Source organism: Colius striatus, chromosome 4, assembly GCF_028858725.1.
Source record: "Colius striatus isolate bColStr4 chromosome 4, bColStr4.1.hap1, whole genome shotgun sequence".
Taxonomy (NCBI): Eukaryota; Metazoa; Chordata; class Aves; order Coliiformes; family Coliidae; genus Colius; species Colius striatus.
Window position 1 is genome coordinate 69,680,821 of NC_084762.1, and position 288,358 is coordinate 69,969,178.

At 36.9% G+C, this 288,358-nt stretch overlaps 5 protein-coding genes across 15 annotated transcripts; 3 read left to right on the forward strand and 2 right to left on the reverse strand.

Moving 5' to 3' along the window:
* The first annotated feature begins 14,800 nt into the window (after nt 1–14,800).
* On the forward strand, nt 14,801–30,915 carry ATP6V0D2 (ATPase H+ transporting V0 subunit d2). The gene is made up of 8 exons (XM_010203016.2): nt 14,801–14,930; nt 18,987–19,158; nt 20,981–21,159; nt 23,310–23,389; nt 25,226–25,303; nt 28,618–28,794; nt 30,098–30,175; nt 30,709–30,915. Exons 1-8 carry the CDS (start codon nt 14,801–14,803, stop codon nt 30,868–30,870), a joined length of 1,056 nt encoding a protein of 351 aa, XP_010201318.1. The 3' UTR covers nt 30,871–30,915.
* Nucleotides 30,916–51,425: 20,510 nt separating this feature from the next.
* On the forward strand, nt 51,426–108,442 carry WWP1 (WW domain containing E3 ubiquitin protein ligase 1). Of its 5 annotated transcripts, none has more exons than XR_009818659.1 (25): nt 51,426–51,942; nt 72,863–72,953; nt 77,191–77,329; nt 79,581–79,705; nt 82,494–82,631; nt 82,729–82,795; nt 84,831–85,012; nt 88,049–88,394; nt 90,382–90,477; nt 91,074–91,248; nt 92,428–92,482; nt 92,578–92,662; nt 92,760–92,888; nt 93,578–93,650; nt 93,740–93,811; nt 94,824–94,912; nt 97,519–97,678; nt 100,389–100,522; nt 100,625–100,765; nt 102,053–102,173; nt 103,326–103,430; nt 104,630–104,726; nt 105,041–105,113; nt 106,263–107,331; nt 107,915–108,442. XR_009818659.1 is itself a non-coding variant. In XM_061995549.1 (25 exons), exons 3-25 carry the CDS (start codon nt 72,884–72,886, stop codon nt 106,360–106,362), a joined length of 2,772 nt encoding a protein of 923 aa, XP_061851533.1. In that variant the 5' UTR covers nt 51,426–51,942; nt 54,069–54,113; nt 72,863–72,883; the 3' UTR covers nt 106,363–108,442. The 5 variants fall into 5 exon arrangements, 4 of the variants coding, with proteins under 4 accessions (XP_061851533.1, XP_061851532.1, XP_061851534.1 ...); XM_061995549.1 differs by adding an exon at nt 54,069–54,113 and having other exon boundaries at nt 106,263–108,442; XM_061995548.1 differs by having other exon boundaries at nt 106,263–108,442.
* A 1,691-nt stretch (nt 108,443–110,133) lies between these two features.
* On the reverse strand, nt 110,134–124,855 carry RMDN1 (regulator of microtubule dynamics 1). Of its 2 annotated transcripts, none has more exons than XM_061995553.1 (10): nt 124,632–124,855; nt 124,026–124,137; nt 121,231–121,318; nt 119,344–119,503; nt 118,582–118,671; nt 117,863–117,918; nt 116,287–116,374; nt 114,657–114,687; nt 113,268–113,362; nt 110,134–110,281 (listed from the first exon to the last, which is right to left on the reverse strand). In XM_061995553.1, exons 1-10 carry the CDS (start codon nt 124,731–124,733, stop codon nt 110,243–110,245), a joined length of 861 nt encoding a protein of 286 aa, XP_061851537.1. In that variant the 5' UTR covers nt 124,734–124,855; the 3' UTR covers nt 110,134–110,242. The 2 variants fall into 2 exon arrangements, with proteins under 2 accessions (XP_061851537.1, XP_061851536.1); XM_061995552.1 differs by having other exon boundaries at nt 113,268–113,401.
* A 114-nt stretch (nt 124,856–124,969) lies between these two features.
* On the forward strand, nt 124,970–154,668 carry CPNE3 (copine 3). Of its 6 annotated transcripts, XM_061994602.1 has the most exons (18): nt 125,165–125,383; nt 125,529–125,635; nt 127,256–127,463; nt 133,496–133,635; nt 134,220–134,399; nt 135,405–135,479; nt 135,922–135,993; nt 136,787–136,870; nt 137,910–137,999; nt 141,348–141,446; nt 144,522–144,608; nt 145,207–145,266; nt 146,153–146,286; nt 147,451–147,505; nt 147,604–147,655; nt 148,320–148,453; nt 150,428–150,664; nt 151,679–154,668. In XM_061994602.1, exons 4-18 carry the CDS (start codon nt 133,504–133,506, stop codon nt 151,787–151,789), a joined length of 1,602 nt encoding a protein of 533 aa, XP_061850586.1. In that variant the 5' UTR covers nt 125,165–125,383; nt 125,529–125,635; nt 127,256–127,463; nt 133,496–133,503; the 3' UTR covers nt 151,790–154,668. The 6 variants fall into 6 exon arrangements, with proteins under 6 accessions (XP_061850585.1, XP_061850587.1, XP_061850586.1 ...); XM_061994601.1 differs by lacking the exons at nt 125,165–125,383; nt 127,256–127,463 and adding an exon at nt 124,970–125,043; XM_061994600.1 differs by lacking the exon at nt 127,256–127,463 and having other exon boundaries at nt 125,167–125,383.
* Nucleotides 154,669–158,464: 3,796 nt separating this feature from the next.
* Nucleotides 158,465–220,233, reverse strand: CNGB3 (cyclic nucleotide gated channel subunit beta 3). Its single transcript, XM_061994599.1, has 18 exons — nt 220,126–220,233; nt 217,412–217,487; nt 207,476–207,584; nt 188,581–188,735; nt 186,983–187,162; nt 185,212–185,420; nt 183,053–183,103; nt 181,362–181,448; nt 180,058–180,122; nt 177,393–177,515; nt 174,357–174,498; nt 172,288–172,447; nt 171,802–171,899; nt 170,678–170,761; nt 167,823–167,941; nt 162,470–162,616; nt 159,810–159,990; nt 158,465–158,701 (listed from the first exon to the last, which is right to left on the reverse strand). Exons 1-18 carry the CDS (start codon nt 220,231–220,233, stop codon nt 158,465–158,467), a joined length of 2,331 nt encoding a protein of 776 aa, XP_061850583.1.
* Nucleotides 220,234–288,358: the final 68,125 nt, after the last annotated feature.

The window sequence follows — 288,358 nt, forward strand, 5'->3', positions numbered from 1 at the left end:
ATTCATATAACACTCTGGAACTTTTCACATGGCTTGTCTAAATGACAGAGAATAGACATCACGAAGAACAATCTACATTTAGAAGACTTATGATGTCCTCTAAAGATTTATGATTCTCACTGAAATTTGCTTTAAAAATGACTTAACTTAGTGTAAATGGTGAAGTAATCACTGTTTGTTGAAAAATAAAATAATCTTACCACACATGCAAGATCACAAAAATACTTGCTCAGGTTTCCACATGCTTCTCACCTTTATTCTAAAGATTTTAAAAAATCTCTAATCTTGAAAACATGTAAAATTTTGTGGACTCAATTATGGTTATATCCTGCTGTATTAGATGTCTCCTTAGTTTACTATGCCTTAAAACCTGACGTTAGAGCACAACTACAACACAGTACAAGAAGGATGAATGACTATTTAAATCAAGTACTAAAAGCAAAGTAGATTTGATAACATGGAGATTTATTGCAGCTGAAGCTCACACTGCTTGTGCTCTGCTGACAATATTTGACAGCTAAGCAGCTTATTTATGTCTATGTGAACTGTAGCACAAATCTGGAATGGAGGCACAGAGGTACCATTAATTTCTCTTGTGAATATTGTAATTGGATAAAGGTAAATTTTTGGGGCCTGAATATTCTCCACACCCTTGAGACAATAAATGTCTTGAGACATCAGAAGTGTATAATAGCAGCATGAAAACAGTCTTATTGGAAGGTTACCATTTATAAAATCCAGAACTTCACTTTGGAGTACCCTTAATCATACCTTAATACACTTTAGCTCAGACATGACCAAAGCATTTACTTAAGTTCTGATGAAATTCAAAAGAAATATAAAGTAATAGGAGAGAAATCATAGAAGCGTAAATAGAATGATCAGAGGCTTAAGCAACATTTATTGAAATAATATATAAACAATTATAGAACAATAATACTAATATAATACTAATACTTATTCTACATGTCTATGCCAGATAAGATAAACACGCAATAACTTCAAATCTCAGCAAGGACAATTTATATTAGATACTAAGACAAGCTTTCTGTCAATAATTCCAGCATGAACAGATGTAGCTATAAAACCATGCAAAAAAATTCCAGGAAAGCCTAGTGGTTTAAGGTCACTCCAGCCCAGACACCATGAGGCATATTTTCCAGAGACAAGTAGAAATTGGGATGCCAATCTCTTTGATGTCATTTGGGAGTCAGTTGCACAGCCTTCGTAGCCTGGAAAATGTCCTCCATGGATTAGATTTTCAAAGGCATTAAGTTTTTATAGCTCTTAATAACTATAGATAAACAAGGTTTATGAAGTGGAAAAATGAGACACAATTTTGAAAATTTTGGTTATACATACATTAAAGTTGCAAAGTAGTTAATGTATTATCCAGTTCATCTTCCTCAAAGTTTTGTTTCTCTGTTTTAGGGCATCTGAAATAGTTCTGACATAGTTATCTAGTCTACAATTTGTTTTTCAAAACGAACAGGCTAAAAAGGAATGTGTTTTTCTCACCAAAATTCCTACAAGCCCATTGCAATTTTAAATCTTCACCTTTACATTCAATAGTTCTATTTTAAATAGTTTAATGAATAAAAAAACCCCCATTCAATAGCTCTATTTTTTAATAGTTTAATGAATAAAAAGAATGTCATCATGCATTTGAAATTCATTTTTTTAATGAGTAAATAATCAGATTCAAATAATGGATGGCTAACATATAGTGACCAAGCTTACTGGCTTCAGAGGGAGTACACAAAATGTTTATTTGTGTCTTAACGGTAAATAAGTTCTGTTTAAATTGCAAAGCAAAATGATGATATTATGAAGTACCTCATTCTAAATATAGTTATTCTAAAACTTATGAAAAGGTATGTTTTTATTTTACTCAATATTGTGATTGCCTGTACAATTTTAATTGTATTTTTCTTAACACTTGTCATTCATAAAAAACTTGTATGAGAAAAACAGCTTTTAAAGAATCTGTCAGCAGGTGAATCTGATCTAAAGTCTGAGCCCTGCAGCAAAATCTACCCAGAATTTTAGTCCAAGCATAAAGGAATATTTTTATACTTCAGGATATACTGTCAACTTGCTTTCTGAGTTACAGCTAACACTGGGAACTTCAAACTGAATCTGAGTTAAGCAATCAGTGAACTATCAGGGAGGTCAACTTGCATTGTTATGTCCATGGCAACTCACTTAAAAATGAACAGGACTAATGCATTTGGCAGCTATAAGCAGTCACTGCAGAAGCCAGACAAAGTGGGACAAATTCTCTTCTATTTAAGAACATTTAAAAATTAAAACAATGATAAACTCATGCAGATGTGATATAACCATTGCAGGAATAGAAAGACAGCTTTCAGGCATTAATGCATACAATCATGAATTAGAAGAAAATAGTGAACAGAAGTCTGCCAGAGAATGACAACTGAGCAGAGAAGTATTGAAGCAACATGTACTTAAGTAGATTTATTTGTTTTGCAGAAGAAGGGAAGGAAGAAGAAGGAAAACATTATTTAAAGAAAAAAAAGAAAGAAAAAATCCAATAATTTGAAAACTAAGCACAGTAATTTCTGCCACGGTGGCTTGTTTTATTGTAATGAATACTTTAACATCATTGAGAAGTATCATCTTCTGAATATTATGTGGAAATTCTCTGTGCATAGTCAAATTATATCTCTTAAATAAAAAATCTAGTAGCAAAATTAATGTATCTAAGATATCACTTAGAAAACTGTCATAATATAATCCATATTTTCTATGAATTCGAATTTAAATTCAAGACAACAGCAAGCTGTTATTCAGCAGCACCTTGTGTGTACATTTGTTTCATATTTATGTACTCTGTGTGACTCCTTGGAAATCACTACATTTATCAGAAATTGCTATAGCAGATGTAGAGAAGTACATGTTAATGTAATTTTTATTGTGAGATGCCAACTTAACATTTTTCTGCTAAATTATCTTCTCTAAAATTGGAATTTCCAAACTATCTAATAATTTGTTCACACATGTACTGATAGGAGTGAAAAGACTGTATGTATAGTACCAGCTTAAACCTCTGCTGTATTTTGCTTTTGTTCGTAATATCAAAGGCAATGAACTGTAAATGTAATTTGCTCAAGGTAATATGTAAAGCACACGGAGATTAGGGAATTAATCAGGTATTTCATGGGATTATTTTTAAACAAGTTATTTTAAACTTGTCTCCTATGACTATTTACATTTTGTTATAAAGTTTAAAGTCTGAATTTGGGTAATTTGCTTTTATCTGTGTAGGCAGGAACGTGTTGGTTATTCATATTTTGGAACAGATCCTTTACTCTGAAAGTGTTTTATGGTTTTCATACATATTTATTAAAAATTACTGTTGTAACATCAGCTACTTTACTTACTTAAGTAAGAAAATTAAGTTATTTAAAAAGAGACAAGTATCTTTAAGTTTCTGAGTTTCTTCCTCTACTTGAAATCAGGAAAAATCTCTGCTGATACAATTCAATATACCTATTTTTCTGATGCATTGCGTCAGGGATAAAGAGCATCAGAGATACAAAACTTCTGGATGTTTCATTCTGTGTTCATGGCACTGGAGCCAGAGAAATCAAAGTTTGTACTCTTTAGTGCTAAATCTTACCCAAACTGCCTAAGTATTGGGGTAAAAATAATTTATGTACTATCCCATGGACCCTTCTACATACATATAATCAGGGCCCAGCACTAAAGAAGGTTTAACATCTATTTTTCAGTAGAGGTGGCACCAGCATATTTACCTGTGTTACTATTGCTATTGAACGGTTTACATTTTTTGACTCAAGTGTATGACTTTCTACTGGAAACGATAAAAATGAAATTACTGTCCTGAAATAACCTCTCCCATGACTCATGTCTTCACTTGGGTTTGTAGTAAAATGTAATATTAAAAACTTCTATCCTGAATAACACTTGTATTTCTTCTGATGTTTAAATTCTTATGGCAGTGTGCTCTGTAGCTCATAGTGCTGCAGAGTGCTGACATATGGTTTTGTTTAACCAAACAACCAACAAAGAGGCTCAAAGAACTCTACATTCAAATTTCAAAGATACACAGTACTGTTTAAAACCAACTCTACCATGTTACAGAAGACTGAGATTAACTTATGAATGACATTCCAGTATGTTAGACAGCAAGCTATCAACAAAAGAGCTTACACAGCTAGTAAGATACATAAAAATGTAACAGAATATAATTTCTATGTGCTTTTTTTTAAATTTAAGATTTATATGTCAGCCTTTCCAGCAGCATTCCTTACTTGTCTTTATTTTATCTGATATTTATTTTCTAATTCTTTTATATAAATTAACACCATTTTAATTCTGCAACATGTGAAGGAAGTGAAGAAATGCATTATCAGAATAAATTCCTTCCTTTGCAAATCAATGTTTGATATATTGATTTGATTTTATAAATTAATTATGGCCATTAGTGTAACCAATTGTTTTTTCAAAAAATGTTAGGCAGTGAACAAATGCAAAACTGAAAAATAACAGTTATTTGAAATATCATCAGACTAATACATGGTCAGGTACTACTTTCTAGGCCTAAAGCCAAAGAACCAAGTCAACATAACAGGAGCTAATCAAGCTGTGAACTGGAACATGTGAATTAAAATGTAAAATAAATGCCATAGAGAAATGAATAAAAATTTATAATCTATTACCTTGACAATTTCTTGAACATAGTCCTGTGGAAAAGACTCATTAATTTTTTTCTTAAGTATCATTATTCATCCAGATATCCACAAAAGGAGCTTTCAACATAAATATCCTATGTTGAAAAATTCTAAACCTTACCATCAATATTTATTGAATTAAAAATCTCCAGAAGACAGGCTGTGATTGAGACTTCTTAATTAATTTCTTACTTCAATTATGTTTTAAAGTAATCTACCTTAAAAAGATAATTTAACATAAAATGTAAAGGATGCAAAACCTTGCATTTGTGTAAAATGGCATTTTGGATAATTGCAACTAGACAAATATGTATGTAACAAGTGAGCCAGATTTGGTTTTCTTTCTTACTACATGTGTTAAACAACAACAACAACAACAACAAAGGTTTAACTACTACATTGTTATCTGGACTGTTGTCTTTGTCACTTTTTCCATCAGTTACATTACATTCATGAAGACGAGGATAAAAAATAACTATAATTAATACTTCTACATGTTAATAACTCTTAAGAGGTATCAGAACTATAAAAAATTCTTATCTGAAATTAAAAAGAAGTATTCAAATGGAATAAAAACATATTTCCAAGTTTAAATGCTGCATTTACAACATGTACTGATTTAGCTCAGAACATCCTTGCATATTTAAAGTTCCTGGCACAGTAGTTCAGCGAAGACCTTGCATCTTTGACGGATACTATTGCTCCATCTAGTGAAAAATTTGTAGCACATCAGGCTCCAAATTTGAAGCTGAAGAATGTAATTTTGAATCTACTTGATTCGTTTAGCAAATCCTTGAGTTAAATTCTATTCATTACTGTGTTGAAATAGAGTTCTGATTTTGAAGTACATCAGAGGTTTAAGATTCTATTCATAAACTTTTGAGATAGATGCCATAAATGGAAAATGGAATAGTTAACAAAGGTACAAGAAGTAGCATGCAGGTGATATGCTCCTTCCCAAATTACTGAAGTCATGCCAGTGTCCATCCCTGGATGCTTCCTCTGGCAATATAATAATTTCTAATCTCTACTGTTCATCTACTTTTCTATTATTTCAGTTGTTCTTGAGAATTTTTAATGATTTTTTTCACATCTTAGAGTGTTGAGGGAGCTGGCTGATGTGATTGCTAAGCCTCCCTCCATCATTTTTGAATAATCATGGAGGACAGGTGAGGTGCCTGAGGACTGGAGAAAGGTCAATGTCACGCCAGTCTTCAAAAAGGTCAAGAAGGACGACCCAGGAAACTACAGGCCCATAAGCCTCACCTCCATCCCTCGAAAGGTGATGGAACAATTAATCCTGAATGTTATCACTGAACCTATGAAGGAGAAGATGGTTATCAGGGGGAGTCAACATGGCTTCACCAAGGGGAAATCCTGTTTGACCAACCTGAGAGCCTTCTATGAGTGCATAACCAGCTGGCTAGATGAAGGGAGAGCAGTAGATGACATCTACCTTGACTTCAGCAAGGCTTCTCACACTGTCTCCCACAACATCCTCATCAGAAAGCTCAGGCAGAGTGGCTTGGATGAGTGGACAGTGAGGTGGATTGAGAGATGGCTGAATGACAGAGCCCAGAGAGTGGTGATCAATGGCACAGAGTCGAGTTGGAGGTCTATGGCCAGTGGAGTTCCACAGGGATCAGTTCTAGAGTCAGTCTTGTTCAATGTCTTCATCAACAACCTGGATGAGGGGACAGAGTGTACCCTCAGCAAGTTGGCTGATGACACCAAACTGGGAGGACTGGCTGATTCCCCAGAAGGCTGTGCTGCTATTCAGCAGGATCTCAACCGGCTTGAGAGCTGGGCAGAGAGGAACCTCATGAGGTTCAACAAGGACAAGTGCAGAGTCCTGCATCTGGGAAGGAACAACCCCATGCTTCAGTATAGGCTGGGGGTCGAACTACTGAAGAGCAGCTCTGCAGAGAGACACCTGGGAGTCCTGGTTGATAATAAGCTAAATATGAGCCAACAATGTGCCCTCGTGGCCAAGAAGGCAAATGACATCCTGGGATGCATCAAGAAGAGTGTGGCCAGCAGACTGAGGGAGGTTCTTCTCCCCCTCTGCTCTGCCCTGGTGAGGCCTCATCTGGAGTCCTGTGTCCAGTTCTGGGCTCCTCAGCTCAAGAGGGACAGGGAAGTGCTGGAGAGAGTCCAGCGCAGGGCCACCAAGATGATCAGGGGAATGGAACATCTTTCATATGAGGAAAGACTGCGGGAACTGGAGCTGTTTAGTCTGGAGAAGAGGAGATTGAGGGGTGATCTTATTAACATTTATAAATATCTAAAGGGTGGGTGTCAGAAGGTTGAGACATCCCTTTTTTCTATAGTAGCTAGCAACAGAACAATGGGGTGAAGCTGGAACACAAAAAGTTCCACTTCAATATAAGAAAAAACTATTTCACTGTGAGGGTGAGGGAGCAGTGGCACAGGCTGCCCAGAGGGGTTGTGGAGTCTCTTTCCTTGGAGTTCTTCAAGACCCGCCTGGACATGTTCCTATGTGACCTGATCTAGGTGAACCTGCTTCTGCAGGGGGGTTGGACTAGATGATCTCTAGAGGTCCCTTCCAACCCCTAGCATTCTATGATTCTATGATTTTTCCATTCTTGGTACCCTACCTCCCTTTTCAAATTATATTAAATTTATCTTCACAATTTTCAATCATAGCCATCCCTTTCAATGGCCTCTTGCTTCTGCTCATTTTCTTAAACAGTGCATTTTGGTGTTACCAATACATAACCACATCAGTGGGGAAGTCAACAGAGCTCTAATACTAGAAAACCATGCCCTCCTGTAAAATTTTTTCCTTCCTCCCCAGGTGCTCCGTTTCCAGTCAGATCAGGAAAGGATGGTTGATGTTCAAATTAATTTTTGTGTTGTTTGTTGTACATTGAATAACATACTGAAAATGAAGAAAAACACCAATTAACCAATCATTCCTTTTGGACTCAATCTCCTATTAATGGAAGGGAATTTTTGGATTTGATATGTTACATCACAGCCCTCTAACCCATCTTGCATTTCTGCACATTGTCCATGTGTACATAATGTTTGTAGAATGTACAGTAATATAAAATGCTTTAAGAACTGGTGTATCAACCTGTATTTCATGAGGGAAGATATAACAGGCGCACTCTCTTCAGGGTTTGGAATATACAGCTGCTCTTTCCTATTTAATAATTATTTAACAAGGACTCAATGTACTTAGGAACGTGTTACTATCTAGCAGACTGGAACCAAAGCTTAAAGTGACAGCATAAAATGGAAACAGCTGAAAGTAATATTTTAAAGCTTCTATTTTTTTTCTCTTTCCTTCTGGAAATGAATATTTAATATGTTTCACAGTTATAGCTTTTGTTTCGAATTACAGTCAAATCCAGTCCATACCATAATGTGAGCTTCTATTGCGTTTTCCAGAATCCATTGTCAAGAATAAGAATTTAGATAGGTGGTGGTGGCAGCTAGCAAAACACAAAGCCCAAATCATAATAACAATAAGAATGTTCTGCATTTGGTAAATGATCAATGTTTAAAACTGAAGGAGTTGAGAAACACCAAAGGCAACTATGCCCCTAAAAGTAATTATCCACGTTAAATGTTTAAACTTCAATTTTGACAATATCTCCTACTGCTTTATCTGAAACAAGATCTGTTGGATATAATGTATTAAATGATATCCAAAAGTTAATATTTTGCAACTCTAAACTATCACATCAAAGTACTTTAAAGTCTATTTTTTCAATTCCATTTTGCCTTTCAGTGAAGTCTGCAGTTATCTGCCATAAGAGACTAGTAGATGTCTAGTATAATACACAGGGTAATACCAGTACACTCACTGACATGTCCATTGCATCAGAGTGCTTAACTACAATGTTTATAAAGTCTGAAATAAAGGATCCTTCTGTAACCTATAACCAACTTAATGTAATATTAACAGAAAGCTACATTTTGCGTTCATATATATCCGGATGTTTTTTGAAGCAGATAAACGTGATAATAAAAAATGATGGCCAATTGGTCAGCAAAAAAAAAAAAAGCTGTCAGAATTAGCATCTGTGTTAGAAATTGATATGATGATGATGAAACCATTCAAATGATCATCCTCAGGATGGGTTATTTAGTACAACAGAGAAGTGTAAATATAGAGAATTAATGTACCACTTGCACTTTGTATTGAGTTGTATGTACTTGTTATCTCAAATTTTTATAATCTTTATTTTGTTTTCAGAATACATCAAGGATAAAGCTTTCATGACACCCAAAGGAATCTAGACATACTACCTGTTGATTGTGAATTTTGTGACAGTTAATGAATAACTTATCCATGAAAGATGCTCCTCTGCATTAAGACTTCTCAAGAAGAGAACTGAAATTTGAGGTAACAGAAAAAAGAACTGACACTGTGCTGAGAAAAGCTTAAAGGCCTTAAAGACAGGATCTGAATGCTTGCCATCCTCATTAGAACTAGCCAGATTTTGAGTCCTGGGCAGAATGCTGCTGAGTTCATCTGAATGTTGGTGCCCAAAGTACAAATTATTCACATCAAAGTAGCCCAATTTTGTGAGTGCATAAATTGTGTACAATTCCAGCTTCACTTCTGAAAGCACTCCAGAACTTTGTTCTCTCATCTGCTGATACTGATTTTCTCTTGATAAAATGTTTCTTATTACACTGGCATGTAATTCCTTGAACAAAGACCAAAACCAACAAAAGACTTGCTGACCTGCAAAGCTGCTAGATTATCTTTTGAAGGCAGGGGTGGGGAAAAAGGAAGCTCTTTGATATTTTATAACATCATTAAGTGATGTTTGTGAATTCAGTATCAAAATAACACTTCTAACAAGGAACTGTAGTAAAAGACCTGTTTTATGTCAATTCAATCAAAATCTAATCAAGTGATAAGAAAGTTAGGGGTGCATAACTTCTCAGAAGACTCTCAGCAAAGACAGTATAAATTGGCTGGGGTGCAGGATATCACAGCATGTGTCAGCTACGTGCAACATTTTTGTTGGCATAAGAAGATTGAGCTACCAATGTAGTCTATCATAATTTTCAATGTTCATGTATTTAGTGAAAATGTATATTATTTTATTTATTTCCCAGATAAAACTGCCTTTGGGCTGTTTCTTCATGGCTGAAAGTAGTTCAGCAAAGCTCAGAAACTGGGACAAATATAATTGTATTACTTGTAGTTGAGCTACACTTTTGCCAATCATGCTAGCTACCATACTTCTAGCTACTCAAAGTGCTACAGTCTATGTGATGTCTAATTGTGTTTGATATTCATCTTAACAAGAGTTGTAAGTACCCAGCACCTCAGAAAGGCCGAATCTCAGTTTGCATATTGCCATTAGTGTTATCACAGAATAACAGAATCTCAAGGCTTGGATGGGACCTCAAAAGATCATCTATTCCAATCTTCCTGCCAGAGCAGGACCACACAGAAACTCATCCAGGCAGGTTTTGAATGTCTCCAGAGAAGGAGACTGAACAACTCATCTGGGCAGCTTATTCCAGTGCTGTCACCTTCACAGTGAAGGGTTTCTTTGTGTTCCTTTGGAACCTCATATGTTTCAGCTTGTACCCATTGTTCTTACTTCTATTTCAGAAAATGAGGTATTTCAGCAGACTATATTTTTTAAGGATTTTTAGGAATGGGTCACACTCATCAGAAATTCACAGCAGAACATTCCTGAATTTACAAATTTTAAGATGTTTTGACATAATTGCCTTTTAATGTCAGTGCAAATTTACATAACAAAGAAACCACTGGGAACACTGTATTCCAAAAGCCTCTAAGTTAGTTTAGACACTATTAAGTTGTGTTAGAAAATTAAAATAGTTTTAATCTGAATGGTGCACAGCTCATACTTTTTACCTAGCTTGTCTAAAACCAAAAAAATCTATTGTAGGGTGTGAGAGGAAAGCTGAAAGAATTGTTTGCAGTTTTAAAAGCACTTCTGGTATATAAGTAAGGGAAGTGCATTTCCCACTGACGGGATAAGAATTATAGAGCCAGTATAAAGTAAAAAATCTCTTGTATCCAAACAAAAAGTCACTATACACACAAATGAAGACATCTGTTTCATCCCTACAATGAAGAAACTCTGTGCTAATAATCTGTGTAAGTAGTCAAATGGTCAAGAATTGACAGAATTTTGTTTCTAGATAAGGAAAATCATGACTTAAGCTGCCTGGTTAAAGCTGTTGTAAATAGACTGCTAAATGAGATTCAAAGATGAAAAAAAGGAACATCTTGAAGTACTTCTAATGAAAAAAAAAGTCACTTTGAATTCTTGTGATTTAGTCAACGTTCCACTAGAAATAACACCACTTACTCACTCTCCATCTGATTCTTTGTCATTTCTTATTCATTATTAACCTCGTGGCTAGGAGCTGTCAACACTGTTAAAAAAAAGAAAAAGAGGAAGCTCAGAAAAAGATCATAGAAGCATAGAATGGTAGGGGCTGGAAGGAACCTTTAGAGATCATCTACTCCAACCCCCCTGCAGAAGCAGGGTCACCTAGATCAGGTCGCATAGGAACATGTCCAGGCGGGTCTTGAAGACCTCCAAGGAAGGAGACTCCACAACCACTCTGGGCAGCCTGTTCCACTGCTCCCTCACCCTCACAGTGAAATAGATTTTTCTTATATTGAAGTGGAACTTTTTGTGTTCCAGCTTCATCCCATTACCCCTTGTCCTATTGCTAGCTAAAAAGATCTGTGAATATAGCAAAGTTACAGGTGAAACAAAAATATTTTGCAACTTCAGAATAATCAGTATATGTAAGTTTGAGTGTTAACTCTGACTAGCTGAAAAGACATGAAGAGCCCTGGATTTTTTTTCACGTTTCTCTCCAAGTTCTTTTCTTTTTGTAGGGGTGAAAAAGAAACCAAACCTGAGGAAGGGGGATTTTATAGCAGTGTTATGATGACCTCTTGTGGTTAAATAATATATGCATTTTACTTCACAGTAACAAAAACTTTCTGTATCAGAGGTTAAATTCCATTCTTATACCTGAACAGTTTTGTCTTGCTAATTTTGCTTAACCTTAATTAACTTCTGCTCTCAAACACATATCAGTATTTGTTTAGATTACTGCTAACAAGTGATTTGAAAAATATCTCAGCCTTTGCACTCCACAATCTGAACAGGTGAGGGCATCGTGTTTTCTCACATGGTTGGTTGTTAAAGCCAATTCACAGCTCTATATAAATAAATTCACTAAAATAAGAATATATAATTTTTAATAAAACTTACCCACTACAAAAATGTTAAAGCAACCATGTGGTACCAGTCACTCGTAAGAAATTAAAACAATAGATATTGAACGTGATATTGATAGATTATGACAATAGATATTGAACACATATTTTTATGTAAAAGTTTAGTGCAATATCTAATCACATGCATCGTGTCTAAATTGTTCCTAAAGCAGTCTCCTTTCTTCGTTTTTTCTTGTAATGAAAGTCAGATAACTGAACATTTTCTGATATTGTTGAATGTGTAGCATTAACCTGGATTGTGTAGTCTGACACCTTACCTCTCATATATGAAATCACTGAAGACTTTAGCCTGATTTTGCAATTTTCTTAAGTCATTCAAAATAACATATTTTTTATGAAAAAAATCCTATATTGAATGATCTCCAAGTGATGATCCTGACAGTATTTATGGATCTTGTGGTAGCCCTTTCTCACCAGAGGATCACCATTGGTGGTATTTGCACCTGCCAGGCAGTACTCACATGACCCTGCACCTTACTAAATTTAGGCTCTCTTGCAAGGCCATTTCTGCACTGGCTCTGCTGCCTGAAGTTCTGAGCATTCGTTAGTGGGATAACCTTGGACTGCCAGCAGCTGGATTTGTGCCACATTCTGCTATGCTGTGATTGCAGCCAGGGGAGGCCTGAATTCAGCTGCGGCAACATATTACTTGTTTATGTAACATACACATTAGATATGTATGGGTTAACAAAAAACATTGCTCTTAGTGTACATAATAATGAGTCCCTCCTATTATTACTTCTCCTGATTTCCTTGAAAAAATTACTATCAGAGACTGGGGAGTTTTACACATTAGAACAATGATGACGACAATGAAAAGAAGGCAGGATTAACTTAAAATGTCTTTATTTTACTGTGTCAATAAGGAAGCAATGGCAGTGGTCACACATCCTGAAAAACCTCCCTGGTTTTTGAAACATCATCCACAAACTTCTGACAATTTCTTGCACAAGATGGTTCTGAGCAGTGCTGGCTTTCAGACTTGGGAGACAAAACCAAATTGGTTTATTTCTATTGTCAAGTAAGCCTAATCTGTATCATTCTTCTTTAGTTACGTTAACTCTGCAATGATAAGAATTCACTGACTTAAAATTCGAAGACTGATTTACAAGGAGCAAACTTCAACACTCTAGGCATTCTTTGAGCTATCAACTAATTACTGTTTGCATATCTGAGCATATTATTTTTTTTAAATGTCTAAATGCTGTTGTTATTTCCCTTGCAACTGGTTACAGATGTGATAATAACAAGCCTGAGATAAATTTAATTTGCGGCAGTACTACTTGTCTGGCTCACCCTGTCCTGCCAGGTGGCTCATGGCCACTTCTTGCCCATTGGAGGCTCCTGGCCAGCCAGACAAGAAGCCAGCTACCTACAGACCTTCTTACACAAGGTAAAATGTGGCTGCTTGGGCAGCAAATATCCAGGCACCTTGTGCCTCATTGTAGGGCCTGCAAAGACTTGCTATGCCAGAAGCAAGGCACTATAGACAGGAATGACCTCGTGAGTACCACGCTGTGATCAGTTTTGCAGCTCCCAGAACAGAGGAGACATTCTCATAATCACAGCCTTGTCCTCATGGCTGCTGACTCACAACTCTCTTTGCAGCCACATTTCAGCACAGGGTTCAATAGAAAAGCCAAGATGCATGTTACAATACACCAAAAGTGTTCAAAGCACTAAAAACAGTCTAAGTGTTGAGATATGGATCCCAGAGTAGTTTCTGTTGCTGGTGCTGACTCTCCAAACATGCAGCAGTCTTTAGACACTTCATCACAGCATTTCCAAGCTCCAGTTAAAGATCTATTTAAATATCACCTAGTATACGATAAGACTTCCTCTTCCAGTAAAGTCTGCAGATGTATTACACACACTAGTGAATTTAGGGAGAAAAAGAACTTTTTGTGTTGATTACAGAAACATAGCCACTTTGAACTCTTAGCTTAGGGGCATCTAAATCTGAAAAGCAGCAGACTTAACAGTTCAATATAAAAATCACTGAGACATTTAGCATATTTGAGTTTAAATTGAATCAAAATCAGGATGTTAAAAAGCTGTAAATTTGCATTATTGAAAGAAAGATTTCTATTTTTTGAATCTTTATTTTGTAAGAGGAAAAGTGTGAGTTATTTCCTCATCTTACTTAACATACTTAACATAAGCAGAGCATTTTGATTGGAACTTGGACAATCTATAGTTTTGAAATACTCTAAAGGCTAATGAAAGTCAAACTCTTCAAAGAACTTTCATCTACAGGCATGATCTAATGTTCACTGTAAAATTTCAAGCAATCAAAAATGTTAAAACCCAAAAGTTATACATACAGAGACACAAACAAAACATCTAAGTTCCTTGACTGGGCTGTGTTCTACCACAGACCACCATTTTAGTCCAAAAATACCTTTTAACAGATATTCACAGATAACTTCCTGTTTATACATTTAAGAAATGTGAAAATGCTATCAAGCTTTCTTAATTTGCTTTCTCATTCTCCAGTAGGTACAGTCTATTCTTGTAAGCAATGGTTAAACCTTATACTTCCTTTTTGGCTTCTCTTTCAACTATCATAGGTCTCTTTTCTAGCTCTGACAGGAGGGAGTTGGATTTGCTGGCTGGCTGTTGTGTAAGCATCACCTATACTGGAACTATTCTAAGAGCACAAAACAGGAGGAAACCAGTTGGTAAAACACAATCATAGGCTGACAGGAAATCAGTGACTATTTGTCATTCCTTCCAAAGCAGAGGCAGATACTCAGTATCACCAAATATCCAGCAGAGAGGTTAAATCTCCTCCATGCTGGGATACTCAGAGTTTTACTTCAATGTGGACCATGGCTACTTGGAGGGTCTGGTCCGAGGGTTCAAAGCTGGGATCTTAACAAGTGCAGACTATGTCAATTTAGCACAGTGTGAGACTCTAGAAGGTAAGTGTGCTATTTTGTTTTATTTTATTTAGTAACAAATGCTTTTGCTTAGGCCTTTGAAGAAGGGAAGGTAAAAGACTGAAGTATTTAGAGCTTATCTTAAAAAACAGCGATAACCCTGATGTCCTTTGAAGAACTGTTCACATATCAAAGTTAATAGCTTTCTGTAGAAATTACCCTAGGATTGTACAGGCTGTGATTTGCAAAGCAATCCAAATGATGAGATTTTCTAGTTTACTGATAAGGTTTGGAAATTTCATCCTTAGAGCTCCTATGGAGCTTGGTAACTTTCCTGCAGATTTTAACCATGCTATGGAACTTTTTGAGTATAGAAGTTTCATATCACTTCAACTGGATAAAACAGTTTCAAAAAAGCTTAGCATTTGGTTCTGAGTTTCTCTATCATGTATTACTATTTTAGTACTTTATTAGTCCATAAGTTTTAGGGCAGTGGGGAACATTCTACTTACCAGGAAGTGAAAAGCAAGATTTTTTTCAAGGTGACTTTGCAATAGTAATAAAGAGAACATACACTAGTTTCCAAAACAGCTTTCTGTGGCCAAGACTGGTCATAGCCTGATGAAGAAAGACTTCTTGTACAAAGAATCATATGACATACCTCTAGACTCTTGGCAAGAAAAAAATGCAACAGAAAAATATCATCTTTCTAATGGAACATAAAGTTTCTTTCCCTGACTCCAAAATAAAAGCTATGGCTGTATACTGAAATAATTTCTAGAACATGAAGTATATTAGATTAATTTTAAAGAGGAACAAGAAGAAATAGCAAGCTCCCTCTGTTTAAGCATTGCTTGCTTTGTGTATGCAGTAATGGAATTGGAGAAACGAGAAGTGCAGAACCATACACAAAGGAAGACTGTCTAAACTATTAATACAATAACAACATAAATCTGAAAAGGTTGTTTGCCATTCATCTTGCACATTAAAAATGCATTTAAATAGATACATGTAGGTATGTACCAGTCATCACTATTAAATTCTTCACATACTTAAAGAGATTGTTGTACAATCAACAGGATCTAGACACTATTCAACTAACCAAGTGCATGTACCTGCTTGAGGTGATACGCTGGAGAGATATATCAGCTCTCCATTTTATACGACGGCAGTTTAGACCCACAGAATACACGTATACACTTATTCTGAGAACTGAAATCAATATCTTATGTCAGCTTGACAAAATCAACAGTTTGTGTAGCGTATTTGTACCAGCAGTTGTTATCTATGTAACTTAAAGACTCTACAGACACTCTTGATATTGTATATAATCGTTCAAGTAAAAAAAATCTTGCTCTATGAATATGCAGACTTGAGAAAAAGCTGATAGATGTTCAACAATCTATAAAAGACTCAAAGGACAGAATGATAGAATTATTGAACCTTGTTCTTATTCCACTTGTCTCTGCAGAGGAGCTCAATAAAGGATGTAATAAAAGGCTCCACGAAGAAAAAAAATCCTCATAAAATCCTGGTTAAGTCTGATTAGTGTTTTTTAAAAAAGCTAGACTTACATATTTAGACTTATTTTTGGGCATAATTCTGCATTTTTATTTCTCTCTTAATCTTGCTTACCTTTTTACCCTTTTTTTTTTTTTTCTCCCCCCATGTTTCCATTATGTTCCTTCTTCCTGCATGGAAACCTGTACTGAAATGATGACTATTTCCTAGTATCTGGTTCTGACCACGGAAAGACCAATTCTCTCTGACTTGTCATGTCAACAGTTTTGTGATCACCTATGTAATTTTAAGAAGCAATCAGATTACACTGGTAATGTAAGTTCAGTCTAGTGCAGGAAAATTTAGAGAAATGTTAACAGTTTCAGAGTGCTAGCTGAGTAACGATGTCCTATCCAAGAGAGCATTGATCTAACTTGATAGAGATATAATGGATAGACCATTCAGTGAATAAGGAATTGGCTGGATTATTGCATCCAGGAGGTAGTGGTCAGTGGCTCAATGTTCAGATGGAGCCCAGTGATGAGTAGTCTCCCTGAGAGATCTGTGTTGAAACCAGCATTGTTTAATGTCTTCATCAATGACATACACAGTGGGATTGAGTATACTCTCAACAAGTTTGCTGATGACACCAAGCTGAGCGGTGCAGTTGACAAGCCTGGGTAATGGGATGCCATGCAGAGGGACCCGGACAAGTTCAAGGAGTGGGCCTATGTGAATCTTATGAGGTCCAACAAGGGCAAGTGTAAGGTCCTACACCTGGGTTGGGGCAACCTCCAGTATCAATACATGCTGGGGGTGAAGGGATGGAGAGCAGCCCTGTGAAGAAGGACTTAGGGCTAATGGTGAATGAAAAACTGATTATGAGCCAGCAATGTATGCTCACAGTCCAGAAAGCCAACTGTATCCTGGGCTGCACCAGAAGCAGCATGGCCAGCAGGTCAAGGGAGGTGATTCTTCCTCTCTACTCTAGTCTGGTAAGACCCCACTTGGAGCATTGTGTCCAGCCTTGAAGTCCTCAGCACAGGGAAGACATGAACCTGTGGGAAAGGGTACAAGATAAGTTATCAGAGGGATGGAACACCTCTCCTGTGCAGAAAGGCTGTGAGTGTCAGGGTTGTTCAGTCTGGAGGTTTTAAACTAAAAGATGATGGATTCATATTAGGTACAAGAAAGACATTTTCTCCTATGAGACTGGTGAAACACTGGAACGGGTTGCCCAGAGGTTGGAAACATTCAAAGTTAGGTTGGATGGAGAACTGAGCAACCTGATCTTATTGAAGATGTCCTGCTCTTTGCAGAGGGGTTGAACTAGATGACCGTTAAAGCTATCTTCCAACCCAAACCATTCTATGATTCAGTTATTGCTAAAACAAGCTCAAGTTGCAACCAACATGCATAGAACTCTAAGCAGTACCTGTCGCAGTAAGGCAGAGTGATGTAGGAGTTTGAATTCCCAATGCAGTTCTTTTGATTTAAGTCTCAGTGTAGGCAACCTTATTGCATACTAAGTATACACATGGGTAAATAGGAGAGTAGCTACTGTAGTGATAAATGCATACTTTGCTAACTACATATTAGCTTCCCTTACAGATATACTCCTTATTTCAGCCGGATTTTATCTGGAAATCTAATCAATTAGGGATGCCCAAACCATATAACATTATCCCGATCTATAATTTACAGTATTTTACTATAGCATTTGTACATAATTATGCAACAGAGCAGAGACTGTTCTGATTTGAACACTAAGAAGTTATTCAAATTCTTATCTTCACCTCATGGTGGAAAATGGCTAGCAAAGGAAATTTGACTAATTATTTGATATTATGAAAGCTTCTTGCAACTTCATTGTCTAATCAACTAATTTTCCTCAGTTACTAGGGTGATAAGCTCAGACAGAATATGTCACAGTAGCCCAAATTTCTGGAACAGTTTTTAGGATCTGGCAGTTTCAGGTATAAATCAGACAAAGCCAATCCAGAAATGCTAAGAGAGTGTAAGTCTGCCCTTTGAAGTGCTCTGCTGCAGAAGCCATTTGGAGCCCAGAATCTGAGCCAGGCAAGATGCATTCTTTCCTCTTCGTCAGGTAGCCTGACAACATAATAGCTTTACCTGAGATTTAAATGTTTCATACAAAAACTTAAGATCTTAACAATGTCAAAGGATAAATATTATTGATGCCTATAGGAGTGCAGGAGACAAAACAACTGACGTATTAAAATGGTCCAAGTCAGTGAAAAAGAAACGTGGAACAAACTTGATTTGGAAGGGATTAGGGACTGTGGTAATTAATACTGTGCCTGATGTGGCAAGAAATGAAAGTTGCTGAGGAAACTTCTGACACAGGCACAAATTATCTGCACTTTCCTGCGGCATGCAGTAAGTTTTACTGATAGAAGGCAGTACAAATATGCATTTACTCTATATTAAATCTATGCAAAAAATTTTCCAGTAGAGTATGATGCTTAATATGAATATATAATGTTAGAAATTAACATTTCAAATGCTTCTTTTATTTGGCTTGTAGGTAACATAATGACAGTTTATTCTCATGATCTTCTGTTAATCTAATTCCAGATCTGAAGTTACATCTACAGACTACAGACTATGGTAATTTCTTGGCTAATGAAACTGGCCCTCTCACTATTTCCACCATTGATGAAAAACTGAAAGCAAAACTGCTCACGGAATTTCACTACTTTAGAAACCATGCTTTTGAACCACTTGCCACTTTTCTGAATTTTATCACGTAAGTAATATTACCACATAGCTTACCACATAGATTGGAAAAAAAGCACAGTTAGAATAGTGTAAATTTATGTAGTGTAAATGCATTGTACTAGAATTTCTATTAATAGTCAAAAATAGAAAAATTACTTTGATCCTGCAACATTTACATACATTATTTGTTAATATAAGTTCTGAAAATACATACATATGAAGAGGTGTTGTCTTTGCAACTACTTATTTAAAGAACACAAGCAGATTTTCTCTATGAACAGTGTCAGGAGGAGTCGTAGAGATTGAGAAAAATGGTTATAGTTTTTAAACATCATTTAAGTCAGAGAACTTCCAAAACTAACATTCTGGGGGATGACTAATGCAAAATTAGCAATTTCATGATGTTCAGGACAGTAATTTCATTCCTAGGCATGTGGCAAGTTCTAGACTTTCTTTTAAAGAGGGAAAGACAACACATCATATGCCCATATTTTTTATGCTATTTGAACATTAAAACCAGAAGAACATTGTATTGCTTATTGTAAGATACTTAGATCCAAATCACCTTTTTAAAAAGTACAAGAGCTGTTTGATACCACATAAGTTCTGATCTCAAAACAATCATAAACAGATAAAACTTGTAAATGAATAACTTAAAAGAACTATAAAACAGAGTTCAGCTTTATAACAATGTAATATGGATTAGTGTAATATGGATTAGCAGGATATTTTTCCTAAGTGTCTACTCTTCTTGATCTTATCTTTTTAATACATTAAAACAAGAACAATAGACTGTTTGGGTTAGCTTCAGGGAGCATTTTTATCATAACAGCAAAATAAAGTATCATTATTCTCTCTTTTCACAAGCAGCTGATCAATTTTAGGCTAATATATCAACAGGATCTTAAAGACTGCTGCAAAACAGCTGTGTTCTGTAGATAATGTTTACAGTTTACTTCAGGGAAATGCTAGTGAAAATATAAAAATTATGACAGCTCTTTTCTCATACTGATTGACATGCATGTGTATATATGCATGCACAGTCTCTTCACGAATTGTTTTAATAATGGAGACATTAATTTAAGATATTTGACACAATTGTTAAATCATTGAACTATATTTCATTCCCTCACAGATTTTGTGTGAGATCATATTAATTCTTATATGTCTCTAGCTGCACTCCGAATCAACAATGCAAGACGAAGACTGGCATCCTTGTTATAGGAATCCTAGGTGAATAGTTTTCCTGTTCCCAAGTCACTGACAAAATTCTTATCAGCCTATCTGACAGTAAAATTAGTAAGAAGCTGATAGTAAAATTCTGCTGAAAAGAAAACTTTTTAGCAATAAAGAAATCTATGAGAATCTGTTCCTAATTTCCTCTTTCAAGGACATTTAAAGCTGAGTGAGAAGGCCCTAAGACTGGTCCCCAGTTTTAATGACGAGATTCTCACATGCTGCTTCTCTGTCCAGATGGTGTATCTCACCTATTCCAAAGCAGAGAAGGTTCTAGTTGAAGCCATTTACATTTTGATATCACTTATTGTCATTTGCTATAGCAAATCTACATTTCGCAGCTGTTATGCTTATGCTATGTTCCCATTTCCCCTCACTTAAAAGTGTTTCTTTTCCAAACCATTCATGTGGTTTAAAACAAGCACTCTGTTACTCACTTGCAATTTAAACCTTTTTGTTTGCTTTTGATGAGATATTGATACAGAGCAAATTTACAAACTTGGAAGTACCATGATTGTTTCTGACTTTAGTATTATTATCAATTCACAAACATCCTGGGTTTGTACTGTTTTGAATGAAAATCCACTATAAAGTTCTTTTTCTTTCAAATACAGATACAGCTATATGATTGACAACGTAATTCTTTTAATAACTGGCACATTACATCAAAGGCCCATAGCTGAACTTGTTCCCAAGTGCCATCCACTGGGGAGCTTTGAGCAAATGGAAGCAGTCAGCATTGCCTCAAACCCCATTGAGCTGTTCAATGCAATTTTGGTTGACACGCCGTTAGGTAGGAACATTAAATTATTTCTTATCTTTTTCTTGAAACTACTCATTCTGTATTCTTAAGTATATCTTAGGTTTTCCACTGGTTATGCTGTGTTTTGGTAAACAAAATATGAAGTGTGGATCAATAGCTTCTACATCAACCTTGAGTAGCAGACATAAAGAAAACATGTTACTCAAGAAGTGTAATGGATATCTTTTCTATCCAAAGTAGCCACTGATTTAGAGAATCTAGATTTTTATTTCAACACCTGTATCTATAATTAAAAAAATGTAAGATGAAATCTTGCCTGTCCCTCACTAAGGATCAAGAAGCAGACCGTTACTAATAAATGTTAGATGTTGTGGTAGAACTTAGATTCCCTTTTGGGATTTGGGCATGATTCAAACACAAAGAAAATCCCTATTTTGAAGAATCAAATCTAAAATCAAAACAGAGTAAGGAGAATGCCACATTCTGAAACTGGGATGAAACTCTCTTTAATGTGCTGCAGCAGCTGACATGAACAAAAACTAACAATCTGTGGGACAGTGCTGGGAAGAGTACTGAGAATGAGATGGAATTGGATGGATTTGAATTTACATGACACCATTGTGTGTGCTCAAATACTCTGAGTGGTTTTGGGTTCTGCTTCTCAGAACTGTGGGGGTTGGCCCCCGACAGAAACTAAACTTCTACCCAGCCACATGGTCACTCCCATTCCATCAGCACAATAAGGGGAGAAAACAGATGGAAATAAGGAGCTCTTGGGTTAGGATCATCTACAAAGTACTATTTCAGGCAAAACAGATTCAACTTGGGGAAAATAAACTTGATTTATTGTTGATTAATACAAATAATAAATTACTGATCCAGGCAATAGGAAACAAATAGAAAAGGAAGAAACATTTACATGCTTAGGGAAAAGCTCTTTCCTCTTCCCTTTGCCACTCCTTCACTCCAGGCTCCTCTCCTTTGCTCTCATATTATCACCACAGGTTACTCTCTGTCCCTTTGGAGAGGCAACGAGTGGCACCACGAGCTGAGGGAGTGTACAGTACATGGTGATTTCTCTCTGCCGCTCCTTCCTCCTCACACCTATCCTCCAGCGAGGCCTATCTGTGGGCTGCAGTTCCTGTTAGGAGTATCTACTCCTGGGCAGGTCCTCCACAGACAGCAAAAAAAATAGTTTTAAAACAAGTGAAATAAAACACTCTTTTCACACAGCTGGTAGTAAATTTCTTGATTTTTTCTTTTTTTTTTTTTTTTTGCTAAACAAAGTTGTAAAAGCAGAGAGTAGTGTTAGATCTTTAAAAAGATGAGACAAATTCACAGGCAATGGATCTACAAAGAGATACTAAAGGGAACTGTCTGGGCTACACCCTCTAATACTCTTCATTCAGGATCTGGATGCTGGAAGAGTAGGAGGGGAGAAGACCACCAAACACACCCAGGCTCACACGCTCTCTCTAAATACCATCTTCCATTGACGTCTTTTGAGACATGCAGTACTCCTCTGCCCCATTGGTATACTTTAGGAACAGTGAGGGATTGGCATACTTTTGTCAGTTATGAATACAGTATTTTTAAGCTGTCTAGCTGCACACTTTACTCCTCTGCCTCACTGTTCAAAAGCTTGTACTTTAGCCAGTTCTGCAGAGGACCTGGATGGTCAAAGTCAAAACATAGATGGTCAAGATTGAAGCTTATGCCCCTTTACTAGTTGCAACCTATTGCTTTCTCCCTGATACAGACATACACAAAGACAGAGGGAAAATAGGAAAGAGGATTGTCCTTAACAGTTGCAGAATACCTGCACGATTTAAGACAAAAATTATCTTTTGCGTTCCTCACTAGAAAATCTCCCTAACGTCCAAACCATATACTTCGGAGAAGATTAGGGCTTTCATTAGCATTTCACATCTGATTCTCTCTGGAGATGCAGACTCTGGTTGCAGCACTGATTGATTCCCTTCACAGCAGATTCTCATTAAAAAGGAAGAAGTAGGAGGATAAGGGGAAAATCAAGAGGATTTCTCTTCCTCTCTGTTATTACAATCTTTCTTGTAAAACAGAAACTTCAGATCTGTGCTAATACACTGGTGAATGGCAATAGGCAAGAGATGCATATTATCAGCATGTATATACTGCAACATAATAAACTCTGCTTTCAGCTGCTTTCTTTCAAGACTGCTTGTCTGAAAATGACCTGGATGAAATGAACATTGAAATAATGCGCAACAAACTGTACAAGGCAAGTTCTTGCAACATAACGGTAATGCTTGGGGTTTTTGAAAAGTGTCTCAGGAAAGGAGGTCAGTATCAAAAACTCTGGTTTATGGATGGGGAAACAGAAGTATGGTGATGTAAAGCAAGCTGTCTAAGGTCAGCTGGTTGATGACAAGTCCAGGAATCGAATCCAGCTCCTTTCATTTCTATGCCACTGTTTTCAAATTTTAGGTCTGCATCCAAATTCTAATTTACTATCTCATTAATGAGAGTGCTTTAGATGTCAGGCTAATATCCAGACCTGTTTATTTATGAATAACTCAGTTATCCACCAAAAGCCACTGAATGACTAGCTCCCAAGCAAGCCTAGGCAGACTTTGACTAATATTTTTTTAATGGTAAAGGTTGGTGTGATCTGAAAAGTCTTAATGGTTTTGAGTCTGGCAACATTTTTTTTTTTTTACATAAGGGTTTTGTATAATTTTCTTCCTTTTTCCATTATCTTTAGCATTGCTACAGCACAATGCTGTAAGGATATGCATCTAGCATATGCCGTGCATTTTCAAAGTACTCTACAAATATTAGTACACAGGTCAATACTTTTAGGATAGTCTCTTTAAAGGCTATACATATTTCATTCCATTAATGTTACCTCCTGGCACATTCTCTCAAAATTATTTGTTATCTTTCTTTCACAGTGGATGGCTCAGACTACAGGAAGTATTCTTATGGTGATCTGATTGCACTAGGGGAGAAAAAAAAAATCTGTTTGTCTTATAAATGATATTTAAAAATTCCCAAGACAATATTTGATATTTAAATATTCTTCTACTTCTTATTCAAAACAACATCAGTTATGCCCAAGTATTTTAATTGTCTCTCAGTACTACTAGTTACTTGTTTTCCATTTGATAACCTACATATTTGATTCTTGTATCCTATGTGGATGACCATACATTTACACTTACTATTTTTTTTTTCTCACTCTTCTAAGTACCAAGGGAATCATTCTGAAAATATATCTAAATTATTAATATATCCTTTCTCCTCTGCTTCAGCTCTCAATGTGATCAATTATATTTCAGTTCTACTATCAGATAGCACTATACAGAACCTAATGCAAATTCCATGCGGCAGATTCCCCTTGAGATGTCTCTACTCAAAATTCACTTAATTGCATAGCTGGTGACAGCGTCTTTTAACAAGGTTGTGTGAAGTTTTTGCAACTCCATTTTGAAAACATAAAGGCAGTATTTGAAGACAATATTCTGGGGGATGTAAAGGCAGGGTCAACAGCATCTCTGAGATATTTAGTGTCCTTCCTGTGCAGGTATTTTGAAATGGGTACTAAGATAGAATTCTTAATAGACCAGAGGGCTGCACTGACCAGTATTACAGAAGCTTTGTTCTCTGTTTTGTCCTAATCCAGGGTTTAGGATAGAGCAGTAGGGATTAGTTTGTGTATCCTCATAGTGCTGGCCCAACAACCATGGCATATTCCCAAATCCCCTCCTCCACACTATAAATGTAGAGTTTCCTTCTGCCATCTGTTTATTATGCAGTAGAAAGTCCATGGAGTTCAAGAAGTTCCTTCTTTATAGAACAAAGAAAACGTAATATTTGTCATATAACAATTTTTAAAAGCATTTGAACCCAATTTTAATTTGTTATTTTAATAACAAGATACAAACATTTTAATATTTCAACATTCAATCCAGTAAAATAATTAAGAACGTACTTAAATTCATAGGTAGAATTGTCAAAGTTAATGGGAGTATTTAAAACCGAGATTCATGATTATGTGCAATGCTAGTCCAGGTCTTAAGTATATTTAAAATATTTCTCTTCTTCTTTCATGTAGTCTTATCTTGAGGCATTCTACAGGTTTTGTGAAAAACAAGGTGGTACTACAGCAGAAATAATGAGACCTATTCTTGAGGTAAGAAAAATTCAATCTTTGTACATGACAGAACTCCTCAACTCTTTCATAATTAAGTTGTTTTGTTTCTCCTATTTTTTCTCTCTCCATTTGCAAAGTCACTTGTCAAATGTTTGCCTCTCCTCTGAATACTATTTTTTCTAAGTTGGAACTAAGACTTCATTCTAAGATGACTTTTACCTCGTGACTAGAGAAGCAGCTAGTCCATTACCAGGGATGAGTTAGCCTCAGTTAATATTTTTATATTAACTGCTGCTAAGACTACTGCTCAAACTGCTGCCCCTCAAGACTTTTATATGTTAAATAGAAAAACTAAAAAAGTGGATTAGTCTTACAACTCCTAGCTCAAAATTAAATTTGAGATAATTAAGGTCTGACATTACTGTATGTTTACTAATTAATAATCATTAAGCTTCATGGCATTATTATATTTACTTACTTTCCTATTAAAATTAATGAAGTTAGAGTTCAGTGACCTTTGAAACTAGCGTCAAACAGAAAAGTCCAACATTCCCTGTTTTATTTTTGTCTCAACTCAGAAGACTTTAATGTTTATTTTTTCCATGACATACAAAATTCCTAACGTTCTCCTCCCCAAAGCATACCTGCAGCTTAGCGAAGGATATTTTTGTGTATGTTATTGTACTAAAAGATGCAGGAATTCCTAAAATTTTGTTCTCAGCATTTAACTCCATTTTTTTCCCCCATGTGGTTTATGCCAATTCTTTGCAGAGTTTGAGACTCAGATCACCCATTTGCTTTCAAGTGTCTTTTTTCCAGATAAGCAAAACACTCTGGAAATGGATCAAAATTTACCAGGTTCTGATGACATCACACTAAAGGTTTGCATTATAGGAGAGAGATGATAACCCTGGGAGCTCACCCTTCAAGGAAGAATGAGCCTAAATTACATCCTACAAAACAATGTCCTAAAAGGGAATGCAATTTGTATGTTATTTAACCAGTCACAGTATTTCAGTTTATGTTCTAAAGAAAATATTCTTAAGTTAAACTGACCAGAAATAAAGTATTCTGACAATTCTTTTCTGAAAAATAAAAAAATCAAGAGGTTGGCTGTCAGAGGTAAAGATATTTCCCACAGTTGAATCAGATTTTTCAGAAAGTGCATTTTTAGCTAGAAATTCATGCTCTGAAAAGATTACTTACAAATGTTAGTTTAAGCATCTAGTAAAACTCTCTACTAGTGGTAACAGTTTGGTTTATGATAAGCTGCTTAAAAATCCCTTATATCATTCAGGGGATAAACTTTTTTGTGTCAGATTTCCTTTCAATAACATTTTAATAATCTGAAGACACACATAGAGCAGATCACCAATGGCTGAATTCACAAAAAGCCAAAGTTTAATTATTCAAAAGAATATTTGCTATTTATTGTCTAATCTTATATGTAAGACTACCAACTTGATGCTATCAGAATGAGGCTGAGCTATTTAACTCCTCAACTCCTTGACCACCAGTCATGGAGACAACTTTCAAAGTACTGAGATGTCTCTTCCACCATGAGCAAAAAATGTTGCATGTTTAAGCCCGGATCCAGCAAGAAACTGAAGAATTGAATTGCAGCTAGTACTGTGCCTGTTATTAGGGCCTACGCTAAATTTCAAGTAGCAGATGTGCTATTTCAGTTTCCCATATGGAAATTGTCATCCTGACTCCACCTCGACCTGCAACAATCAAAAGGCTCAAATTACCAAGTAACTGCCTCATGGCCTTGCTTACTATGAAGGATCTCACGTGCTAATACTTTGATGAATTGAGAAGTCTGTATGGCTGGGATTGATCCTGCAATTTTATCAAACTAAGAGACACCAGAAATAGGCCCCAAACCTGCTAGCATTAGTAGCAATTGCACCTGAGCATGATTTTTACTCAACAAAATATTACAAATATATCAGTTAGATTCTACATGGCTTTAACATGTGAAAAAACCAAAGCATTTGTCTTCCCCAAACAGTTAACCTAGAGCAAATTTACCTATTTGTATTAATAAGGAAAGTGAAATTTGGTCCTATTATTCATTACCTAGAAATCTTTTCGAGCACACTTATTTTCTTCTCATTATTTCTCTATTGTTTACTCATTTTCCTTACTCTGAAGTCAGTTCCAGAGGGCAGCTGGGTCCTTGTTACAGTGTGTTTCAGTACACAGGAGTAGGTTCTATGAATATGTGCTTAACTGTTGTAGAATTGTGTTGCAACCACAGTCTTAGTCAACAGAAAAGAGTATCTTTCTGCTTAAAACAGTTAAAAATTTCACAGCATAAGAAATTCTGCAAGCTGCCTAACGTGTGCTTACACTGTATGTGCTTCACTTGGAAGATTTTCCTGCCTAATCCCTGAAATAAGGAAGGATTTTGCTGTTCTTACAACATGAAAGCAAGTAGTAAAAGAAAAAAGCAAGCCGTAGTAAATTTAGATGTCAAGGCAGAAGAACAGTTTTAAACCAGACAGAAGCGAATAAGATTATTTTTATTTACCATTATATTTCTAACTCAAACTCTAAGAATGGCAAGTGAAATTTTGCCTTGTATGAAAGAACAACCTAAGATCTAGACATGGCAATGACTTTTAGTCTACTGCTGCAAGGAAAATACAGATAGTACAGGCATTTAATCTTGGCAGAAGAAATATAGTGTTTGATTCCACGTGTTAAAAATTAACTGTTATTTGAAACACTTGAAAACTTTAACTTGGCAAGTAAACAGCCCCATCCATCTTACGAAATTATTGTTTTAAATATGTACATTCAGAAACAACTTTTTTTTTTTCAGAATTTATATTCAACCTTTACTCTCAACAGCACTCTGAGTTACCATGGAACAGTACTATTCATTCTTGGTCTTTTCCTGTATTTTATTATTATTTACAAAAGTATCTTTTCATAACTTTGGAAGGGTGTGTAAGGAGGTTTTTTGCTTGTCAACATCTGGGTAACTAAGTAGAGAAATGAGGAAGTAGAAGAGATTATATTTTCAGTACAAAAATCACAGAATAAAAGCTGTGCTTGCAAAACACTGTTTGATTTTCTAGTTAAAATTTAACAAGTACTTCATAGAATCATAGAATCATAGAATGGTAGGGTTGAAAGGCACCTTTAGAGATCAACTAGTCCAACCCCCTTGCCAAAGCAGGTCCATTTGCAAATAAGGGATGTTTCTAATGCTCTGAAGTCCACTGAAGTTTCCATTGTTTAGCTTACTGGAAAAAAAAAAAAAAAACAAACAACACATCACCACATTAATTTATTTCAAGATCTCTAAAAACACTTCTTTATTCTTTGTTTTGCATATTAAGTTTGAGGCAGACAGGCGTGCCTTTATCATCACCATTAATTCCTTTGGCACTGAGCTGAGTAAAGATGACCGAGAGAAGCTGTATCCAACCTGTGGAAAACTGTATCCAGAAGGCTTACACCTGTTGGCCAATGCAGATGACTACGAGCAAGTGAAGAGTGTTGCAGATTACTATGCAGTACGTAATCTGATTCCTCAAAACAAAAAGATACAAGTACTTAACATCACTTGATGTCAGAAAAATTTCAAAGAGTATTCTCATAAGTTAAAAGCATTTTTGAGAGATAAAAATATCAGCAAAGATAGAAAAGGTCCTATAAAAACCTATGTGGAATCAAAGGCATGTGATGTGAAGACATAAGACGTATTACTACCTGAATGCAACACAATTGTTCCTCTTGTAGTAAGCAAAAGTCTTCCTACTTCATCGACTCAATTTGAGTTTCACTTCACAGATGCTGCCTCCAAGATTTTGGAACAAAATGAGATGAACAAAAAATTCACATGAAAATCTGGTTTATTGCTAGTGCACCACAAAAATGAGCATCTGAAAAGTTTTTTTTTAATCACTGATTGAATCAAAGAAGTAGATTAAATTATTAACATTGATACAACTTGTGCTGTTATTGAATATGAATCAATCTGCAACTCCTACTCTTTGAATTAACTGTGGTACTCTTGACTACCTGTAATATTTAAGTTACCTTCAAGTAGGTACACAAAACAAAATGATATCTGGTCTATCTTTTTTTCCACAGAAGAAATTGAGCTGGAGATGCATAAACAGAACATTAGAAATGTGTCACCATGTTAATGTGGTATAGAGCAAGTCTGTTCATGTGGTGATGGGATATTTAGATGAATTTGAGAAGTATTATACTAGACCTATACTGTACTGCACTGCTACTCCATAGGAAAAATAAAAATAAATAAATCCACAGAGGAGAAAATTATTCAGAAATACAACACATAAGAAATTAAGTCAAATATATCTGCAGAGAATATTCCAGGATAATATATCATACTAATGCATTTAAATACAATATTAATGCAGATAAAGCAAATCCAGCTGACTACTGGAAATAAAATGAGACACCATGTGAGGATCAGAGTTCAGGGTTTTGGCTCCATTTACAGCTCTGGCTCTGATGGACGCTATTTGTACAAGTTCAGTGCTCTCTGTCCAAAGGAGTGAAAGGTCATGTTTCATTCTACAATAAATCTCTTTTAGTGTTTCTGTGAATTACTTCACGTTGTAAAAAAAGACAGTTAAGAAACACAAGAACAAATGTGATTTTTCTTTCTTTTCCTGACTATATGATTTTAGCTTTTGATTTATTTAGAACTGTAATCTAAATGGGAGTTCTTCTACACAGAAAAATTACTGAACATAGAGTAACCAATAAAGTAATGTAAGCTATCTGTACTGCACAGAATGCAAAAGTACTTTATTTTCATTGGGCGGTTATCTATGCTTTTAGGAATACAAGGCTGTGTTTGAAGGTGTAGGGAGTGGCACTGGAGAAAAGACACTGGAAGATGCATTTTTTGAACATGAGGTGAGAGCTTCTGACCTTAGAACATCAAAATGAAAGTTACACATCTGGAATAACATTTAAAATAAGAAAGAGGTGCTAGGCTTTTGTTTCCACTATCCTGAATCATGCAGCTTTGCATTTAAGAGCATAGTATTCTATGGATGTCATCATTTGTTTGAATCAAAAATAGAAGGATTTATTTTTTTAAATAAAATAAATCCAAGGACATTCTTTTGAAGACTAGTTGTAGAACTGTCAGCCCTGATAGTCTATACTAAAGCCATCTCATATAAACTGCTTAACGAAAATTCCTCTCAATAGTCTACTGAAGAAGGTATTTCACCACTGTTCTTTACTTGCCTGTAATGTTGCTGTAGTCTATTAACAAAATTAATTCACAGATGACATTTTAATTATATTTACACTTAGAGGTTCCTAAATAAAGTCATGGTTGCAAATTTGCATAGAAATCTTGATCTTAAAAGCTACCATTTCAAATTCTCATTTGCATTTCTGTGTATTTTACCATAACACTTGTTTCTTCTTTTCCACAGGTTAAGCTGAATGTGCTTGCATTCAACAACCAGTTTCATTTTGGAGTGTTTTATGCCTATGTAAAGTTAAAGGAACAAGAATGCAGAAATATTGTGTGGATAGCTGAATGCATTTCTCAGAGACACAGGACCAAAATTAACAACTACATTCCAATTTTCTAAATCTAAGAATTTATAATCCTACTATGCCTGAAAAGATGTTTTATTTCCTAGAACAGAAGAAAACTTATTTCAAAAGTTAACTCTTATTAGATGTTTGAAATGGTATTAGTGATCATCTGTATGTGAAGCAGTGTAAGAAAAAGTAATGTAATTAGAGATATCAGTACTTTATAAGGAAATATTTATAGGTTTATTAATAGGTTTTGTTGGTATATTTGTTCTCACTGCATCTACTTTAATTGAATTGATCAATAAAAACTCCCTGCAAGTCTTTATCTTTTGTGGATGCAAGCTTTATATCAATAATGCTTGAAAAGCTGTGTAATGCCTTACTTTTGAATTAATGGTTTTTTCAAAGGGCCAGATAAGAAACTACTTCTGTCTTACACTTCTGGTCTTCATGTCATGCAAGACTGTATGAAGGACTTAATACATAAATAAAAGAGAAACTTTAGAGTTACTCTGACTCTCCTCAGGGAAGCTCAAGAGAGAGCTTCCTTAACCTAACTGTGACACCTCTCTGCAGCTAAGTGTAAATAAGCACCTTCATTGTCATTAAAATGTTTTCATTTATTCCTTTATGGTCACATAAGGAGCATTGTGGGTGTCAAACCATGGGTATCTACTCCACAGCAATACAAATATCACCTCCGAGCACACCAAAGACACTGTTTTCATGTATGCTCTAGGGAAGATTATGAAACATGAATGAGAATACCAGCCAACTCTGTATCAGTTTTCTATCAGACACAAACAACACCAGCTCTGTGCTATTTGAAGACCTGGCTAAGATCAGTAACTAAAAATAGCGTGAACAGTTGAAGCCAGATTGTAGAAGGACAAGATTAACTGCTAAAAAAAAGGAAGGGGTTTAAAAGCTTTTTCAACCTTCTTCCATCCTGCTCCATACAAAAATGTGCCCTTTTATCTTTGAAACAGGCCATACCTTTATTTTCTACATTACTCCTTAGTTTCAAGCTGCACACAGCAAATCTCAATCTTCAGCTGAATATGCCGCCAGTAATACGATACAGAAATAAAATCAATTTCCTGCTGAGTAGACAGGAAAATAAAATATATCTGATGTCAGCACCTTGGAATTATGGAAAACATTCAGGCATCACGGTTTTAAGAACTGAAATATATCTTTTTCTATAATACATACAAATGCACATGCATTCATACATAAAAATGGAAAACTTTCCCATTCTTATAGTTAAAACCACACTTCTTAAATTGTAAACATAACCAAAGGGTAATATCCCGGAACATCCCATACTGAGTTAACAGAGAATTGAGAAGATTTTAAATATTTTGCTGTATTGTGTATTATACAGAACCTTACATCAATACTTTAAAACACACTTTCAAGGAGTCTCCTTTAGAAATAATTAAGTAGAAATTTTTTAAAAAATTACTAAAAAGATGTAGGTGTATAAGAAAACAACACAAAACTTGTTTCCATATTGAGGCTTCTTTGTTTAGTAGAGCTACTAATTTAGAAGCTAAAAAAAAAAAGAAAAAAGAAACTGAACTGTAAGATTTGTGGACTGCAATTTCATTTTGACACATATAGTATGTGTAGTTCCTTCCTTGCACTGCTTTTATTGTCTTGCGTTTCTTGATTTTTATTTCTCAGTCTAATCTGTGAGCAACAGTTTCCAGTTCACACCTATATTGTAAATTGTATCACAAACTATTTCACAAATTGGAGTGAAAATGTAAAAGGGCTACATTTTCTCAAGTCTGCTTTCTGTATTTTTCAGTAATTACTTTAAAAAAAAGTCATGAGCAAGAGAATAACAAAGTCAATTGGTGTGCGACAGAGAAACTGAATTCATACAATTCAGCACAGTGCATAAATACTTTTTCTGTACTGATAAATGAAACCTCCCTACTTGAACAAAACAAATCAGTTGGCTTTCTGCCAAGAATTTTCTGAAGTGATTTGAAGGGGAAAGAATCTGCTCTCCACCCTAAATCATTCTGTGCCAGGGAAGATATGCAGCTGCTAATGCTACAATCTGTGGATATGGTTGGCTCAGAAAAAAATAAGCAGGAATTGCAGCTTACGTGACTTGTGTTGTCAGCAAAACGGGTCTTTGGACCACAGAAAGGACAGCATCAGAGTTGTTTGATGCCTTTTTCAAAACAACTTTCCAGATATCTGCTAAGTAATGACAGGATGTACTAGGTAAGATTATATTCAGTTTAAGAATATGCAAGAGAAGCAACAGGATAAGAAAGGAATTAGGACTTTAAAGTTCTAAGTCCTCAAATAGCTATATTTTTTCTATATATAATATAATTTACATAACTCTCTTGTTAGTAAATTATTCTTCATGCTGGCCTGTATAGATATATGTTGAGATATATATATATATATATACACACAAATCATATTAAAAAAAGGGTCATTTAGCATCCCTAACAAGATCAAGATTTTATACTTGAAGGCTAGATCACAGAACAACTACTATAAGCATCATTAACTCCTTAATGATAAAGCTAACTTGCAGGATATGGGAACATGGAGCAATAAGCTACTTTTCATGTATTTCCTTATACCTCCCTAAAACCAGGAACTTGTGTTCACACTCTTAAATGGCTATGCCTATCCAGACAGACTTGTTTGATGTGATTATGCTGACTATGCCCTTTTGCCATTGTCTTCAATGAGAGCTGAAGAGGAGGACTGGGAACAAGCTTCTGGTGATCTCTAAGAGCTCTGAATCTGTCCCATCATTTGCTGTAGCTCAGGTTTGGTGTGCTTGCCATCTGCTCACAAATAGCTGAGCAGCACTGAACTATGAACGGACTAGGTTGCAGTGTTTGAACCACTTCCCATACCCAGTTCCTCCTTCCTGCACAAATGACAATTTATGATCACGTTAGGAATTGAAGATTTATAGAATGAATCATGTCAGGGGTGTTCCAAAGACTAGCTTGGACTCACAGTCAGTTGATGATAATGGACTCTTTTAGTATGTGTCGATCAAAACCAACATGACTTTCAGGTAACACAAAAAACAGTCCAATACCATACTTAGCTTATTCTGCACATTTAAGGATATTAAAGCTAATACTGTGTAACTTAATTACCTTTCATACATGACAATATGATCGTTTCTGTTTTTACTAAGTATGCCAAAGTTACAGAGTATATTTGATTCTTCAACAACCCTGAGATCAAATCAGCAGATCCAAAGTATGTGGATTGAGTGATAAGTGGCCATCATTTGGATTTGCATCAGAATTATAAAGCTGTTAGCATGAAGATTAGTAGTTTAAATAAGAGGTAAGATTAAGTCCAGTGATGTGCTGGTCAGCTGGTTTGCTCTACCAAAGAGTGTGGAGAAGCACTGTAGTATAAATCACGGAAAAAAATAAGTGATAAATGGAAGTAACATGTACCAAGCAGTTAAAAGAGTTTGCAAGATACAAAAAATCCTCTCAAACACATAGACTAGAAATCAATATATTGGGATAGTTCTTAAATAAGAAAGAGCAGATAAGAAATGAGTTTCACACTTTAACTATTTATATTTATTGGGACTTTCAATTAAAAAAAAATAAAAATTCTTACCCACATAGTTCAGCTGGCAGTGTTAATGCAAACATTCCAGATGTGAAACACTCACTGACAATCTCAATTTAGCATGCAAGCCATGAAAAATGAATGCTCCATTTTGTATTAGTTTGGAACTTTTCCAGGAGTAAAAAGAATATAATTGTTCTGAAAGTATGTAACAGATAACTGAAATAAATAAAAGTCACAAGCCTACCAACAGATACTGTTTTTATAGCATAACATCTGCTAAAATGAAACTTTGAAGTTCTAGCTCTCTTGGAAGATATATGCCTGAAGCACTAACTTTAAAAATGAGTAAAAATACAGCCTTGTAAGGAGGGGATTACTGCACAATTTCTGTTTATTTTTTTATTTTTATTCCATCTTTGCAATTATTGTCTCACTCTCAATCATGGTGGAATCTGTCACCAGCATTTTAAAACCCTGTTGAAATCTTTGATGTTTGATACTGACATATAGCAGTGAAATTTAAGAGGAAAATATCATACAGAGCAGTATATGTTAGTTACCAAGGAAATGCTAACAAGGTGAAAATAGTTGTTATATTTCTGAAATGGAAGAAAAAAAGCAGTCATTTCTACACAAAGAACCTTTTAACTTTGCTGTATATGTCTCTGCACACACAGTCAAAGTTGCAACATGTTAATCTCTGGCAGCTCTGGGACAGTCAGTGAAACCCTCACTGGCACAAGGATACAAGGAACTCACTAATGCTTTTAAGCATTACTTAACAAAAATGTAATATATGGAAGTCCATTACTTGTTGTCACTTGCTACTTATAGCAAATAGCAGCCACTCAGAGTCAGTTTGAAAAGGAGCATGTAGAAGTTGCAAGGTCCTTCATAAGATAATGGCTGTATTTTCTTGTTTTCCAATCTAGAAAAACTAAGTATTCTTATCTCATCAGTATTAATTTGAAAATGTATATACTGCTTTTCTTTTGTGTCACATTGTTCTTTAAACTTGGGTTTTGTCATGTGCACATGTAGTACACACACACACACACACACACAGATGTGTACACTGGCTACTGAGTTCTTACTGAGTCACACATCAGCTAGAAACTGAGAATCAGCACTGGGTAAATCAATATAGAACAAAAAACCCCACGTTGCTTCACAACGCATTTTTCCAGTGCAAATGTAAAGAACCAGTGCAAATGTAAAGAACAATAAAAACATTTGAAATATTTGTAATAAAATTCATTCAAATAAAATAAAGGCATCTCTTGCATTTTTCAACTAAACTGATTTAGATTATTCTCTTCACATCACACAGTACAAGAGGCAAATGAGAGCAATCAAATAATTACAGGCATGATCTAAGCTCATAATAATTCTTTATATCGATAACAACACTTAAGTTCAGCTGAGCCCTACACCAGTGTTGTTTACAACCTCTGAGTATATTAACAAAAAAAACCCAAAGAAGCTTGACTATGGCAGAGTTTGGGGAAAAAAGCTGTCCCTTATCAGGAAAAAACAGGAAACAAAAGACAAAGAGGCCACATATTCGCTGTCCTTATTAAGGAAATTTTACAAATACGAAAAGTTGAAATTATTCTTTTAGAAAGTCTCCTCCTTCAATGAGAGCTTTGATAGAAATGGCTTAATTTAGTAGCTAGCAACAGGACAAGGGGTAATGGGGTGAAGCTGGAACACAAAAAGTTCCACTTCAGAATAAGAAAAAAAACTATTTCACTGTGGGGGTGAGGGAGCAGTGGAACAGGCTGCCCAGAGGGGTTGTGGAGTCTCCTTCCTTGGAGGTCTTCAAGATCCGCCTGGACATGTTCCTATGCGACCTGACCTAGGTGAACCTGCTTCTGCAGGAGGGTTGGACTAGATGATCTCTAAAGGTCCCTTCCAACCCCTGCCATTCTAAGATTCTAATGACAGCAAAAGATAGGATCAAACCATCATAACTATTACAAACCCAAATTGTTTTAACTATCATCTGTTACATGAAGAGGGAGTACTAACACTGTTACAAGCCTGCAGAAGCCAAAGGAGCCAAAATAAAACAGATTATGTTTATTTATAGCAAATATTATGACTTTTGTAGATATATGAAAACCACAAACAAATTCCAAATTACTCTAAACAGTATGTTACACATTTATTTTATGGCAACAAAAGTTAATAAATGATTTAACAAAAGCATATGAATACATACAGAAAAAGGTACTGTAGGTTAACAGCCCACTACTCTGTTCTTACGGAAAAAAAATATAATGCTCCTACTTAATTCAGGGATAGCAGGGTTAGAACCTGTAAGTTGAGAAGTATTGTGCTAGATAGTTAACCAGCATGGTCACTGTGCCCCAGTACAGGTCAGAAGCACTGCCTGGAAAAGATAACTTTTTCTTAAAATCTGTAGATGCAGTACTGTTGATGGCTGATGCTATCAGTTTCTGGGGATGTTTCTCTATCACTCCTCATTGGCAGGAGACAATAAGTGAGAAGTTCTGACAATGCTATTACCACACTCTGGTGTTCTAGAATTAGAGTACTTCTGAGAAGGTGCATTTCAACTCTAGTTCACAAGATTGACCATCTGACTAATGAAATAGACTTACTCAGTTTAGTATTTTGGGACTCAGACACATGAACTCTCTTCATCTTGCTCAATAAAGGCATGCAGAAATCAAACAGTGAAAACCACCAAAACCAGTGAAAGCCTCTGCTGGTAAAGCATACTAGTAAAAGTGATTGCATAAAAACATGTCATCACTTCCATATCAAAGCGCTATTTCTATCATTCTAATGCAAAGAGGCTGTCATTTAAAGGTGTGAGCTTTGTTTTTCTCTTAAAAATAGAAGTAACAGTTTACAATCTCTACCATGAAACAGAGGCTATGAGCCTAAATGTAATCATATCAGTGTAGCTTTTTCCTCCTATGGTGTTTAGATCAGTCCTTGCTATTGAACCATGACTAATAAATTATAGTTTGCATTTTATCTCAGAACTTGATCCTTACCAAAGCATAAGCAGAGTTTTGCATTAAAACAAACCCTTGCCAAAGGTATTAATTCACTGATCAAAATGCTGGCCTTTCCAATCTTACCTGCTTGTTCTAATCACATGTGCTCTAAATGCTATTTTATCTAAGTGTCTCTCAGCAAATTAAATGTTTCATTGCACAAGTCTTCAAGAGCTGTGGGCCAGACCTTGAGCAAACATTTTATCTAGCTCTTCAGCCTTAGCCTTGAAGTGGGTAGCTCCACATTTCTTGGAACTAACTGGAAAATAATAAGTTACTAGACCAGATTGCAACCATTCATTCAAGAACTTGGAGTACTGTGAACTCTACAGCCCTGAACTGGATTTGAGACCTATCATGAAAACAGGATAGCGCTTACTGCAGTAGTTTGTTGCAGTAGTTTGTAGCTATGGTTATACACACTGGGAAGGGTGTGAATGAGAGTTTAAAGTAGTAACAACAGCCAAGGAGGCACAGGATCCATGTGTATACAACCATAATCAGCATTACCTTAATCACAGTTAGGTTCACTTTTAGCCAGCTGCTACTTTTGTTTAAATGTTGAGATGGATAATATGGGGAATGTATAATTTGAAGAGAATGATGGAAGATTAAGCTGACACAGCTATCTACCTTTTAACAGGTTCATATTACTACAACATTTTCTTTTTCTACTTAGGCGTTGTGCTCTTAGGGAATAAAAGTGATAAAAGTAATGAGCCTCTGTAGACAAAACATATTTAACAAATAATATTCACTTGTACCCTAATGAACTGTAGAAGCTTTTAAATATGTTCTGCTCTTTGATTTTACTTACAAAATAGATGAGGTAGGTTAGTATGTTTTAATCTGTAGCGCAATGCCTATATGTCCTACTCAAGATAATGAGTCCCTTCACCCACTGTCAGAGTACACAATCTAAGAGCTAAAAACCAGAAAGACTGCCAGGTATATGGTTGCTTCATGGCATGCTCCAACATTAACATTTACTGTCCAGACAGCTTAAGCAACTTAAAATGGATCCCACAAATTAAACAAATGACATATATTGCTGATTAACAGCAAATGCTAAGTGCAGAGAACAGCTATTCTTCTCAGGAGCATAAGTGGGCTATCCAATGCTGGAACAGAAGGCTGCTCCTAGGTATAGATGCCAATAACTACATTAACTTATCAACTAAATCCCTCAGTGGCAAAATCTTGGGGATGGTCTCTGCTGCCAGAACCACTTCTTTATCTATAGACAATACTGAAAGAGCTGAAATATTTTTGGCTGGCTGCTGAGCAACCCAGACTCAATGAAATGTCCTAACAACTATAATTTTAAGGCATGAACTTGCAAGTCTCAGACATGGGAAACCAGATGAAAGTGGGCCCTGAAACCAATGGATTTTAGGTCTTCAGGCTTCTTCCTCCTGAGTGATTTTAAGCAAGACTTAGTCACTAACTTGTTCAGAATGAGACAATGTTAGGCAAAAGACAGGCAGAAATCCAGTAAAACAATTGGAAAATGTTGAAAGCAGGTAATTTAGACATTTCAGAGTCAGAGTCTGATCATGGATTGCTTGGAACTATTTTAGCATCCAAAGCTCCAAGTATGTCAGAGTTCTGTTTTCAGTGCCAAAATCCTAATTGGTTTAAGCCCTATAAACAACAGAGAATGGAAAAATATTAACACGTTAGTGCTGGTGGATCAAAGAACACAATAATTTCCCAAGGCCACTCTGGAAAAAGAGACAAGAACTGGGCACACATTTCTCAAGCATTTCCATTAGAAAATTTTTTTAAACATCTATGTTTCACAAACACTCTTACCAATAATGTCTAGTTCACTCCCCTAAGAGTAGATCAAATTATCATCAAAGAATAACTACCCTAGAAGATTCTCTTCATTGTGCTAAACAACCTAAACAAACTCGGTCTTTCCTTGTAGATCACATTTTGTAGATGTCTGATAAAATCTGTTGGTTTACTCTGGACTCTTTCCAATTGGAACACATCTTCTGAAAAGCACCAATTAAGATCAGTTTTGGGCACAGTACCAGACACGTTAATGAGAATGATGATTATGAAAAACTCTCTCACAAAACATTTCAGTTTGTGCACTTAAGAAGAACACAATGTAAGTATAAAGAAAAATAAACAAAATGTTTTTGAAATTTAAGTTTCTCAAATCACCTACTCAAGGATGCTGGTAAACAAAGTTGTGTTATTACTCAGACAGTATTTGTAGTCATAGAAATAGCAAATGGCTGATGTAGTCTGACAAAGTCACATGATATCCAGAACAAGGACAATGATCTAATTCCACTGAAAGAGACAGACTGTCTCTATGAAATCAGAAATTCAGAAATACACAGACCAATACCAAAACTTGTCATAAACCTGAAAAAGTAAAGTGCCATAATCTAATGGTAGTCTGATATCAGTTCCAAACTGTCAAACTGTACAGAAATTTAACTTGAAGACAGCATTGTATTTATGTCAAGTAATGTGTATGAATCTCATGTGTGTGAGGAAAAAAAGTACCATTTTTTTAGAAGACAACTGCTAACAAATACAAAGTTAATATTGGCTGCAATGGGATTATTTTTACAAGACAAAAAGCAGTGAAGTTCAAGTCATATTTGTCTGACTGCATTTGGGTCCAGTTTCTCCTTGGCTAAGAAAAATGATGCTCAATGGCTTCTCTATCTGTAACACAGTAATTTATGAATCAGTACATAACTAATATAAAAATTTAAGGAAATTATCAATGACCTGTTACAAATAGAATCCATCAATTTAATGGGAGTTTTGACAGTTTTAAATGGTCATGTATATGTGTATATATTTTGGTGTATGATGCAGCTGGGCTCCTCCCCTCCACAGTCAGGCACATTCTTAACAGAAGAAAATACTCAACAGTGAAGGGATATCAGAAAGAACAACAATAATGTTACTGCTAAGCAGAAAAAAACCTTTTTCTGTGGCAAAAAAACTTTTGTCAAGATGAAACTTAAGTTTTGAAGCGAAACCAGAAACACTTCTTTTGCCTTCTTAAAACAATAGCAAAGAATTTTCACCTCCTCTCTATATAAGATACTCATAAGATATTTATGGCCTATATAAAGACAAGGGTTATTACTGATAATAACATCCACAACTGGGGTTGCTTTTTGCCACGTCAATACAATATCTTCTTCCCACTTTCTTCTAGGCTGCAAGTCACACAAAATTAATTAATTACATTCTTCCAAGCTGCAAGTGTCTTACTCCTATTCAGAAGTAATGAAAAATTAAATTTATCATATTTCATGCCCTTACTCTCTCAAAGAGAACACTGGGTAAAATGAACTAATAAATGTAGGTAAAACAATGAAGGTATAGGACTTGATGACTTTAAACTAAACTAACCTTGCTGGCTTTTACAAGCCTCATTGGCTTTTGTAAGCTAGATGCTCAGGAACTGTAAAAGAAAAATCAGAACAATCATAGCATGTTAGAGGTTGGAACAGACCTTTAGAGGTCATCTAGTCCAACCCCCCTGCAGAAGCAGGTTCAGGTCACATAGGAACATGTCCAGGCGGGTCTTGAAGACCTCCAAGAAAGGAGACTCCACAACCCCTCTGGGCAGCCTGTGCCAAGAAACTAATTTTGTATTTAAAATAAAGTTAAAAAAAGGACTACTGCTGCACATTTTGATAACTCCTTATAAAACTTATAGAACTCTTTATAAAATTGTCAGCATTTCATGCCATTGAGTAGATTACATACATCAGAGAAATTATAACAGTTTACTGGCATGTTCAAGTTAATAATTTTCCTCACTATGTGAATGACTGAAATCCAAGGAAAAACTCCCCATACAGTGGCTTTCCACTGATCTCCTAACAATGATTGTCAGAAATTTTTTGTTTTGTTTTGTTTTTTGATTATTACAGAAAAACAACAAGAAGAAGAAATAATATTTTGGAGTGTTATGTCAGAGATTTGGCATTAAATCATGCAGGAAAAAAAGTATTAAACTCACAAGCACCTTCCAGACCAGCAGCAGAAGAAAATAACCTTGTCATAACTGAAATACTAACAAGGCTTAAGGTTAGAAGAGATTTTAATAACTGACCATCATGGGAGTCAACTCCACTAACTAATGATCACAAAATTAAACTCCTTCACAAAGATCATTTGACTTGAATCTTCTGATCAGAGCCTATCCAGCTTTGTCAGTTATGTTGGTTGCAATAAAAAACCCCATTGCTTGCAGCTCAATCTTGCTATCAAATATTTACATGCAGGTACTTCAGGATACTAAATATGACAGTGAAACTTCAGAATTCTTTTAATTATTTTTAAAAAAGTAATTTTCACACTAAACCTGTATGTTCAAGATTTGCTTTTTAAAAGAAAATGTCTTCTAATTTCCATTGCAATGTAATCCAGATTGACTGAAAACGCAATTACAATATCTCATCTGTGTCCAAGTCTTCTGTTTGCTGTTTGGCCACTGGTGGTGCAGCAGGCACAGCTGCTGAAAAAATAAAACTAGTACCCTGGAAATAGCAAAGACTAAGTATGTGCAACACTCTTATGCATAGAACTGTAGGAAAGAAATCTGATTCAATTACTACCAAGAGGCTAATGCAATTGAACAAGAACAGATTGTCATAATTTTGTAGAAAGCCCAAACAGTTGTTTGCTATGAGAAAACTACTTCTGAATAACTGGATTATCTCTGCCTTACAAGAGTTATTACTTACACATAAATACCTACACTTCCTTCTGCTTTTACCATTTCCCTTTCAAATAGTGACTGATGAACTTTCAGGAGGATATAAAATAACTCAGATATAAGAGGATTGACCATTTAAAAAACTAAGTATCCAAAATTACATGAGTTCTCACTTTGTTGCTATGTGAATCTTTTATGCTTATTTCATTGAGTTCCACTTCTGTTAACTTCTCTCTCATTTTCTTTGCACTTTATTTTCATAAACTTCTAATCCACAACAAGTAAACAAAATTGGTCTGTGACTTCTCCGAATGTGGCAAGACTAGCCTGCTTCTTGACAAAATTAATGTGATACATTGTAGGAAAGAGGGTAGAAAATAAAATATATGAGAAATGTCAGTTAACCTCCTCCTCCTGAATGTAGCTTTTCATCTAATTCCTAATAAAATCTATATTAGTAGGGAATTTGATCTTGCTAACTGACATTTTAATATTATTATAGGTATTTAACAGAAGTTAGAACGTTTCAGGGTTTTCAAATAAACTGTTACTTTACAAGAAGTAAGTATCAAGAAACCAAACTGGATATTGATATTTATTTTTTAAACATTGTGCAGACTTAAATACAGTGATCAGCTCTTTGAAAAGAGTTACATCAGTCAATATTTCTTTTTCCTTGAAACTTTTTGGAAAAGAACTGACAAGGAGTCGTGACTTTGGGGTTACAAAATTATTTTTTGTTGGTAACACTGTTGTTAAATTTAACAAATTACATGTAAATATTACTCCCTCTAATGAACCATTCCTTCATGGATACCAAAGTAGTATTTGTTTTTTAATTCTAAGGAGGAAAAACAACACATCTTAAAAAGAATTATGCTGGTGCATGTTTCATTGCTATATGGTATATATTGTTTCTGCCTCAGGGATAGCTAGAATTGTTAGCAGGAATAATAATTCCAATAGGAATAATAATAAAAAATAATGATCTATGTGGTCATTAATCTTGGTAATTTCTGTAATTCCAAACAATCCATCTTCTATCGCCTTTCTCCTTTCAACTCTGCCTTCATTTTCTCCTACCTACCTACCACTCAGTGAATGCAAGAGGCTGATGGGTAGTACTATTTTCTGAAAACAAGAATCATCCCTGAGGCTGTATTCATAAAGCAGACTTTTTGTGCACAGTGTCTCACGTCAGTTCTGTAATTCACTCAGTGTTTGGTAGAGCGCCAAAGGAGACGCCTACAATTCACACACAGAGATGTGCAAGATAGGACTCACCCTTTAAAAACACAACAAATCTATTTTAGCTTATCTGCCACATATATCTTCCACATACCTTTACATATAGGAATCTATGCACTTAAAAATTCTGAAATATACCTCTTAGACAAAGCCTTACATTAGACAGAGAAAGAGCTATTGAAAAACATATATTTTCTGAACTAGAAGCCATACGCTTTAACTCATGGCAAAAGTTCACTTCTCCTCACTATATCACAAACAGTTGAGACTATAGCAGGAAATACTGACTTGGACTTCCTTGAATTACTTGTACGTTGCCAATATTTCAGTGACCCTGTCAAAACTGGCCCACCAAAGTAACAGATGTCATCTAGGTAATGCAGAAGACAAAAAAGAGGAAGAGTAGCTCTATTTCAAACATGTTTTTTTTCATCCCATCAGACTTGTGATGAAAATTTTACATGTTAAATTGAACGTGCAGAATCTGGAAGAAAAGCCGCAATGCATTTTTTAAGGCTTTTAAAGAGCAACAGTACACTGATTTCTACAGTGAAGGTGCAAATATTGTTCTGTATTAATATTTGTTTAAAACACTCCTTTATAAGTCGTAAGAAAATGGAAGTTTAAAAAAATTCAATTAAAAATATTATTACTCTGTTTTGTGCCAAAAGGACTTTAAATAGCAAATTAGGTATATGTAAGTACAAAATTTACATCTCAATTTAAAATGCACAAATTGCTAGTGAAAATTTAATTACAGCCTTGGGAAAATATCTCGTAGCTGTACAAAAAACCCAGAGAATAATAAGTAAGTAAAAAGTGGCAAAGTTCGGTATTCTCTAGATTCTTCCTATTAGAAGTTTAAATAGTCATCAAAGGAAACGCTCACCAAGGTTTTTATGTTCTACTAGGGATGTGTATTGCCTTAAAACTCAAACGTCTTAAACTTACATTAAACGTTGGAACTATATACAAAGAAAAAAAACCCTCTCTGTATCATAAACACTTGACAAAAAGATTTTTCACAAGTTTTTAAAACAGATGCATGGATTTGTAAGCCTGTTTTATTTATTGGTACACATACAGTACCATGGTCTAATTCTTGTAGTTCAGGAAAAGAAGAGACTTTCAGAGAAAAAAAAAAATAAAGCCTGCAGGTAAGAATGCAAGAAAGGTCAGAGAGGCACATCAGGAGAAAGTAGAAGTTCAAGGTATTTGTTTTCCCTGAGAATAAAGTCATGGGAAGGGTTCTGCACAGAAAGGCAATATACACATGCTCTATATTGAGGACAGTTCAACTCTTAAATAATCATGAATATGATAACAATCACTGTATTGTTAAGAAAAAAAAACCCCACAGATGGTTAATTCTCAAAAAAAACACCCAAAAAGCCTGAAGTTGAAGATTCAGATTTCTTAGCTTTTCTGACTAATGCTCAGAGGAAGATCAAGAAAACAGTAATTTGCAGCTAAAACTGACTGCTGATTCTGGTCCATTTAGGTCATGCTCTCCCAAAGAATGAACACAAATTACATCCACTTTAGCATTTTCAGTTATGCTACCTAAAAAGAACAATAAAGGAAACAGGATATATGGTCTCTTACAACAACCAGAACCTTGCTTCTCTGATTATGGTCTCTAGACCTCTGTATTTCCCAACCTTTTTAAATGAAGGTACAGTTAACCTCTGGAAGAAAAACTGAGACACCATATTGTGCATACTGTGACAAATTAGTCTCAGTGGCCTCCATTTAGAGACAAATAAAAACAAAGATTAAAAATTTATCCTAATTTTTATCCTCCTCATCCATTTTGCTTGTAATACAGCTTCACAGGAATTTCTGGTTTTGACTTGCTTTTTCAGCTCCCTTTTGATATTTTATTGACTATCAATTATCCACAGACTATGGGCTACACAGCATTGCTTTAGGTGGTACTGCAATTAAATCACATCAGTCAGTGAGTACTGGAACTAATGAAGCTTGGTCTCTTAAAGATTTGTTTTTCATGGCTGATTTGACTTTGGTGCCTAAGAATGCAAACTCTAACTGGAGTCTTATAGCAGACATGTGTAAGGGCTGTCTGCCTTTCTCTCCATGCTCCCCATTCTCCAGTGGTTAACAGTGTGCAGTTTAACGATCTAGCTTTTTCTTTGTCTCTAGCCCTTCCAGGAGATATTTACAGGAGCTTTCTGCTGTACTCTGCCACCTACTTTCTCTAAGTTTGTTAAGAATTTATCAGTCTTCATAAGACATGTTTGAAGCTGTCTACTGAACTCAAAAAAGTCAATATCAAGATGTAATTAGTCACAGAACACACAGTAAACATATATATTGCTTCCACGGGAAATGAGAGTAAAATAATTTGCTATAGTCTGATTTTCTTGTACAAAACTGATTGTCCATTTATTGGGAGGAAAAAACCCCAGTCCTGCCATTGAAGTATCAATAGAACAAACTAAACAATTCTCCTCCCCTTACTTAGATGGCCTCCCCATACCGCACACCTCCTAGAACAATCCTATTCTCTTCCTTCCTCCAGTGCCAAGCTGAGTTGCTATGCTCCACACTCTTCTGTTGCATAGCACTCACGTAAACTCAGTCCCTCATTCTCCATTACCCGTAACTTGTCTCCTCAAGCATTTAAGTCACACACAGCCTACTTATCTGCTCCCAAGCCCACACTATCCCAGTCCCGCTTACCAAGACAAAAATGCAAATATGATTCAAAACAGTAACTCTGTATGAAGCAAAAGATTTCAGACAGTGGCTCAACATTCATCTGCTACAATTTCAAGAGACAAGTGAGTTTACATTAATAGATTTCCCTCTACTGTCAGTGTGAAAACAGTACTTAATAAAAAGATAACTGTATGTTTTGTCTGCCTTTCAAATACGTTCCAATATTCACATAAAATCTGAGTTTTCTGAGTTTAGAGAAGACTTTGCAATACCAAACTTAGAGCAAATGTTTATCTTCATTACAACAGATGAGACACACTCATTTGTAGATTTCACTTTATTTTTTCACAAAATATGTCCTACATCCCATGCTGCTAAGAGATAGCCCACCAGAAACAACAACACTGTAACTTGTTTTCATACATTTGGTACAAAAACGTCTAGCCTTACATAAAAAAAGAATAAATTCATTGCTGATTCACCAGTGCCTCAATGATGAATAACAGATCTGAAAAGATACAATGTCAGGCTATTGAAATAATTGTATTCTCGAAACACTGAGCTGTTTTGTAAGATGTCTGTACATAGGAAAATACATTTTATGGAATTGTTGATAAAAAGAAATGGCTTTGGTCTATGAAAAAGGTATAAGAAAAAGATTGTCCTTATAATTTAAAATTTGTAAAAAACCTAATATTGTCTAAAAACATTTTTACTGACTTCTACTAAATGGAGTCAAGTTTTTAAAATTTGTCATTTTTTAATTTCTCCACAATGCCGTTCAACAAACCTAATAATTTTAATGCAATTAGACAGTAAATTCTTGCTAGGCACCGAGTGAAATTAAGTGTGCTCAAGACTTTTACTAGTATGTATTATTCATACTGCTACATATGCAAAACCCCTCATATTACAGACTAGAATATTATTGTGTCAAATACTGCATGCATAATAGCAGAATCCATATTTCATGCCTTAAATGAGAAGCAACATACCCATTCCTCTGAGAGATGGGAGGGAACGTGAGAAAGTAATTAACTGGAAGGTGCAGTACCCAACCATTGTTAACCTGGAGTTAACCATTCCTTAACCATTGTTAATCTGGAGTTTTGAAATTATATTCAGTAAAAAAAGACTACAGTAGGATTCTACTTTAAGTATAACATCACAAACGACCGTAAGGACACAGGTCTGTGTCTCACCATTTAAAGAAAATATTTTGTAATGACAGTATATCTTTAAGGCTTAGTTTTACTGACACAAACATATATAGGTATATAAATAAAACATATACATAACTATACTCAGTCTGCTTTCAGAAGATAATAATCATGGAATCAGAGAGAGAAATATGAGGAGACTCTGACCAAATGCCAACAGCATAGACATTCAGTTGTTATAGAGAGTGTTTATTGTCCTGGAGCAGGAGCCAATATTGTGCATTGAAAAACCATTGGTTAAAATGCCTGAACATTGTTGGGAAGAAGGATCAGAAACTAAAACTTTCCAGCTGTTCTAGCTATGTTCCCTAATGCCTAAGTTGTCCAGCAATACCCTCTCATACTAGTTCAGTGTGTCTTTGTAAAGCTGCACAGAGCTAGCACAGGACTGACAGTCTGATCCTGAATCAGACAGCATTCAAATGGTCATAGTCCAGTTTGAGAGATTGGTTTGAGCTTAGGAGAGCACCGAAGAGAGATTTTCTAGGTCCCAAGTTTTCTCATCATTATGATACTGTAGGCCTGGTTATCACTGCTACTGTGTTTCCCTCTGCTTCTGTCTTTACCACAAATTCTGTGCTTTGTGTTGATTTCAGATCTTTGTGCACTTTGTTAACTACGTCTCTCTGATCCAACTCTCCACAGATTTCAGATGATATACTATCCACTGACTAGACCCCAGACAAAACAGGCATAAGCCAAGCAGCAATTCTTTTGCCGCAATGAAGACATCAAGTGCCCACTGTACATGCTTATGGACACTGAGTACATCCCCTAGCAGGCTTGAGTGACTGTCTACCAGGTCTTGTCGCTTCTGTTCTTGAAGGTAGAATTCAAGTTCTACTTAAACCATATTCCACATGCCTAAATGCTTTTTTGAATATGGTCGAAAGAAATGTAATTTTTTTTTTTTTTTACTTTGAATGAGTTCTGTAATAATAAATCTCCATGTGAAAAAAACACAATTACCAGAGAAATCTTTCCTCTACTCTTATTAGACACCGCTTTTTAGATTTTTCACAGTTGGAAGATTAGGACTGCATAGGCAACCAACCTAACCACTTTAAGACTTGTATTATACAACTCTGCTAATTTCAAACAGCAGAAACCACATATACACAGACTAGTTCTCCAGCCTTTGCTCAAGTGAAATCCCCATGTATTTGAATCTATTAAAGGCAGAAAGATTTGGTTTCAGTCTCATTTTTTTAGTATTGCATTTTCATTACGGAATTATTATACTTCACTTTTACTTTTCTATAGAAAGTATCTCTGTAGCATGCAAGGACTATAGTTTAATATAAGGCTTTTGTAGGACGTTTGAGAAAATAAAACTGAGCAGAAATGCAAATTTCATGTGCTACTACAGACATTAATTTATAGTTCTACTGGTTCACTTTGAGTTCTCCAGAAGTACAGTTTGAGCAAAACTACTGCCATTCACCCAGACCTTCCTATCAAAGGCTAGCAGTTCTCACTGTCAGTCTTCTGTGTGCCTGACAGCAAAGACATTCACTGAAAAGATACAACTCCAGACAGTGGTGGCTCTAGTCTTCTATAACCTAGATTTTGCAAGATCCCATCCTAAAATCCAAGCTTATCATATGTACATTGTTCAACTATGCCAGAAAAGATCTATTAATACCTAAGGATAAACCCAGTGTATTTTGCAATCTATTTTATAGAAATCTTTTCTGAATCTGAGTTCTCCAAAACTCCCCTTACTTTGCAAGGTATAAAAATGCAGGAAATACATCCAAGGAGATTCCATTAAAAGCTTTCAATAAATTGCTATAATAAAGATATTCATAAATTTCATAAATTACTAACTCTGGAATACTGTGTGCAGAAGCTACTTTTATATTTATTTGAAATAAATCTTCATGCAGACTCTTTTGTAAAGTTTCTGCTTTGATGATTTATGTTTTGAGAAATTTAGTGGCTTATGAGACTTAGCCTGAGGTTAACACAGTATTTTAACCCTCTACAGAGCAAGGCTCTGAAGCAATGAGCCAAGCACATTTGCATTAATTCCTCCTAGTCTTCAGCACCATATGACAGAATCTGTGATCGTTACTGGCCATGGCACAGTAAAAAAAGTAAAGATGGTTATCTGAAAAATGGAGAAAACTGTATTCATAATTTGTCACATAGTTAACAAGTATAACTCTTAAATGTTTTCAGCAAGTTTTCAGTGTATGGCTTCTAACAGTTACATGCTTATTGCTTATTTACTACCTACTGTTCCAAAACTAGTTGGAAAAATGCAAGAATCTCGAGGTTTTATGAGATTTAAACCCAAACTTGTGACATTTTGCATTCATAAGTGTGTCAGATGTCTTTTACTAATATTTGGAATGTCACTCTTCCCCAGAGTGAGACAAATGTATGACAAAGCTTGTTTTGAAACAGGGAGGAGGCAAGGGAGAGAGAGAAGCCTGTAACTTGTGTATAGAGGATTGTTTTAAGTCATTACACACTTTCCATACTTCATAATGCAAGAAAGGAGTAGTTAGCAATTTCATACATGGAGAAATAATGCTCATTCTCGTGAAGTATCAGCATCAAATTACTGATATTAGTAACAAGCAAAGCCTAGGAGTAGACAAATTACTAGCTTATGCAGAGCCTTCACCTGCCCCTTGCTGCTGGGCGATATAATGCTGCATCCACTGGAAAATTCCTAAATATGTTTTTTCCCCATTAAAATTGTTTCTATCTAAAGATCCAGTTTGTTTGTTCGTTTGTTTGTTTCCCACCCCTCCAGATTTCAATTTGATTGGTTTTATTTCAGAAAACCAACCAAGCAAGAGAGATGGAGCTTACTAACAGACTCTGGAAGTGCTACCAAAGGATTGTGAAAGTAGTCCCTTGAAGGAAGTACCTAATTTTAGACAATCTCAGAACAACAGCAGGACCATAGTTTTCTTCAAATGTAAGCTTTAGTTGATGTACACAAAGCAGTATTTCTTGAATTCTGCAAATTAAGTGAATTAATCAAGCTGCCAATTGTAAACAGTTAGGTTTACTGCTCACAATGGATTTTGCAAGTGTACAGTTCACGTTCTAGTACAACTGCTGCATGCAGATACTCAAGCCATCCCAGTTTTCAGATACGTGCACTGCAGTAATATTACCTGTTAAGTATTGTTTTCTTCAGAAAAGTCTCGTTTAAGATACTTTTAAAAGGTGAGTTGTACGTAATATTTCTTTCCTTTCCAAACTTTGTGGTTTTCCTGGAGATTTTCTATAAGGAATGAACAGGTTGGAAACTTGTACATCGAAGAGCTTCCCTCATGTTTTCCGAAGCACTTTACATGCTCAGATCAGACTGTTGGCCCTTATGTTGTTTTTTAAGAACAACAAAATACCAGAGTTTGCTGGAAGTTGCTTCAGGGTCTCGTATTGCAAGCTTTTGTTCCTTTCAATTAGCAGTGGCGCAGGACTTTCTGAAACAACCCCTCAAAGGCCTTGCTTATGCCCAAAAGCTCCTGCTACCGTTGCCTCTATAGCATTACGTGGTACAGTACAACGCTAACGCTTCATTAGTCTTCAATGTAAGTAAGACACAACTTCAGCCTCACATGTTGTGCATGAAAATACTTTTAGGTTTGTAAACCTGTCCGGAATGCCTGTGCCACTTTAACGGTGGCTAAGCACGACCGGGCCCGTGCCCATGCCCGTGCCGGAGACGGCGTTTAACTCGTACCGCCGTCGGGCAGCCGGGTGGCACCGCTGACCCCCGGCGCCTCTGCCAGCTGCTCCGCCGCCGTCGCTTGCTGCGAGGAACTGCCTCTCATCGTCCTCCCAAGGACGAGACAGTACAAGTTAGGGGGAGAGGAGGGCAGACACCGGGGCCGGGCCGACTGTCACGGCGGCGGTTGCCGGCGGAGCGCCGGAGCCCCCCTTGCCTGAGCAGCCCGAGGATGAGGCGGCTGGAGAAGACATCCCCCCCAGTCCTCATCGCTTGCAGACCACCGGGGTGTGCGCGCTCTTGGCCCCGCCGCCGTGGAGGAGGGTTCTCGGGGAGGCAGTGACTCACAAAAGCCTTCCTTATCCCGCCCAAACACGCTCTTCCCGGCGGACTGCACCCCTGCGCCACAGAACGGCCCCTCCTCCACTGCCTTCGGAGAGGTTGACTCAGTCCGCCGGGCCCTTCTCCCCGCCACAGCGCCCGAGTTGGTTCAGCCCGGGGCAGGCGCTAGGAATAAGCCCTGTCCCCTTCGAAGAGCCTCGGCTGAGGCTCCGTGGTTCCCTCCCATCGCTGCTGCGCACTGCTCGGTGGCGACTGGGCCCTCCCGCCCGGGCGGCGGCGGCGGCAGCAGCTTCTCCACAAGTTCCTGCTGCCCGTGCCTGGGGCGCGCGCACGAGGCTGGCTCGGCCGTTGGGGGCGCGCGGCGGCGGGAGCAGCGGCGGCAGCAGCAGGAGGGGCGGCCGCGGCAGGAGGGGGGTGGCTGTGCGGGAGCCGCCGATGCCGCTGTGAGATGGCATCATTCTGCGCGGCGGCGGCAGCCGAGCGCGGCGCGGAGGGGTGAGGAGCCGCCGCGGCGGCGAGGAGGAGAAAAGGAAGAAAAAGAAGGAGAAAAAGGTGGGAGGAAGGAGAAGGAGACGGCAGCAGCTGTGAGGCTGCGAGCCACGGTAAGGAAACAAAACAGGCTGTGCCGCAGCCGTTTCGCTTTGCGGTCTGGCCCGGCAAAGCCCGGCCGGCCTGAGGAGAAAACTCGGTGGCGGTTTTTCTCGCCCTCCCTCCCCTATGTTGGGCCACGGGCAAGCGAGGGCAGAGGGGTGGGCTCTGGACGGCTGCGAGCTGCCCCTGTCACCGAGGGGCGGGGAGGAGGGGAATGGGCGTGGGGGCTAAAATGGCGAAGGGAGCTGCAGGAAGGTCTCGATCTCTCCGGCCCTAACTTACGGCACTCCCCGGGCCCTTCTGGAGGGGGATCGAGAGGGGTGGCGGCTGTTGCTTCACCCCTGTCGATGCCCCCGCTAGGTGACTGGACGGTTGCCGTGTTTCCCTGCCGTCTCCCACTCTGACTCATGTCTGAACAAGGTTGAGGGTCTCTTGGCCCCCACCTGGCAAGGGGAGGGAGGAAGGGTCGGTACTTTGGTGAGCTTGTGGAGATATGGGGCGGGAAGGGAGGAGTGTCGCTGGTGTCCGGTGTCGGGGGAATAACCTGGTTTATTCCTGTCTGCGGCCTTTCGAGCTAGGGTGTCTGAGGGCTGAGTCCTGACCTGTGTCAACGCTGAGTGGATTTCGAGAGGCATTAGTAGCTGGGAGTCAGCGAGGCAGTCCCACGGCCGGTCCTCGCTCACTTATCTGCGGGAGGAAAGCAGGGGAGAAGGATAATTGTTATAATTTCGGTTCACCTTCCATTTGGTGAAACTAGAGAGGGAGGAAATGAAGAGCCTTTTCCCCTCTACAAGAGCTGTCACCCCCCCCCCCCCCCCCAATATGTGTAGTGTGCCTTCTCCCAAGAGTAGGGGGCACAGCAGGGTGGGAATTCCTTATTGTTACTCCTCAAGAAGTGTGTGCTAGTCTCTCTGAATCCCCTTAATGTGTATTTTGCTGAGAATGACCTGTGAATTCAAGACCTCAAAAGACCTGTTTATGTCACTTATCTTTGTTTATATTGTGGCAAAATGTTACATCTTCTTGTGTTTATTTACTTGATTTTATTTGTAGTTGTATTTTTGGGATAATACCAGATGTCATCCCAGTTTAACTGGGATGATCTAGCTCTTCTTTCACATCTCTTAAATGTTTAAACTATATATCAAAGATAGAAAAGGACTTAACACTATCTAATCATTTTAATGGCTCTTCAATGTTTGGATGAAACTGTAAACAGAGGTTGTGATATTTCAGCTGTGTTTTCACGTGGCACTTGTGTCATGTAGAAAACCATCAGGATATTTTGCATTAAAAATACCCCAGGTTATGCAAGTTTAATAACTCTGGTGTACTAGGTGATAGTGTCAATGAGTGCAGATGGCTGAGTTATATACGGTCATACATGTGAAGATAATGTGGCCCTTCAAGTAACAACAATGTTCCCTTAAAATTTGTATTCTGGTTTTCTGTTTTAATCCCTTTGTGATTTAGAAACAAAGTGATTGTTGGTGAGCTCTTTCACTGACTTCCTTTCACAATTTCTTGTGGTTTTTTTTTTTTTTTAATATTTTGTATACTGCCTTAGATCTGAGTCCATGTTCATCAAGACATAAACCAAACTATTATTTTAATTGATTTTAATACTGATAAAGATTGAAAAAAATTTGCAGAGGAAAAAAATAAAGGATTTTTCATCCTTTTGAGAAATAAAAAAACATTTGTAAAAGCACGGTTTACTGTGTGTTACAAGTGCTTTTATATGTGAAAACATGAAAGTAATTTTACATACTTGGGACTGATTTAAGCTTTTGGCATGGGACACCTTGTTACCAAAAGGATATGGATTATTTTTGTTGGAAAAATAATTTACATTTGTTGCTAAACATCAGTGAACAAAACATTAGTCAGCCTGCAAAGTTTTTTTTAAAGAATTGGGAATGAAATTTAAATAATCACCTGTCTACAATTGTTTCTTAAGTCATGGGAATTCTGACAGAGTTCAGAGCCTGCTGCTTTTCCTGAGTCTGTGGAACCCTTAGAAGGAGGAGGAATTCTGTTGTTTTCATTTGTCATCTTATCTTTCCATTTGAATTTGGAAATTGTGATAAATTGCAATTTTGACTCACTTTACTGTTTTTTCTCTTAATGTGTGTAGGGAAAGAGATTTCTCCTCGTTTTTGGTCACAGAGAAGAGTTGGGGGTAAGGATCTATGACAGGAAGTTGGAAGTTGGTATTGCATTTACTTTCTTCATACTTCAGTATTCCTTTGGTGTTAAAACACTATATGTGGAAACTAAGGTACAATAATAAAAAAAATCATGACTTGAGCCATGTTTATTAATTGAAAATGCTACAATGTATACATTTAGAGCAAACACTCATTGTTAGCTTTAAATGACCACAACTCAAATACCCCCAAAAAACTCAAGTTCATCCTGGAATTTAGTTGGGTCAGATGCAGATGATGAAGTGAGAAAGCTTGTAGAGGGGAACGAATGGAGTGATAGACATAAACAAAAAGAAGGGCTTGCTGCAAGTTATGCTTAAATGATTCTTGGAAGTGTTTTTTAACTTGGTTAAAGAGACTCTTTTTACATGAAGACTGAAGAGAAGGAGTGAAGCTACTGATAAAAAATGTCCTAGCTTTTAAGCTAAATTAGTCCTGCTTTTACCTGCTTCTGCACAGTGTGACATTCACCTCCATTAAAAAAAAAAAAGAAAAAGACTTTCTAGCTCTGCATCAGTTGCATGGCTCAATGCGACTAGAAAAGCTGTTCCAGTGTACTTTTCTGTATCAAAGTCTGTAAACTGGCACAGGATTGCCTAGTTTCTGTGGTAGTGTCAGAATAACCAAAATCCTAGAATTTTTGCTGTCCTTGTGAAACTTGTAAACGAGAGCTGCTGAACTCTTCCTTTGAATTCTGAGTTAACCAATGTATACTGATGTTTTTCTATACTGCTTTGGTCTGTGTACAAATACAGATAATAGAGATTTGTTTCATCCAAATCCTTCTTAAGAAATTTGTTCTCATTGCATCAGTAGGCTGCTTTCTTTCTCTAGGTGTTAGTTCAGATTTATCATAATCTGCTGGTACTCTTCTGTACTGACATAAAATAATCATAGGTGAGGACCATCAGAAGTATCTGAGATTTTGACTGAGTTTTCTTGAAGGAAAAACGATATGGCTGGAGAGAGAAATCTCCTATTTCTCATCAGCAGGAATTGCATTGGCCAGAAGAGGTTATCTGAAATGCTTGTAGAAAAAAACCAGATCTTACGAGTACTGCACTCTCATTATTTTCTTTTCCTCCAGAACTGTGACTTTTTTTTTTTTTTTTGCTAAGAGGGACTTCTTTTTTTTTTTTAATTGCTTTCTGTAAGTTAAGAGTTCTAATTACTCCCTATTATATGTTTTTGCTGTGTTTGAGGACCTAATAGTTTAACCAGAAGCACACTTAAGGCTCTGTTTGCAAGTGTAGTGTTGCTTTACAGAGGAGCACTGGAGATTCCAGGGACGCTATCAACTGTCAGAGTAGTTACAGTATGTCAGAATTATTTACCTGGGAGAGCACTATGGTTGTTGTGTGTGGGGTTGGTTTCTTTTGTCGGTTTTTGTTAGTGACTACTGCACATGTGGTATGTAGTATGAAGCAATTAGTCATGGCAGGTTTGCATGACTGTACTGCTGTGGTTCTGTAATAGCAGATATTTGTCAAAGAAATGATCTGTTTTTGATTCCCTCTCCCCTTAGTAACTGTTGACTATTGTGTAAGTCTGTAATCAGATGTACAGTTTGATAATTAAGTATTGTCAAAAAAGCACTGTCAAAATCCTATTTAAAGAGAAAACGGCTTTGGATGAACCGGAACTTACTTAACTGGTTGTTACGTTATAATTGCTCTTGATTAAAATAAAGTAATAAAAATTGGAGTGAAGCGTGTGTTTAACAAAGCAGTTTACATTCTTGGGCTTTCAAAACTTCTGTTACTTGTTTTTCTGATTGCTGGAATATGTTAGAGGTGCTTTAAGTGACTAGGATCTAAGCATATTTAAAAGTAACAAGTTCAAAACCTGAAGACTCATTAGCATCCTAGCTATTAAGGATGTGAACTTGGAGTGATGTAACTAGTACTGACAGTTGCCTTTTCTTTTGTAGTGAAATTCACTCTAATGTCTGATGCAAGGAATCTTTCATTGTCACAAATTACTTCAGAATGGCTCTTTAAAATACAAATTTCTGCTCCTGAAAACACAGTAGGACATTCTCTTGGTATTTCTTATCTAGATGGCTTTGGAATACAAGTGTGTGTTGATAACTGACCTCCTCAAGTAATTCTGTTGGCAGAGAATTACTCCATTCAACTTATTTCCATTAGGATTTTAGAGTAATCTTGCTAACAGTCATTGTGAAGATGAAAGAAAACAATTAAAAAAATGACGAGAAGAGAATGTGGCATTTAAATAATAAACAGCAAAATAATTATTTTACACATTCAAGTATCTTCACATTGCAACCTGAAGTGGGCAGAAGAGAGCTCCTGTCTGTGCACAGAGTACAGACAGAAATATACAAAGTATACTCTGCACACATCTCTGGTTACTGGGGTTTCTAACCAAGATTTTTTTGATATAAGCAGTGAGATAGAGCAGGAGATTAGGAGAAGAGTTCTTAAAAAAAGAAACAAATGAAAATTTTAATATGTTCCTCATATATGTAAGTGAAAAAATTTTCTGGGGAAAAAATATAGGATTGCGTGTGCATTTTTAAAAGTAGCCAGTGATATCTCTGTATAAACCAAATCAAAGGAGTTGTAGTTTTAGAATAGGGAAAAGTAAACAGGAAAGACAAAGTTCATAATCTGCAAAATTGCACAATGTGCTTGAGCATCAGAACTGAAAAAAAGAACACGTGTCCAGTTTTGAAACACAGTGCTCTGATCTTGAGAAATTCAGTAAGATGTTTTTCTTTTTTTGCTTGTGTGCATGAACTAAAACTGTTCAAGAGATCAAGATGAATTCTTAAAAACTGACCTTGTTTTTACTTATATTAGAATTAGCTCTACTGCATTTTCTAATGTGCACAGTGATGTTAAAGTATCTGTGTGTAAACATAACAGTCAAAAAGCCAAATCAAATATAAGAGGAAAGCTCAATAGAAGACTAAAAGCAACAAAATTTCCCAACTTCCCTTTTCTCTTCGCCTCAGGTTAGAAGTGTGGAAGCAGCTTTTTCTTGATTTTCTGTTCCCTTTATTCCTTCATTCTTGGCACTTTTTATTTTCCACTTCTTGAAGTGATATAATTTGACAAATGATCACTGTCTTACTGTAGTAGCTGGAAAGGTTTAGGTTGAAAAAGAAAGGAATAAAGTGTATTTTTGCTTCTGCAAGTTACAAGGATAGAAAAAGACTCAATTAGCATAGAAAATATGGTGGAAGAGTGATATTTGCATGTCATTTCAGAGTAAGTAAAATAGATCCCTGTCTGAATGTCTTGTCAGAGGCTGATGACAAAGCCTTATTGTCATGGGACAGTGAGTAAAACTACATTGCTACGCTGCAGCCTTTCTTAGATTTTTTTTTTTTTTTTTTAAAAGCAACAACTTGCTGTTGGAGTTGTTTGATCTTCTTGTCTATTTTGAGTAAATCTGTTATGCTTGTTGCTTCAACTTCAAAGCTTTAAAGGCCATAAGGAATGAGATTAAATAAGTCTATATTAGCAGAGTTATACACTTTGGACTTTTTTTCCTGCATGTAGGTAAAGGCTGCTGGAGATTCTTTTCCCTTCCTGATCTTTCCTCTGTCTCTAAAATCTACCCTCAAGAGTTCTTAGAAAATCAATGTGAATAAGGGAATAATTGTGAAAATTTACTTCTTTCTGTTGTGAGTTGGATGTGAGTTTTTGTGGTCAATTGGTTTCTAGGCAGTGTTGTTCTTAAGAATTAGATGTTAATGATACTAAATTATATAGCTTAATCATTCCACCTGAAAGAACACCAACCCTTGTGAGAGGATCTACATTTCTTATCTCTATCTGTTCACCTAAAATTAAAATAACTAATATTTAAAACACTTTTAACAAAATTTAAGTAGTTTTCTTAGAGCCCACCAATTCCTTAATATGCAGTTTATTGATGTGATCCAGAAGTGACCCTTGAGAAGTCAAGCTTTGGGCTCTTCTTGTAAGACTGATGTGTTATTCATTTTCATATTCTCAACTTGTCATTTTTATGTAGTTAAATTTTGGAATCAGATTAACTCAAATTAATATCATCTTGGTACATAACTAGCAGAAGCAGTCAACTGTTTTAAGAAGTGAGAATTATTTATCACCTGGGAGCCTTACTAAGGATAGGTTTGAATTTTCTAGAACTGTATGGACTGAAGGGCAATTTTTGAAAAAGTGACAGTGCCTGAATGACTGCTCTAAGGTACTAATAGATAAAATTAGTGCAGTGTGTGGTTGGAAATAGGGCAGATATGTTTTAGTGTTTTAACACCATTGGACAACTGGAAAGAGGCTTGCAGAGTACGCTTTAAAAGGCAAATATTCAGAGAAAAGAAAGTGATAACATACAGTGAATTCTGCTTATACCTCTTTAAGCTATTTTTGAGATAGTTACTGAGAAGAGGTAGATCACATGAAGTCTCTTAGTGATGAAAAATGTGCAAAGACCCTTTCTGCTACCTTAACCTGTAACACTAAGTAGGTTTCTCTTCCCCTCTTCTTTGAATTGTTGTCTTCTACTGACTTTCCAGAAAAATGGAGGGACTGAGAGACTGTTTTGTGGGTCAATATTAACGAATTCTGGGCTCCCCAGCTCAAGAGGGACAGAGAACTGCTAGAGAGAGTCATCACAGGGCCACGAAGATGATCAGGGGACTGGAACATCTTCCTTATGAGGAAAGGCTGTGGGAACTGGGACTGTTTAGTCTAGAGAAGGGGAGACTGAGGGGGGATCTCATTAATATTTACAAGTGGATATCAGGAGGTTGGGACATCTGTTTTTTGTATTATATCTGGTGACAGGACAAAGGCTAATGGGATCATAGAATGGTAGGGGTTGGAAGGGACCTTTAGAGATCATCTAGTCCAACCCCCCTGCAGAAGCAGGTTCACCTAGATCCCATTACCCCTTGTCCTGTTGCTAGCTACTATAGAAATTAAGGTGGAACACAAAAAGTTCAATTTAAACATAAGAAAAAACTAATTCACTGTGAGAATGACGGAGCACTGGAACAGACTGCCCAGGGAGATTGTGGAGTCTCCTTCCTTGGAGGTCTTCAAAACTCACCTGGATGCGTTCCTATGCGACCTAATCTAGGTTGACCTGCTTGTGCAAGAGGGTTGGACTAGATGATCTCTAAAGGTCCCTTCCAACTCCTACCATTCTATGATTCTATGATTTCCCATTATTGTTATTGTTATTCCTTAATCATAGTTTCGTCATATCCCACAAAAGCAAGGGGAGGTGTGTAACACAAAGCAGCACACTTAGTTAACGTTTTAATGTTTCATGTTCTTCTGGAGTTTGTCGATTTGACAGTTTTTCTGTGACTACAGTAGAAATGTGCTTACATGTGTCATGGCTATTATGGCTGATAAGGTGGTGGTGACAGGCACAAGTTCTTGTGAGTGGATTTTATAGGCTACCTGTCTGTTCTGAAGCCCATGCTTCTCCATTTTCTGTTACTACAAGTAACTATGGTAAGGTTTCTTGTTGGTAACGTAAGTGTTCTAAAATCTGTCCATATTTTAGAGATATATCTTCATATATTTTCTTCACATTGACCTTGATGCAAGTCTGATAAACAATAGTTTATACAAGCCGTTAGGATTAGTCATAGCAGAAGTCAACCCAGAGAGGCTGAAGACCAGTGTGTAGCTAGTGTATTATGTTTTCTGACAGATAGGAAGACTGTTAGCAGAGTATTAAAATGAAGGAGAAAACAGTCTTCCTGATTTCTTGGCTTACATATTGGACTCTTTACATACTGTTGTTCTGGTCAAGCAGCCTGGAAGTCATTCGCTGCATTTATTTTACTGTGCGTGCAGTCCTATCTGTAATTCATAGAGGAGGCATTGTGAGATTTTTCATTATTTGAAATTGTGTTAGGACCTGAATCATCATTGTGGTTAAGATTTACAAGCGAGGTACTCTGAATATTTTTCTGAAACCAGACCTCATACAATTTTTTCTTACATCATTACAATTCTCTTCTCCATCTGCTGTTCTAGATGTTTTGTCGACCTCTGTAATTATACTGTGTTTTTTCGTAGACTCTATTAGCAATATGTTGTAGGTAATGTATAGATCAATACCACAGCATCTAAAGCAATGATCAGTGAATGTGCTTGAAAAAATACAGAAAACTAATTAGCTTTGTTTGTAACTTGCTTTGCATGCCAGTACGAATGGATGAAGGCTTGTTTTCTGAGGGAGGATCTTGTAAAGTAGATATAGGTTGGCTTAAGAAAGATAAATATGGAAATATTTTTCTCAGATCTGATGTTTGAAGAATGTTAGAATTTGTCCAAAGGAAGGGAACAAAGATGATGAAAGGAGTAGAGGACACAACATTGGAAGAGCAGCTGAGATATTCAGTTTGTTCAACTTGGAGAAGAGCAAACTGAGGGGTAACCTCATTGCTGTCTACAACTTCCTTATGAGGAGGAGTGGAAAAGGTGCTGATCTCTTTCTATCCAGTGATAGGATGTGAGGGAATGTCTTAAAACTGTGTCAGTGAAAGTCCAGATTGGATATTAGGAAAAAATTCTTCACTGAAAGAGTGGTCAAGTTCTGGAACAGGCTCCCCAGGGAATTGGTCATGGTCTGAAGCTGTCACTATGCAAGAATAAAATAGAATACTTCCATTGGAAGGGACCTACAACAATCATCTAGACCAACTGCCTGACCAGTTCTGGGCTGACCATAAGTTACAGTATGTTGTTAGGGGCATTGTCCAAATGCCTCTTAAGCACTGACAAGCTTGAGACATCAACCACCTCTCTAGGAAGCCTATTACAGTGTTTGACCCCACCCCCCCCCAAATAAAGAAATGCTTCCTAATGTAAAATTTGAACCTCCTTCAATGCAATGTCGAACCATTCCCACATCCTATTACTGGATACTGGGGAGAAGATGAACATCTCTCTCTCCATTTCCCAATCGAAAGACATCTTTCCTAATGGTGCATTCAATTCTAACATCTAAATCATTGATAAAAATATTAAACAGAATGGCCCTAGTCCTGAGCCCCTGAGGAACACTACTGCTGACCAATTGCCGGCCAGATGTAGCCCCATTCCATACAACCCTTTCAGCCCTGCACTTCATCCATTTCTTCACCTAGCACCTAGCTGCTCATCCCACCATTGGACAACTTTTCTAGAAGGATGCGATGAGGGACAGTATCAAAAGTCTTACTAAGATCCAGAAAAACTACATTTGCTGCCTTCCCTTCATTCATGAGGTAGGTGACCTCACCCTAAAAGGATATAAAATTAGTTAACAGGACCTTCCCTTTGTCAACTCATACTGACTGTGTCTGATGACTGCATTAGTTTTGAAATGCCTTTCAATAGTACTCACTATAATCTTCTCTGGTTTTAGACTAACAGTTTTATAGATTCATGGGTCTTTCCTCACACCCTTCTTGTAAAGCGGAATAACACTGACTAGCTTTCACTCAGCAGGGACTTCCTCAGACTCCCAGGGCCTTTGATAGATGATCCAGAGGGTTTCTGCTATAACATCCACTACTGCCTTCAGTACTCAGGGGTGAATTCCATCAGGCCCTATGAACTTGAGAACATCTACCTGATACAGCTGAGCCTTTAATATTTCAGTGTCCACCAATGAAAAAACCATGGTTTCCACACTCACGGTCCCCTGACTTAGGGGTCCTGGTAGCCCAAGATCTGTCAGTATTATTAAAGATTGGATAAATAAAACATTTAATGCCTCTGCTTTTTCTTCATTCCTAGTAGTCAGATGACCATCTTCACCAAGTATCAATCCAATGTTTTCTTTAAACCTACTCTTGCTATTAACATGTTTAAAACTCCCTTGTTTTTTAACACAGCGTTGTCCAGTTTCAATGCTAATTGAGCTTTGGCCTTTTATGTCTTCTCCTGGTGTATATGAGCCATGACTCTAATCTTCCTCTGAGCTCACTTCCAGAAGTCATATGATTCATCTTTCCTTTTGAGTTCTATGAGGAGTTCCCTTTTAAGCCAAGTTGGTCTTATGCTCTTCTTACTTAACTTGTGAAACAGTGTAATTACCTGCTCTTGTGCTTCTAAAAGGTGGTTCTTAAAGACTGACCACTACTTGTGGACTCCTAAGCACTCAAAAGCAGATTCACACAATACTTTGAAATAGCTCCCTAAGTAGCTTAAAGTTTACTCTCCTGAAGTCCAGGGTATCAAGTATGCAGTCTTTTTTTCTCTTTACATCGAAAACTTTACACTTCAGCATTCTGTGATCACTATGACTAAGACAGCCACCTACCATTACATCACCCTCTATTCACATATAAGTCTAGGAGCATCTTCTATAGTTGGCTCACTGAGTACCTGTGACAAGAAATTGTCTTCCACAAGCTTCAAGAATTTCTCAGACCTACTTGTCTCAGCAGTATGGTATTCCCAAATAATAGGTGGGGTATTGAAATCTCACATAAGGACAAGGGCTTACCGATTCAGGGAATCCTAGTTGCCTGTAAAATAACTCATCAGTGCTTACATCTGGCTGAGTGATCAAGTGATCAGTAGTAAGACACCCACTACACTATCTTTGGGTTTTCAGCCCCCTAATCCTCACCCAAAGGCTCTCAGCCACATCATCACTAACCTCTATTTGTAAAGGCTATACAGTCAACCATGCCTTCAATTAAAGTACAGGTCGACCCTTTTTGCTTGGCTTATCCTTCCTAAACAGTCTGTAGCCCTTCATCTCAGCACTCCATTCATGGGACTCATTCAACCAGGTTTGACTAATGTCAGTGATACAGCTCTGGGAACTGACCAACACTTCCAGTTCAAGAAGTGTTCAGACAGTGCTCTTAGATACATCGTTTAACTTTTAGGTTGCCTGATGTGAAGGCAGGAGTTGGACTCAATGATCCTCGTGGATCTTTCCTATCTCAGATACTTCTCTGTTTTAAGAGAGTCATGGTTTGCTTTCCAGTTCAGCTCTGTGTAGGTCTACTGTTGAGTTGGCAATTTGGAACTTTGTAACAGAATTTTTGCAATGTATCACAGTGTTGAAATACTGCTAGAGAAGCTGTTGGTTGGTAGGAAGAACTAATGTCTTACATTTCTGACAAGGCCTTGTAGACCATGAGGAGAAGACTGCTGAAGCAAGTAGCCACCAGTATATCTACACTGGACAGTATGTGCAGTGAGGTTGTTGAAAATACAAGAAATTAAATGCTACTGAGTCCCTTGCTCTTTTGGCTGGTGTGAAGATTCACTCCAGAAAGTGTGTGGATGGTAAGAAAAAGTTTGAGGACTTTCTCATAGCTTTATTATCCTGTATCAAAGTTTTTCAGTCTTCTCAGCCTCAAGTAATTCCTTTTTGTTGAGAATGTTTGTAAACTACTCCTAAGTAAAGGTGTGAGGGATATGGACAGTTGGAAGATGGTTTTGGTAGTACTTTTGAGTTTTAACAGGAAAAAGCAAGGACATTCTGCTGGCAGAAAAGGACCTGAGGGTCCTAGTGGATACCAGGTTGAACATGAGGCAGCAATGTGCCCTAGGGACAAAGGTGATGAATGATGTCCTTGAGCTGTTTTAGACAAAGAATTGTGAGCAGGTTGAAGGAGGTGATCCTTCTCCTTTACTTAGCACTGGTGAGGCCACACCTGGAGATCTGTACCCAGTGCTTGGCTCCTGGGTAAAAGAGAGACATGGACATAATGGAGAGGGTTCAGTGAAGGGCCATAAAGATGATTAAGGCACTAGAGCACATCTCATTTGAAAAAAGGCTGAGAGATCTGGGACTGTTCAGGCTGGAGAAGACCAGGAGGACCTCATCAATGTGTGTAAATCCCTGAAGGAGAGTGCAAAAAAACGATTGAGCCAGGCTCCTGTCACTGATGGTCACTGACAGGACCTGAGGCAATGGGCAGAAACTGAAACATAGGAGTTTCCTCCTGAATATCAGTGAAGAACGCATTTTCACTGTGAGGGTGACTGGTTGCCCTGGGAAGTTGTGGAGTATCCATTGCTGGAGATGTTCAAAAGCCACCTGAACACAATCCAGGGCAACTGTCTTTAGGTGTCCCTGAATGACCTGATTTAGTTGGACCTGCTTTAGCACGGAACTTGGTCTACGTGATCTTTAGAGGTCCTTTCTAACCCTTACCATTATGTGATTCTGTGGTTAAGCAGTGGGGATTGAACCGAGTGACTTCCAGAGGCCCCTTCTAACTACTTTTCTGTGATTTTGGGATTTGGAATTATATATAGTGAATATGTTGTTAATGGGATGAATGTTTCGTGCTAGGAGAAGTAAGTAGAAGTGAGTAGTAAAGGGATCTGAAGGAGTCTTATAATCTCGATAAGTAGGTAAGAATTCTGTTAAAGAGGTTAAAATTGCTAGTTTTTTGTGTTAATAAATAGTATGCTAGAATTTTGGGGTGTTTTTTTTGAGGTGTAAACCTGTATTTTAGTCCATCTTTTTTTTTACTAAAGTTTAAAACTAGCAATAATAAGAATTTGTTGCTCAACAGATCATGGTCTTACTACAGTCCTGTCCTAGAAGTAAATCGTGTGTGTCTCTTGTATGATGAGAAGTAAAATCAGTGCTTGTAGCAGTATTCACTGAAAAACTGATTTTCATTTCTGATATTTTCTAAGCTGTTAAAAAATTAGTTAAGCTACTGTTTATAATACTTTTACAAATGATGCTTCATAGATAAGGACACCATTCAGTACTACTCACTGCATCTTACAAGTTTGCAAGTTTATTATTAGTTACATTTTATGGTTCCAAACATGTCTTGTGCCATCTTTTGCCTTCAGTTTGAGCATAGGACAGTATCCTACATTGTTTTCTCAGGGATTCTTAAAGTTAATAACCTTTCCTTCCTTGAGCACACTGTCACAAAAGTTAGAATTGATAACGTTGCAGGTTCTTTCATCTTCATGATGTGTAATTTTAAGACATAGTTAGAAAAACTGATGGTGAACATGCATGTTGTGTTGTTCCAATAACATGGTTTTCATGTATACTTCTGTGGTGGGAAACAGGTATAGTTCCCAGAAAATTCAAACTTATCTAGATGTAAAACTCAAAGACAAAAATATACTGAATGTTAAAGGTAGAAATAGTGAACTACAGAAAATAAGGGCTTTAAAGAACAGGAAATGATTGAACTCAGGCAGGTTAAAAAAAAGTGTGATGAGGATTTGCCAGCTTGCACTGGGGCAAAAGCAAAATACCGAAAGGCAAGCAACTTGACTTAGTCTGTGGAAAAAAAAAAGTAAGATTTTAGTGTCAAATCTACTGAGTTAAATGGAAAGAATCTAAGACCTTCAGTGTAGAGCATTTGGATTATTAGAAAATCAAAGGTTAAAGCTGTTTGTGTAACTTGGACTTTACCTTCTGCACTTATGTCTACCAGAGTCACAGATCAGAGCACTAGTTACTGGTTTTTGCCACTGGACATTGTTTCTTTCAGTATAACAGACAAAAGAAGGCCTGCTGCTTAATGATGCTTTATTAGTCTGTAATTCTTGTTTTAGTCTATTTACTCAATTCCAATCAATTTAAAAAATATTTCCAATAAATCATTATATTTCTATAAATTAAGTAAATAAAATCAATACATTAAATATATTTTACTTAACTTTAATAAATTTTAAAAATTAAGGTTTCTATTTGACAGTTAAAAAAAATCCCTTAACATTTTTGTAAGTTTTAGTAATTTTAAGGGGAGCTTATTGGCTATGTAACTATTACAATGAGCTATTTACAACTAAATATAACTCCTTTAAAAATCCTTTCAAAATAGAAGGCTGTGTAAAGTGAGGTAGTTAAAACAATAGTATGAACAGTATTTTCCTTCAAGTTTGTTCTAGTGTTCAAACAATTTGATTAAGAGTGAGTGTACCATAGTGCATACGTGAAGGAAACCTTCTTTCAAGGTAGTATTTCACCTCCTTACACCTGAAAAGGAGGTTGTAAAACAGTCATAGAATCATGGAGTCATAGAACTACCATTCACTGGAGTTGGAAAGGGCTTCTAAAGATCATCTAATCCAACCCCTCTGTTCAGGCAGGTCCAATGTGTGAGATTTTAAATTCTGGCATCTTATTGAAAGGAATCAAACCAGCGAGTATTTCAATTAAATATAAAAGATATCCCTGATTATAGCTTCTTACTGGAAGCTTCTGTTTTTTTGTTGGTTTTTTTTTTTTTTTTTTACACCTGTCAAATAACACCAAAAAATTATTGGTTAATAAAAGCTAATATAATGTCCTATATAATGTCCCTTGTCTGTATCCATAATTGTCACAGCTACTGGGCTTTGCAATATCTTCCTGTTTATCATATATTTGGTCAGAAAGGAAAATGGAATTGCAGACATTTTGAGTTAGCTTGTAATAGTAGATCTTGAAGAGAAGGTCTGAAATGGAAGAGGACAGATCAAATTTTTGTGAAGACCAATGAATTAATTTTGTCATCAACATCAAACATGCTTGTGGAGGATATCCCTTGTTGCTAATATCAGCATAGACTTTCCATAGCTTCTTAAAGAAGCAGGCAAGCTTGTGGCTTTCAGGGAAATAAAAGTTTGACTGTAAAGTTCTCTATTTGCCTAGATGTAAATATTACTGTAAGTTTAGTTGATGACAAAAGCTATTGATTTAGGGAGTGTCGAGTCTTTGAATTTTGATTAGTGTTGCTGCAGATAGATGAGTTGTAGAAATGATCTTTTACTATCCTGCTCGGTTTAATAAAATGCAATGTATTTTTTGGTTCTATAGATTCTTATCCAGATCTGAAACAGATCTGGTATCCATTATAATCAGTTTCTGAGATGAAACTTTCCCAATGTCAAAGGGAGACGCCTTTAATTTTTTTTTTTAATGATATAGAATTACTGGTTCTCCTTGTAAGGAATGCGGTTAACAAGTTAACATCTGTAGCATTTAAAAAACAAACAAACAACCCCCCACCCAAATCAGTTAATTAGAAGTACATTTCATTTGCTGTAATGAAGTGTAGAAAAAAAAGTGCCTTGAGTAGAGATGTGATCTGACTATATTTAAATTTAAGGATTCTTGGTGTTGAGAGTGTTCGCTTAAATTTAATGATCCTCCTGAGATTAGCAGTCATCGCCATTTTTATTGTTGATAAATAGTGAATAGACTTTCAAATTAGAATGGCAATGAATAAAAATTCTGCGTTTTGGCAGTCTGAAGGGAAGGGAATCAGTTAAGAAATTTACTTTCGACTGAGAGAAGAAAACGTCCGTTCTTCTTTCGTTTCCTTTCTTCTGTTCCTTGTCCTCTCATGAATTAGGAAATGATGCTTTAATTTTTTAATAGACTACTATGTCAGCTTTTCCATGGTTTTGCTAGGGTTGCCTTTGTCTTAATTGATTCATATTTACCTAAAGTAATTTATACAACTAATATATCTGCTGTCTGTTATAGCAGTTAATAAATAGATTGTACAGTTCCAGTTGTTGTAACAGTTATGTATGTTAAGGATGACTTAATACAGAAGCATTGTGATAACTGCAGTCTTTATGTGGCTCTTGGGTTTCTCCTAATTCATTTTTGGTGTCCAGGAATTTTGAGCACAGGTGCATTGTATGTGTCAGTGAAATAATTCTGAAAGTAAAGCTTTACATCCTTTAGACCAATGAAGTTTCAGTGAAGTTTAGAACTTGAATAAAAGGTGTAGGAGATTCATATTCAGGAGTGTATGGTGACTGTAGTGCAGTTAGAATTAATCTTCTAATTTTCAGGAAATCTATAACTACAAGGGTTGTGACTCTTACATTGCTATATGTAATTGTCTTTTTAAAAATGTATGTGTGATGCAAGAAAGCAGTAAATAGTACCTGTAGGACATAGTACCTTTGCCCTTTAGTGGTTTGGGCTTGTGTTGTTTGAAATAAAACTTGAAAAAATTGTTTATCTAACAGCCCCCTCCCCTCCATCCTGCCCCATCTTTCAATACGTCTTCACCACCTGTTTTTCTTCCTCATATAGGCTTTCTTGCAAATTAGATTAAGGAAGTACTGGCATTTTGTTTTTGACATTAGCCCTGATTGTGAAAACTCGTAGTGAATGTCACTACTTCATGTAGTGGGCATCCCATGCCTTCCTTCACTAAGGTCAGACACTTGTTTAGTTGAAATTTGGTTGTTTTTGGCTGTGTAGATATAGTTTGTTCTGGCTTATAAAGCTGAGACTGGTTGTCCTTGAAATTTTCTCAGTATTTGAAGAATTTTTAGTTGTAAGATAAATTTTCCTCAGCTTCTGAAAATTTTTACTTCTAATGAAGCAAGAGAGTGATGGCATAATCCCATCCTCATGCAAGTCTGCCAGTCCCTTTGCTATGTGATTTCTTTACTGTCCCTGCTTAGATTCATACAGTACATGGATTCATACAGCCTGTTCACTCTGCTGCAACCTTGCCACTCAGAAACCTGAGATTTTTGGAAACATTTGTGTCAATGCTATTATTTTAGTTCAGTAGCCTTTAGTTTGGTTTTCTACATCTTCCTGATATATTTAATATTTTCTTTCTCCTTAGTTCCTAACCAGTTTGTAATTCTTAACCAGTTAAACAAGGATGAGAGGGGTGCACATTTAGAAGTTGATGAGACCAGAGTCAGTCAGTTCAGCTGATTTACTCTGTTCAGTAAAACCCTTTTCAATATAAAATATGACATAACACTTCATGTATTGTTGATAAAAACTACGTTTATTTTAAAAACTTAAAAATATATGGAAGTGCAAAAAACCCCTTTTTTTTTCTCTAAATAATATTTGACACGTTAATGTTCACAATATACTAAAAATTTGTAACATTGCTGTGTAAATGTACCTGGATATACCATTTTGGAAGGACTTCTTCTGTAGAAGGATGCTCATTTCACAGTGACAGTAACAGAACATGGGGACATTTTGGATGTGGAATGTAGCCATGTAGTTACTATAGAAACATGCAGCCAACTCCTAACGTAATTCCCCATCTTCTATTGGGATCTTCCTGGCTCTGGAATAATTTCTGCCAGGCATCATGGTAATTTCTTCCTTCAAGGGGAGAGATGCAAGGCTAAGTGTAGTGATTTCTCACTTCCCTGTTTTCAGGAGATGGGTAAATATGTTTGCCAAATGGAGGTAGAAGCTGAGTGGCAAGCAGAGCCAGAAACTCAGGTTAGGGCAGGTGGCGTGCCTTGCAGATAAATCAACACCTAAAACCTGAAGTCTGAGTAGAATAGGCAGTGAACTATCTGCCTTAGACACAGTTTATTTCTTTATTTTTGCTTTATGCATCCTAGGAGTAGACTTAAAATACCCACAAAGCCCAACCAACCAACAACGACAAAAATCCCCTGTCATTTTAGCTCTGTGCAGGTTGAACAGTAGGAGCAGAAACAGAAACTAGTAAAAATAATTATTGTCAGTTACAAAAGTATGCCTAAACTAATTTTTTAATAAATGATGAGAAGTAGATCTTGATTTCTTGTGAAGAATTTGAGCTTGCCTCAGAACTGATTGCATGTATTAGTCTTTTGATGTCTTATGTATCAGCAGCCTCCACAGTAGGGTGCGCAAGGTCATCCATTGAGGTACAGAAAGAAAATATTAGGATATATTTTTCTTTCTTATTTTTCAGACAAAAAATTAAGCTCTTTTATTGACACTTGACACTCTCACTCTGTCCATATGTCAGATGATCCTGTATCGTGGCTCGAAAGGTCTCCTGGGAGTGGCTTTAGTGTTTCATGGTGTCGATGGGTCACAGTAGCACTTGTCCGTTCACTTTCAGTGTATTGCAATGGATGCAGTTTACATGTGCCCGCTTAGGTGGATTTATGGATTATATTATTTCACTTTAGCTAAACTAACACTCACAAAATGGCCAAGGGGCTTAAAAAATATCTACAAAGAGAGCATAGATTGAAGATAATAATGTGAGCATAAGTGAATAATAAGAAAATGTCAGAGCCAATGCTTCTCTTACTGCTAGTGTGAACTCCTGATCAACTGCATTATGAGTTAAAAGCAATGGCAAGGAGATATGACAAGATGTTGGCCAAGACATTTGGGTTTATGAAGAAGGCTATTTGAAATACAGAAATACATCCACTGTCAATAATGATGAACCTCATGCCAAGAGAGTATTGTACCTTGAGATATCAGCTACTGATAGTATGAAGCTACCACAATTAGGAAGGCATTTAAAAAGTAAGCATCCAGAACATGAAGGCAAACCTCTGCATTTTTTTCGGCAATGTTTAAAGCTACGATATTCTGTCCAGTACTTTACAAGATTTCTCTAAACTTGATGATAAATGTTTAGAAGCCTCTTTTGAGCTTTCTCAATAGCAAGACATTAAGACCACCTACTCTTGGGGAAACTTTGTCTTACGTCTGCAGTAAAAATGTCTGAAATAGTACATGGAAAACAATATGGCAACAATCTTAAAGTGCATTCTGTTGTCAGCAGATACTGTTGGAAGATAGCTTGAAAAAAATGCCAAAGATTTGACGAAACAAATAATGGAAAAAATTACACAGTGTTCTTGCTAAACAGTTGGATGAAAGTTTAGATATTTGTAACATGGCTCAGCTTACAGTAGTTGCTAGATTCTGTGTCAAAAATGAAATACTTGAAATGACTTAGTCAGAAAAAGTGTATCAGAGAAGATATATTCTCAACAGTAATTGAATTCTTTCATATTTTATTTTTTTAAAACATAAAAACAGTGCAAGTGTAACCACTAATGGAGTAGCTGCTTTGATTGAAGTATAAGAATTTTGGATTAAGTTTGCAAGGAGAACACCACATGTGGAATTTGTTTACTGTATTGTGTATGGCCAAACAACAAGGGAGTTGGAACGAAAAGTGTACAAAGTTCTGCAGGATGTCATCAATGTGATTAATTGTATTAAAACAAGACCTTTAACTATAGAAACTTTACAATACGTTGTAATGACATGGAGAGTGACAAGGAAATTTTCTTGTGCCACGTAGGGGATTACTGGTTATTACTGCAAAGTGCTTAGAAAAGTTGTAAAAATTAAAGAGTAATTGCACATTTTTATTTCACAAAAATACAAGTGTTCTGAATTTACAGACCTGTTCTGTGGTGACAAATGTCTGTCAGTAGTATGCTAACTAACAGATATATTAAAAAAAAAGAAGACACTTTATGTGTCCCTTCAAAGGGAAGGTGCTATTTTAACAGTGAGCAAGAAGATGACTCCTTTTTGAAAGAAACTCATGCTATGGAGAGAGCATTTTGAAAATTAATAGTACCAAATGAATCGTTTCAGGCAGTTTTGAATCCATTTGTTTAAAATAGAAAAATGCAACACCTTCTATTAGTTTGCAATAACAACTGATTGGTATTAAGGAATATGGAAATTTACTGGCTAAATTTCAAGAAAAATCTCTGTATAATTAGTAGATGGGAATGAAGAATTAGTGTCATGATTTAGTAAATGCAGCCAATGATGCACTTTCATTTAGATGTGCATTTCTTTGTAGATTTTTTTTTCCCGACTTTAACAGCCAAAGCCGAGTATTGAAATAAACTGAATTTAGAACCAGACTTCAAATCACTGCATTATGAAGTGTTAAGCCAATATTTTTTTAAATGATGAAATATATTCAATCACATGGCTTTCACCAAAAAAAGATCAGTGATTTTTTTAGCAAGAGAAAAAAGGGGCTTTACCATTAATAATTTAAAATAATTAAAAAAAATTCTTTATTTAATCTTTATTTAATCGTTATTTAATCTTTAGCTCACCTTTTTAATTTATATTTTTATGTGTTTTATCATGTATAGAATATATTAGTACAGTGGTCCCTATATATAAATTATAAACAGATATACACATATTGGACGAGCTCAAAGATTTTTAACTGATAGTGAGGCACAGTCAGAAAAGTTTCTTGACAACTGTTCCCATGTTATTATTGAAAACCATTAGTGTTCCCAGTAATAAATATATGGAAGTTCATCCAGATCATGGAAAGTGTATTTTAAATGTACATATTCTTTTCCCATGAAAAATATTTGTGTGATAGAAACAGGGAATATTTTACTTCTATGTTAGTTTAATTTGTAGTAATTCAGAAGAATGGGAATGATGTCTGCATGAACTTCAAGCACTGGATTGCCCCAGCTAAGATCAGAGCTGTATGATAAGATGGGCGGTCCTTCTAAAATCCCATCTCAATAGATAACAGAAGTGATTTGTTGGTGGAAAAACAGTGATGTAAAAAGCTGATGTCAAATGTAGGGATAGAATTCAAATGTTTGTTGTCTCAATCACTTGCATTATTACCTGAGTGTATTGTTCTGAGGACTGCTTCATTGTCAGACATTTTGTTTGTGTGAAGTTGTTAATGCTTAGCCCATAATGCTTATGAGACCATAAGTACACCTTCTGGAGATAACAATATTGATATATCACAGCTGAATTTTTTTTCTTGGGTCACAGTCATTGTAAACCATGTAATTGTGTGCATTACTCAAGTGTCTTGGCATTCTCAAAGTCAGCGTGGAACAAATTTCCGAAGCAATGTTTTTCTAACTGATGTTATGAAATAAGTATGTTGTGCTATACCTAAGTAACATTTAGTAACTTGCTGATTAGGTGAGCATTGTATTTAATAGTTGTAACCAACATGGAGCAATAAGTACTTTTTAATAAGCTACTTTTGTGCTTTTTGTTTTAGGCTAAAGCCTAAACCTCTGACATGGCCACAGCCTCACCAAGATCTGATACAAGTAACAACCATAATGGAAGATTACAGATGCAAGTAACAGGTAAGTTGTGATTTGTCTCATCGTAATTTTTACAGAAAAACCATTACTAAAAGTCAGTTTTTGAAATGAGTATAAAAGATGGATGAATTTTAATTGATAATTTGAATGTTGTATTAAAGAATATGACTGTAATATGTGTAGATCAATTGAAGCTAGGCAGGATTTATACAGTGAATCAGATAATAGGATAATATCTCTTAAAATTAGAAAAAAAGATTCAGTACAACAGTAGGGACAAATGTAAGGAATTTTGCTTCAGAACAAATAATTAATGGCATAAACTCTATGGAGGGAACACATATTATTGAAATTCTACAAAAAAAAATGGGCAGTTGTAGTGAACCCCAAGCTCAAAAGTGGGTGCACTGTTGCAGTGAAGCTGGAGAATTGGAGATCACAGAATCTCCTACGTCTTCAGTAAATTAATGTCTTTGATTACGTATCTGTTGAGAATAAAATAGGTATTCTGTATTATCTTTAGGAAAGAAGGTTAAATTACACAGCCATATGGAATAATTTAGGTTGGTAGGACCTTTGGGGATTTCCTAGTCTATCCTTCTGCTGAAGACAGAATTTTGTTTGAGGCTGGATCAGGTTGCTCAGGGTATTGTCCAGTTGAATTTTCAGTATCTCAGAGACCATAGATTAACAGCTTTCATGGGTTGCCTGTTTTGATGTTAAACCAGATGTCTCTGAAAATGTTTTTCTTTCTGTCGAATTAGAATTTACTATGTCGTGTCTTGTGACTATTCACTTTTTTTTCTTTTGCTTCATTGGTTCTCATCATTCGAGAGCCCTCCCAGTATCTTCTGGAAGGGAAATACTACAAGAAACTCTGGAATTTTCTGGGTTTCTTGGGGACTCTTTTTTCAATGGATGTTGAATAGGCCAAGTAGGTTATGTACTTTGCTATTCATGGATAAGAACTGGTCAGGGATGTAACAGTTGGTGCCATCCTTAGCATCTTTTCCTGTGGGATGTCAGAACAGAGCAAAAGCTTGTAGTCTGAGATAAGCAAAATGCATCTAGGTAAACAAATTTAATAGTTAATTATGACAGTGTTGCAGTAGTTAAAAGTGAAAATGTTACCAGCAAGTAGTTATATGTTTAGACACACATATCTATACAGAGAAATATTTGTGTCAAGAAGATGAGGTTAGTCTTTTTTCTGTAATGCTCAGTGAAGGGACAAGGAGTAACAGTCACAAGCTGGAACACAGGAAGTTCCACTTGAACACAAGAAAAAACATTTCCTGTGAGGGTGAGGGAGCCCTGGCACAAGCTGCCCAGGGAAGATGTGGAGTCTTCTTCTCTGAAGATTTTCAAATCTGCCTGGACATGTTCCTGATGCAGGTGAACCTGCTTTAGCAAGGGGCTTGGACTAGATGATCTCCAGAGGTCCCTTCCAGCCCCTACCATTCTGTGGTTCTGTGATTCTGTGATTAAAATTGCCTGTAGCTAATAGCATAGGTAGAGTCACTTGTAGATTGGTTATATATAACAAACTGAATTACAGAAATGACTCCTAACTTCAGACCTGTGTATGGAGCAATGATCCTTTTAATATCCTGCAATGTACTGTTCCTTATGTAAGTAGTCTTGTATTTTTGTAGAATTGGAGCTGCTCTTGAAATCAAGAGATCTGATTCAAGGATTGAAGTGGCATGAAATCTGTAACATTTTTAGGATTGGTTTTCTGAAGGTTTAGTTCTCTAACCAGTCTTTATTGCAAGATCAGAGGAATGCCAATGGCAGTACAGGGAAAGAAGTGGGAGACAGAGGAGTGTGGGACTGAATGAAGAGTTGTTGACCTGCACTGGTTTATGCTTAGATTAATTTATATTACTATAGAATCCAGGTTTACATTTCAACAGCTGTACTTAAAAAGCAAGACAGCAAGTAGCATATACTCATTTTGAAAGCAAGGAAATTCCTATGTGTTGATAACTTGTTTGAGTTTGGATAGTTACAGTATGTTGCCAACAAGTTTTGCCATCAGTATTTTTTCAAATATACTTGACAAGACATCTTGTGTTGTTAATTCTTTTTGAAGTATTTTGCTAGTATTTGTTACTTACTCCTAATTTTTTTAAAAGAAGTACTAACTAGAATATGGTAACAGTCTCCTTTCATGTTTGAGGATTCAAATCTTAGTGACTTAAAACATAATTGGATAAAAGGGAGGGAAGCTAAATGGAAGCTTTAATATTATGACTATATTTTAATGAACGTTGCAATTGCTTTTAAAAAACAAAATACAAATAGAAAAATATGGAAGAAGTAGAGACTGTTAAAGCTAAAAAATATATTATGATTTGAGATGAAAAAATGACTCATGTGTGGAATTATGGTTTTGGTCTTCAGCATTTCATTTTTTGTCACTATTAAGGCTGCCGTTCTCTTTTATTACACGTTTTGCATAACATATACTGAACTTTTCAAATACGAGGAGATAAGTGTAGACCTTTTCATTGAAATTATGTAAAAGTCTAAAGTGTAATGCCTTTAGAATCTTCGATGATTGCATCCCACTAGCTTTTAAGTAACTAATGTATACGACCCAGAATACTGCAGTTCAGAAGTACACGACAGACTTTTTTTTCCTCCTTTTCAGACAGTTTAGTTAACTTCGACTTGTTTTTGAATTATCAAGTACCATACAGAAAAGTAGCAGGAAAGTTATTTTCCCAAATGGCTGAAAATATTCAGGTTTGCTTTAGTTTGAAAGTGAAGGGAAAAAGAAAGAGATTGAAGCCTGGAATGAATGAGAGAGAAGGCGTAGCCAGCAGGTAGGTACAAATGTAAGTCCATTGATGTGGTCTTCTGAAGATATCTGCCTGAAATAGAGTTGAAAGTGGTGGCAGTTAGGGCTGATGTTGGTTTTTATGACAGAATCACAAAATCCTAAGGAAGGGACTTCAAAAGACCATCTAGTCCAACCTCTCTGCCAGAGCAAGACCTCCTACAGGAAGTCACACAGGAACTCGTCCAGATGGGTTTTTAATGTCCGTGGAGAAGGAGACTCCACAACCCATTTGGGCAGCCCATTCCCATTCTCCATCACCCTCACAGTGAATAAGTTTTTCTTTATATTTCTTTGGAACCTATTATGTTCTAGCTTGTACTCATTGCCCCTTGTCCTTTAATTGGACATCACTGAGAATAGCCTGGCTCCATCCTCCTGACACCTGCCCTTTACATATTTACAAAAGATGAGATAATCCCTCAGTCTTCTCTTCTCCAAGCTGAAGAGCCCCAGCTCCCTCAGCCTTTCATCATAAGGGAGATGCTCCACTGCATCATCTTGGTGGCTCTGCACTGAACTCTCTCCAGCAGCTCCCTGTCCATCTTGAACTGAGGGGCCCAGAACTGGACACAATATTCCAGATGTGGTCTCACAAGGGCAGAGTAGAGGAGGAGGAGAATCTCTCCCAACCTACTCAGCACACCCCTTCTAATACACCCCAGGATGCCATTGACTTCCTCATCTGGGTGAGGAAGTGGGAGAATAAATTTATGTTCAAAAGTACTGAAGAACTCACCAGTAACTTGGACAGTAAGATGAACTTAAAGTTTCAGCTAAATGTTCAACAATTAAGAAATAGCAAATGACCAAGCTAAAGTTCATCTGCAAAATCATTTAAATAGTGGAAGTTTGAGAACTGATTTCTTACTTTTAACAAACTGATGCACTAAACCAATGGTTAACTACAAAGGTAATTCGGGCAAGGAAATGGAGCTCTGTATACAGGCTTTGTTATGCAGGGACATTTTGAAACAGATCTGAATTGCGTGTGCTTTCATAACTACACATAATTAAGAAAGTCTGCCTGATATCTCTGAAATGTATCATATGTAGATATTTTTAAGTTAAGGGAGAAGTACAAAGAACAGTGAGAAAACAAACAAAAGAACAAAAGAAGTAAAAAACCAAAATAATAATAAAAAAGAAACAAGAGAATTTCAGTATTTATGCCCTAAAATAATTTTTGTACTGTCTTTCCAACACATCCTGCCTGTATGTGTTGAAGAGAATGTGTCGCACTTGATTTCAACTATCTGACAAAGTATATTATGAAAAGAAAAGCTGCTGTCTTAGCATTTCATTCTTCAGCAGCAGCAGTAAAAATGAGAGGAATAACATTGCCATGCTGTATTTCATACATTGTGTAGGCAGTACACTTTCTGTTTTTCAGCAACAGTATGCTGCTATAGATAAAGCAATGTATTCTATTAGTTTCTAGTGCCAAACTGAAACGGAAAAAGAATTGGTTTGGAACAACTTTCTATACGGAATTAACTGCAGATGGAGAAATTAAGAAAACAGCAAAATCAAGTAGTTCTTCAAATCCAAAATGGGATGAGCAGCTGACAGTGTAAGTAGATTTTTTGGTTATTTAATAGTATTTATTGGGCAGACATTGCAGGCAAATATTTCTGAAGCTTGGCTGACTACATAGTTTTCTCTAGTTGTTGATGACTAAATGCAGACATAAGTTGATATTTCTCTCAAAGTATATTTTTTCTCAATTCTTACTGTGTTTTGAGAGTATTTTTTTATACAGAGAGTGTTCCTTGCATATGGTTGCTATATATGGTACACTATTGATGTTTGGTAGCACTGTGGACCATTGAAGTTTAAGACTACTCTCTAGAAAATGGTACTAATTGTAACCAAGTCATTCTCAATTTTAAAAAGGAAAAAAAAATCAGCTGGATGAAGGGATACATACACAAGAACCATTTACTGCAAAATGATTTTGCAACTTATCCTAGTATTTACCTTTTATATCTTTTTGTGGTTTAATTTCGTTTAACACTGCTACAAGGATAGATGTACCTGAATATGGCTCTATGAAGCCTATTAAGTTTTGCACTGTGCAATTGGCTAGAATGCATTATTATACAAGCAAAACTGTATTGTTTCAAGTTCAGATCTGGAAACAGCAGAGCTACTATCAAGTAGCATTGAGCACAGGCCAGTACATTTTACAGCACCTGACCTGTCTTTGTGCAATAGCCAACTTTGTTAGTAATAGAAACCGTGCTAGGTTCTCATAACTAACAGTGCTGCAAAGTGAGGAGTGGTACAGCATACCTGGCTTCGGGGAACTGTTTTCTTGGGAACACTTACTAACTGCTGACCCAGGCTTAAGCAAGTAGGCTGTTCTTCTGACACATTTCTCAGTGTTTCCAGTTCAGTAGAACTTATTAGCCTTTTGCAGTATGGCAGAAGAGATAATATAGCTTGGACGTGACAACGATTTCTAGGAGTTATTACTAGTACAAGTACAGAGCTATCAGTATATTCACAGAGACCAGAGTTTGTGTTGAGGAGGCAGGTTTGATTTGGAAGGATTTGGTGTGCTGATAGAAATGAGGTAATCTGACATGCACTGTGCAGCCAAACAGACTCATTCCATCACCAGTATTAATTACTGAGGATGTTACCTTTATAGATGTAAAATACTCTAGCTCCTGCTTCCCCTGGTTATTGGAATGGTATCGTTTCAATTGCCCAGTTTGAGCATAAGTGAACTCTCTGGCTTACCAAGTTCCCCTCACTTCTATGGGTCTACATGAGTACAGACAATATATTCACCATGTGTTGGGTTGTTTTTTTCTTTGCTTTATTGAGCTGGTCTTTCAGTAAGACTCCCATTAGAAGGCAGTCTTTTCAAAATGTAGGAATATATTTACAGACAGGTTTCAGCAAAAAATGATCTAAGTTGTCCAACACATTCAAGTGACTTCTAAAGCTGGCCTTGTTGAGAGGATGGGAGTTGTTTTTAGTATTGTTTCTGTCAGTGCTGATATAACACTCTGTATCCAGTACTGATGATTACGTGATCTTTGACATTTTGCAATGCAGTGATTCTACAATATTTTCCACAGCCAGCAGCACTATTGCAGCACTAAGCCACGACCTACAAAACTTATTCTCTGGGAGTAAGTTTCCTGTTTTCCTTCTTGAACAGGGAAGAGATTACTGCCAAAGTTTATTGTAGTATTACTGTAATTGGGTCCTTTACCTTTCAGCTTCCCTCCAATTTTTACTTTAGCATCATCAGATGATTTTTTCCCATTTAATTTCTGTGAGTATGCATTATAGTTTTATATGTATTTGTGGATTCACAAATAGTGTTTTAGCAAAATTTTCATGGCAAAGATGACACCTATTAAGTGGGTTCCTGTTGCTTGAAAAAGCTGATTGATTGCTTTTTCCTTTTAAAAGAATGTTTAGTGTCAGACAAATGTACTTACCACTGCTTTCTCCACATTTAATAGTTAGAATTCTGGCATAATGAGGAACAGGGAAAATAAGTCTTTCATAAATAAATACATGTTTTATATAACTTAGATTTGAGCTTAATACAGATTTTTCTGATACACCTCAAATTCTTTATGCTATATAGTAAGCACCTGAAGTCTGATCTTAAGTATATCTTGGTGTTTACAGTTCTTAGTTAAAAATTTTCCCTTGCAGTACAAACACTTCTTGCCGTTAGTCTCAAGGCATCCACTAAATATGAGAAAATTGAGTTCAAATACACCTAGTAACAATAACGGATGCTTTAAAACCTGTATATATATTTTATTTTTTTAAAAAATGTATTTTATATGCAGGAATGTGACTCCACAGACTACGCTGGAATTTAGAGTGTGGAGCCATCACACTTTAAAAGCAGATGCTTTATTAGGAAGAGCCACTGTAGACTTGAGACAAGCTTTGGAAATACACAATAGAAAATGTAAGTTATCATAAAGGATATTTTGAGTAAAGTAGAATTCCTATTACTAATCTATATATCAAACCGACAACCAGATTACTAACTACACGTGCAATTACAACTGGCTTTCAGTTGATGTCTTTACTTGTCTCATCTAGAGATGTCTGCGTTATTGAGAGCAATTTCAATGTAGCAATGGGATATAATAATTTTGAAACAAACATATAGTATGAGCTACTACAAATTAAGTAAAAGTGGAACTGATTACATACAATGTTTTGTGGCGAACTAATAACTAATTTGCTTGAAGATCTGTATTAGAATTGGTTAAAAAAAAGTGTAAACTTTCAGAAATGCCATCTATGTAATTTTTCATGTTTTCCTACTCTGGAATGACTAATAGAATAGCTGGATATTTTTCCCTCATAATTTATATTTATCTGCCCAGAGAGCAAATAGAGCTACTAATTGATGAAACAATTGAGTACATTAGAGATTGTTGTGTTCTATGTAACTTATAACTTAAATTTTCTTTAATAAAGTTAAAACAGGTCTTCTTTTCTAATTTGCTTAATTTTTTTTTCATTAGTGCAAGAAAATGGTGAATCCACACTTTAAATTCCACTCCAGAATGGCAGAATTCCATCTACCCTTTCTCACAAGTTAAATATACAAACCTTAGAGCTGTGTTGAGGAATACAGGGGAAAGGAGAGCTGACAAAAAGCTTGGCTTTTATGCTACTTACAGACAATTGAAACAATCAAAAATCAAGTGAGATTTCTTTAACGATTGAATGAAAATTCTGCCCCAGATTCCGTAGTTAAGAGGAAAAATCGTTTTTTGTTTTCTTGTTAGAAAAAAAAGACTATCAAAGGAAACTGGGTTTATAGCAAAAAAAAAGGTTAATATTTTAACTATTTCTAACAAAATAGCTAATATTTTATTACTGTAGATCATGGGGATGTAGCATCCCACAACTTGGCAAATTCTTTCAGAGAATAATTAACTGATTTAGCTGTGCATTTCATCAAATTTAGTTTTTGTCCATTGTTTCTATTTGGGCAAGAAAGCAGTTTGTTAAACATGGATTCTCCAACAGTTCAGTGGTAGAATAATCTGTTTGATATCTTTCACTTGTTTGTTTTTTGATACCTAATCTAAAAGGCAGGACTTGAAAGGCTCTTTACTGGAGCAAATGTAAAGGGGAAGTCCTCTAAATGCAGAAACTTTAGAATTAGTTCCGTTACATTCTCCTACTATACGCTGCCAGCACTGAATTACTGTCTGTGCCCTGCGCAGCTTTCTTGCCAGCTCAGTTGGGCTATGGCCAACTGTTCATCTGGTTTGGAGAGATAGCTTGTTAAAACAGCAAAAACTAAACCAATCAGCCTTTGCAGAAAATTATTTTAAATATGTTAATTTAACAGCTCAGTGGTAGGATATTTTTTTCTTTATCTTCTTCCAGGTAGTACCATTTTCCAAAATGCAGGTTGCCAAATCAAGAATTCTGTAGACTTGAGAGCTTTCTTCTCGTTCAAGTGATTTAAAATACTTTGAAATTCATGGTAATAGAGCAGTGGATGTCTGCTAGTAACTACTGCACATGTACACTGTCGAACCTGCTCTTTAAGTAACAGTAGGTGTATCTGGCAATAGCTAGTAATAGCCTTCCCTGTTTTCATGTTTGTTGTTTGTTTATTATATATATATAAAGAATGAAGATTAATAAGGAAATGCGAGTTTAATGCATAGAAATGCATGGTGAGCTTTAACTGCAGCTTGGAATGCTATCATGTGGAGGGAAATATTGTGGTATATCTTGAAAAATTAATCTTTTAATCTGAGACCACAAATACTAAAAGGCTTTAAGCATTTTAGCCTGATTAATGTGAACTCATAGCTGACAGTGTTTGGATTTATGACATGTAGCTTTAACTACTATGCTAGTAGTAGTTGACTGAGAGAGAATTAGGCAGCATCCACACTGTGTTTTACCTCTGGATTACATATGTCTCTCTAAAAATGTGTTCACTATTTATCAGTCACATTGAATTCTTTTACTGCTACCACGTAGACTTTTTTTTTTAATATCTCAATTATATAAAAGTTTCTTTTGGTGAAGATAGTTTTATTTAATTTTGGGTTACTTGAGGAATCCTCTCTATTACTGTTTAATCCTTGGAGTTGGGATCTGTGAAAATGCTAGTAAGGATTTTCTTAAAAAATAATTTTAAAAATGAGGAAGGACTTTATGTAGTCTTCGCATTGTTCCTCAAAGTGATGTTCTTTTCAGTGATCAGAATTAGATTTGGAAAGTCATATGAGAAATGGGCATAAGCTCTGGTTGTAGAATAAGATTCCCCATGAGTTGTAATATTTGGATGTGTAGTTTAGAAGTTGTTTGACCTTAAGCCTTCTCATGTTATGTAAGTAGTGCATAATTTCACAAAGAGCTTAGTGGAAACAGAAAATCTGAGAAATGATTAACGACAAAGTACTGAAACCATGTGGGTCCTGTAGCCTACCTATGGAATAGACTATGTTAATGGGCGATCTACAATAAACTACTTTTACCCACAGCTGTGGGTAAAATAATAAATTATGCAAATTTAAATTTAATTTGCATAATAGCTCTTTAGTGATTTTTATGTTGATTTGAATCATCTGACTCATGTTCAGTTACGTACAACTAAATACACGCATCACATTTTTTGTGTTGAAAGTTTCTTTTGATGTTGTTTAGAATTTAATCTTTCCTTTATCCCATCTCTCCTTCTCGCTCCCTACCCAACCCAAATCCATGTTTAGTGGAGAAGGTGAAGGAACAGTTGAAACTGTCTTTGGAAAACAAGAGTGGCATGGTGCAAACAGGTGAACTGACAGTTGTGCTAGATGGTTTGGTTGTTGAACAAGAATCTCTTACAAATCTCAGTTCATCATCAACCAGTAAGTTTAAATAATTAAATCAGATGTTAATATTTTGAATAACATTTCAAACAAATATAATAGAATATTTCTGTTGAATTTGTTTCTTACTGTTCAGTAGAAGTTCAGCAAAATGGCGAGGCTGTGCATGAAAGCAGAGATGCCACAACAAGAAGTACATCCAGGTTGGAATTTATTTTTGTTTTTTACAATCTATGAAGACGATTAGCAATTTTATCAGCTGAAATGTTTGGATTGTTTGTGGGTTATTTTGAGATTTAAAAGAAGTTTAAAGGCAATAGATTTCAACTGTCAAGACCTAAATTGTGTTACGACAGGTTTTAGAAACATTACTTGTATAATAATAACATAATTTAGCATGAGAAGAATTACATTTACAGCTATGTTCTTCCATGCTGGTAGAGTCTGCTCTCAACTATTTGAGCATTGCCTCTTGGATGTGTAGCAAAACCTCAACTGATTTGAAGTCTACTAAAGGCAACAGCAGAGATCAGGGAAGCTCTTGTTCAGTGTGGTTTTGTGTACTTACTCCATTTGTTTTCTTTTGCTGTCAAGAGCCACTTCTATTTGTCCCTACCAGCTTGTTGCAACCTACCATATAAATGTGAGGAAGAAGGAAAAAAGCTTAAATTACTTTCCCCTCACTCAGTTCCTTTTAAAGATCATGATCAGGAATTTAAGAAACTTGCATTGAATTTAGTAAGTGATATTCAGAGCACTGAGGCAAAGGGTTTGCCTGCTTCAACCTAAAGTAGCAAGAAAAAGGCTTTGGGATCAATTTTAAGTAGTTCTTAGCTTCTCTACCTTTATATCAGCTCAAGGACTGGCTGGAGAGGAGTAGGAGTAGATTGTTTGTCCCTTTACCATTACTGAGTCAAAATAGGTCAACATTCAGATCAATTTGATTTTATTGGCCTGCTCAATTACCTTGGATTGAACCTTTTTCTGTTTACGTTCTTGACACAGGATAGAGTGAAAAAACATACAGTTCCTGTGCATTTGAGTGACAGGGACACATTTGTCCTCATATGTTCCACTTTATTCTTTTTTTTTAATATGTGGAGGTTTGTTTCTGTTCCCCCACAGGTGCCCAATATGGAGTGAGTGTTAGAAAGGTTTAGGACTGTTAACAGTGATTTGAAACACATCTGCATACTATTTAAAAACAGTAGTAAGAGTCATGTGTTTTCATTCAGCTGTTGTTGGAGATGTGGCTTTTACTGGGATCCTGCTCTTGATGTTTTAAGTACAGCAGTTTTCCATACAAAAGTTTCCATTTACAGTTAAAATTAAGAGATGAAGAAAAATTTTAACATAGTTTCTGTACATGTCTTCAGGAAGCAAATTGGGTTTACAGTCTAGAGCTGAAAAGACATAATACTTTAAATTCTCTGTTTATATTGCTTCTTTGGAGTTGGGTGGGATAGCATAGACACACTGCTTCATCTTTCTTCCTGTCCAAAGTGAGGCTAACAATTCTCACAGTTTTTTGTCATCTGTTTAACTTCTCTGATTTTTAATCTCTACTCTTTGAGAAGACTTGGCATTAAATGCAATTTTCACAATATGCGTCTCTGGTGGGCATCTTGAAGCATATTGGGATAATTTAAGTAAAAGTGTAAATGAGCAAGTTTCCCTTGGGAATTTCCCTTGGATTACATTTATTTACATGTGGCCATATAAACACACAGCTACCTGCGTGTATCTTTTCTTCCATGTCCTTCTCTATGCATAAGAAGCTCCTTTTCCTATTCTTGAGGAAGAGTTTTGTTACTTTGTTATTACTAGCCTAGTTTTTGGAGACATGACAAACAAAACCAATTGTTTCACTTACTTAATGAGAGAAAACATTTTCCTGCTCGTAGCTGCACTTTGTAAAGGTCTCTAAGGCAGTTTTGGAAGATGCAGGAGGCACATCAGTGTGCCCAGCTCAATTCGAATGTGTCTTTACAAGTAAAAGATGAAGTGGAAAATCTGTATCTGAAACCCTAAAAACCAAAATTTGCCTTTTCTTCTTTGTTTTCAACTTGCACTTGACTGTTATGTAGGCTGCAAACATTGTGTTATAAACCATTGTGAATTTACTTCTATTTCTTTATTTATTTCTTTAGCATGACTTAGTGTAGTATTTAATTTGGTTGCATAACTATTTAACATGTTATTTGTAGTAACCTAAAATGATCTTTTATTTTTACCAAGATCTGCTTGTGACATTTCTAATGGAATTGACAATCAAGTACCTTCGAACTCAGTAGTAGAGAACACATTCTGTATAGAAGCTGTTAATGGAGAGAGCACACTATCTCCTACTCATGTTGCAGCCAGACCCAAGAATACACCAGTACCAAAACCACTTGCAGCTCAGCCTGTCAACAGCACTGGTAAGAATGGCAGTTATATGTTCCATAATGATTTTTTATGTGGTTGAAATGTAGCTGAAGTTGAGCCACTTTTTTTGTATTTTTTTTGTTAGATTTCAACAATACTGAAAGAATGTTTCGGGGCTTGAATTTATAATCTTGTATGTCCACTTATGTGAATTTTTCTGGATTAGATCCATTCTTAAACGTACTATTTTCATACTTTTTCTACCCTGTCAGTTCTCTTCCTTGATGAAGAAAGACTTAAAGTCTCCAAACCTTCCATTTCTCTGTCCCAGGTGACTAAACCATATTACTGATTGTCTGGAGCAAAAATCAGATTTATTTCACAATTGAAAAACTATGGTTAAGGTTTTTTTGCCATTAGATAAATGTGATTTTTAGTGCTATCAGGGAACTGCTGTGTTCTGAGTTGAGATGCTTTACAGACTCTCCTTGCCTTCCATTTTTTCAAAAGATATCCTATATCAAAATAGGTATTGGAGAATACTAAATTTCAATTTTCAATACAAGGCAATTACTTTTAAATTTTGGTTCCTTTGTGAAAACTTCATTTAATAATGACTGTGCTTTCTAACCACTTTTCTCGGTGATTTAAGAGAGATTACAGTGATAGCAGAGGAAAAAGATCACCTCACATAGAAGTAGGCAAGCTGTTAATAAACAGTAGAACAGAGACTGTAATAAAAAAACTCACTTTCTGTTAACAGAGTGGGAAACGTGGATATGGTGGGAAGATAGCAGAAACAATTCTGAACTTTAAAAGGTAATAATGAAATTAGGCCTTCTCTGAAGCTGTTAGCTATTTGGAGAACTTGAATTTGATTCCCCTTTCTTATCAGTTGAAGGATAGAAGGCATATATATTATTTAGGCATTGCCTCTTTTTGTTCAATAGTGATGAGATCCATTTAAAATCTGTATTAGGATAGGGTAATTGCAAAAATAATTGATTTGTTCAAACAGTAATATTGATGAAATCATGAATGAGCTTTCACTGAGGCACTAATACAAGAGTTTTCAGCTAATGCACCAGTTAGAGGAAATTTCTTTTTTTCAATGCACAGCATAAAACCAGGTCTCCAGCATTTGTTGTTGACAAATTCCCTCCTCCACCCTGCACTGTTCTGCTTAACAGGATTGCAATTTCACATGATGTTGCCAGAATTGCTGTTTTAGATCTAATTGCTGAGGTAATCTACTGATGTAATGTTTTATAGATCTGTTTTGGAGATCAGCTTACTAAAAGAATTGATGATTTGTCACTTACTTTGCTTCTAACTTTTTTATGTAATCCCATTCACTCATGTAGATGAATTGATTTTTTTTTGGTAATGAAAGCTGAAATTTCAGTTGTGTTTTTTCCTATATATGTAAAATTATTACTAGTTAAAGCAGAAATTTGAAGAAACTTGATCTAATTGTCTATAAATATGACTGTGCTTTATATCTGCTTGAAATGATACAAAGTTTTGACATGTCTTGATGTGCTTAACCTGTTTTGTGTGAGTTGGAAGTAGTGATGTATTACATTGGAATAGTTTTGTTCAGAAGCAGTGCCTTTAGAGATCTACTGCTGCCTGTAAAATCATGCTTATCAGTATGTGTATCAAGAAAGTATTTATGGCCCAGTGATAGTTCCTTAAAGAAAGTGACCTGCTGATTTAAGTACATTGCTGATGACGATTTTATTGTTTGTAATTCTTTGACCGCTTTCCTAACCATTTGGGAAAGCAAGAAATTGCTGACATTATATATATCTTACAAGTAATAAGTGAGATATAGCGATTTTTTTTGGTTATATAGAATTAAAATAAACAAATTCTTCAGAAGGATGGAACAACATTTTATAGGCACTAGTCTAAGGTTAAATTTTGCAAATCCGTATCAATAAATTTATGAATAGAGAGGATTTGGATTGATCTCAGTCCTTAGAATTGCAAGCCCATAGTATTCCTATTAGAAAATTACTTGAAGTTTATGTTGCCTATTATAGAATATTTTTTATATATATCTCTCTATAGTCTTGTAGAAAAAGGAGTTCCAACACTAGAAGAGATACAAACTGATGAGTTTAAATTAAATTGTCGCTGTATGGTGTTGGTTAGTGCTGTAGAAAATGAAAGTTGTGAATGATGTTGCACTGTTTTAAATAGGGGCTTGACTTTTAATGGGGGTCCTACTGACTGGTGTACTTGATTTAACTTCCCTAAGTCAAGACCTTGTTGTGCTGAGATACTGCTCTATTAAGCTCTGCAGATGATTGGTGTTGATGAATTGTTGACCAAGTGGACTTGGGAGCAATAAAGCCTTCTTAACCCTCTTTTCCTGCTAAATCCACATCTGCTTTAAACCTTTTATGAGATTATGGTTGCTTAAGTTGGAAGACATTTGTATTGTTCTTTGAAAGACAGAAATTGTTTTACTTAAATGAAAAAATAATTTTCTTCAGTCATTGAACTATGTAAGTTACATTAGCCAAATACTGATTTTTATGTTTTAATCTTGTTTTTGGAGGTGGATCACAAATCACACACAGGTCATTTTTTCTTAATTATAGAGTTCTGTACCTCACTGCTGAAAAAGGAGAAAAAATTTGTCTTTAAGAACTGTCTCTTAGTTTTCCAATTTTCGTGGAGTTATTTTCTTTCATGTCGTACTAACCGAGATTCTTTTCTAAAAATGATGTTTAGTTCAGAATTTCTAAGCAAATAAAGCAGTACTGTTTTTTGGGAAGCAGATGGGTACCTGTTGCTAATCTAAAGAGTAAGGTGTAAAATTAAGTCGATAAAGATATGCAGAAATTAAGAAATTACATTAGCGGGGGAGTATAGAGAATGGCTCGCAGACTGTAAGTTTTAATTGCAGCTTTAACTGAGGCAAGTACATAGTGACTTCTTGTCACCTGGGACAAAAATGCTGCTTATGGCATATAGGTATGACAAACATATTCCTTTTGTGTCATTTACTCCACAAGTTGATCATTTGAGAAGTAAATCTAATCAGATTCTGATTGACAAATATTCTTATTTCTCAGTTAATGGTGAATCATCTGCCTCTGCACCAGAAGCTGATAATTCTTCTGTCTCTGAGGCTCCGATATCTTCAATTGAAGCTTCCATGTCTTCAGATTGCACTAGCATTACAGTAGAACCCCAGTCAGCAACAGAAGCAACTAGTTGCTCTGAAAGCCACGTTTCTGCATTTCCTGCTGTATCTGCTGGACTTGAACCTATAGCGGCAACAGACTTTGCTCAGCCTAATGCTAGAAACAGTATAGCAGCAGATGCAGCAAAACCGAGGGAATCCTCCACCTCAAACACAGCTGCAGAACCTGTAAGGCAGCAGCCTGGTAATGCCAGTACTGAACCTTTGCCACCAGGGTAAGTAAGTGGGCTTGATTTTAATGCTATAATTTTGTTTAATCTGAACATACATATAAAGAAACAGGAATTTAATTCTATAGTGAGATTGGCAATTACAGGTCAGGTGTCTGACACAGAATTGTTTTAATCTAAGAAGGGGTTTGTACTACTGCTCTAAATGGCTAATAGCTCTTGTCTTAGAAAGTAACAACTGGTAACTGTTTGGCTGAGACGGTATTGGGATCTAAACAGAAAAACTCTTGGTCATTATTGGTGTCAGGACTTCTCATTTTATATACTTAATCTTATTTGAATCATAATTTGTTAGCCCTTTTGTTCTTAAAGTGTGACAATGTAGTAAGAACCAAATGTAGAGCATTGAAAATTAATAAAATATTCTAGAAATACTTGTGGGTAACAATGTGTAACAATGAGGTCAGTAATGTTATAGATAAAAATACAGATTGGAAATGTATGTATGTGCTCAAAATAGCTAGAAAGTTTTAATTTGACCAGACTGTTAGAAACTAATACTGTAGTCTTAAACTTTAAATGTAATATTAAAGATGCACTTTGACATAAAATATAATATATACTTAGATATATTGATCTTAATTTTTTTATAGATGGTTTTGTGTTTGAGTAAAGAGATGTCTTCAGTAATCCAATGGAAATACTGACATTTCAGTAGTATTCTAAATATTAACTATCTTAGCATTTTCTGAACACAGAAATTGTTTCTTAACCCAAAGTGTATATACCTTGTGTCATTGCTAGCTTTCAGAGGGCCTGTCTCATACCTCCTCCCTCTGAAGGAGGTTCAGTAAGTTATTAGTGACACTTCACTCGAGTTTCTGCAGTTGGATAAACATAAGGGCAAGCATCTAAAAAGACAGAAGTATTGTATGTATATTGTTGGTCAAAAGTTACAAATATTAGATTCAGATGCTTTGACAATGGAAGCTCTTTATAGGTGGGAATTCCTGTGGCCATCACCCTTTAACATACACCTCTTTTTTTTAACTTAATTACATGCTTTCCCATTGAGGACAGGGTCATGAGTTCCAGGTGTAGTGCACACCATGGCCAAATGCATTTCTTTATCATTTATGCCTGGTCATGTTTCTGTGGAGTTTTTTTGTGATTTCTTGCCTCCTGCCTCCCCTACCCCAAATCCACCTGAGTCTCCATTATGTTTAGCCTAAATAACTCTGTTATAGTGACATAAGAAAAGTAGCAGCAGACTGTTCCCTACCTTCTTGTAATATTATCATTTAATCTCTTGAACTGCATAAAACATTTTGCAGGAGTTTTAATAGTGAGGAAATGTACATCAAATCCTATGAGTAACAAGCAAGATGTTCTGCCTACTTTTTTGGGAACTAATTAATTATGTATATAAGAAAAACAAACATATGCAAGCATGGGCTTTAGTGTTTTATCTAACATTTATCCTGGTCCTCTCTCTACCTTCAATATAAGTTTGCTTTGGAACTAAAACTGAAGAAATAGTCTCCAGGTACATCAGATAGAGAATTTACCAGGATAGGTAATAGAAGCAGAGGAAAACAATCTGATAACATGCATTTCAGGTTCACTCTGAAAGGTCCTGTTGTTTGTTGGATATAGGGAACAGTGTTTCTAAATGTAAGCTCCCTCTTTTTGAGAGAAGTATGTACTTGGCAATGCAAAGAATGTATCTTTAAACATTTTTCAAATCGGGTTATTTTAGCATCCAAGCCATGAGCAGATAATTAATTGACTTTGTCTTCAGATGTCTTAAGTAGAATTTGAAAATGCGTGTTAGTATTGATGTATGTTCATTTTATATACTACGTCCCTTAAAGAAGTCTTTATGATGACACCAGTTCAAGTGTAGTAACTGATACGTATTTTTTGGTGCTTTAGAATGAGTTTTAGATCATAGTTTTTTCATTCAATACCGAGGTGTATTTTGGCTTAGTGGGAAGTAAGTCTTAAGATAGCAAGTCTTTTTCTCTTGAAGGTGGGAGCAAAGAAAAGATCCTCATGGTAGAACCTATTATGTTGATCACAACACACGAACTACAACATGGGAAAGACCACAGCCCTTACCTCCTGGGTAATGCAGACTTTTTTGATTTAAGTATGATAAAAGTGCTATTATTTTGTTTGATTGGTACAGGAATACCAGCTTTTATAACCATATTATATGTCATATATTAAGAAATTCTAGCTTTCAGTTAGTTTAGAATGATACTAATTGCAGCTATTGTTATAGGAATGTTTATGTTGCATGTTCTGATCACTTGTTTTAATACAGCTACTAAATTATTTTGTGCTTCCTTTAAAATGTAAACATTATACAATGCTTGTTTGACCGTCTTTATTTAGGTGGGACCACTAGGTGTAGTGCAGTGGTTCCAAGCCTCAGATTTCCAGGCAAAGTGTTTTCTGTGCAACCTGCCAATATTACTTAGAGTCAGAGGAATTCACAAAGTTAAAATTAAGTGACAGAGAGCTGAGCATGCTATTGCTTGAAGTCCACGTTTGCTCAATGTGGTTGTCCTTCTACCAATAAAGTTAGAGAGTACTTTTGTGTACTTTAGAGATTCTAGTACTTCCTTAAAGTATTGCCTAGGAATTTAACATAAAGAAAAAATTAGTTACGTAATATTATTGAAAAATGTATCTGTTTACACTTGTCTTTCTTGAAAGCTGGGAAAGAAGAGTTGATGATCGTGGGAGAGTTTACTATGTGGACCACAACACCAGAACAACTACATGGCAGCGACCTACAATGGAATCAGTCAGGAACTTTGAGCAGTGGCAGTCTCAACGGAATCAACTGCAGGGAGCTATGCAACAATTTAACCAACGATACCTCTATTCGGTAACTTTTACGTAAAATCTATAAATGAGGAGAGAAATTTAGGTATACTTTCTCTTTTTATAAACTGATTTTATAACTATTCAGCTCTACGTGTTACAAGATATGTGGCATCAGTAATTCGGACTCTGATTCTGTTGAAAAAATGGTTAAAAAAAAAAAATCCTTAAAGGCAAAAAGTACTCCCTTCTAAGTCTTTTCCAAAACTTAAGCATTGTTTACTGCTTTGATACTTAAAACTTTCAATGATAGTAGTAACAGGTAAATCTAAAGCAGTCTCCTAACTGAAAAGCAGCAGTTTGATTTTGAGTGTAACTATTCCATTTTCTTCTGACCCTTGCTTGTTTCTGTTCACTGGGGAATAATACCACAGCTTTTCATTTCTCAAATTTGCTGTTGAAAACTTGTGAGTGGATTTGAGATTTTTGGATTGCAAATGCTTTATAAAGCAATATTAGGTAGCAAGATGATCCTTAAGATACTCTTTGGAAAATGAAAATCTGTTCACATATATAAAAATTCCACTCTGCACAAAAAAAAAAAAGAAAAATGTCAAAATTTGTAGGAGGTGGATGCTTTAGTTACAAATCAAGGCATGGGTTGTGCAGTCTAGGCTATTTCTGCCTTTTACATTTAATTTTTCCCATGGTTTGTTTTCTTGGGAGCTAACTGGGGACTTCTGTGGAGTTAGAGTATATTCCGAGCCTAGCATGGTTTCACTTAATATTTTAATCTGGGATTTTTAGTATTTTTTTTTCCTTTTAATCTTACTCTGTTGATGCAATTTTAACCATCCACCTACTTAATGCATGCAGCTGCATTTGCAAAGAACATCAAAGTCTGAAAATAGCCAGACATCCAGGGAACACATCGTGTGTTGAGGAACCAAAAACCCCTGTGTTGGCAGTAATCGCTCTGCTTGGAAATGTTTATTATGGGAAAGAGTGTTCTTAAGGAAGAACATTGTGCTTATCTCCTTATATGTTCTTCTCCAAAACGTGCAAATCATATCTTGTTATTATGTAATCTGTGTTTCTTCACAAAAACAGACAAAAATGGCAGAGCTTTTTTTTTTTTTTTCAGAATGGATAGTCTTCAGAAATAGTGGTAATTTTAAAACACATGAAGAAAAAAATATGAATAATATTTGGCCTGACTGAATGTCCTCTTGTTTTCAAATAGGCTTCAATGTTATCAGCAGAAAATGATCCACTTGGGCCTTTACCACCAGGTTGGGGTAAGTTAATCAGCTACTGATTTCCAGAAATTATAGTTAAGAGAAATTTGGAATTAAATTGTTGTATAGTGGTATTTTTTCTTTTTTTCCCCTAGAAAGGAGAGTGGATTCAAATGATAGAGTGTATTTTGTAAATCATAACACAAAGACAACACAGTGGGAAGACCCTCGAACTCAAGGGTAGGTGTGTATATTGACTGTGCAGATAAAAAGATCTTGCTTAATTCTTGTATGTCATGATATGGGGGAAAAGTACTGTCTGCAATTTCTTCTGCAGCTTACAAAATGAGGACCCTCTTCCAGAGGGCTGGGAAATCAGATATACCAGAGAAGGTGTCAGATACTTTGTTGACCATAATACGAGAACCACCACCTTCAATGACCCTCGTACTGGTAAATCTTCTGTGTAAGTGAGCAATTAAATCTGTTTTTAAATGTTTTCTAGTATGAGAGGACTTCATTATTAATCTGCAATTTTATCTGGAATTGAACAAATTGTTGTCCTGTAAATTTCATCCATTTTCAAGTTTTAATTTTCAGTTTAACTATGACACACTCTGCTGTACTGCTGTAAGATTCAATAGTTACTCGCTTTAAAAATACCAAGAGTGTAATTGTTTTTATAAAATAGAAGTGAAGCAAGCTTGAATATTGAACTAATGTAACTAATATTTAGGTTCTTCAAAAACCAGAAAATTATTGTAATGAGTATTTCTTAAAGTTATACACCCTCTAGCAACATTAATGTCTGAACAAAGTAGTTGTATATACTTTCCAAAAATGCTACATGTGAATAATTTTTTTAAAAGCAATTTAATTAGAAATATTGGCCCAGCCTGTGGTGCCTGTCTTAACATCTTTTGCGTAGGGTAGTGTTTACTTCTGATGACGTGTTAAAGGTTTTTCGTTCAAAGAGCCTATATTGTGCTAGAAGTTCCTACACAGTTCCACAAGCAGATGAATTTCTGAAGCGTATTTTATCTTACGATAACAATGGTTTTGTATGTTTGGAATCTATATGCTGCTGTTTAGCATTGAGAGTACTGTTTGATGTCTATATGATTAATGTATCACCTCAAATATATTTCCTTACAGAAATAAAGGGCCACAGATTGCTTATGAGCGTAGCTTTAGGTGGAAACTGGCTCATTTCCGCTACTTGTGTCAGGTACTGATCAAATAACCAGTTACTTTTTGAAGCTATTTGAATTTACATTTATATGGGCTGCCTTTAACATTGCTGCCTTATGATTACAGTCCAATGCACTGCCAAGTCATGTGAAAATCAACGTATCCAGACAGACTTTGTTTGAGGATTCCTTCCAGCAAGTAAGCTTGTAAAGATTGTTGTGTGTGTTTGTCAAGAGAAAGTCTAAGAACGAAAGTGGCCATAGCCAGTTCAAGCTAATGGTCCTTTGGGCACAGTAATCTTCCTCTAGTGTTAGCCGAAGGGGAATTCTTAGGGAAGACTGAAAGAACCTAAGTAATGTATATAATACTTTTACCAAATGATATTTCAGCTCCCAGCTGTTTACAACTGAAACTTCTCTTGAGCTTGATGTGCTTTCTGGGTGTTTTGGTTAAGGGACTTCTCTTCTGTGAGCTTGTCTGTGCTCTTGTGAACTTCTTGCATCTACAATATCTTGTGAAGAGTTACATAGCTTAACCACATTCTATTCCATATTAACTTAACCACATTGCGTTTTTGATTCCTGTGTGTCGTTGCATGCATTAAAAAATACAATTTTCTCCAATTAAACCCAGTGTTCTGCTTTATCCTTCAAACGTTAAATCTGTGTGTTTGAAGCTTACAGTTCTTGAGTAGTCTGCGGCCAGTTTGTGTTCTCTCCTTTTCTCTGTAACAGTGGAAGTTCTTGCTGCAGTTAGCACTTCTTGAGAGGGATTCTCTATAAGTAGAAAAATATATTGCCAAGGAAAGTATGTTACACTTATTCTGGATTAGAGTAAGTTACTCTCTTACATGACTTGCCTAAACCCAAAATTCTGTAATATGTCAGATGAAAGGCCTTTTCGACTTTATTTTATGATAATGAATGCCTAACGAAGAGTATAAGAACAGGGCAACCATAAAATGATGCTTTCTAGATAATTCTTTCCCTCTTACTAGCAGTCTGCAGCTCAAGGATTTTCAAGTCCAAATTGCTATTTTTGCATGCAGTTCATTGATTGAACAGTTCATGAGGTAGTCTAATTGCTTGTCAAATTTGTGTAAACATTTGACATATATGACATTTCTGTATTGATTAAAGAAAATCTAAATAAGAAGGATTGTATTGACAATGTGTAATTTATTACATTACAATTTTGGGTTTTTTAATAGATTATGGCATTAAAGCCCTATGATTTGAGAAGAAGATTATATGTTATATTTAGAGGAGAAGAAGGATTGGACTATGGTGGCTTGGCAAGGTAAAAGGAAATTTTTTTAAATAGTTGATTTTTTTAATAACACTCTTAACCTTAGTTTCTAATGTCATTCTATTGGCAAAGAAACTGTTTGCTTTTGCAGTCTGACCCTGGTTACCTTTTTAGCTCCCCTTAATGTATAAAGGAGGTGTAACTGTCAGCACTGGCTATTGTCATCAGGCTATTGTTACGGGTCGTAATGTTGCGTTAGTGAGACTGTGGTCTCAGTTGTTCAGTTGCTTTAGACTGAGTTATTTCAGAAACTTTCTATTAGAAAACTCTACTTTCTTGGAAGTAGGGACCGTGGTTTTCTTACTTGCAAAAACACAAGTGAAGACCAGACTGGTGCTGATGTGAACAGAAAGGATATAAATGAGGAGAGTAGTGCAAGCATGAAGTAACAGCAGATGAACAGACGTGTAGGCTGTGCAGGAATGCAAACAGCTAGACTACAATTTTTTTCTAGAATCTGAAGTGGAACTTGGAGGGAAAATCTGGTAACAGGAAAGCCATAGGCAACATGTATTTCATCTGTTGACTGTATAGAAGACATAACTGACTACTGCTGCAGATTACTTGACTGAAATGTTACGATTGGGTTGAAAATTCCAATATTGCTGCAGATCCAAGGAATTAGTAGTAGTCATAGATGACAGACTTCTTTGGTTGTTTTTTTTTTTAATAATATAAAAGTGTTCTTTTTTTTAATTTTGTTCTGGTTTTATGTAGCTTACTGTGTTAAAATGAAGTTCAGTGAAAATACTTAATATTTGTAAGTGACAGAGCTTTTCTCTGAAGTTTGAGCTCCTTTGGATATGTGGGTGCTTAGGCTTCTGAATTATAATATCTGATAGACATATGACAGCAGGGAAGAATCCAGTTTTTGTGTTGCGTGGCTTTTGTTTGTTTGGTGTCCCTATTGTGATGGCCCTAGGCATAGGATGGGAACCTGGATAGTTCAAGTAACACGTTCTAGAGAAACAAAGTATTCCAAAGAAGGGATGTTAGAGTAATTTAACTGATGAGTGTTAGTCACAGAAATTAGCAGAATATGTAAAATATGTAAGTAGTTTAATTTTGTAGTTTTAGGAATAAGTGTTGCCCAATATTTTGTATGTGAAATGGAGAAGCAGTAAGGATCTCATTGTAACTTGAGCTGAGAATTTTTAAGTGATACTGAGTAAATGTTCATGTATTGACTTGCTATTGTAATACTGCATTAATACAAATATAGAATGATTTATGACCTGTCTCTCTGCAGGCTAGAGTCAGTTTTTCCTCCAGATTTTTACTTTGTGTTTAGCAAGTCTAATCTGGCACTATGTCCTATGGTTTGTTCTACCTGTTGATTTGAAAAAATTGTTGTTGCTTCTGACTTGTTGCTAACTGATCTCTTTGATTCTTCCCGTTATCTGGCTTTGATCTAATTTAAATGCCTATGAAATCTGATACTTCTATGCAGAGTTAAGATAATTGTCTCAGTAGAAAAATTGCATAGACTGCTGTACAACATTCTTGTTCTTACTAAAAGGTACACAGAACCCCGTTAAGATTAATGGATCCTGACTGCCTTTCTCAGTTTACTCTTTTTACTTGGCCTTTGGGTTGGAAGAATCGTGATCCTCGACTTGATTTCATAGAACTGTTAGGAGAAACATGCCAGTAAACCTCTCATTTCTATTCTCAAGTAAATAATCTAATCTCAGATAATTATAGGAATAGAAAAGATACCTCTGAAATGTGACAACTGGGAGGCAGTCAGGATGGAATAACCCTGCAGTTATTGTAGAGTAGACTTAGCTTTTTTGTGACTTTTCCCTAAGCCTGATTGTTCAGTTCCAAAGACTTAGGGCCTGATATAAAAATTCCCGAGTATACATGACTGCTTCTGAGGTCTCTGATTATGTGCAAATACTATAAAGCAACAAATATTCTAAAATAACACTGAGAAGCCAGATTCTATTATTATTTCAAGTCAGCTGAGTTGGAAACTATGAAAGTGGTGAATAACATATTGGAGTTAAACCTCAACAAAAATATATTTTCACACTGTTGTACTCTTTGGGATTAACTGGTGCATGGTAATTTGTTAAACCACAGTAACTCAGTGTGTGTTCATCTGTCAGACTGGGAAAGCAAATAAAGTATGTTGTGGTTTGGGTTGTTTTGTTCTGTTTTACCTGGATTGTTTATAATAAGCACTGCCCATGGAATAATAAGTAATTTTTTATAAGCAGAGATTTGAGTTATATGGAATAAAGCAGCAGGCACGAGGGGGACAAATACTGGTTGAGGCAAGGACTCTGTAGGCACAAATGTTACTAGCAGGCAGCTAAAACCTCTGCTGTAGGGTGTATTCAATCTTAACAGTAATTTCTAAACTTTGGAAACCATGACTTTCTAACTTGATCAATTTTCATAATGAAGTTTCTTTAGAATTAAGAATTATATAATGCCATATATTATTCTGTGATTCTAATAAAACACTGTTTGTATTATTTTTCTAAGTTTGCATATAATTTGACCATTTTGTTAGTTACCTAAAGGAAATGGTGATAAACATCTGTATTTGATGGCTTTTATGTGTATACATGTTTTTTTTTCCTTAGAGAATGGTTTTTCTTGCTTTCCCATGAAGTACTGAACCCTATGTACTGCCTATTTGAATATGCTGGCAAGAGCAACTATTGCCTGCAGATAAATCCAGCATCAACAATCAATCCTGACCATCTTTCATATTTCTGTTTCATTGGGCGCTTTATTGCCATGGTAGGTTAGATTTTTAAGGTTTTATTATTTGCTGTAGCTATACATTTATTCCTGAACAGTGTTTGTTTTTACAGTTGTTAAAGGTTATATTAATCTCTTAGAAATGGAAGATTAAGGAATGTAAGGTTATTGAACCAAAGTATTCCCTGAGAGCTAAGTCTTTTACTCACTCAAGTTTCCTGGGATAGTGATGAAAATTAATGTGACATTCGATATAATATTTTGTTTTTATCAATTGGATGTGTGTACCTCATGCAAACTGCAGTTTGATTGAGTGTCTGAATACTGATGCTCTGAAAAAATCTGACTAGTCTTTCCTGAAAAAAGCTCCTCAGTTAGGCTTTGGTATACTTTACTGTATTTGGAAAAAAAAAAAAAAGAGAAATGTTTTGTGGAGTACACTGGGCTTTAATTTAAACCTACGTGCTTGGGTACAGGGGTCAACTACTGAGGAGAGCAGAAGCTGGCAGGGAGCTGATTCTCTGCCATCAGGTATTTCTTAAACTAAAAGCCTGATGAGACTTGTTGTATCATCTCTTCTTCTGATATCACTGGGTCAGCTTTCTATAGTGGACTCCTGCTGTGTCACTTCTTTCCTTCCATGTAGCGATAGAGTCATTTCTCCACGTAATCATCACGATACCTAGAGGTAGTCCTCATCAGCATTGCTGAATGTAGTCAACAGTGAAACTAAAAAGAGTAGATGAAAGTGCATTTCCAGGTTAAAGAGACTGGTGTCTTCTCCTGCTGTTCAGGCTTTTTGTATGAAATCAGAATAAATAAAACCAAAGAGTTATATAAATGGAACAGACTTTAAAAAAGTTAGGTTTGGGCATTTTCTTGTTTTTGCTTTTCTTATAGATACTTCTTGAGAAACAAATTTGTTCAGGTTAGGTGATAACATCTCCAATTTTGAGGATTTTATGGACAAGTTCCCCATTTCTGTGCTGTCATGAACGTTTATTTCTTTGAGTTAACGCTTTCAATAGGCAGCGAACGTTTTTGTTTCTCTTAGAACCCTCAGCAAGTGATAATGCTATTTAGCAGGAAGATGTGATAAAGCTAATTAGGTGCTAGAGCCAAATTCTGATTCTTTTAGTTGGCAATTTTTGGTGCACATAATGTAAATCCATAATGGAAATGTTAAGAAGACTACTTCATAGAAGTACAGATCATAGAAGAGAACTTGATTAATGATTTAATGTAATTTAAAGACAAACCTTTTTTTCCTGAAGTATTTCTGTATTTTCGTTTTAAATTCTCGAAGGGGCATGAAGGGAGGAAGAGATACTGGTGTAACAAGGCCTAATGTGGTCAGTTGCAAGGTTTGAGTGTATTTGTGGCTTGTAATGGATAGCACTTTGCACCACTTCGGGGATACCATCTAGTGGCTTGAAATAGCTCAGGCAATATTGTCAGTGGGAATCATTCTACGGAGTCTAGGTAGGCTTTTTAATTGCAGTTGTAGTTTCTGTCCTTCTCACAGTTCTTAAATAGTTATGAATTGTTTTGGGTTTAAGTACTGAAACAACTGTGGATGTTTTTGTCTGAAATGGTGTTACACATAAAGAATACACAACTTACTCTGTAATAAAAAGTTGTTAAACGAGGTTGGTTGAAGTAACTTTTATGTTTTGCTGTAACATTATTTAAGAGCTTAATTTTGCAAAAAGCAGGAAATTGTGTGAGTGGATATTGCACTTGGCATTTAAATTTTCCATTTCAAGCAGCTTGCTCTCTCATGAGAAGTACCGACTAGTTTAAAAACACACAAATAAAGGCCTCTGAGAGAACCTTTTTGAGCTCTCCTAATGCAGAGGAAAATGGCCTGGTAGAGTAAGCCTTAGGGGAAATGAGAAGTGGGAGAAAAAGATGGAACCTTGGCTTTTTGTAGAGGAAGTGGGCCATTACATCGGCTTGTCTGCTCAGAATTTTCAGCTGTAAGGAAAGACCAGCAATGAAAGCCATACATGGCTTATGTTTAGGGTGATTTTTTAAGGGGTGTTTTGTTGAAGAAAGGGCACTTGATAAGGATAAGGAAAAAAATGTCAGTATAGAGGTTAGGACTGTGTGTGTGTATGTGTGTGTCTGTGTAATCCTATGCTTCAGTATTAGGAATTAGCTTACACTTTTTGTGTAAGTATAACCATGTTTTAGGGTTTCTTTTCAATTTCCTTTTTTGCAGTAGAAGGGATAATCTCATTTCTCAGTTCTGTTACCTATAAAAAATGTGATTCCCAAAGCTCTTTCCAAAGCAGTCTGTGATTGTATTTTTTAACTGTCTTTTACAAGCTGCAGTATCATTGTGTAAAGGATGATTTTGCAGGATGTGTATATGTAGCAAAAAATGTAAGTGGCACTCAGGTTCAAATATTATGAACAAGAAGGATCAAATAACACTTGACATATATACCTATCCACATAATAGAGAGCAAACACAGCAATTTCCTCTTTTTATATAGACTTCATCCTTTCATGAAAAGGATTTTTTGAATAAAAGATACATGCTTGGAAAAAAATTGTCAATTAATCATTTTTTTTTCTTCCCGTTTAATGTAATGTTTTGTTCTTTTTAAATACCAAGCTGCTACTGCTGCTTGGTGCTTTTTATTATTTGAAGGAAAAAGGAAAAAAAGAATTCAAGTCCTGAAATACTTCAAGAATTTCAGTAGTTCAGTAAAAGCTAAACAGACTTCTTTCTGTTCAACAGGCTTTGTTTCATGGGAAATTTATTGACACTGGTTTTTCTTTGCCTTTCTACAAACGAATGCTGAGCAAAAAACTTACTATTAAGGACCTAGAATCTATTGATACCGAATTTTACAACTCCCTAATTTGGATAAGGTTTGTAAATTGTGTGTGTGTGTGTGTGTGTAATGTTTTTTGGATATTTTTGTTTATGTAAATTTCATTCTGCCCTTTTTTTCCCCCTTTCTTTTCATTCAGGGATAATAACATCGAAGAGTGTAACTTGGAAATGTACTTTTGTGTGGATATGGAGCTCTTAGGAAAAGTAACCTCACATGAGCTGAAATCAGGAGGTTCAAATATCTTGGTAACTGAGGAGAACAAAGAAGAATATATTGGGTAGGAAGGTGTAGATGTTGAAAAAAAGCATTCCATGTTTCTTCTAGTCTTTTTTGAGACAAGCTGTGATTTGGGTTTTCCTTTCTTTTTTTTTTGAAATGATATCTTTTTACATTTCAGTACCTTGGTACACGTGATCTGTTGGTACATTTTGATTTCTCCCATTCCCCTCTTCCTCTTCCCCCAACCCCTACCCCCTCTTAAGAACACCCCCAAAAACTAGAAAGTAAAAAAAAAGAAAAGTGAGATCTGATAAGAGAAGATGACCTGTCTTGTTACCATACAATGAGTGAACAGGTGAAACTTAAAATGAGGAAACTGATTTCCTGTAGCTTCAGGTAACAGATCCAGGTGGAGGAAGGACATGTATTTGGCATGACTTCAGAATTGATCAGAGTTTGGCTGGCATTGTGGAAACTGAAATTCAGAATGGTGTATAATATAGGGTGACTTGAACTATTTTTTTATTTTCTGTTATGGTCCCCTTACCTGCTTCCCCTGATCTTATCAGTGCCTTTCTTTTTCTGAACCTGTATTTCTGATCCATCTAGTCAAAGTGGTCTCAAAAGCAGAAGTACACAGATATTTTTCTGGGATGCAGTGTATGTCTTCTAATGCATATAAAGTTTCCACATAGATTAGCAATCCTTAGTTTCTCAGTGAAATTGTTTCTGTACTATGTATATACATGTATTGTCCTTTTTTATTTTTTATTCAGAAGTGACTTGACTATTTTAGTTGAAACTTAAAAAACATTACCTCTTCTACCAAATCTAAGCATAAAACAGAAGCTCAAAACAGAAAATGACTATTCCTTGTTGAAACTGGAAGTAGTCTCACGCTAGAAGTGTTGGGCAACCATAGTTGTAGGTATTATAAGCAACAGTAATATCTTCCTATTCGCAGCCTGCATGGTTATTTTTGCTCAAGAATAGAGTATTTTAAAATCAGTGGAAATTTTCTACCATCGAAACATTAGGATTCTCCACTTTTTAAGCTAAAGCCAGTTATGCTGTAAGAAAATCATCATGCCCAAGTAGCATTATTTTAATCAAAAGGCTGTTGAATTTTGGTTAGTGAAAAGTTAACAAATACTGTCTGCTTTTACCATTGTCTGGGTTTGTAGATTTGTGATAGTATGAAAGGTCTCTTGTATTCTATGGAATCTTACAGTGTAAGTGAACAAAACTGAAGGGAGCACCATGTCATGGGAACACAGATGCAATCAACTTCATGATATTAAATGATAATTGATGTTTAATGTATGGGGCTTTTTTTCCATCCCAGGCTAATGGCTGAGTGGCGATTTTCTCGGGGAGTCAGAGAACAAACCAAAGCTTTTCTCGATGGTTTTAATGAAGTTGTTCCTCTACAGTGGCTACACTATTTTGATGAAAAGGAGCTAGAGGTAAGGTTTTCTGTTCAACATTTTACCTTTTGCAAAGGTAGTAACGTATGGGATGATTAAATGGATAGATCAGCTCTCATCCATGGCATGCTGTTTGATAGCTTCTGAAACATGGAGAATATAGTGGGAACAGTCAGGGTAAGTCACGGTGAAAAGCCATTGTATATTTCAATCAGTGTTTTGTGGTGTTCAGCAGTTGGAAATTTTAGATTTCATCCCTAGTCTTAAGATGTGTTTTGTAAGTGTCTATGAAAGTATCAGAATATAAGGTCACAGATAGATCTGTTAATCATAGAAAAGTTTTCCCTTTGTGGTAGACTGGTAGAATTACCTTGTAACAGATGTCACAGAAATTGTTTCTGGTGTATAGTGATAACTTAGTTTCACGTGCATAGTCTAGAATGGGTTCAAGGGTCATTGTGCTTCAGGATGGAAAGCTGGAGCACCTAACAAGGTTTAACACTGAATTTTGCAGGTCCAGAATAGGTAAACCAAGGCCTGATAACAGGAATCGCTTGTATGTGCCATGTTTACTTAACAATCAGCCTGACTTAAGCTCACTGTCAGGGCTGTGATTTAAAGCAGGGACAAAAGACTCTAGTGTTATGCTTATTTATTTCCGAGAGACCTGCCAAGGTTCCCTGTAAACAATGAGCAATGTTCTGAAAGCTTAAGTTAACTGGGAGTTTTTCCCGCGAAAGGACTTTGATCTATGTTATTTAATGTTCAGTTTTCGGGAGGCTTTGCCTCTCAGCATGAATACATTGCAGACATAGACTTTGCAGTGTTTTACCTTTAATAGTAGAAGCAATAGCAGCAATATAATCATCGTCTTGGAATGTGCGGGAAAGTTTTAATGGGAAAGGTAATACTGTCTTTAATACTTCTTTTATGGGAAAGATAATATCTTTTATTATTGAATTATTAGTCAGAATAAACTAAAGTTTCTGATATACCAGCTTTCAGACTTTTGGAGGAACTTAGAATAAAGGAAAATCTACCCATGGAGTAAAATGAAAGAATTACCAGTCCTTGTTTGGGAGCAAGAACTTCCATTTCCATTAGTGTGTCTCATACAAGATGCAAAATAAACTCTTAATTTATATGTGTAGACATGTATGTGTGTTGTCAAGCAATCATTCTCTTCTCTAGGTTATGCTCTGTGGTATGCAAGAAGTTGATTTAGCAGACTGGCAGAGGAACACTGTCTATCGTCATTACACAAGGAATAGCAAGCAGATCATATGGTTCTGGCAGGTATGTTAATCGGTAAAATTTCCAGCTTCTTTAGATTCTGTTTTGGTTTGTAACACAAATGACATGTGGAATGAAAGGATGACATCTGAACAGAGGTTCTCATTGCTTCCCTTCTTTTTTGCTTTTCAGAGAAGGAAAGGAGGGGAGGGTAACTGGTTCTTAGGATGGGAAATCGTATATAGATACCCGTATTACATTTGGATGGCTGGGTCATGAATACTTCTCTGTATTTTTTCCTTTTTATTGATTATACAGCAATAGTTTCTTGTATTCTTAGCAGTGATGTACCTTCTAAATGTTCTTATATGTAGTAAGTACACCTGTACTAGCACTAACTGATTATAACTCACATTTTAATGCACTTGGCTAAGAATTATTTTCAGAAAAAATCCTCCAAAAATGCTATACAGGCTTCCAGATTCTATGAATTTCTTTGAAGAGAAGTTGCAGGTAGACAGTTCCTGTCTTGTGATAAATGACCATTTTAGAGATGCTTTTGAGAAAGTTCCTGAAAGAAAATGATGCAAATCACTATTATCCTAGCTTATTTATGTTGTCAGAATAATGTAAAATCTGATGGTGTGATCTCATTTTAAGAAGCTCGGTATTGAAAGAATCTTACAGTTCAAGTAACTTTGATATTATTTCATCATTTATAGAACAAAAAATATTAATTTTGTTCCCCAAGTTTTTCTGAGGTAGAATTCTAGTTGTATCCATACCCCTTCTCTTACGGAGACATTCTCTGTTTCCTTTCTCTTTTCTTCCCTCTCCCTATGAAATGAGGCAGCTGTCACAGATACTGTTACCACTCACTTGAGGCTGATATATGCAGGGAATACTTTAGCCTTCAAATACCCAGAGCCTGTGGCTGGGCTATTGCTGTGTTTAATCAAAATATCAATAGTCTTCCTATAAAGCACCGGCACGATTTATATTTTAGTGTAGAAAATAATAGATAAAGATTCTTCATATTTGCTGTTTCCAGCCTTCCCCACTGTAACAGTTGACAGTGCATATAATCTGAAGTCACTGTCTTACCCCTCCACTGACTTTTGCTGAAATCGAGAAAGGTAAACTGTCCTCAAGGTGGTGTCTTTTTAAAAGGAATTATGGTTTTTCAACAGTCTTGTGGAGTTTTTGTTTTTCTCCAGCTATGTTAAAGACTTTTATTAAGTAATTTGAATTTCTGTGTCTAGTTTGTAAAAGAAACGGACAATGAGGTTCGCATGCGACTTCTGCAGTTTGTCACTGGCACTTGCAGATTGCCACTGGGAGGATTTGCTGAACTTATGGGTAAGTAAAAGGTGACCAGAACTTCTATATATGGAACTGTTTGTTCCACTTGCAAATGAAGGATGTCGCAGGTGTACAGATGGCAGGATCGTACGTCATGTACGTCAGCTTGGATCTAGAAGGGCTTGTTAGATCAGAAGTCACGTGAATACATTTTTAAATTACTAGGACTCGATAATGTTCATATTCATGTAATGTTGAGTAGCACCTAATGAGCTCTGTCTGCTGCATCAGAGTTGTGTCTTATGTTACAGCTATATCACGTGTGCTACCTAAATGGAACAGATTGAACTTTTAAAACCTTTCTTTTCTAGGAAGTAATGGTCCTCAGAAATTCTGCATTGAAAAAGTTGGTAAGGAAACCTGGTTGCCAAGAAGTCACACTTGGTGAGTTGTTGTGTAAACTTTCTGTACCTTTAGTGGTTCGTTCTTCTGGACTTGCATTGACCAAATCAAATGAGATCTAATTTGAATTGGTCTCTTGTCTCCATCTTCAGCTTCTTTGCTTGCTCTTACGTCCCCCTATTGAAAACTTTACCCTGTTCCTAAATTTTGCTGCTGCACTGTATGCTGTTTGTCAGTATCTGGTCTATCAAAAAGTAGAATATCGTCCTTCTTGCCTAGACCTGAGAAGCATTTCCCTAATTATTTTAGAGAATATTAGATAACTGAGCAAAAGTTATGTTAGTATATACAGTTTTTAGTTGCATTTGTTATACAGTAACATTATAAAAAATAAATGTATAGGCATGAGAAAAAGCAGTGAGAAAGAAATCACAGCAAATGTTCAAAACAAAGATGCTCAGCCAATGATGCAGATAATTTTTTTTTTTCTGCCAGACATCAGGCTGTTCCTGGTTTGGCATTACTGTGCCAAACTGAGGCAACAGGTACACAGATCAGCTTCCAGTATATACTGTGTGCAGAGTAGACACTTCTTCCTTCGGCAACCTCGTGACAGTAATATTCATTGTACTTCTAAACCACTTCAGAGAATCTTTTCTTTTACAGTTTTCTGCACTGATGCTGTACTTTAAAGTGGTGATTGCAGGAGTTAAACATCCATCTTTGTCTAAGATAATTTTGGGGGAAAACCTAGAAAGAAACAGAGTTCTGGCAAAAGGTTTCTAGGGCAAAGTTTAGAGAGGCCCCCTCCCTATATCCAAGCATATGTAGGAAGGAGAAAATTCATTTTTTTTATACTTGTGCTGGAATTTGGAGCTGCATCAAACCAGGATAACATTAAACTTCATGATGAACATTTTCTAGGTATTAAAGTTCTCTGTGTCCTGGGCTGTCTGCTCCTCTGCTTTGTATCTGATGTGATAACAGTCTTATGTTTCTGAAAGTATACCTCTCAAAGTCTGCTTTTACTGCTCATTGAAATGTCAGGGCATTGAGATTGCACTGATTGCTATTCTTTGTCTCTAGCTGTTAGATGAGAAAATTTCGAACTTCTGCTACAGCAATCGAGTTTTGTTGTGTTCTATGTGGAATTTAGATAAACTTAACTACATCTTGTTTTTCTCTGTTCAGTTTTAATCGTTTGGATTTGCCACCATATAAAAGTTATGAACAACTGAAAGAGAAGCTGCTCTTTGCTATTGAAGAAACAGAGGGATTTGGTCAAGAGTAGAAGTGGCTTCTAGTCCAAAAGGAGATCTTGCATAATGAAAGGCCCAGCCAACTAAAATTGCACACTTAATTGTATATAAGCTTTTTGTTCTGTACAGTGATCTTTCTGGAACTCTAAAAGTATAATTGTTCTCTGTTCTTCCACAAAGATATGCAAAACAGTTCAGCCTTTTCTACTTTTATTTATTGCCCTTCCAAAAGATCAGAAAAACCCCTCATAAATTTTGAAAGCAGACAAGAGACTTATTTAAAATATATATAAAAATATAAATATATATACTAATAGGCTCTAGTTTTATAGAGCTCTAAGTGTATGAAAAGTTGGAGCCATTTAGAAGGGCCTGGATTTGCTTTATCTTGGCTTTATTATTTAGTAAAATGTTTAAATTGCTCTGTGTTCTCTCTTAAGAAACATCTCCAAGTTTGTTTCATTGCATGGCTGTTCTAAAAGGTGTTAAAGGCTTAGGCCAAACGTATCCTAAATAGGTAGAAAGATGCTGCTGGTATTTGAGATGACAGAATATGTTGTTCTGTCAGTTTAATTTTTTTAAAATACGTGAATAGCTGATATATCGCTCCCTACTGATGTAGCCACGGTCCTGAATACAGCCTTTACTACTTGCACAAGAGTCATGTACAATAAGATGAATGTGATTTAACGTTGAAAGGAATTGATGCCACTGTTCTGACTTATTGTAGGAGCTGAACAGGATATTTTAATTCATTTGAGCAGCATTGAAATTTGTTTACATATTACCTTGGGTTATTACCACAAGGTTGTTAGGTAATCTTCAAAGAAACCACGATAATAAAAGAGAAAATATTACACATTCTCCCTTTGGTCTGGTGTCTTACAGGTTTCTTTTTTTGTGGTTGTTTGTTCAATTCAATGTCTTTTCAATCCATGATGTCCTTTTTACAGCTTCGTAGAGTAGATCAACATGATCTGAGCTCTAAGGGTGTACAACAGGTAATGTGAACTTTGCTGCTTTCTGTGGTCATGTTCAGTTTCAGTTATTGCATCTAGTAAACCCAAATAAAATGAAAGTTACATAACCTCTGCACAGATAAATATAGTCTTAAGTATTAAATACTCTTGTTTCTCTGAAGTTCTTAGAGAAATTCAGATGTACCTGAATTAAGTAAGTATGTGTAAAACCTGTCATTCTTTCGCGTAGGTCAAGTTTTGTCCTAAGTGCACAAAAATAGAAAGCCATTTTAAAATTAGTTGTATTGGCATTGAGGGCATTTGCTGAACTGCAAAGATGTGTCTTAAAATCAAAATTTAACACCTTATGGATGTGAATGATACTAAATGCTACCTTTAGCAAACCGTGCTTCCTTATTATAAAAACATGTTTAAAGTTACCGTCTTTGTTATGCTTTAAATATTAGCTGTAAATTCCATGACATTGAACTTATACAGGATTTTGTACACACATGAAAGTGATCTCTTAGAGTACAATTAAAAACACTTCTGTAACATATCATATTGCACTGTTAAAAGTGTACGTGCAGAAAAAGCAGCTGTATCTCTTCTTGTATCTTTCCAGTGCAGCAACTGAGTTCTGCCAAAAATTTATTTTTGTACCTGTTGGATTCTCTGGAGGCCTCCGTTGTGCTCGGCCCGCACGGCATGCTGCGGGGCTGCTAACCTGGGTGTAGCTTTGGTAACACCTGCAGCACAGCCGGCCCACTCACTGCTCTCTTACATCAGCCTTCTGTAAGAGGTTAAAAAAGCTCTGCCCCTTGGAGGGGTTTTCATGCTACACCAAATATCTTCTGCAAAAATGTTTTCATAAATAGAGTGTTAAATTAATTTCAAGTGCAAATCCACTTAAATGATGACTTACGCTGGGTAGAACAGAGGGGGAAAAAAAGGCCCAAAAATCACAAGGCACAGGTGTCAAAGGCTGGGCACCAGCAGTGTATGTGGCCTGAAAGGGAACCGAGAGGGGGCAGTGTCATAGAGTTGAACTTCATGAATTTGCACTAATGACTTGGTCACCCACTACCAACTGCTGAATTTTGTGAATCTGTGAGTAAGTGAACAAAACAATAAAAAAAACACATCACAAGAATGTAGTTGCTTTGTTGTTTTGATAATTTTAGCTGCCTCAGAACTCCAGTAGTTTCTTCTGTGCATAGGAGTTAGTGAGCAAGGAAAACATCAAACCTTGTGGCCTTCTGCCCCTGTGTAGCAGTGGTCAATTGGTTTCAAAGGACTGACTGAAAGCATGGCTCTCAAGGGGGGAAAAAACCCCAAACCACAATGATTCGTGTACTTGTGTGTGTGTGTGTGTGTACTGTAAACTTAGACTTGTTTGGAATTTCAGTAATAGTGCATTTTTGTTTTCTCATTTGCACTCCCTATAATTCTGCTGTACCTGGGGGGAGGAAGACAGCGATGTACAGTGAAGGAGCAAAGGCCTGGAAGGAGCTACTGCGTAGTTCCTGAGTTCTGTTTGTTCTTTTTTCCCTGGGAGGAACTCAGCTGCTCTTCTCTAAATGCCCAGCAGCCTCTTTGTGCAAAGGTTTTCTGCAGCAAAGGCAGAGAAGTGAGGTACCACTGCCACAAAGCTCCTGAAGTGGGTTTGGACAGGACAGGAGTTTGTGTCATGCACAAAACCAGAAAATTCAAAGGACTCTCTCTGATAAATACTGTTACCCATCTGGGGACTTTGATGTGTCAAAGACTTCATGTTGATGCTCTGCTAACAACTCTTAACTAGTTTCATGATCTGAGGCTAGGATTAAAGCTCTAGATTGTGTTTCAGCTGTGGATTTTTACTGCTGCCTGGTCACGGGCTTGATTTTTTCATCTAATTTATGCCCTTCTTCATCCTTCCCCTATAGATTGCAATATCCTTTTCCAGTAAAGCAGACACTAGGTGTTTATAGTGTTCGAGAGTATTAGACTTTCTACTGGCAGTACCATGCGTCTTTGATTCCAGGTTCTCATTATTTGGTCCTCTTTTTCTGTTGGGTAATCAGAACGTACTGTTTGGAAGGTCTTGTAAATATTTCCTGTGCTGGGTATCTAACTCAGGTTTAATTTATTTTTCTGGTGAAAGTTCCTGTGCAAATAGTACCAAGAATAAGAAGCAAGTTCAAGCTTTATCTCTACAAACAGAAGTCTGTGTGCTTCTAAATTGTGTTTGCTTCTAATGCCCAGGGAGTGTGCTTTCCTCTCCTCCTCACAGTCAAGGGGAAGGAGTGTCCAGCAAACACCCTCAGCGTTGACGGCCTCCCCCTATGCCAACACACAGTTGTACTTCACAGAAGGCTTCTTGCTGCATTACGCTGACATCAGCCATAAAAGGACTTTCTTAGGTGGTCCCTACTTCCCTTTTTACTTCCCCTCCCCTCAAATCACAGCACTTTTTGCAAAGTCAAACCATAGCATTGAAGTGTGCTGGAATTAAGATTGCTTGTGCAGCTGTAATGAGAAAGCTGTAACAAAGCATCCAAGAATGTGAACGTGTATGGCTGTTGAACCTCACGGGAGAATGCTCTAGAAACTGGCAGGTTTATAATTGTCATGGCCCTGCATCTCCTTTCTTTAAAGTCAGCCTAGTCATATTTCTTATTATTTCTCGTACAGAACTTGCAGCTGAATTAAAACAAGCACAGCCTGTGCCCCAGCCTTTCCCTCCAGGAGTACCCTCCTCACCAGGACCGCCTCTCTTCCCAGGGATGTGCACAGACTGGGGGCACATAAGGGAATAGAACAGATCTGGTTGACAATTTTAAACAAGATAGAGACAGCAGATTTAGTCTATGCTTTTATTAACAGTTTCAGTAAACAAACATGGTATTTGGGGTCTTCTTCCTATGCTGCTTAAACCTGAGGCACTGAATTCCTGTTATCTTGTTTCATGTTATATAGAATTAAGCAACTCCAAAGCTTCTTTCTGTACCTGAAAAAATAAGTATATTCATCGTATCAAAAGAGTGACAAGTAAAAACCAAAATGGGCATTCCTGGCAGAACTTAACCATGCAAGCACCCAAATGTTTTACTACTGCACTGGAAATTCAGAGCCCTCCTAGGAGTAGTCATTTTTCTTCTGTAGCTGAGGATGCTCAAGACTTGAGACATGAATGGGAAAACCTCCAGCGAAAGAGATTCCACACCCTCCCTGGGCAGCCTGTGCTAGGGCTCTTTCACCCTCACAGTAAAATAGTTTTCCCTTAAATGGAACATTTCATGTTCCAGCTTATGTTCTTGTCCTAGCACTGGACACTACAGAGAGAAGTGGTGCCTCATCCTCCTGACATACACCTTTTTAAATACTCGTGTTAATGAGATGCCCCCTCAGTCTCCTCCAGCCTAGACAGCCCCAATTCCCATAGCTCGTGTTAATGAGATGCCCCCTCAGTCTCCTCCAGCCTAGACAGCCCCAATTCCCATAGCCTTTCCTCATAAGGAAGATGTTCCAGTCCCCTGATCATCTTGGTGGCCCTGTGATGGACTCTCTCCATAAGTTCCCTGTCCCTCTTGATCTGAAGAGCCCAGAACTGGACACAGTACTCCAGACCAGGGCAGAGTAGAGGGGGAGCAGAACCTCCCTCAACCTGCTGGCCACGGTATTCTTGAAGCATCCCTGGATGCCATTGGCCTTGGCCATGAGGGCACATTGCTGGCTCATGGTTAGCTTGTTACCAACCAGGACTTCCAGGTCTCTCTCTGCAGAGCTGCTCTCCAGCAGGTCAACCTCCAGCCTGTACTGGTGTGTGGGGTTGTTCCTTCCCAGATGCAGGACTCTGCATTTGTCCTTGTTGAACCTCATGAGGTTCCTCTCTGCCTAAGTCTCAAGCCAGTCAAGATCCCACTGAATGGCAGCACAGCCTTCTGGGGAATCAGCCAGTCCTTCCAGTTTGGTGTCATCAGCCGACTTGCTGAGGGTACACTCTGTCCCCTCATCCAGGTCATTGATGAAGATGTTGAACAAGACTGGCCCCAGAACCGATCCCTGAGGAACTCCCCTGGCCACAGACCTCCAACTTGATTCTGTGCCATTAATCACCACCCTCTGGGCTCTGTCACTCAGCCAGCTCCTTCCTTGGAGGTCTTCAAGTGCCGTCTGGGCATGTTGCTATGTGACCTGATCTAGGTGAACTGGCTTCTGCAGGGGGGTTGGACTAGATGATCTCTAAAGGTCCCTTCCAACCCCTACCATTCTATGATTCTATGACATATAGATGATTAGCTCCTGATTTGTTGTAGTCACTCGCATGTAGTCTGTTGTCCCGTATCTGACCATAACCAACCAACTTAACAGTTTTCAAAACTCCAGGCAGCAGCTAAGGATGTGTTAGGTGACTGATTCTGAGGCTCCCTGTGCCTAGGGATTCTGGGTAAAATATAGTAACATTTGAAAATGACATCTAACCTCTATATTAAAAACCAAACCAAGCCAAAAAAACACCTAAAAAAAACCCCAACCAACTTCTGGTCATGACAGAGCAAGCAGCACCAACCACATGAGCCAGATACTGCAGATGCATTAGGGGTAACAAGTGTTCAGAAAATCTATCACTGCCAAACGCAGAGGCAACAATTCCAATTTCTTTGGACAGGTCAGTTTCCTTCTTATTAGACTACCTGGTCTATTTCCCAATGAACTTCATCCACATTCACCCAAAGCATGGAGAGATAGCACCCCCTTCTCTCAGATAAATAAATAGATGTTTGCAGAGGAAGCCAAGCACAACTGCAGCAGGTAAGTGCTTCAAGAACTTGGCTACTGAAAAAAAAAAAAAAACCAACACTACTGCCTCCTTTTGCCTGGCTTCTAAAGAAAGGCAAGCTTCTGTCATCACTGGTTTCCTGTGTGCCTCCAGCTGCTAGTAACTATCAGAACTGACCCACTGCATATCTACGTGAGACCACTGCTCCTTTAGGCTATTGAATTCCTACACGTTTTGCAAAGCAACACTTAATCATATTTCTACTGAAAGATGTTACTGAAGGAGCTCACTTTTGGTAGAAGATTTTGAGCCTTACTAGAGACTCTACAGAGAGGAAACCTCAGTAGCAGTTTGGGTTTTTTTCTGAGGTGTGAAATGCAAGATCCTACCAATGTATTTCTTACAATTAGGATACTCACAATGCCACGACACATTTTGGATGTTTTCTGTAACAGTTACAGCAGCTCACTCTGCAGCATAATGCTAAATGAGTGAGGTCAATCAACTGTAGCAAAAAATCAATTGGAAATTAGGCTTTGTTGGTCCTCATGCTAACAGAACTGTTTATGAGAGGAAATTGCAATTGCCATGGTTTATACTAAAGGCAGGATTAGGTCTGAACAAGTCTAATGGGGTAACCTTTCTTTGTATATGTTTAGGTGAGAAGCCGATACCAACTCATCCAAACCCATCCTTCAGAGCAGTTTGAAAGAGTAATTAAGTGCCTCATGTCATCTGCCACTGGCCATTTACTCTCACAGGTACTTTACTTCTGTTTGTCTCAATTTAGATTGTCTGCATCTCTCCCTAGGGGCCTGATAAGGACTGCCACATTAAGTTTTAGGGATCTTGCAAGTTTTTGATACATCCCTGCTTTTTTCTTCCTCATACAATAAGTGGATTTGTGCTCACATAGACACACATTAGCTCCAGTGCCTTAACTTGACGGACACGGGTAAGGATTAGCTGTTGTTAGAGCTACATAAACATCATGGAGAAGAATAACAATTCTTTATTGTAAATAAAATATTTCCAACCATTGTGCCCAGAGGCAGTTACCAACACAGTAGAAGTTTTAAATGGCTGCATATGATCACAGATATGCCGAACTAAAATTTACTCCAAGTTAACTTCACAAAACGTTCCACTGCCTTGTTGTCATACATGCTGTTTACAATATATGATTCTACTATTACAGTTCTTAACTTCCTACCTGTTTGTCCTCCTCTGTATGTGCAGGATAGTCCTTTGCTTTGCTTAACCACAGGAGAGCCAGCTTTTTATTGTTTAACTTCAAGTATGTCTTTCCTAAATAGAGCAAATTTTTGCTGTAGAAATTTGGGTCAGCTGTATAGAGACAAAAGTTTTAAATGAGAATGAGCAGCTTACCACCAAAGCTGTAATACAGTGTCACTCCTCTAAATACTAATTTTGGAAAAGATAAATAGTGCTTTGGGTCAGAAGGAAGACAATGTAAAACTTTGCTGGATTTTGGTCTCATACAAAGCCACATAGCTTGCAGCTTGTTAGTCAGTACCCTAAATGAAACTAGATTCCTCACAAGGAGCAAAGCAGTGAGCTTAGTGCCCAACAGCTTTGCTTGGCAAATTCTTTGCTCTTCTAGACCTAATAGGTACAACAGGCAGTGCAGCCAGCTTAGCAAGTATAGGCAAGCAAATAAAGGGGACATTTCCTGGCTTCAGAGCATGCACATAGAGCTGTTAGTTTAGCTTTAGCTGCACAAGATAGAAACTTCAAACTGTTTGTGCTCACATTTAATTTTTTTAAGGAGATACTTAAGAACTTGTATCCTATAAAGCATGCTTTGGCTTTCAATCATTACTAAAGACTAGCCTTGCCTACTGTTTGTACACACAGCCCAGGCTTTCTATGCTGCTGGATTTAAAGTCATGATTCAACACACAAGGAGGTGTTTTGGAGGCAAATGTTGAGATTGTGTCCACTGGTCCCAGTTCACAGCTGCATTACTGGACAGCACACAATCAACTTTTCAACTTCACTGATGTAACTATATACAGATCTTCCACAGAACACTTTCTTCCTTCGTCTTCATTTATCTTTCAGCTAGTCCATTTTGGAGCAACAGGCCTGGATTTTCCTTTACATGTGGACAGTTTTACTGACTGTTAGATGGGCGCTCTGATCCAAGCAATTCTGAAAGAATAAGTGTGCTTTCCCTGTTGTTGTTAGAATACAGAGGACTTCTGAACTTTTGGAAAAATTAGAAAAAGTGACCTAAATTCCCTTTCCTGCTTGCTTCTTCCCCTGCATTCCAGTTGAATGCTTTGGGGAAGAATACTTTGTTACTAATGAAAGTACAAATTCCACTTTACTGTTTATTCTGAAAAAAGGCCTCCTGTTATCCTCTAAGTGATGACAGTGAGTGTGTAACGTACTTTGAGCATCTCTGATGAAATGTTGGCAGTGTGACAGCCTACTAGCCTGATGACTAGCACAGCTGGCCAATCTGTTTATCAGCAGGTCATATGCTGTTCAGAGACTATTGAAAGCTAGAGCTTTATTGCAGGTCATCATTCAGAAAAGGTACCATTCTTTCTAAAAAAAAGACACAAAATATTACCTTCTTCTGCCATGTGGAAGTAACGAAGAGCCTGCAAAAGATAAGGTTCAACACAGTGGTCAAACTTAGGTGCCCACTTGACACAGCTGGACTTCCTGTCCATGATCTTGTATTTATTAATTCAGCACGCTGCTGATGTTCTCATTCAATGTATGTTGAGATCTGACATCTCAAAGGACCTAGTACTTACCCAGTTATTCCCCTGCCACTTCCTCCATGAGTACAGTACAGTGCCTTGTATTTCCCCCTAGCAAATTGGATTATGTTCTTCGAGTGTTCAACTCATCAAGATAATTCTGAATTTTACATCTACCATCCAGCTTATCTGCAGTTTTCCCTGGCCAATTCTCATGTATGAATTTAACAGATGAAACATCTTATGATACAGATCATTAGTGTTGACAAACACTTCAGACAGAATCCATTCCTACAGAGTAACAGCATCCTCTTACATGAGGATAAACCTTTATGAAATCTGCACACATTTTTCAATTAGTTTCCCATCCTGCACATGAGAAATTTCAGTTTACTTCTACCTCTTCCTAATGTTACCAGCTGGAGGAAAAATACTGCCAGAAAACTTCTAAGAGTGGATGTATCTGTAAAACAGTTATTTTACTGAAACTGCAAAAGCCTTACCAGTATGGCTCAACTACATGTTGTGGGACAAGTTTGCTTCTTCAGCCACTTCAAGTGCTACAGAACTCAAGTGTTGGGCCTGGCATGATTTTGCAGTATTCAAAATCCTGCCTGACACTGTCTTCTTCCAACAGTAACTCTGCAAAACTTGACATTCCATTAAAAAGTCTTATTTCTTTTTCAATCAGAGCTTAAATTTCTTTCTGGGTAACAAGCAGCCTTCTACAACTACTTACTTTCTGATTACTTCTGCCTTTCCCTTCCCCCTCAAAAATGGGCCAGCTACTGGCTGATCTAAACAAACAAAGGTTATAACGGCTGCAGCAAATCTTCGTATTACTGGTTTAATTTTCTAGTTTACATATAGATGCAAATGTTTAAACAAGGCAGATAATGTGTTAGACACCCTAGAAGATGCACACCTCCACAGTTATGTTTTGAGGTGTATGACAGCAGGAATCTTCATAGCAAAGATGAACACAAATAATTCTGACTGAAAAAACCCCACACCAAACATAGCCAGGGAACGAGAAAGTATTTGTGGTAAGTAACAGAGCAAGCTGTTGCTTTTGGCATTTAATATAAAGGGAAAAGTTCAAATAGTTCTATCAAATAAGCACATAGTGTAACATCACCATCTAAATCATCAGCACTGGAACTAGTACAGACAGTTATGTGCAATAGATCATAATAGTAAACAGAAACTAAGTTACATATAGCTGATTATTTTCTGCTGCATAAATTACATGAAATAATGTTCATTATTCTGTGTGGCACAGTTTAAAAAATAAACGATTTTCATGTTTTTAGATATCCCTCACTCTCTGGTTATATCCTTGTATTATTAAGGGCAGTTGTAATCTCACAAGTCCATGCCAATTCCATAAGCAGAGATCAGGAAAATTAGTAAGAGTGTATCAGGAGCTTATCAGTGTATCAAGAGTGTATCAGTAGGGGGAATAATAATCTGTGAAACATTTTCATACATTACCTCTTGAAATGTGGAGGTTGGTGGTGTGGCAAATAGCGTTGCAGCTATTTTTCTCTGGTACCATGGCATTTCAGCAAAGGAGTAACACCTGCAGAAAAAGGAAACATTTGTGTATACCCTTCACATTTTTCTCCTGTTTTTGAGTAACATTCTTGGATCTTGGAAGTCCTGATTGTTGTTTCCAAGAGTCACAAAAATTCCAGCCAAGTTCTTACCACCATACAGCAAGGTGTTTGAAGTTGCTGCATAGCTCTGGTCAAGAATTTTCCTGAGAACTGCTATTACATCAGACAAAACTGAGACAGCTTTTGAGCATGAATGATTTCAATGATTTCTCTCTCTTCATATCTTACTAATATATTTACAAAAACAAGGCACAACTGAGTTACGTCATTGCCTTACCCCAATACTACCTGCTTTTCTCAGTTGTGAATATAAAGCAGATCTGTGGCACATTCCTCAAAGACTGATCCATAAGAATAAAAACAAACTCAATGATCAAACTACTGTGTTCCAGGCTAGGCCATCCTACACTGTATTCCTGTCTACGAAATAAGAGAGGTAGTCAGTCATACAGCTTGGAGGTTCTGCAAGAATTAAATATGTATTAAGTATTTAAAATACACAGAACATTCCAGGTGTAAACATTCAAGAACTGTGTAAAATAGAGCACTCCAACGAAGGTGAAAAATTAATAAATGCAAATATGGAAGTGTTTCGAGGACAGCGGGACAAGGCATGAAATACATAGACTGAGCCTAAATTTTGCCAGTAGGTGTGCCTTATCAGAAATGCCAATAAAAGAGTTTCAATCCAGGGTAACCTAGAAAGGTAAAAAATACTCTGGAATTGGCAAATCCCAGTTTTGGAGGAAGATGCTTTGGGATTCAATAGTGAGTACATTTAAATATACAATATGGGAATATTTTAGTGTCAAAAGCAGTAATGATCTCACATTTCTGATCATGTTCAGAGAATGTGGCTGGAGCTTTTAGCAGTTCGGTTTGCCTGCTATGTAACAGTAAATCTTAGTCCCAGTTTGACCAAGCAGTAAGTTCAATTTCAGGCATTTTTGTTAATGCAGTTGCATTTATAAGCTGCCTTTACTTAATACAGTATCATGCCAGATAATAATGGAAGTATTTTAGGAACACATCTCACTTTTGGGAGCATTTCACTATCCAGAGTTTGTGTTAAATTGCAGACATCCCTGAAATTCAATGTAAATTCAGCATTTTGCCTCTGCTTACACCAGTACAAAAAACTGAATAGTACTTGCTATCTCTGATGTCTGCTATGGGAACATACCTCTGTCTGGAAAATGAGTTTTAAATAGTTCATACAGTAAAACAAATAAATTGGATGAACAACTACTTTTCATCTTTTTGAAATGCATAAGAATTAACAACCAGACTTTTTCAAGGCATGACGTCCTATACTCATTCAACAGGTTTTCACATTTCTATCAACTAATTACAAGCCACTAAATTATTCTAAGCATTTCTGCAATTCATAGAAGACATTTCTGACATTTTTCTTTGCTTCATGCCAACTTTGGTTTAAAAGTACTCCTTACCAAATGCCTATGAGATGAATTGTTGTAGCATCTTTTGGATTCAGTTCAATGGCTCTCTAGTAGGGGTCAAAAAAAACAAAACCACAAGATGTAAAACGTTGTTCTGCCACATTTGGATTAAAATACATTAAAAAAACCTAGACTTGTTATCCTACTGTTAATTAAACCAGATTAACAGAATTTCAAGGTGGTATTTTTCAGTGCACAGCTGAATAAATCATCTACATTTATCTACACCGTCTCACTTCCAAAACACTGAAGACACTGACAGATTTCTAAGCACTTCTGTTCAGTGGATCATTAAGTGTTTCAAAGGAGACTTGGCATGTTCAGATTTTGATATAGTTTCTGGTGATATAGAATTAGTAGTCCCCTACCTTCTCCAGTATTTGTCCTTTACCGCTACACAATCCACAGTTAAGAGGACAGCCATATATACACTTCTCAACAGTTACATTTTATTTAGTACTAGAAGATGTCAAAAGCATTTCAGCTACTTCAAGATTCCCTTCTATAGAGACTTAGTTTACTGCAGAAGATAATTTGTATTCCTTATTTCTGGGGCACTCAGTTACAATAACCCCAAAACCAAAGTGTCATCAGGAGATTTGAAGAGAAGAATACTTGCAAATTATCCCCTAAAAGCAGTTCTCAGCTGTCACACAATCTACATAGTGGGTGCAATAATGCTGTTGTATGTGAAACACTGTTTATATTACCTCAAAGTGGTCTTTGATAATAAAGGCATTGCCAATTTTAGTCTTGATTCCTTCAAAATCTCCAACATCACTGAGGCAAATTCCATACCACTGTAATTCAAAGAAAAAAAAAATGAATACAGACCTATAGCTATTAATAGTATATGTTTTAAAAAGCCCAAACAGAATAGCTGCCACCACCACTAAGGACAAGAAGCTAGGAGTATTTCTTGTGAACAGCTCAGGCTGGCTGCATCAGAGCAACCTGCTAGCTGGCTTGCCTAAGGGAATCAATGTCCTCCTCTTATCCAAGATGCCAGCACAATTGACGGTGCTTTGTTACCTCTCTGCCTATGAGAGAAGCAGCAAAAAAAAAAAACAAAAACCCAAGAAGCAGAAAGAAGGCAAGGCCTGAAGTTTTTCCAGTGGAACTCAACAGAGCTACTGTTGTGCACAGAAACAGCAGGCTGCATGTGGGGCATGCACAACACTTGCAAGGCTGCATCAGAGAAGGACAAGCTGTAATCAACCTGATCAGTCTCTTCTTTCCATAGTCCTGAAAGCATTCAACCAGTCCCTGTTTCCTGTACAGAAGAAATTTAGCTGCAGTCTGAACTCCATCTGATCTTCCAAAAAAAGTTAGGGAGAATTAGAAATTGCAGTTATTCTCAACTGAAAAGCTGAATTATGCTGAAGTTTGCTGAAAAAGCACAGTGACATTTACTCCAGTTTCTACTGGCAGAAACAACCGAGATTTCATTGAAGTTATTTTGTGTGGCTTACCTTGTGTGCTGCAGAATTCGATTCATTTTTTTCAAGTGCTTTTTTTGCATACTCAAAGGCTTCATATGCCAGTTTTTTTTTCTCCTCTGCAGAAGTACTACTAAGCTGAGCTAGATCTCGTGATGCTCGTGCCAGCCGCCATAACAAATCTGCATCATCACTAGTTATGAACAGAAACAGTCACTTTTTAAAGCAGTCATGGAAACAAAGGCTGTAAAGAATTGAGTCTTTCAACATTTATCTTGTGCAAGTGTTAACAATCATCTGTCATTCTATACAAAATACAACCCCAAGGTAACAATAAATGAAAGCCCTCCATTATATAGTCTGTCTGATGATACCATTGTTCTGGTCTAGGAAGCAAACTTATCTGTGGGAAAGGACTTCTTTTTTTTTTTTCCCTCATAAAAGATGCAGTCTTAAAAACCCAACAGTACCAGTCAAAACACCATAAGGAAAACCAAGACTACTTTGTCCTTAGCTAGGCAATACCTTTTCCAACATTCCAATGATATTGATGTTTACTAAAAATGTTTTAAATATTATTCATATTTTTTCCATACAATTGTACCCAAATAATTAAATTCTTCCTAGAACAAGAGGGAAAAAACCATATCAGCCATACCATCACCACATCAAGCTATACACTTATGGATTTATTTATATGCCTCTATGAAATGGTGTATGGTACGTTATAGCCAAAGATAAGGCATTTTCTGTTTTAGTATTTGTTAATGTACACTTTAGAAAGCCTGCTTGCACTTCACTATACTTTTAGCCAGCTACCATGTTCCTTTTAGCTTGCTATTTTAGTATAGACTTTAAGTTTAGATTTAAAATTAAGTTTAGAAAGCCTTTCAGATGTTTTGGCTATCTGGCTATAAAACTCCCCCAGCCCCTCAACAAAAATACTGAAGTCAAAAGTACCACAAACCAAAACACTAAAAAGCATACAAGGCTTTTATTGCCAAACTCACAAAGTATCAATAAAGCCTTAAAAAAAAAAAGAGTAAAACTGAGTCATTGTTTACATTGTCCTGTTCCAATTACACAGTAACACTGACTCATTTTTCAGCCACATCTCAAAAACATACTTCTGCTGGAAGTATCTTCACAGATAAGTCAGATTGTTATACACCTACTAGCAAGCTTACACCTTGCTTATGACATGGTGCCTCCACAGGCTTGAACTTTTACTTAATTTCCCAGCCTTTCTACTTATGCCCCTGGTGAGAAGGAGGGAAAAAAAACACCCAAAAAACTGAAAACTACTGAAAACAACTGAATGGTTATTTCCTCTAGTACTGTTCCGGGAATGAGAAGTCTCCTCCAAGGGAATGGAGTCAGCAGTTTGCAATGCATTTTCTATTTTTTTTTTCTTAAACAGCCTGTGCCAGTTGGCTTATCAGTAGTGTTTTCTGCAGTTAAGACATAACTGCCTGAGTAAGACACCTTTTTTATTCAGAGTAAAATCTTGAGACCAATGAAATCAGAAAGCTGGTCAGCAATGAAAAACAAATGAAGCAGTGGCTCTCAAAAATTTTCAACACCTGAATTCTAGGTACTTTGATCATTTAGTATTGTGTACAGGCATGATGAGCTGTTGCATTACAAAAGAATCTTACAGTAACAAAACAAGAAAAAAAATCCCCTTGTTTGCAGGACTGAAAAACTTGACTGTAAAGCCTCACCTTCTACAGCTACTAGTCTTTTCTTTATTCATTTTTCCATTAGGAGGAAAAAAAAAAAAAAAAGTCTTTCTTACCTACCTAGATAAGAATGAAAGCAAGTTTCTCCAGCATAGACCACTAAGAACATTAGTTGAAAAACTGATACAAAAGAGCACAGAAAAGCAGTCACAGTAAATGTCTCAATGCAGTCAGGTACCTATTTTTATGCTGGACCAGCAAGCGATACAGCTTTTCGGTTTCTCCACTCCCATACAGGTAGTCTGCTTGCTCTATAACTTCTTCCACTTAAGAAGGATTTACAAATGTGGAAACAGAAGAACAAATTACATGTAATTAGGACCTAGAGCATAAACCAAATACTTTAGAGAAGATGACCTAGCTGAACTCCAAACAAGGAATAACTAGGAAGAGAAACAATGTAACACAGGCCTCTCTACACAACAGCTTTCAGCAACAGAGCTTTGGTTTCATAATGGATTGAACACTAAAAAGTGTCTTTGTCAATACATCAGACTACTTGATTTCCATTTTGTGAAAATGGAAGAGAACACAAAAAAAACCAAGAATGAAAAACATACAACCAGGAGGGCAAGCGCAGTAGAGATGCGAGAGTAAGAAACTCCCTTCATTAGTATACGTACAGCATTTAAATCTGATAACAACAATAAAAAAAAACCAAATCCAAAAACATCTCGATGTGGTTCCATAGTTTTAGCAGAATGTGACTGCAGAGTGAGTGTATCCCATCATCTTGCTCAAGACAAAATAAAAATGGCTCAAAGGTTTTCTGACTGAAGTCCTTAAGATTTTCACAAACACAACTCCAAAAGACAGAGTTCACCTACTGAAACTTCCATGTGTTCAAGATATGAAAAGCAAAAATAATTTTGAAAATTAGAATTGGCTTTCTAAAGTATCAATTTATGAACTAAGTATCCATTGTTCTCATGATATTTTAATTCTTTTTCTAGAAAATACTTGAAAACACAACAGAGATGAGGGAGTATGATTTCCACAACTGGATGAATATAATAATACATAAATATAGTATATATAAAAATATATATGTAGATAGAGATATATACACAGTACACAGAACAGCATTCCAAAAAAGGAAATATCAAATAGCACGCATTACAGGATTCTAGTATGAGAACAGATGGAATTAGGAGGAAAAAATACACAAAGGGAAGCAGGTAGGTAATTCAGTTGAACTACATAACTGTAAAAGAGAAGAAACCCCCCCCAAATGTACTAATCTGTCAATATTAAAATATGAAAAAAACCTTTTAAGTCAAAACTCCTGTCTAATTTCTGTCAGAACTTTCGTGTCTATGGTTATCGTGTCTTTAGGCTTATCCCTGGGTCTGTGATCAAACTTCCAGTCAAAACACAAGCTCTAACCCCTCCCAACCCCCCTTCATAAAAATGAATTCTGTTTATAAGCTTCCTTCTTTCACAGAATCACAGAATCTTAAGGGTTGGAAAGTACCTCCAAAGACCATCTAGTCTATTGAATATGGTAGTCATGTTTCACAGCATCACAGTTTTAGGAGAAAAAAACCCCCACAATGTATTAAAAAATATATTTAAAATGTATATTAAAAATCATATAAAACTTAAAGGAAAAAAAACACGTTGAGGATATTGAACGTAAATATATTGAGCCTCCTCTTCAGCTTAACAAGATCCTAGAATATAAATCACTGAACATCAGGAGAGCATTCTGGATAATTTTTAACCCTACCATCTCTAAATGCCTTCTATCAAACATTTCAATGATAAGATAAGGGTGTGTATGGACTTTGGATCTTAGTGTCCGAGGTTAGCTTCATGGTACATCTTCAGTATTATATTCAGTGAACAGTTATATTTGCTTATTGAGAATCCCTGAACACTTCTAACAAATCTACTGACGACATGCTCAGAACTCAAACTCTAAACACATTTTCCACCAGGTGTCTTACATAAATTATTATTTTTTAAGAGTATTTTTCAAGTATTATTTTCTATTCTTATTTCCACTGTATCTACTATGGTCTTTCATAGAAAGCCTACTAATATCACTTTTCTGGGCCAGATTCAAGTGAGAGCATTAAAAAAGACCAGAGACAACTAAGTAGTGTTATTTATGCTCCTGATGGGAAATTGACTTATTTGTGTACTGAATGGCTATCTTTAGTCACTGAAGCTCCTTCCATTACAGCAAATGAAAGAGTTCCTTATCCATTCAAAAGTCTGTCGCCTGAATTTTTATTTCTATAGGAATAAGCACCTAAGATGTTCCTCTGAGACAGAGAAACAGGTTATCTGAACTGAACACTATCTAATCTACATAGTAAGCATAGATTTCAGTTAGGCTAATTTTCCATATTCAGTTAGGCTTACTCTAGACATCCTTAATTTACCCATGTAATAGATAAGTTCTAAGTCCTCTTACAAGATAATGTTGCTTTTCTTCCAGTAGTGAGACTATTTAGAACTTGAAGAGGACATTTTCTCTCCTGTTCTTCTCTGGTAGGTAAAGCAGGGCTTTTCTTCCCTCTGATGAAAATACAAGACATTTCTCAATTTTGTTTGAAATGCAATTTTTCAGTATTGTTTGACTAGTTTAAATGGGAATCACACTGTGCTCATATTAAAAATGTGAATGAAGACTTCCAGAAACTGATGAGGTTTGGTCAGTGTTCCTAATTGAACCATATCTTTCTTGGTTAAGAGTTATCTAAAGCTTGGGCAACAAGTGAGAGATCATAGACCTTGTGCATGTGTTATAGTCTAGAAAGAATGAGCTACTAGATCTCCTTTCAGTGACACTTGTTAAAGTCACTTGCTAAACTGCTACAAGGCTACCCTGAACCAATTCAAGAGCATGCAGTCTTAATGGATAAAGTCAGAAGCATTACATAATTCTCCTATACAATTCTGCCACTAAGAATGCTAAGCTTTGCATTAGAATAACCTACACACTTCCAAACTTAAAGATATTACCTTTGAAGCTTGCATGAACCTCAGCAAAGCCAGAAGTCAGCCCGTGAGCTTCATAAACCAAGAGGGACCCTGTTGAAAGCACAACCCCCCTTTGAAGGGCTTTTGTAAGCACCTGTGTAAGATCATAAAATATGTGTTAATAAACATTACCACTCTAAGGTAAAAACGTCTTTCTGCTCTGTAGCACTAGTTACATTTCAGATTCTGAACAGAGAAAAGGCTTTTAGAAGTTAAAGAAAGCCTTCCTAAGAACAAAACACCACACCATCCCGAGAGTCAAAGGGCTCATCGTTGTGCTTTAAAATACAAGCGGAGGACTAGATTGAAAATAAACCCTAAACGTGGAGCAAGGTAAGCGTGAACAAGATAGGAAGCAAAAAAGTAAGCCTGTGTTTATTCAAACGAATAGAGATCCCATATTTTGCAAAAATAAACCATGCATTCGCTACGTCCCGCGGTGCCGCGTCTCCGCACCTGCCCCTCCGCCTCCATCCCTCCCGCCCTATCGGCTGAGCCCCAGAGAACCAGCGACAGCCACACGCCCTTCACCAGACCCCGAGGCAGCCGCAGCTGTACCCGCCAACCCCCGAGTGGCCCCTCGGCTACCTCAGCCCAGCCCCGCCGGCTGCACGTCGCGCCTCCGGCCTGCCACCGGAGCAGCCTCCCCACGCAGGGGAAACCGCGGCGGACAGACTGCGCCAGCGCCATGACACCAGCCAGTCCGTCCCCCAGCCGTGCCCGGGCGAGGAGAGAAACACGGGCAGCTGCCACTCGTTCCGGGTACCGGACGCTGAGCCACTCGAATCCCAAGCCACGCCCCGGCCTCAGCCAGGCCGGCAGCGCAGGGCGCGGGGAGAAGCGTGAGGGCGAGGTGGAGTCTGCGCATGCGCCTCTCGCCGGCCGCGGCCCTGTGGTGGGGAGGGGCGGGGCGGGGCGGGGCGCGCCCGCCTGGCGTGGGCGTAGCCGCCGCGGGCAGCAGGGCCCGACGCCTCCGCACCACCGCTGCCCGCCCCGGGAGGTGAGGGCTCGGCCGCGGGCGCTCCGTAGCGGGGTGGTGCATGTGCTCCGGCTGCTGCTCAGGGCGAGACTGCGCCTCGGCCGCGGGCGAGGCGGAATGCTCGAGGTTCTGGGGGAGGCAGCCGGTTGCCTGGCGGGGCCCCGTCGCTTTCCCGTGCCTTAGGGACGAGTTCTTCGCTCGCTCGCTCCTCCACCTGGGCGCGTGCGCGCGTCAGCTCGCTTGCTGCAGGATCTGTTCTCTCTTCGGCCTGGGGAGGGGGAGTGGGTCCCTTTCACGCGTCGCTCCTTCGAGCAGCCGCCCGGCTCAGCCGCTCTAGCCCAAGGACAAGAGAGGGCTGCTGGTGCGAACGGCGGAGCTGGGTGGGGCAGGGCAGGGCCGGGCCGGGCCGGGCCGGGCCGGGTCGGGTCGGGTCGGGTCGGGTCGGGTCGGGTCGCGGACGGCCCCGCTCCTCACCGCTTCCTCTTGTGAAACATCCGTCTCCTCAGGTGGCCAGACCGCTTCCTGCTTCGAAGCACCGGCCGCTCCCTACGGGGAACGGACGCGGACTTCTGCGGGCCTGGAGCATTCGGCTGTTTGATCCACCGGCCCTCAGGTAGCGAAACTCGGTGAAGCTGAAGCTGCACGCCGGGACGTTTGGGTCCCGGGTGCCGGTCTTTGTGGGCGATGTAACGCTACTCTGGAACGCGCCCTCACCTCTCAGGAAGGAGACTGTTAGGAGCCATTCTCCTTCGTGAAAAAAAGCACATGCTCTTCCCGAGCTGCTATTGGAGTGGGCTGTTGTTTTTGCTTTCTTTATTGCAGTTGTTATGTGTGAGACAAACCTTGGCTGATGCGCGTGTTGTCATAATTTACTTGTCCACTAGGGAAAAGTTAAAATACTCTTCATTTTGCTTCCAAACTCTTTTCTTCAAAATTCATTAAGTATCCTCAAGTTAATACGTATTGCTGCCATTCCAAAACTTACATTGGTTTTCTGGGAAGTTTTATGACCCTGAAAGTCCCCATTAAAAGATATTACTGGGTTGGTATAAAAAAAAAGCTCATTTAGTAAAAGTAAGTGGAGTGAAACTTAACTTCTTTTTTTTCACTGAAAGATTTAGCTTCATATGTGTAATGAAATCACACAGGTAAGGTGCTTCAAAGAGCAAGCAGAATGCCAACAAACATTAGAAGAAATAAAAATTAGCAAGAAAGATGTATAGACAAGCAAGGAGAACCGGATAGAAGTCAGCTTGTTTACAGTGTTAGGTACAATGCTGTATTTCTCCAACAAGTATGTTCGTGTAACGTATCTCTGAATTAATCTGTACAAATCCATTATATGTAATTGGTAGACTAATTTTAGTTCAACCTTGAAAAGCAAAAGTATTCAGCAAGTAGGCTGAATAACTAAGGTGTTATTAAATATCAACTGACAGAATTGCAAAGTAGCAGTGCTGTAGCACAATGTCTTTTCCTGTGCTTGAAAGAAGACTGTATCCTGTGGAACGTACCTATAGTATAACTGGATCAAATGCTTTATTGAGGGCACAGTTAGGAGCCTGCTGAATTAGTTGCCATGGTGGCAACTTCTGATATTCCTCACATCCAGAATGATTATTATGAAGTCCTCGTAGTAGGTGATTAGCACATGTGCAATAATCTAGTCTTTCCGGGACGTAGCATGATTGCTGTGTGTCTGTGTTTTATAGCCTCTGCCTGTTATATCCAGAGCATATATGATGGCTCAAGGGTACAGTGAATGCAGAGTGCAAGTAGCTGCTCTGGTAAGGAACTGAAGGGCAGGTGACCTGGAGAGCTCTTGGTTTGCCTGTAGGAAGGTTTGGAATGCATCCAGGCTATAGTAAAGTGTTTTTTAGTGATTGTCAGTTTGAAGTTAGTGTTATTATTTATACTGAGATAGAAAATGATACGTTGGACCATGGTGTGATAGTGTTCTTAAGGATTTTTCTTAAGCAACCTTTAACAGTGAAGGAAAGCATAGGTTTGTTAGAGTGTAAGTGACACTGGGAGCTTGCAAGCTATTGATATTTGGCTGCTCACTTTAAAACACTATCACCTTATTGAGGAAAAAAGCCCCCATTAAAAGAGTAGGCAATCTGGTATTTGCTCTGAAAGTCTTAAAGGGCTTTTCTTCTTGTTAAATATCTAGTTTATATTGTACTTTGTTCTCTAACAAAATATCTGAGTTTCCCATAAATAATCTTTACAGTGCTGCTGTCATGGACACACACCAGAATGGAACAGGTTATGTACTTTAAAAGGAGCTGCTCTTCCTCACAATACGTGCATTTAAACCTGCTACTTTGATTGATACATGGGAATAACAATTCTTGGGTTTTAATTTCCATTCGCTTCACATTTTAATGTTATTGTTGAAGCTTTAGCCTTCTGCCAAGAAGTGCAGAGGAAGATCTGAGGTAAGTTACCATAGACTTCTTTTTATGAACTGACATTTGTAAAATGAAGTGTCACAACATGCCAGATTTGAAATGGACTGTAAGGGGGATTAGTCTGAAGCATGTGATCACTCGCATCTTTTTCTGCAATAAACCACATCAAGTTTTAGTGAGAGATAATGTTTTCTTTCTTCTAGGTAATATTAATTATGTAAAGTGTCTCTACACAGAGAAATCACATTGAAGAATACACAGTTTAAGATACTATTCAAATTGCATAGTTGATTGTTTTCTGTAAAGTAACTGATTTAAAAATATTCTGATAAAACATATAGGCAGGGAACATAGTTTCTCCTGGTTGAATGCTACCTGCTTAAAAAAAAATAAAGTCAGGAAATCTATGTTTCTTAATTTTCTTGTTCAGGACACAATATTACCTTTCATAGTTTAGCTCACATGGATCAAAACATCACCCAAATTCATAAAATACTTTTATGTGAGGAGGATACTGGGAAGAACCCTCAGCATGAAAAACGTCTGTAGGGTAAGCACACATATTCAGGAATAAAAAGGTCAACAGAAAGATATTTGGAAATGTTTGTTTCTAAGTCATCTTATGAATAGGCATCCTAGAAGTCTAATTAATTTCTGTTCTGTGCAGTGGGATTTTTTTTAAAAAACAGAATTAAAAAAAAGTTCTTTTTCAATGTAAATTATTGGTAGGTTTTATATATAGAAGCTATTTACAAATAGTTGCCTGGCTTGCTACACCAGTGTGCTACCAATCCTCGATAAATATTTAAACTTCCCCAAGTATGATTAAGCTTGTATAAACAGATGATTCATTTCCCATAGAGGAAGCAAGGCCTCCATTTTCACTCACATACCTCAGAATTCTTAAATACTTGCTCTTATTTTTGTTTTGCAGAATCTAAAGTAAAATGAGCTCAATGGTCACTAGAGTTTTACCAACGTAATCACACTTGTTCAATTAAGAATGATATCATCCCTTCATACATACTAAGTAGTAAATGTGAGAAGATGTATCTTACAGTCAAAGTTTTGTGTGATTCTTTAAATACAGAATGATTCAAGTAGAGAGATGTTACTTTGAGCTACTTCTGTTATTCAGCTTGTCAGCACATCAACTAGTACCACAGGATAATTTTATCAGCTAGCTATGTTGCCTGTAGAGAGAGAAAAAGAGGAGGTGCAATTCAGATTTAGATTTAGAGAAGCTCCTGATGTTCAAATGCAGTGATGAAATTAGGTTTTGAAACAGTCTTAGCCTTTGTAACTTTGTACAAAATATCAGCTTCTGTGAGGTAGTTCATGTCTTTTGAGAACTGAAGGGTTACCTTGAGATTTTTCATGTATATGTGTTTATATGCATTTAGTCCAAGATAATTAGAAATTGTGTTGGTACTAGCTCCATCAGAGGAAGGAAGCTTCTGTCATAATTTGTCAGCTGAGATGATGGGTTGAGCAGGTTATATTGTTTTGTTCATCTTTGTGACAGCTCTTCACTGGAACCCTTCCTGCGAAAGGTTATTGCAAAATGCTGTTCTACTTGGTATGTGATGCAACAGAGAAGGTTCTAAGGAATCTAGACCTAGAGATACTTACCATGGAATTTTCTGTTTGCAAAACTTGCCGCTTTAGTTCTGTCTGAAAGAGCAGAGACAGAAAATTGTATTCTCCAGATGTTTGGGACAGTAAAGCTCCATATACATTATTTGAGGTTTGGTCTTGGTTCAGGACTTTAATTTTTATAGTCTGGCTGAATAATTAATTGATTTCCATGTTGCCATCTGCCCAGATTTGTGGGAAGTATTGAATAATCCAAGAGGCGTGGAAGCACTGCTTGTATATGGCACTGCTTTATTCAACCTAGCATGCAGCTTTCATAAAATGTTCAAGTGTAGCATTACAGATAGGAGACTAGCTGATTTGGAACAGACTTTATTAGCAACTTCTGAAATGTTTCCCCATGCATTTTCTGTGTCCACCTTGAGGTGACTACAAAGTACAGATTTGTGGTCTATAGGCATTAGTAGTTCAGAGGAACTAGGAAATGTTCTATGACCGCAATAGCTTACATCAGAACAAGACTGAGACTTGTGACTAAAGGCAGTGATGCCAAACCCAGCTAGAGCAGTGCGCACTTCATTAGGCTTTTTATCTTCTTGTAGTTATATATTTCTGCTTGTCAAATGGGGAAACACCTATAGTTACGAACATATTGTACTGCTCTGGAAGGTTATCTGGGCAAGTCTGTACTTTCCTCTGGTATTGTAGCATTGACAGGGTTGCTGCAATCTGACAGTTGCCAGGTGCTCTGTTAGAAGATTGTTCTAATAGATCTGTTCCTTTCCTAGTAGAATGCCACGTTTACAGTTTCTGTTGAAAAGCAGATGTTGGCTGGGTTATTTGATAGATGTCATGTAACTTTGATAGAATCATTAGTGGAATTCAAAGAACATTATGATCAGTAGAACTACAAGACAAGACTAGTCCTTGACTTGGTATGCACTTAGTTGACCTAATCAAGCTCTTGAGCAGCCTATACTTGGCATAGGATCAGGATAGGTATCTCAGTTCACATAGTAATTTTAAAATCTTCTGTCTAGAATTATCAGTGGTGGTGGTTGGTTTGGTCTTTCTTTTTTTAAGTTAGATATGTTCCTGCAGTCATAAAAGCTGTTTCAATGAAAAGAACTATTGAGCTGTCATCTGGCCCCAATCTGGTGTGCTTTACCTTAGTTTATGGTGTACCCTACATGGAGGACAGACAGTTAATAGCTTGAGGAAAGCAGAGATTTTAATTGTATTTGGCTAATGAGCTTAATTACTTTCATAACAATAACTGATTAAATAATCATTTGTTTTGTAACTTAACTTACTGGCAATCAGGGCTTATCTTTTCAGAGCCCAAACAATACCACCAGTCCATGTAAAATTACTCCAGTATCCCAAACATGCAAGAAATCTGTTCATGTATCTAGAATATTGTGCATCTAATTTGCCTACTAGATCTAATAGTATGTTGTAGGATGCTGTTATTTCAAGAGGTAATGCACTAGTGCAGCTATGAATCTTCTTTCCATTAAGTCTTCAAAAACAGCACTCTTACTTACCTGACAATGACTCTGATCTTTGAGGATATCATCTCTAGGAGTCCTACCACCCACCACTGAAATCTGTTTTGAAAGTTTACAGCTAGAACTAGATGATCTCTAAAGATTCCTTCCAACCCCTACCATTCTGTGAACTGTGTGCACTCTGCAGGTTCTGTTGCATTTTAAGAAAACAATCTGCTGTTTCACTACTGTAAATACTGTTTTGAGTTAATAAGATACTACTTTTTCTCATTAGTAAGTACTTTATTAACTTCTAATTCTCATAATGTTATTGAAAATCGGGTTGTATAAAACTATTTATTGTAAAATGTGTCAGAGTGATGATATTATGATAATCATGTTGTCTTTTTTCAATCAAAATAGCAAAGTTATTTCCTGAAGTGCTTTAGAAATATTACAGACCTCTTCAACTCATTTTATAAATATCGATTCCTAATATTCTCAACACTTCTCAGTAATGCCTTGCATTGTTTTTCATCTTGGATTTTGCAAAACTGGAAATAGGAGACATTAAAGGACCACCTCAGGTTTTGTAATGTTTTACTTGTTTATCTGGATTTCAAGTTGAGTATCTTCCACTGGGATAAACGCATGTTCTTGTTATAAATTGTCTTTTATCTAATATTGGATGCAATTATGAGGCCTCAAGCAAGAGCATTTGCATTTGAGGGAAGGAGAGCAGCTTTTCTGTTCTTCCTTTCTCTATGTGTTACAGGATGCTTTTTACATAGCACCTCTTTTACTAAATCTGCTCTTTCTCACATTAGATGCCTAGTGAGAATTAGTAATATGTGGAGGAGAGGAAGTAACAGAATTTATGTATTCATGTGAGAAAGTACTTGTGATATAAGAAGTGAGACATGTCCATGCAGATACAGAGGCTATGAAGAAAAAGCTGACCAGATTTTAGGTTGATTAGATGCTATCTATTTGCCACTGATTTAACATTAATGAGAGAAATGTGGGTATGAGTCCTTTCAGGGTTTCATAATAATGATTTTCAGGGAAGGTAGAGTAAGAAAATTTTGGCTGTTTTGAGATGTATGTCTTAATTCAAGTTTGAATTTTATTAAATTTCCTGTAAACCCTTTCTACCTGTTGCAGCATTAGTGGGTGTTAGAGCACCATTTTGTCAACAGAAAGTTGTGTTTCTGGAAACAACTGTTAAGTAATCATGCACTGGTCTGCACTGGATTTAATGGCCAAAGCTGCTGACTGTTAATGAACTCTGTCTGGCAGCCAGGAAAGCAATAGGGAATGGAAAATACCAATCTAAAAAGAGAACCATTAAAAAAAAGGGCAGACTATTTTTTAAGAGATATGCTTTTGAAGCTTAAACCTTACTGATTTTAAAGACAATTTAACTACTTGGAACTTAGAACTTCACTTTTTTTTTCTCTCAAGGACAATGCCTGAAACTTGGTAAAATCATGGGAGCAAAATATACTCAAAGATGGAGGATTTCTGTGAATTTGACATACTTCTTAAAAACAATGCATGTGTCTGGATGTTGGAGTGATTCCTTTACAGATCACTTCTATTTACTTCAGTCTCTAAAAGATTCATCTCTAAGGTAGCAAAACAACCTCTGAAGTGTGCACTAGTGGAATACAAGAAACCACAGGAAAAATTCTCTCAGACCACAGTGTTTATTTCTCCTGGGTTCAATTCATCGTTCCTCTTTTTTTCCATGTTCTTCTCCCTTTTTGCCTATTAAAAATTCCTTCTCACCAAAAGTCAAGTGAATGCAGTAAAAGGAAGAGAGGTGGGTTGGGTTAAGTATAGTTTTATGTTCAAATACTCTATATGTGTGTGATGCAAACGAGCTCACTAGACAAAAACAGATGCCTTTTCTTCCTTATTCTGTTTAGTGTCTCATGCACTTTGAATATAAGTTAATCCAGAGGGATACAGTGTCTGGACTGTGGACTTACTGTAGGGAAGGAGAATCGGAAAGTAAAGAGGCTTGAGAACTTCCAAGATAGGCTGCTTTTAGAAAGATTTTGCAGATTTAGTCTCTGAGTTGAGGGCAATTGTACTGTAGAGTTGCACCTTCCAAAGAGGTGTCAACTACATTCCTGAAGAATGTAATTGCAGGGATTTTTTTAATACAGAAAATATCTGCTGCTCAGACCTTATTAGGCTTGCAAATGCAAGTTCTCCCAGCATCGGATTTATAACTGGTTATAAAGTTTTTTCTGTAGGCTTATAGTATCTACTGGTCCTCTCAGTTCCAGTGGAGAATGGCTGAGATACTTCAGGGGAAATGTGAGAAAGATTCCAGTTGTTCTTTCTTTAAATGAACCTCCAGGAAGAACACTTCTTCCTAGTTCTCAGTTACTTGACTTCAAAGTTGTTTATCCGTAGTGTTAAAAATTGTAGTTGTTTTTGAAGACTGACAAAAGCAGGATTGTCTGTTCCTGTTACCTGCTTGAATTCCCTTTCCAATTCTGACATGTTATGACTTCACCATTTTCTAACAATGGTTTGATGGGGGAAGATATCTCATTATTTTTTTCCGTAGTCATTAAATTATTATTAACGTCCAAATTATAAGATACTGGAATTCATAAAGACTTTACAGCTTGTGAAATTTTAATGTCAGGAATTCAAACCACTGTGCTTTCTTTGTGATGTGTTCTGTCTTCCATTTGATTCCTTAACTACTCTAAGAAACCAGATCGTGCTGCTTTTGTACAGATATTGAAACGAAATTTTATGCCTATGTGGCAAAGCCAAGCGTATGACAGTAATACTGCAGTGTTGGTATATCAGAAATACACATTTGGAGCCTCATGTATCGCTGCTGAACAAGCAAACAATTCTGATGATCAGTCAGAGAGCTAATGCGTTATGACAATCCTTATTTTTTTTATCTGTTTTTAAAATAATGATTTCTGTTGTGCTTTCTAGCTGAACAAATGGCGGCACAGTGTGTGACAAAGGTGGAGCTGACTATTGCCTGCACCAATCTATTGGATAAAGATGTTGGTTCCAAGTCAGACCCACTGTGTGTGCTTCTCCAGAACACGAGTGGTCAGCAGTGGTATGAGGTACAGTGCAATGCTTCTGATGAATTTGCTAAAACACAATCTTAACTTGTTGGACCTTCTAAAACACTGGAGCATATGATTTCATTAAAATATTTTACTATATATGGGCATCTCTGAGTACTTTCCATTAGATTGAAAGTTACACAGGCAGAGCACTACTAACTGCTTTCTAATAAATCCTTACACCTGTCTGTTTTCATCACTATTCTCCCAGCCATGCATGGACCAAAAGAAGCAGCCTTGTAAATACTGAAGTGTGCTTTTATGTATACAGTACTCTAAAACCCAAATCCTGGAGTTGACAATATCATGTTTTCATATTAGTTTTCCAAATGAAGGCATAGGTAATTCTTATATGGGGAAAAGAAAAACAAGTCCTCAGATATCTCTGACTTACGGCAGTGGGTTTTGTAATAAAATGTGGGCTTTATATTTGATTAAATATTTGATGAAAGGTTTATAGGAATATATGACTTTATAGGAAGAAGAATTTTGAAAGTTGGTGGTACTGTGTTATTTGATTTGATTTGAATGCTTGCTTGGTTGGTGGAGTACTGCATAAAATGCTATCTTTCTGACTGTAGGTTGATCGCACAGAAAGAGTTAAGAATTCCTTGAACCCAAAGTTTTCCAAGAAGTTCTTAATTGATTACTATTTTGAGCTTGTTCAGAAACTTAAATTTGGAATATATGACATCGATAACAAAACCTTTGATCTGAGTGATGATGACTTCTTAGGAGAATTTGAATGTACACTGGGCCAAGTAAGTATGCAGATGATTTCCCTTAGAATTAAGAAAATGTAGGTTGCTGCAAATCATTAAACCACTTTTACCTTAAATTTATCACTACATTCTTTTGTAGTTGAGGTACTCTAAAGTCAACAGGATTCCTTTCACTTGTTTTCTCAAGCTTCAGTTCATTGTAGATATATTTTATTTGTAATTTGTGATGATGGCCTGCAATGTGCTCTAGAATGGTGACTATCTGGATTGCTATCTGATGAGAAGTGGACTGTCAATGAGCAGAAAGTAGTAACTGCTATTTATTTACTCTAATACTCACATTCTGCTTGCTGTTGATTTCACTCCCATTTCCCTGTCAAATTTGGCTATTTCTGCTATCACAATCAAGCAGTTTCTTTTAACTTGTTCTTTCTGATAAATCCTTCACAGACACTTCTTGAGAGAGTCTTCTTGGGATATTTCCTCCTCTGTGTCTAAAGTATTTTTATTTTAAGTGCATTATAAAGATGGAGACATTGTGAAATGAAATTCAGTAACAATTTAAAATCAACAATTTGTTCTTAAAGGACCTGTAGAATGAGTAGACACACTTCTGAGAAAGCATTGCCTGAAGAGGGTGAAATAAAACCACCTAGAAACACTGCAGAGAGAAACTGATCTTTCTTCGTGTGGCAAACGTTGCATTTATAAATCTGTGTAGAGAAGCCATTTACAAAATGTGGCTTGTATATATGAAAAAGTTTACAATTTGAGAGTGGAACTTAAATTATTCCCTTTGTGTGTGTGTGATATTGCTAGAAGTAATTTTAATCTTTCAATTTTCGTTATTTATTTTAAAATTCTGAAGTATATTGAGTATTAGCTATTTGTTTACAGAGATCATAGGAAGTAAATGTAATGCTGTCCTCTTCATGTTAAAGGGGAGATTCCTAAAGTGAAAATACTCACTGTCTCATTTCATTCCTTCAAGATATCTATTAAATTGTTCTGATCATGCTTGGTACTCAAATTTTGTCTTGGCAGATAGTTTCTAGCAGGACTGTAACAAAACCATTAGTACTGAAAAATGGCAGACCTGCTGGAAAAGGAAGCATTACGGTAAGACAATTAATAAATCTCTTCAGCATTTATTCTTAAATGTTTTTTGTGCATTTTTTTTTAGACAGCGAGTGGCTTGAACATTGTGTTTAATATACAGTGCTTTAAAAAGTATATTAAAGCATTTTTCTTTGTCATCCAAAAGGAAAGCAGCCCACCTTCTGCATCTGTAAGTCTCGTTGTATCCACCAAAATAATGAAGACATCTGATGTGCTACTGTTTGGGCAGTATCTTTAACTTTCAGTGTCATCATCTAGGGAATTCCAATGTCAAATAAATTTGTTCCCCCTTTCACCTCACTCTGCACCAGATTTGTTAATGCTTCATTTATAAACAAACTTGATTTTTTTGAATGGGCTTGTCATGGGAGTGTTGTGACTATGAGAAAACTATGTAGTGCTTGAATGCAAAATATGAATTTTACTTTGTTTGCCTATGTAGATTACAGCAGAAGAAGTGAAGGATAACAGGGTGGTTGTATTGGAAGTAGAAGCAAGGAAATTAGACAATAAGGTATTTAAGTGATTGCTATTTCTTTGATAATGTAGTAAAATGAGAATTAAAACAGGAAATGTTAAAATGTTCATTCTTATTATTTGATGAAATAATTAAATCCATGAAGATTTTTCTTACGCTAAAAAATAAGTTGAAGAAAGATTGCTTCAGAGTAATTTCATTGACCGTTTTGAAATGAATTTTAATGTATTTCTAAATACAAGTGCATTGCAAGGATAGTCTGAGCAATGTGCTTCTGTTTAAAAGCAAATATCTACATCTAATCATAAAGATAAAGGAATTTTGGTTTGAATCGCTGTATAAATGATTACCTGTTGTGTCTCTGAAATAAATGGTAAAGAGAGTACTTGCAGTATATAAATCTGTTATGTTAAATATTTTGGGGATGGCCAAAAGTACTGGTTTTTATTAAAACAAAATTAAAAAAACCTGTAATAATAGAAAAATTTTTTTCCCGTAAAATTCCCATACAGTGATGCTTTTTTGAACTAGCCTAAATACTTATTTTCCTAAATATCCAACATTGTAGTTACTCTTAAGTATTCTTTTGCTTGAACTGTGAGGTATTTAGTAAGTGGACACTTGGAGCTTTATCCTAAACTGACAGACATGCCCCACTTTTTCTTTCACAGGTGGTGACATAATCAGACTAGTATTTTTTTAATCTAAAGCTTTTGTTCCCTGAGTATTTAGTTTACTGTTTGTTAATCTAAGTGTGTTTTAGCTAGCATTTAATAGTACTCAAATACCACAGGCTATTCTGGGATAATTATATGTTCTTTAAATGCAGGATTTTTTTGGAAAGTCAGATCCTTATCTGGAATTCCACAAGCAGACTGGAGATGGAAACTGGGTGATGGTTCACAGAACAGAGGTAGGATTTTTTCAGTCAATGACCTAGAGATTAAGGTTATTTGATTTCCAGTGTGTCACAGTAGTAGAGGTACAGTGCCTTAAAAAAAGAGAATGATCTCGCAGTTGATATGCAGATGAGCTGGAAATCACCTCAGCTCTTCCACAGTTTACGTGATAGAATGGGAAGTCTACCTGACTCTAATACTGATTCATGCTTTCCAGTTTTAATGTTTTTAAATAACTTTTTGCAATCGAGAGCATACATAGATTGAAAAGGTCACACAGGAACGTTTGTCTCGGTGCTACTCTGAGGGTAGAACGTGGATTTTCTAATGTTGGTGCTATTTTTTATGTTGGTGTAACCTAGCTATACCATTTACTAATTGAAGTACTTCTACTGAATGCTTGTATAACAAGGGCAGGCCAAGTATAATGACAGTGAGGCAAAATGTATTTGAGCAGCATCAGCCTTCTACCCAGGAGGAGATGCAGAGATCCCGTGGCAGCAACTGACAGGGTAGGCTCAATATGTCTCACTGAAGTGGAAGCTCAGACCTTAGTCACAGCTCGGGTACTGTGCACGTTCAAGGTGATGACCTTATTAATTTTGAAGCACGGATGCTGAAATTTTTGTGTAAAGATCTGTAAAAACTGTTTCTCTTGTCATTTCTTTTGCATGAAATATATCTTTTCTGTGAGGATTTCAGTGTTCTTCAAATTCAGTAATGAATCCAGAATTTGCTGTTTCAGCCTGGAACTGGATGGAGAATTAGTTCTTTACTACAGATTTTAAAAACCTTTTTGTGTTAATATTATTTACTGGTTTAATTTTCAAAAGAGATTTCTTTCCCTGCACTCATATAGTGCTGGAAGTATAAGCATTACTATCATTAGATATTATGAACTAAGTATTGCTTGTTGTTTGGAGATTGACGGTAGAATTAGTCAACTCTTTTTGCTTAAAAAAATAATGACATGAAGGTGTGACCTATTTCCATGACTACTTTCCACTCTTATGAACAATACTATTCTGTTGTTTTGGATTCCTTTTTTAACAGGTTATTAAAAACAACCTGAATCCTGTTTGGAGGCCCTTCAAAATCTCTCTCAATTCTCTGTGTTACAGTGACATGGATAAGACAATCAAGGTAATGAATATGAAATTTATGTATGAATTAATGTATTAAAAAAAAAGAATATGTAATAAACAGAAGATCTGTCATTCTAGTTATTGCCTTATTGTTTCAAATTGAATTGAAAGTATTAGGTTTCTTATTTGAAAGTCACAGAGATACATACATGTTTTAGAAAAGAAATCTCACCTTTTTGAGACATTATCTGGTAAAAGTTGGTGTTTGAAAGTCTGGAAAGCCAGTAGAACATGAAGTAGCTTTGAAATATCCAATTCTGTTTTGTTTGGATCGTACAGTTTTAATGTTACATCAGCCAGTATTTGTGGTGTTAAGATATGGCATAGTGAAAGATCCATGGCAAAGGCTGGAATATGCTTTTTTCTACTATGTGTCATGTAATATTGTTACTGGTGCAACAAGTAACACTATTGAAATTCTAAATATACTACCTGGTACAATTAATTATACTTAATATATTAACTGAGCTTACAGATATGGACAGATATATCTAGTGGATACCAGATGTAGCAAATTTTTTCCTCAGATAAAACTGAGCTTTCTCCCAGAAAGTCAACCGAACCTGAGAAGTGATTCTTCTACTAGGACCGGTCTTTATCTCTGTATCTTCAAGTCTTATTTTGAAAGAATTATGATTAACTTATGAGTGTTTCCATTCAGGAATTTCCTCTAGGGATGGTATTGAAGCTAAAAACTGAATCAAAATGCCATTTATAAGCTCTTATAAGCATGCTGGGAACCTGATATTTTAGCCATTAACAAAAAAAAAAAAAAATCCAAACCCACACCAAACAAACCATTACACTTGCTGTTCTTCCTCTGGGAAATAAAAATGAGAACATGATCTGCATGTGACAGGTATTAGTCATATGACTTGAGGCAGTCTTGGAAAATGCTTAACAGCCACAGTGATCTGAGTGTTACAAGCATCTGTATAGATTTCAATACTTGATTATAGAGCAGACTAATGAAGAACTTTAAGCCCAGAATGTGCTTCCTGTGGTTTTTTTTCCTTCTCATTTCTTTCTGCTTGCTGTTTCCCCAAAACAACTGAGAGCGCTCTTGTGTAAATACATTATGCTGTAAATACATTTACTTTTTTCAGTAAGCAGCCATATAAAAACTAGAGACCATTGATTAAAAAATATATATCTATTAAGACAGAGTTATTCTCAGCTCTATCATAATTTTAATAAAGTCTTTGGAATCTTACCTTGGAAGTGTAGGTTTATTTCCGGAAGAAATAGGTTTTATTTGGACTTGTTATGGACTTGCAACCAGACAGTAGGATTATGTCTTGATTTAGAAATACAGGGATACAGGCAGAATTGTATTATAATGCTGTTGAAGGACTAAACAGTACTTTTAACACTTATATACACACAGTTGCATACATAGTGGGCTATTTGTCATAGTAAGTAAAACCACCGACTTTTCCATGATTGGCTTTTCACCTGTTTTAATGGCTTAGTTTGTGTATTCCCAGCAATGCACAAACCAAGTTGATTTGTCTGGATTTATTACTGTATCCAGTGTGAGTGTGTTTGCAGTCAGTGAAGTTTTTTGATGTTGAAAATGGAGGCCTTTCATCTGGAACAAACATTCCAAATTCTGTTGGGGAAAATTCATAGGCAGTTTTATCACATGGTTCCCTGGTGCTATTGTGTGTCCATGTGAGCATACATGGAGCAAAAGAAATATTTTTGTCCTGCCTAGAGTAAATATTAAAAATTGATGGGTCAAATAAATCAATCAAGACCAACTTGGAAACCTTTAAAAGGGAAAAGAACTAACTGTGCTAACTGTGAACAGGTATCACAATGATTGGCTCAAGAAATGCCTTCAGTTTTAAATTTCAGGTACTGAAGTATTTGAGTATTTGATCGCCTTCATTTATGGCATTTAAAATAATTTAGAGAGCGTCTGCCGTGAACATTAGTCTGTTGGTTCTGTGGCTGCTTGTATGAGATTTAATTTGGTGTTCAGTGCATGTGCATGCCTTTTTAAAAATTTATTAGTGCACTCAGAATGTTGTGGGAGTATTTCAAACTGCAGCATAGAGGCACATTCTGCACGTTTTGGAACTTACAATCTATGCATCATATTTTGTACTTCAGTATTGCTCTTTGTTTTCAGAAAGTTAGATCTTCTCAAACTCAAGTGTATGATGAGGTTGCTTGTTTTACTGTTATTCCTAAGTGAAGTGGCCAATCAGTTGTTTCTTGAAACTAATATATGATTTTTTTCGGTCTAGGAAGATGGACATGAAAATGGCTTTTTAGTTTGTCATATATATTCAGAAGAGTTTTTCTTGAAGTTTGTTTTGATTTCAAATAATGGGGGCTTTCTACTTTGACTCTTGGTTAGTTATTGTTGGTTTTTTGTCTGTTCTTTAATTCAGATTAGCTAGCACATCTGTGTTGCTAAACTGGAATAAAATATAAAGAGTGGCATATGCTATTATAGGCAGCTTTTATCTATAGCACCTTTTTATATATAAAGGCAGTTGTGGCACATTCGTAAGTTGAGCTTTTAAAAAACTGAAATTGAGGACACTAAGGTTAAAGCAACAGGAATAAAATTGTGCTCACTGAAGCTGATAGTTTCTGAAAGAGTAAAAAAAAGTCTGTTTTTCATTCTGTCTTGGAGTTGGGTTGGAGTGTTAGAAGATTAGTTGATTGGACAGCAAAACTTAAACATTGAATACAGGGAAAGAGGGATTTTTGGTTGCCATTCAGATCCATGAAGTGTGGATCAGAGTGCTGTTTAAATATACTGTTATTGAAAAAAATATTCAAGTCTTATTTTGAGATTTAGGACTGAACCTTCATATACTTACAAATTCCAAGTTAGTCTGGAGATTAACAAAGTAATTTAAAAGTATTAATAAAACTCTCTGAATACTAAATTTTTAGCTGGATACTCAGAGATAGTTAAATTTCCTTAATACCTCTGAAAAACTAATTCTTAATCCATGATTAAAAAACCCCTACTTTGTTTTCTTACCCTTTCCAATGTACCCTCACTCCCAAAATGTCGTTCAGTATAATTGATGCTACTCGCTTGTGTGAGACCTCCTACTACTTAGTATTCTTGTCTTCACTTTGGTGGAAGATCTGATCTGACGCTGGGTTTATTGACTCTTAGGCAATCTTAATCCATAAGTTCTAGATGTGACTTTATGCAATTCAAGGACTGCAATGTGAGGAAAAACTCCATGGTATAGGAGATTTAAGAATGTTTTGGTCATTCAAGTTCTTTTTCTGAACTAGAAATGCCATTGCAGTGTCGATTGCTTTGGTAGGGCCATTTCCGTTACTAATGCTGCATAATGCTTCATTTTAGGTTGAATGCTACGACTATGATAGTGATGGGTCTCACGATCTCATAGGAAGTTTTCAAACAACCATGTCAAAACTGAAGGAAGCATCACGGTCCTCACCTGTAAGTCTTACATAGCCTAAGGTGACTATGTATTCTTGATAAGCTGTTTTACTCATTTTGGAGCAAAACTTGTGTCACTTGTGTGTTGGAGTTGTGTTAGGCTGCTTCTTAATGCTTCTGTAGTTGAGTCTGACTCAGCATTTACATTATGCATCTGCTTTCCTACGGCTAATATCTTGGTTACAAAAATTCTACTTAAGGAAAAGCTTCTTTACTGTAAGGATGAGGGAGCACTGGCACAGGCTGCCCAGGGAGGGTGTGGAATCTCCTCTGTTTTTTTGACACCTACCTGGACGTGTTCCTGTGTGACCTGATTGAGGTGAACCTGCTTGAGCAGAGGGGTTGTACTAGATGATCTTTATGGGTCCCTTCCAACCCCTACCTTTATGTGATTCTGTAAAGCGCCAAAGCTTGTAGTATTTTTTTTTTCTATGTTTTACTCCAGCCTTTATTTCAAGTATGACACTTCTCAATTAGCATGCATACTTTAGTGAATAGGAAGGAATTCAACATTTATGCAACTGCATGAAAATACAACTGAATATGTATGTTAGGTGACTCTTCCTTAATGTGAAATTACTCTTCTTGTTCTTATAGACAAACCTTTTAATGGTAAAGGTTTACGTATAGAAGAAGAAAGATGGCACTGGAACATTAACATAAAATTCTTTTTTTTATTGACATGTATGCTGTCAAAATATTTTTAGTGTCTTTTCCTTTAGTTCTGTAAAACCTGCCAAATTGCTTCTATATTAATATTAATCGGATACATTGAGTGCCTGCTTGTACTTTTCTAAGATCTTGAGTGATGCAGTTGTATTATTTTACAGAGCTGTTGAATGTGAAGAGTTAATCTTGACAGTAGTGGTTTTTTGATTGCTTTGTGCTCTGCCGTGCTTTCTTTAAAATATCTCTTTCTGAATTCATTTTTAACGAAACATGGTTCAGTTTAATGCCTCTTAAGATTTTCTGTGGTTTATAAGGAATTTTGGACTCTGTGTCTTCTGCATGTTATTTATATGCTGCCTGCTTGGAGCTCTTCAGTGTTTTTTCACTTTTTTTTTCCCTAGATTTTTAGGGGCCAGATGGTATCAGTACAGCTTTCAGTGCTGACTGATTGTTCTTATAATTGTCACTGAAATAAGCAAAAAATAAGGAGAATTTAATGAAATAAATTTTTTTTTCTTTTTCTAATGAGGTTTTTTTTTAGTCTTCTATAGACATCTTTATTGATTTTTTTTTTGAAGTTGCACTTTTGTTATAGAACAGCATCATAAATTGAACATAGCAGGTTTGTCGATGCACACTTTCAACTACGCATTTTGTAACAATTGTGATAGTGAGTCCCTGTGCAGTGTGAAGCATGTTGTGTAAAGGCTCCTTAAGAATAGAAATCGCTATTCTCCTTTCTCCCATAGTACCATAATAGGTGCAGTCTCCTTTGAATTTAAAGAAAAAGTATTCTAAGATATAATCTGCCTGAGCTGTTTTTTGAAAATGCCTTTAGAAAGCTGTTTTCATGAGAACTGTGACTGTATCTACTGTAACTTATTGCTGTGTTTGTAAGGTGAGTTGAAGATAAGAGACAACACAAATAATGAGCTTCCGTTTCCTCTAATTTTACATGATCTGACTAATTTGATAATGTGTGTAAATTATTTCCAGTGCACATTATCTCCCCCCCAGGCATGGTCATAGTGTCCTGTGGTTGGAGGATTATAAAATGTAGTTGAATGATAGTACATGCCATGTATTCTGTGGCCATTATTGGTGAGTATCTCACTAGCTGAGAAAAAAACAAGTCTCTGAGAGACAGTTTCCCTCAAATAGAAGTGATGCTGGTGGTGAAATGTCAAAAAAAAAGACGACAGTAAGCGTTCTGATTTTGGCTGGGTTAGAGTTACTTTTCTTCCTAGTAGCTGGTACTGTGCTATGTTCTGGATTTAGGATGAGAATAATGTTGATAACTGATGTTTTAGTTGTTGCTGTGCAATGCTTACACTAAGTAAAGGCTATCAACTTCTTCCCTTGCCCTGCCAGTAAGGAGGCTGGGAATGCACAAGAAACTGAGAGGATACACTGCCAAGTCAGCTGACCTGAGCTTGCCAAAGAGCTATTCCATACCACAGGATGTCATGCTGAGCAATAAAACTGAGGGGAGCTGGCCAGGGGATGGTGGCTCACTGCTCAGGGACTGACATTACACCAGTTTGTGTGTGGTCAGTAGTTGCTTTGTGCATCACTTGTTTTCTAAATTATTTTATCATTGTTATTTTGTCTTCCTTTTCTGTCCTATTAAACTGTCCTTATCTCAACCCACAAGTTTTATGTTTTTTTCCGATTCTTTCCCACATCCCACTGTGGGGGGTGAGCGAATGGCTGTGTGGTATTTAGCTGCCTGCCAGGTTAAGCCACAACAATAAAGAGAAGGCATGTAGAATTCTCCAGGTGCTGATCTTTTTAGCACATTTTTTGCTTGAGATTAATTGCAAGATCACCTTTTATAACTTAATTAACTTTAAGCAAAGCAGCAGAACTGGCACTGAGCCAGAAGGCATGTCTGGAATAGCTACCCAGTCTATTTACGCACCAGGCAAGCTACATTGTGCCATCATGACTGTATGATGGCAAGACCTGCTTAACCTGGCTAGTTGTTGCTTGCACTTGGAGGTCAAGGTGCTGGTCTAGTTGATGAGGCTTCAGTGAATGATTTTGGAAAGCTTAAACATATATGTCTCAAATTACACATTGCTCCCATGCTGCTGGACACAGTGAGGCTTTGCCTGAATCACCATGTCTTTTCCAAAAAGAAAGTAGTTAGCAGAATCCTCAGACAGAAAATGGTACAGAATTTCTTTGCTTGAAATACAGTTGTGTAAATACATATATTTGTAAGATAAGAGAGGATTTCTGTTTTGATAACGTGATTTTGGGCAGGCTGGGTTTGATTTTGCTTCATAGTGAAATAAACTATTTCTAAAATGAGGGCTATGTATCAATCCTAGAATAAAGAAATTTAAATTTGTTGCATAAATGATATTTGGAGCACTGTTGGTTTTATTTATATTCATGCAGGTTGAATTTGAGTGCATCAATGAAAAAAAAAGGCAGAAGAAAAAAAGCTATAAGAACTCTGGCATCGTGAGTGTTAAGCACTGTGAGGTCAGTAGTATATTCTGGTATGACTCTTTGTTTTTACATATCCAGGCATAACAACTGTCCTCTAGTATGCCTTCATCATCAAACTTTAGGAAACTTAAAAATATCTGAATGTCCTAGACACAGTAAACACTTAAGGGCTCTGATTCATATAAGGAGTCAGACTGACAGATGATTAATGTACTTGTCCTCCTCTGGCCTCTCACTCTTTCTTGAAGATGCCATCTGTATGGTAAAGGTCGCTTACCAATGTGTAAGGCCAGTCCTGAACCACTTCCATTTCCCAACTCACCTGTTAATGTTGAATTGAAATCTAGCAAGTCTGACATAATATGTTATTTTATAAATAATAGTGCTTTTGTGGCTGCTCTGTTGTCTGCCTGTAATTTCGTAAAAGGTCTGATTCTGGTGCGCTACGCGTGTGATGGCGCATGCAGTAAGTATCCTTACTGCAGTGGGTGAGTGGAATAGCTATAGAGTAAAAGTAGTGCTTTGCATGGGTAAAGGTAATGAATCTTGAAGCTAAAAAGTTGCTGCAATAGTACTTAACTTTTTTAAAGGGAGAAAAACACTAATTTTTATCCTTAACTTCCATTTTTAGATCATAGTAGAATGCACGTTCCTTGATTACATCATGGGTGGCTGCCAGATTAATTTCACAGTAAGTTAAATAATTTATGTAAAGTAGCTTTTGAGTTTTGGAACAAACTGAGGTATACCATTGATTGCCTGTGCTCTTCATTTGATTGTTGTAGATTTTCTTTTGTTCTGTAGCATGGAGGGGGGAAGACATTTTGCCAGAGTCCATCTAGTCTGTTTAGAAAAAAATATTTTCTTTACTCATGGCGTAAAGTTCTGCACCCGCAGTACTATTCATTAGTAGTTAGCTGAGCTTTGTGGATAGAGACCAAGGAGAAATAGTAGTTCTCTGATTTAAATTCTCTGATTTTCATCTCTGATGAAAAGTTTCCTTTTCATAAGGGCTCTTTCACTTTTGCCCTTGATGGTGGTTTTCAGGGCCCTTTGTTTAATGAAAGCATCATACAGAAGCCACCAAAGGACCCCTAAGTTATATAATTTGCAAACCAAATGCAGCACAAGTAACAGTAAAATGTCTTCACCCTGGTCATGTGTCCCATCACCAAAACAGACATTTGAGATCAGAGAAGGACCTGTCTCTGGGCTTCTGTGGTGTCTGGCTAGTCCTGCTTCTGAGAGGAAGATGTGTATGGCAAGATACAGGATGACATTGATTTAAAATTTGTCGAAGAGCTGCTGTGAATGGTAACTGAAAGTAACACAGTGAAAACTTGATAATTGAAAGTCGTTTCAGTACCTTTGAGAACTTCTGCTAGTTTTTGTAGTGGCATTGTTTTAAGTGTTAATGTTCCAAGAAACCTGCATCTGTTTATTGTGTGTGCTACATTTATATGTGTCCTTGTAACTGCTCTTTACACCTCTTTCATGATTTAATTTTGTCTTTGCCAGAGATAGGTAAAAGCATGTTTCCTCTAACAGCATTTCAAAATAAGTGTTTTATTTGACAGGTGGGAATAGATTTTACAGGTTCCAATGGAGATCCTCGCTCTCCAGACTCACTACATTACCTCAGCCCTAATGGAGTTAATGAATACCTAACAGCCATTTGGTCTGTAGGAATGGTCATTCAGGATTATGATACGTAAGTTACAGATGTATTTAAATAAATTTTTAGATATTTCTTAAAGTCACATAATAGTAGGGGTTGGAAGGGACCTTTAGAGATAATCTAGTCCAACCATCCTGCAGAAGCAGGTCCGCATAGATCAGGTCACACAGGAACGTGTCCAGGTGGGTTTTGAAGAAAAACAAGTCCTCAAATATCTCTGACTTACGGCAGTGGGTTTTGTAATAAAATGTGGGCTTTATATATGATTAAATATTTGATGAAAGGCCCTGTGCCAGGGCTTCATCACCTCAACACTGAAATAGTTTTCCTTATGTTTAAATGGAACTTTTTGTGTTCCAACTTCTTTCCATTACCCCTTTTCCTGTCACTGGATACAACAGAAAAAAGGGATACCCCAACCTCCTGACACCCACCATTTAGATATTTGTGAATATTAATAAGATACCTCTCAATCTCCTCCAGGCTAAACAGCCCCAGTTCCCTCAACCTTTCCTCATAAAGATGCTTCAGTCCGCTGATCATCTTCTTCCCTGTCCCTCTTGAGCTGGGGAGTCAGAGCTGGACACAGTACTCCAGATGAGGCCTTACCCGGGCAGAGTAGAGTGACCTGCTGCCCGTATTCTGCTTGATGCATCCCAGGATGCCATTGGCCTTCTTGGCCACAAGGGCACATTGCTGGCTCATGGTTAGTTTATTATCCATCAGGACTCTCTGGTAAATCGAAGGACCTTACTCAATACATACTTGTGATTCATGTATGGGTTTTTCTGGTCGTTTCTTAAACCAGTGTTCAAGATGCTAGCAGATCTGTTGGAATGAAACTTCTGAGCTGAAATATTTTGCTGAAAAAAACATCGTAATCACTGCACAATCACATAATCACAAGCAGAAGCTTCTGTTTACAGCAGACAAGCAAAGCTTTTCATTGGCGATGCAAAGAGGAGCATTAATTTTAATAAATGCTTGCATTCTTGCCAATTTGGTGTTAAAGACTGGTTTTGGTCCTAGAAATGATTACAGGCAGGAACTGCCATTTAATTTTGCCTCTTAATGCTTAAGAAACAGCATTTTTAATGATCAAGTGCAGCACTGATTATAGCACAGCTAAACTTACTGAACTATGACAGCTTTTAAAGGAAGACACTCACTTTATTTTCTCTAAAATTGCTTTTTTAGAGATAAGATGTTTCCAGCCTTTGGATTTGGTGCACAAATTCCTCCTTCCTTTCAGGTAATGAAATATGTAAATGTATTACATAAGTCAACTAAAAGCACTTACTTGAGGAGATAGTATAAGCAGTCCTGACTATGTCTTTTGTGTATTGCCAGGTGTCACATGAGTTCCCAATAAATTTTAACCCATCAAACCCATTCTGTAATGGTAAGTCTGAGAAAGTAACATCAGATCTAGAGATAAAATGTCTTAAGGTGAAGAGCTAAAAACATTGCAAAAACGGACTCTGAAGCGCAGTTTAATTGTGTAGCAGGAAACAAGTCTATTACCATGTAGTGAGTTTGTGTGGCCAAGTTTTAGTAGTGAGGGGGCTCCAAGAGTGGCTTCCTTAAAAGAGAAATACTAGAAGCAGCTTAGCTATTAGAAGTAGCGTTTGTTCTCTTCTCTTTTCTGTAGTGATTCCTGAAAGAAGTGTTTTAAACAGCTAGGGCGCAGTACAGGTAAGCTGGGAAGAATTTTCTCATGTGTCAAGCCATTTCATTCTACTTCACTGCTGGTGTGGAGTTGTCTGGTTAGAGTATGGTGCTGTGATCACAGTACTACCTACAACAAGCTGCTGACTGAAGAGAACTCTTATAATCCAGTTGTATGCATGTGAGCCTATAGTACGTAGCTTTTCTAAAAGCTGAGTATGTTAAGCATCTGTGTGTGTGAGCACTGGTCAAGCTGAAGGCTTCCATTGCTCATGAGTAATTTCATTTTTTTGTCGTGGTTAGTTTTAAATCTTTGCATCATCACTTTAAATAACTGCTATGTTCAGTGTGTTAGGAAGATCCGCTGCTTCAAGATGTGATCTGTGTGTGTTTCCTAGGAATCCAAGGCATTGTTGATGCATATCGGGCTTGTCTTCCTCAAGTGAAGTTATATGGGCCAACAAATTTTTCTCCAATTATAAATCATGTGGCAAGGTTTGCTGCAGCAGCTACACAACAGCAAACAGCATCTGTAAGTTGTTTATGGTAATGTGTGTATTTTTCTTTTTTCCTTTATCTGCTAGTTTATTAATATTATTTTTCTCTGTAAGAGTACATGTTTCAGCAGTTTACTGTTTACCTCATGAGTTGATGTTTGGTACCCTTAAAATGAGATAAAGCTAATGAATTTTTGCAGATTGTATGCAATGATTCTCTCCTAAAGTAACTAAATAAAATTCTTCAGTTGAAACATCAACTTAAAAATACATGACACCTTCATGGTTCCTTCTATTCAAAGCTCTTGCAGTGCTTTACAGGTGTTAAATTTAAACCTTTGCATAGAGGAGAGTGATTTAACCTCAGCTAAGAAAAGTTAGACCTTTATTCATATCAAGTAGCAGAGAAAATTAAGTAAGGTACCCCAAAAATGGAGGCTCCTGACACCTGGGGACCAACATAGATAATTAACTGTCCTTACTATGAAGCTTTAGGTGCTTTATGTTCTGTACTTTTCTCTCTGCTAAAATTGTGTACATGAGTTATTAACTGTATTAAGAAATAGCAAACCTGAAGAGCAAATCTTGAGTATGGAATTAGTTAGATAATAATCTATGCAAGTTCATCAAGTTCAAAGCCATGTATATCCTAAATAATTAATGTTTGTAAATACTTGTATCTCAGACACTATGTAAAATCAGAAAATAAAATTAGCTGATTTTGCATATAAAGGTGGAAACCAATTTGGAAAAGAGCTATGGAATTTCATATGCCGAAGGGTTTATAAGGTTTTGCCTTGGTAGTGTTTCTACAGTAACTGTGTATGTATATAAGGAAAGTAGCAGAAACCTTTTGTACCTGGTTGGTTGGTTTGGTTTTGTTGGTTTTATTTATTTTTTTTCCTGAGTGCAACATACCTAGCAAGAGATGTATTTTTTCCTACATGAAAGGATGTATTGAAGCAATTTTGCTGCCTTGCCATTTAATGCATATTGTAGGTATTTTGGCTTTTGGTTCTGGGATTGATTGGTTTCAGGGTTTTTGTTGTTTTTGTTTTTTCTTCCAATATGCGGGAAGTATAAGAAAAGAGAACTAAATCCAATATGATCTACTGTCGTGCTGGTCATCATAGCCTTCTCTGATAATAGTTGCTTTGTAGACACTCTTGCTGGGGTGGAGGAATAGAGCAGTGGGGAGCAATGTTAAAAGCTTGAACACGGGAGATAAAGGAAAACCTATTCTCTTTAGCGACAGATAAAGGAAGATGGGAAGCAAAGTACTGAAGAGGAAGATTTCTAAGAATACTAAGACTACCTTTGGAACTTGAATTGTGCTGTAGTTGTCTGAAACAAACCAAATGAGAGAAGTTCAAAAAGTGTTGGATAGTTTCTGAACTTGGTACTTTTAGTTTGTGATTGGTAGTTCAATCTGAAACAGTGACTAAGATGCCAACTCTTAGAAGCCCTGGCAGTACAGTGGAATCAATTAAAGTGGTATTTTTTATTAATTACCAAATAAATTACCAAAGTATTGCAAGGTGGTCTCAGATGCCTTGGTAATTAATTTCATAAAGCAACATGACTAAAGGAATAGGCATGGACATGCTGTTGTTCAGCACAAAAATACATATTTTAATCTATGTTTAGGATTTTAGGGACACGCTGAAAAAATTAAGGCCTTTTCCATACCCTTGGTTAGCACTCTTTTGTTCTTAACTGAATGACCGGAAAGTAATCTAATACAAGTTTCATAGGTGTAACTTGCCCAGAACCTCAGTAAACTGCCTTCTATCTCAGGACAAATAGTTGGAAGTTAGGTTCACTGTTGGTTTGTCTGGAGATTTTTTAATAAATTTCTTCAAGCTGTACAGAGGCAGCCTGACCACAGCTTGGGTGCTTGATTGTAAAATCCAGTGAGTGCACTGAACATGCTCCAAATATAGTCTGTACGTGCATTTTTCTAAGTGTGCATGTTCTTGGTCGTAACATAATGGTTCTTGATTTGACAGCAATACTTTATACTTCTAATTATAACGGATGGTGTGATAACAGACCTCGATCAGACACGAACTGCCATAGTTAATGCTTCAAAATTGCCCATGTCCATCATCATTGTTGGTGTTGGAGGAGCAGACTTTGATGCTATGGAGTTTCTTGATGGTGACAATGGAGTTCTTAGATCCTCTTCAGGAGAACCAGCTGTCAGAGACATTGTCCAGTTTGTGCCATTCAGGAAGTTCCAAAATGTAAGTAATCTTAATGGCATGCTTAATAAATATGGTAGATATGGTAGAGGTATGCTGAGTTTGCTAGGATATCCCATGTGTGGTCCTAAGCTTTTGCAGTGTATCCAAAATGAACTCCAAAGTCTGAGAAGTCTTTATCAAATCCAAAAGAAAGACTTGATTAAACAGATGGGTGTGGGGTTTTTTGTTTGTGAGGAAGAACTTACTGTGATTTTTGTTCTTAGGGAAAAGTGTTTTTATTGTAGATGCCCATTTGCAAATGTGATCAATTTTAATGCAGTGTTAAAATTCAAAGCTAAATCAGAATCAGGGAGGTTGTAACCAGTAGAAATTGGGTGTGGGCACAATAGTGATGTAGCTTTCATTTTCATTAAAACAAAGATAACCAAAGAAACAGAAAGTGAAAAAAATGGAGTCTTCAGGCAAACTGAAAGGAGAAAGAGAGTAAAACCAATGTAGAATATGCTTACTGAATAATAATGCACTTGGATTTAGATTAAATAGGGTCAATATATAGTATAAAATTCCTGTTTTAGTTGCGTGAAGAAGAGAGTGCTTTTTTTTCCTATGCATCCTTAATCTTATGATAAAAGCAATATCCGTAGAAGAGCTGTTCTATAGCACTGCAGATACTGTGTATGAGACTTGGTGCAAGAGGTTGCAGATGATTAGATGAGCCCCTTAAGGGGCTCCTTAGCAAATAGTAGAATTATGTTTACATGTCTGAAGTTTGAGGTGTGCATTGTGTGTGTATTTTGTATAACAGAAGGTATCTTCAGACACTGCAGCCCTTTGCACTCTTAATTCAGTGGAACAAGGCAGCCAGCTGGTTCCTGGTCATGGGAGCAAGAGGGTAAAGATATCAGGGAAGCTTCCATCTATCCTATGAGGGTGCTGCGTAAAGTCCCTTGTAAAATGTCAGACTTCAGGTTGGCCCAGTAGAAGAGGTGCTTGTTACCCATTTTGGGATCTTTGTTAGCGGTGGCAACTGAAACTTGTTCTTTGTTTTATAAGTCTCCAAAAGAAGCACTGGCGCAGTGTGTCCTGGCAGAAGTCCCTCAGCAAGTGGTGAACTACTTCAGCACCTACAAGCTGCAACCTCCAAAGAATCCTGCTGCAAAGTGAATGGGCTGAGCAGGGGAAATGAGACTTGTGCCTGCTTTACTTTTACTGTATCTACAGACTTTGGTTCTCAAGATACTTCTTTATACATGGATACACGCTCCTCTGTATGGTAAACGTCTGTTAGTTTTTGCCTGCAAATCACTTTGCCAAGTGTGCCTTTAGGGGACAAAATCATAATATTTCATGTTGATTTGAATGATAGGGCTTGCATGGATGCATTTTAGTTTGAAAAGTAAGAGTGGGGAAAAAAAAGAGGTTGAACATGCAGCGAGGAGGAGGAGAATGGCTGGAAGTGGAAAAAATGGCTGCCTGATAAATAAATACGGTAAATGGGAATATTCAGTTACTTTTGCGGGGATCTTCACTGAGGACCCCAGTTTCTCGGTGATCATAAAACCAGCCTGAAATGAACAGGAGAATGTAATCTGGAATAACTTCAGGCTTCTGTGTCTCTTGAGCCACCATAAAAAAATTCTGTCATGAGAGTTCCATAATGCAGTAAGTGCCAAAACAGAGCATAAGGATCCTCCTTGCGTGCCTGCATCATGTTTGCCACTTCAGTGCCTTTGGCCAGTGCCTAGAATTCGGAGCTGTGTGAACATGAGTCAAACAAGTCATTAAAGTATGTATTTTACAATATGCATTCTCTTAAGGTAGCACAGGAATAACGAGAGTGAATCGAGGTAAGTCTTTAACATCTCGGAAAAATAGTATTGGCCTTCTGGGCTACTGCTGGAAAGGCTGTAAGATGTGTTTTAGTGTGCACGAATATGGGAACTCCAGATGTTATTTTGTTTGGGACTTTGTTTTGGTTTTGTGGTTTGGTTATTGGTGGGTTTTTTTCCCACTCACATAAAAGTCACTCCTATTGATCTTTAAAGGGCTTTTTGTGAAGTGGGATTGACTTTTTAGTTAAAAAGTTTTATCTTCTTTCAAGCAAAGACAGATCTTGAAAGTGCTACCTGTATTGGTTTTGTCATATTTTGAATTATACTGCTTTTTCATGAGCCTACTAATGAAAAGTGCCTGCAAAAAACCCACTCTTCCCTCTCCCCTCTTATTAGGAAGACATAAGAAAGACTCTGACTTCGAATCCTGTGGTCATACTGTGTTTCTCTATGGCAAACAATTTCTGGTTTATTTTCTTGGCTTGGGTTTTCTTCTCAATGTTTGTCAACTGTAAATCATGTTGTGTTTGCTTAGTTGACAGATGAAGCTTCCTTGTCTCCCAGTTGTGTAGTGCTTGCTGAGGATCTCTTCTGATCCTCTTGGTGCATATAATGTTAAGTGGATATAAAGGACTCGTTTATCACTTCCAAAATGCCCATCTTGAACATTAATTTTGCAGTTTCACATTCAGAGTGGTTTAGAGTTACACATCTGACTGATCTGATTTTGGGTGGCGTTATGTGTAAGAACTGAATGGACCAACAGTCAATTTATCATACTTGAATGCTCAAGATTGCACAAGATCATAGTGTATGTGACTTTATATGTGACTCTTCTTTTAGTCATTGGAGCTGCCATTGTGTGTTTTGTTTTGGATTTTTTTCATATGTGTCTAATCCAGTCAAAAATATGTATTGAGAATGTATAACACGTCCTGTAAAACTAACTGTATGTTTTGTAGACAGTTGACTAGTTACCAGCCGTGAATTAATATGTTACTCTTAAAATCACGGAATCATAGAATCATGCAAGGGGATCCTAAGCAGTCACTGTAGTGGAATACCAAGGAAGTTTTGTTTCATATTAAGCCAAGCTCTTTATTTCTAAAAATATAGTCCCTGTGTTTGTATAAAAATCTAGTCACCATTTTATCGTGTAGTGCTAATGTGTTACTAAATTATAATACATAAATTATTAGGAATTATAATTATTATAAAGTATAATATACATATCAGATATCCAGCACAAAATATTAAGATCAAGGATGTAGTTAATAATGAACCCAAATCACATTGATGCAAGTTGATGCTATATGATTTTGGAACAGTAAACTGTTACACAGATACATATTCCATGTACAGAAGTAACTGGATGCAGTGTAGTAGTGTTTTGTTTGGATTTGTTGAAGTGGACAAGTGCTAACAATGGGAGTACAACATAATACTGAAGTTTCTCTGAGCTATCTGCCAAAAATACAATGACACATCTAAGTTTTGTTGCCAATTCCGGTTTAAGTTTCCGTGGAAGTACATTTAAATGCATTTAAGTACATTAATAGGTATTATTATTATAAATATCTGCTGCATTTAAGATAAAACTTTTCATTTCATCTGTATTCTGTATGTAGATTCTGAGTCTCTCCAGTAGAGAATCCATTCTCTCTTGGAAATGTGCCTCTGTATTCCTCAAGCTTAGGGAATTAAATAGCATACTTCTCACTGAGCCCTATTCTGCGTAAAAGAAAAATGTTCCAGACCTGAGCATGACAAGAGCTGTTTCTCAGGTTTAACTTTTATCTCAGAGGTTTACTGCTAGCATCTCTTAAAAGGTTTAGAAACTTCGAAGACTGAATCAATATTGTGAGTCAAGGAGTGCAGCAGCTTGTGATTCAGAGGGATGGGAGTTACTGTGTTGTTTTGCCATTTTTTGTTTATTTTTACATGTAAGAAATGCCTTATTAACTTGAGGATGACAAAGCAAAATATTGTCAAAGTTTTGTAGAGTATGCTTGTAGGTCACTTGCACCACCTTGTGATAAAAATTATGTATAGCAGTCTTCATAATCAGATTCTTTTTGCCTTATAAGTCATAATATATACATATGTACAGCAGAGAAGTAACCTGTACCTAGAATTTTTTACTTTCCTATGTATTTTGGTTCAGATGAAGTTAACTGACTTACAATGCTTATGCATCAAAATAAAATTTCAGTGAACTGTTCTTCTGTTGTGCTTTTGTGTGTGGCACTCTCTGTGCAGTGACAAACGCTGCTTGTGCAGTTCCTACAATAAGTCTTCCACAGGCTGAACAGCTCAGATTTGTAACAAGTGTTATCAGATGAGAGGAGAAGTCCCTTTTCACTCAGTTGTTGTGACTGTGCAGTGTATATTTCATAAAGCATCTCATACTGGCTTTTAGCAAGAAAATACACTGAAATTGGGTGGTTTTTGCAGTGACCAATTTATGCCCTTTGCCACGTTAAGAGTTCACCCATGAATACTATTTCATACACTTATTATCAGGCTTTCCAAAACCTTTTTTTCAGAACGTTGTCTAAATTTTAAGTAGAGAGACATGGAGATGTAGTTAGTTTTAAAATGCATTGTGCTACTCCATCCTTCAATTTTTGTGCATTCAACTGTGGTCAAGCCTGCTTTTTTAGGAAACTGAGCAATACTGGAGACATAGCATTGCAGTGAAGTTTGATTCCTTATGGAATCTGAGTGGGCTTTGGTACTGGAAGTTGCATTTTCTAAGTGCTCTAGAGTAATTCACTCCACTTCTCCACCACTCAAGAATCGACAGGATAGAATTAGTTCCTGAAAGAATTTTATACATCTTACATAGAGAGCTACTGGAGAGAGTTCAGCTCAGGACCACCAAGAGTGGAGTGGAGCATATTCCTTATGATGAAAGGCTGAGGGAGCTGGGGATCTCTAGCTTGGAGGAGACTGAGGAGTGATCTCATTAATATTTACAAATATGTAAAGGGCAGCTGTCAGGAGGATGGAGCCATGCTCATCTCAATGATAGGGTAAGGGGCAAAGAGTACAAGCTGGAACATAAGAGATTCCAAAGAAATACAAAGAAGAATTTCTTCACTGTGAGGGTGACGGAGCACTGGAACAGGCTGCCCAGATGGGTTGTTGAGTCTCCTTCTCTGGAAACATTCAAAACATACCTGGACAAGTACTTGTGTGACCTACTCTAGGAGGTCCTGCTCTGGCAGGGGAGTTGAACTTAGATGATCTTTCAAGGTCCCTTCCAACCCCCAAGATTCTGTGATACATCTTGACCTTTCTTGCATTGTTCCTTCTGGTGAAAACCAGACATGTAGTTGCAGTTTGGATTCCTGGACTCTTCTTGCCCTTTCCCACCCCTTAAAACGGAGGAATTCTGGCAATGGGAAAGTACAACAACAGAGAAGATGGACGTACTTCTGTGTGGCAATGAGCTTCTGCAGACACTAAACCATTTCCTCTTCCATTTTGGATCTAAGGAATTTGAGAGCTGTGTGTAACTTGGTAATTGGGCAGAGAGAACTGACAGGCATGCTGCAGCCCTGAGCTATTAAGAGCTGTTGCAAAGTCGCAACTTGTGGGATGTTCTGTTTGACAACCCTCTCAAAAAAAAAAGCCAGAGATTCATATAATTCATAGATAATTATTATTCACAAAAGGCCTTATTTATTAAGTGATTCTGCAATATTTCCAATTTTGAGGTTGTATTGGATGTGTAATACATGAGTAATTATGATGTACCTTACTATTTCTTACCTCTGTGTTGATGCCCTTTTTTCATACATATCAAAGAGCAAGTAACATAAAAATTAAGATCATAGATTGATTTTGGTTGGAAATTATCTTTAAGACTGAGTGTAACTCTGCCAAGCCTCCCACTAAGCCGTATCTCTTAGTACCTCATCTGCACAGCTTTTGAATATCTCTAGGCATGGTGACTCCATCATCTCCCCGGTCAGCTTCTTCCAGTGCCTAAGAAACCTTTCACTGAAAAAGTTCTTACTAAGAGTCAATCTAAAACTCTCCTGATGCAACTTGAGGCCATTTCTTCTTTTTCTGTCACTTGTTACTTGGGAGAAGAAACCTAACCCCACCTCACTACACCATCCTTTCAGGTAGGTGTTAGAGAATGATAAGGTCTCTCATTAGCCTTCTTTTCTCTAGACTAAACATCCCCAGCTCCCTCAGCCGCTCTTCACGATACTTGTTCTCTAGACCCTTCACCAGCTTTGTTGCCCATCTCTGGACACCCTCCAGCACCTCAGTGTCCTTGTAGTAAGGGGCCTAGAGCTGGACACAGTACTCAAGGTGTGGCCTCACCAGCACTGAGTACAGAGATACAGTACTTCTGATACAAGATGATTCTTCTCGTGTAGCAGTTGAACCCTGACTTCACTGCTAACATGGCAAAACTTTCAAAGAGATTTTGTTTTCTGGTCCATGTCAGAGATTGAGGGGAGTGTACAACATGTGGAATTCAATGATCCAGCTTTTACTCAGGCAAACCACTGATTCTGGTTGTGCTGTCAGCTTTGCCTGTGATGAGAGAAGTTCAAACGCTTTGAAGAACAAGCCTACAGAATGCTTAGCCTGCAGGATCATACATAGCCTGCAAAGTGAATGTTTAATTTTGGCATGGTGCCTTCTTTGGTTGGCTGGTCAACTGTGGAGCTGTGAAGCCTGCCCTTACAGTTTCTTGGCTGAGCCTCTGCATAATGGTTTTATTTGCTAAAACTGCTCATCCAGTAGGGACTGAAAGTGGGTAGGGAGAGAGAGGATATGCAAACCCATGGAAAAGGAAAAAGAGTAGTTGAGAATTATGTTTAAAACATGACTTCAGCCTTCTGCTTAATATTGCATCTCTTTCTGTGATGATTTGAGACAGAAAGTTGACAGTCTTCCTTGTAGGGAAAGTATCTCCCTCTGCTGTGGCACTCATATATAGGGTTTACTTTAATTCACAGGTATGATGTAGCTCAGCTCCAGTAAGGCATGGAGTTCACTTTACACCATCAATCAAAGTCTAGGATGGAGATGAACAGCTGGAGCATTGATTGAAACCATGTACAGAGAATGTAATTCCTGCTTTTTGTAAAATAGCCTTTATTTTTGAAGTGGCCATTTTACATAGCAACACTTCAGAAAAGTTATCTGGTACCAACTGCTTGCTTTTCACAGAGCTTTATTAATGCCAGTCCCCTTAAGAAGACCAAGCATGTGAGTCAGTAGCCCAAAGTTAAAGGTCACTCCTGAGGTGGGAGGGGGGAATAGCTGAGTCTTTGCCACATTTATTCACTAGAGTCAATGACGGCTGGAACAGATGCTCATGTTTTCAGAGGACTGGTGGTAGTTCTACTATCTGTTCCCCCTCTATGGATTTTCTGACTTTATTTGTTGACAGAAGCTTTGTAGCACTCTGCCCCAGGCTAAAACATCACAACATGCAGTATCACACCTTTCTACATGGAGCCATGCTGATCACAAAAGCAGGTCACTGATGAGAAGTATAAGGGGAGGAGAGAAAAAGATGGCAAGAAACATAAGTAACCTCAGCAACAGTAGGGCAGTAACAAGAGTAAGGATAACGATGGGAAACCAGAAAAGAAAATGGAAAAGAACACACACGAACATTAAGAGCAAACTGAGCAGCAGGGACAGCAATAAGAAAGTGAGGATAAACAGGAGAGGGAAGAGGAGAAGCAGGAAGAAGACAGAGTAAGAGATAAAGGAGAGCATGGGACAAATGAGAAACAAGTGTCCTGAAACACAGTCTGAGCTCTAATTCCTATTGCACCAAAAATTCTCTTTGCAGGCTCAAGGTTAAGAGCCAAGTATATAAATAATTTGTCAGTTGTATCAGAGGAGGATTGGGGGTAGATTTTTCTCTTGAGTAGTCTCTACTTTTCTGTGCCTCAAAGCAAAATCACACTAACTCCTTGAATTCAGCAAGACAATGGATGGGGACACAGCCCAAGCACCATATAGATTACTGTTTCTTCTCTTTAACTTCAACTGTAAGGATCTCTCCTTCTCCTGCTCTGGGAGATGGAGACATACTAATGATCAGAGACTCGTTACTGTTCTGTCTGCGTGTAACTGCAGGTTTAGGCTTCGCATCTGCATTCAGCTCTTCCTTTTGTGCAGGGGGTGCAGTTGAGGCTGGGGGCTCCATGGATTTCTTCTTCTCTTGTTCAGGCTTATTCTCTGCTTCGGCTTGGGGTTCCTAGAAACAAGAAGTTAAATGTTTTCTAATGCTATGATAAAAATGCAGGAAGTAGTTCTGTATATGGAGTGGAAAAGCACTATTAATGATGTGCAACATATGTACATTTGTATTTAGATACTGAAAGTCAGATTCTAAATGAAGAATGCAAGTTCAGAATCAGAATGTCAACATAAAACATAGGAAAAGCTTGCAGATGGTTTTTATTTATACTGCAGGATGAAACAGCCATGTTTTGAGGCACAAAAGCCTTCCTTAGGTCTTGCCTTCCTTTATGTACTTATGGTAGTATAGAAAGAAAAAGTGTTATGTAAATCTTGACTTACTACTTAGTACCCCAATTCCTTGGCCAAGCCTTTTTGCTATTAAGTTCACAAATAAACATGAAATTGAGCAATGTTTCTGTTCCAATCATAGTGTTGTAGTCATCTATGTAAGCAGAGATCATTTCCCTTAAAAAATTAAACTGCAGCCAGTTCAGCCACAAAGACAGAAAAGGATTCTGCCACCTTTGGGTGAATATGTAGAACTGAATGAGTTCTTGTTAACATTAACATTTCTCAGAATGGAGTATAATGTGGGAATTATTTTTCATCAGCTAAAATAACAGTTTTCTCAGAAGTGCAAGATATTAGAGATTTAATCAGTTTTAGCTGTGTGGGCTACACTTTGGGTTTTGTCTTCAGGATTTATGACAACCAGGGATCTGAATTTGAATTGAAAGGTTACCGTGTGCTTAGGTCATCTGGATCAGATTACTGGGTTAGGATATTTCTGTATTTACCGCTGTTTACATAAAACTAGAAGATCAGATACCCTTAGAGTCTTTGTAAAGTCTATTTTGTCCTTACTTTCTTTGTGGATTTATATTTGCTTGCTTTTTTTCCTTGCTTTTTCTTTGCTCTGTATAGAATCCAGGTCCAGGAAGACTTGAGCCAAATTTTGGAATTTGTCTTTACAGAGATTAGGTACAGTGATCATATCTCAGCTACTGGGGGTTGTTGTTGTCGATTGCAGTAAGGCCGCATTTTTATCTGTTCTGTTTGCCCAAGCCCTCCCGGTGTCTTTCAGTGCCTGAAAGAATCTACTCTATTTTCTGTGGCATTACCTGAATTTCTTGTTCTCTCTTCAGCTGCAGCAGCTTAGCAAAGCCTGCTTTTCCTTTTCCTCCAAGCATTGCTTTAAACAATTTCGGAGTTTCCTGTTTCTGGCCAAAGAGACCGGCCAAGCCTCGTGGTTGTTGCACTGGTGGTCCTGGAGCAGGTTTCCCTTTCTGCTTCAGCAGTACCCTGGAGACAGGAAGGAACGAGAACACATAGCAGTGCAGTTAAACCAAGCAACATTCCTGCAAAGCTAAAATGTCACATTCAGGGATGAAAGCCTGGCAACTTTTCCAGGCAATTACTTTTCTGGTCCCAAGTCCAGTGGCAAGAGCAAAGCTGGAAAGAGAAAAGGTTTTACCCTAAGCACTGGTAGAGTTGGTGGCTGCTGTTCAAATTTGGAGTTGCTTACCAACATCCTGGAGAACAGACAAGTGCAGGCTTAAATTAAGTTCTCACAAAGGGGACAAGAGGTTTATAAGGTGACAAGTGGTGTGGAGGGGGACAGATGCTTTATACCTGAGGTGTCAGTCTCTTACCTGGCCTTCTGGACGAAAATTGAGAGTCCAACTGATGCTTGTGGAAGTTGTTTACCAAACTAACTTTCAGTATGGCTCATCTCTCAGAGGTCAGATCAGGCAGTGCTACTTATTTTTGGTCTTCTCCACTAGAAGATGACACTCTGAACATATAAAAATCACTGACAGTGATGTGGCAGAGTGAATTTTCACACCCTTCTGTAGCTGCACTGATTTTCAGCAGTAATGACTTGAAGTGAGAATGAATGACAAGGGTAAAGATTAGATGACAGTTCCGAGACAGATGGAACCAGTGCAAAGCAGAGGATTCCCATGCTCTCAGTTTCAATTAGGTTACTGTACAATTTTCAAGGCAACTTTTCTGTCCTTGCAAAAGCCCTGACTTGTGGCTTGAACAAGGACTATACTTGCGATGTAAAGTATAGTAAGTCCCACAATACCGTAATTTTCTCCAGCGTATTGTACTTTGTAAGTCTGGAAATTTCAGAAGTGAAGATTTTACTTCAAGTCTTCTTGTCGTAAGTTCAAATAGTTCACTTCAGTGGCCTGTATGGATTTGTTATGTAAAGATCATAGAGTGACTGTCAGGCAAGAACAAATTTCTTGCGTGAATAAATCCTGTGAGGTTTTCTTTCAAGAAGCCCTTTAAGAACTCTTAATGTAAACCTCCCAGGGCCGAGAAACTAATAACTTGATTGCAAAACTGAACATAACCACAATCTCTATCAAAACAGTACACAGATCTCCTGTTGGTATCTAGTTTTCTAGAGACATGGCTGTCCTTGCATAGAACATGGGAGGTTTGGAAGACTTGGCGGATGCCTGGACAGGTGAGCAGAATACATGTCCTCCACAACAGGGCAGGTACTGTGTATCTTTAAAATGATACAGGATATCCTGTATGTAATCTAATATCTAGAGAGGCCTTTGAGCTCGGAGTGCAGGTAGGCAGGTTGCATGATTAAGCTCTTGCAGTTGAGAAAGGGTATTTGGAGGAAGCAGAATTTAATGGCTTGGCAGAATATGATTAGGATGCACAAGAAAGCAGAAGAAGTTAGTGTAGAGACAGGAATAACAAATAATGATGGTTGCACAACCGTTAAGAAAGAGGCTGGGGAAAAGTTGTGAAAGATAAATTCTGGGGATTGCAGTCAGTGGCTTTGTTACTTGTTTGTTACCACTTTGTTACCTGTTGATACCACATTTGAAAATTGGTCAATTAATCCATTCTGTGTCTAGGTTCCATGTTCCTCAGAGATGTGACGATTCTCAAGAATCAGGCACTCAGGGCTGTTGAAACATGCAGAATGCAACCGTCTGCTAGCACTTCCACTAAACAAAATGTCACTCCTGTACTATGTTTAGTCTTCTCTGGTAGCATTTCAAGTCTGGGAGCAACCTTCCAATCTTTGATAGCAATGCAAAGCAGCAGCTGAGAACAATAAGAGTGCTGAAGTACACAAAGAGTGACAAACTGTCTTTTACAAGGTAACAAGGTACTCATTTTATCACAATTTTATGAAAAAATCTGACCATATTTTCCCCTTTCAAAGCTGGGGAAAGGGTGGTACTGGCAAGCTACAGCCAAAGAAAGAAGGAAAACAGTTTGAAATCCCATTTCAGAATCCTTCTGAACAAAACACACACCTCGCTAATCCATGTGCTCCCATCATGTCAGTCCTGACTTGAAATCCATTCCTAGCTACTGCTTAAGGTTTTGGAAATGCGTACTAGTCTATGGGTACATCGAAGCGTGACTCCATAGAGTTAGTTGCAAGTGTTTGGTTGCATCTTTGAAAACCTAATTCTTAACTGACATCTATCCTGTAGTTTCATTCTTGACTGTGAGGAGGGTCCTGATATATGTCTGTATCTATTTGCTTTGTTACATTAAACACAACAGAGAAGGCAACTACAGACTTTGTTCTCCTTACCACGTTTCCACAACCCTTGGAAGCTCTGCCAAGACCATTACTTCCACTTGTTACTACCAGGCAAATCTGACCTCTGGATACAAACGTGCTTACATCTGTTATGCTTCCAAGAAAGGAACGGAAATCTATCTAGAAGCCACAGCTGTCCACTCTGAATCTACATAATGTAATTTAAGAAATCTTATTAGTACATACTTTGCTTTCTTCATGAGAAGTTTTTCTGAGTCGGGATAATGCACCAAGATTTCATTGAGTGTTTTCTTGTCCAGAATGAAAAGGTTGGCAAAACCATGAGCCACCACATCAGCAGTCCTTCGATTTCCTCCACCTGCAGCTAATAGGCTGAAATAAAAATAACATAATCAGTCACATTGTTGCTTGTTCCAGTAAGGTAAATATCTTTTATGCTAGTTCTCCATTAAGTCATTGTAAAGCTTACTTAAACACCAGCTGTTCTATCTGATGTTCTGTAAAGGCCCTTGACAGTTGGAATTAGAAATATCTTCTCCCTTCAGGAAGGCAAGTTACCTCTGCTGATCAGGCACATTTAGATACTGTGAAAAGTCTTTCTAGATACATTTCTCCCAAGAGACATCCACTGTAAGGACCACATTTGTTTTACTCCTCATGTGAACTTGGCATTTCCTCAATTTTTTGTTGAAAATTCTTTACATCAGAAGTAGAGCGGCATAAGTCTGTTATTATTGAAAGAGTTGTTTACTGTGAATGAATGATTCTCTGAGAATTTTAGTTTTTCTGAGTGAATAACTTCTGTGGGACTTGGGTTTTTAGCATTCTCACATACCACATCTTATGTTTGAATGTTGGCAAGTTGAATGATATGGATTAGAAAGGTCTTTCAGGCTGACAGTTACAAATGTGTTTGCCAGGAAAAAAGTAAAAAAGGTATTTTGTTTTGAAAGTATGGCATTAGACCAGTTTAGCCAGGAGCAGTTGGCCATAGGAAGTATATCCACTTAAAAATTAGATATTATACAAATAAAAATTCAATTGTTCACCTTACATTAAGCAAAGGAAATGAAGAGACTTCACTTTTCAGCTGTGGTGATAAGCAAGACAAGTCTCGTCTTGCTCTTATCACTGAAATTTCTTTATCACTCTGTTCAAGGAAGTCTGCCCCAAAGTTTGCCCTTTAAATATTTCTCAGTGAGTTACTATTTCATAGAATCACAGAATGGTAGGAGTTGGAAGGGACCTTTAGAGATCATCTAGTCCAACCCCCCTGCAGAAGCAGGTTCACCTAGATCAGGTCACATAGGAACATGTCCAGGCGGGTCTTGAAGACCTCCAAGGAAGGAGACTCCACAACCCCTCTGGGCAGCCTGTTCCACTGCTCCCTCACCCTCACAGTAAAGTAGTTTTTTCTTATATTGAAGTGGAACTTTTGGTGTTCCAGTTTCGTCCCGTTACCCTTCGTCCTCTTGCTAGCTACTATAGAAAAAAGGGATGTCCCAACCTCCTGACACCCACCCTTTAGATATTTATAAATGTTAATAAGATCACCCCTCAATCTCCTCTTCTCCAGACTAAACAGCCCCAGTTCCCGCAGTCTTTCCTCGTATGAAAGGTGTTCCATTCCCCTGATCATCTTGGTGGCCCTGTGCTGGACTCTCTCCAGAAGTTCTCTGTCCCTCTTGAGCCGAGGAGCCCAGAACTGGACACAGGATTCCAGATGAGGCCTCACCAGGACAGAATAGAGGGGGAGCAGAACCTCCCTTGTCCTGCTGGCCACACTCTTCTTGATGCATCCCAGGATGTCATTGGCCTTCCTGGCCACGAGGGCACATTTCTGGCTCATGGTTAGTTTATTATCAATCAGGACTCCCAGGTCTCTCTCTGCAAAGCTACTCTTCAGCAGTTCAACTCCTAGCCTGTACTGGTGCATGAGGTTGTTCCTTCCCAGATGCAGGACTCTGCATCTTTGCATTTTTGTAAAGAATATTTAGTAATCTCTAAATTTAAAAGTTATTAATAGAGGATAGTGTGGAGCTCATAAAACATGCACTAATGCTTATCTAAAATATTAATCATGGGTATATAAATATTGGGTTTAATAACAAATGTATGTGTAGAATATATTTACAAATATTAGATCATACAGATCTAATTTGATTTAAAAGAGAGTGTGAGACCTCTGCAGCTGTGTGTGCACGCTATTTTTGGACATATAGTGTTTTTCTGCAACCCAAGACAGGAATGAATATATGAACTCAAGCTGAAAATGCAGTATATCATCTTCTTTTTAAACAATTCTGTACAATTCCTCAGAATAAAACTATTTGCACAGTAAGAAAAGAAGTTAAAGGAAATTGCAAACAGCTTTTGAGGTCTGATGAATCACTTCACAACAAGTCATTGAACAATCATTTCCAGGCTTTAGTAACAGAAAGCTCGTTTTATTGAGGCAGACTTGGACTAAGGAGATCAACTTTTTCATTATGGTGATGATGTGAGGTGAATCCTACAAGTAAAGTAGTCCATGTTCGAACGGAGTCATCTTTGACTAAAAACAACTTTGTGGATTTCAGCATTGAATCTGTTTTGGCTAGTGTACTGAGTTATGTGATAGACCAGATTTTGAAGAATGACTATGTTAGCCTTGCAATGGTTCTTGATATTTCTATTAATACCAACAAAAAATAATCTGTCTTTATCTAACATTTTTACTCCAGTTGTTAGCCTGAAATGCTCTAATATTGGTATGAGAATGATAATTTTTGAATCCTTATGCTGGCAGATTTATTTTTGAGGTTATAAAAGTGTCAAAGTGATGACTCTGTATCTATTTTATTTTTTTTTAAATAGCTGATCTCTGTAGGAAGCTGCTGATCACTGAAATTAGCAAATTGATCCAGGGAAGGCATGTGTATCAGCTAAATGTGCAGGCTTGTGGCAACTCAGCTTGGCACCTATGTGCAAGAGGAGAGAACTGGTAAGTGAGGAAAGTTCAATAGGTCTGGATCTTGCTTCTGAGCAAGATGTCAAAAACAAAGGACAGAGCTCACTGAAATGCAACGTCTGCCACTTTGTGGGAAATCCTGTGCCAAAGGGAAAATGCAATCATTCACAAAGCTAAATACTTCGTGTAGTTCTGATTTTTTAAAATAAAAGTTGGGAGACCAAACATTTAGAGACCTTCCTGTCAAAAATTTATGTATAATGGAGAAATGTTTCATTTTTTTTCCAGAATTACTGTTTTCTGATGAGAAGTAGTTCTAGTGAAGTATCAGTAAATGGATGAATGAGGACAGCTGGCTTAAAGTGTAAATTTCTCTAGGCTAATTAAATGTTGTATTATAACTGCATTTCTCTTTTTCTCAATTGTCTGTGCAGACAGGCTCTCATTAAGGCACCAATCTGTTTGCCTCCAATTCCTAGATTATTTTGTGTCCCCAAACTGATATTATCGATACAGGAAAGTAGTAACAAGGGTAAAGATGTTAACTGGAAGGCAACTCTTATTACTTAATCTGTTTCTGTAATAATTTTCAGGATGAAATTGGCGAGGGACTTGTTTGAACATTAGTCTTGCGTTGGCCTCCTAGTGTCATTCAGGGAATTAAAAAAAACCAAAACAGTTTTTGTTTTCTTCAACTCCTTTGCCCTCAGAGGCATTTTAGGCATCATTTACATGTATTTTGAACAGAGTTAGATTAAATAGTAAGCATCTTATAAATCATATGGTTAAACCACTCAGGATGAAGCTGACATATTTCTCTAAACAAATCTTGAATCAGAAATTAGAAGGAAATTGGTCTGATACCAGGTGATAACCAGGGGAAAACTTGGATGTGCTAGATGAAGCTATATTTCATCCATCAGAGTGGTTTTTTTTTTCATTTTCTTCTGCTCTACAATATTCAGAAGACCTTGACAAAACATAGAAAGATGCTGTACAAACTCATTATTTTCTAACACTGCCACAGGGAAGAGTATAAATCTTTGCCGATACTCTTAGTGCCTCATCTCTGTTTTTCTTCAGTTTTGAAGATGTCAGCAGTTGCTGTGTCTTTTCTCCTCAAGTTTATCCACTGCCTGGCATTTATATGCAAATTACAAGTGTCTGAAAGAGTATGCTGCTGGAAGAGGTCAATGATGAATAAAGCAAGACTAGAAATGTAGTGTTATAGCATTGCTGAGGGCTTTACTGACCATATTGGCAATTAGCTAGAGTAACATGTATTGGAAAATGAGCCTTTAAAGACTGCAGTGTGGTTCTCATGCAGAAACAAGTGCTCACCTCTATTAGACTGAAAGTTTGAAAATACCTTACTTATTACAAAAACAATCATTTTAATTTCTCAGTTTGAAAAATTAAGTCCTTGCTTCAAATAGAAGACTAATCAATTATTGAAAACTGTGAGCGTGTTACATAGCTGGGCTGCTGCTGCTTTTTCTTTTATCTTTTCATTATTCATCTCTTACTGAAAACTAGTGCATTCTCAGCCTTTCCACATAACTTACAATACAGCAGTTTGTTTTGAGGCTTTGCTCAGGTATTGTCACACAGAGAAATACCTTTTAAATAACCTTCTCTCAAAGAGCTGATATAATTTCACTTTCCCACTCAACGAAGAAGGTCTGCATCTATATCAGGTGTTTCCCACTTCAGGCCTAAGCAAGTTCTGTCTGCATGTCATGGTATAAAGTGGGAATTTTTCCTTAACTCCAAAGGGACAAACAAGTAGAAGATAAGTGTAAACCTGGCACTGAGCTGATTACCACATTTCAAAAGGAGGATTAAAGCTACCAGCAAGAGGATTAACAAAAACAGGAAGGCAGCTGGATGAAATCAGGATCCAGTTTATCACATGCAGCACCACATGTATTTTATTACTTTTCCTCAGGCCAACCTCAGCAGGGGATGTGGTGCCTGAAATCTGGCACTTGGTTGGCTAATTGGGGAACTGCATATGAGTGAATATAGAGAGTATAAAAAACCACTTGTAGCCACCAGACAAAAATGTTCACCTCCAGGTAAACTCAGACCCCAAAATCTGGTCTGTCAGCCTTCTTGTTTTGTAAGCTCTTAACCAAAAACATTTTCAGATGTGGAAACCTGATTTTTGGCAACTTAATCCCTACTTCAGTTCTTAAATGAACTAGTTTTTTTGCAATTTTAGATCTTTTATCTCTTTTATTGGAAATGAATTATCATTTTTTGCCATCTGCTGTGTAAGGGCACCTAGTCTTACTATATAGGAAATAAAATGCATTTTGTCCTGTTGTGTTGCAGACCTCAGAACAGGAAGATGGGTTAAGTCATTTAAATGCTGAAGGAAAAATTTCTCTGTCTATGCCTGTGTACATTGCCCAAAACACTGGCCTCAGATCTTGCCAGATTAGTCTTTGATGTTTCACTTAGATTTTCCTGCACTTACCTGCATCTCTTTACTCAGTGTCCTCTTGTCTGATCCTATCGGCTTTCTGGCCTCTTCAGGTTGTCATGCCTCCCACAGAGAAGTTATGCAATCACTGATTATTTGACCAGTTCTAAAAAAAGTATTAAAAATAGCAATGGACCTACCTGATCTCCCCAAATACAGCCCCCGCTCTTAGCGTAACCAGGACTTTTTTACCATCGGGGCCTCCAAGAACTTGAACTTCACCTTGTTTGATAATGTACATCTCTCTGCCAATCTCTCCCTGGGCACACAAAAACATACAAAGATCCCATATTTTAGCAAGGAAGAGTTTGTGGGATTTTTTTGTTAGAATGATCTGACAGACTCCCCTTTAAATATCTTTCTTCTCTCTCATAAACAGGTTTACTGGTATTAGAGAGAAATAAATGTTTGTGCTACTTGTCCTAGCACTGAGCACAAGCTCAGGTTCTAATTTTGATGTGAGACAGTATCTCAACAGCAGTAAGACCATCTTGGCCATCTTGGAAAAAGAAGACTGGATAATAATCAGGACTGTAGAAGTAATTTTCATCAGGTATTCTAGTGGAAACTTAAGTATTGCATCACTGTATTTAACAAGAGACGTGCAAAAAAACCTGTGCTTCATGGTCTAAAAAGCTTCATTTTTTTTTTACACTATTACTTCTAATCATTACCTAATGTAAAAAGAAAATGAGAATGAACAGTCTTTCAAAATTTTGTTGACTTTTATGTAATCACTGGATGATTTAAGAGTTTATAGAGTTATTTGTTATCCTCTACATGATCTACTAGGATTCAGAGGTGTGACATCAATATATACAATACAAAGTAGGCAAACTGGTGTAATATAATGGACTTCACAAACATGATCATAAAGGTTTTCACAACATCTCAGTAAGGTAGCCAAATAACTATTTCTCCACTCATGCAGCTGGAGTACTGAGAAAAATCAGCAATTTCATTTTAAAAGTGAAAAGGCAGCAGCAACAAAGCCAGGACTGACAACATAGGGCTTGCACTTTCTGTCACTTCACTTGCTCCTCCAAACCTGTATGCAGAACCTCCCTGGTAAAGTATGACAAGGCCTGCATATATCCAAGGAGGAGGTAGTTCCAACAAGGGTTTATTCCCTACTATGTGTTTCAGTATTAACAAGATTACTGTGACTGTTGAACATATAGTAGATCTATACAAGTGAGAGGCCTTTTAGCTCTGAATCAAGCTGGAATAAACTGATGCTTCAATTCCCCATAATCTCTCCTTATGGAGAACTCTTTTCATCTGTCTGCAGTATCAAAATCTTGAATGAGTTACAATTGTTTATTATGTCTGTTATGGCAGAGTCCCATATGCAGTAAAAGATTATTTTGTACTGTGCATTATACAAACAAGCACACTGCTCTTCCACCCAGCCTAGCCAACAGTAATTCTGTGACTAGTCTTTGAGAGGGCACACCTGATCCTTGAATGTGGTCAGTCACAAATGTTTAACTTCCTGCACTGTGGCGTCCACGGGCCTAACTCAAGTATTCAGAATCACGTGTTTGCTTGTGGGTGAAGTGGGACCTTAGCGAATACACTGGCCCGGAGCTGCTAAAGACAAGTTCTGATGGTTGCTTCTGGGTGTGGTATGACCTATAGGCCACTTGCCAGAAGAGTAACAGTACTCCTAGTTCATCCCCAAATGCTTCAATTACATCCTACACTGGCAATGAGTACGTTTATATGCCTTCTGAAAAAAGGACTTTGGGCTGACCTGGCTAAAAGCTGAGCTATCAACTTGTGTTACCAGAATCATAGAATGGTAGGGGTTGGAAGGGATCTCCAGAGATCAGCTAGTCCAACCACCCTGCAGAAGCAGGTTCACCTTCACCTAGATCAGGTTGCATAGGAACATGTCCAGGCAGGTTTTGAAGACCTCCAAGGAAGGAACCTCTACGACCCCCCTGGGCAGCCTGTGCCATTGCTCCGTCACCCTCACAGTAAAATAGCTTTTTCTTATGTTTAAGTGAAACTTTTGGTGTTCCAGCTTCATCCCATTACTCCTTGTCCTGTTGCTAGCTACAATAGAAAAAAGAGATGTCCCAACCTCTGACACCCACCATTTAGATATTTGTAAATATTAATAAGATCTCCCCTCAGTCTCTTCTTTTCTAGACTGAACAGCCCCAGTTCCTGCAGCCTTTTATCATAAGAAAGATGTTCCAGTCCTCTGATCATCCTGGTGGCCCTGTGCTGGACTCTCTCCAGAAGTTCTCTGTCCCTCTTGAGCTGAGGAGCCCAGAACTGGACACAGGACTCCAGATGAGGCCTCACCAGGGCAGAGGAGAGGGGGAGCAGAACCTTCCTTGACCTGCTGGCCACACTCTTCTTGATGCATCCCAAGATGCCATTGGCCTTCCTGGCCACGAGGGCACATTGCTGGCTTGAAGACTGTGTGTGAGCCAGAATGCTGAGAGAGAGTAGACATCTTTGCTAAGGAACAATGTGACAGCATTCAGCTGGAAGTCTGGAGATGGCTCAGAACTGTGAGTGAAGGTAGAGCAAGATCAGATCCTGCTGTAAGGTGGTATGTCATGCATTGTTCTTGGAAAATTCAACTTAAGAGTTTCTGAATACACAAATGAAGTACATGCAAAGCAGCATAGACTGAAATCTGTAGGCTAGGTTTGCATGTATATATATGTATAAAAACAATTAAGCTTGTTCCATTTTCAATACAAAAACTTTGTGAGGTATCATTAGATAAGTCATGTTTATGTTAAATGCTCTCCCATATTACTATAATTTTATATTTGAAAATTTAAGTAATAAAATCTGTATTGTCTTCTTCTGTGTTGAAATTTGAGAGCACATTTGTTATTATTACGCACAGTACCTTAAATAATTTTCTAATATCTAAGTCAATATTAGAATTGAATATTAGACCAATATATGAACTCTTTTTCTAAAACACATATTGTAATTATGATTTAATAGAGACAACAATGCTCACCTTTTTGCAGACAAAGTCACCAGGTAAATACACAATGGATTTCAACCTTAGTAGCATGTCATATATCATCTGGGTGTCACACCCCTGTTAAAATAGTTAGAATTGATTACTCTATTAATTCAGCAGCACAAGTGACTATTAGTGCTTACACTGGGCAACAAAACCAACAGTGTGTGAATGATCCAGGGATTCGTAAGTGGAATGCAAACTAAAAACATCATAACAATCAGCTTTTAGAGCAAAGAGAAGGCTGAAAAAATTGCCATTTCACAGAACGGTAGAATCACAGAATGGTTGGGGTTTGGAAGGGATCTTTACTTTAAAAGATATATTTGGGTTTTTTTTCAAAGTAAGCTTCTGTGGAAGCCCAGTTAGTGCTATATTCAAAGTTTTATGGGTATTTCATGTGAGTTATATTACAGATCAAGGGGAAAAAAAAACCACCAAAACAGATCATGTAAAATGTTGGTATGAATCTGTGAATTCCATGTCTTTGGCAGATCTGGCAGAAACCATGAGCTATGTAATATTTATACAGACAAATTACACGATTTCTTGCTATTGTCCTAACAAACAAATTAGTATGTCAAGACTACTCAAAATATGCAGTATCTACTTCTTTTTGTGTCAGAAATCTAATCTTAAGTACTACATTTAAATTGTAGCTCTGGAAAAGTATCTTGATGATAAAGAGAAAGATCCTTTGCACAAAAAAAGTTACTACAGAGTAGCATTCCCTACATGGAAGTTACGTTGGCAGGGCACAGAGCACTCATGATGTCTTAGGCAGTATGCAGCAAGGTGGACTGTATTGAAAACTGCATTCTTCTGTGCTTAACTCTTGAGCTTAGTTATACTCTGAAATCACCTACAGTACGACCATGACATCAGCTTTAGTATGTCACTAAAACAGTTCTGTGTTTTAGTCTCAGTTGCTTTTTTTCAAACCTTTGACACAAAAAAATTCAAAGGCAGGCATATGTCTCCATTAACTGAGACATTTCAAAGATCTACTTTGCCTTGCATATTATCAAATGTGTTCTTAAGTGTAGCAAGATCTTCAAAAGAAGGTTTCTGCCTCAGGAATATCATGTATTTTTGTATTCTACTGCAAAACTACTCACTTTGAATAAGTCAACTTTATTAACAATGGCAAAGTTCACGTCAATTGCAATGGCCAATTGCATTTTGGTTGGCATCTGCTCCAATAATTCCGATTCATCTGTAAAAGAAAAAAAAAGCTAACTTGGTTAGAAAATATAAATAAAGAATGAAAGAATGTCCATAAAAATAAACACCATATAGCAAAATAACTTCTTGGAGCTATTCCTCCATTTATGAGTTCAAATGAGGAACCTACTAATATGCTTTTACTAAGATATTGTCTTTTAAATTACATATCTAAAGTTATAACCAGGATAAGTGTCATATTGCTTTGGAGGTATTTCTTTTCTGTAGTAAATTAATACCCTCCTCTCACCTCTCACATGCAATTCAGAAAAGGAGAAAGGTGGATTTTGCACTAAATCACAGAATCACCGAATCTTGAGGGTGTGTGTGTATACAAGCACTTTCAGAGTTACTATGTAACTGGAGTTGGAGAGGCTTACCCAGCATTCCCTGGGAGTCCCATGTGTATTCGTACCAGGTTCGAACACGATTTTGGACCAATCTTGGAATAGAATAAGTGTTCATATAGGAGACAGTGTTGTCCATACAGGAACGGTAGTAGTTTTGTCCTGCTGTAGCTGCTCCAATTACATCTCTCATCTGCAAATGTCAGTTATTGTTAGTACACATTCGAGCAAAAATTGTCTTGATTTGAATATCTTGTCAACAACGTATCAAAAGAATAAACCACTTATTTGAAAAGTCACTGATTAATTATACATTCAGCTACATGTTTTGAAAAGGTGCTTCAGAAGCATTAGAGATTTAGTAGTTGTGTTGGAAAGTCTATATTTATGATTTTAAAGGAAACATTTGCAGGTTTTTGGCTTATTCTCCTGTCTCGTATTTCTGAATGTGGATGAAAAATATAGGTAATGCTTTTCCTAAAAATCCATAATAAAGCTACTCAACATTTGTTGTGCAATCTAAGTCACAAATGAAGCAAACTGGGCTAAATTTCTCTAATAACATCAGCTGGCACTACTGGATTTAAGATCCTGCCCCTGTTTAAATAGTCGAGAGAATCTAGATCAGTCCTAAAAATGCACTTAGAGCTGAAAGGTGACGTTGAAGTGTTTAGTGCAGGAACATCATTTAACTTTCCACCACAGGTGCAATTTAGTTCTTAGAAAGTGGGTGAGTTAATGTTCGTAGACATTCCTTCTTCAAAAGGCTGACTATAAAGATATGTTTTCAGCAGAATGGCTTCTTATCACAGTGGCCAAGGGCTAGCATGCCAGTGGGCTGAATTCTGCTCTTTATTACAGAGATGCAATTTTTAACAATTTTTAAGCAAGTATACTAAGCCAGGAATAACTCAATAATTTTAGGAGCTTTTTGTAAATAAGGATTATAACAAACTGCAATGAGGCTGTTTGTGTGTTAAGATTTGAGCTTTGATTCTGCAAATTACTATGCCAATTACAAAAACTAATCTGCGGAATCTTTTTAGGGAATGGTGCTTTCATTGACAGTTATATCAGTTAAGGGAAAGAAGTTATGAATGTGTGAACTCAAAAGTTTAATCCAATATAATTAAATTCAGTAGTTTTCCAGAAGCAGTATTTTATAGTATTTTATTTTTGGTAATTCTTGTTTGCAGATGAGTTTTAAATCCCCTAGCCAAGAGTCTGTTGCGTGATGGTTATCTCGTCTTGCAGTTCTAAACAGCAAGAGTCATGTGCAGCTTTTAAGAGTTTAATTGAAGTTTTTGAATCCTGAACTCAAAATAAAAATAAAATTTCAGATTTTTACCTTCTTTTTTTTGGTGACAATTCTCCCAGTAACAGACCTGTACAAATCAAAAGGTCTGGAATGTTTTCTACAGGGATCTGATAAGGCATAGTCTCACATGGGAAAATGTGAGATTTTTCTTTCTGCAGGCAAAGAATTAAAAACCTTGTGGATCTAAAGCCCAAGTTTAAGACTTGCAAGCCAGAAATACTTAAGTTATATTCATTTGGAAATATAACTAATTTGCTGTGATCCGAGATTTTTTCCTTCTCCTGTCAAATGAAAACCAAGAGAAATAGAAAACAATTAATTTTCCTATTAACAAATATCTTGTAATTTATGGAAATGAGCAGAATTCTAGGTTGACAAATATCATGGGATTTCCATTAACAGTATTCTATTGGCATTAGTACTGAGCTTGACATTCAATAATTTGTACATATTAGTGTCATACCTACAATCATAATTTTTCTATCAGATTTCACAATATTATAGGAATTTGGCTGTGAGGAAGAAAAATAGAATTAAAAATAGTTCCAAGAATCATCTGTGTCCTGCAGAGTGGTGGCTTTAAATCAGCTTGTGTGCAAAAGGGCTACAAAACTGGGAACTGATTAAACAGATGTGTTTGTAAGTATGAATGACAGTTACATAGAACGACATTCAGATAGAAGCTATACGTTTTCCCAGAACTAAACTCCATGAAATTGAATACATTATCACTACATGACAGTACTTAGAACATATCTAGTTACTAGAATCTTTTTTCATGTACCTGGCCAATTAAGCTGGAGAAGACAAAGACACCCAAGAAAAAATTCAGCAATTGAAAAACTATCTCAAACAGAGTTTGTGGTTCTGGAAGGCCACCGATAGTGATCAGAGTACGAACTGCCCAGTAGTAACACCTGAGATACCTGTGGACAGAGACAGCATTTTTGTTATTGACTGTAGGTACTTAGAGGATGGAAATTAAGCATATACCTACCTGAGTTGGGCCGTTCACTGATGCTTTTCCATCTAGAAGATCTTCAGCATTTTTTATAAAGGGTTATGATTTCACAAATGCAGACTTCAGGTGTACATTTTGACTTGGTAGTCTCCACTTTTAAACTCCTCTCTGAGAAATGAACTCTTACTCCTATTAATAAATGCTCTATGTAGCTATACAATTAGAGTATCAGTTTTGTATGAATATGACAAGCTCAGAAGAACAACCAATTCTAATGAGAGCTTTTTATTTAAATCGCTCAAAATGGTTTTCAGGTCTTTGACCTAAAATGTGAGGCTTTAGCCAAGCAATTGATTTTTGCTTTTCATTACGAAGTCACTTTTTTCTTAGTTGCAGATTAATGCAATGCAGTAACAATGCATAAATGTTTTAGATTTTAACAGCCAGAACTGTCTGTTTTCTTTCAGAGTCCTTAAGTCAAAAGAATCATCCTATATTTGCAGTCATATAGTTTTCCCATGTTAGGGCTATGAAATCACCTATGCATACTTCCAGTAATGTATGCATAAATGGCAGCTTTCTCTTAGACTTCTGTAGCATAAATACATAGTAAGAAAAAGCCTCACATTTGGAAGAACTGCAGATTTAAACATAAAATTATTTATCTGGCTTATCTGAGAAGAATTATGATATAAAGCATATTAATATCATATTCATTTGCTGTAATTGAGAATACTGTAATGGTTGAAACATGTAATTTAAATATATAACTGAAGACATATGATTTATATATAAAAGTAAACAAATTTGCATTACTTCTGTGCTATTTACAATGGGAAACAACAGTAATTTAGCAAGTCCCTCTCCCACAATTGCCTTGGATGGCAAACTTGCTAAGTCCACCATGACTGACAATATAATCTCCATTCTGGGAATGTCTACAAAGAGTGAAAGCAGCTTCTCAAAGGGATTTAGGGGTCACATTCTTTGAAATTTTTTTTTCAGATCTGCTGCCTGTCCCTTGCCGAAGATGAAGTTAACACAGTCTATTCTTCTGTAATTTTACTTCAAAAGAAACTTTCTGCTTGCAAAGTCACATGATATTCACTATCTCTTAAGCACAGGTTTTACATTTTCTCCATTTACATTTGCATTTATTGTTTTTATTTTAATCTGCAGTTAAAGTTACACAGTTCAAATATAAAACAGCTTTTTTTTTTTTTTTTTTTTATTTTTCCCCCTTAAGAAGGAGTGAAATAAGATTGTAAATTTTGTTTAAGAAAATCCAGAAAAAAACAGACTCCTATTTCAACAGTATTAGCAGCTCTGATTCCTGCCTAGCTGGTGTCTGGAAACCATCATTGCTCACCATATGGCTTAGTAGCCTACTATAAAATTGCCGTTGAAGCAAACAACATGAGACAAGAAAGGGATTTTCCCTCTGCACTACACAGAGAGTATGTTTATCCTTCGGGCAGTCAAACTACTAGATTTTTCCCTAAAATAATTCCTTGGTATGAAAACATTCACAAACACTTCAGGTAAGATACCTTCTAATATTATGCCATTAGAAATATCTTTTTCATAAAAGTCTGTTTCAGAGGACACTACATGGTTTTGGTTAATAAAAGTAAATCAGATCTTTGTGCATGTGGCTATCAGATTTTAAGTTGGCATTCAGACATTCATTTCATCTCAGGGAAGCATTATTTCAGAACTATTATGTTTGACTCCTCTCAGTTTACAACTGAGATGGTAGTTTAAGCAGAGTAAACAAGTGGCCGTTATAAACTGATACTCTGATGACCTTCTTCTTGGTATCTTTTTCTTGAGTGACTTATTCATCATCTGACTGCAGGTATGAAGATCTCAGATAGAATGATTTAAACTACAAAGTTTTTATCTAAAAAGTACAGTTGCAGTGCAGGTTTGACACATTACACTTGCTGCAAGTGCAATGTATAGCTGATGTTCCCAAGACAGCTTTATGCCAGTCTTACTGCCCATTGGGCAAGGCATAACAAAGAAGTAGAGGAACACATCTCTAAGAAAAACTTGAAAAGTTGTTTGAAGGGTGATTTGTGGTAGCCATGATGTATTATATGTAGTTTTGCAAAGAATGTAATTAATGAACAAACTGAGCTTCTGTGGCTTTAACTATATTATGGCCTTGGAAAGAAATGAGCATTAATTCATCTGAACCTACTAGATATGTTTTTATATAACTACATACAAAATATATTGTGACACTCTAGCTTCCACTCCATCATCTTAATGAATGTCCCTTACTTGGCATCCAACCTAGTGCTGTCACAAGGATTTTGTGGAAGGGTGTGCCAGTATCCAGGCTTTCCCACTGGAGACACTGCTACATGTTTAAACATGACCTTCTCAAAAGATCAGAGAGAGTAGGTGGAATTTTTTCAGACTAATCACCATGGTGTTTAGAGGGACTAAACTGTTGCATTTTAATGACACAATGCTATGTGGCAGAAAAAAATATAAATCTATGCCTCTGGTTCCTTTGAGGGATTGTTCTACAATCCTAACAGTTCCCATGTGCATATGCAATCAGTAAGTTTAATTTATGACCCTTGTTGCTTTCTAAATGTTTAATTAAGTTAGTGCTTAGCACTGACTCATAAACCTATAAAAGCTCAAAGTGGTAAACTGATTATTCACAACACCTGCCCTCCAAATATATCTTAGTAATGAAAGCTGCTAATCAGCAGTCATGGTGCTAAAATTTTGCTTTCCGAGTGTTTGTAAAGTAAGGCCATCCTCTGCAAGCAAGGAAAGGAGGTGAATGCAGGAAGGAGCAAAATCAACAAAAAACTCTTACAAGAGAAAAAGACTTACATGTTTCCATTGCCATCGTACACCCATCTAGTGCTGCCAAGTCCTTCATAGTCTGAAGCCCAATAATACAGGCATGCGTTAATATGTAAGATAAACAGCAAGTATCCAGTTGTTCGAATGACCCTATAAAAGTCAACAGATTCTTGAAAAACAACTTATATTTTTTCTTCCTGTTAATATGGAACCCATTGGGGTTTTTTTGATCAACAATGGTTATGTTAAGCATGTTATGTTAAGCATTCACTAACATTCATATGGTTATGTTAAGCATTCACTAAGTTAAGCATCCCCATCTGTGTTGAGTCTATGGAAAAAAAAATAGCTGGCAATTACCTTTCTCATGTTTGTCCAAGGTCAAAGAAATGTCTTTCCTTGAATATTTGACATGGGGTAATTTTTAAATTATGGTTCCCAGAGGACTTTATAATCCACTTAGATTAACTGGCTGTGAGTATTTCAGAAATTTGAAGCTGTATAAATGAGGCTGGAGGGTACAAATTATTGTATTTGCCAAATTCTGTTCAAGATAAGCTCTAAACTTGTGAACTAAAGCCTACAGATGTCTGAGGTCAGAAATTTTTCTGCTTTACAAGAACCATGCTAGGAAGCCTGTGATTCACTCAATAGTATGATTTAGTGGCTACAGCAGGAGTTATATCATTCTTAATCCCAGTTCTTATGCTTATGGTCAGTTCTTTGAAGAACACCAGTGATGAACTACTCTAAGCACCAAGCAGCTTTCTGTTTAATACCATAATGATCTCATTGTATATCCTCTATTCAGTGCATGGGGATCAAAAGAAAGATCTGTATTTAGCTCTCCATTCAAATATTCATCCAGTTAAGGGATAAATAAGCGGGAAACGTACAGGACATGCCTAAACACATGGAGGCTGATAGAGAATAAGTTTATCTGCAACAGCTAGAAATCAGAGCGGTTTCCAGTGCATAGTAACTGAGTATGTGGGTTTAAAAAAATTAATAAGCTCTAAGTAAGTTAGGTTGGTAAACTAAGTTAATGGGAGATAAAATCTCTGTGCTTGCTTCTGTATTATGCACCCCTTTGCTGGGTCTTCAGGTGCCATCGCACATCCTCCTTTGCCTCTCCATGCCATATATATAGTCTTCTTTAGGATATTGACAAATTAGTGCCACTTCTGTGTTTAATTGTTGGTGTGCTTCTAGGACAGCCCTGTTAAGGGCTGCAAGTTACTGAGAATAGCACATAACTGATGTGATCGATTATTATTGCAGTATTGACTCTGCTTGTTCTTGTCCACAAGTTTGAATCCAGGCAAATGGACTCCTGAAGTCTGAGTAAAGGTTCTGGAAGCCTTTGCTACAATATGTATTTCTTTAGACACACATTGAATGAGTGGGTAAGATGGTAAGTTTTGCTAGGTCTAGTCCTCTATACTAATGAGATTGAGAAGGACATCCAGGCACCTACACTTGCTGTGTTGAAATTTAGTTTGACATTATCCAGTTAATTGATGCCTTATCACTCAAATGGTGACCATAATGGGGTCTCAGATCAAAATAACATTGCTACATTAAAGTAAAATGCTGTAGTTTGCACAAACAGCCCATAAATTTTAGGGTTTTTTAGCTCTCAAACCACAAAAGAATCTTCAATAATTGAAAGGGCAACTTAAGAATGAGTTTTATGGAGGTTAGCGTTTCAGAACTACTTTAGCAGAACTTTCAGACTTTTGTTTTATTATGCAGATATAATAAAATATGAAAGAGATGATACTTCAACCTCCTTTTTAAATTTAACTAGTTTCTGAATCTCATAAAATATCTCATTTGCAAAGTATAAATACAAAGTCCACCATTTAAGTGCAATAATCTCTGAAATAGATTCTTATTTCTGCCACAGCATACAAGAACAATCTGTGCCCCAAAACTGGGACAGGGAAAAATATCTATTGGTGTAAGAGTTGCACAAGATAAACTAGGACCGATGACATTAACAGTAGATGATAGTAACAGTGACACAGTCAATGGCTTCATTGGTTCTTAGCAGCATCGCTGACAGCTCAGAGGCTTATGAAACTTGCCATAACCTTACTCATGGGCTGCTTGAGTCAGATCCAAAATTCTTCCTGCCAAAGCAGAAGGTGAGAACATAGTGCAGTGGACAACAGTTATAATTACTATTTGAGATCTGTCTGGATTGATTCTCATTCCAAGTTTAGTCAATGCAGTGGGGGATCAAATTTCTGTGTCAGTTCATGGTGAGAGCATATTTGAAGAAAAATATTGACACAGGCTTAAGCTCATAACTCTTCTTAAATACAAATAAACAGCTTCTGAGTGTTTGGCACTGCTATTAGCAACCTAGAGTCTGCTTCTTAGTTCTTTCATCAAAGAAACTTCTTTCTCGTAACTTCTGATCAGTTAAATTTTGGCAGGAGCCTCAGTTTGGTGAACATTTTGCTTGAACCAGGCCAGCTGAATTGAGCTAAGTTTCAAATATGAGTGAAGCTTTACATTTCTTATTTTAATGATTGCAATAAAGATAGATGTTTTTAAAAATCTTAAATTGAACAGCTAGAGAAGTATCAAATTCCATCCAGTGCCTCACTGTCAGCTCGTGAAATCAAATCAAATGCATTCTATGCCAAGCTTTGCAAGCTAAAAGAGTTTAATAAGCACATACCTGTAGATGTAGGCTTTGTCAAGAATAGCTTCCAAACGATCATTAAACTCAAAGAAGGTGTTATGCTGAATGGAAAACAAATGAAAGTAATCCAATCACTATTCTTCACTACATGTCTTTTTATAATAATACTGACATTAGTTCACAGATACATTTTTAAAATAATGGATTTTTCAGTAGTCTCACTTTCTTTAAACCTTTAGTAAAAAGGTGAACTGCAAAGCAAAGAAGAAAATTGAGTTAAATATTGTTGTGAATGTTGGGTGTCTCATTAATCTGATTGTAGAAATAACCTTGATATTTAGGTCGGACTGCTGCAGGTGAATGACTTCAACTTCCTCAAACATAGAGAATTGCTTGAACAACTTTGTCAGAGAGAATTACATTCATAAAAATCCCCCTTTTCTCTTTATGAAATTCTCATAATTCTCCAGTAAATGATCATAGGTATCAAGAACCAAATACTAGATTATAACATCTAGCATCAATTTCTGCTGTATCGTATTAATACTTTGTATTAATTATTTATAGTTGACCTTTAGTGATAACACTTAATAGTCACGTGTAGCTTTTTTCTTTGGTTTGTTTAATACACTTCTATTTGCCTAATACTAGGTACTACTTAACTTTTCATTCTTTCATATTTTTTTTTGTTTCTGATTTGTAGAATGATGAGGTTTTGTTGTAAACCGAAACCCTTAATTCTCAGAGTTCCTATGTTTGCCCAAATTTAAATGAAAGCTGACTGTCAGAAATGGAATGTATTTAGCTGCAGAGTAGCCTGCTAGGTACTGTGAAATGCAGGAAGAGGGCTGCTGTGTAATCTCTTCTCAGCCCCTTGATTACACAACTCCAGATGTCTTTGGACTTCCTAACAAAAGTGTGTTTGTGCTTCTTCAATATGCTGTAAATAGTTTATGTTGTTCGTAAAATGCTCTTCTTTGCTTTTAAACAACTGTCATTACCAACAGAAGGGGAAAGTGCATTGGTATTAATCAATGATTGTAAATCAATTTTTTGATCTTTGAAAACTGAACAGGTAGTTTAATCTAATTTACATAATGGAAACTAACCAGCCTTAAACACAAAACACCTTTCAATAGTAGGAAATAATAAAGCCAGAAGAAAAAAATAACAGAATAAGGGCTTAATTTGCCTAATTTTTGTTGCTTTGTTTACTGATCTTGTAGCTTAGCTTGACGGTATTTTGCAATTTCATATTCCTGAGTATTATAAATGACTTTCCATTGGGTTGTAAAAACATTTATATGTGGTTAACCATCCATCACTAACAGAGGTCTTACCTTTAGCATCTTATTTGCTCTAAATGCTGGGTTAAATCCAAAGAAGAAGTATAAAACTTCAAATGGCAATACTGATATCACATCAAGCTGTTGAAGAGCAGAGAGGTCAATTTAAACTTCACAAAAATCATACTTACTTGCTGTCAAAAACCTACTTAGATTGCATCATGATTGCATATCATATTTGAACAGTCAGCATGCTAAGTCTGTAACTTCCCAAGTACTGGCAGGGAAGATTATCTCTTTGAAAACACCAACAGCTTTGCTCTGCCCTGCTTTTAAGTCCCCCGTGCCTGAGATTTTATTCTGTTTCATGAGGACTATTTACTGTATCTCAGATATTTGTTTACTAATACATTTTGTTATTTCAGTGACACTTCTGACAAGAGTAAAATTTGCCATGTGGCTGCTGAGTCGAGGTGGAGAGAGCACTCACAAGGACTTCTAACAAGTCCTATGGCTTTTAAAATCAGACTGGCTAAAGCAATCAGAGCAAAGAAAAGCTATGTCAAACCTGGCTTGGCTTTTTTAAAGATCCTATGATACCTTGCTCTGTCATTGATATTATTTGGGAACAAACGAGGGATGTAGAACTGTAGGCTTCATCTCACTGTAATCAGAAATGTCTTTACTCTGAGACATGTAACTCATGTTGGCAGCAACTAACCTGCAGCACTGACACTTTATTCCATGCAATTGAGATGCATTTACTACCTGAACTCTGGGAAGAAAAGCAAACCAAACCAAGAAAGTGTATGAGAACAGCCTTCTATGGTCTCTCCCCCTCTCTCAGGTAAATATCAAAGAGGAGGTAAAATTCAGTGAGAAGTACTTTAATATCAGTAACTGTTAATTCGTACTTAATCATATGACAAATTCCCAAATTCTATCTATATCTTGCACGTGGTGAGAACACTCAACTCCCATTAGGTTGTGCAGAAATCAAGAACACTAAATATACTGCGTCTGCAAGCTTAAATTAAAACCACACACATCCACTTGGTTCTCTTGCTGTTTATTCACATGCCTACATTGTGTACATCCTGCAATTTTGGACAGCCTAATCTCAAGTATTCAAGTAGTGATACTACAGTCACTTAGACAAATTTAACTCTGAAATAAGACAGATGTAAAAGTATGTACAGAATAGGGGATTTTAGAGATGTGGGCTCAGTGTCATAGAACTCTATGGAATTCAATAGACTGTTGACCAAAACAATATTTAGTAAAAAACTGAACAATTTTTAAAAATCAAATGCATTTTTTTTTACAAACTACTTTGAGCATCAAAAATCTTAGCTTGATTTTTATTTTATTTTTTTTTACTTGTGTAAGTGATGACGTATTTAGTACCATGAGGAACTTTAATGAATTTCTAGCAAACTGAGCTGTTGTCTTACAATGTGTGTGGGGATGACTTCACACAAATCCATAAAACCGGAGGTTTTATTAATTCTATTTAAAACCATGTATTTTTATCTAGAATCAATATTTATAATTATTCTGTTTTATAATTAATCATTGCTTATGAACATGACAATCTTCTGCTGGTGAGCACTGACATGCCATCAAGCCAATGCTTTCTGGTGATTTTCTTAAACCAAAAGTGATTTTCAATTAATGAAAAAAATCCTGTGAAATTTTACAGCCAGGACTTCCATACTGACATCAGTAACACAAGATCTGCTTACCCGAAACTTCACAGAGCTGTGGTAGAATTTTTTCATTTCCACTTTGTCGGACTACAGTGATAATGGAGAAAATGGCAGAGTCAAGAACAGAAAGTTTGCAATGAGCCTTTGCTACATGACAGAAATAATATTTGTTTTCTAATAGCAGAATGATAACAATTATATTAACAATGGTCTAAAATTATGAATGGAGAGATATCTGTAGGGAGAAATAGTACTTTTATTAGACCAGTTTATATTAGACAAATTTTATTAGACCTACTTGAAAAAAATCAGATTCATCTGGTGATTCTTAATTCAGGCCTCTGACCTAACAAAGTAAGTTACATTTTTCCCACAAATCTTCTCCATCAAGACATCTGTACCAGTTGGTGCTTGACCCAAATCCCTTCAATTTCAGGGCCAAAAAATGCAATTGAGTTCAACGGTTCCAGGAAAAATACAAAGAACATTTCTGATGGTGCTGTACAAAATTAGCTACTTGAGAGCTAGCATTAACATGCAAGCCTTATTAGCATTATAATAATCAACATTGCATTCATTAGTAATGATTAGCTATTTCTTTTTAAATTACTCTCCATGGGAACGACTTCTAATACTTTAATAAGAAAGGATAATCACAAATATCCAAAGAAATGTGTCTATTATTATACTTTCTGTATTTATACCAGAGACACTTGTAAATACCTTAAAAATCTTAAATATCTAAATGGTGAGTGTCAGTAGGTTGGGACATCTCTTTTTCTATTGGGGCTAGCAACAGGACAAGGGGTAATGGGATGAAGCTGGAACACAAAAAGTTCCACTTAAACATAAGAAAAAATTATTTCACTGTTCAGGTGAGAGAGCCCTGGCACAGGCTGCCCAGAGGGGTTGTGGAGTCTCCTTTCTTGGAGGTCTTCAAGACCCGCCTGGACATGTTCCTATGTGACCTGATCTAGGTGAACCTACTTCTGCAGTGGGGTTGGACTAGATGATCTCTAAAGGTCCCTTCCTACCCCTACCATTCTATGATTCTATGATCAGTTGAAGCATTAGACTAAATGCAGGAGATCTGGCAGTAGATGATCTCTTCAGGCATTAACATCTGTAAATTGTGCAACCAGATTCAAGGGAAATACAAGGTAAGCTTCCCATGTTAGAGTTTTAACCTTGTTCATAAAACCTGAGTTTTGGAGGATTTAGGCAATATTGCCAGTTACTGAATGTCATGGCATGGAAAAGTACTTTACGCTGCACTGCATTTAATATCTCTCCAAACTATATTTGCACAGTTTTATCTGAGACTCTTCTGCAAACATATCTTGTATGCACAATGTGTAAAATATTATGTAAAAGCACTGAACTAAAGCTAGTTCCAAATTACATTTGAGGATATATAATTTTGAATTTCCTGTCAGCTGACTCAGTAATGTCACACTGAAGTTATCTAAAATAATATTTTTCTTCATTAGGTTTTCTTCCATAAGAAATTAAAGAATCCAAAATAATGATGATTTTAAAGAAAAGTTGATGTTCTGGAATCCCTTTTGATCTCTTAAAGACAAACTTTTCCCTTTTTTTCAGAGATTTGCTGGGAGATTTAATTTGTATTTTCCCATAAAAAGGTAATACAAAAATAGTGTCAAGAAGAAAAATTGAATGTACAGGTTTTATCAAAAGAAAATATCTCTGTTTTCAAAGGATGCTGAAAATATAGGGATTTGCTCTGGTTTTGGCAAAAAAACCCTACAATCTCACAATCTGTAACAAAACACGTATATCCTGTCCAGCCCAGAATATGCAGTCTTCAACTAGGATCCTTGCACAAGGTGAATAGCAAGCTGAAAGTTTCACACAAATGTACAAAGACATGCATATAGGTATGAATATATAGTGATATAACTACTGATTCAAGTGAAGCTGCACTAATTTACTCCTGGTGATAAAGAGCTTTATTTCTGTTCCAAAGGCTCTCATTCATTGCTTCCAAAGAATGTAGACACTGGATATATTTCTTGCTGTCAAAATAGGAAAATTGAATGTCAATGGAGAATACCATAGGTATCCTTTGATAAGTAAAAAAGTTACATAGATTTGAAATAGCAGCAAAATATGTGTCAGACTACATGAAATGCCTGTAATGTGCTACCAGTGCAAATCCCCCTTCCAATACTTACTATTATATCTCCACCTTTTAAAAATTGCACTCGGGGCTGGAAAATCAGTAAGTCACACAAGTAGCAGATATCACAAATGATGTCTATGGTAAACCAATATATTGTGTTACTTGGGGTTTGATATGGAAACACAAAGCGAAGAGGAATAAACCAGCAATTCCAATTATAGGCGACTGTCACAAGCATGAGCCATGCTACGTAACGGCGATCTGAAAGGAAAAAACATTGAATTTACAGGCATGAGTTTAGAATCTTCTCTCTTCTTCAAAACACATTTGTTCCACTGCAATCTCTGAGAATGTTTCTGCCCAGAGCAACCTACCATTCTCTCTTTTTTTCAATAGCACAGGCTGCTAAAGTGATATAGGCTGGAAATAGGAGTCAAAGAATTTGCAAAAGGGAAAAAGGATGATTTTATGAAAGTGTTATATTTTAGCAAGGAGCCGCTTTTGCTTGGTAACAGGAGGAGGGGTTGCAGTCAACACCCAGTAAAGAGTTCTTGGTCTTTCCCCTGGCTCTTGGGTTCAGACTCACCTCCGGCCTGGCTGTGCCAATCTGATGCCTCTGCCATCACTATTTAGGGACAGGAATTTGACGTGCTTGGGAGGAGATGTAAGAGTGTTACAAGATGGACGTGACCAGGCGGACTGCACAGTCAGAGAAGGAGGAAGGAAGGAAGGAGGAGCACCAGACCAGAGACCCCTCTGCAAGCCATGGTGAGAACACAGGCTGTACCCCTGCAACACATGCCGGGCAATGGCAGGACTGAGAGCCACCAGCAGCTCTGCGTCAGTGCGCCCGGATGGGCGAGAGACTGTGTGAGGAGGCAGCCATGGCACAGGCCATGTTGGAGAGCCTGCAGGCAGCAGAGCAGACCCACACGAGAGGTGGAGAGGAGCTGCAGCCTTTGGGATGAACACATGTCAGAGTGGCCTGTTCAGGGCTGTCGGGTGTGTGAGGTACCCTGCAGAGGTAAAGGGAGGACTGTTTTGGAGCCCACCTGCCCTGAGGAGAGACAAATGGCAGAAGCTATCAGGAATAGACTGACTGAAACCCCCATTCCCTGCACCTCTGAGCTGATCAGTAAGGGAGGAGAAAAAGACACCGAGATCAGGGCTCTGAGCCCAGGAAGAGGGGAGGGCTGGGGAGAAGGTGGTCTTAAAGGGCTGGTTGTACTCTTCATTGTTGTACCACTCTGTGTTGATTATGTTTTGGGGTAATATGGTTATGTTTTGGTTGGTGTTGGATTAAATTATTTTTTGTTTTCTTCCCCAAGCCGAGTAGCCTGGTCTGTTTTATCCTGGACCATAAGTGGCAATTAAGCTCTCCCTGCCCTTTGGCAATTCTCAAGCCTTTGGTACTTCAGTTTAATCGTGGTCTTTTGTCCCTTGATGGATCTAAAACAGGACAGAAAGCATACTGAATTTAATGCATCTGAATAAACTTGAGACATTTTGCATGCTGATGGCGTATGTTATACCTGACTAAAGAATTATTTGGCCCATTGATGGGACAAACTCTAGACCGAGAATCAGAAGATTTGGTTTTAATTGTGGTTGGCTTGCACACCAGCTTTGTGCATGCCATCTTTACAGCTGTTGTAATTTTTCATTTTCCACTGTTTGGAGTAAACATTCTTTAAGGCAGGATCTATGCATCCCTCTTCATTGCAAACTGGAATATGGATCTTACGGTAGCTCACAGGTGCTATGTAATACTAGATTGCTTCAGTACACTTTTAGCCCATTCTACTGCATAGCTTTTATTTTACCTGTGTATGAGTCTATGCTTTCTGGTAGCTGCAGATAATCCATATATTTTTTCAGTGGAGGTTTTTTGAATTTGCAACACAGCATATCACAGTAATGTTCCTCCTCTGGCTTTGCTTCTGCATCCTCTTTCTTTTCTTGTTTTTTTTCTTCTTTTGGTGGGGGTGGAGGCTTCTTTGGTGCTAGACACATTCAATACCACAAAGGATGACATTTTAATAATGGCTCAATTACTACACCCTGTTTTAACATTTACATGAACCTCATCATGATAAAAACATTTGTCAGTGACTCAAACTAAAATTCATTATAAGACCAAATGCATTAGAAAACAGATTGGATAAAAAAAATCACTATTGATATAATCATGTACATCGGCAATCAAGAACATATATATATATACATATATATATATATACACACACACATAAATAAGTATATGCATATTACTGTATTTCCTTGGACACTGCTAAGAAATACTGTAATTCATAATTCAGCATTCATTAATGTAACTGGGCATTTCTCTTCATGTGACTGTTGCAAACAATGCATACAGTTAGACTGCAGATAAGAAAAGATGTCTGTGCCGTGGGCTGATCTCTTCCCTCCCTGTGACCTTATATGAAAGATGCAGCAGGTGAAACTAATGGGAAGTCTGTGGTTTGGTGTATTTCTAGCCTTATAAAAGTCTTGTGACACTCCTTTAAGCCCAGTTCTGCCATCTTTGGTATGGATAATTTTGTCAAGACATTAATCCTGGAGGTATTACCTCTGAGTAGGATAAACAGTTTTTAGAAGTAAAGTAAAAATTGGATCTATAATGATTTAGGAAATAAATGATTGTGAAGTTCTACAACAAGAACAAAAGAGGTAAATGAACAAAGAAATTATTTAATTAAAAAAAAAATCTTTTATCAGCTGGTATAGCTTATAATACTTCAGACACTATCTTTTAGAGCTTATTAAAAAAACCCTAAGCAATAAGCATCCTCTAAAAATATCAGGATATAAAATCACAACACAATTCCTTGTGAAAAGGAAAAATAAAAGTCAAACTTTCCTGTGAAGAGGAAAAATATAATATATGGTTTATGTTTCATATCTTGTCAAAAGTGAGTGTTTAATTAATTTCAGATGAGTTTTCTCTATTCAAAGCATGTGCTTAGAGTCCTCAATGTGTCTGGAAGATTGCTGCCATGGCTAAAATTTTATTTACTTTAACACAGCAAATGTAATCTGAGTGATTCATATCTACTGATAAGACATGTATGTTTCTTCACAGGTCTCACATTCATATCCATGAATAAACATATCTAGTAGCTATTTTAAAATATAGAAAACTACTTTACAGGGATGATTCAAGACATTGCCAAAGGGATTTTTCCCAAATTATTCACAGATGGGATTCAATGAGAACTCATACCTAAGAACTTACTGGGCTTACTGTAGCTAATATGGGTAAGTTGACTTCATAGGACACAAACTAATCCATAACCATGCCGTGCTTACTTATAGATTTTATCATAGTATTATCTGTTCTCATGAAATCATGTTCATTTTTAAACTCAACAAATGCACAGCTATTTCTAGAGTCACTTACAAGCTGTAGGACTGCCTTCTGGGGAGGACAGCACTGGGTCTTTCAGCTTTTCCTTATAGACTGTTGCCCTTTCCCGCATTTTTCTGACAATCTCTTGAAGCTGAGCATCAGCGTACTCGTTGGTTTGGAAATGTGAAGGTGGTGGCTGCTGTGTACTAATTAAAATGAAAGGAAAAAAGCTTAATGTACTGGAAAGTAATGGAAGGAAACAGTGCTAATTCTATATCTGAGCAGAAGTCAGGCAGAAAGAATCCATTTTTATTGGACACAGTGACACACTTAATGACTTCCCACTGATGCTTTTCACCAAGGTACATACCAAGTGGCTATGTAAGGGCTAGAGCTTATCCGATGTATTCACTAAGTTACAAGACATGCTTTTTCCATTTGCCCATGAAAGTGTACTCATTATTATATGGTAATATCCTAATGATGACAGGACATAATCAAGTTAAAGACTGATGTGCAGGTGGAGGAAGAGGGGCTATGCTTACTTTATGTTTTCAGGAAAATTTATTTCATCTAGGTTTTGTTATGGATATTTACTAACACAGGTAAAAATGGCATCTGTTTCACTAAGTGGAAACAAAACACTGGTGGTGTTGCTAAAGTTTCCTCAGTTTCAACTTTTACTCAGGGTCATAGTAACAATAAGGACATTCCAGTACCCACAGCATATCTTCAAACCTAAGGACTGATGATTTTCAAACACCTGTGAACACATACTGCACTGAAATGAATTCTTTTAATGGGATCTATGCATGCAGAACAGGAAATTACAAAATCTAGATAACGGTGATTCTTGAGTAACTTTTTTTGTGCTTATTCATATTTGAAATTTCATCCTCAATTACTTGCTGTCTGATTATATATGCAAACTGGGACTGATTTGGAGTGCCACCCAACTGGCAACTGGGCCATGAGTTTGGACTGTATCCTAAACTTAACACTTATCGGATGGTGTCACACACTTTTGTCACAGCTGCTTGGAGATGGCTGTGACTGGCCTGGGACAGCTCAATGTGTCTTCCCACACAGGTCATAACTGCCTTGTACTGAAACCTTGCTAGCTATGCCCAATACAGGGAGTACAGCAGAGTATTGCTCTTTCTTTCTTAACAGTTTTTAAGCCCTGTCTCAATTACTGTGGAGATGTGAATGTCATAGCAAGGGAAGATCTTGACTAAGAGTGAAGCCTGCCTAAAATGTCTACATTTTTAGAAGAACTTCCCAAAGGTGAGTAGAGAGGAGGTGGTATGACAGTGCCTTGAGTAGGGAAGAAATAAAAAAACCACTGCAAAGTGGTCTTTGAATAAACAATGTAGCTTCTCAAGACCTAAACCTGCTTTGAAGTTCCTAATAGAAGGAGCTGTAACTGAAGAATGGAGAATGTCAGAGTGGAATGTGTGTAGCAGTTTTCTGGAGACACAACATGTATCATGGTACCCAAGGAAGTACAGTTTAAGGATGTGAAAATTCTTCAGCAATAAAGCCATTGGATAAAATGGAGTCAAGCTTTTAAAATCAGAAGCAGCAGAAGTCTGGAAATATGTGCTTATCATTTCTCTAATTTGAGTTTCTGTAGTGTCTATTTCTTAGAACTCCCCAGATAGGAAATTAATCAAACAGTTCTGATACATTTTGTAATCTCATCGTAGTTCCTTTTGTGTCACATATTCCCTTTGCTCAGGCCATCTGCAGTGTAATGAAATCCTTTCTTGTTTTGAGCTAACATGTCACAACTAATTTTTCAGCTTCTATGCAAAGAATTTAAAATAATTCTTATTTCTTGCTGTTGCTGAGTTTGCTCAGGGCATTAGCTATCTCACAGTAAAATACACTTAGCACTATTGTCGTGCCAAAGGCCTCTTCTGTCTGCTTTCTAGGGATAAGCTATAAACTATGTGGGGTTTTTTTTGTTATTTCACAGTATTTCCACTAAAAAAGTCATGAATTGGTGTTTTATCATTGCAATATAGCCTACAGGAATCATGTTATTATTTGATACTGTTATAACCTATGTGAATTTGTTTAAAGTTAGTTGCCCTGCAGTTGATGAGAAATTGATTTTTCCTTGGGCTGCTTCTCATTTGGTTTGTATTATCTCCTTCTCTATTATTTTCTAGTAGTGAAATGCTAACTTTAAATTTTCTCTGGTTAATACAGATGGAAGAGGCTGCATGTTGAACACTGATAATTTTAAAATGTATATTTTATATGTGCTTTGTGTGGGGATGCATTATTAATTGTATTGACTAATGAAACCCATTCAAACTTTATTAAAACCCTTTTAATATACTTATCTAAATCTCTTGCATTAGGTTGTGCTAGGATTTGTTTCTAAGCTGATACGATGTTCTTTTAGCAAATTGGACACTGATCCTTGTACATATGTTACAATAAGACTAGGACTATGTTACGTACTACACAGTATACTCCTTTACAGAGCTGAAATGTTTATTCCTTGCAGAAGTAATAATTTCATGTGGGCTAGGAAATGAAAAAGTCAGGACCACAATTTGTGTACTGTGTACACAGTTTTTTTATGACTCAAACATATTTTGTTTAACAAAAGCAACTTATGTAGCAATAGAAATATAACAATAATGTACTTTTCTTAAGATTTTATTTTTTAGGTTTGTAATTTTACCTTGTAGGTTTAAACTTGTTTGTTTAGTGAATAAAATGACAGTACCTTATTTCTTCTCATGCCAAGAGAAAAGATTTAGATGCATAGTGGAAGAAAATGGCCTTGAAAGAATAGGCCATAGAAATACTGTGTTGTGTGTGCTAACATATATTACATCTGTTAAGTTGTGTGTCTTGGAAGTTTTCTGCATTGAGTTCAGACAAAACAAGGATCAAGAAATGCAATAGGTTCTTTCAGAATAAACAAAGTTTATCCTCTTCTAAGTTGCAATCTAGAGTTTAATTCTGTCTTGCTTTTTGGCCATGTTCAGGAAATACCTGAGTTCAATTCCATCTCTTATCTACCAAGTGACTCCTGGGAAAATGTATTTCATACAGGTATGCTGCTGCCTGAAAAAAATCCATACTACTTTTTGCTGATTCCAGTAATAAGCTTTCTTCTTGCAACACCTAAGAAACTTTCTCCTGTCTACCTGGAAATAAAACTCTTGATCTTGCAAAAGAACTTCTATTGCTTTTGTTGAGTACTGAAACTATGATTTGTCATTGTATTTACAACCTGTGTCTTGAAAAAAATATTTTATTTTGAATAAATGATGGAGAATCTCAACTTTGAACAGTCAGTTTTCAGAAGGATGTGCCAAAGCATAGCTATACAAATTTCCACAAAACTTGCTAGTATATCTGACAAAAATGTCAGTGAAAGAAAAACGTAGTATGAAGGGTATTGATTCAAAAACACATCCTCAACGTGCTGATAATCACACCGTGGGTAATGTTATAGAAACCAGAACCCTCTATCTATCCCCAGTTCTGAGTCTAAGCTCACACATCCTAAATGAGTAGGAAATCTAATGTTTCCCTGCTTTGTGCAGGATTTGAGTTCTTCAAAAAGCTAACTTTAGCTATTCTGATTATGCTCCCTTTATATTCCATAGAAGGCTTCTCTGAGGAGAGGTTCAGAAGGACTAAAACTTGTTTCTGCTCTCAATTGTCTGTGGAAGGACCCTATTCTTCTCCTTTACCTGCACAGGAACCCGATGGAGTGTTAGGAGCTAGCTGTAGTATTTTTTTAATGATGTTGGAACAAAATGTAGCAGTGTGTTAATGATATTTGATAGGACATTGGGTTTGGAACATTAAAAAGTAAGACTCATTTCTACATAGGAAAAATTGAATTATTTAGTCTCTGCAATAGAAACAAGAAAAAATGTAATGCTACAGAATGCAGACATGCATTTGGAAAGAAATTGTAAGAATTCCTTTTGTAAAGGGTGGGACCATCAGTTGCAGATGACAAAAAGATAAATATTGAAGTGTTTTAGTCAATAACCTCGTGCCTATGAGCCATACTATAATCTGTCCATGGAAAACACAGATGCAAATATAACCCTAGAAAGCATCTGACATAGTGCCAGTGAAGGAAGAATTAGTGTTGGTATATAAGCCAATGGTGAGAGTCATTCTGACCAGCTACACTCAAAAGGTGAATTCACATAGAAAGCTGTATAAAGTCTCTTTCAGTGATCAAAGCTACTGGGAACGTGGCTTTAAAAAAGATAGCAAAGTATACTGTGAGGCAATTGGCCATAAATTAAAATCTGGTGGAGACCTATGTAGGGAAAAGAGATATTTGAGCTGAGGAACAATATTGCAGTAAGAATAAATGTGAATAGAAACACCACAGATGAGTATGAGTTAAAGATCTGAACAAAGTTTCTAAACTTTTAAAAATTGAGATTCTAGACAGCCTCTAATATGAGTGAGAGGCAGTTGAAAGAAGCGTGACACACTTTAAGATTATATTAGCTAAGATAATGGAAACTTTTACAGGCATTGATTCCTAGGAATGTAAGAGAATATATGCAGCACAACAGGAAATTTTTTTCAGCAACCAAACTTGAAATATATAAAGGTTTGGAAAGTGAATGAGTGAATTAACTTGTATAGGTACTCCCTGGTCCACTACTACCAAAAATCTCAACAGCTCAAGTGCTAATTAAGTTTCTAAGATAAAGGTATTATCTTACAGTTTTGAAACAAACTCTTGATATGTTAGATTCCATGGAATTTTAAAAAAGCTCTTAATTTTCATTAGCAGTTTTGAAATCTTCCTCTGTCTCATCATCTCTTCTTTTTGAGAGAGATTCATCTTCATTGGTCCAGAAGATCATATCGCTATTTGCTGAATATTTTGAAATACTAGCAGTATATTTACGTTTTTGGTTAAAAAAAAAGCAGCATTTTAATTTTATTTCTATTTATGGTCAAGTTATTATTCACCATGCAATTTGAATTTAAACTCCTTACTTTTGCCCTACTATCTATTTTCTTACATATTTTATTAATTTAAACATAATAATATAATAATATTTGAGTAGGTTTTGAATGTGTGTAGAGGGAAGAATAGGTCATAAACCTTTATAAGATTAATGTGGATGCATTGTAAATAAATCTTTCAATTTTAATTCATGACTTTCCCTTAGTTCAGAGTCTTTGTACAAACATAATGCTCATTTGGGCACTAATCAAGTGTTCTTGAAATAAAATGCACCCAGCTCTTATGTATTCACACAGCAAAATAGATACAGAAGCAACAATGTTAAAGAAATGCACTATCTTCCATAATTGTGTACTGACTTTGGACTCTGAACAAACTTCTTGATGCAGTGCAGGCTGAAATCTGATCATCTAGGCTGCATGAGATTCCTTCTCTTTAGTTCAAAGGTTTGTCACAGCAGCTTCTTTGACAATCTTCCTAAGTTATTCAATCACAATAGGTTGTGAATCCTCTAATCTTCTTTACAGTACTCTCTAAGGAGGTCCGTGTCAATGCTGAACACATGGATCTCTCACTGAGATACCAGATTATAATGTGAACAAGATTTTATTTTAATTAGTAATTTTGCAATATGAACTATGCAAAAAAAAAAAGTAGTATTAATGTTGAAGATAGCAATTAACTTTGAAAATCACCTTTTCTTAATGTCACTGGTGATATAAAGTTGTTTAATTCCACTGGATATTCACTATGATGTAAATAATAGGGGCGATATAATTTTTTACACTAATCTCTTTAGAATAAAAGTATAATATTCTAAGAAAGAACCATAGGATAATAAGTGAAGCAATCTTGCCTTATTTATTTCCTTATCTTGAACTGTTGTATCATTGGGGCTTTCTATCTGTGATTAAATCTGTGTAGTGCATCTGCCTTTTATAAGAAATTTTAAAATGTATTTCTTATCATATACACATAACAAATATTACATTAAAATATTTAAATGTAAACATAACAGTGGCATAAAGTAATAATAATTTATAACTAAGGAAAAAAATATGATCCAATGCTGCACAAAGTTCATGACACAGCACAAATCCTTCTTCTAACATTGTATTCCTCACTTTTTATTAATACAGAGGGAATAAAATGTTAAAATAAAAACTCTATATTTCCCATAGTAAATTTTGGAAAATAAATTGCAATAAAATGTCTCAAACTTGAAAACCTTAATTTTCAGTAGATTCTTTCAGTTATGATTTGTTTTCATATAATACCTAAAGAAAAAATTGCACAAGAATGGCACTGTAGAGAACTTTGGGACATCCTGTAATGGTGCTTCGCACAGCGCAAAGGAGGATGATACACATCTCTGCTATTCCTGACAGATTCTTGTCTAACCTGTTATTAAGTATGTGTAGTGATGACTATTCTATAATCTCCCTAAATCATTTATTTTAGTGGATTGCTAGCCTCATTATATATTTTTTTTTTTTTTCTCAACATGATTGTCTCTTGGTACAATTTGTCCTATCCCTTGTGAAGATGGGATAAAATGAGTAGTCATAGAATCATAGAATCATAGAATGGTAGGGGTTGGAAGGGACCTTTAGAGATCACCTAGTCCAACTCCCCAGCAGAAGCAGGTTCACCTAGATGAGGTCACATAGGAACATGTCCAGGCGGGTCTTGAAGACCTCCAAGGAAGGAGACTCCACAACCCCTCTGGGCAGCCTGTGCCACTGCTCCCTCACCTGAACAGTGAAATAGTTTTTTCTTATATTGAAGTGGAACTTTTTGTGTTCCAGCTTCATCTCATTACCCCTTGTCCCATTGCTAGCTAAAGCAAAAAAGCTAAAGCTAAAGTCCCTTCTCTTTTATCTTTGTCGTGGTTTAGGCCCATCAGGGAACAAAGGCCACGATTAGCCTCCAGAACCGAAGAGGCTGAGGATTGCTCGAGGGCAGGGAGAGCTTAATTGCCGCTTAAGGTTCAGGACAAAACAGACCAGGCTACTCGGTTTGGGGAAGAAAACAGAAAATAATTTAATGCAACATCAACTAAAGCATACCCCCAAAAACCCAAAACATAACAAAAATGAAACAACACAGAGTAATACATCAAGGAAGAGTCCAACCAGCCTTTTTAAGAACACCTTCTTGCCACACCTCCCCTCTTCCCAGGCTCAGAGCCCTGATCCCGGGGTTTTTACCTTGCCCCCTCCGAACAGTTTGGGGGGGCAGGCAGTGGGGGTTTCAGTTAGTCTGTTCCCGATAGCTTCTGCCGTTTGTCCCTCCTCAGGACGGGTGAACTCCACGCCAGTCCTCCCTGCAAGTCCGTGGGGTAACTCACACACATGGCAGCCCTGCACGGGCTGCTCCGACGCGCACTTATCCCAAAGGCTGCAGCTCCTCTCTGCCTCTCGTGTGGGGCTGCTCTGCGACGTGCAGGCTCTCCAACACGGCCTGGGCCATGGCCGTCTCCCCACACAGTCCCTCGTCCGTCCAGGCTCACTCACATGGAGCTGCTGGTGGCTCTCAGTCCTGCCACGGATCTCCATAGGTTTCAGGGGCACAGCTTGCATTCTCACCACGGCTTGCAGAAGGGTCTCTGGTCTACTGCTTCTCCTTCCTTCCTCCTTCTCTGGCTGAAGGGTCCACGTGGTCGCCTCCATCTTATATCACTCTTACACCTCCTGCCTTGCATTTCAAATTCCCGTCCCCTAAATAGTGATGGCAGAGGAGCCAGATTGGCCCAGCCGGGCCGGAGGTGGGTCTGAACCCAGGAGCCGGGGGAGAGTCCGCATACTCTTTACCGGGTCTTTACTGCAACCCGCTCCCCCTGTTACTAAGCCAAAAGCTGCTCCTTGCTAAACCAGAACAATCTTTTGTTTTGCTGTTTGGAAATTTTAATTTTCTTTCAGTGTTTCCAGTTTGTTGGGATTTTTTGGGCAAAGAAAATTGGGAAAAGGGTAATTAGTTTTGATGACTAAGAATATGAGTTAATTTTATAACTTTCAATGTGCAGAGGTGTGAGCAGCTGAATAAGAATCTTTTAGCTTTAGGAAGCTTAATTTAACGGAATCACAGAATCTCAAGGGCTGGAAGTGACCTCAAAAGATCGTCCAGTCCAGAGCAGGACCACCTAGAGTAGGTCAACTATGCACAGAAGGCCAAAGTACTGAATGTCTTCTTTGCTTCAGTCTTTATGGCCAAGGCTGACCCTTGGGAAGCCCAGTCTGGCAAGGATAACAGGATGGCCAGGACAGCAGAGGACTTGCCCTGGGTGGAAGAAGTTAAAGACTTGTTGGCCAAGCTTAAGGCTCATAAGTCAATGGGTTCTGATGGGATATATCCTAGAGTGCTGAGAGAGCTGGCTGATGTGATTGCTAAGCCTCTCTCTATCATTTTTGAACAATCACTGAGGACAGGTGAAGTGCCTGACTACTGGAGAAAGGCCAATGTCACACCAGTCTTCAAAAAGGGCAAGAAGGATGACCCAGGAAAATACAGGCTGATCAGCCTCACCTCCATCCCTGGAAAAGTGATGGAACAACTCATCCTGAATGTTATCACTGAACATATGAAGGATAAGATGGTTTTCAGGGGGAGTCAACATGACTTCACCAAGGGGTTTGTCTAACCTGATATCCTTCTATGAGTGCATAACCAGCTGGCTAGATGAGGGGAGAGCAGCGGATGTCATCTACCTTGACTTCAGCAAGGCTTTTGACACTGTCTCCCACAACATCCTCATCAGAAAGCTCAGGCAGCGTGGCTTGGATGAGTGGACAGTGAGGTGGATCGAGAGCTGGCTGAATGACAGAGCCCAGAGGGTGGTGATCAATGGCACAGAGTCGAATTGGAGGCCTGTGGCCAGTGGAGTTCCACAGGGATGGATTCTGGGGCCAGTCTTGTTCAACATCTTCATCAATGACCTGGATGAGAGGACAGAGCGTACCCTCAGCAATTTGGCTGATGACACCAAACTGGGAGCACTGGCTGATTCCCCAGAAGGCTGTGCTGCCATTCAGTGGGGTCTCGACCAGCTTGAGAGTTGGGCAGAGAGGAACCTCATGAGGTTCAACAAGGACAAGTGCAGAGTCCTGCATCTGGGAAGGAACAACCCCACACACCAGTACAGGCTGGAGGTTGACCTGCTGGAGAGCAGCTCTGCAGAGAGAGACCTGGGAGTCCTGATTGATAATAAACTAACCATGAGCCAGCAACGTGCCCTTGTGGCCAGGAAGGCCAATGACATCCTGGGATGCATCAAGAAGAGCGTGGCCAGCAGGACAAGGGAGGTTCTGCTCCCCCTCTATTCTGTCCTGGTGAGGCCTCATCTGGAGTCCTGTGTCCAGTTCTGGGCTCCTCAGCTCAAGAGGGACAGAGAACTTCTGGAGAGAGTCCAGCACAGGGCCACCAAGATGATCAGGGGAAGGGAACATCTTTCATACGAGGAAAGACTGCAGGAACTGGGGCTGTTTAGTCTGGAGAAGAGGAGATTGAGGGGTGATCTTATTAACATTTATAAATATCTAAAAGGTGGGTGTCAGGAGATTGGGACATCCCTTTTTTCTATAGTAGATAGTAACAGGACAAGGGGTAACGGGATGAAGCTGGAACACAAAAAGTTTCACTTAAACATAAGAAAAAACTATTTCACCATGAGGGTAACAGAGCTGTAGCACAGGCTGCCCAGAGGGGTTGTGGAGGCTCCTTCCTTGGAGGTCTTCAAGACCCGCCTGGACATTTTCCTGTGTGACCTGATCTAGAAGAACCTGCTTCTTCAGGGTGGTTGGACTAGATGATCTCTAAAGGTCCCTTCCAACCTCTACCATTCTATGATTCTATGAACTAGCAATGGTAAAAATAAAAAAGTTGGTCCATTGTTGGGGTCCCTGGCAGACTTCACAATATACTAAACTGTACTATTGTTGCCTATGCTAATTATGTAAAATTAATTTGCTGTATCAACTTTGTTGCAATTCAACCAACTTTGTTGCAATTCTACCTTCATCAGTGGCAAAATGCTGTACAGCCATCTGCATAGGAATTCCTCTCTTATAGGTTTCACAGTATTACAAAGAAATATAGTGAGAGAGAGAAAGAAGCCAGTCCTCTGAGATGACTTCCAATAATGTCTCTCTAAGATCATCCTTTCTCCTTCTGCAATCTGCTGCTATTTTCTTTTCCAAATTCAGCCATAAAGTATGCATATTCCCTGTGGACAACGGTCATTGTACATCTCCTCCCAAATATCGTTTATCTAAGACACTGAATAAGTCTGGACTGCCAAACACCTTTGACTTCTCATCCTCATAGCTCTGCTTGTCACTGTTTCCTCTGTTCCTCTTTTGTGCTGGACATCATGGGATGTTTTCATCTTAAATAGTTGCTACTTGGAAAATGGGTAAATAACTGCAGACCGTGATTTAATAAAAAGTGTTGTACAAGATCAATGATAGTCATGAATACTTACACTTGTCATGAATTAATAATGTTTTCCTTTACTAAATGAGAATAAACATTGTATCTTAGATTTTTATGTCTTTAGGTGTATCAGAAACCCCATCCTAATGCATTTGCAAATGTTTGATATAAATGTAATTAAATATAAATGCAATTTAAGCATAAATGCTTTATATTACACACACTAGTGTACCTCTGACAATGCTCATTGCTTTTTTCCCCCTCAACTGACTTAACAGATAACAGCAGAGATAATGTTTCTAGTAAAACATAATTTCTTCCTTCACAAAATAAAAAAGATATCTTCTTGCTTTGAAAAATGTTTGGACAAGGGAGGATTTACACCAAGTGCTTTTAATTAAAGAAATAAATCAATGGCAATGTATGACAAACTATACTTTTGTTTTCTTACATAGTGTAAAAAAAGATTTTCTCTCATTTATACAGTCAGAAATAAAGGTATATGAATGATGTGAATAAATTGTTTTAAATAATGTAAGAAAAGAGGGGGGAAAAAGCCAAAGCAGCATTTCACTCTGTATAATGATATTTCTGCCTCTCTACTTGCTTCACTTAATCGTCAAGGAAAAACGTCCGAATTTGCTACCTTTTTAACTTCAGGCTAACTTCACTATGTGGCAGAGTGAATGGCATTAAATAGCATGGGTAAATGCACCCTGCAGAATGGATAGAATTTAAAGGCTGTAGGAAAGTACATCTCAGGAATGATTACAGCAAGCTTAATCCATTTTGGTACAGGCAGCACACCATCACCTTGCTATTTAATTTGCAGGTTCTCAATTTAGCCATTGCAGAAATTAAAATCCAAGCACTAAAAGTGACAAGCTCTGAAAGAAAGACCTAAGCAGAAGCAATATAAGTGCTAAGAAAAGTAATTTGATCCTCTAATACACGAATGTCTTTTCAGTCAGGCTTACAAACTGCACTGGATGCATTCCATCTGTTAACAATTTGAAGTACTACAGTGATTAGCTGGAAATGACTAAGGAAAGGTATTAATCTTTCATAAAATAGTCTTGTAACTATGTTAAAACCAAGATTTTTGAGAAGTGACCAACGTTGGCCTTATTTTACTTCATCTTGAGTTGACTGGAGTTTAGTGTCATGAGTGTCATGTTTTTGGGTCCCTGGTGTTCCTACCCTAATTGAGGATTTCTGGAGACTCTGCAGAGGACTGATACTGTGCCTCTTTCACCAGGGTGCTGAAATTTTGTTCTTGTGATAGGATGTAGTTTCTCTTAAGATGCATCTGCTTGGTGAATTGATGTGTTGCAACTAGTGGATGCAAGCACTAATAAGCACGGTAATTTTCTTGGTCGAGGTAATTGAGCTAAATGAAGTGCATTATTCACTAAGAACACGCTACCAGCAGGAGTTGTCGTTATTAACCTGGCTATGCACCACATAGCAAATTGCCTCTTAATCTTTGTTTGTTTTGTTACCTCTTTTTTGCTATTAGCCAATTTGGAGAGGAAAAAAAAAAATCTCCTTTATGGGCCTGAGAATGGCTGGTATAGCCTACTAGGTAATAGGATTTGGCTATGAAAAAGGCAAACTATGAGCACCTGCGCTCATATAGCAGTTTGCAACTCTGGAGGTCCCTGTTTCTGGAAAGGTTGAAAGCTGAATTTCTGCTTTTGCAAAAGCAGAATCAGAAGAGTACATTTACTGGGTTTGAATGTTTAATGTATTTTATTTATTTTTTTATATTTTATTAAAAGTTATTTAGTGCATTTTATAAGAATATGTTTGGTTCATAATACCTGCCTTCTGAAGGTGGTGTATCAGGTAAATTTTTTTGTTCCTCTTTAAACATAACCCAGAATCTGCAAGATCTCCAAGTGAAATCTAAAAGCATGCAAAGTCCCAGCTACCCACTGTATTTTTTTCTTCGTGTACTCTTGGATTTGTAGCCTATGACTATGGAGCATCATTTTTCACAGCATTTTACAGAATAGTACTCATGATCCTTGACTGGGGTTTCACAGTACTGCCTTACTATAAATGGTACCTTGTAATCACCTTGGTAATCTGGAAAAATGAAACACTGTTACAGCTTTAGTCAGGCTTAAAGGCTTTTAAAAGATATACAGGAGAGAAGAGGTCACAGAAGCTCTTTGTATTCCTCCATTTTCTCTGATCTATGCTTTCAGATGCTTTTTTTTTTTAACCATTCTTCTATATTTTTTCTAGGACTTGCTGCAATTTCTTTGTCTCATCCCCTGATGCCAAGCATCCACTACTACTTGTTCCTTAAGCATTTGTCTCCCTTCTACTCTTACGTACCAAAATGCTTTATATCTTTATCAGCTATCATATTCCAAGGATCTATTTTGGTTTTCAGCCTTCAGTGCAGGCCCATACAAAGGTCTCACATTTGCCTTTCCAGTATCATCTTTGTGATTGCCTAAATCATATCTTTCCTTTTTTTTTTGTTGCTGTTAGATTTTAGATTCCAAACAGTATCCTCACAAAGTATGTTGTGATTTTCTCTTCTGTACAAATGTCTACATATTCCTCTGTTTGTAAAGTGGGGTAGTCTGGAGACCTTTGCTCTCGGTGGTGGCTGTAGTGCTTGGCCCATAGCTACAGGATGGCATGTGCAACCGTGTCAGGGTCTGTTTGCAGCACCCACGGATCCTGACCCACACCTGCAGACTGACATCTCACCTGGCCTCAGCCCTATCCATGCTTGGCTGTCCCAGGACGGTGTCTGACCTCAGTTCTGCTCACTGGGCACTGACTGGATAACTACCCTCCTGGCCAGGCCTGCACCTGCCTTGGCACCACAGACTTGCCTAGTGATCTGGGCTCTGACTGTCTTTCACGGGATCTGTCTTGCTTGCCTTGCTTGGGGCTCGGCCTGGGACTGAACCCTGGCAGGGGAGGTCCCTTCCCTGTCTACCTTGTTGCCAGCTCCCTGTCCCTGAGGCAGGAGATGGTCCTTGCAACTCCCTGGCAATTGCTTAAGTGCTGCGTGATGAGATCTGATCTAGGTTGACCTGCTTCTGCACGGGGATTGGACTAGACGATCTCTAAAGGTCCCTTCCAACCCTACTGTTCTATGATTATATAGTATCTCACATGAAAGGCTTGCATTATATTTCAAAAAAGTGCAGGATCATGTATGCACATTATCTGTTTTTATGAATCCTCCCCAACAGAAAGCAATCTTGATACATTATAAAAGCTGCAATGGTCTTTTGTTCTAGTTCCTAATTAATAAGACTCCACTGCTTATATTAGAGTGCAAATTAGGTCCTGAAAGTTGTTCTGTTCCCTCATTTCTTGCTGGGAAGAAACAGCATTGTCTTAGCTCTCCCTCCCAGAAATTATTATTGCTCAGCAAATAGCTTTTCATGAAGATTACCTATCATTCTGTTACATTATCATTAAAGTTGGATGGGAGAAACAGAATCTGTGATTCAGTGATTTTGGCAGACAGGGCTGACTTGTCTGCAACCCTATCTAAGCCATTAGGAAACAGGCATTAAAAGTTTCAGTCATTCAGACATAATTCAACACCTTGGCACATCAGCCATTCTTGTGTGTCTCCTCATTCAGACGTAGTGTTCAGGTGGCTGAAATCAGTGCTATGCCTCTCTACTGTTTATGAATGTCAATTGCCATGTACTGATGTATTTTAAATATGAGAAAGTGCTGAGAGGGCAAGTCAGATTATATATTTTTTTCTCGTGCATAGTTTCTAGGGGAATTTTTGAGAGAAGATGCAGTTTTTGTTAAAGCTGTAACTTACTTTGAAAGAGGAAAAAAAAAAATTTATTTCCTTCAGAAAAAGTAAAAAAGCCCCTGGTTTCCTGTTAATATATAATACAGGCTGTGCTGCACCATGAGGAAAAAGCTACTTTAATGCAGCTCAACTGGAAGAAAGTCACAATCTTCCAAACTATAATAGATATAAGTAGGCTTACTGATTTCAGATAAGTTAATTACATTAGTACAATTATTCATAAGGCAATATTACCTAAGATATTAAAATTTAAAGTCCTTACATGGAAGCTCATTGCTTTCCCCTGAAATTCTGGATGGAGAGACATAGATCCTATCTAAATGAAAAACGTACTGTTTCAAACAGGACAAATACCTTCTTCCTTCTTCTGTACCATATGTATCTGAGTCTGCACAGATGTATTTTAAAAACTAAATCACAATAGCAGAAGGTGAAATCTTTTTTAGCAACATAATTTCCATGAAAGTTGAGGTGTTTTGGGTGAATATGGGTTGTGAACAGATGTATATCCAAGTCTTCTCTGCAGGAGATATGTATCTCCACAGGTCCTACTCCACAGGGCTGTTCTCAATCCATTCCTCACCCAGCCTGTACTACTGATAGTGGTGATCACCCTGACACATTCAGGATTCAGCACTTGGGCTTGCTGAGCCTCGTGAGGTTCATGGAGATCCACTCCTCAAGTTTGTCCAGGTCTTTCTGGATGGCATCCGTTCCCTCCAGTGAATCAACTGCACCACTCAGCTTGGTGTTGACAGCAAATTTGTTGAGTATGGACTCAATCCTGTCTATATCATTAATAAAGATATTAAATAGTATTGCTCCAAATACAGATGTCCAAGGGACATCACTTATTATTAATCTCCATTTGGACATTATCCAAATATAGATTAAACAGTGACAGGGAAAGCTCCTGGACAATGGAATTTTCAGTTGATTATCCCGTTGAGTTGTATAAGCAGCCCTTGGTATGGTTTTGACTCGTCTAAGTAACATTTTCCAAATAATTGACAGGTTTAGAAATACCCAGAAATTAGCACTGAGCAAAGCTAATTCACAATTGACAGTTTTCAGGAGGCATTTTGTATTATTCTAGTTGGCCTCAGAACTAGAGTGATTTGAGCATGTTTCATTTACTGCTATTTTTGAAGACAACATGTATCTATTTCACTCAAATTCTCCACCTGTATATACGTTTATGTAGCTTTTCTGCCTTCATAAAGGCAGTTGATTTCCTTAAAAATATTCTAGTGGGTAAGTTTCAACACATAGATTCAGTAAGGTAATGACTTTGATGGAGAGCAGTATCTAAGTAGACTCCTATGAATCCTTAGAGGCAGTGAACTAAATTCTCTCAAAGGCATGTTTTAAACATTATTTTCTCTCCAGCTCTGAAAGTTGTATAATAGATCTGTTCAGCATAGTTTCATACCAAAGCAATGACACCAGTAGCACCCCTTCTAAGCTCCACCACAGAATTTAGTGGGTAATTGTTTTGACAGTAGAATTTACCAAAGATTGACTGTATTTTTGGAAGCTGTTGCTCAAATTAGCTGGACTACATATATCTGGGTGCACATATGACAGTGAGTCAGAAGAGTTCTGAGAAGAGAAAGTTTAACATAAACATTTTTAATTTCCCTTTGAAAGATTTTCTCTTCTACTAATAAGCAATATACCCTTTTGTTTCATCAGCATGTTGCAATTATGTTGCCCATGGTTACAGGATTTACCAGTGGAAATGTAAGCATCTGACATATCCTATAACAAAAAAAAGGAGATGTTTCATCTAGGTTTTTGTTGCTGACCTGCCGATTCACATTCAAATTACCAAGCTATTTATAATGTTTCCAGTTATTTTAGTCAGAGTAGGTTTTAATTGCATGTATTATTTTATAGAGAAACATGCTGTAGTATTTTGCTTATTCCTTGTCACTGCAGTACAAAGTCTGTCTCAGTGAAGGGGAGAAAATAGGTAATCTTATCTATAAATTAAATAAATCCATGTCAGGGAAAGACTTTTGCTTTGTGTCATCAGGATAATCAAAATAATAGAAGGCAAAAGCAAATAGGAAGAGTCTCTACCCTATTCTGGACTGAATGTATCCATTATTTTCCACTCAAAGGCATCTCAGCAGGCTAGGGTGACAGACTGGCAGGAAACTCACAATGCTTAGCAAAGACAAATGCAAGTTTCCATAACTGGAATGCAATAACTTCATATAAGAGTTAGGCTTAGAGCTGACTGACTAGAAAACAGCTTTGCACAAAAGGATCTGGGCGTCCTGGTGCACAACAAATTGAATGTGAATCCAGTGTGTTCTTGCAGCAATCAAGACTAACTACATACTATTCTTTAGAAAAAGTATAGCCAGCTGATTGAGTGGTAGTGGTTATTTCCTTCTGTGTGACATTTATGCAGTTGCATCTGTATTCAGCTGTAGCCTCTTCTGTACCTGAAAGACACTGACCACATGGTGCAACACTAGTTGAGGTCTATTATGATAATGAGACTAGAGCACAGGATATATGAGGAGACGCTGAGAAAGCCTGGTGTCCCGGTTTCTAAGCTGTGTGTATAGTTGCTGGAGGTGAAAAGTTGAGGAGGTAGTTGCAGTGTTCTACTATTCAGTGGGTGCTTACAGAAAATGGGGATCCAAACTGTTCTTGGAGGTGCATGGCAAAAGGATGAGAAGCAACAGAAACAAGCTAAAGCAAAGAAAAATATGATTGTATATAAGGTAGTAGTTTTCATAACAAATTTCATAACACATTGTGGACTAGATTGCCCAGAGAAGCTGTGGAGACTCCATTCTTGGGGACATACATTCACAATTATACTGAACAAAATTCTGGGGAACTTGATCTAGTCTGGGAGTTGGGTCTAACCTTTAAATTTGTCCTGCTCTTAGCAGGAGTTTGGACTTCATTCCTTCTGGAGTAGCCTTCCAGACTGGTCTATGAGACTGTTTAATATATTCATCAATGACAGACAGTGTAGTCAAGTGCACTCTCAGTAAATTTGCCAAGATGAGTGGTGTGGTTGACACACCTGAGGGACAGGATGCCATTCAGACAGACCTGGACAAGCTCAAGAAGTGGGCCCCCATGTGAACCTCATGACATTCAACAAGTCCAAGTTCAAGGTCCTACACCTGGGTCAGGGCAACCCTTGGTATCGGTACAGTCTGGGGGTGAAGTGATTGAGAACAGCCCTGTGGAGAAGGACTTGAGTATACTGGTGAATGAAAAACTGAATATGAGCCAGCAATGCATGCACAGAGCCCAGAAAGCCAATCATATTCTGGGCTGCATCAAAAGGAGTGTGGCCAGCAGGTCAAGGAAGGTGATTCTGCCCCTCTGCTCTGGTGAGATCCCACCTGAGTACTGTGTTGAGCCCTGGAGTCCTCAGGAAAGACAAGGACTTGTTGGAGCAGGTCCAGAGGAGGGCTACAAAAATGACACCCCTCCTACAAACTCAGGTGAAGAGAGTTGGGGATGTTCATCCTTCTCTCTCTCTTCTGGAGAGAGAAGTCTCTGAGTAGACCTTATTGCAGTATTTCAATAACTTAAAGGAGTCTTTAAGAAAGATGGGCACAAATGTTTTACCAGGACCTCTTGGATAGGAAAAGGGATGAGGTTAGGAAACTAGAGTATTTACACTAGATATAAGGAAGAGATTTTTATGATGAGGGTGGTGAAATGTTGGTATAGGTTGCTCAGAGAGATTGTAGATTCCCCATCCCTATAAACTTTCAAAGTCAGGTTGGATGAGGCTCTGAGCACTCTGATCTAGTTGAATACGTCCTTACTCATCACAGTGGAGTTGGACTAAATGACCTTTAAGAGTCACTTCGCACTCAAACTGTTCTATGACTCTAATTAAATTAGAAAGTTTTGCTATTTGTCCATGTGAATTGCTTCCATCCAGTCACTCAGAATCAAAGTGTTGTTTTTTATCTAATTGCCCTCTTTAAAGTTTGATTAGTTGTGGAAAAGTAGTACTACCATGTAATACAGACCAAATAATTCTTCTAAGAACTAATTCCAACTCTGTATTACTTGAAGTTTTACTTGGTGTGAACAAATCACCTTTAGAGGTTTATTCCAACCCAATGATTCTATGATTTTACAATTCTATGAATCTATGCCTCTGTGGACTATTCCAAGATTAATACTTTCTAGCCTTCATATTTATTTCTATTTTAGGAAAACAGTCACCTAAAATTTTTCCAAAGGTTAATTGATCCTAGATTTTCCCCTCAATGAATATGAAGTATATTTGTTTCTTCTTGGGAAAAGACAGTCCTAATCCTCCGGTTGAGTTGACTTAGCAAACGAAGGTGAAGGGTAAAAAGCATTTAAGTCACAATAATGCAGCAAGTGTTCCAGCTATTCAAGGCAGCATCCTGGAACTTTTTTGCTAAGACATAGTAATAATAACTGATCAGTTATTATTGTTACATTGTTACAGTTAGTATGTGAGTGTAGGTGAGCAAAATCTTTTCTTCTTTCCTGCAATTTAGGACGACAAAATAACAAACTATCAGAAGCATATACTAAGAGAATACCTCAGATATATGGCTGCTTCAGAATTGAAACAAAGGTCTTCTGATGCTTACAAGGATAGGAGGGACTTCTAAAGAACTGAAATATGGTGCATAGAAATATTAAGTCAAGATATCAGGAAAAAATCATTAGTTTTCAAAATTGAATTTACTCACTTATTTTCTTTGTCATCTTTGAGCTGACTCTGTTCCTGTTGAGTTATCTTATTGGGTTCAGCTGATTTTTCTGTTTTTGAAGGCTCAGGTTCTTTTGCTGGTACTGTATCTAAAAAAAAAGTTTAAATTTTTGAATATAAATGTTTAAATAATTATGATAATACTGTGGTAGGAATCACAGCTTGGCTGCCATTACTTCTTTAGTGAACAAGCACTACCTGGCACTGATTCTGGGACCTGACCTTTGAATAATTTCCTGCATAAATCTATTTCAGTGCCAGCTGAGTATGTTAATGATGAGTGTACCCTCTAAAAGATGAACTTATTTGTGCTTTTTAAACTACATGCATCTATAGCCAGCTCAACAATGGTCAATACAGAGCTCTTCTATATTTATAAATGACAAGAACTTATGCATTGTGCTAGATTTTTAGTTTTAAAAAATATGCAGTGGACAGATAGATAGATCTGTCCAGAAATGCCTTGTGAAATACAGGAAGAAAAATGAAGAGCAGCTTATTTGCTTATGCATATCAAATACTAATGACATTATTTATCTTCCAATGTTTGATTTACATTAATCCTCTTCAGCTGCTATGACAGTCTTGTTAGTTGCTGAGTAAGGTATGATTGAAATATATCATTAAAGATACCAGTACATAGAGCTTTGGCCAGGCTATTTCTTCATATTTGTTACAAGTAACAAATACAAGTTTACAGAGACTGAAACTAACTATGCAAATGGGATAGCCTCTTGCCATTCAAGTGGCATTACATGATTAATTTTTACAATTAGTCCTATATATTTATTTTAAATTTTCATGCTGAGAAAGAATTTAAAAGCTCTCATCACTCTGACACTTTGCATAAAGGAGGAACAAACTCAGTCTTCATAAACACTTCAAGTAATATGATTATAGAAGAAAAAGCTTGGCAGCAAAACATCATAGCAAATAAAGCAGGAGGCTGTTGTATATGCTGTATTTGAAATTCAAGACAGCTTAAACAAAATCAGACCTCAAGTATTTTGGATAGATAATGCAAAATTAGTTTTATGATAGTTAATATGTGTATTTAGAGAGTTGTTACTCATTTCAGAGAGGCAAAAGCAATTACAATAGAAACCTGTTAAGCTACTCACAGGAAAGGTGATTGAAATGACACTGATACAAAACTTAGTGAAGGACAGTGGGTTAGTTGTTTACAGCACTTCATAAACCAAACTACTCTCTTACCACCATTTATTCACATTTGGGATAACACTTTCTTCTGTTACTAACAGACACATTTCTTGATCTCAGTTTCAAACTGTTACTTGATGGAAAATTGATTACAGGATCAGTGGGGCATTTCTAGTATTTTTCCCTTTGTATTTATTTATGTATTTACGATTTCCTTGGTATTTAGGTTAAGAAGTAATAAAGCCGTATATGAACCTACACTTACAAGAGTTCATTTCTTAAACAAGATCAAAGACATGACCTAGACAGAGGTACTTGGGGATGCCAGAAATGCTCAAGCCAGAGTGAGATAATGAACTGAAGAGAAGGCAGAGCTGATCCACTGGGTTTTGACTTAGCAAGTTTAGGGGTTATTTTTCAAACACTCCATTGAAGAAATTCAGCACTTGGAAGTATGAAGAGACAGTCTGCAGGATTTGTATTAGTTATGCAATGTAAGCTGGGAAGATTTTTGTGAGGAATTCCGTTTGACATGTTTGGAAATATCTTGCCCACTTAAAGGAAATGCAGATTATTATTTCCTTTCCTCAGCAGTTCTTTTGCAGTACTATCTGGAGATAAAGTCTGTTGCAAACATAATGTTCTCTAGTAGGGGATGTTTCATCTTACATGAAGGATCTGCTATGAAAGTTTCAAGGCACAGAATAGCACACATTCAGGGAAATGAGGACTCTGAAGAAGACTGTTGTTCCTGTCCTCAGGAAGATTCAAGAAAAGAGAAAAGAGTTTCTTACCACTTGATTAAATAAGTTCAAAGTTATTATCTGAGAGTTACAGTCAAAAGGACTTTTAAGGAGGGAGGAATTTTAAAATGGATTTGTGCTTCTAGCATAGTGAATACATTCTCATAGTGAAATAAAATTTATTTCTCCTAGGAATTCAATAGTCTCTGTAAGAAAATGTCAGAGGAGCTGTGGTTACAGAAAATAAAGAATGTTTGGACATACTTATAACTGACTAATTTGTGGGTCTTGCTGCTGAACCTTAATCTGTGAAAATTTTATTTAACCCTTTCCTGGGGGATCTCTACAAATGTTGCTGTAGACCTTGCTTTCCTTGGCACACGGTCCTGTGGTTTTGTGGTCTATGTGACAAGATGTAGAAAAGAAGACTCAAGAGCCAAAAATTTCAGCACTTGCTGTGGTTTCTGCTCCCTTCTGAATACATGGTTTGTAGTTTCCCAGTTCTCCCTGCCCTGACTTGCAGCCAAAAAGCCATGCACTAAAGAGTGACAGCAAGGCTAATCTCAATTTTCCTGTAGTTATCTCACTTCAGGAGTTTTCTTAGTTGTAGTAATTGCCCCTAGTTACATCTATACTAGCAGAGAATACAACCTAACAGGAACAAGCAGAACAGTGAAATCGTGCTGAAGGCCTGGCATCTAAGCTATATACATTTGAGCTGGATATATTTCAAACCAAGTCTATTGTGATCCTCTGAAATGAATGACCATCAACAGCTCTAGTAAATCTTGATACATAGAGTACTTCTTTGGGTTCAGTTTTACTCTAAAGAAATCCAGTTATGCATTCCTAGAGGAATTTTATTTGTGAAAAAAAAAACCAAAGCACAGTTGGAGACAATCAGGAAATTATTTCAGAAGATCATTATTCATCTGAAATAAAACTACAGTGTCAGCACACTATTTAGAGTAACAGGCTCCTCAATAAGCCAATCCATCTATGGAATGACAACATGTCTTTGGGAAGGGAAGAGCACAAAGTAAAAAAAATGGTGCATGCACATAATCTGTTGCAGAAGGCTTCTCAGTATGCTAGATATTCTCCAGGTATTCACTCTGCAGTCTGGATCCACACCAAACTTTAAATACTGACTGAATACTGATGGAAAACTTTGTAATCCCATGAATATTCCAAACTTCTACAGATTTTTACACTACATAAATATCCAGGTCCAGCACAGGGCTTATTTGCATTGGAATTAGGATATCATGGCCTAGCATTGCTGCCTGCTGCATATCAAATTTTAGTTGTTTCTTTCTCTGTGAAATTATGAGAGCTGTCTGTGTAGTCACATTAAAAAAACACTAGTTGCTTTCACTGCTTAAATCTAAGTCACAACCCTCTGACATGAAACCATCTCCTAAGAAATGCCTTTTAGACTAATGTGGTAGTCATTTTAGGGAACATTTAAAGCAAAACAGTTGATTTCTAGAATAAATAATGATCTATTACATGTCAGGACTTACAGGAAAACAAAGAAAACTTCTATTGGCTTTACATAAATTCAAGCATAAAAAAGGAGCCAGAATTATTCCAAAGCAATAACATCTAAAGCAACTTTCAAACTGGGTATATCCACACTTACTTGACAGAGGATTTGAGTTTACATAAAAGATTTGTATTCCCATTCTGTTGGAAGATAGGTAGATAAAGCTCTCGATTTACTAGTAGTGGAAGCTGAGGAATGCAGCCTACTGGTGTCTACATATTCTAGATCATTTCGCCTCCCCGTAAGAATAATATCATTTAAAATTGTTTTGGCAAAAGTGTTGCTGGTTCTGTTTTACTATGGAAAGAAGAAGTGTCAGTTGTGGAAGTATAACTTTGTGGGCAAAACACTGCTTAATAGAATCCTTCAAAAAAGTAGCTGGTCATCATACCAGCTATCTGTCCAGGATAGCAAGGGAAAAGGTCCACGTTATAGCAACACTTTGTTTCCCTCTCTTAGTCTTTCAGATTTTTCTCATTTTCTTCCAGAAGACACTTAGGCCAGGTGGAAAAAAAAAAAATTAATTAATCTGTCTTTTACCTGCTTTATCTTAGTCAGATTGGTGGTGCTCTCACTTGAAGGTTAGCATTGTTAAACCTTCACTGTTTATTCTTGTCCCCTGTTTTCATACTTTGAGTAAAACAACACTGGAAAAATATTGCAGGATTAGATTAGAGTAACCAGAAGATCCCACCTTTGAGAAATATACCCAACTTAATCTGAGGTTGCTCAGCTCCTTTATTCATTTTTCCATAAAGTAGTTTTCACTTCATAGTTTTGAACAAAGACCCTTGACAGGCTTTGCAAATTAATTTGATTTCCTGCTCTCACACACGCACATACACACACACAGTTGCAGAATAGCCTGTATGGGAGTATTTCCCATTTTGCAGTAGGGCAAGGATAAGTTGTACTTATCTATGGATTTTAAGCTCTTTGATTGATAATTTAGAGGTTTTTTTTTCTTCTGCACAAAAAGCAGAATATTGTGAGTAAGCATTTAATTGGAAGAATTGGCAAAGTCATTTTAGTTCAAATCTACTCATATGGAACCAACTAGCACTTCACACACTATCCTAACACGTTAGGCATTAGTCCTAAGGACCTTTATCCACAGAGGAAGCTGTAGGTATAGACAGACATGTCAACGTCAGAGAACAGCACTGCAGAGTTGTCACTCTTGTTGTAATAATTTTGATTCTTCTATATTCTACAGCCTAGGTGTATGTAGATATTGGTAGACCCAAAAGTCTCTGTCATAGGCCTAGCCCCACGGATGTGTTGTTGACTTCTATTCTGGCAATAGACAATGTCAGCCAAGTACTCTAAAACCTAATGGATCCACTGAGATATGTGCATAAGAGCATAAAATGTTTTTTACTAACACAGTAAGTACTTCACAAACAGAAGAGCAGATTAGATCAGTGATTTTATATGAATTCATAATTTATTCTACTTCCCAGACCTATTCTTACTGTTGGTAGTGTTCTTCAAATGCCTTAGATTTGCAAAAGGTAATTACCACCTCTCCAGCCTGGCTAGTATAGCTCCTTCCTCTTTTTGCCTGCAAAGGTTAATGTGGAGACCAAGGTGCTGAGCTGTCAGTCTGCTATTTAGAGCAAGGAAGAGATTGCTTGAGTAAGCAGGCTCTTTCCTTTGATCTGACCCTTGCTTCTTTCAATGCAAACAGGAACAGGAGGCTTAAGGACAGGAAAAAAAGCACTTTGTGCCATGGAGACCACCAGTCTTCCTGGTTACTCAACATTAGGAGGTGTACCTCTGTAACAATGAGCCAATTTGAAGGGACTGTATTCCAGAAAGTAATAAAACAGAAAACTCAGTCACTAGGCTGCCTTTAGAAGTTCTGTTATTAAGGTCAGTTATGTCCAGATACACAATTTATAGCCTTAATAATCTATGTTTAGCACAACAAATGTATTATCTGCATTGCAAAAAATTGGAGAGAAGCACAAGATTAAATAAAATATTATTTTTAGAAATAAAGTGATATATAAATGTCAGTAGCTAGATAGCAGCAGTTAAAGGTATTCATGAGTATGGAACAGAAAAAATATAGTTGTTTTGCCATACTTCAGGAATGGAAAATTTCTTCCCCAGAATTCCCATCCAGTTCTATTGTCAGGTACAAGCAAATCTGGCTGGTATCTTATCTCTGTTTCCGCTCCCTTTCTCAACTGGGTGGAAACACTTGAGGTCGGACAGGATTGTTTGAAATGGGAAAAACTGCATAAAGACATGGTTAGGGCCTGCTAGTAAGAGGCAGAGTGACTAATGCTTGAGTCATCTGGTTTTTAGCTAGCTGAGTGACATATACCCCACAGAAACATAATTTTGAGCACTGAAAATCAGTAATTTTTTTGGCATTTTCCTTTTTGCAAACTATTGAAAGATTCTGAATAAGTTAGGTGTCTCAAATGGGCACTTTAATATTATCTGCCAAATAACATAAAGGACAGTTTCTCTTAAATAACAGGAGTAAAGAATGACTTTGCATTTGAAACAGCACTGTGGGAAGGAGACAAGTGGTCTAAAACCTTTCAGGGATGCTTCTGACACAGCTAATAATTTGCCTGATTGACCTAACCTCTAAGACGCGTTCTTGAGCTGTTTCCATAAACATTTGAAAGATGGGTATAAAGTCATGAAGATGTCAAGAAAAATAAACACCTAGGAAATCTATGAACAAATGAGAGAAAAGGCTTCAATTCTGACATTACCAAACACACACATTTGTGACTTTCCCAGAAAAAAAAAAATAACAAAAACTCTGTGCAGGGCAAAACAGTTCAGAAATCAGTGGGGTTGAAGTAAAATAATTGGTAAGTAGGTCCATCTTAACTCAATCCTCAAATTCAGTGGCTAATAAAAATATTATAAAAGTTTATTTTCCATGTAAAGAAAGAAAGATTGTATCAAGAAGCTGTGTTTGTTTTCCTAGCATTTAGCCCTGTCACTCATATGAAAAAATGAAGGTCTGAAAGGAATTAAAGACTTCACATCAGCAGGAGAGGAAGTAAGCTGATTAAACATATTCAAGTTCATGGGTGTCTTTAAAAAATAAATTTGATGGGAAGACTAGCTGCCTATTGACTGAGTGCCAAGGAAGAGTATAAAGGATAAGAAGACAAGGAATACGATTATCGTTTAAAAGCCTCTTTACATTGACAAGTTTAGTTCATTGAACTGCAGCATGTTATACCAAAATGCTTTACTTGATTTGTGCATTCTAAAGTAAAAATCACTTATTTAACTCTGGATATTGAGGTGCTAAGGGATAGGTTTTGTAAATCATCTTAAGAGTCAGATCCCTAACGGGCCAAAGCAGGTTTTATCTGTGATATTTACCATTTAATTCAAATCTCCTTACTCAAAGACTTATAACTGAGTTGTAGTCCATATAGAATTAGTTGGTACTTAATTAACAGAAATTAGCTGGGGTTTCACAGCAACAGGATTTTGAAATCCTCAATAAATATACCTGCTTTATGTCTATCAACAGGAAGAGGGATTAACTATCTTTTATACATAGTGATTAGAGTTTTAACCTGAGAGAAGAAAATCTTGTTTCTGGGCCTTGTTTATTTGTGATAGTGTCAAATGCCAGTCTTGAGAATTACTTTTTCATCTTTTTTTAAGATTCAATTATGTTATAATAGAAATATATAACAAAATAGAAGTTCTTCAGGCCTCCTACAACATTAGTGTTTCAATTAACTTCTAGGTGAGTTCTGGGCTCTGTGTTGTACTCTGTCATCTCAGACTTCTTAGTTGCATGTATTCTTTTCTGCACAATGGCCCAGCAATTAAAAAAGCCATAGATTTTCCTTCCACATCTGTCTGGCCTAGACTTTATGTGAGTAGTTAAGGAATTTTACTCAAATCTGAGCTACACATTTAATCTCCCTTATTGTGAAAGAGTAGAGGTTAACTGTCCACGCTAATGTATGAAAAGTGGCAGCCATCAGCAGGTTCTGTGAATTTGCTTTTGTTTGGAAAAATGAATTTAGCCCATGAGTCCTTTCCAAAGCATCTAGTCTCTGAAGATGGTAAATATCACTGAAAATTAACATGGTAATCTCTCAGATGCGAGGTTCTGTCTACTTTATGATCCAGAGGTGCAATTAGAAAGACACATGATCGTTTCAGGCTAGCTTTCTTACTCAGGTTCTGCACAAGAACAAAGCAATTTCAATATGGACTTTAGTAAAAGCTGCAAAAATGTCTGTAAATTTTGAAAAAAAAAAAAAATCGGGTACTTAAGTAGGAAGACCAAAAACCACAGGACAGTTTCTACTGAGAAGACGAGGACAGACTTTAGAAGAACAGTACTAAGATGTTGTGCTAAGAGCATTTAGAAAAAGAAAAGGGATAAGTTGGAAGGAATCATGCTGGAAGGAACTGCTGGCAGAAAAAAAAGAAAATGTGATACAGAAAGTGAATGCAGACAGCAGCTAGCAAATGAAGGCTGGATGTGGCTGTCTAAACAGCATAACCATGAACAGAGTTGTTGAACAACAGTGTGTAAAACAAGTGAAACATTTGTATAGCCAGTCAGTTATGGGAGATGAAAAACATGCATATAAGCTACAGCAATTCAATTCAGCATCACAGGGAACCTGTAAGTAGGTGTGTAACTTTTTTCTGAGTACATAAAGAAATGTAGGAAATAAATTAAAAAAATAATCCGTTGTAGAACAACCTGACTAAGCACAGAACATGAATTACGGAGAGAACTAATTATGAAGAGAATTAGTCACAAAGCAAGCTAGTGAGAGAGAAGGCAACTGAGAAAGTGAACACGAGGCAATGAGTTGCCAACAAAGAAGCCAAAAGTACCAGGTGTTTTGGAGTGATGTAAGTGGCTGAGTTTTAACCAAACAGGCTCCAATTGTGCCTCCTGCTGAGTTCTCATCTGTATTAGGAACATTATACTGTCTTGTGATGCACTAGGAAAAACGGAGAAGGTAATGGTTGATTTTGGCCATGTGAGAAGGGGATGAAGGTAAGCTCAACTCAGTCATTGATTTGTGTTTCAGAGCTGCAAAATGGGCTGATGATTAAATTCTTTACTGGTCTATTTTGTTTTGGTTATTCCAGAGAAATCACTGGGAGATATTGGAAAGACTTTTGTCTAATTTTAACTTCTCCATTTAGCAGATCTCCCTTAACTAGTATGGTTTGAACCCTGATTGTGCTTTTAATAAACTAGTTGCTTCTATGCCGCCAATTATTTTTATATTTCAGGTGGTGAAAAAAGAAATAGTTTAGTCTCTCAAGATATATATCCATGGATTACATTAATCTGTAAAGTTGATCTGATTTTGGATGAAAAAAAAAGTTTCCTAGAGTGATATTTCATTCTGTCATGGGACAGCATTTGTGATTTAATGTTGCTAAAAAGCCACGAAGTGTCAGATTTTATTTTTTCCACTGTTGCCTTACTGCTATAATTAATTCATAGCCAATTTTGTTTTCCCTTGATTTAGTGCTACAGCCATTATATAATAAGATAATTGCATTAAGCAGAGTTTGTTTAAAGTTTTATCATATGAGGAAAATAATTGATACTTGTTACAATTACACAAAGGACAAGTAAGGATTACACAAGTTTCCTTGTAGTCTTTTCCCAGTTGCTTCTCTCTCCTTAAGTCATCCATATCATGGAAACCTGGAAGTTTCTCAGCCTTTGCTTTGCTGCTCCAATGAAATGAATCTGAATTGTTCTCCCAAAGCAAAAGCATGAGGTGACAGGAAAATTGAACTTTGTGTTTTTCTCCAGTACTGGAGGATGGAAAAGGAAAGGGCTAGAGCACTGATTCTGTCAGGAAGTAAAGAGGAGACATGGTCCAGTAATAGCTGTTGCTTCACCCAGCCTGAGCCTGTATATTGGTAGCTGTAGCACCAGTCATTCTGTCTCTGGTATAAGCAAAGTAAGGCTTTGCTATTGGAAGGTGAAGGAAGAGGAGGGGCAAAATAGACATAGACAGTTTTGAATAGCTGTTTGAGGAAAGATTTGAATGTCAGATGAAGTCTGTTTTGTTTTTGTAGTTTTAAACACATACAAATATATATAAAACATACACCAAAAAAATGCACTTTGCTTTCTTAAACTTTTAAATAGCTTTATTTTAAAGGATTTCTAAGAAGCCAACTTACAGTAAGAGGAAATAGATTTTGTTAGACTAGTTGATTAAAGTGGGCAAGCTCATGAATGGGCTGTGCTTGAAAGCTTCTTGTGTTTTGCTATTGTTTGATAGTGCTCATATTTCTGTAACAAATCATAGGTTTGGGGTCTCTAGGAATTCTGAGTTCTTAATTTCTTCCACAAATAAAAACCAGAATTAGTACCTGGCAGAAGAACAGTTTTATTTGCAGCCCTATATAATGCACACATATTTCTTCCAGATAATAGCTGAATACTCATAAATATATTGTTACTGACCTTCTTGCTTTGGTACAGGTTCTGCTTTCTTCTTGGCCTCATCTTTCTGTGGTTCATCTGTTTTTTTGTTTTCACCCTTACAAAAATAAACAGAATTAGAGATTGTAGATGGTCATTGTTGAGAATGTTAAGGGTGATTAGATATCTGCATTATTCTCCTAGGAATTTGATTAACCAAATTGGTGCACACTGAGTTTTGTTCTGTTGGCTGTTCTGTTCTGTTGGCTGTTCTCTGTGTGTTCTTGAACAAGACTTTCCTGATAGGTTAGCAAAAGGACTTGGATATTGAAATAAAAACCTGTTGTTTTCACATCTGTTGTGCAAACCCAGTTTCTTAGACTGGAGTTCTCCTATTGCATGTTCCCAAAGCCTTCTTCATGCTGTCAAGCTACATTTGTTCAGTGCTGCCACTCACAAACCAATCTGCATCTCCGAATTAGTCATTCTTCTGCCTAAACCTTCAGCTTTGCTAACAGACCTGATATGTTTTGAGCTATCTTCCCATAATGACAGATCTCAATCTTTCAAAAATACAGAGATAGTACCAATTTTACTGAAAAATATTTCCTTTCTACTACATTTTACTAGGTTAGATCCATGAACCAAGTGCTCTTGCCTTTGACAGAGTGGCACTTAAGGAGAAGGAGTGAGAAGTGCATGAGGGTGTTCACAGCACTGAGTAACAACATAGTGCTAATCAAGCCCATGAGCATTTGTTATCCTAGGCAGAATGAATGTGCCTGGTGTTTATCATGCTGATTAACAGAGAAAGAGATAAGATAGTATAAGCATATGGAAAATTATTTGACTTTTTGAGATTTCAGGACTTTACGGACTTCTTTTTCCTCTCCCTCCTTAAACTGAATGACCTTTGAGTTTCTGAGATCAGTTTACGGTTTATCTTTTTTTCTGTAAAAGTGTTTATTTTCTTTTTCAAATCTACTTTTATTCAGAGAATCTGACACTAAATTTCTAATATACATATACATAAATAATTACTTTAGACATATATACAAATTAAAATCCCAGTAAATCTCTGTGTGTACTAGAGGCATTTCCACGATGTTTTATTGTAAAGGTTGTTTTCTTTGTTTCAGGCTTCCTAATACTGTAAAAACATCAATATAAGAATAATGCTCTACAGTTACCAGATACTATGTATGTTTCTTCCTTTCTCATTAAATGATGTCTCCTTGTAGGCAGAAAATATCTTAGTTCTTGACTCTTCTTCCTTCATCTTAACTCTGTATATAATAGTGGAGGCTGATGGTGATGTGGTCTGTGTGTTGCACTGATATATGGAATTACTCTAGTGAAGAGAATAATACATGTCTCCAGGGAAATCTAAATATATTTTTTCCCAGAGCAGTTTGCCAAGTGAAGTATCGTGCTGCACAGAAGTCAGTTGCTGATATTCTGGATTTTTCTTTTTTCAAGGCAATGTTTCATTGACCCAAGAAAACTGATGTACAGAACTTAAATGATGCATGAACCCTGTCTGCAGATCTGTAGTATATGAATTTTGTTGAACATAGATATTTTTGTCATTTTTTGTGGATGGTAGTATGGATATGCCTGTCCACCAACTGGTTTTTTTTCATGTTTATAATAATGACAAACTAAATTTGAGTTGTAGTTGGGCTGGATTAAGCCATATAAATTCTTGAGGTTGTATGAGCCTATTAGCTTCACAAAAACATCAGTCCTAGAAAATGATTCATTTTCACAAACATTTATATTTCTGTCAGTTTTACTTTAAATGGAAAAATTTATGGAATTCTTGTACATGTAAATCAAGGCTTGCAGAAGTTTAACCAGAGTCTTTGTATATGCTCGACTGTTGTGAATGTGTTAAAAGGCACTGCTTAGTTAAAATGAAGTTTGTGAGAGTGGAATTTCAATTATTTCTTTAAATATGAATTCAGATTAATAGCTCAGGCTGATACCTAAGCATTTGTTTTACTTTTGTAATTAGTCCCTAAATTATTGGCATTTTGCCTTGTAAATTTGTTAAGCTGAAAAAACCCAAAGCACTCTAGTATGCTGTTGGTAAAAGATAAAAATTCAAAGGTAATAAGTGAAGGAGTATCTACTCTTTCTCACTTTAAAATATTCTGTTAATTGAAGCAAGTACAATTTAGCTTTTATAATAAAGAACTAATAAATAAAAATATATTCTGTAGTCTAATATGACTTACTATATTTTTCAAATAGGAGGTGTAGTAGTAAAGCCAAGCCAAATAAAATACTTCATAAAAAGATACTAAATTACTTTGCCTTTTCAACAGTTACCAGGAAACAGCCTGCTTGACATGACTCAGATGCCATTGCAATATTCAGAAAAAATATACTGACATTTTCTGCCAGCAGGTAGCAAGATGAAGAGGATTACATCAACACATCAAATGCAGCCATATCAATATTTCTAGTTCTCTGTTTGCAATGTTGATCAAGATCTCTCATAAGCTTTTACTATTTCAGGTTAGCCCTATTTGGAAAGCAAGTTGCAAAAGGAAGAAATCTGTATGATCTCCAGAAAGAAGAGGTGGGAGGGAGGAAGGGAGTAAAGGTATTTATTTGATTTTGCTAAATAAAAATTGATACCATACCTAGTAAGTTTGTTTGAAAAGCTAACCTTTTGCATTTACTTACATAAATACTTTCTAAACAAAAGGTAATATTATTGTCTCTATACTAAAGAATAAAAACAATACCTGGTCTTTAGATGCTGTGGGTGGTGGAGGGACAGCTTCATTCTTGCATTCCACTTCCTCAGGTGCCAATTTTGGTCTAGAAAATACTGCTTTTAGCTTTTTAAACATTTTGTCTTTTCAACTCTCCTGAAGTGTATATATCCCATTTGCCACAAACAGGTATACAGCACATGTTTTCTTGCCATCAGTAATCAAGCCAATTAGACACTTAATCAGGTTTAGGTCTGATTAATGCCTTAAAGAAATGCTTTGCACAGTCTGTTTCAGTGACAGCTTTTTCTCACTGATAGTTCTCTTGCTCTATTTTGTAGACTATATTACATAGATGCGCCGTATATAGTGTAACTTGCACTATGTACAGACTCAACTTTTCAGCATAAATTCAGAGAAGAGTGAACATTTTCTGGTTGGAATGAATCAATGTCTAATCTTTTATGTACTGGATTTTAAGCATTTAGTTTATATTTAGAAATGAAGTTTTAAGTCCTAAGGACACCTCTAGTTTAAACAGGAAATGAAAAAGATTAATCAATCAATAATCACTAGCTACCCAGTATATTACATGAGATCTCAAGAGGCTTAATTTATTTTCAGTCCTGAGCTTTAAGGTTTCTTTAAATTATTATTATTTGTGTGAGTGACACTAAAAGTGACACTTCCGTCGTTTGTTTTTGTTTTTTTAGCAAGATTATACCTGTTTTTATTCTTCTTTCAAAACTTGGAAATAATTTTATCTTTCATTTTCCAGCATATTTACAGAAAATATTATTTTATACAGTCTTAGATAAATTCTGATAATATTTTCAGGTGAATGTCCTACAAATTAGTAATATATGAATTTGTATAGAGTTTATAACTAGGACATAGTTGATGTCCTAGTTGATTCAACCCCTGTTAACAGGGATCTCTGCAACTTAATTATCTCTTCTTCCTTCCCTCTTCTGTCTTCACTTGAAGATCTGAATTTAGGCTAACAGCTTATGATTGATTTATGCCGGTTACCAAGACATCAAGAAATACAGAAACCTACTCCTTTGTGTTATTTCCATAATTACATATTTAACTATATCAAAGTATTGAAAATGTCCCAATGGCCACTTCCTTTGGGCTTCTATTGTCTAGCAAGAATGTTTTCTAATGCTTGTTCTATGATAGTAAGAACTGTACGAATAAGCCAATAATTTTCCCTAGTTAGTTTGGAAGCCTTTTTCCCACATCAATACTTATGAGACAGACCTTTTCATAACTGACTGGATTTCAATCTTGTAGCTGGTAACCCTCCACATGCATGATTTTATAGTTGTTAGATGCAACAAGAGCTTGAAACCCCCTTTTTATTAAGGTCTGTGTCCTGGTTAATTTTAAAAACAGTGCTATTCTAGCTAGTGCTTCAGTCTATATTTAAGCTTAGTGTTTGAATGACTTAATTATAAATTGATATCTAAGGTGTTTTCACTTATTTATGCACGTCTGGAAAACAGGCAACTTCTTTTCTTTTGAATGTGTAATTCTACCTTCATGTTCTTTTTAAGTCAGCTCATAGCAGAAGAATCTCAACAGAAATACTTGAAAATGAGTTCGTTTTACTATGTGAAATTTTAGTGGTTTAAATTGGCTGATTCAGGAAACTTTAATCATTTAAAAAGAAAATTCTTCATTATTAATATTTTTTGGAATAGATAATTTTGTTCCTTGATTATTAAAAGTAGTGAAGTTGTGCATAAAGCATAAAACAATCAAAATATATAGCATTTATTAAAGGAAAATATGTATCTCTCAAGAATTTCTGCAAAATTGTACACATTTGTCTTTTAAAAAATGTCAAGCAACAAAATATTTTACTTTTTAAAAATTATTTATTTAATATTGATTTTAATTTGTAATTAAAAGAAGGAATGCAGCAGATATTAAAAAGAAAGTAAGGACTATTGATATCCTCAGTTAATGAATGTTGTATTGGTTTAATCTGTGAGTAATTAAGTAAATGTTTGAAACCCCTTCATATGGTGTGGTTTTAAAAATAATAGGCAGATCACAACAAACCTAATGTTTTTATACCACTGGATATACAAGGTCACCTCTTGACTCTGGTAAGATCATGTATTTGCTTCAATATTTTATTTATGTCCTATGGCTATTTATTTATTTTTATCAGGTTCTGAACATGCTAAAAGCACTTCAGTTAATTCAATATCATAATGCAGTGTTAAATAAGAAGATTAAGAGTGCAGCAGCAAAGCACATAGCCTTTATACAGTTAGCTGCTTAGCTATGTTGGCTTTGACCAGTGCTTACTATATGCTGTGTTGATTGTAAACCCTACAAGGTACAGGGATTTCGAGTCTGTCATACACTCTCTAGGTATGGGTGGAGTACATCCTGTATTTATTAATGATGTACCACCATTCTTATTTTTTTCCCTTCAATGATATATTACTCCCCCATTAAATATTTTGCATATGCATTAGATTTCCCAACTTTTGATAACATCTTTCTTCAAGGGATATTTTGTTTAATCCAAAAGTAAATTTGAAACAAGGCACACTGGGTCTTATATTCTAAACTTGAGTAAGACTTTATTTTCCTTGAAACATAGCAAGTGTCTTAGAAACTAAGGTATTTTAAATGTTGTATTTTCACTTGATTTGTGATCACCACTAAAACAACTACAGGACTCTTTCCCACCTCCTCATTTGAAGCTGTATGGAAGAGTGCAGTGCTTCTTAAATTGTATTAAATCAAAAGAAATAACTTTTTCTGATTATTTGGGACGCCTTTCTTCAGGACTGTTCTTAGTTGTGTTTGCTGGGTGGGTTTTTTTATTTTTGTTTTTTTTTTTTTTTAGGTTGGTTTGTTTGTTTTTACCCTGGTACTTGTTATAAAATGCTTGAAAGCCCTGTGATCCCATATTTAACTCCCAGTGTATTTAATAGACAGAGTGAATTCTAAGGGCTGCTTTGCATTCCTCAACAGGCAGGGTCAATTTCTCCATTTGTTTGAATGTACAGATCAATAGATATCATCTGAAGTATTAAATCAGGTGTAGCATGTTAGAAAGATCATAGCCTGAGTTTCAATTCTATTCAAACCATCCCATGATACATGTGTCACTGTTTCTCACAGGTATCTTCAATTTCTCTCCATGATTCAAGGATCTTGACACTTAGGAGCAGTACATCTTTGTTTAAAGCTTTCTAATAATAGACAGAAGTGAATCTAGCACTTACCATAGTCTTCCACTGCACAGTGTAAGATTTTACTATTTTGCCTATTTTTGAGGATTAATAAAAATCATAGCACTAATTTGTTTATCTTCCTTCATTTCAAGGATTTTGTTAAAAGACGTTTTTCTTTTCCTTGGGAAAAAGACCCCTGTTATGAAGCTCAGATTTTTCATATCTACTCATTGCCTTATTTCTTAAATTCAGGTGATATTATCTTCTGACCAATTATGCCTTAGTAAAGAAAATTAATTCATGCTTTTAATGGAAATTAAAATGGAACACAAAAAGTTCCACTTAAACATAAGAAAAAACTATTTCACTGTGAGGGTGAGGGAGCCCTGGCACAGGCTGCCCAGAGGCATTGTGGAGTCTCCTTCTTTGGAGGTGCAACAAGACCTGCCTGGACATATTCCTATGCAACCTGATCTAGGTGGACCTACTTCTGCAAGGGGGTTGGACTAGATGATGTCTAAAGGTCCCTTCCAATCCTACTATTCTATCATTCTATTAAATTGTCTCCTTAAGTGTATTATCACAGTCATGGACAGACATATGCATTATAACCGTAACATTTAGTGAGATGTCTTTAGAAATAAGTAAGATTACTTAAAATATGATTCCTTGCTGTTTCAATATAGCTAATTTTTCACTTATAAGTCTTTTCTTATGTTACTGTTTATACAGTGGCACAAATGTACTAGAATCAGTCTCTGCATCCTCCATCTAAAGAAGTAATAGGTCTTATGGCCTGGAAATACACAATAATCTTGATTTTTTTTTTTTTTTTTTTCAGGAAATGCAGACTTTAATTTTTCCTTTCACATTCAATTTTATATGTAAAATCCAATTGACAGGATTTGTTCATCTTACAATAAAAAAACAGATGGACACAGTTCTGTGGCAATAGGCTGGAAAAGATAGAATGCTGGTATTTCCTATTCCTTTTCACATTTGTCTGTATAAAATTAGTTAGCTAAAGTAGGAGCCATATCCTAAAGACTCATTTTCTGGAGCCTTCACCATATTCTGGCTAGTTCTGAGTGTGATACTATCATCATGGCACAAAGTGATGAGTGGGTTGGCAGAGGTGACAAAATTGACTGTCAGGCCTGCCAAAATTGTGATGACTGATGCCATTTCTTGCTAGTGACCTCTTCTGATGAAAGGAAATCAAATAAATGAGGCATAAGACAGAAGAAAAATGTAAGCTCACTTACGTTTAATTATGCCATTGTTTTGCAGGCATAATAAAAGGTGATGAAAGGTTCTTGTCTACTACTAGAAAGTACTCTTCCCTTAAAATATCTGTTTTTTTCTCCATATTATTTTTTTTCTCCTCACAACACAAAAGGCCCCACCACTTCATGTTTATGCCTGTATTCCCTGTATATCTTTATGGTCAGAATTTCTTTAGTAACAGTGTGTTACTGCCTAAAATGTGACTCATATGAGAAATCTTTATCAGCTAAGCTAGTCCTCAAAAGTCTCTCTTTCACTTAAATCCTAAAATATCCTAAATGAGTCTCTGGATCCAGGGGGAAAAAAGGAGCAGCCCCTCCAAAAAAGTGTTTATCTGAAGGATTGTCACCCATGGGACAGATCACTGCAAGAATGCAGTCCCTCCTGGAAAATCACATGATCTCAAACTGACAATTTGGGGTCTCCTCACTATCTTAGTTGGTAAGCAATTCTGATTTGGAATGTATAAGAGTTCATTCTTCCATCAAACAGTCTACAAAGCAGACATGACACACATAGTTATTTAGTAACCTTAAACTGCTGAGGTCATAGTCCCCTTTCTCTTCCCATTTTTCATGTGTCTTTATAGAGAAGCACAGATTACTATAGAAGAGAATGAGTTTTCTTCCACATACTTTAAACTGCAAATTGAGTGTATATAGTCTGCTGGATATATCCCAAGGGAAGTATAGTATAGAAGATAAGGTCCTGCTTCTTTATTTTCTAGCCTTGTAAAGTTGCAGTGACCTAGAATGCATCTTGCGGTTAAAAAAATTTTAGTATCTTTTTCAGAAAAAATACAGTGATATTGGTTTCAGAACCACTGCTTTACCTATAACTCCATATTCAAAGCTAAAATGTAAGAGTTATTCTCTAGTCACTACATTCAAGTGATTTCATACACAGCGAGTTGGTTATGACTGAATTTTTTGACGGCTAGTTAGAATACCCAGGGAGAACAAGGAATGGGACATTTATTTATTTATTTTGAGAGTGAAATTTCATTCCTTCACATAAAACTGTAAGAAAACATGAGGTGAGTTTAACCTTCAGATATATGAGCATCTCAGAAAGAGGAAGCTCGCATGTCTGTGAAAAGAAAATTCTTAAACTATGATTGAATCACAAAATTTTGGTATGTTTTAGGTCTAGAACCTGTTCTGTTTTGGAACTCAAAGCCATCTAATGCATGTTGAAAAGCAGATCTCATTAAAAAAGGATTTTTTTCTGACTAAAATATACCAAAATAAATCTCTTGTTCAGAATGTTTTCAATATATAACCTTACTCTTGGTGCCTGACCAATGTCTTCTCAACATTCCCCAGATATATTCTCTTAGAGGAGTAAGGGGAAAAAAAGAATTAGAGAAGGAAATATTTTTCTTTCATTTACTTTGAAAAACATCTGAAGTTAATCAGGATGGAGATGGAGTTTCAAATTCAATAGTTGTGAGCTTCTAAACCTTCATTTTTTAAAATAAATTTGAGAAGTGTAAGAGAAGCAAATGTGATAAGTGATGCAGTCACACTACTTTTTTCCTAAGACTACTTTTCTTTTCAGTTATTTTAGTTGTAAAAAATCTTGACACAATTTCTTGAAGAGAGACTGGGGAGATGAACATATGGCTTAATTTAGATGAAAAAGGACCCAGAGGCTGGCACATGTGCGGAAGAGCAGAAATAAGTGTGGAGGACAAACATCTGTAGCCGCTGCTTTGCCATACTCTCTTGTAAGTGAATGATTATTGTGGAAAGGGGAGGAAGAGAGGATGATGCATTTAAGGTGTTTTACACCAGTCATGTGAACACTTGTATAATGTTAAGACTTCTAACTGAAGGAAATGGAAATAGGAATTTGGTTATAAATTACATTTCTTCTGGAAAGCTGGAAGTCACTGTGTTATCAAAAGAATAAAAGCTCTCAGAAGTGAGTAATATATTCCTCTAAGCCCATCATATTTTCTACATACCCTTAGAGCATCCTCTTCCCACTGCAGCTATGCTAAGCCTCATGTTTTTGCTAACATAAATATTTAAAACATGGCACCAACACAAGCTATCTGATCTAGTCAACAACATAACAACAAACTGAGAACTGAGCACTGCACAAACAATGACTTCGTGGAGAAAAAACAAAAACCTCTTTAAAAAGATTTTTTAAAATATTTTTAATTTTTTTAAAATTTTAACTGTGAAATAGGATGAGGAAATTTCTGGTGGAAGGGACAGGAATTCTTTTTTTTTTTTTTAATCCATTAGTAATGGTACTTCTAAGGCAAATTAACAGCCCAATTCACCCGGATGTTAGGCAAGCGATCCCTTTTCATTTGAGTAGCTTGGTTAAAAACCAGTAGTTCCTGTGATTAACATCTTCAGAGTGATTCATTATCTTCTGCTTTCTGTTCTCTTTTTTTTTTTTTTTTTTTTTTAAAGAGAGCTGTGAAACTATTTTAATACAATCATCTGATGGGTTATTTCCTGAGCTCAAACATGAGACTTGGTTCAGCTGTAACCTCTGACAAAGAGGGATTAATATTTACACCTCCAAGTCTTCTGCAGTACTAGGCTGACCTTTTGTAAAGATGAAATGAACTATTCTCAACCTCTGTCATTAAATCAGTATATCTGTATAGATTATAGCTCAAAGATTTACAGAAACACACATACAAAAAACGGGAGAGCAAGTCTGTTGCAAATCTGCTGGGAAGAAAACTTATCTAGACAAAGTTAGATAATCAGAGACATCCTTTATTTCACGATGCACCAGGGACATGGGATCATTCCCAAAGAATGTCCAACAAAGCATCAAAATTAACAGATATTTATACCCAATGTTCTTTTGTTCTTTTTTACTATGCATATAAAGCCTGTTTATAAGTGTTCAATAAATTTGCCAATTACCTTGATTGGTTTTTTGTTACTTTTACACATTACATCACTCTTATTGGTTGGATCCTTATTACACAAGTCATACCTATTTATATACATTTCAAAATAACTTGACCAACTAACTTAAGCTATTAATTGTTTGATATTCTGGACAAGAATGCTACAGGGGTTCGAGACAGTGAGCAGCTTAATGGTTAATATAAAAAACCATTTTCTTCTTCCTTTTAAGCAATCGCTCCCAACATTGTTCTTGGATGTTTTATGGCTTGTAGGTGCATGGATCTGAATAATCCACCTTGTTATCACTCTCATCCCTGTTATGCCTGATTTCTCATACATGTTCTTCCCTTTGGGAGTAGCTTCACAAAGGAAGCCTAGTTTTGCTTAGTTATGCTAACTTATAAATTTACTTTAGAATAACTATTTGATAAATTCACTTAAATTTTATACTTGTTAAACAGTCTTAGCTCTGCAGTTCTATTATTTGATAAGGACCAAATAATTGTATTTTATACAAATGATTTAATTTCAGCTTAATGGATAAAATACATGAAACTTGTAGGAGTGAAAATCAAAAGGGAAATGCTTTGAATGAGCCTGGCCTGTATAGTACTCATGACCTATTTGACTTGCACTTCATGAGGGACTGGTCTTAATGACTGGATTTGATCTGGTAACTGATTTAATAGGTAGAAAGTAGGAGAGAGAGGAGGAAAAGGCAGAAGAGTAATGACTCTATGAGCAAGCTGGGCTCTACTTCTTGCTTCTCCTGGACCTCTCTATCAAAAATATGACATAGATTGTACTTTGGTGACATGATCAGCACTAAGTGGCTTGTCTTTCACTGTTAAGATTCGTTCCTTCTGAACAGTAAAATAGGTTTTAAAAAGAAGAGCTTTTCATGGCAAAAAAAAGTCCTTGAGTGATTTGGCTGACTACTAAATTTATATTTGCAGGAAGGGACTTACTAATGTTCGTTTTATTTTTAGATTATTATGTCTTTAACTTCGACATTACAAACTCCACAAAAACATCTTTCTTCATTTTTCAATTTACTTCTACTCTGTTGCCACATAATTTAAGCAAAAATGTAACCTAACCTGTAGTGGTTTTGCCTGACACAGGTTTTTGGAAGCAGGGTGGGGCTACAGGATTGACTTCTTTAAACAAAGAAGCCACAAGCTTCCCTTGTAGCTGGTAGGACTAATAGCTACTAATACAGTGGGGAAAGTGAGAAGGAGGCCTTCCCCCTCAGAAGAAGAAGCAATGGCAAAGTCCACCTGTAATGAACAGACTGCAATCCCCATCCCCTGAGCCGCTGGGGGGGAAGGAAGGAGAATCTTGGAGGAGGAAGAGGTGGAGGGAGATGTTTTAAGATTCAGTTTTATTTCTCATCTCCTGGTTCTTATAGCTTATAAATAAATCAAATATTTTTCTCCCTGAATTGAGTCTGTTTTGGCTGTGATGCTGATTGCTAAGCAATCTCCCTGTCCTTCTCTTGACCCATAAACCGCTTGTTATATTTTTTTTCTCTCCCCTGTCCAGTTTAGGAGGGGGAGTGATATTACAACTTGGTGGGCACCTGGTACCCAGCTAAACCACCATATAACCTTATCTAACTGAGTGTACTGAAATTAGCTCACATCCATTTGAAATGATGTCTATCTCCTGTGCTCCACATAGCACTGCGGTGATTCTGGTATGTATATAACTACTGTGCGAGACAGTTGCTAGTGATTCCTCTACTTGCCATTAGCTATCGTGGTCTTTCATTCTGGAACTGCTGAGATATGTGCATATGGCTAACTTAAAAAAAAAAAAAAATCCCTTCATAAAAACTGTCAGGGGATTTAAAAGGAATTTGATGTAAGTATCTGTTTAAAGTTCACTATATTTGGAAGGCTGTATCTTAAGTGTTAGAATGTGTGCTTGAATGTTTGTAGACTCTGAAGTATTGTGTAGAGATAAATGCAGATAAAGAGATTTCAAAGGTGATATAATATGTATGAAGGTAAGATGCAATAAAATATTTGCTTTTTAAGGTCATTAGTGCTTCATTACTGCTTGTATTTAAGGTCAGAAAAAACCCATAGAACACCTGAAAAGTTTAAGAGCAGTTAAAATAGGATTCTTTTCCCCCCTCCTGTATTAGACTTTGCTAATGCATTTGATATTATCTCAGGTTTAAACTTGTTCTCTGAACAATGAAAGTTTTATCAGTGTAGGAAAAGAGATTTATTTAGTATTTAAAAGCTCAATCCAGCTTTGAAGGCTGGAAAGTAGCCATTTCCCTTCTGTTATAGAGTTAGCTAGGTTACAGCTCTCACTGCTACAAAACTGTCATTTCTTACTCAGATAAAATATGACTTTTTTTCTCTCCCCAGTCATTAATCCAAGGCACCAGTAAGTTTGAGATTAAGCAGTTTATGTAGAACAGTAAATTTTATTGGGGAAAGTGGAAGATTTATGTCTCTCCTTAAAATTACAGTTTTTCCAGAGTTATAAACCAGCAGACCAGTAGTCAGTTTTCCTTCAGATGAAATCCTGAAAAAGTTCTTAATTACAACATTCCTGTTTATTGATATGTGACTGTTCAGTCTTTAGCAAAAAACACCTTATTTTTAAGGACATCTAACTGATAGAGGTGAACTAGAAGCAAGGTACTGAGCTCCTGGATAACTCCATTTTTCTACTTCTTTCTTCTGTGCTTGTGTATGAGCTTGGAGGCTGGATCTACTCATACCTCCAGTTACCTTTGTCTTTTATATCCCCAGCCCCTGTCTATCATGAGAAAAGTTTTCCTTTGGTATTCTAGCAGAACTTCCTCCCACTTTCAACACTAACCTACTGTCAGCCTTCTGAAACTATGACTCATAAATCAAATCCTAACCCTCGACTTTGTGAAACAGCTTTTAGTGAAAGACTCCTGGGGGTACTCTGACAGGCAAATGCCAAACTCTCACTCTTCATGTGACAGAAATATTAGCATAGTTGGCAAGATTGCCATGGATAAATGACTGCAAAAAATTAATGTGTGCACTGTCCCAAGTAGGAATAGAATGGGCCCAAAAATGTTGGAAATATGAGAAAAAATTTGTATAGCAGATAGAAATATGTAGATGTGAACAAAATTTTAAGGATGGTAAAGGTATTGCTTGTGCAATATTAGGGGCTTGCTTATCTTCTGCACAGAAGGAAGTGAAAATGTCCTCTTCCCCCAAAAGAAATGAAAATGTAGAATACACTGCTTTGAAGTCAGAAAATAAGGTTCTGAAAACAAAATTAACCTTTGAAAAGAAAGTGGAAAGAAATTATCAGCACAAATAAACATACTTGAAACTGAAACCGGAGACGTGAAAAGTGAAAATGGAGAGCTAAAAACAAACAACAAAAAAACAAGCCCTAAAAGCAGAAAACTGGGAACTCAAAATGCTATTACCTTCAGATGAAAGGAAAGAGAAACAACTAGAGCAAAAATTAGACCTTTAATAAACTAGGTGGTCCTGTTCTAGCAGTGGGTCAGACTAGATGATCTTTCAACTTCTCTTCCAACCCTTGAGATTCTGTGGTTCTGTGAAAGGCTGTGAGATCTGTGGCTGGTCAGCCTGGAGAAGAGGAGACTAAGAGGGATCTCGTTAATCCTTACAGGTATTTGAAATGTGTATGTTGAGGGGATGGAGTAATGCTTTTCTTTCTGTAGTGTCCAGTGTTAGTAAGTAATGGCCAAAAGCTGGAACACAAAAAATTTCACTTAAACTCAAGGAAAATCTTCTTTACTGTTAAGGGTGAGGGAGCCCTGGAACAGGCTGCCCAGGGATGTTGTGGAGTCTCCTTCTCTGGAGGTTTTTAAAACCCACCTGGACATGTTCCTGAGTGACCTGATCTAAGTGGACCTGCTTGAGAAGGAGAGTTGGACTAAACGATCTTTAGAGGTCCCTTCCAAACCCTACCATTCTGTGATTCAATGACCAGCACTGAAGCCTCCTCCCATGTAACCAAGCACAAATGACTCCACACAAAACCAACATAACTCACTACAAGAGCAACTTACTGGGCTGGTGGAATAGATCTGCAAGAAAAAAGACATCCCTTTATTATTAAAATCTCAGGGTTCTCTGATTTATCTGCATCAGTGCAAAAGGTAGCTTTTATGAAAGGAATGTAAGCTATGTGTGAAAGAACTTGGATGAGAAGCCTCCTGTGTTAGTATCTATTGACCCTACAAGGCTGACTCACCTGTGGCCTCCCTGACAGCTTAAAGGTGTATGTTGCTAACACCAAGACAACATATAGACTATTGGAGACATGAATGCTGTTGCAGTTGCCACATACTACCTGCGGGAGCAAGTGCATATAACCACCTGCAGTGAGTTTGTGCAGGAGTTAGTGAATTATGGGTGCTGCATGGATTGGGGTGAACCTATCACCAGGGAACCGCCAGCACCTCCCTGACAGGTTCACAGGTTCTGTGCACGTAAACTAGAGAGCAAACCAAAATTTGATAAGGAATGTAACCATCTTTGGTGCAGAGCCTTGGAGCTGGCAGTGCTCCAACAGTTACTGCATGGCAAACTCACTGTGACCTCTGAACTCTAGTACAAGTGCTAATCCAAAGAATCACATCAATAGGATAGAAATCCATTCCTGTTGAACCTGTGCCCTCATCTCAAAAGCAGGCACACGCCCTTTATAAACATTAAGCCTTTACTGTTCATACAACAGGTATAACAATGGTTCACCAGATATATTTTTTCTGCTTATTGACTACAATCAGTTAGTAGGTCATGAATTAGAGTCCCTGGTATTTTTCAGTACACTCTTTGAGTAGTTTTGAAGGTATCACTAAATCCCCAGCAAAATACTGGATTTTGTAGCTTCGTGCATCCTTTTCATACTTGTAAATTAGACATCCTTTACTCTAGTAGCAACTAAGTGCTAGATCTACAAAGCAAATTTCTCCAGGAGGATGCTGTATGAGACTGTCAAAGGCCTTACTGAAGTCCAGGAAGACCACATCCACACACTTTACCTCATCCACTAAATGGGTCATCTTGTCATAGAAGATGATTGGTCAAACAGGTATGGAGGGGTGGTGGGGTGATGTTTTTTGTTGATTTTCCTAAATTCTCCTTTGGGAAAAGATGGACTATTAATTTAGACAGGAATACTACTTATAATGATTGCTGACTTTGGATGCTAGATTAATCTAATGAATTGATGTGCTCCAGGTACCAAACATAGTTCCTGGATACATGTCATTTGGATGTGGAGCAAAAGTTAGCTCATGGTCTATCAAGAATGTTGGTAAATTTAATTTTACTACTTCTAAGAGGAGGAACTACTCAATGTTGTCATGGCAAAGGTATGGACTAGGATAAGAGTTTGTTAAATGTCTGAGTTTGTTGCTCCTGCATTGTGGACACAAAGAAGGGCTCAGATTACCATGAGAGATGATCTTCTCTCACTGTTGTTAGTATCTGGCAAATGTATTTTTTACTTCCTCAAATGCAGAAGTCAGGACAGCTTACTGTAGGGAGAGTAGTTGGCAGTGCCATTCTGTCTTAGATTACTACACCTTTTGTCTAAGTAGCTCTTAACTGTCTTAGACTTCCAAAATGTCATTTTCCATGACTTGAACAACAGCAAAAAAATCTCCATAATATCCATGCATGTTATGTCACTTTTCATTTGACCACTTATTCAAAAGGCATCATGTCTGTTAACAGACCCATACTTCCTAATATTGATTTGCCAAATATGTACATGAAACCCAAAACCACATGAATGTTAAAATAAAGGGTTCAGTTTATGATTCAATATGTATTTAAAGAATGTTACCCTTTTACAGGAGATACAAATATTTATTCACTCCATAACTGTGATTAGGCAAATTAAATGTAGTCTTTTCTAATAAAATTAATGATGTAAAAGATAGGCATAAAGAAGGCAATATATTTTCATAAATGTAAGAAATATTTGCATATGTGGAAAAATTAGTGTAGTGATCCCACTTGGAATAGGATTTTAACAGAGATTTAGTTGAAGAGAATAGGTTATGTTCCATGCTTGGGTTAAACATGGCATGATTAAAAGAGGAATAGAGTAGCAATTAAATAAGCTGTTTAAAATGAGACTGTTAAGACTGGAAGAGTCAAGAATCTATTTGGATGTTTAGTACAAAAAAGTAGGAGATGAGAAAGCACTTTCCACCAAATTTTGAAGGTAAAAATATTGAGATATTTGCATATTGTGAAGGGAGAATTTTCTGTGGAATACATGGTGTTTAAACATGAATGCACATTGGGACTAACAAATAAGTGTGACTTGACGTTTCAGTCGTGATGAATTCAATTGACCTAAACTCTACTGGTGAGAAGGGGAAGGAACATCTCATCTGCTTATAGTGGCATATCAGCCCTGGAATATGTCTCTCCAATTCTGTTGTGTTTTAGAGATGTAGTGAGTGCATTCTTTCGCTACTACAGAGTTTGTTTAATTGTTCAGTAAGTATCTTTCTGGGAATAAAAAGCAAATTAAGGAAATAAAACACTTCTTTACTTCTCTGTGGATTCTGCTTCATTCTATGAAGCCATAAACTTTGAAGTCATGTCCTTTTATAGCGTGATCTGGGTTCTCTTTAGTTTCCTCTCACACTGTTTTCATTGACAAAAAGTATCCCTATGTGTATACATTTTTAATGCTTTACATTAATCCCATAGGATTCATGAATCATGGCCTGTACTGAGTCTGTGACGAGAATTTATATTTGTATAGAAACATAAGACTTTCAATCCTTTGGAGTAATATTTTTTTATAGAATTTCTTCACATATTTTTGTTTATTCAAAAGAAAGAGTGTTAAATTACTTCAAAGAGATTTTGAGAAGAAAGTCATTAAATATGATACATAGTTTTCTAGAGAAATAGACGATAAGCAGAGGGGAAAAAATTGCTGCATCTTTGAAAGCAAGCTAGTGGAGCAGTTACTGAGCCATAAACAAAAGGAGGCTCAAATATATTGGATTCTTAAACAAAGCATATTTCAAAAATAATAAATTCTATTTTCAACTGCACAATCAATCACTCAAATTATACCTATTATGAAGGAAAAAAAATTCCTTGTCTTAAAATCTGTACAAGGTGAAAGATTTCAAAGAATAAATCCCTGCAGATTTGTGTTTCTGCAACATTTATTTCCTATTTTTTACCATTTGCTGGTTTAGAACATTTTCAATGCTCTTCAGTTTATAAAAGGTTCATGGGAGGTTAATGAGAGTTCTTACTACAAGAACCCATTTAAGAATGGATGAATTCTTACCCACTGTGCTGAGACAGAATAGGACTTCAAATGAGAGTACCACATCATTAAGTCTGTCCTTGTCAAGTCCATTTTATTTATTGTTAAGGCCACTGTCACATAAATAACCTTTTACATGGCATTGAATTACATATACCATATATATCAAGTACTATATAGGCAATGGTTTGCATCTCCCAGCTATGGAAATTGATAAAATGCTGCTGATTGTATGCTGAATATCTTGTCTTTTTTTGATGGAAGTTGGATGGTGATATGTCTCTGTCTACGTTTCATACTGGACTTTTTTTTTTTTTTAAATGGGAAACAGTGAAAAATTACCAATTTGAAACAAATATAGAAATCTTTCTTATGGCTGTGTCACAAATTTGGAGACAAAGCTTAGCAGTTTTGTGTCTGCATCTTACTTCTAGGGACTTGCAGACTTCCTAGTGTATATGGGCAGCACAAACTTGTAAAAGCTTGTAATAACACAAAGTCAGAATTAAGCTGCAATGAAGCAGTGTATGAGGAAAAGCAGGCTCTGAAGGAAATAAATGCATCTTTTCAGTGTCCTGCCATGTATCAGTTTCTGCACTAAGAAAACTGATTTTCAAGTAGGGATGAATGAAAATCCTTCACCACTGTGACTTACCTCACATCCATGGAATGTCTGTGTTAGATTGGAAGAGGAACTACAGTTGGTGACAGATGGCAACAGGCTATGTCTTGTCTCATCAGCTGCACTACGACCACCACTCTGTCCTGTCAGGTCTGGGGACAGTGGGGGGCAGCTGCTTTGAGACCCTCTGCAGTTCTGCACAATTATAAATATGTTGTATGGCAGGAGGTAGCACTGAACGACATGATGGTGCATCTGAGATTTGAGAGGTCTTTAAAACTTCTGTCATGCCAATTGGTTTCTGTGGCTGCTGCTCCTATCATCTTCATGAGCAGACATTTTAATATGTCTGAAGTGAAAGCTTCAGCTTTAACTGTCTTTTAGATGGGCAAAATACCTTTGGGGCAGCAATCTAATGGACCCAAGATAATGCTTCTAAGAACATTGGTATGTCCAGTTTGAAGTTATGGTGAAAGCATATCAGGAATGAATATTTTAACTCCTGTTATGACCTCAAGGAAGGGAATTGAATTAGAGCTAGTGAAGAATGTTCCAGTAGAAAGACTTTATTCCATCAGAACATTTTCCTTCAACAAAACTCAACTTTTCACGGAAAAGCACGTACAGAATCTAACAGCAAACAATGTAATTGAGGGAAGAAATTTTTTAAGAAGAAAAGAGCAGGAGAGGGCCTGAATTTTTTGTTTTAGGAAAAATTGTGGATCAAGTTTGCATCTTATTTTATAACCTGTAAAAAAGTAAAATAAGAAAATAGAATCATTCAGCTCTATAGACAATCTCTCTCTCACACACACACACACACACACACACATCCCACCCCACCCACCCACCCCTGCACTTTATACTGGTTATTGTAAGATAGCTAGAGATTGCTCACATTTTTCTAAAGGTAGAAGTTCCTGCTACAATAAAAGAAATATTTAAAACTCTTACAGTACAGTTAAACTATTCAGTATAAATATCAGAACTGAATGGCAAAAAGTCTATGTGAGGAATAATTCAGCATTTTTTCAAATGGGTTAATGTACTTGAGCTATGACACAAAATTTTAAGAAAAGTAACCTCAGTCATAGAACTGAATTAATTTAGAAAGTGATAGTAGCAGTTCCTGTGGGAAATAAAGCTGACCATCAGACATGCTCACAGACAGAGTGGATATTAATTTATATAAAGACAGATGTTCTTCAGTACTCCTTTTTGCACAGGCTTAAAAATTGTTCATGTGTACCATTCTATTTTCTAATGCTGAACAATTTTTTTTTAAGACATCATTCACTCTGAAATTAAAGAATAGTAGTCCTATATACATTTTTTTATAGGTAGCGGCTCTAGATTATTAATCTTTGAACCTCACTAATTTCTTGGAAAGTTGTTCTTTTTTTCTGATTATAAACAGCTTTGGTTTTGCCAACGTAAGCAATAAAGAGTCCCAATATGAGAAAAAAAAATATAGAGTATCACTACTGTTCAGTATATGTTCAAAGACAGTAAATTAGTGAATTACTAAAAAATTCTTCCAGAGTTCTGCAGCCTCCAAATTTACAATAAATCCCAAAGCATTTTCAGGTCAAATAAACAGCATTTCTGTTGCTCTGCTTTAAGATTTTAAGTTACACAGAGTATTACATTAACCTTTTAGAACATCACGTAAAGTTTTCACAAAACCAGAAGATGAAAGTACTTCCAGAGGACAATAAAAAATCTTTTATTGGGATTTACAGTATATGCTTGTTCAGATTTTCTGTGATTTTGCAATTCTTTAAACTACCCAATACAAGCGTGACTTAAAGTGTAACAGAGCAGCATTCTTTGCAACAACAGTGTGCAAATGCTTTTAGCTTGACTTTTTAATAAGATCAGGCATATACAATCATGTTACCTGTCTCTAGCGCACTCCAATATTTTATGTTGTCCAGTTTAGTCAAATCTGACAAAAATGTAAAGACATGGAACTCTCACAAAATTAGACATCTGGATTTATGTTCTTGCTAATGCTGCAGGTGGATGTTAGCCCTGAGTTGATCAAAGAGAAATCAGCCAGCCAAGAAAATCTATGAATACTTATTAGTTTGTGTGCACCTCTGAATCAACAAGCTGCATGGTGGATTGTTGTAGTGTGTTTTGGAAGTGGGAGAGCTACAAGAGTGTCTTCTGTGGGAAGCTGCTTGTGATGGTTTAATAAGGCCAAGTGTCAGGTCCTGCACTTCGGTCACAGCAACTCCATGCAAAGCTACAGCCTTGGAAGAGAGTGCTTAGGAAGCTACCTGGCAGAAAAGGATCTGGGTGTGTTGGTCAACAGTCATTTGTGTATGAGCCATCAGCATGCCCAAAGTGATTATCTCCCTGTACTCAGCAGTGCTGAGGCTGCATCTTGAATACTGTGTTCAGTTTTGGGCCTTTCACTACAAGAACATTGAGGTACTGGAGTGTGTCCAGAGGTGAGCAACAAAGCTGGTGAAGGGTCTGGAGAACAAGTCTTATGAGGAGCAGCTGAGAGAACTGGAGTTGTTTAATTTGGAGAAGAGGCTAAGGGAAGACCTTATTGCTCTCTGCAACTACCTGAAAGAAGGTTGTAGCAAGGTGAGGATCTGTGACTTCTCCCAAGTAACAAGAGATAGCACAGGAGGAAATGGCCTCAAGTCGTGCCAGAGGAAGTTTAAATTAGATATTAGGAAAAATTTCTGCACCGAAAGAGTTGTCAAGCATTGGAACAGGTCTCTCAGGGAAGTGGATGAGTGACCATTCCTGGAGATACTGTGTTCAAAAGGCATGTAGATGTGTCACTTAGGGACATGGTTCAGTGATGGGTTAACAGTTGTAGTCATGATCTTAAAGGTCTTCTCAAAACTAAACAATTCTATCATTCTATGACCTATTTAAGAGTATATTTTTAAGAGTTTAATCCAATGCCTATAATATTTTTGTAATCATTCATGTTTTGGAGCAAGCACTGTGTCCTCTAAGATTGAATTAATACTGTTTCCGCTTACAAAATCGCATCAACTGTTTGGAAAGAGAAAAGGGAGTCTTAGAAGTGTATCTAATATAAGGTATATCCCAGTAATGTAAGGTATATCCCAGTAATACAGTTCATGTTTTGTTTTAATTGATTTGGAATAGAGCCATAAATCTTCTCATACAGGTTCTGTGTAATATATCAGTGGTTTATTGCTACAGATAAATGCAGCCCTATCAGAATACTGAACTTTGCCTCCTATGACATTCCTAAAACAAGAACTACATAGTGCAGACCATCAGGCATCTCTTCATACAGTTTTGGCAAAGACAACTTAACTATCTCAACCTGTTGAAACCTCAGGGATAAACTTTAGCTTTCCTTTATTCACCTTTTCTCCCTTACCACATGCAAAGTGCTTCAGAAAGCAAGAACTCCAAATTGATATAAAAACTCTCTGTTTCCTTAAAGGAGTATTCTTTATTAAGGAAAAGACAAATAGTGCTTATAGGCTGGTATTTTATAAATTAAGTTTATAGATAGCCATTGTATCATACCTCATATCACCAATATAGACAAACAGCCTTCACTTTAACACATATTTTGTGGTTCGCATGAAACCTTTGCAGTGATTGAAATAGTAGACTGATTAAACATTTTCCCCTTTCTCTCTATATTTTTTGCAAAAGATCAATGTACATAATGATAAAATTTTCCTGGAAATACATGAAAGGTAAAAAGTAGAGCCTGCATACAGAGATACATAATCAAATACAGAATACAAATAAAACAAAAGACCCTTTTTGTTTCATAACTTGTCCTATTATTGCATTACCCCATTATTGCATTTATAAATCCTTTTTTTTTTCTTCACTCTCTGTCAGCCTCACATCTCCTCAAACTGTTAATGTTAGAGGAGATATGAAAGTTATATACCAAGAGTAATTAAAACCAAGTTTAAAAAGAAACTTCAGTACTGTGATGCATATATCTGTAAAAAATCAGCCTGGAGGCTGGATCCAACAGTGAAAATCTCATCTCTTGAGTTGTCAGGACCTAACTTGAGATTCGCAAGCACATACCAAGTTCCAGATGCCAAAATAGGCCAACAGATTGTGTCATGCAATAGCAGCAGTATGCTGAAATTCTGTCTTACCTGAGTTTAGGCAACATTTTGTGCAGGACTGGCTGGATCACCCCTGTGTCCTTTAATGCAAGCCAAAGTGATATTATTCAGGGCATGTAATGGTTTTATGGTTACCAAAGCAAGCAGTATATTAAAGGTCTTGGTACTATGTGTTCTAGACACATCTACTGTGTTATAGGAGAGCACTATTACAGACAGACAGAGGGCACTGCTTGTGGTTTTCCTGCTTTTTGCTAAGTCTGAACCAGTATACAGTTGAGAACACAAAATTCAAGGTACAGTGGAAGAAGACTAGCACAAGAGAGCATGTCTTTGATTAATGTTATAATATATAGCGGGGAAAGGACTGGTGTCAATCCTTGCTCCTAAGGGTATTTTATGCATTTAAAATAAATCAGTTACTGAACAAAAACTCCATTGCAATACTTTGTATTAACATCTGCACTGCTGGTGTGTTCTTAGAATTTCTGTCGGCCTGAGATGCCTAACCTGTGTGCCTCAAATGGACCTGCATGTAAAACTGTGAGCATAATTGTCAGCACAGATAGAAAACAAGAGTTCTGACCATAAGTATTAACAAAATTTAAGGTATGCAGATGCTTCTCAATGTACAGTGTTAGTATTTTGCTTTTCTTACTTAACTGCTTCCATTTGACTTAATTTTTATCCAGTGGTTAATATTATTGCTTGGGTATTTTTGGTAATTACAAGCAATGCAGATGCTTGCTTTCACCTTGAAGAATGTGAAGAGTAACGTAAGAAATAATATTCTCTACATTTGAAAGAGTGTTGTGGATACAAATGCTGCAAACTGAAGTGGAATGCTACCAGATTTCAGGTTATATGCTAGTATTGGATTAGATAAATGCATTAAACTCACATGTCTGCTCACTTTTTGTTCCTTTGTCTCAGTAAACAGAAGTAAAAAAAACATTAGGAAACCAACAATACTCTCAGGACTCTTTTCTTTTAGAGAAAGGATATTCAAGTGTCATCTGGCTCTGATCCAGCTATGACACATAACCAGATGACATTCTTCTCCTTTTAATGCAGGAATGGTAGAGCTAAGAAGCAGGGAAAGACAAGCAAGAGCATCTGGTTGTTCAGAGAGTTTCTAAAACCAGATTGGAAATTGAGCTAGTTCCCCAGATGTCATGGTGTTGCGTTCACTTTCTCTTACCTTCATTTTCACAATTCTGGTTGGTTTCAGCAAGGCTTGGAAACTGGCGCCAGTTATGTGGGCGAAACAGTGTTATACTCTGACCACATAAGTAAAAGAATTGCAAATTAAAGTAAGGCAAGTTATATTCTTATAACTAGCAACATAGTGTTTCATAGAAGTTACATCCTGTATTTCCAGGCACGGTGGTTTGCAGTCATTTTTATGACATGCTGTATTCTGGATTTATACTTATCTTACAGAGTCAGACACCTATGTATGTTTTTGTTTGTTTACATTTTTTTTATAAGTTACTAAGCACTGTTTCCTTCTTATAAGGAGATATTGTAAGGAATCAGTTAATTTATGGGCTTTAGTTGTTAACTTATTTATAAGAGTATTCATAAGGGCAGATCTTACTCATTCAATCCCCAGGGAGTACTGAAAGGATGTTGCTTCCATCTGCAAAAGTCTGTCAAAACACAGAGTGGTTTTGATTGTTCAGGTTGTTAGCTGTCAGCTTATCCACTCCTGACCACTATTGCTTATTTACATTCTTCTTTCTCTCACCTCATTAATATCCAGTGCCTATCATTGATTTTAATTTCTCCTGTCCTATCTCAAACTATGAGTTCTTCACAATATCAAACATGACACTTCTATTTGTTCACAGTGCAAATTTTCATTGTTTGCATATTTAAATGTTTTACTATTGATTACAAAGTTTTTCTTTATCTTCTCTCCTCTCTTTTATCTCATTCTAATTAATATTTCAATATCCACCTCTCGTTATCTATCTTCTTCTCGTGAAATAAAGTAGGAAACTAATGTTAGAGAAGATGAAAAATATTTTGTATAAATTGAAATGTAAAATAGCTAGCATTAAAAATGTACTGCATTGCAATGTCCCTTCAGTCATGCATCATGCCATTTCAGTTTACAGTTAGTTCAGAATGTTCACATGCGACTAAGCTAGCTGAAATCATGAAAATGAGTGGTTCCATCTTGCCTGCAGTGAAAATATGATGACAGTCAGACTACAATCTTCCTCATCAGCATGGCTAATTACTTTTTATACTCTCTCAATACAGTAGTTCATCCAAAGTAAAGACTGAGAGAAACAAAGTTAACCCTACTTGAGGTTTGTTTACACAGCAACATTCAGAACTATTGAAGAAAACTGAGAGAATGTGAAGTCAATGCCAATGTTCTAAGGTTTATTCTGCAGTTAATTAAAACCATTTTACTCTTCAGTCTCTTCAATGAAGGAGTTTGTACAGGGATTTAAAATATGCTAAAGATGAGAACTGAATTTATACCCTTAATCTGTTTGCATTACTGTTATGAATATTGAACCGTCTGTAAAATATGAGTACAAATAGTGAGATATTTGATGTAAAGCTTTATTTTTATCATTAAGAGAAAACACTAAGATATTTGATGTAGAGTTAAGTAGAAAATGTTTGTGGGCATCAGACTTCAGTGGAATCATAAAAGAATAATAATGAATCTGTCTCTAAGCCCTACTTGCAAAGAGTAGGATGCCGTCATAGCATTTACCTATGGTAACGTGTATCCATTAATAGATATTTTCCAGTATCGAAGATTGTTCATATGGGAGCATACCAAAAAACAGTTTAACTCAATATCCTGTCATTGAGAATAATCAAAAGGAGATACCTAGGAAAAGTTACATGAAGAGTGAAAGCAGGAATAAGTATATTGCATTTCACCTGATCTCTCAGATTCTCAACTTTTTTAGATCAAGCCAAATGTCATTCCTGTGCAGTTACTGACCGTCAGTGGCTTGTCTTTAATGAATCTCTCCAATCTTCCACTGAAAAATACTTAACTTGTGTGAATGTTTAAAAAGATGATGTCCATTTAGATTCTACAGCTATACACATAATGAACAATTGAAGAGGCAGAGTTAGGGATTTCCATATACATAGGAAAAGCAGGAATATATAGACTAAATACATGGACCTTTTTTTCCTTTCGTTTCAAATGATTTTCCAGCAAAATCTGGATTTATTGAAATCTGTGAAAATCGGAAACCAGAGAACAATTTTGTTGTTTGTAGTACGCTGGAGTGTTTGGGAAGGCTTGGTAATACTTCCATTGTTCAGAGTTTCTTGGCATCACTAGTGTAACAAATTTCAAACTAGGTATTTTAAAAAAGATACAATTGTTTTAAAATTACAATTTTTACTTGCAACCAGTGTGAGCCAAAAATTTTCTACCATATGGCAGAGAAAAAATGTGAAACCATATGCATTCAGTACTGGGACCGTTCCTGAGAAAAACCAGTGTGCTATTTTTACATTGGCCAGCAGGTGTCAATAACCCAAAGTGAAGAAGCTGCCCAGCACACTTAGAAAGGCGAAGACTGGAACAGGGAGTACATTTATTTTGGATGTCTCACTTTGAAAGCTTTGTGAAGTTCTTCTGTTCTTCATCACTACCAGAGAAGAAGTCATCTTCTGAGGAAAAATGTGGAAGGGAATTAAGCAGCCCTTCCATCCCAAAAGGAGGTACCTCCTAGTTTCTTTTCCTACTGATGCCAGTAACAGCATTTTTATTCCCCTTTTCCACAACTCCAAAGCTTTGTGTTCTCTGGCTGCAGCCTTCAAGCTTCTATGCTCCTTAGTTAGTCTGGCCGAATCCACCCAAACACTGGAAAGGTGGTTAGTAAGTGGGATACTTTGGTGTTTTGATCTGTACAAGGGACTTTCATCAAAGTTGGTGAAGTGCTATTGTACTCTATTTTCCTCCTAAAAATGCTATTCTAATGCATATTAATGGCTATTTTTCTATTTAAGATCATAATAGCTGTTAGCTGCTAAAGTGAAAAAATCTTAAGCAAAAATAATTTTAAAAACAAATTTAAGCATTTGCATGATTATATGTAAATAATGTCTTTTTGGATTCATTTTAGACTTCTGTAACAATCTTGTAACGTGTTGTGAAGTTACATGACATGTCTTCCACAGATGAGGCTTTAGAACTTTTTTAGTTAATAGTAAAAATATCCATCTTTCCATATTACTGTAGATTAAACATTAGGAGTACAGATTAGATAGCTCTTAAGAAATATATACGATTCCTTGAGATATTTCAGCCTATTTTTTTTCCTGATTTCCACAGAGGTAGTGCCTACAGAATGTATCCTACTGTTTTAGACAATGCATAACCATAATAATGGAATAGTCATAACCATTGCATTATTCGACTGACTTTTAAAATTTTCACATAATTTATCAAGGTAACATGTTGTACTTCAGAGTAGTTTTTGATTTCAGACAATAAACAAAGCCTTGCTAAAAGTTGATGTAATTTAGGCAAATATAATTCATAATATTATTAGCATATTATAATTTTTATATCAGTTTGTATCTGCCATTTATGATGACATTCTGGCTGAAACAGAATATTTCAAGCTGTTGAAATTCTGAATTTAACCTCCTAACAGCTGCTGTTTTACAGTGAGCTGGTAAAAGCCAGGAATTTATATACTCCATTTTTAATTTAATCAAATGTTGTCAGTCATCATCACATGTTAGATACTATTTCCATCAGAAAAAACTTTAAAAACAACAACATGGAAGATTAAAAACCTCTGCCTCTTGAAGATAATAATCTTAGTGAATTTTAACAGATTGCTTTAGCAGATGGAGATGTGATATTCACTACAGTAAATTACATTAACATGCTCTCAGACAGAGATATCCCATTTGCCACAGTAATTTGCATTAACATGGTTTGAGACAGATTTGATTTCCCAAAAAGAATTAGAAATAGCATTTTATCAATTCACTTTGCCTTGTCACTTTTTCAGACGATTGTCAGTTTGGAGAGGGACGTGTTTTTTACCACTGGGTGTGAATGGTGAACAGGATAGAAATATGCTTTTGCTGTGGCCATGTATAAACAATATGACATGCAGGATGGCACATGGTACACCAACATCATGTTCCAAGACATAAAGAAAATAAACCCCAATTATCAGTACAGAGTAGTGGAAAATAAGTTACTTTTGATTCAGTGTAATAGATTAATTTGACTCCTGGACATGACATCTGCACTTTTGTACATCTATATAGCCTTCTACCACTGCCTCTAGGAGATCTTGTCACCCACTTTAATAGGTTAATTGAAAGCACTCTGAAAATAAATTTCAATATGTCTTCTGTGTGTTAACATTTCAGCCAGAGGATTGTGTGGCCGTGATTCAGCTAGGTTCTACAGGGAATCTGGGAAACATGTTTATGATGTCATCTGCTATATTATTTGAAAGAAAGTATTCTTGCATCTCTGTGGACTGTCTGAAATAACTAGTGGTTCCAATAAGTCCTTAATCTAGTCCTAAAAAACAGAACAGAACATACAGAATTCATAAGCAACAAACAAGGCTAATAAAGCTGCATTAGGAGAAAGCGAAGCAGCCGCTGAAACTTTATAGAGATTCTTTCAAGTCCTGCTTCTCTAATTACTGGATTTCTGAGTAACACAAGCAAGAGACTCCAAAGTTCCTGCTATGGATTCAAATGGATTTCTGCTGTCAGAGGGTTAGAGGTCAACCTTGGAGAACATCTTCAGGAATATTTCAGGAAAGTTTCTGGTGAGACAATTTCAAGTGATTGTCTCGGTAATTTGACTCAAAATAGATCTAAGCAATGACCAGAAATATTTGGGAGACATTTTTCTTTGGACTATGAAATCTTAGTCTTAAATCCAAACCTACTTGGATTAGCTAAAGGTCTCCCTGACTAAGCAATGCTATATCAAATAAAAACCTATGAACAGTACTTCTACAAGTGTTTTAGAAAATCTATTCCTGTACGTTGGGGGATACTGAATGATATATTAGGCTGGTTGGGAAGAGACTGTTTTAATGCAGAACTCCATGATAGTCTTAATGCCTCTGCAAAATATTGCCAAAAGGGTCTGTGTGGTGCTACACAGTAAGATTTTTCAATTTTTTTTTTTTCTTTAAGATAGTTATTGGTGCTTGAACCCTTTAATTTGGAGATTATAATGTTACATAATTGTAAAATCACAATATGGCAGGATTAAGATTGTTTTTTTAATTACTCAGTGTGTAGCATAGATTGTGGTTAAATTTGTCATGATCTGTAGCATCTGCAAAGGAGACTGTAGACTGTGGCTTCCCTACCTCAATTATAAAGAAAGTATTGAATAAGTTGGCATTGCAAGTGGAACCTCTTTCCAAATGATAAGAGTTCCACCTTGGAGAAGTGACTGCTGGTTCTGGTTTTAACACAAATTTAGCACAATAAGAATATTTTACCTGTTACATAGTGCAATTCTGGATTTCTGCATCATTCACAACAATTTTGATCACTTGATCCTGGCATTTACTCTAACCAACCTTTAGAAATATAGCTGAAGTCCAGCAGCAATCTTGTGTTGTAAATGAAGGTCAGATCTTAGGGTCTGGATACAAGTCTCTCTAATGCATTTTTTTATATATATATATATATTTTTTTTTTAGAATATGAAAGTAAGTTATACACAATGTGTAGAAAGGAAGCTGTACACAAAATGTGGTAAGTAAACCTACGCACTCTGATACGTAGAATGGTATGTGCCTGTATTCTGTTCAGTAAAGCGTTATAACTGAAAGTTGTAACAGAAAAATCTGAAGTAGAGAAGGGGGATCAAAGCTTGTCTGACAAAAATTGACTTGTGAACTAATGTCTCACCAAAAATGGCTGCGAAGTACATACTATCTGAGGGAAATTTCTAAAACATCCTTTTTGTGTCTTCCCTTCCCCTCTATTTTGGGTAGAAAACAAAATGCAATACTCAAAATTATGTTTTACTTTTAAACAAAAAGGGGATATTCACTCCTCTAGGTCACAAAAGGTTCTGTTTTCCAGAACAAATAATATTTTCCAAAGATCTTGCAGAGATTGCAGAAGTCATTGTTATGGTATTCTGCCAAATAATTATACCAAATTATTTGTTTTTGCAAAACTTTAAAGAAAAAGAGCACAAAAGAGAATTAAGAGTGAATTAAAGATGTGTTATATGAAGAGAAGCATGTTGATGCTTATCTTAAAGAATTCCATTATAGTTCATATATTTTTTGCATGTAAACAAATGTAAGGTAGTTAAATGAATTTGGGCAGCAATATTGCTATATTAGAGCCAATAAAAGACATGTAGAGAGACAAATGATACTTGCCTATCTGCTTTTCTTCAGAAAGAATGAGGTGCAAAGATCTGTAAGTCTATGTTTGTCATATGACTATATACTTGAAAAAAGCTTCTCAAAAGCCAGTGAGATTTCACAGAACTAGAATCCATCTGTATGTATCAGCTCAGAGGACCGGGTTTTAGACAATTGATATACACAGTAAAAGTTAAAGATTTAATTGTCTAAGATATCTTTAGTAAAACTAACATATCTTACCCTTATTCCTCTTGAAGCAATGATTGATTCCTTAGGGGGCAATGTTGTATACGATCCTGTGATGTTCCTCCCAGTCAGAGGGAATTTAAAGGTTAAAATTGTATACAGTGGACAGTCACAAAATAGGGCTGCTTTCAAAATGCTGCTTTCACAGAATCATTACTCAAGGGCCAGTGATGTCTGGGAACTGTTGTTCTGCACATTTAACTTAATCTAAAAACCAAACTTTTCAAAAGAACTCAGTCTGGCCGGTGAAGAATCTTGGACACTTTTGAAAATGTTGCTCTACATTTCTGAATATAGTAAGTGTGATAAATACACTGGTTAGAACTGCAAAACATGTTTTTCAGTTTGAATCTACTAAACAGAATAATTTTTATTATGCCAAGAAAATAACCTCAATCTTCTATTTTTCAGGCTTTATGGAAACAGAAGGATTGAGCTGAGTTTATTTTTATAAATATTCTGCACTTGCAGGTGAAGCTTGACAGAATGTCACAACTTACTTTCCATTTAATTTCTAGCAATTGCCTGTCTACATCCTCTCCTGAATTAACAGCCTAGAGACATTCAGATTTCACATTCTGACTCACTTGTACTCGAATTTCAGTCTTTTTTGTCCTCCCCTTCCTTGAAGACTTTACTGTTGTGGCTGGCAAACTGTATTTTTTTATTTCATTTTATGAAAAATAAATTCAGGATACCTGCTCTGAGGTCTTATCATCTGACACATAAACAGACCCCATTGCCACCATTGCTGATGATACTCCTTATCTCAATACACAAACTAATATTTAATCTATGAGGTAAAATAGTTAAATGAGAGACCTTAGTCTCTTTTTAATTCAGTGCTCCCAACTTAACTCTGTGGATCTTCTGCAGTGCAGGAATAATGCAGTTATTCAAAATACGCTTTAGTGACCTAGATACAATGGTTGGGAGATGTGTGAGAGCTGATAGAATAAAAATCTCAAATTACACCAGTGGGGTGGATGCAAGTAAATAATGATTGTGTTGAGCAAAGGTATTTATTTTCCTGCTATTGCTATGTTTATTAGCAAAACTCTTGCTGGTTTAAGGCTGGGAGCCAGCTGGGCCTACAGTTAAGAATAATTGTTGTTGCTGTTCTGTGCAATGCCTTATGAATTCCTGCTGGGTTTATAATTAATTCAAAGTGTACTTGGAATATTACACAGCCATACAGGTTACTTGATCCTTCTCAACATCTATGTAATTTCTTGTACTTGAATACTGGAATCTGGATTGACATAGAAGTACGGTAAAAATAAGGTAAAAAGCTATTTTCTGAGTACAATAGGGTTAGACTTCTCAGTTCTCCTACTTGTTTTCCTTTGTTCTACTGGAAAAATCAGTAATTGATGTGGGGAAAATGTAGGGGTATACTATCTTCTTGTCCAAAACAAGAAAGAGAGAGATCTTAGATTAGATATGAAATCCCCTTCTACTCCTTTTCTCAGTGCTAGAGTCCTGGTTTATAGTTTGTTCTGTGTAAAATTAATAAATGGCAGTACCTGTGCTATTCAGTTTGAGGACAGATTAATGATTTTGAAGATAGTAGAGGATTGTTTCTGCCTGCCCACCATTTCCCCCCTCTCCCTATTCATTTGCCATTGACAGTAATAATAGCGTGAGATTGTTCTGTGGTGCTGTAAAATAGAAGCCTGTGGTGTCTAGAGACTTGTGTTTCTGCACTAGGTTTTACATACATATTTGTCACACTAAGATGTTGTGCTGGTGAAACTGGTTGACTGGAAGAAGCATTCAAACTAAAGTCTTAGAGACCAGTGGAGTTGATAAGCCTGTAGACCAGCAGTAGTAAGCAGAGAATCTTTTAGTGTTTATTTTCACAAGTCCTTAATTCATAGATATGCTTTTTGATAGGCTTCAAATGTTCAATATTTGAGGCAATGTTACTGGTGGCCTCAAAACTGTACTAAGGAGAAGGCAAATTATTAGATAAACTGAATTCTGCTGTTGGAGGCACTTCCTCTGAGTGACATTACCTTGACCATAAGAGTCACCTCTTAGAGCTTAGGCACTTAAAACCCAGACATCTAAGTTTTAGACTAGTGCATCAGACTTCTCCTGTTAGAAACAAAACATATTTGAGAAGTCTTTGCAGGTCAGTACATCTCCTAAAACAGGTCAGATGACTTACTTTAAGCATGTACCAGTCTGTGTGTGTGAAGTTTGCTGATGTGAATCTCATTCTCAGTTTCATTTAATTCATGAATCTTTATCTTCCTCAAAAGTAAATCAGCATGCTAAGTTAATAAGCCTTCTCTTTTGTACCCTTAATGTCTTCACAAGTTGAAAACTGTTGATTGTCTTATACTTCGAAACTTTGTTCTATTTTAAATGTGTGGAGGTTATACTTTGAGGGATTGTTCTTTGTATAAGAACAGTTCTGAGGTCTCAGTCAAACATTCTAAACTGGACATCTATACAAATGCTTTGCAAACCACTTCTGAGTTAAGAGGAAAATAGGATTAGAAATCTGAAGATGGATGAGAAATATAAGGAAGGATAATTCTTGTGGTTAAAGTTATCCTTCCACATTGCAAGATACTTTTGAAGATCTTGAAAGAACAAGATATTCTTTTCCAGCACCCTAGTAATCCTCATGGGAGATGGTGCCATGGGGTTAGTGTTTGTGAGAAACTTACACTGTTTCAGGGCTCTCCAGAGCTTTCAAATAGGAGTGGCCGTGAATGCTGGAGAGTTCATCGGCTATTGATTCAGTATATGTCTCTGGTGTATCATTGAAATGATATTTTCTCTATTACAAAGATAAAATATTTGTGCTCTACCGTAGAGTGGAAGTGGAAACATGTGGCCTCCGGTACCCATGTGATAAGATACTGACATGAAATAGAAGCAAGATTCATAATAGCCATTAATGAACCTGAAATACTTTGGACATTATGTGATAAACAAAACCTAGATTTCTATGTATTCATTTTAAAAGACCATTTTGTATATAATAATTATTTGTTAAATACTTGTTAAATTATTTGGTGTAGGCTGCCAAGAAAAAACATGGATTTGCAAATGACAGCGGAGTTTTAGAATTTCCTCTGATCACAGCACTGGGACAAACAGACTAGCTGCTTTGCAGATGATGCTAAATACACTAATGATAGAGTAATAGGTGACTGTCTTGAAGGAAGGCTGGACTCTATAATGCAAGAAATTTGGAAGGCCTAGGTTTATGGTCCAGAAAGACTATACAAAAGTGAATACTATCTCTAAAGTAAAGTGGGTTTTATGCCTTATAGCATTATATAAAATACTGCCATTGTGATCTTTAAAATCTCCCATGTAATCATTTTGTAAATGTATAAATCTGCAGGGTATAGCATAGCAGAGAAAATAAGCCTCTGAACATAATTGCTGATATAATCGTATTGAATTTGATCACAATATTTCACTGTTTTTCAAAGGGAACTCTTTATAAGTGAATTTCCCTGGTTACTGTCTTGGTTAGGCCTTTGAATGACTCAACAGCACTTGCTTCTTCAGCCACAGACAGTGATAAAGTTAGCTCTTTACTAGATATAATTCAATTCGGTATAAATGAGATATTATAAAAGTGATTGAGTTGAAGCTTTGGATTTGAATGTGATCTCATATCTAAGACCTTGTCATAGCGAATCTCACTAGGAGGACTCTGTGTTTCTGACAGACTTTAAATTGGACTACTTTTTGCCTTACTATCTTGACTAGCTTCTGATATTTTTCTTAGAGTAAGGGCAGTTCTTACAGAGTACATCATTTCTATAGAAGTTGTTCTAAAGTCTGAAGCTTGTAACAACATACGAAATAACAAAAAAAGAGCAGATCTTGCCTTCAGTCAATGTGATTCCATCATTCAGTTTCTGATTTTGAAAAGACCTCTTATCACAGCATTTGAAAAGCACTGTATGAAACCAGACTAATGTTCTAAAATGTTTTGTGTGTTCTAATATTTCATGCTGAAAGTCAAATGTGAATGGCACTTTTGAACTATTTATTTGTGGAAATGGTTTTTTTTGCACATAAAATGAAGAAAAAAACCCCCAAAACAGCACCCTTATTGTTATTTCATTCTTCCTTGTGGAAACTTATCAGTGAACAGGAATTGTTTGAGCACATAAAAACATCGAAGCATACAAATCCCTTGTATCAAGGTAATTGCCCAAATTGCACATTATATTTCCGTTTTTTTGTTGGTGGTGATGTAAACACAGATTGAATTTCAGATGGTGGAGACCTGGTCTAAGTCAGCTTTACACATCAGCCAGTAACTTTACATGCTCTGTCCTACATGAAGTATATTGGTGCTTCAAAGTCTATATGCCTCTCTCAGATTTTCAAGGAAATTTATTTTAGCACGGGTTAGAGGCAGTGAAATCCAGTGAGCTTTGGTACAGAGACCATTTCTTTAATTTAAATTTTGTTCTACTCTTGAAGAAAATTACATGTGTTTCAAAGCTAGCTTTCATATTACAGTTTGACAATATGGAATAACATCACCTCCTAATTGCAGCCTGACCCTTGTTTATCATGAGTATAACTCACATAAGCTTAGTTATAGTGAATTTCTAAGATTCACTGTAAGAATGCCATAGACACAGTGCAGTGAACGATATATAGTTTCTTATGGCCATTCACATCTACTAGAGAATTTCATTACTCTACCTATTACTTTTCTTTTATTTTTTTCCACATTATCACTCTAGTCTCTGATTTAAAAACCAGAACAGAATAATAACAAGGAAGAGTAGTTTCATAACCAGCTTGGAGACATTGAGGCAAGGTCTGGCCATACCATAAAAAAAGAATAAATTATAAGAGACATTCATTTCAGGTAGTGTTGGATATGTGCTTGTCATAGGAAGTTTCATAAAGAATAGAATCATCTTATCAAATTCTAACAGCTTAATAAAGCTGTACAGTATCACAATGAAAAATTTATCAGTTAAAAATCTAAAATTTTAAGATATGAAATGAGTTTTCGTTGATCTCATAAAATCCAAGAAAAGGATCCTTAGATATAAATTAATCTTTCTAGTCAAGCACATATGTTGAAGTTGACAGTGTGTTTTCCATCATTTGTAAATACCTACTTTATCTCTACTGCCATGTACAGAGGAGTGACAATGAATTTGAAAAGATATATCCCATTTTTGTAGCAAAATTGTTTGTGGAGTTTTTTTCTTTAAATTCTACTGTTTTTTTTAGTTATTGGGTCAGAGCACGATAAAAAAGGAACTCTGTCAAAGGTGACCTAATTAGCCCAATAAAAACTTGGAACTTGAAATATTAAGAAATTACATTAAAAAACCCACCAGATAATAAAAATTTCAATGTATTTTCCCAGTAATAATGTTTGCATTCAATTAAAGTGAAAGGTGGTGTAGATTCAATACGTTTGTTTGTTTTTAATTAGGAATTTCAACTTGGATATCCAAGTTTAAAAAAATACAAATTACAAGATTAAAAAGACTAAAAAAATACAAGATTAAAATTACAAGATTAAATATAAATATAAACTAAAGTCTAAGATCAGTAGAGCTCAGAAGCTTCTCACTAATTTTATCTGATCACGTAAATCTTAAATTTCAATTTTTTTAGGATGGTCACCCAGCTTCAAAAGGGAGATGTAAACCAACTTCTACCCCAATAGTACATCTAAAGTATTTTTTTTTATGTTGTTAAAGACACACATGAGAAGTAGCTTTAAACTTTTAAAGTTTAAACTGCAGCAAGAAGCTGTTCTGTAAAAGCTGACACTAGGGATCATTATCTTGCTAGTGTCACCCATTAAGGCTACAAAGGAGTTGTTAAATGAGAAGCTTCTACTTGTAAACCTGATGAGGCTTATGTTTTTTATCTAGGACTTTAACTGTGCTAGTCAGAGTTTTAGACTCTTCCAAACAGCTACCAGGTTCCACAGGGTTCGGTGGGGTGTCAATAGGAAAAAAAAAAAATTAAAAAAATCCTGAATTTGCTACTTGCTAAAGGTATGGGAAGTTAATATTCTCGTGCTTATTAGGGCAGACTGGCTAGACAAAAAATGCTGGCTGTTCTCTTTGGTTTACTGCTTCCTCCTGGGATTTTTCAGGCTACGTAATTGCTGGCCCTCTGAACTCTTGTCAGCAGTTTAATTAACACAACAATTAATTGATGAGAAGAATGATCTTAGAGCCATCTACTAAGTGAAAAGTTGATGATATTACACATCATTTAGTTTCTACCACTTACCTAAATTTCTTTATTTGGATATAGACGATATGAGATGTACACAATCATTTTGATAGTGAATACAGGATTGATCTCAACCAACTTGAGATGTTTCTAGAGGAACTAATTTTCTAGGTCAACTTCTAATGCATGGGTCAACAGTTGCAAATATGGATTTCTCATGCTTTAAGTACCTATTACTCTTACTGGTTTTAAAGAGAAAATGTGATTAGCTTGTATAAAAATGCTATGTATTCTAAAGTTAGTGGGCATTGATTTCACTTCAAATGTTTCTGCCACTTCTTGGTGTATTTCGTCTCTAGACTCTGACAGGTGAAATGTGAAGAGAGAACATATTCTAAACATTGGAAGAGGTGGGACAGTTTTCCAGCATTTCAAGTTATCTCGGGAAACATCATCTTGTTTAGCATGATGTGTTTTGTAAAAAATTTTTAAAAGAGACTGAGTCTTCTTATTCAAGAAAGAGGGAAAGTGGCTCCTAATTTGGATTTGTGTTTTCCATTCATAGAATCATAGAATGGTAGGGGTTGGAAGAGACCTGTAGACATCACCTAGTCCAACCCCCCTGCAGAAGCAGGTTCACCTGGATCAGGTTGCATAGGAACATGTCCAGGCGGGTCTTGCAGACCTCCAAGGAAGGAGACTCCACAACCCCTCTGGGCAGCCTGTTCCACTGCTCCGTCACCCTCACAGTGAAATAGATTTTCTTATATTTAAGTGAAACTTTTTGTGTTCCAGCTTCATCCCATTACCCCTTGTCCTGTTACTATCTACTATAGAAAAAAGGGATGTCCCAAACTTGCGACACCCACCCTTTAGATATTTGTAAATGTTAATAAGATCACCCCTAAATCTCCTCCAGACTTAACAGCCCCAGTTCCCACAGTCTTTCCTTGTAGGAAAGATGTTCTATACCCTTGATCATCTAGGTGGCCCTGTGATGGACTCTCTCCAGCACTTCCCTGTCCCTCTTGAGCTGACGAGCCCAGAACTGGACACAGGACTCCAGATGAGGCCTCACCAGGGCAGAGTAGAGGGGGAGCAGAACCTCCCTTGACCTGCTGGCCACACTCTTCTTGATGCATCCCAGGATGCCATTGGCCTTCTTGGCCACGAGGGCACACTGCTGGCTCATGGTTAGTTTATTATCAATCAGGACTCCCAGGTCTCTCTCTGCAGAGCTGCTCTTCAGCAGGTCAATCCCCAGCCTGTACTGGTGCATGGGGTTGTTCCTTCCCAGATGCAGGACTCTGCACTTGTCCTTGTTGAATCTCATGAGGCTCCTCTCTGCCCAACTCTCAAGTTGGTCAAGATGCCACTGAATGGCAGCACAGCCTTCTGGGGAATCAGCCAGTCCTCCCAGTTTGGTGTCAGCAGGGAACTTGCTAAGGGTACACTCTGTCCCCGCATCCAGGTCATTGATGAAGATGTTGAACAAGGCTGGCCCCAGAATGGATCCCCAAGGAACTCCACTGTCCACAGGCCTCCAACTCGATTCTGTGAAACTTGATTCCTGAAACTTGGTTCTTAAAATTGTTGCAGATGTGTTGCTCCTTGTAATCCCTCTATAGTCTTTGATCCTAATTTGGTACTTCTTGAATATTGTTTCAGGTATTCCCTGTGGTATTACATTCTGCCCAATGAAACAGTCCTAAGCTTCTCTTTGCTGGACTATTTGGTGTCAGATATACAGAGAACTCTGAGTTTGCTTGGTCTCATTCTTGCTAAGTCGTTTAACTCCACATTGTAAAATTAATTTTGCCATTTGTGATAAGTGATGTTGTCAAGTGTTATACACTTTCCCGAGTGTTTCACAAGGGCTTAAAAGTTTGTTTGATGTTATTGTATGCACTTACTATTACTTACCAAGAGCATTATTGCGAGTAAATTATTCTTCCATTGCATGAGATTGTAAGATTGTAGGGTTTATATGGTTGACCAATATTTTCTCTGGAGCAGAGACAGCTATAAACCTTGTGGATATGAAGTGTCCATATAAAATAATTTTGAACAAGATATTTTCCCTGTGCCACAGTTAGGTACATCTGATGTGTAGGCACTCATTATTTCATGATTCTATAACTGAATTTTCTTTCTGATTGCAGGAGCTTAGATGGCTGGAATCACTGGAGTCCCATCAGTGATGACTGCTCTGCTCTGTACAGTGGGCTACAAATTGTTAGGATTGTCTTCCATTAAAGTGTTTTAACTAGCCCTGTAGGATATACAAGGACAGGCTAATATCTTCCCTAACTCAGTTTCTTGCTTGTGAATTTTTGTTATTGCTCATTGTTGTGAAAATAACAGCTTCTCTTGGAATAGTTGTTTTGCTGCCATTTTCTTCTCATGGAAGAGTAGTAGCAAGTCATATAACCTGTCCAAAGCACCACATAAAAATGTTATTTTATATATATATATATTCTATTTCTTACAAAACTTTTATTCATTATTACTCTCTGACCTGGAAACGGAGTAAACTGGCAAATCTTTTATAACTTTTGTATTATGAAATGAGTCTACGTCTGACATAGCAAGCATTGCATAAAAGGTTCAACTTTTGTCTTGCCAAACAAACAAATAGTTCCAAGTAGCTTTTTAGGCTCCCTGGATAGTCACATTGTAAAGATATTCTTCCCCAGGAGATAATGAAGTGCTTGAAAATACTCTGAAACTCTTGAGAGAAATCTAATAATTAAGAATAAAGAAAGGCAGTCATAGCTTTGGTGTTTTTCATAGTATTGAGTTCTTTTTAAATTTTGCCTCTGATGAATTTCTTGTCTGCCTGTAGATGGCATACACTATTTTTTTTTAATCATAAAATTCACTTTCTTTGAAGTGAATTTACAGTGATTCATCACTGTATCCTGCTGTCTCTGTCTCTTAAAGTTATTTTTCTGAACTGGACAGCCAGTCGTCTTGTTTCTATTTATGATGAAAATGTCATCCATCTTTTTATTATACAGGGGATACTTTTCAAGTATTTTTGTCTCTCTGAAAATTTCCAGGTGCCAATAGTATTCTATATGCTGTTTTAGTACCAATATATACTCTTCTGAGATTTAAAGTCACTATGATTTAAACTTGAGAAAACTTAATTATTTATACATAGACTTTACTTTGCTAAAATATAAAAGGCAGCTTGTATTTTCAGAACAGATGCCATCCTGAGAAGTCATGAATTTGATGCTGTTAATTCCTTTCATTGTTCATCAGTCAAAAACCTAAATCGTGTTAAGAAATGCCTGAAACACTAGCACTGATATATTCAAATCTTGCCAAGAAAATGCATTTATTAAAGGAACTTCATATAACAAAATACTACTATTGACTATGTGTCACTGAAGTCAGCTAGAAGATGATATGGTTTCTAAGAATGTATCCTAGGTGCTTCAGATTTTATATTCTCAAAAGATTCTTTAATATGTAGTTGTTTAATTGTTTTTTTCAAATGATGAAACTTCTCAATGTGATTCAGTGGGACCATCTTTAAGCCATAAGAGGATTTGGATTTGTGATTTCTTTGGGTTTCTTTTTGAAAACACTTGTATTTGTTCGATTAATCCAAAACTACAATGGTGGGCCCTGAGGCAGTGCAGATGGAAAAAATGTACATCACAAAAGCAACGGAGCATGCAAAATCCCTTGCCTTGTAGCATCAAACTCAAAATTTAATTTGATTATCTGCTAAATTTACTTATGAACTTATGAATGTAGTCTTCCTTGTGACCTTACTTTGAAATTGTAGGTTTTCTTTGGCTAAGGGTGTTACTTTACTATTATAATTAGCATAGTAAGTAGCATAGTATCATGTGTGCTTAAGTGCACTTGTTAAATTTTAATAATTGTTATTACAAGTAGTTACAGCAGGCTTATTTTGTCAAATTGCATCACGAGTCAAGCACAGGGATGTTGGTAAATTTGTGAAATATGTGTATTTTTAGGACTGTTTTTCAGATTTTCCCAAAACTCTTTAGGATTCACAGTGCTAAGGTATTTGTGATCTTTCTTCAGCCTAATCTTCTGAAATGCTAGCAAAATGTCCAAGATAACATTTTCTTGTTGCTAACAGTGTGAAAAGGGTCTTTGAGATCTGAAGATGAATGTGCTGAAAATGCAGTACCTACTCATATTTTCTCTAGATTTCCCCTGTACTTGCATTAATTTATGAGATTTACACCTTATTTTTTAGGCAATATATACCTCCTATATCTTCTTACTTCATACAGTAAAAAGTAATATATTATCATCTTTATCCATGCAGGAGTTCTGTGTTCCTGGCCATGGAATACTACTGAAAATAAAAAAGTGAACATTTTTGGTTTGAGGCTGTTATGATGCCTGTGACTGTTGGACTTATGAACAACCACAGAATGAAGATGTCTACAGGAAACACACCTAGTGAACCACAGTCTGTTTAGTAAACTTTATCTCTTATTATATAAATTTAATTTTCCTGACTTTCATAAGGCACCCTCTCCACATCCCCAAAAGATACCTCTTCTGCCATGGAAACCCATCCTGTTTATTGCACTCCTCTGCTAATTTCACTTAAAATGAGATGCTTTAAAAATGACTAAATTCCCCTCTGATAGCAATAGCTTTGGGCTTCTACTAAATACGACTTGCACTATTCTATAATACCTACCTTCAAGAGTAATGGATAAAAAAAAAAGTAGATCTTTTCAGCTCTATAATTGCACTGTGCTTCTTCACCCTCCATTGAAAATTTTTTCAACAAATTATTGTTTATGTTTCACATATAGGATAATTTATAACTCATAATATCAAAAGAAAACTTCTTTATAATAAAGATGCTATGATAAATAACATAATCTTGATTAAAAAAAATCTTCTAAAATAATCTTTACTTTATTGTCTCTGACATGAAGGATTCCTGCTTGTTCATCCATGGCAGCCTCCTTTGTGACAGAGTATACTGGACTGTGTAATTATGCCATTCTTCAACTGACATCTCAGCCTTCCTATTTGAATTGAGATTCCTATGGCTTGAATCTTGACTTGAAATGTTGAGACTGAAAAATTGTCATTAATTTTGCTTTCTGTGATACTTAGTCTTCCTACATACACCACTTTACTAGAAATGGTCAGAAATACTTCAATTTCATTAAGACAAAGCATCTTAATTTGGTTTCATTTCTGGTTTAGATGCAGAACTTAAGTCTCTGTCTGCCTCCTCTGACATGGATCTAGTAAGCATTATTGATGTGTGCCAAATGGAAGACTTAAATATGACAGCTGCTTTATTTTGAGACATGACATTAGGGATACTACCCATTACATACAGGGCATCAGAGTATTAAGCATGCATTCAGGATGAATAAGACTAAACTTCATTTCGTTCTGGTCAGGAGATTCAAACTCAAACCTCCTGTGAGTTTATTTTATCTACCAGGATAGGGGATGTGTTTTGTACTCCATAGTAAAACAAAGAAAATGCAGGATTGCTAAGATAAAAAGAATAAGTGAAAGTGCTATCCTCCTGCTGAGCAAATGATGGTTCAGAGTGGGGTTTTTTTTGTGTGTGTGTTTGTGTGTAAACATGAATTCAAGTCCATGCTTCAAAGTTTTTTTAGTCATTTACATCAGTTATGTGGTAAATAACATTATAAAGTTTATGCAGCTCTACATGTATGTGTAATTACATTAGCATTAAGCCTGTGTCCAAAAAGGGCAAATGTTTTCTTTAGGCTGTAAAGAAAATGCATTTTCTGCTTCTGACATCCTAGAAGGTGTCCAGTGAAGGATGCTGGGCTGTGTGTTGGGAGCTGATGCCCCACAATAACCCTGAGAATCTTTAGGCCCTTCGAAATTAACCATGTAACAGAGAGAAGTTAGAACCTGGATCGAATGTGCAACAATGTGAGTAAAGTATTTGACTTTGTTACAAAATTTTTGGCAGTGTTTTCATGAGTATCACAGAATACAATTTTTTAGAATGAACTCTAATTAAGAGATATGCTATGATTAAGAAATTTGGGTGATATTTAGTTGGGGATGGGGGTTGGGTGAAAGAGAAGAAAAGTATACAAATTGGAGAATGAGATTGCAGTAATTAAAAACATATGATTGACACTTTGATGGAAGTATTGGGACCCTCACATTAATTTACTTGATTATGATCTCAGTTTTTATGCTATAATTGTTTACTTTGACAGAACTACTCTCTATTTAGATACAAAAGAGATCAGAGCTTAGATTCTCATGTGAACACAGATTAGTGATGTGTAAAGATTGCAAGAACAGACAAATATTTTATTAGCCTGGAAGTTTAGAAAGTTTTTCTGGCTTTTAGGTGCTTTTATAGGGTAGAAAACAGCTCAATTGCTCCCCAAGACACTTTTTACACTGAATTGTTGAATGCTAATATTTAGGAAATCCTCATCTCCCCTGCCATGCCTTATTATAAGCAACAGCTTTCCTTGCTGGTTCTTCATCCTTGGGAATAGTTGTACCTGTACAGAGCCTGAATACACAACTCAGAGACAGGAAAATCTCTTACAACCTGACACTTGGGGGAAACAGGAGGAGATGATGCAGGATGTTTCACAAAATTGCCATTCTGTATAGAAGAATGCCTTGTTTATTCAGTTCTGTTATATATAACCAGATTTAAAAGAGCTTTAGGACCACAGATTTAGGAAAATGAAGCAAACTTATTAAAAAAGTAATAAAATAAATTATTAAAATGTATTTAAAAAAACTAATTCTCCCTTGTGGTTTTGGCATCTAAGATGGTCTTCAAACCTGGCTAACTTTTATCGTTTAGGGATCAATACATTTTTGAGAGTTCTTGGAGCTGCAGTTCTTCTTGTGTTTTGGAAGGTGTTTACTGAAGTAATCCAGAGTAGAGTTTGGGGCAAGACTTTTCTTCTTCACTCCTAAATGAAATTATCTGCATTTCACATACTTGATTATTGTCTGGTTGTTATTTCCTGTGAATTAGAACCATGATGTCATCTGCCAATGCAGGGAACCAAGTCCTTTCCTTTCTCTCTTTTTCTTAAGTCTCTTGATTAATATCTGTGCACTTTAATTAACATACTCCTGGCTTCAGACTTCTTTGCTCCATTACTGACTTCTGAGAAGAAACTGGTAAAATACTGTTATGAGGAATGTTTATGCATAGTTTTCTTACTGGATCCATAATTCTTTAAAATATGAGATAGCAGACTGTGAAACTGGGAGTAAATTGCTCTGAAAAACAATCCCCCATCCTGCAATCCTGTAGTTTTAGGGGAAACCTCACAGGTCCCTGACAATTACTGTACCCAAACAGAAATTACATGTCAAGACACTGATTCTCACTAGCAACTGGTTTGTAACTGTGAGATGTCAAAAGATGCTTTAGTATAACACTAATTAATAAAACTTCTGGGATTTTATCTACTTTTTTTCTGCAATTTTAATTGGAAGTGTATGTCCTCCTTCATCTCTTTCTTTAGACTACTCCACTGTGTGCCTGGCATTCTTTTTGATTGTCTTCCTCTGCAGAAACTGGAATATGTAAGTGCTTGAGTCTTCTTACTGGAGAAATCTTTGTCAATAATAGAAGCATTTTGGTTGCCAGTATGGAATTGAAATGAAAAATTCAGTGACTTAATTTGTGTTGACAATAATTATCCTTTTTCAGAACCATACAGACAATGCTAAAATCCAAAACCAATTACAGGAGCATGAATCAAAAGACAAAGATATCTTTGGTCCTTTTGAAGATATAAACGGGGAATGACTATCAAAACTTGGGTTTTTTACTCATCAACTAGTCAGTATGTGAGGTTTTTAAATCTTGTATAGTGGAAAAATGTCATTTTCTTTTCAACAGCTGAATCCTTTTAAAATTAATTTGTCCTAGTACTACTGTACCTCATCTCTTATACCTTTCTTTTGAGCCTTTTGACTATCTTCTTTGGAGGCAGTGCTCTAGATTACGTAGGACCCTCCTGACAACACTATCTGGATTTCAGTTCTAATGGTTTAGCAGAATGACGTCAAGAAACACCAGCATGCTAAAATCTGATTTATATGCGGTAGACTCAGATGGAAGGCCTGCTTCAGATTGTGAGGTTCCCACAGATATTTGCCCTTATTTGAAGACTGCTCTAAGCACAGGTTATTCTTTGGAAGTGTGCCACTATGCAACAAAACAGTCACTGTCCTCTACTCTAGGAAAAGAGACTTCAAAAGAGAACTACTGTATGAAATCCAGGATTTGCAAATGCAATTATGTTTCAACACCCCTCCTTGTCCTCCTTTCTCCCAGGTTCAAACTTTGATACCTGCTGTATGCTTCATGCTATGATGCAGGTTCTGACATCAGCCTGCTGTCAATGACTGGATCTTCAGAGTCCTGCTCAGAGTCCTTACTGCATGTCCACTTCTGTCATGTTAAACTTTATGTGTGAGGTAAAGGGCTCTGGACTCAACACCAATACTGTGGCCTCTTACATCCCTGGCCAGCATTGAGGACTGCAGCATAAACTAAAAGATTAATGCTTTTCTATCATGAGCTAAAAATCTATGTACTGAAAGTGAGCATTTAGTATTCTAGCCAGACCCAGCTCTAGGTGTTACAGAGGACTGAAGACACACATTTGTGCCAAAAGAAATACTTCCAGGAATAGGAGTCAGCAGTTCCTTTTGAGAAAATAGTTTATCTCATATCAAACTCTTTAGAATGCTTGAAAAATAACCAGGATTTTATTAAACAATTTAGTAGATTTGTCAGCTTTAAAATCACATTCTTACTTATGTTTTTCTTTATTTTTTACAAGTAATAACATGGGGTTTTTAGGACTAAGGGAGCAAGAAGATCATGTTGCCTTACCTGAATTCGTTATGCATTTGTGGAAGATTGACAAGTTCTCCATGATCGGTTTTCCTCAATGTTTGTTCAAATCATTGAAGCAGAAGTAGGAAAGATAAGGGAACTTCTATCTTGGGAAAGAAACTAAACAAAACTGAACACCTAAAGTATGTCTTGGTTTGAGCCTTAAAGAATATATGGTACCTAAAATGATTCCTGGCTCTTATTTTTTTGTTTCATTTGAAATCAAGGGTAGGTCAAAGTCAAATTTCTATCATATTATTCTATTATTCTTCAAATAATCTGAAAAACTTTTATGACCATGGAAGAAAAAGTAAATTAGTGTGCAATTTAAATTTGTACAACTAAGATGCATATTTTACTCCATATGATGCATATTCATTTTTAGAAAGACTAGTATTTTACATAAAGCTTTAAAACAATGTGTGCTACAAAGTCAGCTATTTATGAGAAACTTTAGCAAAAATGAATGTAGTTGCTTTTGTTGCAAATGGAGTAGCATCAGCTATTGCTGCATCGATGCTTTGAAGTGCATTAGTTCTAGTGATAACCAGATTCTTATTCCTTCTACATATGCAAAACTGTGACTCAGGTTTCTACCTTCTACTCAAAGCAGTGTCATGGGGAAAAAGATCCTCCTTATCTCCAGTCTGAACCTCCTTGTTTCAATTTATATCTATTGTCTCTTATCTTCCTTCCAGTCACCATGGGGAAGCACAATGTTTGCACAGGGTTGTCACTGATTGGGAGGATCATATCTGAAACTTTTTTGCCTGAAACAATCAACTAATTAGGGCTTCTGCTAAACTGTTACACTTGCTTATTTCAAGGCTGCTGTAGGCTCCTTGCTTTCTTTACGTGGGGGATACCCTAACTGCAGAGAAGATTGCTGAGGAAGCAGATTTTTTTTTTTTTAATGAGCTGAAGCACTGTTGCACTTTGAAATAATCAGATTAAGACTTCTGTGTGGTGACAAAATGTGCATCCAGTTCAATAACAATAAAAGAGATGAGATCTCACCATACAACATTTTTTTAAAATGCTCTCAGATGGCTGCTTCAACTTTCTGGTTCAAACAACATCTTGTACAAGCAGGACAATTATTCTACCCACTCTTGTTTGGAAACTCCATGAAAATCTCTGAACAGTGAAGAATACTAGCCCTATACTAATAGTTTTCCATCTGTCACGTTGACTTGCTAAGGAGGATTAGAAAATAAAACTAATTTACCAGAATTAAAACCAAGTAAGTAATGAATGGCAGTAAATTATGGATAAAACAGGGAACACTGCAACTCTGAGAAACAAATAAATGTTTATTTTTTAAATGCATTTAATGATAATGAAGTTAATGTTGTCAGCCTTTACAAGGGTTTTATTTTGGACATTTCTTCTCCTAGTTGAAATAATTATGACATTTACACCTTGAATGACACATATCTCTGGCACTCATCTGATATCCTTCAGTGTGGCCTAATTATTTTCAGTCATGAGTCAGGGTCGACTGAATGTGTTGTGTGCATCACTATAATAATACTGCTTCATTAGGCACAAGCTGTACACCCAGAGACACTCAAAGCAGTTAAGCAGCTGGACTAATTTAGTCTTTTATGCTTTTGAAAACTTTTTCTTTAAATATTTTTTATCTTTACCCACACTTCTCCCAGTCTCATCAGAGCATGCTCTTCCATCTTTCAGAATTTGTGTTAGCACATGCAAAACACAGGGTAATTTGAATGGAGTTTTACAAAGTGACTTGAACACTGAAGGACATACAGTGTTGTTTTATGAGACATATATTTAGTCATGGGTGTTTTGGTACAGTAACTATTTTATCAAGTGACAAAGCTTTATGGGCCAACATCGAAAGCTGGAGGCAACCACTATACTGCAATTTTTGTGTAGGCTTAAATTAAGCATGTGCACACAAATTCCTTGCATATGAGGATGTATATGCTATTCCTACACCAACTGCTGAAAAGTATGTGAGAGGTGTTCCTATTTGATTAAAAAATGAGCTCTGTGTGTGTTTTTGTTAATCTAGATATTACTTGCATGCATTGTGCATGTATTTTGTTCATTAGGAGAACTGCTTATATTTGAATTTTGTACTGTTGAAGCTGATTTGTCACTAAATGAAAGACTCAGTATCCTTTTGAAATTCTATCTAGTCATTTGCTACATATATACCATAAAGCTCTAACTCATAAGATTAGATATACTAAGTCCTTTAAATGCACAAAGGAGGTTTCGTATATCATTCTTTACCAAAAATAGGTTTGTTGAATTGAGTGACCTGTTTTAGAGTGATAATGAGAACTTTCAACTCAAAATGGAACTTCAATGCCCGAGCAAGTATGCTTCTTCTAGCTCGACCTTTACAGGGAAACCTATAATATTCTTTTTTTTGAGAAGTAAACTTCTGTTCTGTACATACATTTCTCTCTTTTGAGCTCTTCAGGTCTCTATAGCCTCACTATATTCATCAGTATGTTTAATTTTTTAGCTGAAGACAGCAGAGGAGATGCTGCTTACTCAGATGAAGCATCACTTTCTCTGAAGAAATTGAATTTTGAGATTCCCTCTATTTTCTGTCACATAGCCTGAAATCAGCCCTTCATGATGACTTTCTGGCAAATATTGAGGCTCTTTAGGTTTTCTTAGGCTTTTGAAGGTATGAACCCTTTTTTTCACAGGATGTTTGTCTTTGGTTATTTATTCATTGTTGTCATCTTCAAACGGGTAAGACTATGTTTCTTGTTCTGTATTATTTGTGCCTGAAATACCGGTATTTCAGGTTACTTCTTTAAGCTTCTTCATGCAGAAGTAACATGTAAATTAAATTTTCTTATTCAGAAAAAGCAATTTAAAATAGGTTGTGTGGAATAAGTAAACCAATGGAACAAAAATATAGAGCATAAAAACTGTATTGCTGTAAGATTTTCATAATGAGGAGCAGAGTAGGCAAATGTGACATACTTGTCTAATCAGGCACTTAAAGTATTTATTATAATTAAAACTGTAGAAATTATGTGGATACTAATCAGTTTTCATTATACTTTTTTGCACATTTCAGTACTATAATTAGATTGTGGCATCTGTCATTGCTGATTAATTTGTAGACAGCTCTATCTTCCCATTAAGATTTACTGTGTACCAAGGTGAAATTTTCATTATAGAAAAATATAAAAAAAATGGTAGTAGTTTGGGGGATATTAGCTTTCTGACTTTGTAATTTTGTGACAATATCCCAGCAGGATCTGTACCATTCTCTGTGAGCAGCACTGGGTGGATAGAGTTTGAACAATCATTTTTGGGCTTAGAAAATAACATCCCTTTCTTTTTTAAAGCCCTTTGCTGTAAGCTTACACATTTTGGGCTCAACAGTCCAATGAAAATCTGTTCTAATGGTAGGAAGAGAAGAGCTTTACGAAATCAGGCTATGAAGAATAACAATCTCATCTAAATTTCAAGATTGAAATACCTCTGGTGCTCCCTCTGCGGTCTGCGAAGGCTTGGTTTTGCTATCAGTTTTATTAGCATTTTCTTTGAACCCATATTTACTATTTTGGCTATTGTCTTGGTAAGTTTTCTACCATAAGTCAATGAAAGCTATAATATCCCTGGTCTATTCACTCAGCTGCAGGGATGCCAGAATGTTGTACTTGCTTAGTTTTTGTGACTACGTCACACATCTTATCAACAAAAGATGAGTACAGCTGATTGATGGTCTGGACTAGGTCTGCTTAGCTACTAGGTTGTTTCACGTGTGTGCTCTAAGTGGGTTGTACAGAAGGATTTGATGGATTTAGCAGCAAAGGTAGTTTATGAAGTAATTTATGGAGTAGCTTCTCCTGCTTCTTGTTCTCACCTCTCTACAAGTTTTCATGATCTCCTTGGCTATGCTGACAATTTTTTCTGTCTTCAGTAAAATTGAATCCCTATGCTATTGTAAGCTAAAAGATAACCTTCTGACAAAAAGCACAAGCAGCAATTTATGAGCATAAATGGGGATGAGGTCAAGAAACATGGGAACTTTTGGACTTGTTTCTTTGCCAAGATTAACACATTGGGACTATATGGCCCCCATCTGCTCTGCTATGTACTAAATCACAGGGAAATCAAGTAAGTAAAGCCATCAAATCAAGACATATTTTGCATATGTTTAATAAAGAGGTCTTTAAACTAAGGGACTTGGGGGGTGGGAGGAGAAGCAAAACAGAACAATCTGTCCCCTCTAGCTGGGAAACAGGGCAGGACAGGGAATGCAATGATAAGTGCCCTTCATCTGCACACTGGGCTGAGATACGGAAGGCTGTCCACCCTGAGAAAGAGCCAAACCGGAGAGGAATCTCCTGCACCCACCCAGGGAATCCTGTGTGTTTGAGTAAGCCCCTGCGCTGCCTCTACACCAATGCATGCAGCCTGGGGAATAACCAGGAGGAACTGGAGATGTGGGTGCAGATGCAGGACTACGACCTCATTGCGGTCACAGAGACGTGGTGGGACAGATGCCATGACTGGAGCACAGTCATAGAGGGCTATGTATTGTTCAGGAAAGACAGACTGACAAGGCACAGAGGTGGAGTTGCTCTCTATGTGAGAAATCAATTAATGTGTACTGAAATGTGCCTGGGAGGGGATGAGGAGAAAGTGGATGCTTATGGGTAAAAATTAATGGCCAGGGCAAGGCAGGTGATGCTGTTATAGGAGTCCACTACAGGCTGCCTGATCAGGAGGAGGATGTGGATGAGGCCTTCTACAAACAGCTGGGAGATCCCTCACAATCACAGTCCCTGGTCATCATGGGGGACTTCAAACACCCTGATATTTGCTGGCAAAGCCACACAGCCAAGCACACACAGTCCAGGAGGTTCCTGATCATTGTTGATGAAAACTTCCTGTCGCAGATGATTGAGGAACCCACAAGGAGGAGTGTGCTGCTGGACCTGGTACTGACAAATAAGGAGGGCCTGGTTGGGGATGTGAAAGTTGCAGACAACCTCGACTGCAGTGACCATGAGATGGTAGAGTTCAAGATCCTGTGTGGAAGGGGCAGAACACAAAGCAGAACTGTGACCGTGGATTTCAGGCGAGCCAACTTTGGCCTCTTAAAAGATCTACTTGGACGGATCTCATGGGATATGATTCTAGATGGTAGAAGTGCCCATGAGAGCTGGTCAATCTTCAAGCACCACTTCCTCCAAACCCAGGATCTGTGTATCCCAACGCGCAAGAAAGGAGGAAAAGGAGGTAGGAGGCCTCCATGAATGAGCAAGGATCTGCTAGGACAACTCAGGCAGAAAGCAGCCACCTATGAGAGGTGGAAACAGGGGCTGGCTTCTTGGGAAGAGTATAGGAACATTGCCAGGGCATGCAGAGCTGCAACTAGGAAGGCTAGAGCCCTTCTAGAATTAAATTTAGCCAGGGATGTTAAGGACAGCAATAAGGCATTTGTCAAGTACATCAGCAGCAGAAGGATGGTCAAGGGGATGTGGGCCCCCTGCTAAATGCTGAGGTTACCCTGGTGTCTGAGGATGCAGAGAAGGCTGAAGTACTAAATACCTTCTTTGCTTCAGTCTCTACAGCCAAGACTGATCCTCAGGAATCCCAGTCTGGCAAGGATAACATGATGGCCAGGACAGCAGAGGACTTGCCTTAGGTGGAAGAGGAAGAGGTTAAAGACTTGTTGGCCAAGCTTAAGGCTCATAAGTCCTGATGGGATGCATCCTAGAGTGCTGAGGGAGCTGGGTGATGTGATTGCTAAGCCTCTCTCTCTATCATTTTTGAACAATCACTGAGGACAGGTGAGGTGCCTGAGGACTGGAGAAAGCCAATGTCATGCCAGTCTTCAAAAAGGGCAGGAAGGACGACCCAGGAGTCCTTCAGTCCTACAGACTGGTCAGCCTTACCTCCATCCCTGGAAAGATGACGGAACAACTCATCCTGAATGTCATCATTAACCATATGAAGGATAAGATGGTTATCAGGGAGAGTCAACATGGCTTCACCAAGGGGAAATCCTGTTTGACCAACCTGACAGCCCTCTATGAGTGCATAACCAGCTGGCTAGATGAAGGGAGAGCAGTAGATGACATCTACCTTGACTTCAGCAAGGCTTTTGACACTGTCTCCCACAACATCCTCATCAGAAAGCTCAAGCAGTGTGGCTTGGATGAGTGGACAGTGCGGTGGATCGAGAGCTGGCTGAATGACAGAGCCCAGAGGGTGGTGATCAACGACACAGAATCGAGTTGGAGGCCTGTGGCCAGTGGAGTTCCTCAGGGATCCGTTCTGGGGCCAGTCTTATTCAATATCTTCATCAACGACCTGGATGAGGGGACAGTGTACCCTCAGCAACTTCTCTGATGACACCAAACTGGGAGAACTGGCTGATTCCCCAGAAGGCTGTGCTGCCATTCAGCGGGATCTTGACCGACTTGAGAGTTGGGCAGAGAGGAACCTCATGAAGTTCAACAAGGACAAGTGCAGAGTCCTGCATCTGGGAAGGAACAACCTCATGCACCAGTACAGGCTGGGAGTCGAACTGCTGAAGAGCAGCTCTGCAGAGAGAGACCTGGGAGTCCTGATTGATAATAAACTAACCATGAGCCAGCAACGTGCCCTCGTGGCCAAGAAGGCCAATGGCATCCTGGGATGCATCAAGAAGAGTGTGGCCAGCAGGTCAAGGGAGGTTCTGCTCCCTCTCTACTCTACCCTGGTGAGGCCTCATCTGGAGTCCTGTGTCCAGTTCTGGGCTCCTCAGCTCAAGAGGGACAGGGAAGTGCTGGAGAGAGTCCATCACAGGGCCACTTAGATGATCAAGGGTATAGAACATCTTTCATACAAGGAAAGGCTTTGGGAACTGGGGCTGTTTAGTCTGGAAAAGAGAAGACTAAAGGGGGATCTTATTCCGTCATCTTTCCAGGGATGGAGGTAAGGCTGACCAGCCTGTAGTTTGCTGTGTCGTCCTTCCTGCCCTTTTTGAAGACTGGCATGACATTGGCTTTCTCCAGTCCTCAGGCACCTCACCTGTCCTCAGTGATTGTTCAAAAATGATAGAGAGAGAGGCTTAGCAATCACATCACCCAGCTCCCTCAGCACTCTAGGATGCATCCCATCAGGACCCATTGACTTATGAGCCTTAAGCTTGGCCAACAAGTCTTTAACCTCTTCCTCTTCCATCTAAGGCAAGTCCTCTGCTGTCCTGGCCATCATGTTATCCTTGCCAGACTGGGATTCCTGAGGATCAGTCTTGGCTGTAGAGACTGAAGCAAAGAAGGCATTCAGTACTTCAACCATCTCTGCATCCTCAGACACCAAGGCACCCTCAGCGTTTAGCAGCAGGCCCACATCCCCTTGACCATCCTTCTGCTGCTGATGTACTTGAAAAATGCCTTATTGCTGTCCTTAACATCCCTGGCTAAATTTATTTCTAGAAGGACTCTAGTTGCAGCTCTGCATGCCCTGGCTTGTTCCTATACTTTTCCCAAGAAGCCAGTCCCTGTTTCCACCTCTCATAGGTGGCTGCTTTCTGCCTGAGTTGTCCCAGCAGTTCCTTGCTCATCCACGGAGGCCTCCTACCTCCTTTTCCTCCTTTCTTGCGCATTGGGACACACTGATCCTGGGGTTGGTGGAAGTGGTGCTTGAAGATTAACCAGCTCTCATTGGTACTTCTATCTTCTAGAATTTTATCCCAGGAGATTCCTCCAAGCAGGTCTTTGAAGAGTCTAAAGTCAGCTCGCCTGAAATCCAGGGTCATGGTCCTTCTTTGTGTCCTGCCTTTTCCACACAGGTCACTGCAGCCGAGGTTGCCTCCAACCTTCACATCCCCAACCAGACTCTCCTTATTTGTCAGCACCAGGTCCAGCAGCACACCCCTTCTTGTTGGTTCCTCAATCACCTGTGACAGGAAGTTGTTGTCAACAATCATTAGGAATCTCCTGGACTGTGTATGCTTGGCTGTGTGGCTTTCCCAGAAAATATCAGGGAGGTTGGAGTCCCCCATAAGGGCAAGGGATTGTGATCGTGAGGCAGCTCTCAGTTGTTTGTAGAACATATATATAAAGGATATACATAGTGGGATTGAGCGCTCCCTCAGCATGTTTGAGGAAGGCATCAAACTGAGTGGCGCAGGTGAGTTGCCAGAGGGAAGGAATGATATCCAGAGGAACCACAAGGCCAAGTGCAATGTTCTGGACCTGGATCAGGGAAATTGCTGGTATCGGTTCAGGCTGAGGAATGAAGAGATTGATAGTAGCCTCATAGAGAATTACTTTGGGATATTTGTGAATGAAAAATTGGATTTGAGCCACCAATGTATGTTTTTAGTCAAGTCATATCCTGGACTGTATAAAAAATATTGTGGCCAGCAGGTCAAGAGAGGTAATTCTGATTCTCTGCTCTGATGAGGCCTCATGTGAACTATTGCATTTAGCTTTAGAATCTGCAACACAAAAAAGACATGGACCTGTTAAACATGTCTCCCAGGAGGAAAGGCTGAGAGAGTTGGAGTTAATCAGTCTGGAGATGAGAGAGCTACAGGGGAAAATCATTGTGGCCTTTCAACATATAAAGAAGGCTTATAAGAAAGATTGAACGAGACTTTTGTTTTCATAGCAATAGGACAAGAGGTAATGGTTTTGAACTGAAATACAGTAGGTTTAGATTGGATATAAAGGAGAAATTTTTTTGCAGTGAAGACGATGATGCACTGGAACAGGTTGCCCAGAGAAGATGTGGATGTCCCATCTTTGCAAGTGTTCAAGGTCAGGGTGGATGGGACTTTAAGCAACCAAATCTGTGGAAGAAGTTCCTATCTGTGATGAGAGCTTTGGGCTAGATGGTCTTTAAAGGTCCCTTCCTACTCAAACCATTCTATGGTTCTATGAATATGTTGTGTTACCTGAATTGTTCAGAGTTGCTTTTTTACTCTGAAAATCAAGAATCCATTAGTAGAAGCAGCTAGTCAAATCAAAAGTGACACATTTTTATCTGGGAATTTTTTCAGTTGATACAATAAACAGTGTAAATCATCAGAACAAACAAGTAGGCTTGCAGTCACAGATTTCTTCAAAGATAAACTAAAACAGACAGTACTCAATAGAGCTGATTTAATGTCTTTCTCCAAAGAGAAAAGCTGACTGTTATATTCTGTTTTTTTCCTTCTGAAAGCCAAATAGGGATTGTCAGGTACTGAGTCTCAGGAATCAAATACTGTTCTCCCTGGACTCCTGTAAATGGTAAAATGCAGATTATAACAGCAAGGGAGTTAGATCAATGTGTGCATTTATCCTAGTCACACTCCAGAACTTCTCTGCAAATTAAACTAATTTTGATTACCATAGCTTAGAGAATTTTGCTATGTATAAATAGATTAAAACCACATTAGAACAGATGTTAATGCCCAGGCACATGTAGGCTAATCAATCCTATAGCTCCTCGTTCGTTAGGATCCTTAAGAAAGGGGAAAGTTTGGATCATTTGCTTGAAAGAATGGTTTATACTAAAAATGCATTTCTTCAAGGCTTCAGTTTAAATGGGTTTTCACCTTTTCTGTACTGAAAGAAACAAAAGGAGGCCTCATGCACTTTCGTATTTTTTCCAAAGATTCAAGCCCTCTTTATTCTCATTTTAAAAAAACTTACAGGAAGTGTATGATGTTAAGAAACATATATTAGAAATGGACGTCAGAATATAGTGAACATGAAGATATTTAACAAGGGAAATTTATCCATTGGCTACTTTTGCAGTCAAATATATGTTCATGTTTGTTGACTTGGTGAGTGGAAGTGTCTTCTCTTTGGCTTCTGTCTTGGAGAATGAAATAGTGGAAGAAGTAATCCCAACTTTATTTTCTTTTACAGGTATCCAGAAAAATACAGATCCTTTTCATGTGTTATAAATGATATTAGACACCAAGGAAAATTTCAACTGCATGTCATGGCTGCAGCATGACGTACAAACCTTTCCTATCTGTTATTGTTGGTACCAGCTAGCATAGAGTTTACCCTGAACTTTCATGCTGAGAATATAATATTCAGGAATTACAATACAATACTTTCTACAATAATCTGTCAGTCCTGGCATCAGATCATATACAAAACAAAAGACTGGAAATGGAGAAACTTAACTTTGCTAGGAGAGGACCTCACCAGTATTTTCAAAGTTTTTATATAACTGCAATAAATGATATGACTATGTCCTAGCATAGAAGAAGAGGGGCAGATACAGAAGAGGGGTTATCCTCTCTGCTGAAGTGAGGATCCCACTTCAGCAGAGAGGATAACCCAACTTGATTTTTTTCCTATATGAACTCCTACATGATAGATCTCTACACAAAAATTTATTGGAACGATATGCTCAGAAGATTCTTAATATGGCTGTGTATGAGGCTGAGCCTCTGTACACTATTGTGTCACTTTAGAAAAGGTAGTCTGCCTAATGTGACTCAAGGTTACAGTTACCACAGAGCACATGGCAGAAAAGATAGTATGAAATCAACTTTTCAACTTAACTTTATGCTAGCAAAAATCTTTGAAATCTTAAATATCATTTTTTGGTTTGTCTGAGAAAGTAAAAAAAAAACCACCTACCTCACGTACAAGTTCATAAAATTTTTAAACATATGCCAGCAACTCTCCAAGCACCTTACTTTTCTTAAAGCATGGTCTTTCAAAATATTAGTGGGGGAAGGAAAGATAATAAATCAGAAACAGATACACAATAAATCTATATCCCCACGAGTTTTATTTTTCTTTTAATATTTACATTTTATCTTAAAAAATAATTCAATTCTGGAATCAAAAAATATTAATATTACTCAGTAATATATGCCTCATACAATACTGACGTCTTTATATTGATTCAACATGCTTTTTTCACTCAGTTTGAGGAATTCCTCACACAGACACGGAGCAATTACAGATCTTTACCAATCATTGCATAGGATGTTGTGAGTTTGCAGTATAAAATCAGACAGGTTGAAAAGAATTGTATAGTACATTTATTAAATTGCAGTCTAGGCTGATTTAGGTCATAACACACATCAGGATATGTTTCATGCAGATCTTGCCTATTTACTTCTACTTTTGATAGTTTGCCAGGAGAAATATTAAATTGGTGATGTTCAGGAGAATAATTGCTATGGATATGATTTTCAACTTCAAATACTTGTAGAGCTAAGCAAACTAAAATCCACAACTATGCCTGAAAATTTAAGACTACTTCCTTATGTTCCAATGTTCCTGGATTGAAGACTAAGTTGATGCCTATGATTCTGACTTGCAGGGTCAGAAACTGAAAAGTGGCCACTCAGTAGTGAAGTAACTACTCGTGGCTCTTCCACGTCAACTGATTAAAAAATATAGTGACACATATGTCATGGTTTTGCAAGGAGCTGCTTTTGCTCGGTAACTGTGGACCACAGGCCCAGTAAAGAGCTCTTGAACTTTCCCCTGACTCTGTGTCTGAATAATTTATTGATGACAATAACTTTTAATTTGGGACATCTCTGGAGTGTTTTTCTGAATAATTCCAATAAGTTTCTTCAAGATAGCATCTAGGTGAAATAATTCAGATATGGATATATTAAGATGTTTCTGAAATTGGTTAAAGCATATAAACTGGTTTTTTTTTGTAAAGTGGAAGAAAAAAAAATGTAATTTCCCTTGACTTTCTAAGAAATTTGTGCTTTAGATGACTATTTCTATATCTAAAAAATTTGAAGGATGATGTTAGCATTCAAAAAAAGGTTAAATATTCTAATTTGCATGTAAAATCATGCCAGACTGATCTTAGATATTTTCTTTTCTTAGAATCTAATAAGCAAAGCCTTCATTGATTTTGACAGGGCTTGATACTTTATTATTATGAGCATAACTTTTTTATTTATTGTGTATGGTTCAATAAATTTACTTGGTATCTTAATAATGCAAAAGAGATTTTGCTTGTCTGTATTATAAAGTGCTACCTCTTCTAAGAGGAAATTATAAAAAAGGTATTTACGAAACATAATAGAGGCAATATATCAGTATCTTTTATTAGGCTGACTGGCTAAATGAGGAAAAACCGAGCAAGTTTTTTTTTTAACTCAAATATTTTCTTTCAGAATCAACTAACATAGATGAATTTTTCCCTCTTCTTTCCTTTGACCTGCCATGTACTAATTCCCTCATGACACCCATCACAGTTTAAAAAAAAAATTTTCAGTACTATATCAAAGTTATTTCAATTGTACACCTAAACTTTATCTACCAAGAAAAGTGTCTTGCCAAAAATTCCTGGAGGACATCTCAAAAGGCAATAAAAATTTTTCTTGGATTTTTTTTGGTTTTGAGTGGAATGAAATTTCTTTTCTTGCTGTTCTTGAGAGGTATTAAGAAGAGCATAAGAAATTATCAAGTCAAACTTTACCACTGAATACAATGGAGCAGCTGGAGGAGACAAAGATTAGTAACTAGTGGTAAATTAATTTTTCTGCATGAGCAGAAACATCTGTTCATTGCTGAGAACTTCATTGGTCCAACGTTTCAAAAAATTTTGATCATACATACTCATTTCTGAGGGGTTGTGGAGTCTCCTTCCTTGGAGGTCTTCAAGACCCACCTGGATATGTTTCTATGTGACCTGATCTCTGTGAACCTGCTTCTGCATGGGGATTGGACTAGATGATCTCTAAAGGTCCCTTCCAACCCAACCGTTCTATGATTCTTTGATTCTGTGTTGGGGACAAAGATTAAAAGCATGTCTTCTTTTATCTATTGCCCTTTGAAAATGTGAGCTGTATAGAGAGTACACTGCTGATAAGAAAATACATACGTACACACATGTATGTCATTCTAGTCACATCATACTTTGCACTTAGTTTGCATATGGTCTACTAAATGATAATTTGTAGGTTTGGTTTGAATTTTTTTCCTTTCTCTTCTACACAATACGCTACCTAGAGTGGCTTGTACGTAAGAATGATTAATATTTTTCTTTTAAATTAAAATAATATTTTTCAAAGAAAAACAATGTGATGAAATTTTTTTAAGCCAAGCTATGAAAGTGAATCTGCTTGTTTTATTCACATGCAGAAAAAAAGAATCTGAATACTTGGGAATGTTACTTCTAAAATTCAGTAGTGAGCATGGTACCTTTTATTTGCTAATCCTAGTAGTGATTATAACCGTGTTTTAAACATGATTATAAGACTTTCTATACTTTCACTGTACAATATTCCAGCGAGCATTTACAATCCAAGACCTTGCACATAAGGACTAAGAGGGACTTTTAAATTGGTATGCCTCCTTTTCATTTTGTAGTTGAATTAGTCTTAAGGCTGCTGTATGAAAAACTACTTTGGTGAATCACAGATTATTCCATCTTAAATGTTAACCTTGATTTTTTTTTTTTTTTTTAAATGAAAACATTTCATAGAAGAAGTTACCTTTGGTGGCTTAAAATAATGATGAATTACTTCTACCTCTGCTCACATTTTTTTTTTGTGTTTTACATCCTCACATGTTCTCTCATATAATCAGTACTCTGTAAAACAGAAGTGAAATGAAGATTACCAGTACTATATGTCTACAGTTGGGGTGGAAAAAAAAAAAAACCCTCAAAATTTTTAGACCATTGATCAAATTATTCTTTCATTTACAGACTCACATGTTCCAACGAGAGCTACAAATCTTTCTGGTTTTACATGTGATTATCTTATAAAACTTTGACATGTGTAAAATCTGTGTTGACACATTTGGACTGAGTACTGTAGTTTTCCCCCTCCCTATATTAGCTTTCTCTGTTTTTATTCTTTTTAATAGAAAGCTAGCAGCATGGTTTCTTTGTCTCTGTCTCTGCTTTACTCTTGCTAGTGCTGACAGTGACTGGGATCCAAACTTTTGGAAAAAAGTTCTCCTTTATTCCTTTGGAAAGAATTTGTCTTACAGATATCAGTGGGATTGTTGTGTGTGTATCTCAAGACAAAATTTGGCCTGGTGCCTTGATTATATTTGTATTAGGCTTAGCTGCAGAGTACTCTATAGGGAATTGTTCACAGTACTAGGCAAATATTATAATTGCTAGATTACAGACAAGAGCCCTACAGCAACAGTACAGAACAAAGCAGTCTTGTGTTTTTGCCTGCAATTTTTTTCTTCTGAAACTGCTAAAGTTAAAGTACAAGATCTTAAATATGTGCAGTTCTTTTCTTTGTTTTATGGAAGTATGTTTTCCAGCAGATATCCTTCCCCAAACATCTCCTATCTGATCATATGAACATCTTCTGAAAGTACTAAACTATTCTGACTTTGATTTCTAAAATGCATATACATGCAGCATATAGAACCACTTCAACAAAAGTGTGAACAGCATAGTATCTCACTTAATAAATCATTGAATGACATATGACAAAACTATTGACTTTTGCAGATGCCTGCAAACCTAAGAGGGACATTCTCTGAAAGCTGAACTCTAAATATATCAAAAAACCTCTAGAAAGGTTAGAGAGATAGAAAGAAAGCAAGACAGTTTGAATATCTGTGGTTAATATGATGAGTGTTTTCTTATACATAATGCAGTCAGTTCACTACAAGAGTCTTCTTAAAGTTCTGTTTTGGCTTTCATGTTGAGGGAGACTCTGTTACAGGACAGGACAAGGTTAATGGGAAGCCGGGCAAATAGATCACCCAGTTAACCTGGTGAGGAATGTTATAACAGACTACAGCAACCTGAGTAAAGAGAACAGAAAAAGCACCAGGGTACTTAGATGGAGCCAGGAAAGGCTGCCAGCAGGATTTAGAAACCCAAATTAAATGTTAGAATGAAAAGCTACTCATAGTATGCCAAGTAAATAGCTTATTAGAAGTCCTGAAAACATACAAGTGCCATAATTTTATACTTTTCAGTAGGCATTTGTTGTAGTCAGTATTTAGGAATTTAATTCCAGTAAAAGCTTCAAGGCTGTGAATCTTAAGACACACATCCATCAGTCCTCTTTTTTCAAGAGACCATCAAAGATGAAAAAAGAGGATGTGATCTCTTTTATACATCCATCTGGGAAGAGGGAGATCTGAAATAGTTTTTCTATGTTTCCCATCTTGTAGTTTACACGTATTTTGGGATTAAGTGCTCTTGATCTTGTCTTGTTAGAGCTGTTGTTTCACTTCTGCCCAGAAAAAATAAAGTTCTTTAATCCACTACTGTTCCACTGACTTTGGGCCAACAATGAGAGTCCAGAATCTTAAGAGCTGTTGTCATACTTGTGAGTTTTCTCTCCCTCATCCCCTTCTTTCATCTGGGCTTTCTAGATAATCTTAGATTAATATCTTTGCATTAACAGTGCAGCATCAGTACAGTGTGCTTTGAGTCTATTGAATGAAGGCTTGGAAGACAGACTCCAGTCATTTACATGTAGGGTAGGGAAAGGCTTGTCAGCCTGCATCATTCAGCATGGAGCTGTGGCACAATTATCAGTAACTTCTGTCACTAACTTCTTATGGTCCTGGTGCTTGCAGTGTGGAGTGCACACTGGACTGTACAACAGGCTTTATGGACCTCTTAGTATTCTCTCTGCCAGCAATGATTAACCTTCTTTCTTTGGGTTGAATGATACAGACTCTTACACAAATATGCTTTCTTAGGTTGTGGTAAAAGATTTGTTAGCCTAGGGCCTCTTAAATAGTACTGAAGCATGCAATAAAGATAGATCTGGAACTTTCTATGATTACAGCTTCCAATAAATGTGAACGACAACCAGCGATGCACCCTGAGAGAATACCTCAATGTCTTGCTCTCCTGTCTGATGTAAGAAAGAAGCTTTGAAAGTTAAGAGCATTTGGCCTGTGGTTGTCCTGGTTGACTTCAAGTTTTTGAGTTCTGTCAACTTCCCCGTTCCATCAGTGTATCCTTAAGTCCTATCACAGAAATGTGCATCTGAGGATGTTTAAGTAGTCTAAAAGTAGGAGAGAATAACAACTTAATTTATACACTTGTAGTCTAATCCCAGCTGGCAATGAAGCACCATGCAGCTGCTCACTCACCCTCTACTCATGCTTCCACCTTCTGTAGGATGGTGGAGGCCCAAGAGAAATGGAAGGAGAAAAAGTAACCAAGGGCCTTGTGGGTCAGGACAATGGCAGGGAGGGATCACTGTCAATTATAGTTCCAAGCAAAATGGACTTGACTACTTGACAAGAATGGTTTAGTCTACTGTCAATGGACAGACAGAAAAAAGCAGAGTGGGATGATAAGAAACATACAACCAGTACTTTATGATCTCCTTCTCCCACCCTCATACCCTTCCCAAGCTCAGCTTCCTGCTCCCAATATGTCTATCTCTTCCTACCTCAGTAGCACAAGGGGGCAGAGAACAGTTGTTCCTCAAGGGCCCTCGGTGAGTGGTCAGTCCATCACAAATAGTCTCTACTACATCTTTCTTCTCAGAGGAGGAGGATTTCTCACTCTTCTCATGGGATAAAGTCCTTAATAATGAACCTCTTCAGTATGAGTCCTTCCCTGGGGCTGCAGTTTCTCATAAATTCCAGTGTGGATCTCCTCTGTGGCCGCAGAACTCCAGATACTTTCCACTCCAATGGCACTTCCCCACAGAGTCATGGCCTTCTTTGGGCACAGTCATCACCTCTGGTGTAGGGTCCTCCATAACCTTCCAACAAATCTCAGCTTCACTACTGGCCTTGACAGGTTGCAGGGGACTGCTACCATCTCACCACAAAATGCAGGGGGCTCTCTTCTCCAGTATACCTCCTCCTCTCTTCCCTTGCTGATCTAGGGGTCCAAATGGTCTCTTACCTCTCCTCCAACTCCTTCCACCTCCCGGAAAGAACAACTGCCTCTTCCAGTTTTTTCTTAAAAAGTGATTATGGAGGTTCCCATAATCTGGGATTAGCCCTAGAGGTGAGTCTGACTTAGACCTGGGGAAAGTTTTGAGCAACTTCTTATGGGAGTCACCATTACAGCCCCTTTCCTATTGCCAGAAATGGCTCTACACAAACACGTGGCAACACTGTATTGAAGATTCCTGTTAAGTTCATGTCTTATAGCTTGAACAAGGAAAACTCAAGAACACACTACTTGGAAATTGTACACTATGATTTTTTCCAGAAGTTTTTCACAATCATGTGGAGATGACCTTTGCAACATTAGGACTGTAAGGTAAGAACATAAAAGTAGAGAAGTTGTTTCAAATTTGTACATTCTGCCTCATGTAAACAATACTTTACAATTTGATTTTACTTTACCACTTTTAATGTGCTAAGATATATTGACCAGTTTAATCTTGAAGAACAAACAGTATGTATTATATATTTAGCAACAACCATTCCAATCAGTACCCTTGAGCTAACGGAAACATCTTGGAGGAAGATGGCTACAGAAAAAATTTAATTCTTTTATGGAAATCTATCTTTTAAATGACAGTGACAGGACTTTGTAGCAGACATAGACAGTCAATCTCTTTCCTTTCAGGAAACCGTTTGATAAATTCAATAAATTACTGCACTCAGGGCACTGTTACTTATTTTCTTATAAGAGAAAATACAGAACAGCAATGATGATTTTGTCCAAGACTCTGACAGAGCTTTCAAATGAAGATAAATAAGCTAATAAGTTTATACACATATATTAAGTACAGGGTGAAAGGAATAAAGATATATGTACGTACTGATGATAACCTGTGATATAGACCGAATTATTCTTCTAAGAATAAATTGCACCTCTGTATTACTCAAAGTTTCCCTGCCATGAACAAATCACATGTATTCTGCCAGTTTTGTAATGTGTTCACACAAACTACCTCTTTCTGAACAATGTGCCAGTTTTTAAAAACAGTTCATCCATTGACAACTTGAAAACAGGATGATCTGAATTTAATGAACTTATTGTTGGCTAAAAATACTCAGGCCCACTCTGTCACTTCTTTGAATATTATTATTTTTTTTCAACTGCTGTGTTTTTTAATGCCTTTGTCTAAAATTTTGAAATAAAGATTTTCAAAGGTCTTTCACTTAGCCACACAGATTACGTAAACTTTAATCTTTTGACTATCTCTAAAATCCTTGAGGTACAATTGGAGAATAAAAATGTCAATCTATAGTAACGGAATCTTATTTGAATCCAATTGTACTAGGTAGTTTGGATTTGACATTGTCAGAAAACTCATTGCAAAGGAATTATAACTCTATATTGAAACTGGTAAAACTCCTAGTTTGTATTGAAAGAGAACACTGAATGTTTTCTGCTGTATTTTAGAGAATATTTTTAGATTATTTGGTAATTTTGGACAAATTTGAAAATTAGGAGCTAAAAAAAAATAAGGTATTGTGGCTACAAAATAAATGTTGAAATAGGAGCTGTACCACTATGTTTATATACCATTAGCAGATACTTTTTATTAAGAATTGCAAATCTCTGGTGAGGAGACTATATTGAAGGCTAAATTAAATCCTGACATGGCTGTAGCATCAACAGGTGATAATTTCCCTATCATCAATGATTTTATGTCAGGATCTAATTTAACTGATATCTTAAAGATAGTGATAGTGATTTCTCTTCTTGAAGCTTCTATAACTTCAGTCAACTGCGGGCTTTTTTTTTTTCCCCATTTCATTTTTCGTGTATGTGCAAATAGCCTCCTCTAGTATATCTGTATCAAGTGAAACATAAATTATATTGGCACCACTGGGCTTAATTAATTTTTTTTCTCTTTTAAAGAAGATGAAGAGCAGTAATACAGAAAATAACTATTGTGGGAGCTGATTTATTTCCTTTAGGCCTCACATAAATATGGATTTTAAATAACAGTGGTAAAGGGAATCCATTTTAATTTGCAGGGAAATATTATAAATAATTGTACACAAACAGGAAAAGAACAAAAATCTGAAAAAAAAAATCTCTGTTCTCTGGAAGTTCTGATATGCCTGAAGACTTTCTATAGGTATGGTTTATTGACTAGCCATTGACATATTCAAAAGACAACTGCAACCACAAATAAAGGATTTGGTTCAAAGTCTGTTTATGTAAATATGGGTGGGTGGGTGCTGAGGTGGGATCCTTTTTTTTCCTGGAGGCTTCTGTCATCAATTACACGGTGCAAACTGGATGAAGTATGCTTCCTTGGGAACACTACACTAGATTTGCTCAGTGTAGTACCCAACATCACACAGAATCTGACCTTCATACATCAATGAATAGGGTCTAAATTTGAAGATTTGACATTTACTGTGCAAACGTAAATCTTTTTGCTGCTTCCTGTAGGAGGCAGAGTTAAAATTGTTTGTTCACATGGTTAGAGGTGTTAGGGAAAACTCGATTTTACAGTAAGTGTTATGTGTGGAACATATGTCATAAGGTTCTCAGAGTCCAATAAGCCCATGCTGTCATGAATTGTAAGAACAATTCAGAACTGATCACTTTTACTAGTTGATATTACTTTAGCGAATCTTTAGGCTGTGAAATTCACATAAATTTGGAGGACTTAGTTTATTTAAGAAGCTATGTTAGTTTCTCCCCAGTACACTTTAACAGATCTCAGAGTAACATCTCTAAGGAGTGTATAGATGAAAAAGAAAAAAAGAAGTTACCAAACTTGAATTGTGCACACACTTTACCGAAGAAATATTTTAGTGCCTAAATCACGTAAAACAAATCTACTACTCTCCACCAAGAACAGTGTGCAGGCTGAGTGGTGGGCTCTTGTGGTAGTAGTAATAATTGCTGTCTTTTAAGCAGGATGCCTGAAGGTATATCTTGAAATCAGAGCTAACAGAGCTCTGAATAGCCAAGGACTTGTGAGGTCCACAGTGAAGTAAACCACATGACCCAAATATAGCTTAAAGACAAATTTATTCTTTTTACCACAAAGTGTCAATAGGGAAAAAAAACCCAAAAACAATGAAAATAATTGTAGTTACGTAAAAGTTAAAACAAATGTTTTATTTTATGCCAGTCACCCAAGGAAAATACCGATGACACAACTTCTGAAAAGAATCACTAATAAAATCCCTTTTATATGGTTGTTGATTTAATTTGCCCACAGAACTTAGCTACTAAACACACTATTAATACTTTATATTCAAATTGTTCAACGGAGTTTTAAAGCCCATACGTGAGCTGCATAACATTCTAAGGCACAAATCTTGCCTATTAACTGCTTCTGGAATAGATAAAAGTGAAAGTAGATTTGGGCGAAAGTTGAATGTGTTTATTCCACTAAAGAGAGAATCTCTGCTTGTATTCCAAATTGCTACTTAGTTAAAGTAATGAGAATTCTTGGCAAAATGCAGGCACTTTCTTTTTAACTATACAGCTCTTTCTTTCACTAATGATTTTTTAAATATAATTAGAATTACTTATAAACTTTAAATAGTTACAGACAGACTTTAATGGCCTCAAGTGTGTACAGCTGCATTATTTTAGGTGTAGACACATGTTTTCTGATATCTTTTATATTTTAGGGTACCAAAATTGTCTGGTCAACTAGTAGATGTAAATTTATGATATAGGTACCTTAATAAGATCAAAGATGTTCAAAAGCTGAGTATGAATCTCTTTAGGAAAAGGGCCATATGGACATCTTAATGAGAATACTCAAGAAATCATAAATACTATGATAAAAATTAACTTTTGCCATTGATATTGAAGGGATAAAAAGGATTTAAAATGGATTTAAGATGAAATCTGTAATGAAAGAAAAATCAGAATTATATTGATACAGGAGTATCAGATATTACATTATCCCTAATGTGGCATGAATGTGAGCTGGTTTAAAAGAAACTCCCTTCCTTCTGCCACTCCTGCTTTTGGCTGTATTTGTCCAGTATTTCTCTTGAGTGAGATCCAATGACAGAAATTTAGCCCACTGCTAAAAGAATAAACCCAAAACAAACAACAAATGGTTTTCCATTAGATTGGTTGCTAAAGTGACTCATCCCGCCGCTGTGAATTCATTGCATCTGATGCAAGAGAGTGAAACAGCAGCTGAGGCAGTGGAACAGACCACCCTGGGCAGTGACGGCTCGTGGCTTCTCCAAACTTATTGTCATGACTGGGAAGAAGCAATCTTGCACTTCGGCCCACTTTCCTCCAGTGCTGTCAACATAAACATCTGTGTGGAGATGACATGGAGCTAAAGAACTGAACTATGTTTTTACTAGCTTGAACAAAGTTTATCAAATAGTGATGCAAATTCATACATTGCCTTAAAGGAAAGCATGGTTCGGAGCAGTGTTTAATAGCCAGGAATAAAGTGAGACTGCTTTTCACTACAGGGATGCTTCCTTAAAGTGCACACAAATCTCTGGACTCAGGATATAGCTCTATGAGATCTTAATCTAACCTGAAATATGACTTCTGCACTCATGCTGCATCTTCCAGTTCCTTTTTTTATATCTGGGCCAGTATTCTTGTGATGTGATGATAGCAACCAAATTCAGAGAAGTAATCTGGTCAAAAACTAAACCAATTTTAAAAATGACTGTTTTTTAACAATACAACTTCCCACATCACTTCATTGCCTTCAAAGAAAGGAGAAGAAACTCTGATTGTGGTTACCCTGACATTAAATATATTCAGGTGGACAGTGAATTTCACCTGAAATGTATCTACTATGTCTTGATGCAAGCAAGAAACAATGCTAACTTGGTGCTTCTCTGATGTCCCAAATGCAAACATGCATATGTCAGTAATTTCAGTGTGAAGAGAAAGAAAGAATTGTCTAGTTCTCTCTCTTTTAATTTTTCTCTTTTTGAGACCCTTTGAATTGCAACCTTGGATAATCTATTATAGGTGGCGTTTTATTTATTGCTAATAGGTGATAATCTGGAATGATGGCAATCATCTCTCTGCTATTTCCAAATCCAATAAGGTAGAAGAAATCAATGATCAGAATCTACATCAGTGGAAGAAAGTATTTTTCTTCCTAGTATGATTTCTTTGTACAGCCAAAGATAGGGTATAGAAATAGTTTTCCTGATAGCAAAGCTGATCAAAAGAATGACTCAATAATAAAGCTGTGAAAAGCTATTTGTCTATTACAAAAAAGAAGGCTTTGTTTTTCTTAATTGTTTCAATTCTTTTTGGATACACTTGTATAACTCATTTTGAAGGGAAATGAACTCACAAATTCTCTGTCAAAATATTCAGTTTGAGCTTTCAATATACAATGGGGTTATAAACTCTCTTATCTTTCCAGTCTGCCAGAGGTTTCAGATCATCTGAGAGAAAATAGGGAAAAAAAAATTTCCTTTTACTCCAACCAATTAAAGACTCTTTCTATGAGGATGATGGATCTGACGATTGTTATCTTTTTGTAGCATTATGACAAAGCCTTTTTCAAGGAAAAGCCTCCATAGAATGAGTCCCAGAAGTATCATGAGTTGAGAGATCAGACTCTGGGCCTGGTGGCCTCAACAAGGAGCATGGGTCATGCTCTGGTTCAAAAATTCTTGGTGGCCAGGGAGGATTTTAATATGCTGTCTTTGGTGGCATATGTAAATGTGTCTGGTAGATGTTACTAATAGTCCCAGAGGACTGAGGGAGGCCTACCCTTAGCCAGCAGATCATTATTTTGCTGTCTGTGGACTGATTCATTTTATTGCTTTCCCCTTTCTCTATTAATGCTTCTCTTGAGATTTTCCTGTCCTATTTGTACAAAAGGAAAAAATAGGGAAGAGAGTTTGGTGAGGATAGACCACATGCATGTTGTAGTTTGATGGCTGAGCTGACATTGCAGACCAGGTTCAGGGTCAAAGGCAAATTAAAGGTAGGAAAGAAATTTCTATATAGGAAAATCCCACTTATTCCTTCAACTCCAAGGCATGGCTGTTATAATGATTCTAGGGGATCTTGATGTGGATAATTTTTCCCAGCACATGAACCTTGACTGCTGTACATTAACTGATAAACCTAGAGAATTGTTTCAAACCTGTGGTTAGAGTTTGGATATTTTTCAGATATAAGCATAAAAAATTAAAAGTTGTCTTTAAAAAATTCTGCTTGAAATTCTTCTTTTCATGTAAAATGATGTAATTTTTTTGTAGTTGTATGATTGCATTTTAATCTTTACTTTAAATTTAATTCCAATTTTAAACAAAAATGTAACTTTGAAGCAAAACATTCAAGAAAATTTTTTATTTCAAATTTATGCTCGCTCAGAAAATTGGGATAGTAAATCCTTATACTTGTATTTAACTTTATCTCCACTGAAAATGTTACCTAAATGAAATCTAAATTAATGATTGATTTGGAATCTCCAAAGCTTCATTTATTTCAGCAAAATTGGATATTTTCTTCAGTACTCTATACCATTCTTTAGGTAATTTATGAAGCACAGATATATAACTGTAGAAAGCAGACTGGTCTCCACCCTGTTTCATCTTTGTTCCAGGAAGAAATGCTTCTGTAGGCATTTGTGGGAACATAACTTGGAAATTTCTCTCCCAGTTTCTTTCCCAAGTGATCTTGCCACAGGCTACTTTTTATGGAGTGGTGAAAATAGGTTTTGTATGTGTAATCTTTAAAATAACCAAAAAACTCTTTATTCAATGATTTGATGAGTTGATTCATAATCAGTATAATGTGCAACTAAAAATGAATTATGCTGATCAGTCTTATAAATTCAACAATTGTTTCACTGAGAGCTCTCTTCTTCATGTTTTATACTCATCTGTTACAATTTAAACCAAATAGATTCTGAAAAGGTGAAAATCTCCAGTGCCTCTTTTTGATGATGTTCTAGTTCCAAAATGAATTGCATGTTAATTTTACTGTAGGCTCTTGGACCTTTGCTCAGCCAACTAGCATCTATTGACTTTAACAGTAAAGAGTTTTTTGGAATTATTCCTTGTTGACTTGCCTCTGATGCTTTGCTAATTTCAGCTGAAACAAAGTGAAATGATACTCAGAGAGTTTCTGGAAATCCTTCCTTTCAGAAGAATTAAATAGATATCTTGAGAAAGTAATGTTTCCATAAAATTGCACTTATTTACCAAAAGGATAAATTCTTCATCTGCAAATTCTACTGATTGTGTGGGCTTTTGACTTACCTCAGCAGAAGGATGAATAATAAGTCCAGGATTTCACCTTGTGTATTTTTTCTTTGATCTTAGAATATTATGTTCTCGTGCTATTTATTTTTTTTTTTCTTTTGGCTTCCTTTGGTAAATGATTACATGTGAAGCTTTTAAAAATTACCTCTGTGGAGCTAGTAGAAAGAGAATTACACAGACTTATTTTCTTTCCCAAATAGTAATCGCCTTGAAATAGCTAATTATTTTCATGTTTGTGGGTATCCCCTACACTAAGATTTTTCTGAACTCCCATGGTTTCAAACTGTTTTGGTTTCTGACCTCCCAAGTAAAAAAATTAGTGGAAATGCAATGTCAAAACACTTCTCCTTGATCTCTCTGGAAAAGTTCTTTCTTGTCCCAGCCTCAAGTTACTCAGCTGCAAATCTGTTGATTATACAACATTTAATTAAATTCAATTTAATTAAAGTCACAAAAAATCTCATCACATCAAAAAATCACATCAAAACAATAACATCATCTAGGTCTCATTGTAAATTACCCAATACTAGCAATGTATTATAACAGATATTCAAGCATATTCTTCATTAATATCTGTGTGTGGGGGGGGAAATAATTCTAAATATTGTCTCATGGACACTTCTACAGTGACAGAATGAATTTCTTACTTTTTTTATTATTATTATTGTTTTTCTTCTAAAACTGTAAGGACAAATTTAAAAAATTCCCAGAATGACTGAAAGTACCATTGAAAGTGGTCTGGCTCTGTGTCTTATGGTTGAACATAAATAATGTGATTAGAAATTTATAGTTACCACTCTTGGTAATGCTGAAGTGGAAGTTATTTGACACTGGAATCTTTATCATGGCTAGAAAAAAAAAGTGCAATCTTTGATCTTGCCAGTGGTCTAATAAATTCAATAAACTTCCAAATAACATGAAGAAAATGAAGTGATGAAAATCTTTACCACTGGCTAACATCTCCTCCATTTTTCTGTCTTACTTAAATCTGTGTTAATTTTCCTCCTGAACTTTTTTCCCAACCACTGTCATATATTTCACTGCCTGTAAAAATAGTCTTATGAATCCCAACATAGAGAATGACTCTTCAATAAATGAACGCTGATGGATTATTTTCCTCTCTCTCTCTTTTTTTTTTTTTTTTCTGAAAAGGATGCAATTTTCTAGAGTATTTTGATTTTTGACTAAACTTTTTTGTCTATATAATTTCAAAACCTTTACTCCCATGAGCTTGTGTGTTTGATCCCTGAGTCTTAAAAAACACACAAAACCCAGCAAACACCACTCCCCTCCCCTGTGAAAATAATAGGAGAAGTAACCCATTTCTTTTTATGAGCAGGGGAAATAAAAAGATTTTTTACACATTTTTGAATTGTTATTCTGAATAAACTTAATAGCTTGAGACACCAGAATGTTCAGTACAGAGTCATTCTTAAGAGTGCCATCCAAAAATTACAATTGGTCCACAGTCCAGGTGATAGCCAGCTATTCCCACAGGGTGTATTAGAAAAAGTTTCCCATATCAGAAAAGTCTTTAGATAAAATTTAACTTCTCAAAAAGTTATCTGACAACATTGCTGCAAAAAAATCTTGTAGAACTCAGACTGAATTTGAAGATACAAGACTAATTTGTGCCTTTCAGAAAAGCAAATAAAACCTTGGTGCACAAAAATGAAAGCATAGTGGAAAAATAGATGTATTTGAAAGGGGAACATTTTCCTGTGGCTTTCCTCTAATAAAATGAAGGTAACTCTAACTGACCATGCAAATATTTGCAGTGTGTTGGTAAGGATCCAGAACATCAGTTGAAACAGTTCTCATGAATGTGTGCTGACACCAAAAGAACTGAAGGGTGGCTAGAGGGAGGATGAAGACATTTGGATTACCTGAAAAAAAGTATTCTGGAAATAGCTTCACCGCCCTCCCCTGACCCCTGTAACTGTCCCTGACTCTGCCTTTAAATAGATCTTACAGATCAGAACTTATGTCCTTTATAACTGTAAAAAAGCTATTCTTTACCCACTTCAGGCTTCCTAACAAATGCATGACATGTGACTCAAGTGACTATGACATGTTAATTTCT

What these genes read in the sequence shown, in the direction of transcription:
- ATP6V0D2 (XM_010203016.2), top strand. Translation starts at nt 14,801, where the DNA reads ATGCTGGGATACTCAGAGTTTTACTTCAATGTGGACCATGGCTACTTG. An exon ending in TTTGGTTGACACGCCGTTAG is followed by an intron (nt 21,160 to 23,309) that starts GTAGGAACATTA and finishes CTCTGCTTTCAG; the next exon opens with CTGCTTTCTTTCAAGACTGC. An exon ending in ATGCATTTTTTGAACATGAG is followed by an intron (nt 30,176 to 30,708) that starts GTGAGAGCTTCT and finishes TCTTTTCCACAG; the next exon opens with GTTAAGCTGAATGTGCTTGC.
- WWP1 (XM_061995549.1), top strand. Translation starts at nt 72,884, where the DNA reads ATGGCCACAGCCTCACCAAGATCTGATACAAGTAACAACCATAATGGA. An exon ending in TTGAGGATTCCTTCCAGCAA is followed by an intron (nt 93,812 to 94,823) that starts GTAAGCTTGTAA and finishes GTTTTTTAATAG; the next exon opens with ATTATGGCATTAAAGCCCTA. An exon ending in AACAAAGAAGAATATATTGG is followed by an intron (nt 100,766 to 102,052) that starts GTAGGAAGGTGT and finishes TTTCCATCCCAG; the next exon opens with GCTAATGGCTGAGTGGCGAT.
- RMDN1 (XM_061995552.1), bottom strand. Translation starts at nt 124,733, where the DNA reads ATGGCGCTGGCGCAGTCTGTCCGCCGCGGTTTCCCCTGCGTGGGGAGG. An exon ending in GGTTCATGCAAGCTTCAAAG is followed by an intron (nt 121,319 to 124,025) that starts GTAATATCTTTA and finishes ATCCTTCTTAAG; the next exon opens with TGGAAGAAGTTATAGAGCAA. An exon ending in ATACAGAGGAGGACAAACAG is followed by an intron (nt 110,282 to 113,267) that starts GTAGGAAGTTAA and finishes TTATTTTTTCAG; the next exon opens with GTACAGAAAGAAGCTTTGGA.
- CPNE3 (XM_061994601.1), top strand. Translation starts at nt 133,504, where the DNA reads ATGGCGGCACAGTGTGTGACAAAGGTGGAGCTGACTATTGCCTGCACC. An exon ending in CTGGAAAAGGAAGCATTACG is followed by an intron (nt 135,480 to 135,921) that starts GTAAGACAATTA and finishes TTGCCTATGTAG; the next exon opens with ATTACAGCAGAAGAAGTGAA. An exon ending in CATTCAGGAAGTTCCAAAAT is followed by an intron (nt 150,665 to 151,678) that starts GTAAGTAATCTT and finishes TTGTTTTATAAG; the next exon opens with TCTCCAAAAGAAGCACTGGC.
- CNGB3 (XM_061994599.1), bottom strand. Translation starts at nt 220,233, where the DNA reads ATGTTTAAAAAGCTAAAAGCAGTATTTTCTAGACCAAAATTGGCACCT. An exon ending in AGAAGGCAGTCCTACAGCTT is followed by an intron (nt 187,163 to 188,580) that starts GTAAGTGACTCT and finishes GAATGTGTCTAG; the next exon opens with CACCAAAGAAGCCTCCACCC. An exon ending in TAAAAGGTGGAGATATAATA is followed by an intron (nt 183,104 to 185,211) that starts GTAAGTATTGGA and finishes TTATCACTGTAG; the next exon opens with TCCGACAAAGTGGAAATGAA.